At 39.2% G+C, this 288,358-nt stretch overlaps 2 protein-coding genes across 7 annotated transcripts; one reads left to right on the top strand and one right to left on the bottom strand.

Moving 5' to 3' along the window:
• Positions 1-36,120: 36,120 nt before the first annotated feature.
• Positions 36,121-40,324, bottom strand: LOC115629395 (putative pre-mRNA-splicing factor ATP-dependent RNA helicase PRP1). Of its 2 annotated transcripts, none has more exons than XM_030525849.1 (7): positions 40,188-40,324; positions 39,341-40,128; positions 38,801-39,274; positions 38,485-38,748; positions 36,892-37,014; positions 36,484-36,837; positions 36,121-36,428 (listed from the first exon to the last, which is right to left on the bottom strand). In XM_030525849.1, the coding sequence occupies exons 1-7, from the start codon at positions 40,238-40,240 to the stop codon at positions 36,301-36,303; spliced, it is 2,184 nt and encodes a 727-aa protein (XP_030381709.1). In that variant the 5' UTR covers positions 40,241-40,324; the 3' UTR covers positions 36,121-36,300. The 2 variants fall into 2 exon arrangements, with proteins under 2 accessions (XP_030381709.1, XP_030381710.1); XM_030525850.1 differs by having other exon boundaries at positions 38,485-38,739.
• Positions 40,325-100,434: 60,110 nt separating this feature from the next.
• On the top strand, positions 100,435-250,984 carry LOC115629414 (Down syndrome cell adhesion molecule-like protein Dscam2). 5 transcript variants are annotated; one of them, XM_030525871.1, is made up of 24 exons: positions 100,435-100,660; positions 112,680-112,821; positions 120,998-121,342; positions 129,090-129,260; positions 131,922-132,071; positions 159,383-159,506; positions 191,898-192,742; positions 192,801-192,962; positions 193,109-193,414; positions 224,007-224,126; positions 224,189-225,415; positions 225,476-225,631; positions 225,702-226,385; positions 226,455-226,563; positions 226,620-226,796; positions 226,848-227,014; positions 228,815-228,982; positions 236,052-236,219; positions 236,665-236,820; positions 237,090-237,397; positions 237,457-237,637; positions 237,689-237,847; positions 240,149-240,212; positions 250,581-250,984. In XM_030525871.1, exons 2-24 carry the CDS (start codon positions 112,758-112,760, stop codon positions 250,660-250,662), a joined length of 6,093 nt encoding a protein of 2,030 aa, XP_030381731.1. In that variant the 5' UTR covers positions 100,435-100,660; positions 112,680-112,757; the 3' UTR covers positions 250,663-250,984. The 5 variants fall into 5 exon arrangements, with proteins under 5 accessions (XP_030381731.1, XP_030381730.1, XP_030381732.1 ...); XM_030525870.1 differs by lacking the exons at positions 129,090-129,260; positions 228,815-228,982 and adding exons at positions 127,250-127,420; positions 229,212-229,424 and having other exon boundaries at positions 100,436-100,660; XM_030525872.1 differs by lacking the exons at positions 100,435-100,660; positions 112,680-112,821; positions 129,090-129,260; positions 228,815-228,982 and adding exons at positions 126,823-126,984; positions 229,212-229,424 and having other exon boundaries at positions 121,243-121,342.
• Positions 250,985-288,358: the final 37,374 nt, after the last annotated feature.

The following is a 288,358-nucleotide window of genomic DNA, read 5'->3' as shown; positions in this document are numbered from 1 at the left end:
TTATACTACGTAACGGACAACTAACATACATTTGGACATCATCAGCGTACATATGAACACTGCAATTGGACAACGAGGCTGGGAGATCATTAACATATAACGAGAAGAGGAGTGGGCCAAGGATTGAACCTTGGGGTACTCCACGTGTTACAGGTAGAAATGTTGATATAGCACTATCGGTTGTCACAGCTTGGCTTCGTCCATGTAAATAGGACGATATTAATTTTACAGCACTGCTTGTAAAATTAAAGAATTTGTGTAACTTAGTACTCTGCAAACTCAGCAGAAATCAATGCTCAACCGTAATAAGAGCCATCACTGGGCACTGGTTGGTTGGCACCCATGCCGCCAGACTAGGGCTCTACCATAACGACTTCTGCAGAAGTTGCAAAGACGTAGAAGAGGAGGAAACTGTAACCCACCTCTTCTGCGACTGCCCAGCCCTATTAAGGACAAGATATCGCTTTCTAGGGGCATGTTTCCTCCCAAACTTATCGGCACTATCCATAAGGAAGCCGAGGGACATTTTTAAATTCATCCAGGCATCTGGATGGAGTTAGCACATGCGAAGACCTGCAGATTACCACGGGAAATGGGAAGTGGAACAGTCCACGCGGTGCCACAATGGGCCAACTTCTAAGGCCTAAGTGAGCCAGGGTTCTTCACCCTGGCTGCCGCATCTACCTACCTACCTACCTAAGCATAAAGATATAAAGTTTTAATGAAGTACGCGTTTCGAGGTATATTGTGAATAATGAGAGCGAGATTTGGTCGATCGAGCCGGATTCATAATTCAATTACAGGTACGCAACAACATTAATGGTTGATCGAGCCGGATTCATAATTAAATTACAGGTACGCAACAACATTAATGGTCCTTCGACGCCTACAGAACGGCACATTGGGATACAACATTTATGGTCTTTCATTGGAAAAAAACGATATACAGTAAATATCTACGTATACGAACTATAGGAAATTCACCACACGCGCGTCGTGTCGAATTTCAATTAAAGTGTGTATAACAAAGCCGTGTGTATGTAACCTAACGCATGTACAGACTGTTACACACACCGACAAGCGAATGCAGTTATTCTGCGAATTAAAAAGTAATAATTGGTAATAGACGACTTTTAAAATGGAAACAAATGAGGACAAAAGTGTGAGTGTGACTGGGGATATGGAAAACGTGGCTAGTGGTTTTGACAATGCGGCCGCTGAGCACTTGGACAAAACTGTTATTCAAACATCGACTCCGCACCCATCAGCCAAAATACCACCATCAGTCATAACCTCACAAACAACAGGAACTCAACATTCACGCAAATTCACAGCAACTCAACGACTAAAAATTGAGATGGACTTTTTGAAGACACAGCACGATCTTCAACAGCAACGCGCAAAATTAGAATTCCAGGATAAGCAGAACGAGATGCAACGACAACTACAGATGACACAACTGGAGGATTTCAGGAACTACGAAGACTATGACGACCAAAACGATGAAAACCAAGCTGAAGGCAATTGTGGTCGAGCAAAACGTAAGACTTATTATTGATGTCTTAAAAGAAAGATTTGGCGATCCTGCGCATATTATCAGACATTTAGTAGATACAATTAAAAATCATCCCCCTGTTAAAGACGATAAAATTGAAAAACTTATAAGTTTAAATGATGTACTAACCATATACATATACTACAAAATTTTGAAGAAATCGATCATATTAGAAATCCAATTTTGTTTGAAGAAATTTTGGAAAAATTGCAATTATCACAACGTTTAACTTTCACGCAATACTATCAAGAGACAAAGTGTAGGGAACCAAAGTTAATAGCAATACACAATTGGTTAGGAAAAAAAACTAAAGCAGCACAGATACTCGGGTTCGGACAGAACAAAGCAAAAGAAACAACCATGACCGTTTCAAATCAGGATTCGGCTAACAAACCAGATCATTCTAAGTATTGCAATTTTTGTAAACAAACAAATCACTTTATCGTATCATGTGAGAAATTTCAGGGACTAGGCATAGATGAACGTTGGCAACACGTTATCAAAAATCACGTATGCATATCATGTCTGGGCAGAAACCATATAATGCAAAATTGCAAACGCAAGAAATCATGCCAAAATAGAGACTGTAATCAAACACATAACACATTGTTACATAAGAATATACAACAAATTCCAGTTAAGCAAAATTAAACGACACAAGAAGGGTTACAAACATAGACTGGCAATTGGGATTAGATGGGCTTATAAAGCCATGATCCGATTTCATTGGATGACAAACAACGAAATAAACGAACAAAACAATTCAAAAACAGTTAGTGTTCGTGTCAGGGGCAGGAGTGAATCATTGAAGTTAATCACTTTGAGAAGAGTAAAGACAATATCGGGTCTTAATCTACCAGTTCAAACACTGAGTGTCGGCAATCTAATTGACAAGTGGACATTTTTAAAACCACATACAGATTGTTCTTATCGAAAACTTAAATATGAATCATTTCACGGACCAGTTGCCAGTAAAACGTCATTAGGCTGGGTGATTCACGGGATTATTGACTCATCGACAGATCAAAAACAATTTGATTATTCTTGCCACATTGCAGACAATGTTGAGCACATAAACGATAGGGATGACTTACACTTGTTACAAGATTTAGTTAAATCGTATTGGAATGTAGAGAACGAACTGATTACCAAAAAAGATGATCCGATTTCATTGGATGACAAAATGTGCATGTGTATAATTGAAACAAGAAAGGAATGCTAAAGTCGAGCAGGCTGAACTCTTAACCACCCCACAAAAAAGTAATTAAATTAATTAATTATTTTAATTAAATAAATTAACTAAATAAATTTAATTAATTAACTAAATTAAATATAAAATATTTTATGCATGCATACATACATTTCCATTTACATCAGAATCGTGCCTTATGCGTGTTTGTGCACTTGTACGTATGTATGTATGTGTGCATTGGGCCTGGTTATATGGCTAAAACTTTCTTTCCGGTCATTCTATCATAATGAAACTTGGTATACAATCACTAACCTAATGTGACTACCAAATTTTAGTTCAAAATTCCAAGAATTACGGGAGTTATAGAAAATCGTTAATAGGGGGGGAGTGGGGGGGGGGGGTGGATCAGAAAAAATAAACAAACTCGATCTGCCTAGGGCTTATAGGAACCTTGATACCAGTTTTGGTTATCCTAGCTCTTGTAATTACTACGATCCTTGCACTCATACAGACAGACGGACATGGCTATATCGGCTCGTCTTCTCATCCTGATCAAAAATATATATATTTTGTGGGGTCTTCCACGCCTCTTTCTGCCTGTTACATACATTCGCACAAAACTAGTATACCCTTTCACCCTTTGGGTACAGGGTATAAAAACATTAAAAAGGAAAGGAGATAGATTTGAGTGTGGTCTCTTTTGGAAACAGGAACAGGGAAAACTACCGGAAAGTTATAAAAATGCCTTTAGTAGATTAATGCATTTGGAAAAAAAGATCGACAAAGATAACGTATATGGACAAAAATACAATGCCACGATAGACTCCTATATAGCAAAGGGATATTTACAAAAATTAAGCCCGGAAGAGATTGCAGTTGAAACTCCCCTAACCTACTATCTTCCTCATTTCGGTGTAGTTAACAGTAATAAGCCGGACAACCTAAGAATTGTATTTGACGCAGCATCAAAATCTTATGGATATTGCTTAAATGACTTTTTACTGACAGGACCGGATCTATACAATCAACTTGTACCAGCTAATGAACATTCCAAAACATAAGATAGTATTTGTGGGCGATATAAAAGAGATGTTCTTACAGATACTAGTTCGCCAAGAAGACAGGCACGCTCAAAGAATCCTATGTCGAGGATCAGATCGAAATATAAAACCAGATGTTTATGAGATTCAAGTCCTTCTCTTCGGTGCTAAATGTAGCCCAAGCATAGCTCAACAGACAAGGAATCGGAATGCTCTAGATTTTAAAATTCAATTCCCAAAGGCATGTAATGATATAGTGAACAATCACTACATGGATGACTACTTGGGAGGAGCACCTGACACAGCTAGTGCTATCAAATTAATCAACGAAGTCACATACAAGTATATTCACAAACAGGCTGGGTTTGATATGTGTAACTGGGTTTCAAATTCAAACAAAGTCTTAGAGCAAATAAATAAAAAAAAAATTACAGACAGATGTTAAACAAATTAAGAATGTACAAGAAGAACGTATCCTAGGACTTATGTGAGATTTTAAACAGGATTTGTTTGCGTTCAATTTAAAATTTAGGAACACATATGCAAATATTTTAAATTCATTGAAACGACCGACTAAACGTGAAGTATTGAAAATTACTATGTCTATATTCGACCCATTGGGACTTCCTGCGAATTTATTGATCAGTAACAAAAGTCTATTGCTATGAAATTTGGAAAAATTTATGCACTAATATAGGAAATATCAGAGAATTTAAAGTTACGCGTCAAATAACAAGTTTGCCTATTGATAAATGTAACATTCAATTGCATATTTTCTATGACGCCTCAAAATCTGCATATGCCGCCTGCGCCTATTTACGATTTAGTTATGATGACAAAATAGAATGTTCTTTAATAATGGCCAGGTCAAAAGTATCTCCATTGAAACCAATGTCCATACCTCGGCTGGAACTGCAAGGAGCGTTGATAGGAGCTCGTTTAAACAAATCATTGAAAGATTTGGATCCAAATATTAAGGGAACTTATATGTGGACTGATTCCGAAATAATATTGTATTGGCTCAGATCCAGCAGTAAGCGTTTTAAAGTATTTGTAGCACAACGACTTGGCGAAATTCAGGAGCATACAAATGTAGGAGATTGGAGGCATGTTCCTACCAAATTGAATCCAGCAGACCAGGCAACTAAAATTTCCAAATTTGATTATACCAACAATGACATTTGGCTGAAAGACACACCCTTTTTATACAGGACTCCTTCTGAATGGCCAAATAGGAAAATAAATCAAGGCAATCAGGCCGAAAACATAGAATTTGATCAGGAATATGTAAATTCGATAACAGAATTGTCAAATACGATTCCTTTACCCGATGGTAACAGATTTTGCAACTGGATGAGATTTGTACGTACAACGGCTTGGGTGTTGAGGTATACAAACAAACTTAGAAAAACCAAAAATAATCAATCTAAAAACGAATTGACCGCAGTTGAGATCAATAAAGCGAAAAATCGTATTTACAAAAAGTACAGTCAGAATCATATAAAAATGAAATTGAATGCCTCATGAAGGGTAAACCAATAGATAACTCTAGCTCTTTAAACACACTTCCAGTTTTTATAGCGGATGACGGACTATTGAGACTACATGGACGGTTAAATAATATTAGCGAAAAAAGAACCCAATTATATTAAGCAAGGGACATACACTCACCAATTTACTAGCTTTTTTTTATCATGTCAATAATAATCATTGGCACTGAAACTGTTATTGTTAATCTTCGACAAAGGTTTTGGATAACAAAATGTCGCAGTGTCGTGAAAAAAGGAATTCAAAATTGTCAGTACTGTAGAAACAAAAAGGCGAAACCAGTTATCCTTATTATGGGTCAATTACCGACGTGCAGAGTCATGCCCACAGAAAGACCGTTTTTAAAAACAGGTGTCGACTATTTCGGCCCAATAGAAGTATCGGTAAATCGTAGTCATATTAAACGCTATGGGGTTATTTTCACTTGTATGGCGTCGCGTGCCGTACACTTAGAAATTGCTGAAGACTTATCGTGAAACGCCTTTATGAATGTTTTTCGTCAATTTGGTTGTCGGCGAGGATTTCCAATAGAATTGTACTCGGACAATGGAACAAATTTTAAAAAGGCCAGTAAAGATTTCAATGACATTATATTCAACTGGCCCGAAAATGAGTTGATTCAGTTTATGACCACAAAAAAATTTACATGGTTCTTTAACCCCCCTAACGAGCCGTCAGCCAATGGGTATCACAAGGGGATCACGTGTAACCACCAAGCCAGGTGGTACGCGCCGTAATTGTGATACACCATGGGAAGTGCGACCATACTCTCCTCGCGAGGGCGGCTGGAAGCAGGCCTTGTGGTGCTGACTAATGGTGGTCGGGCGAGAGCTGAAAACTCTATAAAATTTTCCCCAATCCAAAGCGGAACAGCTTAGGCCGATGGATGCGTGGCTGAGGGGGTGCTCAGTCTCTACTATGCGAACTCTGGATACCTGCCGACCTCCAGTTTAAATCAGGCTTCCCGTGGTACTCGGGCTATGCCACGGGTGACCCAACCCTTCCCGACTACTCGTGGGACCAACATGAAACCAAGCATCAAAAAACAAAATAAACTAACAAAACAAAACAATGAGACCGGAACTCGCCATAAGCCGGACGGGACCTCAAATCCCTCTAACCAGATGGTCATAGATTTGACTGTCGCCAGGATGGGAACTCCTAGCAGCTCCCATCCCATTGCTGCCAGTGCAGGTGGAGACAATCCGACAAGCCAATCGGTTGTCTCAGAATCTGGGGAGCATCAGACCCCCTCCACTTCGAAGGCGAAGCAGCTAAGCCAAGCTGCCAAGCCAGCAGTAGAATTGGAGGAGGCTGGTAACTCCGCAGAGCCAGAAACTTCGGCAATGCTACCACCTAAAACAAAAACGTCGTTTCAAGACAAGAGACGCGCAGCAGTCATTCTGCAAAAAAACCACTCCGCCCCCGAGATGTCACCAGACGGTCGAAGGATGGTGGAATGGGCGAAGAAAATCTTACCGGATTTCAAGCCAGCTCCGGTAAGAAGAAATAAAAATGCCCCGAAAAGGCAGAGGTCGGCAGAAGATACGCCGCCACAACCAGCGAAAAGAACACGACCTCCGCAGCCTCTGCATCGAACCTTCGCAGAAGTGGCGAAGGATAAGATCCTCATTGGTGTCCTTGACAAGGGCAGCAAAGATGGTCTGCAAGGTCGGTTTCTGACGGACCTGGCAACGAGTGGAGGACCACCACCTATATGCGACGATGCAGGATGGCATCAAGGCAGGGTCAAGGCCATCGCTTGTCATGACAAGCGGCCAGCCGAGGCCTATAAGAAATCTATTGCAGCACTCGGAGAAGTGTATCCAGGTGCAAAATTGGTTGCGGTGGACTGGTGCGACATACCCAGCAGACCACGTGCCAGGGTCAGGGTATCGGCCAAACCAGAAAAGCCAGAAGAGATCCTGAAGGTGTTTCAGATCTGCAACCCGAGCATGAAAACGGACGACTGGAGCGTGGTCAAGGTAGAGGAGGCGGAAGGGACCATGCGCCAGATCGTACTCGTTATAAATAAGGAATCGGTGGACGAGCTGGCAAGATGTGGAAATCTGGCCAGGTATGGCTACAAATCGGTAGCCATACGTGTCTACCGAGGAGACACAGCGAGTGGTAAGTCCACCACACAAAGCGCGGAACCAGCAGACGCAGAACCGGTCGTTCCAGGCAGTCCTGAAACAGAGGTCGCGTCGGATGATGAGGATATCCTTGAAGGATATTCCTCCGAAACCTCCGAACTGGCGAAAGGGTTCGCTACTTTAGGCCACGAGGATGAGGACTTCATCCTAGACGACGACGAGGCCGATAGAACAGTGGTGGAGATGGAGGTAGATGCCCTTGAGGTTTCTACAGATTAATCTCCACCACTGCAAAGCAGCAACAGCTGCCCTAATACATCGTCTGAGCAAAGACGACATCGACGTAGTCCTCATTCAGGAACCTTGGGTCCGTAGGGACAAGGTTTCTGGACTGGGGACGAAGGAGTATAAGCTGATTACAGCGAAGAGCTCAGGCAAGACCAGAACCTGTATTTTAATCAAGAAAAACATAAACATTTTTCTGCTATCTAATTTCAGTAATGAAGATAACACAGCGGCATGCATTGAGGCTAAGCCAAAGCCTCTAAGAATATGCTCAGTCTATATGGCTTACGAGGAAGCTAACCCTCCACCTCTGTTGACAAGACAGATAATAGAGGACAGCAGGCAGAACAACATTGATCTGCTCATAGGATGCGATGCCAACGCTCATCACACTCAGTGGGGCAGCACTGATACCAATGTACGGGGTGAGTCCATTTTTAACTACATCCTGTCTACTAACATACTTTTATGTAATGCTGGATCAGATCCAACTTTCGTGGTAAGGAACCGAAGCCAGGTTCTTGACCTCACTTTGGCGTCAGACGCACTTTACAATCGTATTTCCAAATGGAGAGTCCTATTAGAACACTCCTTCTCAGATCACAGATACATTCAATTCGAAGTATCTCTAAAGAATGAAAGACCAATCGCGACTAGAAATCCTAGACGCACAAATTGGTCTTTGTACTCTAATCACCTAAGTAATATACTTCCAAACTATCCTCCCGAGGGCCCAGACACAGTTGAATTCACCTCGACGCTAATAAAACAATTCACCACAGCGTGCAACATCGCGCTGCAGAAATCATGCCCCACTGGGAAACCAAGAGGCAAACTCAAGCCTCCCTGGTGGACTCCACAGGTCAGTGAGGCAAGAAAAAAGGCTAGGAAACTCTTCAATGCAGCCAGGTCCCAAGGGGGAGACCAACACTGGTATGCATACAAACAAAGCCTGTCAGAGTACAAGAAAATACTCAGACAGGCCAAACGATCTTCATGGCAGAACTTCTGCTCAGATATTGAGAACACCTCCGATGACGCAAGGTTAAGGAAGGTCCTCTCTAAAACTCCCTCAACGCTAGGTTACCTTCAGAAGCCAGACAAGACTTGGACGACCTCGAGTCAGGAGTCTTTAGAGCTGCTTCTAGGCACCCATTTTCCCAGCTCTACAAGCATCAAACCAACCGGCCGTTCAGCAAGCGCAGGTCCATCTCAAACGCCACCCTATCTTCTATCTGAAAATAATATTAGATGGGCAATAAAAAGCTTCAAGCCCTATAAGTCTGCAGGGCCGGATAATATCATTCCGGCGCAGCTAATTCACGCAGGAAATACTGCCAGCAGATGGCTGGCAGATATTTTTCACAAGATCTTCCTGACAAGGAATATCCCAGAAGCTTGGCTGAGATCAAGAGTGGTCTTCATACCCAAAGCAGGTAAAGCCTCGCACACTACCCCGAAAGATTTCAGGCCGATAAGTCTCTCATCTTTTCTATTAAAGACATTCGAGAGATTAATGGGTCTCTATTTAAGAAGCAAGATCCCCCTCTCAGAGCTTTCAAGCTCTCAACACGCATACTGCAAAGGCAGATCTACAGAAACGGCACTCCATGCTGTCACTTCGGGCATCGAAAAAGCTCTCAAAGTCAAACATTATACACTAATCGCCTTCCTAGACATAGAAGGTGCTTTTAACAATGTGTCTCCAAGCGCCATCACACGCTCACTCACCGATCTAGGGATGGACAACTCCATTGTGGAACTGGTAAGACAGCTCCTTACTAGGCGGTCCATTAAGTCTACACTGGGGATGTCCACGGTATCCAGATATGTGAGTGGCGGAACGCCTCAGGGTGGTGTGCTCTCACCCTTCTTATGGAACGTGGCGGTTAACTCACTCCTACGATCCTTATAAGGGATAGGGGGATGCCGCGCGATAGCCTACGCAGATGTCGTGACCATTTCCTTCTCGGGTAAATTTCCTCAAACCTTGTGCGAACGCATGACTGATGCATTAAGCACACTTTCAACTTGGGCAACGTCAAGTGGCCTAAGTGTAAACCCCAGCAAAACTGAGCTGGTATTATTCACGAGGAAATACAAAATCCCATCTCTTCGTCCCCCATTACTAAATGGGGTACCATTATCCGTCAGCAGCTCAGCCAAATATCTAGGCTTGACACTAGATAGGAAGCTGGACTGGAACTTGAACATTGAAGACAGAGTGCGGAAAGCCACAATCGCACTCTATACCTGCAGAAAATCCATTGGACTGAAATGGGGCATGGCCCCCTATGTGGTCCACTGGCTATATACTGCAATAATCAGACCCATACTTTTATATGGTGTCTCCATATGGTGGCCATCACTTACGAAAAACTCATCTCTTCAGAGACTTAACAAAGTTCAGCGACAGGCTGAACTAACGATCTCGGGCGCATTACGCACTACTCCAAATGATGCACTAGATGCAATTCTGGGAATACTCCCAATACACCTCATGGGAAAAATGAACGCCACGCTGGCGGCTCTTCGCATGAGAGAAACAAACCAGTGGTCAGAAGAATGCTTTGGCCATGCCAAAATTCTGAGGGGAAATGACAATATCCCATCAGTCACTGACCACTGCCTCGCAGAGGAGTATCCACATACTCCTTTCCACACCATCATTCCCTCTAGGGAAGACTGGAACTTCGGCCCGCCAGGCCCAACCAATTCCATCAAAATATATACAGACGGTTCTAAGCTGGATAACCGCGTAGGCGGGGGTGTCTTCTGCGAAGAACTCGGCATCAGAAAAGCCTTCATAGCCATTCAAGAAGCTCTTCTTATACTGCCAAGCCCAGCCACATATACCAGAGAAATCTGCATTTACTCGGATAGCCAAGCGGCTATAAAATCCCTTAATGCCATCACGTCGAACTCGACGTCAGTACAGAACTGTCGCAAATCTCTTCACGAGATGGCAACACAGCTCTCTATATACCTCATTTGGGTCCCAGGCCATAGGGATATCGAGGGAAACTGCATAGCCGATGAGCTGGCAAGACACGGTACCACCGCCTCCCTCCTTCCAGACAAGGAGAGCGTCGGTACACCGATGGCCAGCTGTAAACTGTCAGTCCGAAACCACTTTGACTTGGTCGCCAATCAAATGTGGACCACCGACACAGACTCCTGTAGAATCACACGCCAAACATGGCCAACCCTCAACAAGAGACGATCTTCTCAACTCTGCAAACTGAGCAGAAGCCAATGCTCAGTCGTAATCAGAGCCATCACAGGGCACTGGCTGGTGGGCACCCATGCCGCCAGACTAGGACTTTATCACATTCTGCAGAAGCTGCAGAGACGTGGAAGAGGAGGAAACTTCTGCGACTGCCCGGCTTTGTCAAGGACAAGACAACGATTCCTAGGAGACAGCCTCCTACCAAATCTATCGGCACTAGCAAACAAGAAGCCGATAGACATTTTCAAGTTCATCCAGGCAGCTGGATGGACGTAATACTCGCGCAGGCATGTCTGCGCGGGTATTTTGGGAAGTGGACTTGTCCATGCGGTATCACAACGGGCCAATATCCAGGGCCTAAGTGAGTCGGGGTGCATACCCTGGCTGCCGCTCCGACCTACCTAACCCCCCTTTATCACCACATGAAAAAAAATATAAAAATAGAAAATGGTCTAAGGATAAAGGAAAGATTGAAGAAGGTGACGTTGTTATAATTGCTGATTCAAACTTACCAAGAAACTCATGGCCATTGGCAAAATAATAAAAACATACCCATCTCAAGATGGTCGTGTTAGAATTGTAGATGTTAAGACACAAAATGGAATTTATAAAAGATCTGTAGTTAAGTTAATAAAGTTAGATGTACTAACAAGAAAATTGTAAAAGTATTGTTACAAAAAAAATACTTTGGGAGGAGGATGTTGTTAACTTAGCCTACATTTAAATGATTTATTGTAACGAGTTGGCATTTTCGATAAATGATCCAGACGACACTGCAGTTGGCAGGACTGCTATAGGTTTGGAGTCAGTGTCGTGAGGAACAGCAAGCAATGCACGTGTACAAGGCACTCAACTACAATAAAGTGTAGAATAAAATAAACTAAAAGAATTCAAAGAATACAAGGAATAAAGTATATATATTTTAAGCCTAAAGAAATAAAGTTTTAATGAGTTTTTACGCAACAACAAATATGTTTATGTACATATTCAACTACTTGACTGTGCGTACGTGCAGTACAGTATTAAGTAAAAGCAGCAACAACAACAACCTTGGTAGACCTTGGGTAGTTGGGTTAATATGTTATTTTATTAATTACAATTATATAAATTATGGCCTTAACTCTTATTGCTAGGTGAGGAGATCTCTTCTCCAGAGTCGTGAATGGCTAGTATGCCAAATTAAATTCTGCGCAAGTCTATTTGGATGGTCCCAAAGCTTGTTCAGGTACCTTGTTTTCACCTTGGCGATTTCACCTTCGGCACGTCGCACATTTAAATCGTTATGCATATTTTCATTCCGTATGTACCATGGTGGTGCAGTAATGGTTCTAAGTATCTTCGATTGAGCTCTTCGGATTATTTCTAAATTACTAATGGAAGCGTTTCCCCATTGCTCGGAGCCATTTGTCAAAATTGGTTTGAAAAGTGCATTGCGCAAGAGTAATTTGTACTCAAGTGAGCAGAGGCGTATGAGCCAAAGTAAAGCTAGTAATTTAGCCTTTAATTTCTGTTATTTCTCTTCGCTTCGATATGTTTACCTCAAGTAAGCCGTCTATCCAAATGGACACCAAGATATGTTACTTCGGTTTTTTGTGGATTGTGTTCAGAGACAATGAAGGGCAAGTTTGTTTGTTTAGGGTAAAGGTGGCATCTTTTCACTTTTGCTCATTTACATGTATGCGCCAATCTGCTAACCATTTTTCCAAGAGTTCTGTAGCTCTTGTTGGGCACTTGGAACGACTTATGATGGCAGTATCATCAGCAAAATCGAAATTGTTGTAAGATTGTTTGTCGCTATATCTGCTGTGTACAGTGTTGGTCCAAGCACTCTTCCCTGGGGTACGGCAGCTTCAATTGGACGATATTCAGAGAGGAAATCTTTACATATAACTGCGAGTGAGTCCAGCATTTTATGGATGTTCTGTGGAAGTAATATTTTGATTTTGTCAATTAAGCCATCCAGCCAAACGCGGTCGAAAGCTTGCGTGACATCCAGAAAAACAACGGAGCAATATTATCGTCTTTTAAATGGATTTCGTATCTCAGAGGTTATTCGGTTGACTTGTTCAATGATTCCATTTTTCGCGAAAACCAAATTGGTGATTTGGGATTACACTGTTGGTGTGTAGGTGCTGTTTCATGCAATTCAGTTTTTCGAATATCTTCAATAGGCACGGCAGAAGATTTATAGGTCTATATGATAATGGATGAGACTTGTCCGGTTTTATGAATCATGATCAATCACCATTGTATTTCTCATAGGTGCCAGAATTGGTACAATTTCACTAGGCAATGTGGGTGGATTTGTATTGGTATGTTGGGCAGTAATTTCTGGCCCCTGTTGCGATGCCTGACGATGCAGAATTTTTGGCATATGTTCGAAAAATGAAGTTAGAGACTTGAAACCGATCAGACCACGCCCACTCCTACCGCCCATAATGTGTGTTCGTGATAAGACTTATATTTATGACTGTTGTGTCAAGGAGCGTTTTCCTTCCCAACATGAAACTTCAGGTCTGGACGGTGTGTAAACTAGTTAGAAAATAAATCAGATTGCAATTGACACATAACCAAATGATACGCGAGAGACAGCGGTGCTTCTTCAAGAGTTGAATACAGACTGTTTATTGGTATTTTCGTACCGATGCATTAGAGTTCAAGTTACAATGTGGTGAATTCAAATATAAGAATGTCCGAGGTATAAAATAACAAAGAGAGAACTGATATTTACAGTTGCAACGGTTAATTAACTGCTTATGACATGAAAATATTTCCAATAGATATTGACAAGTATGCTATTACAATAAAGTTTAGAAATTATAATATTATTTAACTGCGAATGTGGCTAGTTTGACCCAACATCCCGGCCCCTTTGAAAGGACACCAGCCGAATTCGTCCGAGCACGGTTGACTCGACTCGACCCAATTTCCATCAAAGCGGGGGCAGATTGTCTTCGTGTATAATTACCAACGTCCCTTCAGTTAAGTTTGGTGACGTTGCGTCCACTTAGTACGAGCTCGTAACTCGTTTATATAGTCAGCATTCCAGCGTTTCCAAAATCGTTGCTTAATGGCGGTCATCATGTCGTATCGATCCAAATTAGACAAGTTGCATGGTTCCAATGATCTTTCAGGCAACGAGCGGAGTGAGTCACCGACCAAGAAATGTCCGGCAGTCAGTGCGCTGTAATCATTTGGATCTGATGACAGCGGCGACAGAGGGCGCGAGTTGAGGATGGCTTCGATTTCCACAACGACGGTACTTAGCTCTTCGAATGTGAACCTCGTATTCGCCAATGTGCGATTTAGCAGACCCTTGGCGCTCTTCACCGCAGCTTCCCAAAAACCGCCAAAATGGGGTGCCCTGGGTGGAATAAAGTGAAAATTAATAAAGTCTGATGAACAAAATTGTTGAATTTCCGTTTGAGTCTCCTTCTTAAACATGAATTTCTTTAGCTCATGTAACTGGTTAGAAGCTCCGACAAAATTAGTGGCGTTGTCGCAAAAGATATCTGTTGGTAATTTGCGTCGTCCTCCCATTCTTTTCAGTGCATTCAAAAACGCCTTAGTTGATAAATCGGAGACTACTTCGATGTGCACAGCCTTTATGAGGAGGCAGACGAACATCGCTATATATGATTTGGTAGGCCCATTTCCTCGAATTCGAACATATGTGTTGACAAGTCCACAAAAATCGATCCCACAGCGAATTAGAGCGACTAATGCCTTAGGGCCAGCATGAAAATTCTGAAGATGCAGATGACGAACATAGTTCCGAACGAAAGGCGAACTACTGGGCAACAGCACTGGATGCTTTTGCCTGTCTGGTAGCTCTGAATAGTCCAGTCGCCCACCAACCTTGATCAGCTCAAAGGTACTTGACGAATCTAAAAAAGGAATCAGAAATTTCAAGTTATTTTTTAATGGTTTCTGCTTCCGAAGTGCGAGAATATCATTTGCGAAATGAGTTCGTTGAACGTTCCAAATTATGCAGTTCGACGCGAATCGAAGTTCTTCCGGCGAGAGTACAATTGTCGATGCTATTGATTGCTTTCTGCATTTCTTTGTGAATCTGATCATCCAAGCGATTAGGCGAAGAGTGCGAGTATGTGAGCTTATTTTATCGATCACCTCCAGTATATAGTTTGTGTCCCTTATCGCGGTAAACACCGTTTTGCGTTGAGTTGACTATATCTATGTCGAGATCAAATGATTTCCTTTTAGTTGGCCATTGTGACGGATGGTCGCGCAAGAATTTGGGACCTGTAAACCATATTGAGGCACTCAATTCTTCAACGCGGCAGCCTCGAGATATAAGATCAGCTGGATTGTGATGAGTTGAAACGTAGCGCCAAGTGCCATCCGAAGTCAGTTCCTGAATGTTAGATACTCTGTTTCCCACAAACGTAGACAAAGTAAAACGAGTTGTGAGTCACACCAGAAATATAATGTAATGTTTCGATGTTTGAATATGCTATTTGTCTTGCTGTACAATTCAGCAAGCAAGTGAGCACCACATAGTTCCAGTTTGGGAAGCGATTGTTTTTTCACTGGTGCTACTCTGGATTTCGAAGTCAGCAAGTGCACGTTAATATGTCCATTTGCGTATTCTGTACGCATGTACAAGCAGCAACCATATGCTCTGATTGATGCATCGCAAAAGCCATGTAACTGAATACTGCAAGGGCTCGGTTGCAGACAATAGCGAGGAACAGTTAGCAACGAGACAGAATTCAAGGACTGCAAGCATTTAGTCCAAGAATTAAGTAAGGGTTGTGGGACCGACTCGTCCCAGTCGAGCTTCAAAAGCCATAATTCCTGAAGGATGATTTTTGATGTTACGACGAGTGGGGACAATAGACCGATCGGGTCAAAAAGCGATGATGCGGTAGCTAAAATTGTCCGTTTTGTAGCAGTGGTATACACTTCCTTGGGCGTGAATGTAAAACTGAACGCATCATTCTGCTGATGCCAAGCTACACCAAGTGTACTACTCACGAAGTTTTCGGAAATGGTTTTCTCTTTAGTAGTTTCGACTTCCATAAGATCTCGAAGGTTTGAGTGCCATTTGCATAGGGGCAAATGTCCACGACTGAGTATTTCAGTAATCTCCTGTTTCAGTGTTTGCACGGCATCGATATCGTCTGCTCCAACTAGCAGATCGTCCACGTAAAAACACGACTTGACAGCAGCTGATCCAACAGGCAACTCGTTTTTACATTCATCCGCCAGATACTGCAAACTACGAATTGCGAGATATGGCGCTGACGCCGTCCCATACGTAACTGTGTTGAGTTGGAAAGTTTGTAAATCCTCATCTGGAGAAGCTCGCCAAAAGATATACTGAAACTTTCTATCATTTTTGTTAACGAGTACTTGCCTGTACATTTTTGTAATATCAGCCGTGATTGCGAACCGATGAATTCGAATGTAATAATGGAATGTAATAATGCGGTTCCGTTAGATTTGGGTTGTGCACACGCGACATATGACCGAGGCTTTCATATTCGTGCATAAAGCGAATATCAGGTAGACGCGACAGGCGTCTTTCAATTGCATAAAATCTATTTCGAGCTGTTTCGACAGAGCTTCCAAGGCAATGTGGATTCTCCTTAAATGGCAGGCTGACGACAACGCGCCCGATGGCATCCTTATGTGTGGTGGCTACGAAATGATCTTCGCAGCGACGATGATTTGGGTGAAGCTCCTCAATCGGGCGTTCGATCGACTCAATTTTCCATAAATGTTGCAAGTGTTTATCAATCGAGCCCCCAACAGCAAGAGCTTCAAAGAATGCTTCAGTACCCAACAGCAAGTCGATACGTCGAGACTTAAAGAAAGTATCGTCAGCCAACGGTGCATTAGTAGGAAAATTCCAACTTGAGATGTCGATCTCGGTGTCGGGTTGGTACGCAATGTGCGACGTAATTCCGAACTGCAGCATCAACTGATAATTCGATATTCGTGATTTTATCGATGTGGTTGTGGTTGGAGTTATGAACACGACTTGTGGATTTGTTATTGTCAAACTTGCGTTGAAGTGAAGTTCCTGATGACTGTAGAAACTGACAATGGCGTTCTACAATCTGTGTGCATGTAGACCAGCATGGCAGTGTCTTGTAGTTCAGCGATTCATTCCATTTGCTTCGAGTTTGCTGATCACATTTATCCATGACGATATATATGAGCATGGCATGGACAATATTAGTTGAATTGCCAATGAACTCCAACGAACTAAATATTGCGGATGCCTTATCCACCAGGCTACGAAGCTGTTGACTGTTTGCCCTTTCAACTGGCGGTAGCGCAAACAATGCGGCGATACCTTCTAAAAATATGAGAGTGGGATTATCAAACCGTTCTTCAAGCCTTCCTAGGGCTTTAGGATAATTTGCACTTGTAACTTGAAATGCCTTTATTGTTTCTAATGCCGGCCCCTTTAGACAGGAAAGCAAGTAATTGAACTTTTCTATAATTGATAGCCCAGACTCACGTGCAATTATTTGGTCGAACGAATTAATGAAATTGCTGTAGTTAGCGTAATTTCCATCGAATGTCGGTAGCGACAGCTTTGGCAGCGACGACGACTTTATAGTAGCTGCCGGCGGTTCTGATTCCGAAGGCAGTACAGTGGTATTTAATTCACCTCCAAGTTGTTCCTTAATGCACAGCTTGATTTCCACGTATGTGTCTTCCATATCTGCGCGACCATTATCGGTTGGGTCTAAGTTTTCAATATCAGTTTGCACAGTTAAAGCCATTTTAAAGTATGACTCTAATATGCCTAAGCGACATTGCAATTCATCATTGGAAAGCCTAGGTTTAGACTCATCCTTTATTTCAACTAAAGACCTTATGCGAGATATATTACGTTTAATATTTCCTCGCTTGGCCTTAAGTTCTTCAATCGACATATTACTGTGCAATGTAAACTGAACAAACGCGAATTAAATAATTGTTAAAGCAGCAGCCAAAGACACCAACGCAGCTGATAGTGACGAAGTAATTATGCGACGAAGTGATGATTTTTATAGCGATTATTGGTTTGCCGATGAAACAACAATGTAAACCATGTAAATTCCAATAAATGATGCGTTTGCTGTCAAACGAAGGCAGCAGCAAAGCGAACGAGAGCGATGTAGCTTCGTACTACCAACAACATCCAATGCAGTAACCAAAACAGTCGAAGTGACGATGAGCGAAGGCAGAAGCGCAGAGAACAAGAATGAAGTAACGGTGCACTTCCAACAGCGAGCAATGCAGTGTTCGAGAACTAATGTGTGTGCTTGCGGACGAAAGCAGCGGAAAGGCGAATTATGTCAGCAAACACGATTCCAATGACGGGGTACGAAATCCACAGCAAGGCGAATAAGATCGAAGTAGCGGCGTACTTCCAACAACGATGGGTGATGTATGTATGGATATGTGCGTATGTACAGCAACTGCAGCGAGATCGAAGCGACAAAACAGCGAAAAATGCGTCAAGTCAATGCGACGCTGAGGGCAACAAAATCTTTATATGCAAATTGCAAAATTTTAATTTCTTCGCAGAAAAATTTACACACAAGCCCCACGTTGGGCGCCAAAATGTTGTGCCAAGGAGCGTTTTCCTTGTCAACATGAAACTTCAGGTCTGGGCGGTGTGTAAACTAGTTAGAAAATAAATCAGATTGCAATTGACACATAACCAAATGATACGCGAGAGACAGCGGTGCTTCTTCAAGAGTTGAATACAGACTGTTTATTGGTATTTTCGTACCGATGCATTAGAGTTCAAGTTACAATATGGTGAATTCAAATATAAAAATGTCCGAGGTATAAAATAACAAAGAGAGAACTGATATTTACAGTTGCAACGGTTAATTAACTGCTTATGACATGAAAATATTTCCAATAGATATTGACAAGTATGCTATTACAATAGAGTTTAGAAATTATAATATTATTTAACTGCGAATGTGGCTAGTTTGACCCAACAATGACTATTTGTACTTTAATTAACAAATAATACAACAAATTGAATAAAAACCAACCATTACAAAACTCATAAAATCCTTTGTGCTCGCCTGCAGATAGATTGGTATACTATATTTCTAACACATTTTGGTAAATTCCTTCGGATTTAATTATCAGTCTTTTATTTTTATATTAACTTCATATTTTTTAACTTGGCTTAAGCTAGATTTCTTTAGCTGCTCATATATACAGGTGGAAACCGCGTCAGCATCTAATTATTGAGCAATGTTGCATAGCAGAATTTTGTTTTTAATTTTTTTTTATTTTCTCGACAAACAGAGCTGTCACTGAGGTACTGAGGTATATGCGCCTCTAGCAGAAGCAAAAGAAGAACGAACTTGATGATGCTGCTTGTGGGCGTAGTACCGGAGTAAAATTGTTTCGCTAATACCTTTTCTTAGAATTAACTAATTTATATGAAAATTAAAATTTCTGTAGCGGGGGAAAATTAAAAAAAAATAAACTCGTCCTTTCTTGGACCTAGGAGAATCTGGATACCGACTTTGGTTGTTCCAGCTGTTATAGTTTCTGAGATTCTTGCGTTCATCCAGACAGACGGACGGACATGTCTAGATCTAGATCGGGTCGGAGATGCTTCCATCTGCATGTTACATACTTTGCATAAACCTAATATACCCTTTCTACCCTACGGGTACAGGTTATAAAAATAGCAATGAAAGATAAAGAAGAAGTATGATTAAATTAAAATATATACTTAAAATACTTAAATAACAAATGATAAAATATAATTAAAAGCTAAAGGTGAAGAATTAGTGACCCGTTGGGAGAAAATGTATTAGCCAGTCCGGCAAGCTATGCCCCTACTCACAGCAGTGATGATCAGTGATTCTGCCGGGGGTAACTGAATATAGAAGATTTTAGTTAGGGGAGAGAGAGCTCACTTGAAATCAGAATGTAAAAAGTATTGTAATTAGCGCATAATACTCGAAAAGGATTGTGCATGGCGTAATTGCTAGTGCATCTGTTAAGTAAAAGAGGCAGAAAATTTCTTATTGGCATGAAAGGAACAGAAGAATTAAGATCCCAGTTTAGACCACGAAGAGCAAAAAAAAGAAACTGTTTCTGGACCGCCTCAATTCGATCCTGATACAATTTATACTGAGGACAGCGAACACATGAGCAGTATTCTTGCACTGGCCGTTCTAGAGAACTGCAAAGTACTTAGCTTGGTAGTGTAAGGCTCATTTGAACAGGCCCAGGAGAGAATTTAGCTTTTACTGATAGAATATTAGATAAAAAACAAGAATCTGTAATTATTGGAGCAAATATAGAATTTGAAGGCATAATGTGGAAGGGGCAAAATTACCGTTAAAAGACTCGGAAGAGTACATCGACTTGAAAAAATTGTTATTCGCAAGAAAAAATGACGATGGCAAAGTCGAAGATTTCCGTTTAGAATTTACGAAATTATCGAACTTTTTATGCTTATTTTTAAATTGGAGCTTGCAACGCTTAAGATAATTTGTGTAACACAGGGAATTAAAACGAAGAAAATTAGATTTTGCAATGCAATATTTACAGAAGTCAACACATAAGCCATGGAGGCTTAAGAGAAGAAAATGATGCGACGCTATTGGGAACACACACATCGAAGATGGAATACATGGTGTTATACAAAAATTTTTAAGGAACATCTTTGTTAACGGAGCCATGCAAGAAAGACAAATTAGTAGTAGAAATCAAACGGTTAAGCATAAATCGCATTTGCGAAAGTATTTGCGAGGGATGTTACACTCGGAAGAACATGCACTATATCTAGAAAAGGGAAGACAAATTTCTAAAGTTGGATAAATATCTTCAAGCAGTGCTAAAGGAGCTGATATCATTAACAGGCACCAAATCTATATATCTATGAAGGTGATTGAATATTGGATTTATTTTAACAAAAGAGAATTCAAGAAAACATTCTAAAAAGTCATAATGTGACGAAGGAATAAGGTGAGGGGAGCTATTAAAAATGACCAAGAAATGTTTCGTAAATTAATCTCAGATATTAAATAATCGTGCCCGAAAAGCCGCAAAAGCCATATTTAACATAAGTTCATATAAACATTGAACTTTAATTTGGCAACATTACTTTGTAGCAGAAAGTGTGTTTTCACTCCACAATAGAGGGGCACTTTGATTAAGTTTTATGCAAATATGAATAGCACAAATACTTGTAAATGCACATAAAAAACAAATTAACAAATACGAAGAAATTATTTGTAAACTCTGTACATGAAATGAACAAGAGTACAAGAGAGGCGCGGCAGACCCCACAAAGCATATATATTCTTGATCAACATGACAAGACGAGTCTGTCTGTCCGTCTGTTCGTATGAACACCTGGATCTCAGAGACTATAAGAGCTACAGACACAAAATTTCACAAAGATGCCTTATGTGTGTACGCGTGGAAGTTTGTTTAATTTTTTTTATTTTCCCCTCATTTCCCTCCTATGGGGGTTTTCCCAATTTTCTCATCTTATAATCCCCCTCTCAACCACAATCCATAACTCCCGTATTTCTTGGAATTTCGAACTCGAACTAGGCAAATACCTCCAGTTAGTGATAATAAGTCCAAATGACAAGTTTCATAATGATAGGAAGTTATAGCCATATATGTATATATGACCAAGCAGTGCTCGCGGCTGTTGTTGTTGTTACTGCTTTGCTCAGGCACAAGAGACATACACATACATACACAGACACACACACGCATAAATTTTCTACACATATTAGACAGCTGCATGGCTTCACTCATAAGGTACGTTGAAAAGAATGCGAAACGCGAAAACGTCCCATCAAAATTGTGAGCGACAGCTCCCATAGCTGTTCGGGTATTTGCCGAATTGGAGCTGTCGCACTTCGGCTAACCCGATTGGGAGCTGTCGCATTCGTGCTCTCCATTGCTGCCATTTTGGCTTGTTTCCCAGATCTAGCGAGATCTGGCTTTATTTTTAATGCCAGTGCGGGAAAAAATTGCGGGTTGCGGGAATTCTAGCTTTAAAAAAGTTATTTAGCCTTTTTCTAGCTTTACTTTATTTTTCACCATATATTTTGTCCCTTTATCTTTTTCAACACTGAAAATCATGAATATAAGTAGGGATAAGGTACGTTGAAAAGAATGCGAAATGCGAAAACGTCCCATCAAAATTGTGAGCGACAGCTCCCATAGCTGTTCGGGTATTTGCCGAATTGGAGCTGTCGCACTTCGGCTAACCCGATTGGGAGCTGTCGCATTCGTGCTCTCCAGTGCTGCCATTTTAACTTGTTTCCCAGATCCTCGATCTGGCTTTATTTTTAATGCCAGTGCGGGAAAAAATTCCAGGTTGCGGGAAATCTAGCTTTAAAAAAATTATTTAGCCTTTTTCTAGCTTTACTAAATTGCACAAACAAAATGTTCGCGAGGTGTGGGTGCAGAGCGCCGAGTTTAAAGAGTGGCTCCGCAAAGATATTACGGATTCCACAAGGGATTACTGCAGCTACTGCAAGTGCGTGTTAACTGCAAAGCTTTGCGACCTGCGTGTCCACGTGGCAACCAAAAAACATAAGGGTGCACTAAGTGTCTTTGCACAAAAAGAAAAAATTGGTTTTGGGCAAACGCCAACAAAAACGATTGAGCAAGAGGTAGCACTTTGCCTCTTTGTAACAAAGAACACTGCAGTGAGCTCCCATCGACCATCTAGGCACCCTTTGCAAAACAAAATTTTGCGACACCGATACCGCGTCTAGAATTAAGCTGCATCGCACTAAATGTACATACATTTTTAAAAATGTATTGGCTCCTCATTTTCGTGAGGACCTCAGAAACGACGCACAGTGGGGCCTTCGGCCTTTTTTCGTTGCAAAAATCATATCTTTGAAAGAAAAATTCTTAAGCTTTGAAACAAGTCATAGCGCATTGTGCTGTGATTTCTAGGAGCTGCGCAATGTGTGCTCAAAGTTGGATTTTGTTGCCAGTGCAATATTTGCCTAATCAAACTAATAAAAAACATTTAATGATACAATTATTTTCAGTTATGTTATATTTTTAGTTTTTAACAAATTAAAAATTGAACAAAAAATTGTTTAAATATTACAAATTTTTTTTTAATTTAAAAATATTGAACATTTTTTTTACATAAAAAAAAGTAAAATAAAATATTTTGTTAATATTTTATGATTACATTAATTTTTATTATAAAGTACTGACAGCTGCAATTATTTACATTAATATGTTTTCTTTAAAATAGTCGTCTACATTCGAAGGAATATCTAATAATTTCACCATGTCCGAAGAATAATTACTAACTAATTCTTTTTGAGACCTCACATGTCTAAGGGATGAAACCAGTGGATCTGAAGAGACTGACAACATATTGAAGAGATCCTCGTTTTGCCTTATTCGTGACGTCTTGCATGTGTTCAAATATCTGAATTTTTTATAGTCCTTGTTCCTCGACTCTTGGGCTTCCTCTGACATTTCTCCAATTGGTCATGAAGTGTTACTTGCACTGACTGTTCCGTCACTATTGTGGGCTGAGGTACTGCCTCTTTCTTAGCCGATCCTATTTGTTTGTACCCAGGAAGAACATCAACATTATGCCGAATTAGGGAATGTCGCAATATTAAATATTTTTCCTTTGACAATCCCAAATCCATAAACAATGCCAAAGCCTCATCGGCACTGAACTGCTTTAGCAGTAAGTTTGGCGGAGTAGGAATGCTTTCCTTGATCCTTTTAAGTCGCACTGGGCTTGCGTCAGCAACCGCTTTTGTGATTTGCGATTTTATTTTTTCCTGATCCTTGGTGTATTTCATGGACAGCGCCTCCGACAAGTGATCCGTAGCTATGGCTTCTGTGACATCGACAAGCTTTCTTTTTCTTGTAAAATCCGAGCATTCTTCAATGGATTTCGTTGGTCTTCCTCTGGCTCGTCCAGTTGATGTAGAGGGTACATCGTCCATTGATGTATCCAAGTACGTAGTCGTTGATAGCCAGATTTCATATTTTAAATCAAATTTCTGCTTGCTATATCCTACGCTTATCCATTTCTGTTTGATTTTAGAATAAATTAATTTAAGCTTATTTCTCAACATTTTTTGCTGATCTGCACTTTCCAGAGCATCATACAGCTCTTTCAGAACAGCTTCTTCAAATTCCTTCTCATCATTGGAATTCCTAAATAGATCAAATAATGTTGCATTTTGCACAGCCATGTTAAAGAAAAATCACTTTTAAGGTATTTAAACGTAAATTATATTGAAAAATACTATTCACTGCTTGTTAGACACAACTGATTGCTTTTTAAGTCAAAATTCGACTATTACGCTGCACCAAAAATATTGGCAATATATACCATTTCTAAACGCATACCTCAGATAATAAACTAAAACCTCTTTTTGCCTGTTCAAATGCTTTAAAGCAAAGAAATTACAATTCATGAAAGGGTCAAAAAGATTGCAAGACCTTCACCTGATATTGTAAATTACACTACCTGTAATAAATGTTATGCATAATTTTGGTTGCACAGTATTAAATGTGGATCAAATAGGACCGCTTAGGTATATTTTTGTATCCATAATGCTAAATACAATGTTCCTAATAGCCGTTACAGCGAATCTACCTGCAATGCATTCTTCTTCTTATACCCGCGGCAGCGCCTTTTTCGCTGATTTTTTTCCGAAGTTGCAGCACTCTTTTTGCTCTGGTGCACACCGGCGGATCCGGGCGGATGAAAGTTTTATTGCGTTAGGTAAACGAATATTTAAGGAACATATTTTGAAAATATGGGCGAGGTACTTTTGGGTACTTTTTTTTTATTTTCCATCAAAGTTGAAAAACACCCTAAAAATAGGTAGTTTAAAAAATAACGTTTTCTAGATAACTACAAATACGAAAGACATCGTTTTTATTAAATAATGCATAAAATTAATTCATCTAGCAATACAAATCAAAACATCAATGATTCGTTTCAAAACTTAGCTAATATTATACCTGAAAGATGAAGTATTTGCATCAAATTGAATTAATTGTTGCGAGCTTAAAAAAGGGTCGACTTTGAGTGCACATATGTCCTAAACTATAATTCCGATTATTTTGAGAGTAAGATTTTCGTAATCTTTGGAAAAAAACTATTAGACACGTTTATTCATTACTCCCAAAGCGTTCATGAAAATTTTGATTTTCGCAAGCTGTTTCGGCCTAAGGCCCACTGTGCGTCGCGACGTCGAAATACTCTGTACAGATGTTTAGAATAATTATAGAAATACAAAAATTAAGTAAATTAAAAAAAACATTTTGATCGATTTTACCTCTCGGTATTCGAAGTTACGTAAAAGGTGTATAATTAGGTGTATATACAAAGCAATTGTGTCTATGTGAGTGTATGAATGCCTACGCGCATCTATTCGTGTCTGTGTAAACATGTTTGCAGTCAACCAAACAGCAACATCGACAACAGTTACGGGCAGCGCTTGAGCAGCAATTATATTTATGGCTATAACATCTTGTTAAATCGGTCTATCATAATGAAACCTGGCATACGGACACATAATCATCAACTGGGGGTGTTGAGGCACCGAGCTTTTTCGGGAGCCTTTTTTAGTCTATGGGTTTTGTGAGACGCGGGCGTCAGACACGACAATTAAAACAAGAACGATTTCTTTTTAAATGTACATATGTATATTTTGCCGCGCAGGGCCAATTATGTTTGTCTATAAACCGAATTGATACACGAATTTAAGAGGCCACCTCGTAGAACAGCACAGCGAGAAGCGTTAGATTGGCACGGCGAATCTAGGTCAACTAACTTCGATTGCAGCTGCACTGGTAGCTGCAGAGACTAAGAAAAGGATAACAAAAGGAAATGTACAAAGAGAGCAAATATTGAGCGCGATCAAAGCAAACATTATAAGAGTTATTAAACGTTTAGCGCTTCTTGCTTCGCAGAGCAAGGTACAATTTGTAGATATGAATAATTATGCGTCTGCTGCGGATGACTGCGCTGCCTGCGCCTTCTGCTTGACCAAAAATCCCCCCTCCGTTGGAAGGCACGGGCTTCCAACCTCATCCTCTTTTGGCAGTGCACACAATTTGCGCACCGCTCGTTTAATGATTCCAGATGCAGTCTGCAGCACCGCGACCCTCGAAACACCGTCAGCTCCAGAGATCAGCTCGATGACTCTTGCCAATGGCCACTTTAGAGGAGACAAGTTTTCATCCTTGATGAGAACCACGTCGTTGACAACGACTCCAGGGCATGGAGTACGCCATTTTGAACGTTATTGCAGTAAAGTGAGGTACTCTTCGCGCCAACGATTCCAGAACCCAAACGATCGTAATTGAGCTTGGTAACATCAGGCTCAATATATGATGTACCCAGGAAGTGAGCGGGAGTCAGTACGTCAAGGTCTGAAGGATGCTCTGAAAGTGGAAGTAATGGTCGAGAATTAATTATAGCGTTTATCTGGCAAACCAAGGTGCGCATCTCGTCGAAGTCGAGTATTGCAGAGGCAACAGCACGGTAAAAATGATGCTTTGCCGTCTTCACCGCCGCTTCCCAAAGTCCGCCAAAGTGTGGTGAACGAGGAGGTAATCGACTCTGCTAGCAAAACTCTTGCACCGCCTGTACATGCTCAGCACTCAGGAACCGACGCTTTAACTCTGCCAATTCATTTTTGGCGCCAACGAAGTTAGTCGCATTATCGGACCATATCCGAGCGGGTCGACCACGCGTGGAGATAAAGCGTTTTAAAGCGCCAAGAAAAGCAGCTGTGGACAGGTCGTTGACGAGCTCTAGATACACAATCTTTGTCGCGAAGCATATGTAGACGCTGATGTAGCATTTTATGGCTGGCCTGTTGCGAACCTCACTCCGGTAAAAAAAATGGGCCGCAGTAGTCAACGGCAGTGACCATAAACGTATACGACGAATCCACTCGATCGCCAGGCAAGTCGGCCATCAAATGCTCAACCAAGCGCGGCTTGGGTCTGAAGCATACAGTGCACTTGCTGACAGCAGCTGAAACCGTCTTTCGGCCGCCTATGGGCCAGTATTGTAGACGAATCGAGGCCAACAACGCACGTGGCCCAGCATGTAAATAAGCGCTCTTGTCACAGGATGCTGCCTGGGTAAAATTGCTGGATGCTTGGCTGCGAAATCCAACGCAGAATTTTTCAGCCGTCCGCCTACGCGAAGCAATCCACCCTCATCAATAAATGGCGCGAGCGAGGCCAGGGAACTGGAGGGTTTCACTCGCTGTCCCGCCCGTAGCGCCTTGTAGTCCTCGAAAAGCGTTGATAGTTGAATGGAACGTAGCAGAATGTGAGTTCCATGATGTAGGCAAGCCAGGGTTAAGCCAGAACACCGGATACAATGAATAAATTTGTAGACGAAACCAAAAAGAGTTTACGAACTTGCAGCCTGCCGAAACATCTGTGTAGCATGCCGCTCCTTTTGACAAAGTTCAGGCAGCGACTGTACAGACAAGCAGGATTCAGGCCATTTGCTTTTGCTTTCTGTAAGAAATTTGGGTCCATGGGCCCACAACGAAGATTCCAAAAGTTCACCGGGCAGAGCCCCTCTAGATAAAATGTCTGCCGGATTGAAATTCGTTGGCACGTATTTCCACTCCATTCCAGATGTCAGCTCCTGAATTGTGGCTACACGAATAATATTGAGCGCGATCAAAGCAAACATTATAAGAGTTATTAAACGTTTAGCGCTTCTTGCTTCGCAGAGCAAGGTACAATTTGTAGATATGAATAATTATGCGTCTGCTGCGGACGACTGCGCTGCCTGCGCCTGCTGCTTGACCAAACAGGGGGTATTTCCCAAGTTTGAGTTCAAATTTCAAGAATTACTGGAGTTACGATTTGTGGGGGAGAGGGGGAAGGGAGGGAAATTCCAAAATACACATTTTCACATATTGGACTAAAATTTGGTGTTCCTAGGTCTTATAGTCTCCGAGATATAGGCGATTATACGAATGGAAAATCGGGAAAACCCCCATAGGGGGGAAGTGGGGGAAAATCAAAAAAATAAAACAAACTTGCACAGCGTACAGTCATAACGCATATCTGTGCAAAGTTTGGTGTCTCTACCTCTTATAGTTTCTGAGATCCAGGTGTTCATACGGACAGACAGACAGACATAGATCGACTCGTTTTGTCATGCTGATCAAGAATATATATACTTTGTGGGGTCTGCCACGCCTCCTTCTGCCTGTTACATTTTTCAGCTCGCGCAAGCCTAATATACTCTTGTATATTTCATATACGCAGTATAAAACGTGCCATGGTGGAATCAAGGCCTACAACTCCTAAAAATAAACAAGAAAAGAATGCTAAAGTCGAGCGATCTCAACTCTTAAATACCCTGTACCACCAAAAAGGAAAAAACGAAAAAAAATTATATTAATTTTTGCTTTATATTAATTAAATTTAATACAAATTATTCAATACATATATACAAAAATGGAGACATGTTCATGTACAGTTTTAACAGCATACATTTACATCACGTGTCTATGTGTGTTTATATGCGTGTATGTATGCAGCACAAAGTTGAAGCAAAGCAGCAACAACAACAACAGCTGCGGCCGAGCTAGAAGCAGAGCATGGGCAGCGATTTTATTTTTGGCTATAACTTTCTTCAGAATTGACATACGGACACATAAGCACTGGATGAAACTATCAAAATTGATTTCGAAATTCCAAGAATTACGGAAGTTATAAAAAAACACAAATAGCGCGGTAATGGGGGGGGGGGGGGGGGGGGGGGGGGAATAAAAAAAATAAACTTGACCTGCCTAGCGCTTATGGGCACCTGGATACCAAATTTGGTAATTCTAGCTCTTGTACCTTCTGAGATCCTTGCGCTCGTCCAGACGTCACCCTAATCGGCAATATATATACTATGTGGGGTCTGCCACGTCTCCTTCTGTCTGTTACATACATTCGCACAAAACTAGTACAGCCTTTCACCCTTTAGATACAGGCTATAAAAATCCAAAGCATGGTCAAATCTGAAAAGAAATATCAACACAGATAATATCCTTGTCTACTGACAAACCAAAGCCAAATTCAAGAGCGAACTGAAAACAAAAAAAAAACGGGAATCTACAAGCTGTGTGTCACAGTAAACAGGACTTTTTAAAAAACAGAACAAATGGTTTTTTCGGAAAAATCAATTTATTTTATTCAAAATAGTCTCCTTCTGCTTAAATACAGCTTTTTGCACGATCCAAAAGCACGTCGAACGAGTGTTTTAGCTCGTTGGCCGGAATGGCCGCCAGTATGCCGGTGTAAGCCTTTTGAATGGCCTCTACGTCTGCATAACGCTTTCCTTTCATGGGCAAATGCCTTTTTCCGTAAAGGTAGAAGTCGCACGGTGCCATATCAGGTGAATACGGCGAATGGTTAATGGTTAAAATGTGATATTTGGTCAAACAATCGGTCACAAGCGTCGATCTATTCTGAGCAATTTTTGGTCGTCAGTCAATTTGTGCGGAACAAACCATACACACACCTTTCGTAAGCCCAAATGTTCGGTCAAAATGCAATATCTCGATGTTTTGGAGATGTTCAATTCGACTTCCATCAATTTCAATGATGATTTCGGCTGATTTTTGATGAATTCACGCACAGTTTTGATGGTATTTTCGGTGATCACGAATTTTGATTGGCCCACATGTTGATCGTCATTTATGTCCTCACGACCACTTTGAAAACGTTGAAACCACTCGTGTACTCTTCTACGGGATAGGCAATCATCGCCATAAACTTGTTCCATAAATTAAAACGTTTCGGTAAAAGTTTTACCAATTTTAAAACAAAATTTAATGTTGGCTCTTTGTTCGAAGCTCATTTTCGCACCGATGAAACAAACATGCTGACACTTAAAACGCAATAACTTCACTTCCAATCGTTGAAATCAGTGAAATCATGAAATTCTCACTGGAGAATCGAAAAGGATAGCAGATTCTAACGCACTAGTTGACATATAGATAGCGCCACCAAGGGGCGCTAGATTCAAAAAGTCCTGTTTACTTTCGAACGCACCTTGTTTGAGTGAAATCTTACCGTATCTGACATACGTAATCAAATTAAAAACAATTTAACAATATACAGTGATAAAATGTGGAACAACTCCTCCCCATACTACAAAACCGGCAATCCTGGAAAAAATAGAAATGACAACAATGCCTATCAAAACACGCCCCTACTAGATGCAATTGTTTTCATAGCAACACTCTTGTTTTTCAAATGCATTTCGTATTTCAGAGGTTATTCGGTTGACTTGTTCAATGGTTCCATGTTTTTCGCGAAAACCAAATTGGTGATTTGGGATTGCACTGTTGGTTTTTAGGTGCTGTTTGATGCGGTTTAGAAGCAGCTTTTCAAATATCTTTGATAGGCAAGACAGAAGACTAATAGGTCTATATGATGATGCTGGAACTTGTCCTTACCGGCTTTATGGATCATTGTGATGACAAATTTTCTCCATTGTTGCGGATAATAACCCCATTTCATCATGCTGTTGAAAATTATGGTGAGAAAATATACTGCACAGCTCGGCAATTCAATGACCATTTTAGGGGAAATAAAATCGTGGCCCGGCGCTTTTTTGCTTTGAGACTTGGACCTTGTAACTTCTCCTGTTTGGAATACGATAGATGATTGGTTAGTGGGAGGACAAAGATATTTGTTGCTGGATGTAGTCTGAAGACTTTTTCTAAATGGGCGGCAAATACATTTGACTTCTCTTCGTGGCTGCAAGCCACTCTCGTAATAGCAATTCACTCTCAATTGGTGGACATACACCTGATGCCTGGGAGCACGCCTGCTTTTGTGAAGTTTATTAGTTGTAATTATTGGTATGAAATATTTTGCCGCCAGTGACACTACAGACACTAATGCTTCAACAGAGGTATCTATGGCATCTTTACAGTAAATGTTTGGGCAGCCATCAATACGGGAACTTACATACTTCCTGTTTTTAAGCCAATTCGATTTTCTAGAAGTTAGAAAGTGTGGGTGCTCCGAGTACTGTGGGTCATAAAGGTGAAGAAGGATTGGCGAGTGATCCAATGATAGATCTGTTAAGTGCTCCACACAAATCTGAGCCTGAGGCACTCTTCTTGTAACAGCGAAGTCCGTCAAGTCTTGTTGCTTCTTTGGATCTGTGCGCCAATATGTAGGCCAGCCCGGAGAAATAAAGTCAAGCTTGTTTCGTGGTGTTATTATACAGTTGTCTTTCCTTCGGGTTGATGAGTCGGGATCCCCAATTTGTGCACCTCCATGCGCCTTACCATCGGGATGATTTGTTTCATATAATTGATACCTACCAAAGGAGGCACCTTGTTATGTATGTGACAGGTCAGTTCGTTCACTGTCACACGAACTGGAGTCAGTTGGTTCGTAGACATCTGTCACTTCACATCGCTCTGCGCAGCGATCATAAATCAATACATATTATACCACACAATTGTTCACCAGCTGCAATTATAATATTCAATAAACAATACTAAATAAGCAATGCACGCATATCTAAAACTGGCGACGAGGATGGGATGAAAAAAAATATTTAGAGTGCGTACATTGTTTTAAAGTTATGTGTACATACTGGGGTTGGAAGTCTGGAGCCGTTCGACTTGGGTCATCCGCACAAATGGTCAACGTATATGGAGCGCTTTAATTTGTTCCTGCTGGCGAATGATGTCAAAGAGGATGAGCGGAAAAAGGCGGCATTTCTTACGCTTGCCGGAGCGCCCTTGTACGACCTTTTGACATCATTGGCATCTCCTAAACAGGTCAGTGAATTGAAATTAGCCGATATTTACAAAACTCTAACCGACCATTTGTCTCCACGTCCCTCCGAAATCGCCGCATTCTACCACTTTCACAAACGAGACCAACACGGGGATAAGTCCGTTAGCAACTATATGGCAGGACTTCGTACATTAGCAGTCGATTGCAAATTTGGAGCGGCGTTAGATCGGATGTTGCGCGACCGATTCGTATGTGGCTTAAGAGATGAAGGTCTGCAGAAAGGCTTCTTGGCAAATAAGGATTTGACTGTGCAACGAGCCTTAGAACGCGCCATGTCTAATGAAGCAGCAGCGATCAGTGCAATGGCTATTAGACAAACTGGCGAGCGTGGTACAGTCAACAACAAATACGATGGACAAGTATGTGGCGGCTGCGGAGGCCGACATTCCCGCAAGCTGTGCCCCCACCATGATACTGTGTGCCATTCTTGCGGTCATAAAGGGCATCTTAAACGAGTCTGCCGTAGCCCTGACGCAGCGAAGTCGACTAGATCTATATCAACATCCAACTCACAGCAAAGACATCGAGGGATGTCAACACACAGATCGTCTCGTGGAGAATCTGTCAACCAAATCGTGCCATTGGTCAATCAAAAGAGGTCAATTTCTCTTGTCATCAATGGGTGCACGTGTTCTTTTGAAGTGGATTCAGAGTCGCCAGTGACCATAATGACGGAAACCACGTTCAAAATATCTGGGCACAAGGACAGCCAGATCTCGCCAAGTGTGACTTGGACCTAACGGATTACCAACGCAACCAAATTCCGATTAAGGGTGTCATTGATGTGTCAATTCGTTACAATCGTCGTAAGATTGATAATCTGGCACTGATCATCGCCAATGTAGGAGGCTCAAATTTGGTAGGATGCAACTGGTTCGACGCACTGGGCATACGCATCGAAGGCGTGTTTGCAGTCAACAGTGGCGTCAACATAAAATCCGTGCTCAGTGAGTATGAGCATTTATTCGCTATAGAACTGGAGCACCATAACGGTCCGCCAGTTACACTGCATATCGATTCGGGCGTCGCCTCTGTGCGTCTGTCACCGCGCCGTATACCTTTCGCAATCAAGGGTCTGGTCGAAGAAAAGATCGAGCGATTATGCAAACAAGGCATTTTGGAGCCAGTAGAATACTCTCGTGCTAGTCGTCAAGGATGGATCCATACGCATCTGCGGCGACTATAAATCAACGTTAAATAAAGCAATCAAACCTCATTGCTATCAAATTCCAGGCGTCAATACCATATTAGCTTCGATCGAAGGAGGATCGATTTTTGCAAAAATAGATTTAGCACAAGCTTACCAACAGCTTGTGGTCGATGACAATTCAGCATTGCTTCAAACGGTATGCACACACAAGGGAGCATACAAAGTAACACGGCTGCAATTTGGCACATCATCAGCGCCAGGGATTTTTCAGAGTTTCATCGAGAATCTTCTACAAAACATCCACGGCGTTTTGCACTATTTTGATGATATAGTCGTAATGGGAAAAACAGAAGAAGAGCAGTTGGAAAGGCTCATACAAGTGTTCTCGCGTTTTCACAAGGCAGGGTTGCGCCTACGCAGAGACAAATGTCAGTTTGGAGTGCCATCAATAGAATTTTTGGGCTTCAAGATCGATGCCTGTGGAATTTGGCCAACTACTGACAAGGTAAAGGCAATTCACGACGCACCAGCACCCAACGACAAGAAGCAATTACAGTCATTCTTGGGACTGCTAAACTTTTACCATGCATTCTTGTCACAAAAAGCAACCGTGGCGGAACCTTTGCATCGCCTCCTAGATAAGCATGCGCGCTGGAAATGGGACGGAGAACATCATAAAGAGTTTAGTTACATCGAGCGACGTGTTAGTACACTACAATGAGGAACTACCATTAATACTAACATGTGACGCATCGCCTTACGGACTCGGAGCAGTCCTAAGTCATAAATTACCAGACGGCACTGTCCGGAACTGGCCGTTCTTTTACGTTGGTTACAGATCATCGTCCACTATTTGGGGATTTTCAACGCATCGAAAAGAGTACCGGATGTCATTTCATCAGTTATGCTGCGAAGATCAATCTTTCTCAATTCCTATAGTTATACACTGATACATCGTGCTGGATCAAAAATTGGAAATGCAGACTTCTTGAGTCGTTATCCAGTACCATCAGAAGTAGAAACAGCAACTAGCGGGGACGTATTAATGATTGAACTGGTAGCAAAGCCAATCGTGAGTGCTGACCTGATTGCGTCCCAAACTGGGTGTTAAGGGGATGGCCCAGCACCAAAATTGACCGTTCGAGCAAATTATATCCATTCTACTGCCGTCGTAATGAACTCTCTGCTAATAGAGGAGTTCTTGTGTGGGGGAACCGCGCAATGATCCCGCCACCCGCTCGAGAAACAATTTTAAGCGCACTTCATTCGCCACATCCAGTCATTGTGAAAATGAAGGCATTGGCCCGCAATTATGTGTGGTGGCCAAACATTGATGCAGACATCGAGCTTGTTGTAAAAGGGTGCATGCAACGCCAGCACAATCGCAATGAGAAACAGAAAACTGCAACTCACCACTGGAAGTCAGCCAAACGCCCCTGGTCGCGTCTTCATGTCGATTTCGCTGGACCGTTCTTGGGCAAGGTATTTATGTTGGTCGTGGACTCATATTCGAAATGGCTCGAAGTCGGCGTGGTCAGCTCAACCTCTGCAGCTGCCGCCATCAAATTTCTCCGACAGCTGCTTGCCACCCATGGGCTACCAGACGAGTTGGTATCAGATAATGGAACAGCGTTCACGTCGGAAAAATTCAAATTGTTCATGGAGAATAACGTTATAAGGCACATACGCTCAGCTCCGTTTCACCCGTCTACTAACTGTCAAGCAGAACGGATGGTAGAGAGTACCAAAAACTATTTTAAGAAACAAAACATTGATCTGAGCTTGGCCAGATACTTATTTAATCAGCATTCAACCCCACATGCTACTACAAATCGCTCGCCAGCAGAGCTATTATTCAATCGCGGGCTTAAGTCATACTTTGACAAGATACAGCCGCATGAAATAACCTTTGGTAAGGTTGTCGATCCCGGTAATGTTAAACCTCTCATTACAGGTAGTCCAGTTTGGGTTCGTAATTATTCACCTGGACATAAATGGATTGAAGACGCAGTAACCGATCAAATTGGCCCAATCTCGTACAAGGTACGCCTATCCGATTCTAGAGTCGTCCGGCGACATCAAGATCAACTTCGTAGTCGTGTCAGCCCAGCTAATGTCTCCGACTGCGAACCTAAAAACACAGAAGCACCTATTTCGTCGTCTAGTGACACCGAGCCAAGTATGTCCGATGTGGAAACTCAAAATGGATCGGGACCTTTACAGCCTGAAGTTGCAACGCCCTCATCGGCAACACCACGAAGATCTCATCGGAAGAGGCAGGCCACTCATTTCTATGCTGCCTCTGGGTGTTAAGGGGTGTTATGTATGTGACCGGTCAGTTCGTTCACTGTCACACGAACTGGAGTCAGTTGGTTCGTAGACGTCTGTCACTTTACATCGCTCTGCGCAGCGATCATAAATCAATACATATTATACCACACAATTGTTCACCAGCTGCAATTATTATATTCAATAAACAATACTAAATAAGCAATGCACGCATATCTAAAACACCTAGAATTGGTTTTTAGGCGAAACTTGGGCGGAAGAGATTTCTGTGGCTCCCCTGTATATGACATTTTGCAGCTTTAGTTGTGTAGCTGAATTATAGTTTTTATACCCTGTACCCAAAGGGTGAAAGGGTATACTAGTTTTGTGCGAATGTATATGACACAGAAGGAGGCGTGGCAGACCCCTGATCAGACACTATAAGAGCTAGGGACACAAAATTTTAAGTCCCGATGCCCTATGTGAATTCGCAGAAAATGTGTATTTGGAATTTCCTCCCTCTCCCCTCTTTAACGCAATGACCTATGAGTCCGTATGCCAAGTTCTATTATAATTGGCCGATGTAACAGGAAGTTATAGCCATATTTATAATCTCAGTCCAAGTACTGCCCGTTGTTGTTGCTCCGCTGTGCACAGACACACGAGACATACACAGACACACACAACCACGCATAATTATTCTACACATATGTACAGAGTATTTCAGTCGGGACACCCGACGTTAGCTTCTCCACTTGTTTTTTCTTACTTGTGGGAGTGGGTACAGGGTATTTCACTGTCGGGCTTGCACGACTGTAGCGTTGTCTCTTGTTTCTATTAATTTTTAGTGACTTTGTCCAAGAATTTCACCTGAATAGTCCAATTGCATTTTTATAATTATAATGTTTTAAAAAAGAATGAATACAAGTACCCCCATTGAATTTACTTATACAAAAAATACATTTTATTACCTACCAACTAGTAAATAGCTTAAAAGTGGTTGTCTGTAACACAAATATTAGCTGAAAATCAAATTCTGAGTAGGGAATTTTCATGGTTCAGTTTATCGATATTTTTAAACTAGCAAAAAATGTGTACCATTTCAAAATCCCTTTTGGTACTGTTTAGACTCCATTCGCTGCTGCAAAAGCTCCAATTGGCGTTTGGCCTCGCATTGTGGGAAGTTGTTTAAGTCATAGTACTGTGGTGCCAAACTGAGCAACCATTCAGCTAAGATAAGGGAGAAATTTATAATGGACATTGAAGAGTTTTTGCCAATACTCACGCTTCACATCCGTCACAGTACGTATATAATTTTTGGTAGTAAGCACAAACTCATTGTATATTACCCAATCAGGCTTATGATCCAAACATGTTGACGGATGAAGTTGTACATTTTGATTATCTTTAATGGTCAAGTAGTGGCCTGTACGCTCCAAGTGTGCCGCCTGCATAAAAAATCCCTGAACAAGGGCTTTGCGGATATTGACATAGTAATCTTTTGATGTAAACTCGGTGCTGGTTCGTTTCAAACTAAAACGGTCCATAATACGTGCAAGCTGCTGACGCACATTGTCGGCACTCTTCAGGGAACGAAAATTGATGAAGTTTTCATAGCACCAGTTGGGATCCTCACTGCCTGGTGGCCAAAAAATTTGTATTTATAGTCCATTTTTAGCTCTTAAACACTTACTCTGTTTAAAGGCGTGATATACATTCAGCAACGTAAGGTGGTCCCCATCTATGTGCGCGAACCGCATCTTTGCCTCGTCGGCTGCTTTCTTGGCCTCATTGGGTCGCACGAAACATTGTGGCACTTTTGTAAATTTTTTAATACATTTTGGAATTTAATTGATTTATTATACGCATGTTCGGAGGTTTTATAAATACATTTGTTGTTATGCGTAAGTAATCATTGTGCTAACAATTCTTACCTAAGCAATCTAAAAACATGGCTTAAATATGAATATGTTGTATGAATATATGTATGTATACTCTGTACATGAAATGGACAAGACAGACCCCACAAAGTATATATATTCTTGATCAGCATGACAAGGCGAGTCGATCTAGTCGTGTCTGTCTGTCCGTATGATCTCCTAGATCTCAGAGACTATAAAAGCTAGAGATCGAATTTTGCACAAAGACGCCCTGTGTGTATGCTATACGAGTTTGTTTTAATTTTTCGATTTTCCCCCCACGTCCCCCCTATTGGGGGTTTCTCCGTAACGCCGTTCGTGTAACCGCTTATATCTCGGAGACTAGGGACTAGACCTAGGGACATCAAATTTGAAGTCCAAGATACCTTATGTGAATACGCAGAAAATGTTTTTTTTTTTTGGAATTCCCAAATCAATTTCTGTAATTATTCTAAACATATGTACAGAGTATTTAGCTTCTCTACTTGTTAGTTTTAGATACATACAGGGGGCGCCATCTTTTATGTCGGTATGTAAACATTGAATATCCTTGAAAATAAACAACCGATTTTCAAGTATGAGATATTTTTATTTCTGTACAATCGGTTCACTAATGACAAAGTTATTCAATATTTACATACCGACATAAAAGATGGCGCACCCTGTATATGCAATGTATGCGAAACTATTTCTTAAGAATGCAATAAAAAAATTATCTGTGAATTATTTCCTCTACAGTTCGTTTAAAGCTAAAAAATAATACAACTTGCTCCAACCGCAAAGGTTGGAAAAACTAATCCTAACATATTTTTTTTAAGTACCGTCTGTTAAGAGACGTTTGTACAAAGCAAGTACACTCCTCGCCACTTTCAATAATTTCATTCCAGTACTACGCCCAGGAGCGGGTTTACTTTTCTTCTTTTTGTTCCAGCTATATGTGCATATAGCTTAGCGCCGGAAGATCGTTTGGGTACAGGGAATTTCACTGTCAGACTTACTCGACTAGCATTCTGTATTGTTTTATATAGCATTGTAAGACAACACATTCATTGTGGTCGACACAAATTGTAACTTGCGAAACAGAGCATCACACTTTCAACTCTGCTATACAGATGGACTAAATAATAGATTTCTTAACGAAGTGTTTGTATTTTGTTATAGAAAAAGATTAATAGTTGCACAAATATAACGTGCAGAAATATCGTTATTTCATCAATTATCGATTCGCTTTCGAGTTATGATTGCAGAGTGTTTGTTTTGTCCATACAAGTGGCGAAAAGTGTAAAATTCCGGTGGAATTCCCCCGCGTTCAAAATAGACTGACACTGACATAAACACCTATTGTATGCAGTGTGCATATATCTCACCCGACAACATAGCCGTGATCGAGAGTATCTCGTTGGAGCAATTGTGTTGGCAGCTTGCTATCAGCATCTTAGCCAACTGCGGATCCAGTGGGAACTCTGACATAACAGCACCCAAGTCTGTTAAATTACCATCATCATCGAGAGCGGCCAAATAGTTTAGCAGCTCAAGGGCACGCATCAGCGTTTCAGGTGCAGGTGGGTCCATGAAGTCAAAATGTACTAAATCGTCGATACCAAGTTTTTTCAACTGTAACACTACTGTGCCTGATAAAAAATTTTGTAAGCTTTAAAACAAATATTATTTAACCCAACTTACCTAGATTTGAACGTAATATTTCCGGATAAGTATTATCCTGCATTTCGTTTTTAAAAGCCTTTTCAGTATACAAACGGAAACATTTACCAGGTCGCGTTCGGCCCGCACGTCCAGCACGCTGCTGTGCAGAGGCTTTCGAAATTGGTGAGACGAGTAAACTTTCCACGCGTATGCGCGGATTGTATACTTTTTGCTTGGCAAAGCCCGGATCAATAACAAATACGACCCCATCTATGGTTAATGAAGTCTCAGCAATGTTGGTAGACACGACAACCTTACGACCAATGGCTCCATTTGCACTTGGCGGTGGAGCTGTTTCAAAAATACGTTGTTGTAGATTTGGAGGGAGCGTCGAGTACAGAGGTATGCATTTAAGTTCGCCAATTTCGGAGCCAAGATTATCAATTTCACGCTTAATACGCTTACAGGCTTCCTCGATCTCCTCTTGACCAGTAAGAAACATAAGTATATCACCTATTAAATATATTTTTAGTTTCGGGATTAGCGTTGCAAATGGTAGCAGAAAAAAATTGTACAAACCCTCAATGTCCTCACACATATGTATTTGTATAACCGTACGTATAGCAGCCTCTAAGTAATCCCGTTCTGGCTCTGGTGTATAGAAAATCTCTACGGGATGAGTACGACCCGGTACATTCATAAGCGGCGCATTGTCAAAATACTGCTGAAATTTTCCTGCATCAAGTGTCGCAGACATCACGACTAATTTTAAGTCATTGCGTTGGCGTATGACTTCTTTTAGAACGCCCATAAGTATATCTGTTGCTAACGTACGTTCATGCGCTTCATCGAGTAGTATAACTTGATACTGTTCTAACATCGGATCGGACATGGCTTCACGCAACAACATACCGTCCGTCATATATTTCAACACCGTTTTCGGCGAAGAGCAGTCTTCGAAACGTATGGAGTACCCTACCTCTTCACCAAGATTTACATCCATTTCCTCAGATACGCGCTGCGCCACAGACATAGCGGCCACGCGTCGGGGCTGTGTGCAGGAAACACCTTTACGTCCAATAGACACGGCAAACTCCACACACCACTGTGGTATTTGTGTTGTCTTGCCTGAGCCCGTTTCACCTACCAACACAATGCATTGATGCTGATTAAGTAAACGCATAAAATCTGCTTGGTACTCAAACACCGGTAAGGTAATGCGTTTCTTGTACAAGTTTTGATAACGCTGAGAGTACGGCTTCATCGTGTACGGATTAATAGTTGGTGGCTGTTTATTTGGAACGAATCCCCCCGCAATAGGTGCCATGGAACCAGCGGCGGAAGCTGAAGTCGAAGCCGTTGTTTCCCTATATTGGTTGAACATTTTAATTTTTTATCTACTACAACTCGACGTTTGTTTGTTTACTTTTTTAGTTTGAATCCATACGTTTCACCAACTTCGATGCGACGCTTAGACATCTCGCTAGCAGTAAAATGGTTCCACAAACTTCTAAATAATAAATAAGATTTACGAGCAGACTAATGCCGACAACATGGAATATAAATTCGCTTTCTGGTAGAGATGTACGAAAATTGATAATCGGAGCTTCGATAACTTTTTTCACGATTTATTTATTTATAGCTAAAGCAGGTCATCCACAGTCGAATTTGCTGCGCTCGACGAAATGTTCGACGTTATGGAGGTATTGAATTTCAGTTTTCGACGTTTTGTTCGCAAAGAATAGAAATGTTTCTATCTTGCGGCTGTTCGTGCCAAAATGTTCGACAGTGTTGCCCGAGCATCATTTGTTAAAATATTTAGGAAGTAAATACGTGCCAAATGAGCAACGAATTCTCCAAATCATTGAATGCCCCATTGAGCCACCATTGTGGAGAAATAATAGTGAAAATTGCAAAAATAAACATTTACGCAACAAAGCATGGACAAATTTACTCATTTTGTTGCTATACGCATATTGATTTGCCATCAAAACGAAAATTGTGTTTTCGTCCGCATCCATTTTAAAGTTCCCACTTAAAAAAATTTTATAGCCTGTACACTAAAGGTAAAAGGCTATACTAGTTTTGTGTGAATGTATGTAACACAGGGAAGGAGCAGACCCCACAAAGTATATATAATATTGATCAGGAAGACAAGTCGAGTCGATATAACCATGTCCGGGTCTCAGGAAGTACAAGAGCAAGAATAACCAAACTCGGTATTCAGATTCCTCTAAGTCCGAGAAAGGACGAGTTTGTGTTTTTTTCTGATACACCTCCCTCCCACCACTCCACCACAATTCGTGTTTTTCATAACTCCCGTAATTCTTGTAATTTTGGCATATACACCCAGCTTGTGGTTATGTATCCGTATGTCAAGTTTCATCATGATAGGTCAATTCTGAAGAAAGTTATAGCCATAAATAAAATCACTGCCCATGCTCTGCTTGGAGCTCTGCCCGCAGCGCTGACCACAGTTGTTGTTGCTGCTTTGGTTCAACTTTGTGCTGCATACATACTCGCATATAAACACGCATTGGCACGATGATGTAAATGTATGCTGTTGAAACTGTACATAAACATTTTTTTAAAATAATTAATTGTTTTTAAGTAATTTTTTTTCAATTTCCGTTTTTGTGAAGAATACAGGCCATTTTACTGTTGGGCTTGCTCGACTGTAACGTTCTCTCTTGTTTAGTATGTGATGTTTTCGAGCAATATTTGCCTCGTTAGTGGGCAACTGCATTTCTGCTGTCCAGTGCTGAAATTTTAACTTTTTCACCGCTAGACCTGGCTTATGTTAAAATGCCAGTGCGGGAAAAATTCAAAGTTAGCTGGCTGCGGGATTTCTAGCTTTAAAAAAATTTACTTAGCCTTTTTCTAGCTTTACTTTATTTTTTTTCACCATATATTTTTTCCTTATCTTTGTCCACACTTAAAATCATGAATATAATCAGTGATAAACGACTTTCGATAATAAAATATATCAAAATCACCTCCAGGCTCGAGCATAAGCTGTTTATATACTCTGTACATGAAATGTACAAGAGTACATTAGGTTTGCGGGAGCTGAAAAATGTAACAGGCAGAAGGAGGCGTGGCAGACCTCACAAAGTATATATATTCTTGATCAGCATGACGAGACGAGTCGATCTAGCCCCGTCTGTCTGTCTGTCCGTATGAACACCTAGATCTCAGAGACTATAAGAGGTAGAGACTCCAAATGCGCTATGACTGTACGCTGTGTAAGTTTGTTTTATTTTTTTGATTTTCCCCCCACTTCCCCTCTATGGGAGTTCTCACGATTTTTCATTCGTATAATCGCCTATATCTCGGAGACTATAAGACCTAGGAACCCCAAATTTTAGTCCAATATGTGAAAATGTGTATTTTGGAATTTCCCTCCCACCCCCCTCTCCCATGCAAATCGTAACCCCGTAATTCTTTGAATTTCGTACTCAAATTTTGCAAATACCCCCAGTTAGTTCTTATGTGTCCGTATGCCAAGTTGTATCACTATGATAGACCGATTCAACAAGAAGTTATAGCCATAAATATATTTGCTGTTCAAGCGCTGCCCGCAGCTGTTGTTGACGCTGATGCTTTGGTTGACTGCAAACATGCTTACACACACACGAATAGATGCGCATAGGCATACATACACTCACATAGACGCAATAGCTATGTAAATGTGCAATTATACACCCTTTACGTGAGTTCGAATACCAAGAGAGGTAAAATCGATCAAAAGTTTTTTTTTAATTCTCTTAATTTTTTTAATTTCTATAAATATTTTAAGCATATGTACAGAGTATTTCAAAGTCGGTACACCCGACTTTAGCTTTTTTACTTGTTTCTTCTTCGCTGCGTTAAGATTTCTAAAGTGTAAAAACAAAGTGTTCCAAATTAAGAAATGCGATCAATTTAAATACGCTTAACTCCATTTTAAGCTTATGCTGGTTTTTTGTAAGCACCATAAACCATATTAAGAATTATATTAATTAATTTTCAATTTAAGATACGGACTTAATCGTAACAACAAAATTATCCTGACGAAGAAGCAGTGAGTTTAGATAAACAACTGTAGAATTAAAAATTTGTAGCTATTATAAATTATGAATTAAGAACATAGAATAATAATATAAAATAATAATATGAAAACATAATATGAAAACATTGAAACATATATTTCCCTAAATTCAACCAAAAATATAGTGTTTTTAAAGCCGGCTCGGTTTTTAGCTTATGTTGCCTTGGATTTAGCTGTATTTTTTTGGCAATCTAGCTTTTCTTGCAACGTGTTCAGGCTACGAATTCGCCTAGGTATAGCCTGATTAAAGAAAAAAAATCAAACTATGTACTATAGCTGCACAAATAATCGATTAAATCGCTGTTGAACACTTTTACAAAAACTCGATTTGTTTTTGGCGAATCAATAAAACGTATAAAGTTAAATGCATTCTTTAATTACTACATCATTCCTTTAAAATGACGCTGATGATGTATGATCTCATACTTAATTGACACTACATATTAAATTTGTCTAGTTTATGATTTGATTTTTTACAAAATTGATATAATATCGAAAACGTTAGATTCAATCCTCAACGTTAATCCTGCAACTGTAAATTGCACAGTGGTCTGAATTGCCAACTTTTCGGAATAAAATAAACGGATGTTATGACAGAGCCTAAACTTGGCTCATTGAATAGTTTTGTTATATATAAGAACGGATCGATCCGATAAATAAAAAGTATATTAGTATACGAATCTTTACTTCTCCAAACTTCTGTGTAAAGTTTTACAAAATTAGCAATTTATTAATATTCTGAAATTTGTCTTACAAGAGAACAGTTGAAACACACAAAAATATTCTTATTCTAATTTTAACTTTCTATTATTTAAACATTATCTAAATATATATACATTTATAAAATTATGTAAGAGGTGAGGAAATATTGAGAGTCGGCACTATCGATAGTCAACGAAAAAAACCATCGATAGTAAGCTTATTTATATATTTATAGACAAACAGAGCTCTCGATGTGAGAAAAAAAACCAAAACAATGCAGAACTTATACAATATAAACAACAATTTAAACAAAAAAAGAAACCGATTTCAAACTATTAATAGGCACTAAAAAGTAAAAAATAATTGCGTATTCTTCTACAACTTAATATTCAATATATAATGTACATACAATTATTGTTAATTTTGGAGTCGGTGTCAGCGGTCGCGCGCCGCGCCAGTCAAGAGAAAGAGGTTCTTCATTACGAACCATTTCAGATTCTTTTCTCTTTCTATATCTACTACGTCGTTCTTACGGTAATTCCTTGATTACCCGTATGTCTCAGCATAGTGTCGTATTAAAATTCGTTTGATTTGTTTAACTAGGTACCGGTTTATTTGTTGTTTCAAGGAAGCAGATATTGTCACAGTAGTTATACGTGTATTGTCGTATAAAAGTTAATTTGAAATTGGGTTTAATTAGGTATTGGTAATCTGTCACAGTATATTGTCGTTCGTATAAAAGTTAATTTGTAAAAAAAAGTATTTCTTAAAGTATTCTCATATTATTGCTGGTAGATTGATTGATTGATTGATATATTGTAGTGTTTCCTTGGCTGACACCGACTCCAAAAATAACAATAATTGTATCTACATTATATATTGAATATTAAGTTGTAGAAGAATACGCAATTATTTTTTACTTTTTAGTGCCTGTTAATAGTTTGAAATCGGTTTTTTTTTTGTTTAAATTGTTTTTTTTTTTGGATTTTTAGTGAATGTGAAGTACACTAACTAATGTGTATGAATATGGGTAGACCTAATAAACGTGTTTCTCATATGAGACAGCGCCGCTTAAATGAAGCAAAAGAAGTCATGGAGAAACTCCTCTTTCATGTTCTAAAGAATTCGTCGTGGATATACAAAGACTGAATCGAGCACTCTTGTTCTCAATATATTTTGTCGAAAACGTTCATCACGCTATCTGTCTGTCGTCTGCGAATATCTTCTGTTCTGATTTGTTGCGGCTCTTGTTGCAGTTTGTGTATTTTTGCTACACGCATTGTTACGGTTAGATTTTTTCGACGGCATTATACTGAAATTGAAATTCTATTTCACATGATATCTCATTTAAATTTGACTCATCTACCGGGTGCCTTCGCATGATATCTAAAACCCATGAACATTTTGTATGTTTTAAGAATTATATGGATTTCTCATGGATGCCATTGTCAGAATTTAACTAAATTAAAATGGGACCACATGGGAATCATTACCTTTCAAATACAAAAGGAATCATCAAAATCGGTTTACACAGTCGAAAGTTCTGAGGTAGCAATGAACAATACAGTCGAATTGAGAACGTCCTCGTTTGCCGAACCTAACCAAACTCTCATCAAAGTACCCTTGAAGTACATCCTTTCCAATAAAAAAAGAATCATAGAAATCGGTTATCGTGATATAAAGTTATTCGTTCATTTGTCTTGCACATACTTAATACAAATTTAAGACTTATGCTGTTTTCTCATGGATGCCATTGTCAGAACTGGACTAAATTTATATGGGACCATTCTGGAAGCACCAGCTTTCAAATGGTATAAGAACCAAAAACAGTTCACCCAGTCGAGTGTACCGAGGTAACAAACATAAAAAAAAAAAAAAAATTCAGACGAATTGATAACCTCCTCTTTTTTGAAATCAGTTAATAAAACTAAAGAAAACAAAGCATATAGAAATAAAAAAATTCAAATAACGGATCCCACTCGGTGGGGGAACTTGATTTGCCAAACGGCCGGCAATGCCCCGATTCACAGCAGAGAGTAGTTAGAGACGTTATTGTGCACGATTTAGTATCCAAAAATCAACTAACTGCTAAGAACATTATTTTTTTAAACTAAAGCTAGCCCTGTGCCGACTATGTTTGTGTTATAGGGTAAAGCCTGAATAGGGTCCGCAAGTACATCGGTTCGGTTCTTTAACATTTCCTGGAATTCTAATGTAATCGGTTAGGGAACTTCGATATTTTCAACTTTTGTGAAATTTACACTTGTACATTTAAGAAATTGTATATTTTCTGATTCCGTGTCAGTTATTAATCTTTGGTTTTTGAAGTCTAGTTTTACGCTTGTTTGTTTTAGTATGTCAAGTCCGATTATTCCGTCAAATGTCTTAAGGTTGTGTAGTAGCAAAAACGTTGCGTTTGTGTTGAAAAGATGCAATACGCATAGAAATGGTTAACTGTATTAAAACAGTGAATTGATTTTACCCGAAAAGTTTCGTCTACTGGTACGACTCCCTTTAATTCCTGTAATGGTTTTATATAATTTTTTGAAGCTTCCGTGTCTATTAAAAGTTTAATATTTCTCCCTGCAATCGTTCTTTCTATAAACGGTAGCAGGGAGTTGTGCATAAAAAATTAACTTGGTCGTACACTACACTACACTTCATTAATGTTATCTGCCTCTAGGCTTGCGTCAGTCTGGTATTCAAAAGTGTTTGGGTCCGGTAGAGAGTCATCTTGGGTCAAATGATTCATTCTTTGGTGTTTTGGTCCCGTAAACCTTGCAGTTCCACTGTTTGGTCTTTTGTCAGTCTGTCCCTGATTGTTAGTATTACCCTGGTTTTGATACTGCATGACTTGTCTAAACCTTGATGAATTGTCTACTTCCATTGGTTGAGGTTGTTCTTGTCTCTGAGGACGTCCGGTAGGACGTGCCTGTCGTTTACTAAAATGTGGATGTTTCCAATATGTGTTATTACCAATTTCCCCTGCCGGCATTCTGTCTCTGGCTTGTTGTCTATGTTCGTTCCTTTGGGCCCTTTCCTCTATACTTCATGATCGTTTTGTTCGTTAGTAGGGTGACTTTCTTTTCTACTTCGTCGTAGTACTGTAGGAGTGTCAAATTTCTCTGTTGGAGTGTCAACATTTCTTGCTCTATTAAATATATGGGGCGTTTGTCCGCATACGTAAAGTCAAGTCGATTTATAATCGCTTTAAAATTTAGGGGCGTATCGAATGATGCTAGTACCATGTCAGCTGGTCCCTTAATCTTGTTTCTCATTATACCTAAAGCCTGGTAATATGTTGAACTACCGTCATATTTCTCGTAAGTTTTATAGGCGGTGTGTGCCGCTTTCCTCCATGAGACGTACGTCTCATATTTTCCTTCAAAGTCCGGCAAAGATTTCACAATGTCTAATGTTTCACTGCACGTAATCGTTGTACGAATTTATGCGTCCTTGTATTTCTCTACTTCTGGAGCCCCAACACAGACACTGCCTAAACGCTGGTTCAGATCCTGTATCTGTGCATCAAAACTTATTTTTTGAGCGGCAAGTGCATTGTTGACTGCCGCTTCTATTACTGACTGCAATTGCTCTGAAGACATTGCCATACCAAACTCGTTTTCGTTTTGGTTTTTTTACACAGACTTTACTACTATCAAGTTTTTTAAATCTGTCCAGCAAATCTTCTATGTCACTGTCACACATAAGTTTTGTCACTACGCAAAGATTGGTATTTTAACTTTATAACAAATTTTATTATATTTTTCTTTAAATTTAAATTAATTAAAACAATTTTTTTTTAAACCTTTTTTTTTAAACTTTGTATTATGTATTTTTTCTTTTAGTTTGTAAATTGTCAATGAGCGATCTACTTACATGCTCTTATCTAGATTGTATAATTTTAGTGTTGCCGCCGCCGTCGCACAGTGGGGCCTTCGGACTTTTTTGGTTGCAAAAATCATATCTTCTGAACGGCTGAAGCAATTTTCGTCATTCAAATTTTGTTTGAAAGAAAAAGCTTTGAAACAAGTCATAGCGCATTGTGCTGTGATTTCTAGGAGCTGCGCAATGTGTGCTCAAAGTTGGATTTTGTTGCCAGTGCAATATTTGCCTAATCAAACTAATAAAAAACATTTAATGATACAATTATTTTCAGTTATGTTATATTTTTAGTTTTTAACAAATTAAAAATTGAACAAAAAATTGTTTAAATATTACAAATTTTTTTTTTAATTTAAAAATATTGAACATTTTTTTTACATAAAAAAAAGTAAAATAAAATATTTTGTTAATATTTTATGATTACATTAATTTTTATTATAAAGTACTGACAGCTGCAATTATTTACATTAATATGTTTTCTTTAAAATAGTCGTCTACATTCGAAGGAATATCTAATAATTTCACCATGTCCGAAGAATAATTACTAACTAATTCTTTTTGAGACCTCACATGTCTAAGGGATGAAACCAGTGGATCTGAAGAGGCTGACAACATATTGAAGAGATCCTCGTTTTGCCTTATTCGTGACGTCTTGCATGTGTTCAAATATCTGAATTTTTTATAGTCCTTGTTCCTCGACTCTTGGGCTTCCTCTGACATTTCTCCAATTGGTAGACACTGATATTCTATTAAAATTTGACCATGGGCCAAAATTTTATGTACCGTGGGAGTTAGCTTCTTGTCAGGATATTTTTGATATAACAGCTCTGCAGTCTTCGATATATTTAGATCCGCTGATTTTTTCCTTGCAGTTTAAGACATTCAAAATGGTGCCCAATCTTTTGATTATTTCATTGTCCACTCCAGTGATTCTTGCTGTTATTTCGTCAGAATCGAAGAATATCCGAGATGAGTTTCCATCATTTGTGTTGCCATATCCATATTTGGGGCAGTCAACTCTCAGTCCAAGTTCCTTGAAAAATTCATCCTGAATCATTTTTTTCCGGATGTTTTGTTTTTCCTTTGCTTGTGTGCTGTCCTCAAAAGATTCTCCTTTCCGTGGAATGGTATATGCAAGTTTTAAAATGAACTCCATCCATCTAATTCTTGCATGCAATGGAGATATGCATATATTCAAGAGTTTTCTCATCAACTAGTGAATCATCCAAATTGTTGAAGTCCTTCTGGTGTCTTTTACAAATAGCGCATGTCAATGTCGATTTTGGGTCTGTAATTTCATTGAGGACCTTACCTTCAATCATAGTAAGGAACAATTCATATTTCACAATAATCGCTTTTCCCTCCTTGATCTCAAACAGCATTGGCCTTATATTTGCAATTTGAGTGCTTATATCACTTACAGTTGATTTAATTACATCAGAGGATTCCTTGGCGTATTTGAATATAATTGGGCGGCAATATGTCACAGATGAAGGTCGCGGGTTTTTCCAATATTCCGAAGTATCACTCTTCAATCGCAGGGGGACAACCGAAGCCATGAACATGTTTGCATCTGTAATGGTCTCATCGTCCGTGGCTATTGTCTGCTTGTAAGCACTTTGACCAGAAGATCCATCACATCCCCATTTGCTGATAAGTGTAAGACTTTCTGGAAAAGCCTCAATCTCATTTTTGGGTAATCCTTCAATAAGACGTCTCGCTGTGTGATCCATAAGGTCCTGAAGTGTTACTTGCACTGACTGTTCCGTCACTATTGTGGGCTGAGGTACTGCCTCTTTCTTAGCCGATCCTATTTGTTTGTACCCATGAAGAACATCAACATTATGCCGAATTAGGGAATGTCGCAATATTAAATATTTTTCCTTTGACAATCCCAAATCCATAAACAATGCTGTTGGAGCACCCTACTTAGCTTCTGTGCCTTTTCTTTGCGCTCTCTATCGCGCCCTTTACTGCGCTCTCTGTGGCGCTCTCTTTGTGCATTACTTTTCTTATGCCGGCCCGCTGACTTGTAGCGGCAGCAGGCAAATCACTTGCAAATACTCGCACATTTAACATCGTTATTGCACAATTACCAAGCCATTAAAAGCCATTTTAATAATTAAAGAACACCGCGTCTCATTTAATAAATAGTTAAATCTTGTTGTCGTTTCGCTAAAAAGCTAGCGATTTTTCATTGGCGCCCGAGCAGGGACCTCGGTTTTCAGAAGATTATTTCCTCGTTTGTTTGCGGTCTTTGTGGCTTGGTTTTTGTGCGCGGTCGTGTGATTACTTCGTTTGATTTGGATTTGGAGCTTGGTGCCTTTCTGGATATCATCAACTACATCCATTCGTTTGGACTGTGGAGCTGCTGTCTGCCCTACTTGTGCATCGTTTCGCTTGGCTAATGGGTGATCGTCGCTCGGAATCCAGGGAAGTTTCGGTGGACTCTTTTGAGAGCTTGCAGGTATTCTGTGCCAACAATTGAGCATAAAGCATTAACAAGTTTAATTGCTGCAATTCGTGCAAGTGCAAAGTGGAGAAAAATCTATTTACATACATACATACGTATGTACATATAGTACGTGTGTGCTGCCGACTCAATTTTTGGCACTTGATTTATTTTGTGCAACAACATTACATACACAAATTATATTATATACATACATATACACACATACACCACACCTTGCATAAATTAACATAATTATACACCCTCATAAACATAACTACTAACAAAACCTCGAGGCAAAACAAACCACAACAATTAAAAAAGGGCTACTAAGCTGATTTTTAACATAAACAAATATTTTGAAGTTATTTTGTTTCTATTGTGTTGGTTTTTGGTGAAGATTTGTTGCATCAGCTGCATACATAGAAACATAGCTTTTGTTGTTGCTTGCGCCGCTAGCGTAGCAAAAGAATTTTGTCGCTCTCTCCTTTGTGCGCGCCTTTTTTCGGCTACACTTGTCGCTGGGCCAACGAACTTCCCCCCGCTACCCGTTCGGATTAGCGTTGCCTACAAGCGTGCTTGCGGTAATCGACGCCTATTTTCTGAGTACAGCTGAGACTGCTTGCAGATTTCGTTGTTGTTTGTGCGGTCGCTTGGACTGCTACTTTGCTTGCGTGCATACTGTATTGAGTGCGTGTGTACGTAATCTGTGTGCATCTCAGTTGGTCTCTGGCTGTTAGCGCGTTGTTATTTGCGAGGGCTGTTAGGAAAGTTCGGTTTTCAGTTTTGTTTGATTTGCAACTTGTTTAGAGTTTATTTGGTTATACTCTACCATGTCGGAATCTGAGAAGCACCAAGTAGTAGCTAAATCTAGTTCTAAACTAGTACAATGCTTGCTGAAATTTGATAAGGTTAGCACTGATATTGCTCGTATGAGAACAGCATTTCAGTTAAAGACAATTTCGTTTGAGCAAACAGAACTCGAGTGTCGTCTCGAGCTGTTAGAAGATTACATAAAGAAAGCTATGGGGCTTCAGGCAGATTTGGATAGTCTCAATCCAAGTAACGATAGTAGAGGGCCACTTGAGGATTTGTGCATTTCAACTAAGGCGTTGTATGTGAAGGCAACGAAACAAAAAGTTGAAAGTCAGACTTCTCATGACTGTTCTATGATGTTCAGTTAACGGACTGCAATTACTCGAAAGCCATTGCTAGCCTCAAGTCTGTGTACGACAACAAATGTTTGATATTTTTCGACACTATCTCGCAATTGTTTGACATCCCAAGTATGACCAAACCTAATGCGTCTAGTTTGCGGCCCATCATTGACACTGTTTCTGCCATTTATGCGTCTTTAACTTCGTTGGGAAGTGAAAAGGACATTTCGAATGCAATGATCATACATATGGTTATGGCCAAAGTTGATCATGCAACCAAATCTCGTTTTGAGGAACAGCTCGATTATGACAAGTTGCCTTCTTGGGATGACTGCGCTAAGCAGTTAAACAGGCGTTACCAATATTTATCGGCTGAAGAGACAACTCGGGTTCCAAATAAACCGCGAGTAGAACCTGCAAGAAATAGTAAAGCTTCGTTTTCTTGCACAAAGGGTCCTTCAAAGCCTTCAAAACCGATCTCGAAGTGCACATACTGTAGTTCTGCGGAACACAATATTTATACTTGCCCTTCTTTCGGATCTATTCCCGTTATGCAGCGATTTGAATTCGCCAAGACTCAAAAAATGTGCCTCAATTGCTTGAATGTGGGTCATGTAGTTTCCAGTTGCAAGGCTTCCAAGTGTCGGGTGTGTTCAAAACCACACCATTCGTTGTTGCACAGATACTCTGTAGCTGTGCCAAATTCACCCGCTCCACACGCAGTCGCACCTCCAGAAGCGTACTTAGGTCACGTTTTAAGTGCCGATCAAGTAATTCTTGCCACAGCAGTCGTAAAAATTAAAGATAGATTCGGCCATTACCATCCTGCTTGATGGCGGCTCACAGTTGAACCTCATGACTGAGAACCTTGCGCAGCGCCTTCGATTAAAGCGTAAAGACACAGCTGTGAGTATTGTAATGGCAGGTGGAACCACTACTGGTAGTAGGCACAAGGTGTGCGCTGATATTCAATCTCGTTTGAATTCTCACAGCTTTGGCACTGATTTTTGGGTTCTTAAATCCATATCTACTTGTCAGCCTGGTAACTTTGTACCCACATCGAATTGGAAAATACCCTCAAACCTTGAGTTGGCTGACCCAGAATTCTATAAGCCAGCCAAGGTTGATATTCTCCTAGGCGCTGAACTTTTTTACAAGTTATTATGCGTTGGGCAAATCGAGCTCAATTCCTGTCTTTCATTGTTGCAGAAGACATTGCTGGGATGGGTTGTTGCTGGAAGATATACAGGGCAAATACCTCCTCAACAATTCAGCGTTAACGTTGTCGCTCAAGTTAATGATTGTTCTCTCGACACCTTAGTTCAACGCTTTTGGGAACTCGATCGGAGCCCAAATGAGTCGAAGGCTGTGCGCCAGACAGCTGAACAAAAGGCCTGTGAAGCTCACTTCACCAAATCAGTACAGCGCCTGTCTACAGGACGTTTTCAAGTCGAACTTCCGTTCAAATCCGATCCCACTGTACTAGGGCTTTCCTTTCAAACTGCTGAAAGACGATTTCTGCAACTTGAGCGCAAACTCGCAAGAGACAAAACTCTCCATGACATGTACCATGACTTCATGAGAGAGTATCGTGATCTTGGGCATATGTCTGCTCTTGAATCTCCTCCTCCAGGACAGCACTACTATATTCCTCATCAGTGTGTCCTGAGACCTGAAAGCACCACAACCAAATTGCGTGTGGTGTTTGACGCTTCTAGTAAAACGTCAACGGCCCTATCATTAAATGACACTTTAATGGTTGGGCCGACTATTCAGAGGGAGCTTTATTCAACACTTGTATATTTTTGGTTGAATAAATACGCAATTACTGCCGACATCTCCAAGATGTACAGGCAAATAAACGTGTCTGAAAAAGACAAAAAATACCAGCTCATTCTTTGGCGAGAAAGCGCCTCTCATGAGCTGCAGTCCTTTAAGTTGAACACTGTCACATACGGGACTGCATCAGCGCCATTTTTAGCTGTGCGCTCGTTGTTTGAATTGGCAAATATTTATCCTCGATGTCACCATGTCGCGTTAAATTTCATTAAAAATTGTTTTTATGTTGACGACATGCTGGCTCCTCATAATGATGTATTTCGTTATCATCTGCATGAGGATAGCTTTACTTCGTTGAAGCCGACAAAGCGGGATATATTATCTCGTTTGTCTGAGCAACTTGGACCTTTGTGCCCCATCGTCATAGCGGCCAAAACTCTGTGGCAAGAGCTGTGGCGATTTAAGAGGTTAGTTGGGCTGCTAAAGCAAAAGATTTGGGTGATAAATACTCGTAGGTTTTGCTCAGCAGTTTTACATAACTGCCTTCGATGCAAGCCCAAGTTAGTTGAGCAAATAATGAGAAATTTGCCAGGTGATCGCATTCGAGAAGGTCGACCTTTCAGGGTTTGTGGACTCGAACTTTGCGGCCCATTCCATGGTAGCTATCGCATACGCGGAAGACCGCCCGTTACAAATTACGTAGCGGTATTCGTTTGTTTTGCCTCGAAGGCCGTTCACCTCGGACTGGTAGCTAATTTATCCACTGATACTGTCCTTAACGTCTTTACAAGGTTCATCGGGAAGCGCGGCCTGCCGGAAATGGTCTTTAGCGACAACGTGACGAACTTCGCGGGAACAAGCGGCTTGCTGAGGGACATGCCGTCGGCTTTCGAGCGGAGAAAGGACGCCCTGACGGACTATGCGGCAGAGCGACGAATCGATTGGTGATTCATTCTTCCCCGACCTCCGCCAAGGAGGATTGTTGGAGGCAGCGGCGCTGCTAGGCGACCAGTCCACGATGTTGGCGGTGCTCCGTGTGGATTTGAAAGACCGGGAGTCCTTCAAAGGGGCCGGAATGTTGGAGCACCCTACTTAGCTTCTGTGCCTTTTCTTTGCGCTCTCTATCGCGCCCTTTACTGCGCTCTCTGTGGCGCTCTCTTTGTGCATTACTTTTCTTATGCCGGCCCGCTGACTTGTAGCGGCAGCAGGCAAATCACGTGCAAAGTAATACTCGCACATTTAACATCGTTATTGCACGATTACCAAGCCATTAAAAGCCATTTTAATAATTAAAGAACACCGCGTCTCATTTAATAAATAGTTAAATCTTGTTGTCGTTTCGCTAAAAAGCTAGCGATTTTTCAAATGCCAAAGCCTCATCGGCACTGAACTGCTTGTGCAGTAAGTTTGGCGGAGTAGGAATGCTTTCCTTGATCCTTTTAAGTCGCACTGGTCTTGCGTCAGCAACCGCTTTTGTGATTTGCGATTTTATTTTTTCCTGATCCTTGGTGTATTTCATGGACAGCGCCTCCGACAAGTGATCCGTAGCTATGGCTTCTGTGACATCGACAAGCTTTCTTTTTCTTGTAAAATCCGAGCATTCTTCAATGGATTTCGTTGGTCTTCCTCTGGCTCGTCCAGTTGATGTAGAGGGTACATCGTCCATTGATGTATCCAAGTACGTAGTCGTTGATAGCCAGATTTCATATTTTAAATCAAATTTCTGCTTGCTATATCCTACGCTTATCCATTTCTGTTTGATTTTAGAATAAATTAATTTAAGCTTATTTCTCAACATTTTTTGCTGATCTGCACTTTCCAGAGCATCATACAGCTCTTTCAGAACAGCTTCTTCAAGTTCCTTCTCATCATTGGAATTCCTAAATAGATCAAATAATGTTGCATTTTGCACAGCCATGTTAAAGAAAAATCACTTTTAAGGTATTTAAACGTAAATTATATTGAAAAATACTATTCACTGCTAGTTAGACACAACTGATTGCTTTTTAAGTCAAAATTCGACTATTACGCTGCACCAAAAATATTGGCAATATATACCATTTCTAAACGCATACCTCAGATAATAAACTAAAACCTCTTTTTGCCTGTTCAAATGCTTTAAAGCAAAGAAATTACAATTCATGAAAGGGTCAAAAAGATTGCAAGACCTTCACCTGATATTGTAAATTACACTACCTGTAATAAATGTTATGCATAATTTTGGTTGCACAATATTAAATGTGGATCAAATAGGACCGCTTAGGTATATTTTTGTATCCATAATGCTAAATACAATGTTCCTAATAGCCGTTACAGCGAATCTACCTGCAATGCATTCTTCTTCTTATACCCGCGGCAGCGCCTTTTTCGCTGATTTTTTTCCGAAGTTGCGGCACTCTTTTTGCTCTGGTGCACACCGGCGGATCCGGGCGGATGAAAGTTTTATTGCGTTAGGTAAAAGAATATTTAAGGAACATATTTTGAAAATATGGGCGAGGTACTTTTGGGTACTTTTTTTTTATTTTCCATCAAAGTTGAAAAACACCCTAAAAATAGGTAGTTTAAAAAATAACGTTTTCTAGATAACTACAAATACGAAAGACATAGTTTTTATTAAATAATGCATAAAATAATTCATCTAGCAATACAAATCAAAACATCAATGATTCGTTTCATAACTTAGCTAATATTATACCTGAAAGATGAAGTATTTGCATCAAATTGAATTAATTGTTGCGAGCTTAAAAAAGGGTCGACTTTGAGTGCACATATGTCCTAAACTATAATTCCGATTTTTTTGAGAGTAAGATTTTCGTAATCTTTGAAAAATAACTATTAGACATAAACGTTCATGAAAATTTTGATTTTCGCAAGCTGTTTCGGCCTAAGGCCCCACTGTGCGTCGGGACACCCGACTTCCGTTTTTTTTTACGTGTTTTTATGTGGATACATGTTTATTTATGTATATACATACATACATATATGTATATAAAATAGTTTGTACAATATATGTGCTTTTTGAACCCATTTTTTGCATTGGGACTTTATTGGTGCACGAAAAATTTGTATGTCTTTATGTACATACATATGTATGTACATATGTGGATATGTAAAGATGTGCAATCAACGCACAGCCCAAATGGACCAAGAAGTGGTTTTAGAAAATTAGAAATCCGATTTACTTTAAACTTGCTTTATGTATTTACTCTAAGTAAGAATACAAGAATAACTGCGTTGTATTTTTATAACTTTTCATTAAAGAGTAGAAGAAATAATTATGATTTACATATGTATGTATATATACATATGTGTGTGCATTTGTATTTTTATAACTTTTCATTAAAGAGTAGAAGAAATAATTATGATTTACATATGTATGTATATATACATATGTGTGTGCTCATTCAAATGTTGTGCAGTTGCATAAGTTGACCAAAAACCTTTTGAATTGATTTTCCAAAGGGTAGAGAAGTTGAACCGGTTGGCGGTTTCTTGATCTGATATTACAAGCTCTAGTTCTTCCATGTCGTCTGATAAATGTTTTGACTACTACATCAAGTTTCCATAGTAGCTGCGCCTAATTATCATCGTGCACCAGTACGACGTCACCTTCAGTTAAATTTCGACTCGGCTTTGACCAGTTAAAATAAAGTGTTCGTAATTGAGCGAGATATTCATCGCGCCATCGCTTTATGTAGCGCTGCGTGAGATTGGTTCTGCGGCCCCACATTTGCGCCCAATTGCTTCCATCTGTTGTGAAGCCTTCGCAACCTTATTTTTTGTCCTTTCCCATAAAGTGGGCTACTGTTTTTTTTTTTTTTTTTATTTCCTTTGTACTCTACACTTGGGAGCTTAGGGCTACTACAAGGACATTTTTCCAATCTTAACACTCTCTATTTCTAGCCGTCTGTCTGGCTGTGTCCCATGTGGTGTTGTTGTTTCTGGGAGAATTCCTGAAGGGTGCATCCGCCGCCAGGTTGCCGTCTTTTTTAGGTCTGCCGATCCCGTCTGCTTCCTTGGGGGTTCCAGCGCCATCCTTGACATCAGACATCGAAGTAGTGGGAGTCCTTTTTGGATTCAGTTGTCTTGTAGTAGTTTCCATAATCATGTAGTTGTCAGTCGACCTGCTGATTGGCCAGATGCGAGGCTACTGTTAGGGGCTCTAAAACGTGAGAGTCAGTGGTGATGTACGTAAGAGATCTTTGGTTTACTACGCATACCACTTCTGCAAGCAGTATCTCCAAGTTTTTTGTCCAAAGTCATATCCTCTCGCTCGTGTATAAACTCGTCTGATAGTCCCATTTTTTTCAAGTAAAATTTGTATGTTTATTGCAATTGGGCCGAGAATGCCCAATGGATCATAAATTAAGAGAGCAACAAGTATGCCCTCTTTCGGTCTTCTGCGGGAAGCCTAGATGCTCGCTGAAAAGGGCAATCGTAGCTAGCAAGGTATGTTTTCTGGAATTGTGCTACACCGCCGACCGGGATCCCTGGGGGAGAGCTTACAAGCCAATTGTCAAGCGTGACAATGCTGGCCGTCACAATGCCACGATGCATTGAAGCTCTCGAGAATAATGGAGGCCTTATTCCCTGCGAGACCAGAGATGCCGGTCTTATCATGGACGCGCTACTAGACACCTCCAACGAAGTCTCTATAGAGGAAGTTATACATGCCGCTCGCAGCCTAATGCCCAACAAAGCGACGGGTCCAGATGCTGTGCCAAATCGTGCCTTAAATGTTACGATGCATGCATCCTGAGGCGTTCGATCTGTTCGGGAAATGCATTAGAGAGAGAAGTATCCATTGCATATGCCACGAGAGAGGTCAATCTCTTGAAAGACGCGAGCAATCGCATTATACAAACAATTATGTAATGGCTAAATACAGTTGGCCTTGAACTGGAGGCAGGGAAAACCTAGGCCGTCCTCATCAGTAGCAATCAGGTAGGACACACGGCTAAGCTTTCGCGAACATTTGATATTCACTAAAAATCAAAAAATACACAACAATTTCAACAAAAAAAAAACCGACTTCAAACAATTCTATCACAAATTAATATGCACTATAAACTATACAAATAATTGTGTATTCTTCAAAAATAATGTAGGTGCAAATATTGTTTTTTTGGATCGGTGTCAGCCAAGGAAACACAACAATATACTTGCAATAATAATACAAAGTTTGTTCCAAAGTAAACAGGACTTATTAAAAAAAAAACAGAATAAATGTTTTTTTCGGCAAAATCAATTTATTGTATTCAAAATAGTCTCCTTCTGCTTCAATACAATACATGTCGAACGAGTGTTTTAGCTCGTTGGCCGGTATGGTCGCCAGTATGCCGGTGCAAGCCTTTTGAATGGTCTCTACGTCTGCATAACGCTTTCCTTTCATGGGCAAATGCCTTTTTCCGAAAAGGTAGAAGTCGCATGGTGCCATATCAGGTGAATACGGCGAGTGGTTAATGGTTAAAATGTGATCTTTGGTCAAATAATCGATCACAAGCGTCGATCGATTCTGAGCAATTTTTGGTCGTCAGTCAATTTGTGCGGAACAAACCGTACACACACCTTTCGTAATCCCAAATGTTCGGTCAAAATGCGATAAATCGATGTTTTGGAGATGTTCAATTCCAGTTCCAATAATTTCAATGATGATTTCGGCTGATTTTTTATGAATTCACGCACAGTTTCGATGGAATTTTCGGTGATCACGAATTTTGATTGGCCCACATGTTGATTGTCATTTATGTCCTCACGGCCACTTTGAAAACGTTGATACCACTCGTGCAGTCTGCTACGGGATAGACAATCATCGCCATAAACTTGTTCCATCAATTGAAACGTTTCGCTAAAAGTTTTACCAATTTTAAAACAAAAATTAATGTTGCCTCTTTGTTCGAAGCTCATTTTCGCACCGATAATACAAACATGCTGACACTTAAAACGCAATAACTTCACTTCCAATCGTTGAAATCAGTGAAATCATGAAATTCTCACTGGACAATCGATAAAGATAGCAGATTCTAACGCACCAGTCGACATATAGAAAGCGGCACCAGGGGGCGCTAGATTCAAAAAGTCCTGTTTACTTTGGAAACCTTGTATGGGAATACTTTAAGATTACTGTGAAAGAATACTTATACCTAATTAATCCCTTTTGCAAATTAACTTTTATACGACAATATACTGTGACAATATCTGCGACTTTGAATCGAGAAAAGTACCAAAACCAAAATAATCCGAATTCCAAATTAACTTTTATTCGATAATACACGTATAGCTATTCTGACAATATATGCGGCCTTGAAACAACAAAAATACCAATACCTAATTAAACGAAACAATCGAATTTAATACGACGCCCCCCCCCCCCCCCCCGCACTTCCTCACTATGGGGGTTTTCCCGATTATGCATTCGTATAATCGCCTATATCTCAGAGACCATAACAGCTAGCGACACAAAATTTTAGTCCCAGTCCCAGCCTCCCCCCCCCCCCCCCCCTTCCCCATCGCAGTCACTGATTTTCCATAACTCCCGTATTTCTTAGAATTTTTCATTGAAATTCGGAAAATACCTCCAGTTAGGGATTATGAGTCCGTATGCCAAGTTTCATATTGATAGGCCGATTTGGCAGGAAGTTATAACCATATATGTACATAAGACCAAGCAGTTCCCGCAGCTGTTGTTGTTGTTACTGCTTTGCATAGGCACTCGAGACATAAACAGGCACACACAAACACACACACGCATAATTATTTTCACAGGACTGAGCTCAGGCTAGTGTGGCGGTCACGGATAGTGGACGGCATGTGTAAACAGGTCAGCTGGTAAGCAGTCCCCGACCAAGAGCAGCAAGGATGGAAAGTAAATCTTCATCCCCGAGTAGTTGTGGCAAGTGAAGCAGCACCACCAGGCCGAGTACACACGAGGTACAATTATATATGCGGAAACGAGGGTCCTCAGACCCATCAGGATCGACCCCAGGAAGATCTTGATTATGGCATACTGGGCAACTACGCAACATTTTATCAGACGAACATAGGCTGGTGTGTGAGGTATTCTGTTACCAATATAGGCTGAAGTGAAATCTGGTCCCGACGGCTTTCAGGCTAATGCATAACCTCTCTCCGTCTCGTTAAAGCCTGGAAAGCCTTAGAGAACGCTCGTGAAATATGAAAGGATATCCTTCTGTCTAGCTCCCGATCTGTGTCTTGTGTCAACCCTCGCATGGCCTCCTTGCATTGCATAGATAACCGTGGGACCTCATGTAGGGTAACTACACAACGAATTCAAGATAACGGCTCCGAGATAGGACCCAACAGCAAAGAATTTGGAAAGCACAACAATAGTACAAATGGTAACACAAACAGGCTCTAGCACTCAGGCTGGCGAAAAGGAGCACAAAGGAAGCACTAACGGAACCAATATGTGCCATCCTTCAGCGGCAGGTTGTATTTTAAATGAACGGCGTAATCGCATATTGCCAGATTCAAATTCCAAATTCATATTCTTAAAAAATTTTAATATGAATGGAAAACATTTTTATTAAAAATCAATGTATGGATGTTAAGTTTTTCGATACATCGCTGCATCGATGTTTGTCATGGCGATTTTCGTTCCCGATGTATAACATCGATGAAAAGGAAGTATATATATTCTTGATCAGGATAACAAGTCTCCTAAGTTCGAAAAAAGACGAGTTTGTGTTTTTTCTGATGCACCCCCACTCCCCCGTTATTCACTGTTTTCCATAATTTCCGTAATTCTTAGAATTTTAAGCTCAGATTTGCCAAATATCCCCAGTTAGTGAATATGAGTCCGTATGCCCGCAACTGTTGTTGTTGCTGCCTTGACTTATTTCTGTGATGCATACATACACATAGACTCGTGTCTATCTGATGTAAATGTTTTCTGTTGAAACTGTACATATACATATGTCTTCATTTATGTATGTACTAGCAGGTCATGCCCATCTTTGCTGGGCTAAGTAAAATATGCTTATAATTAAAAGTTTATTTACTATATGATATTCTTATTTCGACGCTCTCTAAAGTATTTTAAAGAGTTTATTTTCCAAATAGCAAATATAGTACAATAAGTACTATGTATGGTTATACGTACATAAATACATATGTACATATCTTCGTTACGCACCGGGCGGACTGCCAGTCCTGTTAACTGTGTGCTTCCTCAGCACGTTGTACGCACGGTCGAGCTATCCCCGAAAAGTCCGACGCGGGACATTTAATTTTGAATTATAAATATACATATAAGTATGTATTAAATTTTTTAATTCAACACTAATTTGTGTCTTCAATTCCAAATATGATTGTTGTTAATGTAAAAGGTGTGTTTCTGCTTTTATAAATCGCATGAATACACTCACAAAATAGGCTTAACGGTAAATGACTCTTAGATTTGTTCAGAATACATTTGTAGCGTTGTTAGCTAACACTAAAACGGTAAGTCGCTGTAAATATGCGATCAGCTGAGATGCTAGAGATGGGCATGTGTCGGATGCTCTATGTGCTAGAGCATCAAAGCTATCGATAGTTGAATCCGTCGATCAACAATTCCATCGAAGTTTGAATGCAATTAACAGAAAATTTTAATAATAACATCTTATAATTTATTGAGATCAATTAGAATAAATCATATACAAACATACATATGTACATCTGCCCGCAACGCGAAGCAGCGCGAGCCAATGACTTGCTGTTGTTGTGGTTTTTCGTTGTAAAAATTTGACTTAAAACCATAGAACATTATTTATTACAATCAAACAACAGTGCTCGAATGTCCAATGTATACATACATACATACATACGAATGTACATACATGCTATTATGTACGTACACAGGCATACATACATACATATGCATGCATGTTTCTCTTTAATTTTTCAACCGTACGTAGAGAACCGCACACATAGACACGAACTGTTGCTTGTTCTGTGTGTGAGTGTGTGTATATGATGTCCCCAACTATTTGATATTTGCGTTCTTTGTAATTTGTTGTTGCTGCATAAAGTTACTAATGAAAACCCTAATGCCAAATGTACTAATCAAAGAAAAAATTACTACGGTACCACAAAGACCTTCAAGATTTTTTGTTCCCATAAGCCTACATCGCTGTACAAGCAACTATGCTTTGCACAGTCCGTTTCGGGTTCTGTGTAGCAACTACAATAATTTGAGTCATCTCTTTGGCCATGAGAGTTCGGTTAGTTCGATTAAATCTTGCTTACTTAATTTCCTGATCCGGTCTGAATCTCTTTAAATCGTTTGTAATTATATTTAATTTAAATTTTTATTTTTTATGTTTTTTTCCAATATTTGAATGTATATCTAGTTTGTTATTTGTTTTCTTTATGTTTAACATTGACAGTTATTAGTCAATTAAATAAAAAAAAAATAATAATTATAGAAAATAAAAAAAAATTTAGAAAATTAAAAAAAAAATTTTGGACGATTTCTCGGTATTGGGATGTAGCTGGAATATCCCTGGCGTACCCACCCTGCCTGTATCCAGCGCAAATATATTATTTATTGGATACCCTAATCTAGGGACGTGTTTGGGCTATTCCATGCCTCAGGTGAGTCTCCCGCCCCTATTAATGTTGCTTTACTGCGTCATTATGGACAGTGCGGCCACAAAAAAAGAATTTGTTTTCAATGCGTGCTACATACATATGTATGTTTTAATGTGCAAGTTAACACGCGTAAAGCAGAATCTGCTGACCAGGTCTAATGACCGGATGCCGTTGCAACACAGATGCCAGTTCACACGCGCAAGGCAATATCTGTTGAGCAAGTCATCAGACCGGACGCCGTTGCAACACAGGCGTTGCATTGAATATTTATTTAAGTCAGTTATAATTTACAACTCACAATGCTCAGTTGAGCTTAATAAAGATTAAATCAAACCCACTGAAACCGGGATTTGTTTACTGGCGCCCAACGTGGGGCAATTAATCACGTTTAAAATTAATCTGATAAATATATCGTTGTGCCAACTCCGCGATAGTATTTAGTGTTAAAAATTATTAGAAAATAAAACAAAACAAGAGAGAACGCTACAGTCGAGCAAGCCCGACAGTAAAATACCCTGTAAAAATTAAATTATTAAAAAAAATGAATTAAAATGAATTAAAATTAATTAATTAAATTAAATTAGAATACATGTTTATGTTCAGTTTTAACAGCATACATTTACATCACGTACCTATGCGTGTTTATATGCGTGTATGTATGCAGCACAAAGTTGAACCAAAGCAGCAACAACAACAACAGCTGCGGGCAGCGCTCCCGATAGAGCTTCAGGCAGCGCATGAGCAGCGATTTTACTTATGGCTATAACTTTCTTCAGAATTGACCTATCATGATGAAATTTGGCACACAGACACATTAGTACTAACTGGATGTACCTACCATTGATTTCAAAATTCCGAGAATTACGGGAGTTATGAAAAAAAATACGAATTGCGGGGGAGTGGGGGGGTGTATCAGAAAAAATAAACAAACTCGATCTGCCTAGGGCTTATAGGAACCTTGATACCAATTTTGGTTGTCCTAGCTCTTGTACTTACTGAGATCCTTGCGCTCATACAGACAGACGGACAGACAGGCAGACGGACATGGCTATATCGACTCGTCTTCTCATCCTGATCAAGAATATATATACTTTGTGGGGTCTGCCACGCCTCCTTCTGTGTGTTACATACATGCGCACAAAACTAGTATAGCCTTTCACCCTTTGGGTACAGGCTATAAAAATTATAAAAACTATATATATGTAAAACTATACACAAAAGTGGGCCCTGCAAAAACAACAAAAAAGTGCTAACCGAGAGAACTAGGCATTCATTTTTTTTGGTATTCTTTCGTCTTATATTCTTTTTTGGTCGTATACGGCCTTATACTTAAATTAATCTATATTCGATGTGAGCAAAGCAGCACGGCCTGGTGTGTAGAGAGAGAAAAAAATGAAATAAGTGAAAACCAAAAAGAAAACAAGATAGAACGCTACAGTCGAGCAAGCCCGACAGTAAAATAGCCTGTACTCTCCACAAAAAAGAAAAATTAAAAAAAAAAAAATTAAATTATTAAAATAAATGAATGAATGAATGAATTAATTAAATTAAATTAGAATACATGTTTATGTTCAGTTTTAACAGCATACATTTACATCACGTACCTATGCGTGTTTATATGCGTGTATGTGTGTAGCACAAAGTTGAACCAAAGCAGCAACAACAACAACAGCTGCGGGCAGCGCTGCCGACAGAGCTGCAGGCAGCGCATGAGCAGCGATTTTACTTATGGCTATAACTTTCTTCAGAATTGACCTATCATGATGAAATTTGGCACACAGACACATTAGTACTAACTGGATGTACCTACCATTGATTTCAAAATTCCGAGAATTACGGGAGTTATGAAAAAAAATACGAATTGCGGGGGAGTGGGGAGGTGTATCAGAAAAAAAAACAAACTCGATCTGCCTAGGGCTTATAGGAACCTTGATACCAATTTTGGTTATCCTAGCTCTTGTACTTACTGAGATCCTTGCGCTCATACAGACAGACGGACAGACAGACAGACGGACATGGCTATATCAACTCGTCTTCTCATCCTGATCAAGAATATATATACTTTGTGGGGTCTGCCACGCCTCCTTCTGTGTGTTACATACATGCGCACAAAACTAGTATAGCCTTTCACCCTTTGGGTACAGGCTATAAAAACAGTGCGTGAATTGCACGGACGATCGTTTCAACCGTCGCTAATTTCGTCACCATTGCCGATCGCCACGAATGACCTTGGTAAAGAAAATATGCAGTGCGAGAGCGCGTCGCGACAAGTAACGGAAGCAGTGGCTGTTTTGCTGACGACGACGCTTAGGAATGCCGAATACCAACCAATTCAACCAATTCAAATGTATTCGTATTTTCACAACAACCAATCGTTCACTCTCGTATGCATACGCCCGTCGATCATGTGGTTGCGCACCATGCGGGAACGTCTTATGAAAATACTATTGCTTCCTCGCAACATTATATTTGTCGTCCCGCTATGATTTTGCCTGACAAAAATGCAGCGTCGTTCCAACCGCATTTGGCAGAATATAGTGCAAATATTGCGCCGCCTGAGCAATATGTTCGTCGTCCAGATATGTGTTTGTCTTTCGATAATGCAGCGTCGTTCCAGCGGCATTTGACAACGCATCGTGGAAATGTTGCTTCGTCTCAGCAGTATGTGCGTCGTGAAGATATGTTGTTGCCTGACGATAATGCAGCGTCGTTCCAGCCGCGTTTGGCAAAACATAGTGAAACTATCCCTTCGTCTCAGCAACATTTGCGTCGTCAAGATATGTTGTTGCCTGTCGTTAATGCGCCGTCGTTCCAGCCGCATTTGGCAACTTATAGTGGCAATATTGCGTCGAATCAGCAATACGTCCGTCGTCAAGAAATATGTTTGCCTGTCGATCATGCAGCGTCGTCCCAGCCGCATGCAGTAACAAATTATGGAAATGTTGCTTCGCACCAGCACCATTGCTGTAGTTCAAACACAACGACTTACCCTATCGTAACATCGTCTCAGCAACATGTAACAGCATGTTGCGGAAATTTAACGTCTCAGCAACATGTAGCAGCATGTTGTGGAAATTTAGCGTCGTCACAGCAACATAATATTGCAACGTCTCAGCAACACCACATGTATCCAACGAATCATCAACCAAAAATTAGCAGTTCCCCATATGAGCACATACATAATCCATATGGAAACGTAAAGGAGATCGTGACCTTGTTGCCCGAATTTAATCCGTCGTCCGATAAATCTCTGGACCCTCAACAATTTGTAAAACGTATTGAATCCCTACGAAACGCATATCATTGGGATGATCGCGCTCTTATTTTTAGTGTGCAACAAAAGATGCTAGGCGCAGCACGGTATTGGGTCGATACAACCGAAGAAGTCATCCAAACGTCCTGACATCCTGAGAGATTTTCCATGCGTCGAGAACGTGGCTGATATACACATAAAAATGTCAAAAACACGAAGAGCAGCGAACGAGACAGCTCAAGACTACTTTTATAAAATGCTCGCAATGGGTAGAAAAGGTGAGTTACCAGATTCAGCCATTGCTACACATATCATAAATGGGGTCAACGATTATGACTTAAAACGAAAGATCTCCAATAATTATGCATCTTGTAACGAACTACTACGCGATATATTAGCATACGAAGCTCATAACGAAATCAAGCATAGTACTTTCAGCACAACCAAAAGAGAATGGAAATTGCAGAGTGGAAAATCAAATGTAATACCAACGCCCAAGCGAACCAACGATGAAAAGGGGGATAACGTAAAATGTTTTAATTGCAGAGAAGTTGGACACTATGCCTCAAAGTGCCCACAGCCACAACGTAAACAGCGATGTGCCGTTTGTAATCGTACAACACACGACATCGCAAACTGTCTCGAGAAAGCAAAGACAAGCACTAAAGTAAACCAGATCGCCGAAAACCTCGAAAAAGATATTTGTAACGCCATTTCTGTAAATGGCAACGGTACAAACGCTTTTGTAGATCCTGGTAGTACGCGCACTTTAGTAACAAAATCGTTTGCCGAACAAGCGGGAGTATTGCAAAGCTGTGCGGTAACACTGAACGGGTTCGGTGGTGGAAAATTCTTCTGTACTCGAAAGCTTGTAGCGAAAATCGGTATTGATGAGAACATTTTTGAAATCGGAATGTTGATAGTCGATGACAACTTGCTTACCGAGAACGTGTTATTGGGCAAAGATATTTTGTGTCGCGACGGTAATAAACTAACTATACATGGAAATGAATGCTTCGTTGAGAGAATTCGGAAAATACGTACCAGCGGAAATCAGGTATCGGTCGAGAATAATGTAATTGAGCACGTGGTAACCAAGAATGCTATATGCTTCGCGAACAAAACAAAAGAACTCGGAAAATGCTCTTTAATGAAAATGGAAATCGAGCTTATGTCCATCGTCCCGGTTTATACGAAACCGTATCGAATACCCTTCGCAGTAAGACCTGCTGTCGCAGAAATCATATCGGATCTGCTTGATGCTGATATTATTCGATCCTCAGATTTTCCATATGCTTCAGGTATCGTTCTTTTCAACAAAAGCAATGGTGAATATTGTCTATGTGTGGATTATCGCAAAATTAATAGCATCACGGTTAAAATACCCTTCCCTATGCCGAATCTGGAGGAACAATTTGCACAATTGATTTACGTATGGGGTATCACCAAATCGAAATCAGCGAATCATCGAAAAAGTATACTGCTTTTGTGACATCGGATGGGCATTACGAATATAACCGAATGCCTTTTGGGCTCGTAAACGCTCCAGCAGTTTTCCAATGTGTCATGAACAAAATCGTAAAGCAAATGGAACCGGGCGAGGTTCTGGCGTACAAGTAAAACTTTTGAAGATGGATTTTTATCTAAATGTAAATGTAAATTTCTCCAATCCGAAATAACATTTTTGGGGCACGTCGTGAATAAAAATGGTATTACTCCGGGAGAAAATAAAATAAGCGCAATTCGGAACTTCAAACGGCCAACCAACGTTACAGAAGTCCGTCGGTTTTTGGGTCTTACAGGTTTCTTTCGAAAATTCGTCGAGAATTATGCCTTAATCTCACGGCCACTGACCAAACTCTTGCGGAAAACCGAACAACAAAATTTTAAATGGACCAATGTGCAACAAGGAGCGTTTGACGAACTCATTGGCAAACTGTGCTGCGTACCTGTTCTTGTCCTGTATGATTTCTCAGCTTTTCACGAGGTTTATACTGACGCTTGCTCAACCGGACTTGCAGGCGTTTTGCTGCAGTCACACGATAAAAATAAGTGGCAGCCTGTTTGTTATTTCAGTCGTCATTGTACGGATACAGAAAGTCGATACCACAGCTATGAACTCGAGATCTTGGCAGTAGTCGAAACACTTCAATGATTCAGAGTTTATATTTTGGGCAAGCCTTTTCGATTGGTTACTGACTGCTCTGCGATTGCCAAGGCTAAGGCAAATAAGGAATTTATTCCAAAGGTGGCCAGGTGATGGGTGAAAATCTTTGATTTTGGTTTCGACATTTTACATCGCGAAGGTACGAAGATGGCTCATGTCGATGCTATGAGCCGAATTATCGTCACAAAACGAATACGTATAAGTTGTAATAGATAACGTCGATGATTGGCTCTTAACGATGCAGTTGCAAGATCAGGCACTTGAAGAGATTATTGGTATCCTGAAGGGTCAACGTAAGAGCGAAAGATTGAAACAAATACAGAACGACTATGTTATGCGGAACAATCGTCTATATCGGAAGATCAACGAAATCGTTAAATTATGCCACGATGATGCTGGACATTTTGGTCTGGATACAACAGAGATTCTGGTTCCTAAAAATACGTAAGTATGTAAAAGATTACATATCGACATGTATCCAATACTGTTACTACAAATCGAAGGGAGGTAAACCTGAAGGACGTTTGCATTACGATGATGGCGAGCCAATACCGTTTCGTCAATTACACTTGGACCATTTGGGCCCTTTTATACGCAGTAAGCGAGGAAATACTCATATTCTCGCAATTTCGGATTCGTTTAGCAAATATCTGATCGTGAAGGCAGTCAAGAGCACCAAAACGTTACCCGTCCTCAACGTCTTAAATGAAATATCGAGCTACTTCAGCCTGCCGAAAAGGATAATTACAGATCGTCACATTTCACATCAAAACAGTTTGATGAATATTGCCAAAATAATCAGATTCAACATATAAAAACAGCCGTTAGAACTCCCCGCGCTAACGGGCAAGTTGAGCGCGCAAACCAAACAATCTTGAATTCGATAAGGACCATGACAGAAGCGCCAAAAGATTGGGATTTGACACTCCACAATCTACAATGAACGGTGAACTCACAGCGAAACGAAACATCAGGGTTCAGCCCAAACGATCTAGTGTTAAACTTCAAGGCGACCGACATCGTGCAAAATCAGCTGACGGCCGCTATACATGCTGATTTAGAAGCCCACACTAAGGGCGAAAATATTATTGAAAAGCGAAACCAAGCAGCCGTTAATATCGCAATGGAAGGAACGGTTCGACCGTAAACACTCTAATCCGTTCTTATATTCCACAGGTGATCTTGTCGTTGTAGAGAACGAACCAGCACCTAGTGGCGAGTCAAGAAAGTTGGAGCCACTCTACCGTGGACCATACCAGGTTACAAAGGTCCTCGGTAATGATCGTTACGTCATTGAAGATATCCCTGGGGTGCAGATTACAGCGCGTAAATATTGCTCTGTATATTCGTCGGATAAGATGAAGCCATGGTGTGCCAGTGTTCCGGAACTAGATGTACAATCCGATGACGACAGCCGAATCGAGGACGATTCTCTGTCAGGATTGGCCGAGCTGTCACCCGATAGAGACATCGAAGAATATTAAATGATCCGGCATCCCGATTCTCATGCTACTCTGGAGTCTGCAACTTCTGCAGAGGGGAGTTGGTTGGTAGCGTCGAACGAGAGCGGTCGTGTATAGCCGACGTCCAGGCTAAAACGTCACTAAATATCATATTACTTAATCTTGTATTATTAAGAATTAATCATTAAATAATTAAACTAATATCCACTGACTACTTATTATACCCGGTAATGCACTTAACCTCGTTACGCCTATTAACTCTCGCCGCCTGACAAACCTGAGAGTAATCGCAAGTGTTTTAAAGTTATAGCTGACATTATCAGATGTGAGCTAAAAAATACTTCTGTACATTTCATGTACAGAGTATAAAAAGGAACTCAAATATCTTTAAGAAAACAAATTAATATAAATTAAAATAGCATAACTATTTTTAACTTAAATGAAAAGGAATGTATTTCTTTTCGCTAATAGTTTTGTTGGAATCTTTAATTTATATGGATATACTTGTATATGAAGTTATTATTGAACTAAAAGCTGAAAAAACAATAGAAAATGCAAGTGCGCGGTCACCCGCCGATATCATTGGTCGTTTCAGTCATGCGGGCATGATTTAAATACGAAATATGATCATTTCTTGCATTCATGCAAGAAGTTTCTGTCACAACCGCTCACTTCTGAGTTTTTGCAGTTTTGATTCGAACTGAGGTTTCGTTGAGGGCTCGTTCGCAACCAGTCATTGCTTGTCACTATATAAAAATGAAAAATTCATACCGAGTATGGGTAAATACGTGAGTATGACCGAAAATGTAGTACTCGTTGCAGTTCTCTGATACCCACATATGTACATATGTATGTACATAAATACATACAATTTTTTTCGTGCACCAATAAAGCCCCAATGCAAAAAATATATATAATATACATACTATTTTATATACATATATATATGTACATACATACATACAAAACATGCATACATATATTGTTAGCCTCCTATAGTTTGGTCACTTTATACAATTTTCAGCGCTTACAATAAGCCAGCGGCGCGGCTCAGCAGCGTTCTCACCACGCGTCTGCTCGGCCAGCTTCGGCCGTTTTGTCGCTCTCTGGCGCTCACTATACAAGCGACCGATATCGAATGGTGCTAAAGGCATGCATCGAGAGGAGCCAAAACAGCTGCGCCGTTTTTTATACCCCTTCCATCGAGGGAAACATATTTTCCGAAGTTTTTGGCAACAAGTTTTTTTTCGTCACCGTCGGCACATTCACTCTTTCAAATGAAAAGTTTGTACTATAAATTTTGATCGATTTCAAGTTTGGGTAATGTAATCAACAGACTAAAAGAGCGAGAGACACAAAATTTTGCACAAAGATACCTTATGTGTGAACGCTGTGCAAGTTCGTTTTATTTTTTTTTTTTTGAGTTTCCACCCAAATTAAATTAATTTAATTAAATTGAATAAAAAATATTCAATCTATATATATAAAACAGTTTGTTCTGACTGACTGATTGGTGATCAACGCACAGCCCAAACGGTAAAAGCTAGGAAGCTGAAATTTGGAGTCAAGTATCCTTTCCTAGTGAAGGCTGGCGATAAGAAGAGATTTTGGAAAATTCGAGCTCCAAAGGGGGGAAATCGAACTCCAAAGTCTGTATGAAAAATCTACAACTTACATCTGATTAACTTCAAACTTAGTTTGTATACTCCCATAAGAATTCCAAGAAAAACTGCATACTTGGTTTTTCTTGGGGCAGGAAATATGGGTTTTCCAGTAAAAAAAAATTTTGGGGCACAAAAGGAAATCGCGTCAACAGCCCACAGCCCGAACGGTAAAAGCTAGGAAGTTGAAATTTGGGGTCAAGTATCCTATCATAATGTAGGTGCCCAAAAATTCCGAGCTCCAAAGTGGGGAAAACGAGCTCCAAAGTTTGTTTGAAAAATCTTCAGTTTTCCACCAATCAACTTTAAATTTGATTTTTATAATCTATAAAAGAATATAAACAAAACTGCATACTCGGATTTTCAATTTGTGGTGGAGCTTGAATTATTGGGTTTGTTTTAATATTTATTCACCTTTTCAAATGAAAAGTTTGTGTTATAAATTTTTTCCGATCGATTTCAAATTTGGGGACTGTAATCAACGTAACTAAATCTACAACTTTGCGTTCAAGGATTTTCAAAATATGCATTTTACAAATGCAGGCACAACAAACAATACAAAATATTAAACAGTTGGGGACAACTAAGTATACATACACACACACACGCACACACACACATACAAGCAGCTGTTCGTGTAGTTGCGTGCATACGATTGAAATAGCCAAAGCAAAATGTGAGACACTAATGTGTGAATGTACACACATACATATGTACACATCTATGTACATGTACACATCTATGTACATGTACACATCTATGGATGTAGGTACACCTAGCCCTCGCTTAACGCGGGGGTTACGTTCCTTGAGAACGTCGTGTTAAGCGAAATCGCGGTAATTGTGCCATGTATTTGCATACAAAATGAGGGGTCATGTTCTTAGATTTCGAAAAATGCATAAAACATTTTTTTAGTGTTTAAATTTATTAGTTTCAAAAACATAAAAAGGTTTATTCAAATGGCAAAAGTTTTCAAAAGTAAAAAGAGAACACATATGTATTACAATAAAATAAAAATGCATTTAGTGGCATTTATAGCAGCTTTAGTAATTAACATTTTTTATATGGTGGCTCCCCTTGCGTGGCAACAAAATCTGTAATTTTCGACTGTTTAATTAATTAATTAAAAATTATTTAACATTTTTAAAGTAATTTTTTCTTTGATTAGTACATTTGGCATTAGGGTTTTCATTAGTAACTTTATGCAGCAACAACAACTTACAAAGAACGCAAATATCAAATAGTTGGGGACATCATATACACACACTCACACACAGAACAAGCAACAGTTCGTGTCTATGTGTGCGGTTCTCTACGTACGGTTGAAAAATTAAAGAGAAACATGCATGCATATGTATGTATGTATGCCTGTGTACGTACATATATAGCATGTATGTACATTCGTATGTATGTATGTATGTATACATTGGACAATCGAGCACTGTTGTTTGATTGTAATAAATGTTCTATGGTTTTAAGTCAATTTTTTAAAACGAAAAACAACAACAACTGCAAGTCATTGGCTCGCGCTTCTTCTTTCGTTTTGATCATTTACGCCTGTTAATTTCAAAGGCAAAATGCCAAAAGTTTACAGTTACCGTCGCTAGGCAACGACTGCGTAAGCGATAGTAAAGCAGAAACCAAAAGCGGACCTACGCAATTTCTGCTTTTCGTTGCGGGCAGATGTACATATGTATGTTTGTATATGATTTGTTCTAATTGCTCTCAATAAATTATAAGATATTATTTAAATTTTCTGTTAATTGCATTCAAACTTCGATGGAATTATTGATTGTATCGACGGATTCAACTATCGATAGTTTTGATGCTCTAGCACATAGAGCATCCGACACATGCCCATCTCTAGCATCTCAGCTGATCGCATATTTACAGCGACTTACCGTTTTAGTGTTAGCTAACAACGCTACAAATGTATTCTGAACAAATCTAAGAGTCATTTACCGTTAAGCCTATTTTGTGAGTGTATTCATGCAATTTACAAAAGCAGAAACACACCTTTTACATTCACAACAATCATATTTGGAATTGAAGACACAAATTAGTATTGAATTACAAAATTTAATACAAACTTATATGTATATGTATGTATATAGGCGGATAACGCCTGCATGAAAAATTGAAATGTATGTACATATCAGCGAACGCTCCAATTTTGGCGGGACGTCCCGATTTATAATTCAAAATTAAATGTCTCGCGTCGTACTTTTCGACCGTGCGTACAACGTGCTGAGGAAGTACACAGTTAACAGGACTGGCAGTCCGCCCGGTGCGTATCGAAGATATGTATATATGTATGTATGTACGTATAACCATACATAGTACTTATTATACTATATTTGCTATTTGGAAAATGAACTCGTTAAAAAACTTTAGAGAGCGTCGAAATAAGAATATCATATAGTAAATAAACTTATAATTATAAGCACATTTTACTTAGCCCAGCAAAAACGGGCAAAACCTGCTAGTATGTACATACATGCATTTTTTATACGGTCACCCTCGGTAAAACCCGAATACTCGAGACATACTCGGGTAAAACCTGCGCAATACTCGAGTAAAACCCGAGTATAGCTCGCGCAATACCCAAACAATACTCGAGCAATAACGGCACTATACTCGTTCGATCAAACGCTCATTCTGCAAAGTCTGGTTTGTTTTGATCAGGACCCAGTCATCTTAAACGAAGTGACCCAGCCTGAACTGTTTGAAAGCAAACCAATCAAGACCGGTGCTGTTCGTAAAAATAGAAAGATTGCTCATTCAAGTTCGATCATAAGAAAAATGCTGAGAGTACTCAACTTGTTCGAGCTCGTTTGCAGCCAAGCAAAGATCTGATTTTCAGCAAGGGTGGTCGAACATACTGTTCTCTGGTGGGTATGTAAGTGTTGATGTGGCAGCGCTCTGCCAGTGTTGACGTGGCAACGCTCGCCAGCAACATCTGCTGGCAGAGCGCTGCTAGCGTCGGCGGCCCTTCTCTCTCTCATATGTATAGCTAAGCGCCATTGTAATTAGGTTAAGTGAGTTCAAATTGAAAAGCCAAAGTGAATATAAGTGCGTGCGCTGCAAGTGCACAGCAAAGAAATTGACCAGCCGCCATCTTTTTTTTCCCTCTGGGTTTTTTGGAGACTCATCCCCAGCACCCCACGCCAACAGTGTGCTTCGAGCCGGATATAGGTCTGCACCTCCTCACTCATCCCACGTTTTGTGCAGCCGACACCCGTTCGCCCCAGCTTGTTCCTGGCGTTGGATACCTACGAGGAAAAAGAAACTAAGTAAACCATTTACTTGTGGCTGTATACTTACGCCATATTGGTTTCATTGTCGGTCTGTCCGCCGACCCCCACAACGGAATCAGCATCCCACTGTCCGTCCCTTGTCCAAGGGCCCCATTTCGTCGAAAGCCGGTGGCGCTTAAACGAAGAATAAGGTGCAAATTAATAATATAAAACCGAACTCCGTCCGTTTGCGGCTGCATCTCGGCATACTTGAGCATATGCATTCCTGTATGCAACAAGTGTCCAGTGCGAAACACAACCGTGTCTTACCTCTTGCACACTTCTAGTGCCCGCTCACCGTCATATATAAAACACAAATACACGATTTCAACCATCACCACCTAATTGTGCACCCATATACACAGATATATAATACATCCGCTGCGTATATATCCGTACCCATTTATATATTGGCAGCTACATCAAACGTAGTCCGCAATATTTATATTGGCATACGCAACCATAACCGCATACACTAAAAGTATCGAAACCATATATACAAGTATTGGCATATGTAGTTATATCCAACCATATTTACACGCATATATTTACATGTACATATCCACATACATAAACTTATCCAAACATATTTACACGCATATATTTACATGTACGTATCCACATACATAAACATAAACTTATGCCAACATATTCATACACTTTTTCCGGCATAAACACTTGCATGTTTCCATATGCAACCTATTTATTGGCACAAGATATATTTGGTAAATACAGTGGTGCACGATACATTTGCAACCACAACGAATATATGTCCATATATTTTCTTTTGACATATACATATGTATATGGGCATTTCTCTGATGTCGAACGCGACATTCGTACGCATTCAAAGTGAAAAAAAACATATGCCAAAACATAATTTTGTTTTCACAAAAGGAGAAAGTCTTTTGCATTGATGTATCTTAATAATGCTTTTTATTTCATTCAAAAATATTAGGTGGTTTATTTATTATTTAATTTTTAACCCCTGTCGCACGCGACATTTTCTTCCATCATACTTTTAATGTTTTTTTTTTTATTTATGTGCAGTTAGAAATACATAAGATTATAAATGATTTTTATATACACTTTTTTTTTCAAAATAAAAATTATAACAAATTTTCTTCAATAAAGAAAAAACAAAAATAAGTACAAGTATATTCATCTACATATATAAGAATACCAGAAACTAACTGAACTTAATAGCATTACTTATGCCAAATATATATTTTTTTAAATGGAATATGCAGTCCTATCTCCTTCTAACTGATGGAACATTATCATTCTGATAAAAATCATTGATGGCATTAACTGACACTATTTGGCTAGATTGGTTTACGTTTTCGTTTCCTAAATTCTGCTTATACTTTTTGATCAGGACGTCAAAAACTTTAACTCTTTTGTGTATGTTCTTTGGCATCGCTTTTTCCACTTTTTTTTACCGCTTTCGCCAAGGTTTGCCTACATTCGTAAGGTGCGGTTTGACTTTGACGAGCGCCTGATATTTCATTTTCCAAGACTTTTTGGCGTCTCTCTCGTTGGCGTGTGCGATTATATATCCGCCGCTCTTCAATTATTTTTTCTTTACCTTCAGCCTGCTCTTTCCATCTCTTCCTCAAATTGCGCATTCTTTCCTTGTTTTTCAATTTATAATTTTGTAATTTTGCTTCATCATCCTTTAACCTCTCTCTCCACCGTTTGCAGTTAGACTTATTTTTCTCGGCTCCGTTCTTACCCATCTACATTTTAAAAGTGATATTTTGTATGTATATATACAAATAAAGTTGTTTTAGATTTTTTTTGATTTTTTTATTTAGACATTTTGCACTTACGATGTCGCACGCGACAAACTTTAAATAAGTTCTGCGACCAAAGCGTTGATTATTTTCGCGCAAAATTTTAAAAATATTATTTGCAATAAAAAACTGTGTTTGCAGCTAATATTTGACGCTCCTTGTACAAACACCTTTGACGCTCTGATAACAAATGTACTTTTTCGATGTCGCACGCGACATTGAAGTATACCTTAAAGCAGAGTTAAAAATTTACCGTAATTGGCAATCGCATCGTTCCTTTTACATTTTTCTTATATTGCCTAAATAACAAACAATATTTAAAAGAGCAAATATCAACGCATGACGTCTCTCATTAAGAACAGTAATCAAAACAAAAAGTGCAACATATGTGTTCAAAACTTAACTTTTGCAGTTGTTCGACTTTGCATTTGAATTTTTCGAAATGTGTTATGAATAAATGTAAAATTTGATTAGATTAGTTAAATTTGATAGATTCTCTATACAAATATGTTAAAACATCATAATTTTATGGACTTTGAATTTTTTGGCTGCGGTTGACATTTCTGTGGAAATGCCCACATATTTTGAAGCCATAAATACATCAACATACATACATATGTACATCCACATATGCTTATGTATATAAACCTGGATCCGTAATAAACATACGTCTGCATGCTCTTATACATATGCTTGGTACCCACAATAAATATATTCACACGCATAGGCTTATATTTACACATATTACACATGCTTACGTACTAACAATTAATCCTACAACACATACCACATACCTGGTCGGTCAAGCAGCTCGACGACACTCCTGTTGGCGCTCCATTCAGCCCGGGCGACATCTCGCGCCGGCGGCGACGTGCAATCGAAAGCGAACCTTGCCATTTTCGCTTAAAAAATTACTCACCCATTAAATGTAAACAAGTGGTGCGCACTTAACATTCCCATTTCCGCTTAAAAAATTACTCACCCATTAAATGTAAACAAGTGGTGCGCACTTGTTTCGAAGCCGGTTATCGGAATATCGAAGACTGCAGTGTGACCTAATACTAGTCACAGTCACGAGTGCAGACGAATTAATGAATTTCGATACAAGTGATTTCTACTGGCGGCAGTGATTTTGTCACACAAAAACTTAATAAAATTAAATACAAATTTATTATTGGTTTTATAAAAGGAACAAAATTTAATAAAATTAACGACAAGTTTATTATTTGTTTTTTTAACAAAAAATTCTAACAAAATTAAATTCAAATTTATTATTGGGTTTGTTGTTTTTTTTTTGGGATTCTCCGTCCCATATCAGCGCCCCTCGCTGGTTTCATCAACGTAACTACACGTATTTTTTTTGTTGCTGCGTTTTCATCAGTTTAATAAACATAGAATAAAAAAGAAGTTACTATTTTTCCCGTCTTTCTCATCGGTCGAGTTTATTCCGAAAGTTCTGTGGGGCGGCTTTATTTAAAGGTTCTTCAGTCCAGCGCCTCCAGCTGCATAAGCCAGATTAATAGAGCAATAAAAACTCGTCGCAGAACTTGGTTGTCATAAGTTGACATCAACGCCGATTTTCCGGCGTACTCAGATCCGATCTGCCTCAAGTGGGCCCACTCTATCAGGCTCGTGTGAGAGCCTAGTATGCCAAGTGAAGGCGAGGAGGACACGAAGAAGCATTTGGTCCTTCCGTCTACCTCGGTCGTCCCATCCACTTCTCAGTTTGACCGTTACTTCTTCTGACACACAACCCAGTTCGGTTCCGAAACCACCGTCATCATTGAAGAAAGTTTCGCCCTCTACCTCCAAGAGGAGCAGTCCGGGTTCACGCTTGTTGGTGAAAAAACCTTTGCCTTTCACTGCCAAGAAGGCCAGCCCCAAATCACAGTTGTCCGTGAACGCATTCTCGTCTCCCTCTCCAAGGAAGACCAGCTGTTCGCCACAGCTCTCTGTGAGGGTGTCCAGAATTGCGAAACCAGTTCCGTCTACTCGAGCAGCTGTGCGGATCGCTTCCCAAACAATCAGAATGGTGTTGGACGAATTCATTTCGGTCAGCGATGACCTGTGCCAATATGAGGCGCTAGTTTCTTCGTCCGACCCAGCCGTGTCGCTTGTCACGCAGCATGGGAGCAGTCTGTACAAGACAAATCGGAAATTCCGCCCTGGAGCGATATGAATCGCTTCCTCTCGGATCGCTATCGCACACTGGAGGCGATAAACGATGCGAAACTGGGCCTCCGCACTCGCATGCCGAAGCCAGCTCAAAAGGAGCCGGCTGTGAGAAGAGTCAACTCTTTCGAGACGAAGGTTCGCACCAGTCCGCAGACCTGTAACCTCTGCTCGAAGGAGAACCACCCCGTGCGCCTGTGTCCGCGTTTTCTGCAAATGTCGGTCAAGGACCGATGCAAGGTGATCAAGAATCAAAAGCTTTGCATGAATTGTTTCGCCCGAGGGCACCAACTAAACGCTTGCACAAGCCAGTACAACTGCGCTACGTGCAAGGGGCGCGATCCACACTCTCCTACACCGCGGCCCCTCCCTTCCATCGGCGCCCTCAGCATCAGTTCCCCTTCCACAATGCAATCCATTACAGTCCATTTCGTCGAATGTTCAGAATTATTTCAGCAGCAGCATTCAGGGCGTCCTCCTCGGCACGGCTATAGTGGACGTGCTCCATCTGGGTGGCGTCTACGCCGCGCGTGCCCTCATCAACTCTGGTTCCGAGGGAACTTTCATTTCAGAGCGCCTATGCAGATCTCTTCGGCTGCCGTTCCAGAAGGTGCAGGCCCAGGTATCGGGACTGACCGCGACCAAGGTGTGCAGTGTCAAGCTGGCATCTTCCTCGCAACCGAGGCGCGAAGTCGAGACGGCGGTATACGTGCTGCCGCAACTGGCAGGCACCCTGCCATCGTTCCCCATATCGGACGAGGCCTTGAGAGATCTTCCTGACCTGCCGTTGGCGGACCCGTGTTTTTTCCGAAGCGCCGCCATTGATTTGCTCATCGGCGCTGACATACTCCTTGCGGTGCTGCTTGGCGGCACCCGACCTAACGTCTGCGGCTCGCTGCTGGCACAGGAGACCATTTTTGGATGGATTCTGACCGGGCCAGTGGCGGCGGCAAAGAAGACGGCCATCCGTTCCTTCACCACGCGCATTTCTCCAGGCACACAGCCTTCCTTGGACCAGCTGCTCACCAAGTTCTGGGAGGTGGAGGATATTCCGGTGAGTTGCGAGAAGGAGGCGGACGCAGTGTGCGAACAGTTTTTCGTCCAGACCACCAGCCGGCAGCAGGATGGCAGATACATGGTCTCGCTGCCTTTCAAGGACCCCCAGGACATTCAACTGGGCCATTCTAGATCCATCGCGATGGCCCAGTTCCTCAAGAACGAGGCTCGGCTGCGTAGGAACGCTCCGTTGAAGGAGCAGTATGACGCGGTCATCAACGAGTACCTCGATTTAGGGCACATGCGCCCTGTTCCTCCTCCGACGGACAACGCCAACTTTTACTTGCCCCATCACGCGGTGCTGAAGCCGGACAGCACCACGGCCAAGGTCCGCGTGGTCTTCAATGCGTCCTGCCCGTCGTCCAACGCGAATAGTTTGAACGACGTGCTCCACACGGGGCCCGCCCTACAGGCCGACCTGACTTTACTGGTGCTGAAGTGGCGTTTTTTCCAGCACGTTTTCAGTGCCGACATCACCAAGATGTATCGGCAGATTCTGGTCGACCCCGCACATACCCGTTTCCAGAGAATCCTGTTCCGCGATCCGGCAGGTGACTTGCGGGACACAGTCACTTTCGGGGTGAACTGTGCGCCTTTCCTGGCCATCCGCGTTCTCCTGCAGCTTCCCGAAGACTCCAAGGTGCAGTATCCGCTCGCCAGCCGGGTCCTCACGGACTTCATGTATGTAGATGACGTCCTAGTCGGAACACATACGAAGCAGGAAGCACTCTCATCCATACGAGAGATACGAGAAGCCTTCAGCCCAGCAGGTTTTCCATTGCGCAAGTGGGTCGCCAACAACGAGGACATCCTTCGCGACATACCACCAGAGCATCTGCTGCGCGCCGACTTCCTAGACATTGAGGATGCCAGCATGACTAAGACGCTGGGCATCCGCTGGAAGGCCACCAATGATGAATTCCTTTTCATCGCATCCGTTTTGGAGGAGAAGTCCTCATTCACCAAACGGGAGGTTCTGGCCCAGATTTCCAGACTGTTCGATCCCGCCGGATGGCTGGCCCCAATGATTGTACGTTCCAAGATTTGTATGCAAGAAATCTGGATCAGCGGAATCGGATGGGATGACCCGCTCCCCTCCGAGCTGCAGCAAAAGTGGAACGAGTTTTTGCGCAGTTATCCCGCTCTGGACCGGATCCGGGTCCCAAGCTGGGTTCGTTTCCGACCACAAGGTACGTTCTAGTACCACGGCTTTTGTGATGCATCGCAGCAGGCATACGGGGCGGCCATCTACGGGCGCGCGAGCAAGTGGACGTCCATCTCCTGGTAGCCAAAACCAGGGTGGCGCCAGTCAAAACGGTGTCACTGCCGCGCCCGGAGCTGTGTGGCGCCGTCCTCCTAGCAGACATGTGTGCGGCCATCCTGCCCCATCTTCCTCTCAGCAGCTACCCAACGGCGTGCTGGACGGATTCCACCATCGTGCTGGCCTGGCTGCGCAAGCCAGCGTGCAGTTGGACCACATTTGTGGCAAATCGCGTATCCAAGATAGCTGAATCCACGGATATACAGGCTTGGCTGCACGTGCGATCCGAGCACAACCCTGCTGACCTGGCGAGCCGAGGCGTTGCGCCGCAGGATTTGGCGGATAGCAGCCTGTGGTGGCAGGTGTTAAGAGTTTCAAGGCGCTCTTTTACAAGGCGACATCCACTTCCAGGTACACGTTTGAGGAGCTGTCCACTCTTCTGTGTAGGATCGAGGCGGTCCTCAACTCACGCCCGATCTCCCCTATGTCCGAGGATGCCACGGATTTGCTGGCGCTAACTCCAGGCCAGGAATTGCTAGAATAAGCTGTGATAGAACGGACGTGTTTTATATGCGCTCCGGTAAAACTCTACACAAGTAGAGACAACTGTTGCCAAGAAGTTAAAAGTGAACAATAGTGAGACAATAATAGCGAAAGGACGCTTTACATAATTAAACAATTGTTTAATGTATATAAAAAAGTTCATAATTAGTAAATATTAGCAAAAATATATTAAGTGCCACGAATAAATCGCGCAAAATGAGTGACGCTCAAGCGAAAGAGCGTAGAAACTCTATAGACCAAAGAAATGGGTTCTACTCATACTTTTCAACCCGTGATACCGTGGTAGAAAAAACAACAACTCAGAGTAACTCAGCTCTACTGACCACCGACGTTCTTGCTCTCCCGCCCTGTCCACTGAACCTTCAATGCCATGGAGTTCTCAGTGCATCTCTCCCACAACTGTGAGTGCACTAATTTCGACACCCGACGCACCAACAACAAGCTCAATAACCTTAGCGACTGTAATCGCAGCAGCAACAACAAATGCAATAATGACTGCGCTAGCATCTTCTGCAACGCAAGCACAAAAAAACATTACAACACCGAACACTAGCACAAGTGCCAATACCGGCAACAATAACAACGTGCAAGAACAAGAACCAAAACAAAATAAAAAAGTGGCCTCGGCCGTGCAGACTGGTATCGATCGCTACATCCACATCAAGCGGAAACTTAGCCCACAAACCCAGAAGGCTTCTAACAAATCAAAAATCAACCGTACTAATGTTGGATGCGAGACAACTGCAACAGCCAATCAAAACAGATTTGCCCTTTTGGCAGATGTTGAAGGTGACCAACCGGCCGCGCAAAAAGAAGGGGAGCTGAAAAAATCCAAACCTCCTCCAATATACATTCGTGAACAATGCTCAAGTGCGCTAGTAAATAAATTAGTTGCACTTATTGGAGATAAAAGTTTCCACATAATTCCTCTAAAAAAAGGAAATATTCATGAAACAAAAGTACAGATCCAAACAGAGGCGGGTCATCGCACAGTAACCAAATACTTGGAAGAAGCTGGTAAAAACTATTACACATATCAGCTAAAAAGTTGTAAAGGGCTACAAGTAGTCATCAAAGGAATCGAATCGACAGTGACACCTGCCGAAATAATTGCGGCATTGAAAGACAAAAATTTCAACGCAAAGATGGTCACAAATATTCTGAACAAAAACAAAGAACCACAACCACTCTTTAGAGTCGAGCTTGAAACAGAGGGGAAAACTTTAAAAAGAAATGAAGTGCACCCTATCTACAACCTGCAGTTTCTGTTGCACAGGAGGATCACCGTAGAGGAGCCCCACAAGCGCAAAAACCCAGTGCAGTGCACTAACTGCCAAGAATATGGCCATACCAAAACTTACTGCACTCTAAAGCCTGTCTGCGTCATCTGTAGCGAAACCCATGACACTGCGAAGTGCCTGAAAAACAGAGAAGATATGTCAGTTAAAAGGTGCAGCAACTGTGGCGAAAAGCACACTGCCAACTGGCGAGGCTGCGTAGTTTACAAAGAACTGAAGAGCCGCCTAAACAAACGAGTAACCCAAACACGACCACATATCACTTCCAATTACTACGCTCCCTCACAACCGAAACCAGCAATACAACCATCAGTTCCCACAAGCATAACTCCTGGAATATCCTTTGCAACTGCTGTTAGGTCAGGATTAAAAACTCCCGTCCAAATGGAACAATTCCCGCTTCCTGCAGTGCCAACTATACACCAACACAAGCAACAACAACCAAGTAGCATTGAAGCAATGATGCTCTCGCTACAGCAAAGCATGAAAGACTTTATGACCTTTATGCAAACCACTATGCAAGAACTCATGCGAAATCAAAACATGCTGATACAATTACTTGTATCGTCAAAATCAACATAATGCCTTCGCTACGAATTTCCCTGTGGAACGCAAATGGCGTTTCACAACGCAAACTTGAACTTATACAGTTCCTAAGCGACAAAAATATTGATGTCATGCTCCTTGTAGAGACGCACCTCACAAATAGGTACAACTTCCAAATACCAGGGTACTTGTTTTATGCAACGAATCATCCAGATGGCAAAGCTCATGGTGGAACAGGCATATTAATTAGAAACCGAATCAAAAACCACTTCTTACACCGGTTTGAAACAAACTACTTGCAATCTACATCTGTAAATGTGCAATCAAACAGCGGTACCGTGACTGTGGCTGCAGTCTACTGCCCACCTCGCTTTTCGATCTCCGAGGACCAATTTACAAGATTCTTCAACACACTTGGGGAGCGATTCATTGCAGCTGGGGACTACAATGCTAAGCACACGCATTGGGGACCTCGGCTTATAAGCCCTAAAGGAAAACAGCTGTACAATGCGGTAATCAAACCACTCAACAAGCTTAACTACGTTTCTCCAGGCAAGCCCACATACTGGCCAGCAGACCCTAACAAGCTTCCAGATCTTATTGATTTCGCAGTCATCAGAAAAATTGCACGAAACATGGTAACAGCTGAGGCGCTACCAGACTTATCTTCTGATCACTCGCCAGTTTTAATTAACCTCCTCTACCACCCGAACATTGCTGAACGACCCAATAAAATCACAAACAGCAGAACTAACTGGAAGAAGTACAAAAAATATGTATGTTCACATACCGAAACAACGCCTACACTGACTACGAAGGACGACATCGAGCATTCATCGGATATACTCTCGTCTGTACTAGTTGCAGCCGCGAAGGTCTCAACTCCACAAGAGACAAATATAAAATCGAACCACATCAAAACAAACCGAGAAATCGAGCACCTGGTTTTAGAAAAGCGGCGACTGCGACGGGAATGGCAATCCAACAGATCTCATACTGCAAAGTACAGACTGAAAGAGGCTACTCGCAGACTTACCAAGGCACTCAAACTAGAAGAAGCGCATGCCCAGCTCCAGTACATCGAGCAGCTCTCTCCCACAAGCACAAAGTGTCCACTGTGGAGAGCTCACCGAAGTCTAAGCGCTCCAACCGAAACAGTTACACCATTGCGGAGCCCCACTGGCAGTTGGCTCCGTAGTGACGAAGAAAGAGCGAGTGCATTTGCCGCCCACCTACAACAAGTATTCCAGCCTAACCCTGCCACAAACTCTTTTGTACTTACATCTTCATCATGTGCCAACATAGAAGAACCATTTGAGCCCATGGAATTCCAGCCGAGTAAAATTGCTAAGGTTTTTAAAGAGGAACTGAAGCCCGGAAAATCACCTGGTTTTGATTTAATAACTCCGAAAATGATCATCGAACTGCCTAGGTGTGCGGTTTTATATATATGCAAGCTTTTCAATGCAATAGCTAAGCTTGGATACTTTCCAAAAAAGTGGAAAAAGTCGATCATAGTGATGATTCCTAAGATGGGAAAAGATAAAACACAGCTATCGTCCTACAGGCCGATAAGCTTACTAACCGTTCTTTCAAAGCTGTTCGAAAAAGTCCTTCTTTTGCGCATCAGCCCATACCTCAAAATGCGAAACACAATACCAACACACCAGTTTGGTTTTCGAAGACAACATGGAACTATCGAGCAGGTGAATCGCATCACATCGGAGATTCGCACTGCATTTGAACAACGGGAATATTGCATTGCAATATTTCTTGACGTCGCACAAGCATTTGACCGAGTCTAGCTGGATGGACTTATGTACAAAATAACCAAGCTACTGCCTCAAAATACACACAAATTGCTTGAGTCGTACCTTTATAAAAGGGTCTTTGCTGTGAGATGTAACACAAGTAACTCACATGATCATATAATCGAAGCTGGAGTCCCCCAAGGCAGCGTTCTGGGACCGATCCTCTACGTCTTGTATACGGCGGACATTCCTACAGACTGCCAGTTAACAACCTCTACGTTTGCTGACGACACCGCGATTCTTAGTCGCGCTAGATGCCCAGCAAAGGCAACTGAGCAACTAGCTCGCCACTTAAAAGTTGTGGAGAGATGGCTTGCAGACTGGCGCATACAAGTAAACGAACAAAAATGCAAGCAAGTTACGTTTACTTTGAACAAACAAACCTGCCCTCCATTGGTCCTGAACAACGCACGCATTCCACAAGCCGATAAAGTAACATACTTGGGGGTTCATTTAGACAGGCGACTCACATGGCGTAAGCACATTGAAGCAAAGAAGACGCAGTTGAAACTTGAGGCAAGCAGTCTCCATTGGCTTATAAACGCTCGTTCTCCGCTTTCTCTGGAATATAAAGTTCTACTCTATAACTCCGTGCTTAAGCCTATTTGGACCTATGGCTCAGAGCTATGGGGCAACGCAAGCAGAAGTAACATCGACATTATACAGCGAGCGCAGTCCAAAATTCTGAGAACCATCACTGGGGCACCGTGGTACCTCCGGAACGAGAGCATTCACAGAGACCTGCACATCAAGCTCGTAAGAGAAGAAATTGGAGAAAAACAGGCAAAACATCAAATAAGACTCGCCTCACATCCAAATCCTCTTGCAAGAACTCTAATCCGAGTAAGCAGCCAAAGTCGGCTGCAGCGCAACGACCAACCAGCCCAGCGACCTACTTTCTTCTCGAGGGCCGTTTAACATAAATGCAATTAAGCAACTAATTGTAAATTAACTTAGAGTAAGATTTGATTAATTATTGTTAGTCCCTTAAGACAACAAGCGGAGATTCAATAAATAAAATGAAGAATGAAAAAAAAAAAAAAAAAAAAAAAACTCCAGGCCACTTCCTGACCGGTGGGCCCCTCCTCTCTCTGGCCGAACCGGAGATAGAGCAGGAGGCCGGCTCAATCATTAACCGGTGGCGTCGACTCAAGGCACTCAGCCAACAGTTTTGCCTCCGATGGAAGGAGGACTATCTAAAGGAGCTGCACAAGCGCAGTAAATGGCAGCAGCCACAGGAGGACTTGCAGTCAGGCGCCATGGTAATCATCAAGGAGGAAAATGTTCCGACTAACGAATGGCGCCTCGGGAGGGTCCAGACCTCTTATCCCGGCCACGACGCCAAGGTGCGAGTGGTTGACGTCCGCACTGCTCGTGGCGTCGTCCGACGACCAGTCGCTAAGCTGGTCCTCCCGCCCACTCTTCCCAATTAGCGTACTACTAACCACATGCCTCACCTTCTCCCAACTACCGCAACCGCTAATTCCCCCTACCATATTTTTTTTAGGCCCGCCGCTATGCCATCTCGCCGTCCAGTGGAGGCTCCTACCACGATCACACCACCGGGAGTGGGCTCTTATCGGTGCCGGCTGTGTCGCGGTGTGCACCCACTCCGCAAGTGCCCGCGTTTCCTGGCGCTGCCCGCGATCAAGCGAGCACGGGCGGTGCTCATAAACAAGTATTGCTTGAACTGCCTGGCTCATGAGCATTCGGGCGATACTTGCCGAAATGGGGCCCGCTGCCAACAGTGCGGGCAGCCGCATCACACGATGCTGCATTCTCCAGCGCATTCTCCAGGGCACTGAAAATGCGCCCACGGCGTCCATATACCTGTCCGGCGGCAGCAAGCGTTGGACAATGAAGGCGGTGCTCAACGTCTGCGCCCCGACGAGCTCTATCGACAGGTCCATGGCTAGGGCACTGGGGATTCGCATCCAGAAAGCCGAGGGAGTCGAGGTGTGCCTGGTGACGGTGGAATCCAGGACAACTAGCTGGCGCCGCGAGGTAACGCTCGAGGTGGCCCCCGCGCTTCGCTATCGGCTCCCAGCGCGGCCCGTCGACAGACCGTCGCCTGAGCGCTACGGGAATGTGCGGCTCGCAGACGACGACTGGCGCACGCCAACCTCCATTTTCGTCGTACTGGGCGCCAGTGTATACCAGGAGCTCCTCATGCCGGGGATAGTGCCTGCCAGTGACGGCTTCCCGGCGGCTCAACAGACCCAGCTGGGCTGGGTCATTTCTGGCGCTTGCCAATGAAGTTTTCCCGCATCCTGCAGGGGGGGGGGGGGGGGGGGAGAATGTTGATGTGGCAGCGCTCTGCCAATGTTGACGTGGCAACGCTCACCAGCAACATCTCCTGGCAGAGCGCTGCTAGCGTCGGCGGCCCTTCTCTCTCTCATATGTATAGCTAAGCGCCATTGTAATTAGGTTAAGTGAGTTCAAATTGAAAAGCCAAAGTGAATATAAGTGCGTGCGCTGCAAGTGCACAGCAAAGAAATTGACCAGCCGCCATCTTTTTTTTCCCTCTGGGTTTTTTGGAGACTCATCCCCAGCGCCCCACGCCAACAGTAAGTATGTACAATCAACGCACATCCGAAATGGTAAGCGTTAAAAAGCTCAAAGTGTGTGTGAGCTCCAAAAAGTGGTTTAAGAAAATTAGAAATCCGATTAACTTTGAACTTGGTTTATGTGTTAACTTTGAGAAAGAATACAAGATTAACTGCGTTTGATTTTTGTAACTTTTCATTAAAGAGTTGAAGAAATAACTATGATATAAATGTTTAAATGTTGTGCAGTGAGCATAAGTTGACCAAATAACTTTGCCAAATTGTACCGTAATTCTTGGAACTTCGAACTCAAATTTTGCAAATACTCCTAGTTAGTTATTATATGTCCGTATGCCAAGTTTCACTATGATAGACCGATTCAACAAGAAGTTATAGCCATAAATATATTTGCTGCTCAAGTGCTGCCAGCAGCTGTTGTTGATGCTGGTGCTTTGGTTGACTGCAAACATGTTTAAACAGACACGAATTTCTTAATTTTTTTTATTTTCTATAATTATTGTAAACATATGTACAGAGTATTTCAAAGTCGGAACACCCGACGTGCACACACAAAATAAATAAAATTTGAAACATTATATTGAGTCGGGCTAAGACGGGCAATTCCTGCTAGTAAACGTATAACTGTAAGCACAAATACTGAGCCAGCAAAGACAGACACCTGCTAGTAAATTATAAAATGTTATTATTTAAATCTTATTTTTATTGGATCGATGGATTCGACTGTCGATAGTTTTGATGCTTTAGCACATAGAGCATCCGACACATGCCAATCTCTAGCATCTCAACTGATCCCATATTTACAGAGATTTACCGTTTTAGTGTTTGGGTGGGAAATGAATTCTTTAGCAACTTTAGAGAGTTTCGGAAGAGAAATATCATATAGAGGGGTGCCACAAAAAACTCCGGTGGTTTCGGCTACAGTTTTTTTTGAAAACTCCCGAAAAAGACGTCGATGCCACAGAACTTCGAAAGATTTCACTTTTTCGAACTTCCCCTGCAAACCAGCTGACTGTTGACGCTCACATTTGACTGACTAATCTGTAAGAATCCTGTAACGCACTCAATTGCCAGCAATAGCTGACTGTCGACAAGTACATTTAACCGACTAATTGTGTTTAAATTCTGCAACTTACTATGTTAAATAGAAACAAGATAAAAAGCTACAGTCGAGCAAGCCAGACAGTAAAATTCCCTGTACTCTCCACAAAAAGAAAATTTAAAAAAAAACAAATATTTAAAAAATTTAATTAATTTAATTTTTTTTTTATGTCTTTTGTACTCTACTTGGGAGCTTAGGGCTACTACAAGGACATTTTAACACTCTCTATTTCTAGCCGTCTGTCTGGCTGTGTCCCATGTGGTGTTGTTGTTTCTGGGAGAATTCCTGAAGGGTGCATCCGCCGCCAGGTTGCCGTCTTTTTTTTTTAGGTCTGCCGATCCCGTCTGCTTCCTTGGGGGTTCCAGCGCCATCCTTGACATCAAACATCGAAGTAGTGGGAGTCCTTTTTGGATTCAGTTGTCTTGTAGTAGTTTCCATAATTATCATCAGAAGGCAGAAGGAGGCGTGGCAAGTATACAAAGTATATATATTCTTGATCAGCATGACGTGACGAGTCGATCTAGCCCTGTCTGTCTGTCCGTCCGTATGAGCACCTGGATCTCAGAGACTATAGAGACACCAAATTTTGCACAAAGATGCCTTATGTATATACGATCGATACGGATATCAAATTTGAAGTCAAAGATGCCTTATGTGAATACGCAGAAAATGTGTATGTTGGAATTTCCCTCCACTCCCCTTCACCACCGCAATTCATGATTTTCCATAGCTCCCGTATTTCCTGCAATTTCGAACTCCAATTTTGCAAAGACTCCCAGTTCGTGCTTATGTGTCCGTATGCCAAATTTCATTATGATAGATCGATTGAACAAGAAGTTATATCCATAAATATATTTGCTGCTCAAGCGCTGCCCGCAGCTGAATAGACGCGAATAGACATTCAGTCACTCACATAGACGCAATTTCTTTGTATATGTGCAATCATACACCCTTTACGTGAGTTCGAATACCGAGAGAGGTAAAATCGTTAAAATTTTTTTTATTTTTCTTATTTTTTTAATTTTTTTAATTTTTTTAATTTTTGTAAGCATATTTACAAAGTATTTCAAAGTTGGGAGTTAATACTTGCCCATTTGTTGATTTTGAAGAGGTCATCATTGCAGACACACACAGATACATTTATCTATTCTACATAACGGACGACTAACATACCACATACATCTAAACATCATCTGCATACATGTGTAACTCGGAATTAGACACAGAACAAGGTAGATCATTGACATAAATGAAGAACAAGAAAGGAATTCTAAAGTCGAGCGGGCTCAACTCTTAAATACCCTGTACCACCACACAAAAAAAAATTTAATTAATTAATTTAATTAAATATAAAATATTTAACACATGCATACACACATAAGTGTTTATGTACAATTTCAGAATCGAGTCTATGCGTGCTTGTATGCAGTAAAAAAATAAGTCAAAGCAGCAACCCCTGCCGGCAGAGCTTGGGCAGAGATAATGTTTATCTATAACGTTCTTCATAATTAACCTATCATGACGAAATTTGGCATACGGACACATAATCACTATATGGATGTATTTGCCAAATTTGAGTACAAAATTCTAAGAAATACGGGAGTTACGGGAATTATGGTAAAAACACGAATTGCATTATTTATTAATGACCTCCCCTTTACCTTGTCACACTCTCATATTCTTATGTATGCTAATGATGTGAAACTTATTCTGACTTACAAAGACCCTTCTCATTTTCATCGCCTGCAGCATGATCTGAACTGCATGCAATCTTGGTGCTTAGCTAACCACTTGCACCTCAATTGCTCTAAATGTAAGCTCATGACACTTCACCGAACTTTGCCTTATTTAGGGACGTATACGATTGACAATGTGCCATTGCAACGTATATCGACTGTTGAAGACCTTGGGGTTCTTTTTGATTCCCAATTGAACTTCAACCTTCACATATCTAGTATTGTTAATAAGGCTAAGGGATTACTTGGATTCATTAAACGTAGGTCCAAGGAATTCAATGACCCATATACCACTAAGCTTCTTTACACTGCACTAGTACGCCCTGTGCTTCAATACTGCTCATGCGTTTGGTGTCCGCAGTATAGAAAGCAACAGGAACGTATTGAGTCTGTTCAGAAGCAATTCACTCTTTTTGCTCTACGTGGTTTAAGCTGGGATCCCAATCTCTGCTTGCCATCGTACTCTAGCAGGCTGATGCTTATAAACCTTCCTTCCTTAGTACATCGTAGGACGGTTCTTGGAGTAGTTTTTCTCCACAAGTTGGTTATTGGTGAGGTTGACTCCTCTGCCCTCTTAGGTCGCCTTAATTTTTCAGTTCCTTGTAGACCAACAAGGAATTATTTGCCGTTTATATTCGCCAGATGCACAACCAATTACGCTTTGCACAATCGTTTTCGGGTCATGTGCAGACATTATAACGATCTTTCACATTTACTTTCGACAGGGGCTCTCTCTCTGTTCTATCAAATCTATACTTTATAATTATCTTCGGGGAAATCTCTGACCACTTACTGCTGTGAGTTGGGGCATAGCTTGCCGGACTGGCATTTAAAATTTCCCCCACCGGGTTGGAGATTTCCCTCTTTTTCTTTTTCTTTTTGTCTCTCTTTCTACCTTTCTCTTTTTCTGTTTCTCTGCCTCTCTTTCCTTCTTTCTTTTTCTCTTTCTCGTTCTACTTCGTACTTTTTCTAATTAGTTGTTAAATAGAATTAATTTTTCACCTTTATCTACCTTTTGCATAGTTTTTTAGGTCTTTAATGTCTCTGACCACATATGGCTGTGAATCGGGGCATAGCTGGCCAACTGGCAAATAAAATTCCCCCAACGTGTCGGGGGCATTTATAGACGTTATTGTACAGCTTTTTTGTAGGCTTTCTTATCTTGTAAGTTGAGACTTTGTTATATTAATCATATTTGTATTTTTAATTTTAAATCTTAATATATATATAATATGTTAATACATATATATTGTTTTTGAATAAATCGACAGAACTACTTGTTGATTTAAATAAATAAATAAATGTATGATTGGTTTCGGCTACTTCAACTACAGTTAAGTTTTCTTAAAATGAGTGAAATGACTTTTTACGAACATAAATTTGCTTCTGAATTTCGAACCAAATCATAACTGAGAATGCAAAACTTATCCATTCAAAATTAAACACGAATTGATAGAGTTCGCATTTGATTTAATGCACCGTTTGCTGTTATATCTGAAGACGAAATCGAAAAAATGGTTTACCAACCTTAACAACATTCATTTACCAAAAGAAACTGATCAGTTACATTACTGATCACTGATCTGTTAAATTACTGACCGCTGCTCACTAGTATTCACTCGTGAATACTCGGACTAAGGAGAATCTGGATACCGAGTTTGGTTATTCTTGCTTTTGTACTTCCTGAGATCCTTGCATTCATACAGACGGACGGGCGGACAGGCGGACATGGCTATATCGACTCGTCTTGTCATGCTGATCAAGAATATATATACTTGTGGTGTCTGCCACGCCTTCTTCTGTGTGTTACATACATTCGCACAAAACGAGTATACCAGAGAACTGCAACGAGTACTACATTTTCGGTCATACTCGAGTATTTACCCATACTCGGTATGATTATTTCATTTGGGTATAGTGACAAGCAATGTCTGGTTGCGAACGCGCCCTCAACGAAACTTCAGTTCAAATCAAAACTGCAAAAACTCAGAAGTGAGCGGTTGTGACCCCCACTCTTTTTTTTTACTATAATTGAATTATTTTATTAATAATTTAATTTATATTTTAATCTTATTCCAAATTAATTACTCGTAATTGATTGTTGGAATTTTCCATTTCTGTAACACAAGCTCTGGATACTTAAAAATTATTTTCTACTTTTTAGTTCGGTTTGCCATTTAAGCGTGTTTTTTTAGTTTTTTAAACCATAATTTATTTTCTTAATTTTTAGTCTCAAAAAGATAATTATATAAATAAAGAGCCTTGTCTTATGTTTGACAATAAATCTAAATTCATTTCATTCATGCTTACGTAACCCTTCCATTTCATCTAACGCATCACTATTACATGGAACTTTTTCCGTTAGCTTCGAGAAATCAAGTTCTTCTATTGGAATACCATTGAGTGATCTTCCGCGACTCAGAGCTACATAAGGCTGACCGGCAGCAAACAATCGAGATCCCAAATAAATAACTGCAGGATCTACCGTACAGCCTTGTGTATGGTGGAAGCCAACTCAGGATTAATGGCAGCATTCGTCTTTCAGTTATACCATAGCTATATTTGGCTAGAAACTGTATTGATATTGGTTTAATTAGATGTATACCATCTTGACCAAAGTCAATACGGACTGATGGTATGTCTGAATCATATACTTGATCACGACGAAAACGTGGCCAAATATTTTCAGTGATAATACCCATATTACCATTTACTAAACCTTTTGCCACGTCAATATTCGATCTCAACATTACTTTAGCTTCCACGAAAATTTTCAATACTTTAGAAAGACCACCCGTCTTCTTAATATCATTAGGTATAACAGAGTCCACATTCTTATCACCTAAATTTCGTGTAGCATCAATAAGTTGATCTTGTACTTTTATTGTAAAAATATTTGTCCCTTTTTTCTCAATATACTGAAGTACTTTTTCATTATGCTTAGCTACTTGATCATTCGTTGGGTAGATTCTTAATGCGTTATCAATTGAGAATTCATTGTTAGCATCTGTCGAAACTTTTTCTAGAAGTATTGTAAGATGCTGAGATGTCTATTCTCCAATCCTCAAGGCGTTCAGTACATCAATGAATGTTGTGTCTCCTCGTTTGCGCATATTTTGTTTTAGTTCAACAAGCTTGAAGAGCCGCCATAAATGTGTAGCTGGCTTCATATGTTTTGGTTGTTGAAAAACTTGATGTCCTCGTACAGGAGATAATTGCATTAAATCACCGAATAATAAAATGTTTATCCCTCCAAAAAAAAGCATTTGAACTTTTTAATTGTCGCAGACGAGAGTCAATAATACAGAGCATCTCGTAAGGAACCATAGAAATTTCATCTATAAAAAGAAATGCTACGCGTTGCCATAGTTGACGCATTACTCTTAAAAAGTTACCAGTTAGAATTGGCATATTGACGATGACTCCATCTTTTTGTACAGGTTATTTTAGCACACGGTGTAATGTAGATCCACCGACTAATCGTGCTGCAACTACAGTGAGGGCACCAACTTTCACTGCTGATTTTCCAAAACACCGATTTACTTGGTTTTTAAATAAATTAAACACGAAAGTTCAGTATCACCTTAAACCTCGAAGAGATAAGACGTGAGACTAGCGATCTGTGCACAAGTGCTTATCTTTCTATTAAAACAACAACAACAATAACTCAAAACAAACCACTATTCAAAGTAAAATTCGCAAAGACAAAAACAACTCTACAATAGTGCAGTTAATACCTTATCTCTAAAGGGCCCCGCCCTACATATATAAAAAAAAAAAAAAAAATGAATCGCCCCCCCGATTTAAGTCAACACTACGGTGTAAAAACAAACAATAAGAATAACGACGGCAAATACCTACTAATTACTAGAGATGACGACAGTAACTTTGATAATGTGAATCCATTTATAATTAAAAAAGTAATCGACCACACCTGCAATGGTGAAGTCGAGAGTTGTAAAAAAACAAGAGCTGGCTCTCTACTTATCCAAACAAAAACTTACCTACAAGCCCTAAAACTCCTTAAACTAAAAACTTTTCACAACTTTCCGGTCACAGCAAGTGAACATAAGACTCTCAACTCAACAAAGGGAGTAATTTACTCAAATGAGCTTCGTACCATCAGCGAAACCGAAATTAAAGAAGAGCTTAAGCCACAAAATGTGATCGATGTACACAAAATTTACCAAAAAGTCAACAACTCTCTTAAGGAATCCGGACTCATTACTTTGACCTTTGCTTCCCTTACTCTCCCCGAAAAAATAATGATTGGCTACGAGCAAGTCACCGTACGACCATATGTGCCACGCCCACTAAGATGCCAACAATGTCTACGATTTGGACATCCAACCAGCGCCTGCAAACAGACTTTCAAAACATGCCGCAACTGCTGTCAAGAGGAACACACTAAGGAGGACGAGACCTGCAACAGAACCAAATTCTGCATCAACTGCAAAAACGAAATTGAAAACAACCACTCACCCATGGATAAAAACTGTCCTATATTTTTGAAACAAAAAGAGTTGACAGCAATTAAAACAATTCATAAAGTAGACCACAAATCAGCTCTACAAATATATAACGCACGTCACCCACTCTCAACCACAACCTACTCCAAAATAGTAGCCAATTCTCCGAAACAGACATCTCCAGCGCAGCCGAACACCTCATCTAGCACATCGAAACCCGCACACAATACCATTAATAACCTCAGCACCACGCCTACAATCAATACCACTCACCAACCAAATCTAAAAAGAATCATCACATCTTACGCCGATATCGATATGGACACCACACCACTGATGCAAGACCAGCCTAATCACCAACACCCTCAAGACGACCCCAAGCTCCGAATTTTTCACGCTAAGCAGAATACTCTTACCAAGCCCCTAAAATCTAAAGAAAAACTTGACCCGAAACTTTTAAATTCAAAAACTTAACAACACCAGTGCTACCACAACACTATCATTTAATGTAAATACATATATATATATATATATATATATATATATATATATATGTATTTAAATATAAATATAAATATAACAACAAAATGTTGAAAGTACTCCAATGGAATCTTAATGGATACCTAAATAACTACAACCAATTGCAGCTTTTGATAAGAAAATTCTCCCCAAAAATTATATCTCTTCAAGAGACCCACCTAAATACGCTAAGAAACTTCCCTATCCCAATCAACTACCTTATATACAATATCAACTCTGCTGGCAACGCGTCAGGCGGTGTCGCTATTCTTGTACACAAATCCATTCATCATACTGAGATACACCTTCAACAAGACTTCGATTCCGTTTGCATCAAAATCCACTCTAAATTAACCTTCAATATTATATGCTCATATATCCCCCCCAATCATAAGATTACCATCAATAACCTAGAAAATGTCTTCAGCAACATAGACACTCCCACCCTTATCACCGGTGATTTCAATAGCTGGCATATGCTATGGGGATCGCCCCGTAATAATAAGAAGGGACACATCATAGCCCAATTTATACAACAATCACCGCTAATCCTACTAAACGATGGCTCTCCTACCCATTTCAGTACACATAGCACCCTGACCCATGTTGATCTCACTTTCGCCACCCCAATTCTCGCTCTTCATTCCTCATGGCACACCGAATCCGATACCTTCTGCAGTGACCACTTCCCAATTATCACATCCCTATTCGAAACCAACTCAACCCCAATAATAACTCCCAAATTCAAACTAGATAAGGAAAACTGGCCAAGATTTCAAGACGCTAGCTACCATTTTCACCACCAACGCCCTAAAAGTAAAAATCTGAACAAGGAATCAGCAAACATTCAAAAAATCATTCACCAAAGTGCGAACTGTTCCATCCCACAGTCCACTTACCAACATAATATAAAACACCAGGTCCCTTGGTGGAACAAAAACCTTCAAAAATTAAAACAATCTAAAAATTCCCTTTTTTTAACACTAAGACGAAACATATCTACTACTAACATAATTAATTATAAAAAAGCAAATGCACTATTCAAACGAGAAGTAAAAATAGCAAAACGCACATCCCTTGAATCCTTTACCGCCGAAATCAACCCCGGCTCTTCTTCCTCTAGGATTTGGAGCAACCTACGCTCTTTCTGTGGTCTAAAAACAAGTCTTTCAATCCACTGCATTACCAAATCAGATTCTCAAGTCAATATTACAGACAACTTAGCCATAGCCAATGAACTGTGTACCTTCTGGTCTGCCGAATCCAGTGATGAAAACTTCTCCAACACCTTTATTACTCTGAAAAACAGCTCCCTACTAGCCCCTCCCAAGTACCGGCCGTCCGCCTCTGCCTTAAAAATAGAGTCACCTATTTACACTCTCGAGCTTAACATAGTTCTTTCAAAATTAAAAGGAAAATCCCCAGGCCTGGATCGTATATCTTACGCCATGCTGAAAAACCTCCATCCCTCAGTAAAGCTCCGTTTAGTGGACCACTTTAATAACATCTTCAATAGCCACATACCTCAGCACTACAAGCTGAGTAAAATAATTCCCCTAAACAAGCCACATTCCGATAAAACTTCCCTCAACTCTTACCGTCCCATATCCCTTAACTCGTGCGTTGATAGCCGTCAAACAGGTTTCAGAAAAGGAAGGTCGATTTCGGACAGTCTACTAGTTTTAGACCACTTGATTTCGTCCTCTCTATCTACAAAAAACCATGCCTCAATTATATCACTCGACTTTACCAAAGCATTTGATAAAATTGGCATCCATTCAATAATAGACGAGTTGCGTTCGTGGAAAATAGGTCCTAAAATAATCCAATACTGCGTTAACTTTATGACCAACAGAAAAATTAAAGTTTATGCCAACTACCACTTTTCCTCAACCCTTCCCCAACACAACGGCATCCCTCAGGGATCACCCCTGTCAGTTATCCTATTTATCATCGCCTTCAACAAACTTAACTCCATAATTAATAAACACAAGCAATTTAACTTTTGTGCGTACGCCGATGACTACCATATATTTAAAAAATTAAACAATAGCTCTCAAATAGACATAGACCCTTTACTCACCGACATTCTCTCCTGGTGCGAGCATTCAGGGGCCAAACTCTCGCTCTCTAAATGCAAGCACCTCCATATTTGCAAAAAGCACTCCTGCCAAATCAAACTTTCTACCACTCTTACCCCTATAGAAAATACAGACAAATTAAAAATACTAGGAATTACATTTAACAAAAGATTTAACTGGCTAGACCATATATCTAACCTAACCGCTTCAATTTCAACACAGCTTAACATTATAAAATGCATTTCCAACAATAAATACAACTGCAGCCAGCTCAGCGTTATTCACACTATTAATTCCCTAATAATGTCAAAGATAGATTTCGGTATATTTCTTTACGGAAACTCCCCTGCTTCCTATTTAAAGCCAATTAAAACAATTTACCATTCCGCAATAAGATCTGCTCTTGGTGCCTTCCGCTCCACTCCCATATACAACCTCCTCTTCGAAGCCAACATGATGCCAATAGATATCAGAACAAAATTTTCCACAGCCAAACTTATTAGACAAATTTTACTTTCAAACGGATCACCACTGAAACCAACAATAGAAAAAATACTTAAATCAAGAAAGCCAAACCCTAATATTCCATCCGCCCTACATAGAGCCCTGAAATCAGTTTTAGATCTTGGTCTACCCTTCAAACCTTTTCCCCAAGAGAGACACCCTATTCCACCCTGGAATGATGTATCTTCCGCAATAGACATCTCTCTACACCAACTACCCAAACTCATTACTCCGTTACAAGTTTACCACCAAAAATTCCTAGAGCTGAAAAATACCTACTCATCTTACTCATTCATTTATACCGACGGCTCCAAAATGAACGGTGCAGCTTCTTTTAGCATAGTAGCTAATGATTCTCACCAGCAAAACCTATTACCTTACTACAGTTCCATCTATACAGCCGAAATTATTGCCATCCACAAAGCAACACTTTTATCGCAACTCTCTCCTCATCCTACAGCTATCTGTACTGACTCCCTTTCAGCAATAAACGCCATCTCCAATTCCACCAATACTTCATATTACCCATCTGCCATAAGACAATTACTATTAAAAAACATTAAAAAATTAAAACTAATATGGATTCCTGGACACTGCGGGATAAAAGGCAACGAAGATGCAGATAAGACTGCCAAAGACGCTTTTCTCCTCCCACTCACATTTCACAATAACTTTAATATCACAGATATCCTAAAACATATAAAAAAACATTTCAAATCCGAACAAATATCTCTTTTTCATCAAACGAACTCATACTACAATTCCAACAACACAAAAGCGAATACAATATACGACTACGGTCGAAATCAATCCAAGCTTTCAATTCCTCGCTCCACTTTCTCGAAAATTATTCGTTTAAGATTGGGCCACACCAACCTCACCCATAGTTACCTTTTTAATCGTCCTCACATAGCGCCCCTGTGCCCTATGTGCACCAACCAGCGTATAACCATTCAACATATCCTGGCGGAATGCCCACATTTACAACCTATACGAAATTCTCTATTCCCCACAATAAGCCCCGTCCAATCCCTTTTTGATCTCAATCCCCTTAATATAGAAACGATAATCCGATACCTCAACAATAGCAATACCCTTAAGGCCCTATAACATAATTTGTACATACAATAAGTTAAGCCCCGTCCTATATATTTATATGTAACAAATTTAAATATCCTTAACTGTTATTTAATGCTAGCTTAAGGCCTCGTAGCTATAGCTAAATATTTGTTCGCCTGTACATTTTACATTGCAGCCGAACTGTTAATAAAAAAAAAAAAAAAAAATAAACACGAAAGTTTTTATATTTACAATCATACCTGCATGACCGAAATATTCGCCTCAACCGAGTAATGATCTCGGCGCGTGCACTTGAATCCAACAAAAGTATTAGCGAAAAGAAATTCCTTTTTATTTAAATAAAAATATTTATGTTATTTTAATTTATATTAATTTGTTTACTTTAAGATAATTGAGTTCCTTTTCTAAGAAATAAAATCATGATACAAAATATGTCATAATATGAAAATCAATAAATATGTTTTGTTTTAATTCTGTGCATCATTATTTAAAATACGCACATAAATATGTATACACATGTTTGCGCATAATTGCAAGCAACGAATGCACGCACAAATACATACATACATATGTACATACATGGGTAAAACCCACGCAATACTAGAGACATACTCGGGTAAAACCTGCGCAAAACCCGAGTACAACTCGCACAATGTTTGAAAGCAAACCAATCAAGGCTGGTACTCGTTCGCAAAAATAGAACTCTGGCTCATTCAAGTTCGATCATAAGAAAACAACCCTTTCGAACTCGTTTGCAACCAAGCCATCTGATTTGATTGCATTATCAGCAAGGGTGGTCGAACATACTCGAACATACTCGTTGCATTTCTCTGTAGTATACCCTTTCACCCTTTGGGTACACGGAATGAGGAAAAATTATGCGATGCTTGGTGACGACAGGACAGATATGTATGACTGGACAAGATTAATAGATAAGTCAGAGAAATTATAAAGTATTTTCATTTTCGTACACACTATGGTATGATTTGTTTTAAGGTGTCACACAGTATGGTATGATTTACGGTTATGTCAGAAGAAGACAAAGCAATCGGAATCAGGGGAAATGCAAAAAAAAGCAACGTCATTTGCCTAATATTTGTTGTATTGAACAAAGTAACGAGACTTGCCCAATATTTTGTTTTTGTTACTTGACGACGAACACAGCGCTCGTTCATCAAATCGTTTCTTTAAGCACTGTTGCATTGCCTTTCATTCGGGCAACGACTTACGAGGCTATATTTTGTCGTTAGGTATGGCGCAGTCTTCATAAAGCAGCTGATGCTGACACTGGGTAGCTCAAAAAGGGCAATTTCCACAAGCCGAACTGAAGGGTACCTACCTAAGTACGTGACAGTTCCATGTATTAAGCGAGTTCAACAGGTATCTTTTTCCCGGGAAGAATTTCCCAAAATAGATGAGCCTTTCAACAACAGCGCGCTTTAACATACACACCACCACGAACAGCATCCACATGAGTATTACCCGGTTGGTTTTCATCCCATAATTCAGTCTCGTAACGGCCGTCGAGCGGATCGTAACTGAAGTTCTTCAGATTCTGTTTGCTCGTAGTGTGTTTACTCACGCCTTACTCCAGACCGGTTTGGTGGTTGTTTGTGTGCGTTTCGCGCTTCCCTGTGTGTTGCACTAAATAAATAAATAAAATAAGCAGAGTATTGAAAAATATATAAAAGCCAGCTGCAGTGTCTCAGCGCGTGGCTGTGGTGCAACATTTGATACAGAGTCGCCACCCCTGTGGATTAGTGGCACTTTGTAGTATTTTCAAATACAGTGTGTGATTTGTGAATGACTCAAATATAAAAAATTCAACAGCCCCTTCAACGGTATGGAAAAAACCTTGTTAGTTTCTCTCGACTTTATAAGTTAATTGGAGAAGGTGTTATGATTGTTTTAAATATTAATCTTTGATTCGGAATTGTTCACACATTGAAAGATAGTAAAAATGCACATAAAAATGAATATAATGTGATAAGTTTAGCTGTATGTATTTGTTATTGATTTTCCTGCAAGGCATAAGATTCGCTTTTCTTTATCCAGAAAGATAATTTTTTTCGTTTTGCTGTACATGTACAAAACTTGTGCGTATGTACATACATACAAATTTAATTGTGTGAGGCATCTGTCATATACAATGTATGTACATGTGCATGTTGTATACATACATATGTATATGTGCATGTCTATATATAAATATTTACGTATGTATTTGTTGCAGACATAAGATTCATCACACGAAACATTTTAGTTTCTATCAGTAGCTTCCTTTTTTGATACCTTTGCTATAGAAACTTTCGAGTATAAAATGGAAACTATGTACTTATAAGTCTACCTACATACACATGCATGCATGTATGTACATATGTACATACATATGTATATTTACATCTGTATTTACATAAAACTACCCAAGCGCATGCGTATTGCGCATTAATTTCCAACCCTGACTTGAGGCATTCATACATACATACATACATATGTTCATATACGATATGTTCTTATACATATGCCATAAAAATAACTTAATGCATATGTTTGTGTGCTCATACTTGTATATATGTATGTACATATTTTGCACATTAATTTATGTACATGTACATGCATACATAAAAATAAAAATACATACATATGTATATGAATAAACGGAGTACAAACAAGATAGACCGCTACAGTCGGGCAAGCCCGACAGCAAAATACCCTGTACTCTCCACAAAAGACGAAAATTTAAGAAAAAATTAAATTAATAATTAATATCTAGTTATAAACTGGAAATAGTAATACAATGTATGAGGGTAAAAAATGTGTAATTTATTAAAATTATTCAATATTTAGCAACAATGACACGTAGTAAACCTATTTGCAAAGAAATAAGAAGTTTAGTTGTAGATTATTATAAATCTGGGAATAATTTTGGTCGTCAGTTCAAATAATAGTGAACAATTTTTAATAAAGTGGAAATATTAAAAATAAAATCGCAAATAGAGGCCGAACATCGACAATAACAGCCATGGCCACAATTTTGAAGACATATCGTCCCCAATTTTTATGAAATGTAGCATCTGAGTGGTCTGAGAATATTAGAAAAATGGTTAAGATAGATGGTTAGATATAGGTTTTATAAAGTATGTATAGTGATTATCTATGTTACGTACTCAATGGCTTAACTTACTCTTTAGCCAAGGAAAAACTATTGGTTACGTTTCGTTCAAAGAAGAAGCGGGAAAGGATGTCTTGGACTCAAAGGCAATGGAACACAATCATATTTAAATGAATCTAAATTTGATGTCAGTGTGGATGATGCTCAAAAAATAGTCATCCATAAAGACTGCCTTAAAAGGACAGTTAAGCTTCCAGCAAGCATTATGAGGGGTTGTATGTCTGCCAAAGGGGTAGGACAACTTTATTTTATTAAAGGAATTGTCAACGCTGACAAATCCGATAAGATATTAGAAGAAAGTTTGCTACCATCAATACCAAAACTGGAAGACTGTGGTGAATACACATTTCAGCAGGATGGAGCATTACTGACACTGACAAAGGAACGAAGAAATGCCTGCAGTATAAGGAAATTGCCTATCAAATATTCCAGACCTAAGCCCAATCGGAAACACATGACGAAAAATAAACAAAAATATAAAAAATTGCCTTAAAAACATTTTTAGATTTAAAACGAAAGGAATGATTCATCTCTTATAGTCTCCGAGATCTAGGTTATCACACGGGCGGACAGACGACCAAACAGACAGACAGGGCTAGATCGACTCGTCTTGTCATGCTGATCAAGAATATATATACTTTGTGGGGTTTGCCACACCTCCTTCTGTGTTACATACACTCGCACAAAACTAGTATCCCCTTTTACCCTTTGGGTACAGGCAATAAAAAGTCTTAGTTATCAAAAAATGTATTTATTGTCGGACCTAGGATAGATCTTAAATAAAGATTAAAACAAGTAAAAGCTAAAGTCGGGTATCCCGACTTTGAAATACTCTGTACATATGCTTACAATGATTATAGAAATAAAAAAAATTTAGAGAATTAAACAAGAGAACGCTACAGTCGATCAAGCCCGACAGTAAAATAGCCTGTACTCTCCACAAGAAAGGAAATTAAAAAAAAATTAAAAGGAAAATTTGGATCTATTTTACCTCTCTCGGTATTCGAACTCACGTAAAGGGCGTATGAATGCACATATACAAAGAAATTGCGTCTATGTGAGTGACTGAATGTCTATGCGCGTCTATTCGTGTCTGTGTGATCATGTTTGCAGTCAACCAAAGCATCAGCATCAACAACAGCTGCGGGCAGCGCTTGGGCAGCAAATATATTTATGGCTATAACTTCTTGTTAAATCGGTCTATTATAATGAAACTTGGCATACGGACACATAATTACTAACTGGGGGTATTTGCAAAGAGAAAATATGATTTATGGTGGAGAGGGGGAAGGGAAGGAAATTCAAATATACACGTTTTCCGCATTTTCGTATTCACAAAAGGCATCTTTCTGCAAAATTTGGTGTCTCTAGCTCTTATAGTCTCTGAGATCCAGGTGCTCATACAGAGAGACAGGCGGACAGACAGACAGGGCTAGATCGACTCGTCTTGTCACGCTGATCAAGAATATATATACTTTGTGGGGTCTGCCACGCCTCCTTCTACCTGTTATATTTTCAGCTCCCGCAAACCTAGAGTATACTAGTATAATGTAATTCATGTACAGAGTATAAAAATTTTTAATCATAAATATAGGAACATGAAGTGAATTGCTGTCATAATGTTTACTCGAATGCGCTTGTTTCGAATGCGTATAGTACTCACTATAATCGCTGGAATAATTTTGAACTGAACTTTCTCTTGCTCGTTTGGCATCTAAATTTTTAACAGAAACTCGAAATATTAAGATATTTACCCCAAATTTAGTTTGTACGCATATTTGCATATTCAAGACGACATATCAAGTTTGGTTTAGTTTGGCCACTATTTCATATAGCTTAACTTAACTTTTGTTGGTTGTTTTCTTAATTCTGCAAGATCTGAAAGTTTACCAAAAATTGCTGCCAAAATCTTAAATACATGTATTTCACACAATCAGGTAACTTTGACTGCGCGCCAAGAAAATGGTGTTGCCATATCAGCAGGAATTAATTTAATTTTCGCTTAATTAAACAATTTATAATAAAATAAAAACAACATTTTTTGTATTTGGACCCAATTTTTTTGGACCTTCTGCCAAAAAAACGGGCAAAAAAACCATAGCGCAGTGAATACTGTTATGAGCAGTTGTTTGTAACACACAGAAGCAAGCGTGACAGAACGCCAAAAGTATATACATTTTTGATCAGGGTAACAAGCGGAGTCGATATAACCATGTCCGTCTGTATGAACGAAAGTATCCCAGATGTTACAAGAGCTAGAATTACCGAAGTTGGTTTCCAGGTTCCCCTAAGTTCAAGTTTCTTAATTTTTTCCGATGCAGGAGTTTTGATTAAAAACACTAACAAAGACATTATTCCTCACAAAAAATATCATTGAAATATAAACCTTATACTTGTAGTTTTTCTGAGCAATCTGCATCACAAATATTTTGCATATCCTACGTAAATATTATTAAATTAGCAAATTACTACATGTAAACTTAAAACACTAGCATTCACACACAGCATCCAAAACAGCTAGAGGTGCCCTAAAAAAAATTAAGGTTGTGACTTAAACGAACGTTAAAAACAAGAAAGGAATGCTAAAGTCGAGCAGGCTCAAATCTTAAATTAACTAAATTAATTTAATTAATTAACTAAATTAAATATAAAATATTCCATGCATGCATACATACATTTCCATTTACATCAGAATCGTTTCTATGCGTGTTTGTGTACTTGTACATATGTATGTATGTGTGCATTGGGCCTGGTTCTATGGCTATAACTTTCTTTATGATCATTCTATCATAATGAAACTTGGTATACGGATATATAATCACTAACCTAATGTGACTACCAAATTTTAGTTCAAAATTCCAAGAATTACGGGAGTTATAGAAAATCGTTAATAGTGGGGGAGTGGGGGGGTGGATCAGTTTGGTTATTCTAGCTTTTATACTTTCGGAGATCCTTGCGTTCATACAGACAGACAGACGGACAGACAGGCGGACATGGCTATATCGACTAAGCTTGTCATGCTGATCAAGAATATATATACTTTGTGGGGTCTACCAAGCCTCCTTCTGTGTGTTCCATGTGCACTCGCACAAAACTAATATACCCTTGTATCCTTTGGGTACAGGGTATAACAAGAAAGGAATACTAAAGTCGAGCGAGCTCAACTCTTAAATACCCTGTACCTCCCACCAAAAAAGAAAAAACAAAAAAATTTAATTAATTTTAAATGTATATTAATTAAATTGGTTAATAAAATTAAATACAAATTATTCAATACATATATACAAAATTGGAGTCATGTTCATATACAGTTTCAACAGCATACATTTACATCAGAATCGCGCATTTACATCACGTACAGACAGCACAAAGTTGGCTATAACTTTCTTTAGAATTGACCAATCATGATGAAACATGGATACGGATACATAAGCACTAATTGGCTGTAACTACCCAAATTAATATCACAATTCCAAGAATTACGGAAATTATAAAAAAAAACACAAATTGCGGAGGTGTGGGGGGGGGGGGGTGTATCAGAATAAAAAAAACAAATTTGACCTGCCTAGGGCTCAGGGGAACCTGGATACTAAGTTTGGTCATTCAAGCTCTTGTAACTTCTGAGATCCTTGCGCTCATACAGACGGACGGACAGACTGGCATGGCATGTCACCCTGATCAAGAATATATATACTGTGTGGGGTCTGCCACGCCTCCTTTTGCCTGTTACATACATTCGCACAAAATTAGTATAGCCTTTCACCCTTTGTGTACAGGCTATAATAAAATATATATTTGATGCAATTCTTGTTTCAATTAAGTACCAATTAACTGTGTATTAATTAAACACACTTGGCAAAATTGTATGCCGCCGATTGGGCAGGTCTGCTTGTTAGCGAAAATGTAAATGGTCATAAACTGCCATTTAAATTTACAATACGGACCAGGGAAACAAAATGTAAGTACATTTTTGTACTTTACAATATAATTCTTTTGTGGGATCAGATGCGCTTCTCAAACATTTCTGAACTAAAGGGTATTCAAGAGTTGAGCCTGCTCGACTTTAGCATTCCTTTCTTGTTTTTAAAACCGTGTAAAAAAGTACCGTGTATAAAAATAGTTAGGTGCATATGAACATATCCCTTTTGTATTGGTGTACTTACATACATTATTATATTAATTTCTTCTGTGATTCAATAAAAATAGCCACAAACATACTACGCAGTTTATCTTGTATTCTTTAAAAGAGCAAACAAATGGTACAAGTTCAAAGTTAATCGGTGTTATAACATCCCAAATCCGCTTAGTGCTCGCTTACACTGTAAAAGGAAAAGTTGAGTCAAAATTTCTGCTTCCAAGCCCTTAACGTTTGGGCTGTGCGTTAATAATGATATGGAGATGTATATAAAAACTGATTTAAATATAGAGATGTACAAAAGAGTTTGTCCTGTGATCAAAGCACAACTCAAACGGTAAAAACTAGGATACTGAAATACTGACTTGAGTATCCTTTTACAGTAAAGGTAAGCGATCAGAAGTTTTTTGAAAATTCGGACTCTAAAGGGAGGAAAACAAGCTTCAAGGTAAAACAAGAGAAAACGCTACAATCGAGCAAGCCCGACAGTGTAATACCCTGTACCCAGGTAAACTTCCGTCACTGAGTTATATGCGCCCATAGCAGCAGCAAAAAGAGGAAGAGGAAGCAGCAAAAAGAGGAATTTTATGAGAGAGAGTTGTTGTCAGTGAAAGACGTGTTTACTTGCGCTCTGTGTTTTTTTATTATTTTTGCCTTCTAAATCAGCTTTTAATTTGTGCATTATTGTTTTACTTTGTGAATTTTTATCTATTAGACCATTATTGTGCTCAGTTTTTTGGTTGTGCATTTAACAGGTATTTATTTAATACTTTTATTGTTTCGGCGTCAGTGCACTGCACTTTGTTTTTGCAATTATTTTGCATTTTGCTTTTAAGCAGCTATCTTTGCTTGCAAAAAGTTTGTGTGTGTGTTCGCGGTAGCCCTCTCTTTGTGCGTCTTCGCTCCCACTCAGCCTTGTTGTTGTTGCTTGTTTGCTGCAGTACCTAAAAGCTTTATCTCAGTGCCGCTTAGTTTTTTTTTTCTCTGTTTGTGCTTATACCGTTTTTCTTACGCTTTGCGCTAACTCACATATTGAAATCATTTACACTCGTATTTATTCCGCCCATAATGTCGTGCTGCAACAAGTCTTGCACTTTTAAAGATGCAATTGATTCCGATCAACTTCGGTTTGTTAGCTGTTGGTTGTGTGAGAATTTTATGCATATTAAATGTGCTGGATTAAATGGTCGTGACCTCGACAGAATCTACTCACCTAAAAAAGGCTGTGGTGGTTTGAAGTGGTCATGCCCTGTATGCATTGGCACACAATTTAATTTCTCACGTATGTATAATAACGTGAGAGATAAATTTCTTAAATTGCAAAAAATAACTAAGCAACTCTCAACTGAGTTTGACTCTGGTGAAGAGTTGCTTAGTCAATATTGGTTTGTGTCTCCGCCCAAGCGTAGGTTAGAGCCTCAATTTTTAGAGGTACCGCCTTGCTCGGCCCCGTCAACCTCATCACGCCCATGTTCACCAGGGCATCTCGATTTATCGCCGGTAATCTCGTTGTCTGCTTCCCCTGGAAATTTGTTTGAAATTTCCCCTATGCCTTCTCCTGCTGAAGTCGCAGTAGCCCCATTAATGGAACCTCCTGCAGTAAGCAAGTCAGCAGTTGCCTCGAAAGCTTCTAAAAAATCTTCTAAAAAAGCTTGCACTGCCAAATCCCCTGCCAAATCCCCTGCACTATCCCCTGTAGTTTCATCAGTTACTGCTGAAAGTGCGTCAATTCCAGCTCTTCCTCAGCCTCCGTCTCTTACTGTGATAGCTCCCCGAAAACAAGTTTTTGTATCTAGATTATCTTCTGATACCACTTGTGAATCCTTAGCAGCCTATATTGCTAGTAAATCGACAGCTAGTGTGTCTATTTCGAAGTTTAGTTTTGCTGAGCCTCGTGAAATAGCCTCGTTTAAAATAAGTGTTCCGCCGGAAGCTTTTACAATTATATGTGATCCAAAATTTTGGCCTCCACATATGATTGTTCATGAGTTCAGGCAGAAAAAACGAGTTTCGTCACTGCCTGTTGATTTACAGTCCAATCTTTCTTCGAAACCAACGTCAAGTTTGGCTTCAAAAAACTAGGCTCGCGATCCTTTTCGCTTAATATTCTGTATCAGAATGTTAGGGGACTTTTGTCCAAGCTTGGCAATTTATTTTTGAGCAGTTTTTCTTTCGATTCGAATATTATTGCGTTTTCAGAAACGTGGTTAAACCCCACGATTTTTGATAACGAAATTTTATCAGATGACTTTTGTATCTTTCGTCGTGATCGTCCGAGTCGTCGAGGTGGAGGCGTACTGATTGCAGTCAAATCCAACCTTCGGTCGGAAATCATTGATGTAGATGTGCCAAATGATGTTGAATTTGTTGCTGTTAAAGTAACTTTTCCGTCTTTTGTTCTATACATCACTTGCTCGTACATACCTCCCTCTTCTGATGTTCAGGTTTATATGCAACATATAACTTGTATTAAAGAAATTTTTACTCATCTTCGTGACAGCGACGCGTTTGTTGTGGTAGGTGATTTTAATTTGCCCAACATAGAATGGTCATACCTCAATGAATCAAATTATTTGGTGCCCTCTGCAGACCATGAATTTTTGGATTGCCTGTTGGACCTTTCTTTGTTTCAAATTAATCATATACCTAATCACCTTAGTAGAATGCTTGATCTCGTCTATGTCACTGACCCTAGTAGCGCAGTTGTCTCTAGGTCTTCACCCCTGTCAGTGCCTGAAGATACTTACCACCCTACTTTAGAAATCTCTCTGTCATTTTCAAATCACACCTTAATTCCTACACTTAATTCTAATAAAACAAGTCGTTGCTTTCACAAAGGAAATTTTTCTTTGCTTAATGAACTTATTTTAGCAACTAATTGGTCTTTTCTGTATAGTGCGGTTGATATCACCATAGCCGTTAAGTTTTTCTATGACACTATTAACGCTCTTTTTGATATCTGTATCCCAAATTGTGTCATATCGTCTGCGTCATCAAAACCTCCGTGGTTTTCGCCAAGACTTTCAAACTTAAAAAATGTTAAATCTAGATGCTTTAAAAAGTATAAGCGGTCGGGCCTATCTATTGACTTCTATAAATACTCTATAGCGAAATCCAATTTTGTCCTTAACTCACGGTGTTATAATAATTACCTTGCCCGATGTAAGATACAATTTGCACAGGACCCTAAAAAGTTCTATAAGTTCGTTAACTCTAAACGTAAAACTGCTTCGCTACCTTCATCATTTTTCCTTGGTGACAAGAAAGCCAGCAATGATTCTGAAGCTGCTGACTTGTTCGCCAACTTCTTCCAGTCAACTTATTCCTCTGTCTCTATTAGTAATACCTCTTATCCTTATAGCATTTCATCTTCCCACACTATTTACGCTCCCATAATTACTGATAGTTGTCTACTTTCTGCTATCAAATCCTTGAAGTCTTCGTACTCTCCTGGAGCAGACAACATTCCTAGTTGTGTACTCAAGGAATGTTCTAGTTCTCTTTTACAACCATTGCTTAAACTTTTTAATCTGTCGCTTAGTTCTTCAATCTTTCCAGCTATTTGGAGAGAATCTTTTATAATTCCTTTATATAAAAAGGGTGGTAAGTCTGATATTTCGAATTACAGAGGTATTGCAAAGTTGTCCGCTATACCAAAATTATTTGAAAAAATAGTTTGCGGCACTTTGCAGCATCTCTGCAAATCTGTCATATCTCCTGCTCAACATGGTTTTATTAAGAGACGGTCTACTACGACCAATTTGCTGGAATTTACTTCTTTGGTAAATGAGGCATTTATTCTAAAAATGCAGACTGATGTCGTTTACACTGACTTCAGTAAAGCATTTGACTCTGTTAACCATGACCTTCTGCTCTTTAAGCTTAGCCGCATAGGATTTCCTGCCGATTTGTTGCGTTGGATTTCGTCCTATTTAAAAAATAGGACCCAACGAATTTTGCTCAGGTCGCATATCTCTAAGCCCGTTTATGCATCATCAGGTGTGCCTCAAGGTAGTCATCTTGGCCCTTTACTTTTTACATTATTTATTAATGACCTCCCCTCTATCTTGTCACACTCTTATATACTTATGTATGCTGATGATGTGAAACTTATTCTATCTTACAAAAACCCTCTTCATTTTCAACGCCTGCAGGATGATCTGAACTGCATGCAATCTTGGTGCATAGTAAACCGCTTGTACCTCAATTGCTCTAAATGTAAGTTCATGACCTTTCATCGAACTTTGCCCCTCTTAGTCACATATACGATTGACAATGTGCCATTGCAGCGTATATCGACTGTTGAAGACCTTGGGGTTCTTTTTGATTCCAAATTGAACTTCAATCTTCACATTTCTAGCATTGTAAATAAAGCTAAGGGTGTACTTGGATTCATTAAACGATGGTCCAAGGAATTTACTGATCCTTATACTACCAAACTTCTGTACACGTCTCTAGTACGCCCTGTGCTTGAATACTGCTCTTGTGTCTGGTGTCCACAGTATAGAAAGTATCAGGAGCGTATTGAATCTGTTCAGAAGCAATTCTTGCTTTTTGCTTTACGCGGACTTAACTGGGATCCTAATGTTTTGATGCCATCGTATTCAAGTAGACTATTACTTATAAACCTTCCATCTTTAGAAAATCGTAGGACTGTTCTTGGAATAGTTTTTCTCCACAAGTTAGTTATCGGTGAGGTTGACTCCTCTGCCCTCTTAGGTCGCCTTAATTTTTCAGTTCCTTGTAGACCAACAAGGAATTATTTGCCGTTCATTTTGGCTAGATGCACAACCGATTACGCTTTGCACAATCGTTTTCGGGTCATTTGCAGTAATTATAATGATCTTTCACATTTACTTTCGACAGAACTCTCTCTCTGTTCGGTAAAGATTATTCTTTATAATTATCTTCGGGAAAATCTCTGACCACTTCTGCTGTGAGTCGGGGCATAGCTAGCCGGACTGGCATTTAAATTTTCCCCCACCGGGTTGTTTCTCTTTCTCTGTCTTTGTATCTCTCTTTCCCTCTTATTTTTTTCTTTTTCCTCTTCCTCTTTCTACACCTTACTTTTTCTAATTAGTTCTTAAGTAGAATTAATTCTTCTCTTCTACTTGCTATTTGTTTAGTTTGTTAGGTCTATAATGTCTCTGACCACATTTGGCTGTGAATCGGGGCATAGCTGGCCAACTGGCAAATAAAATTCCCCCAACGTGTCGGAGGCATTAATAGACGTCATTGTATAGCTCTCCCTTAGGCTTTCTTATCTTTTAAGTTTAACTTATAATGTAATACTATAAATATTTTTATTTTACTTTCTAATATTACCAATTATTTATTGACAGTAAATTTGTTGATTTTTATAAATAAATAAATAAATAAAAAGAATTAAATAAAAGTTCAAACAACAGTAGATAATTATATATAAATTATGTGTGCAAAGTTAGGTTTAGGTAGCATTTGAAATGTGGATGGTATTGAAGAAATTCTGTAGCAGCGGAAGGGGGGAAAATTAAAAACAAAATAAATAAACTCGTCCTTTCTCGGACCTAGGAGAATCTGGATACTAACTTTGGTTGTACCAGCTTTTATAGTTTCTGAGATCCTTGCGTCATCCAGACGGACAGACGGAAGGACATGTCTAGATCGATTTCTTTCGTCATGCTGATTCAGAATATACTTGTATATACTTTATTCCTTATGCATGTTACATACTTTGCACAAACCTAATATACCCTTTTTACCTTACGTGTACAGGGTATACAAAATTAAACTCGTGTTGCCTGGATTTTAGAAGAGTCTACATAAGCCAAGCCTTAAACTATCGACACGATTCGGGTGCTGAAGTTTGTGGGCGTAGTACTGAAGAGAAATTAATTCGTTAATAACTTCTTATAATTAACCGGGATGGGAGAAATCGATCTAGGCATGTCCGTCCGTCAGGATTTCGGAAATGGCTGAGCGCACATTCGAGTCTAGCTCCTAGGAAGCGTTGTCTTGTCCTTGACAAGGCTTGGCAGTCGCAGAAGTCGTTGTGATAGAGTCCTATTCTGGCGGCATGTGTGCCGACCAGCCAGGGCCTCGTGATGGCTCTAACTACGGCTGAGCATTGACTTCTGCTCAGTTTGCAGAGCTCTGAAGATCGCATCTTGTTACGATTGGGCCATGTCTGAGTGCGATTTTTTAGGAGGCTGTTTCGCTGGTCCAAAGTGGTTCCGAACTGACAGTTTACAGCTGGCCATGAGGTAGACTGAGACTGTTGCAATCTCGTGAAGAGATTTGCGACAGTTCTGTACTGACATCGAGTGCGATGTAATGGCATTTAACGATTTTATTGCCGCTTGGCTATCCGAGTATATACAGATTTCTCTGATGTGTGTGGCTGAGCGCACATTAACCAAACTAAAATTTGTCGACATTAACCAAACTTTGCACACGTAATCTTAATACAATTATCAACTTTTGTTTAAATTTCATGCCCTGTCGGGCTTGCTCGACTGTAGCGATCCCTCTTGTTTATATTTCACTTTTAAAATAAATATTTTCTTTATTACAGAATCTAATTTACATCTTTATTAGAGTCGCTGTTTAATATCGTAAGATCAATAAGAGGAAACATAACGGATCACACACAATGGCCAAAATATGGAATATGTGTCTCAGTAGTCTTATACAATTGGCTGCTGTTATTGGGATTGGTAAGTATTATTTTATTACTTGTTCTATTACGTAATTTTATATATTGGGAAACTCAAATGGTTAATATACATATCGCCATCTGGCGAAATTATGAATGTAAAATAAGAGAGAACGCTATAGACGTATATACAATAAAAGCACTGGCTTACACTGAAGCGCACCGAAGCAAAAGAAGAAAAATAAACAGCACAAATCGACTTTCAATTTTTAAGGGCTTTATTGCTAGCCATGCAAGGCTTAGCATACGCATAACATAAGTTGTGGACCTTAACTTAACAGCGAGAGAGCAAGAAAAGACAAACTATTTACAGCTGTTACATTCATGAGCGCACTTAAAATTATTGCTTACAACAACTTAAATCTATAATTCAAATAACTTAAATCTACAATTCAAATATTTGCTGACTTAATCAACTTATTTTAAATTTAAGGCATGAAATGCCCAAACATCGGCCGCGTTGAAGCATTTTGCTTCAAGACAGCTCGACCGGTACAGGCGCCAAGCGATGTATTGCCCTCTTAAATACGTCTACCTTCGTCCTTATCGTCGCGCACTTTTCCATCTGCGTCTTTTATCGTCTCTTGTCCTCGTGGACGAGTACGATTGTTCCGTCCTCCAGATTTGGCCGACCTACTGCCCTCTTTTGGCGCTGCTGCAGGCTCAGCAGGTACCGCAGGTATCAAAACCGCTGCTTGATGCCTGAGCTGCCAGCGTTGCAAGTAGGTCTCTCCGGGTTGCGCTGACCCGGTTTGCAGCGGTACGACTGTGCCACCTACGAGTAGGTGAGCTGGAGTGACCGCCTTGTCGTCGTTGGGATTCACTCCGTCCATCACGATTGGCTGCGAATTGAGGATGGCCTCTACCAGGACGATCGCCAGCTCATCCTGCCCCACCTTGGCGCTTCCTAATGCCTTGAGGAGGATTTTACAGACGTTTCCCATAGGCCGCCGAAATGCGGCGCTCGATGGGGAATAAACTCGAAGGTTATCCCTCTGGTGGCAGCATACGACGTGATGGTATCCTGGGTGCTGATAAAAGCGCGCTGCACCCACAAAGTTGGTGGCATTGCCACAGTAGATTCGACTGACAGCTCCACGGCGACCCACTAACGTGTATATACACATAATAAAGGAATTAGCAGTCAAGTGGGAAACAATATCAATGTGGACAGCTTTAGATGTAAAACACACAAAAACGGCAACGTACATCTTAACTGGCGCACTGCCACGCATTCCCAGCGTGACAGGAATTGAACCACAAAAGTTCATTTCGCTGACTTCAAACGGCCTACATCCATGTACCCGATCAGTAGGTAACTCTCCCACTATGTGGTTGGCTAGTATTGGCTTGTATCAAAAGCAATGCACACACTGCCGAACCACTGCGTTCCAGGCCAAGAGCGCACGAGAGCCTGCATGTCAATTGGTAAGGTGCAAGTACCGCAAATACAGAGTAACAAATCGCCATCCTTTTGGCACAAGCAATAGGAATTTCGCATTGTGGGGCAACGGCGCTTTGAGTAAACGGCCGCCAACTCATACCAACATCAAAGTCCGCTTTCCATACTGATCAGGACTCAGAAATGGATTAAGCTCCTGGTACGATGGTTGCAGGACCATCGACTTGTCTAATTTGGCTATTTTGGCTGCGAAAGCAGTATGCTGAATTAAGTTCACAATGGCCGAAAAAGCGAAGTGAAATTCAGCCGAAGTTGGCACAAGCGATATGTGCCTGACCCCTTTCCGTTTATAAATCGGAAAATGTTCGACACTATGCGGAGAATTTTTAAATACGACGACGACCTTTCAATTAAATCTAAAATTGGATACGAAGCATTATCGGCCGCGATGAGGACCGTCGCATTCTTCCGCTTCACCAGCACTGATTGCTCTTTGGTCAACTTAATGTGAAGATTAGTTGGCCAAAGGTTCTGGTCACTTTAAAAACTTTGGACCACCAAACTAATGTGAATCAATAAGTTCTGAAGTGGAACACCCACGAGAATTTAAGTGAGCTGGATTTTCTGCAGTCGGTACATGGCGCCAAGAGGCGTCTGATGTCAATTCCTGTATGGTAGCAACTCTATTGGCGGCAAATGTATTCAGATGTGAAGATGAGGTTGAAACCAATGCAGGACTACCTCTGGATCAGACAAAAATATGATTTGGTTAACAGGCACATGGAGAAGATGCCGAACTTTCTCCCACAAATTTACGAGCAAGTGGTACCGACATTGTTTTCAGAGGCGCTACCTTCGATTTTGCAGTCAGCAAATTCACAGTTACTGTGTGCTCTCGCTCAATTCGCAGGTAAATACAGCACCCATAAGCCCTTGTCGATGCGTCGGCAAAGCCATGAACCTGACATTTTGTGCCTTTGGTGACGCCGACATATCGGGGAATGCGTATAGCTTCAATCTCACAGAATGACTGCGCAATTGACTGCAAGTCGGACAGTAAATGGTCAGGAATTTGGTCATCCAAAGGGGATTTTTAAAGCCAAATTTCTTGCATCAGAATTTTTGGTCGAGTGAGAATCGGACAAAGTAGACCAAGCGGGCCGTACAACCTGGATATAAACGATCAAATCGAGCGCTTGGTGGGAGAAATGTCTATCTACATGTTCGATATCGAATATTTAAAAGCGTCTTCACGCGGGCTCTAAATGCGCCCCAACGTCTTCTTGTCCTCCTGATGGCCGATCACCATTTCGTCAGAAGGCAACGATTTAAATGTTTCACAATTTGATGCCATGGCGGTATGGTTGGCCAACCATCACAATGTCATTTAAAGACAATTGTGACGACATCTTGTTTGACGCGTCGAAGCCGACTCTTAACTTTGTTGATGTGCTTTGTGGTCTTAGCACGCATTGGTACGGTATAAAATAATGCGGCTCTCTCGGTACCCTATTCTCAATAGCATGTTTTTTCGCAAAGCACTTGTTTTGGGGTGTACAAACTCTGATCGGACAAAGTTGGAACTTCTTCAAACTCCCAGAATCTACGGATGAGACTATCTAGTCAATGACATTCTGGATTTCAAAAAGAGCTTTGATTTAAGCTCACGAGGGATGTTGACGGCAGCTCAGTGAGCCCGCAGAACGGCAACGGCCAGCTACAATCCAGTAAACTGCAAATTCTGCCGTCAGCTCAAATTTGTCAATTCGAGAACCTTTAGAAGTTTGAACGATATGATGTACTTCAGACTTTCGTTTGCCTATGCCTAATAAACAAATGTCTTTGCGCTCCCTCTTAAGCTTTAGAACTCTGGCCAAGTCCTCGGTCATAAAATTGTCCTGTCAACCAGAGCCTAAAAGTGCCCTGGCTAATTGGTAGGACCCTGACTGGTCCATTACCTTAACAATTGCTGTTGCCAAAATGACTTGGTCGGTCACTGTCGTGGCGTGGTTCACCGCCGACGTTTACGTTGATACTGCAGATTGTGCTACCACCGTGTGACTTGAAGTCACAGCTTGCGAAGTGTTTGTACTATATTCGTAATTTTACAAGAGCGTGTGATGCGGCTTCGAACAGATTCTGCAACGTCCAGACTTGCAGGACTTAGTCGTATGACATTTTCGCAAACAGTTAATGCACAACTGGACCCCAAATTTGAATCGCTTGTCTCTAGCGATCGCTGAGAATTGAGGAGACACTTGTATGTAGTGGTTATTAGACTGACAAAACGGACACTTAGGAGTCAATGGTTGACTTGGCTGTGGTACTACCAACGCTGTTTTACGATTCCTTTTTGACCCATCGGAACTTGGCTTCTTAGGCCAGCCAGGCGATGCCTCCTCAGTAGATAGATGCTGGTAGCGTTTATTGAGAGTGCCCTCGCATTCTTCCCAAGATGGAAATTGACTGTAGTCGAGGCACTTTTCCTATTTGGATCGAGTGATGAAGTCTACTTTACCCATAACCAAATGTATGAGTATGACGTTTGCTATTTGCTTCTCATCACCTAATGACAACAGCGATTCATAAATTGCCCTTACATTATCTAATAAGGAGCGGAAAGATGCATCAGAAGGCCAAATCATTTTGGGCAAGTCGAACAGCTTGGACAGCTTCTCTATTGAACTCATAGAGCCCCTTTTCGATGGCCACATGGAAAAATCCGTTCTCCAGATCCATGACTTTTGCAGCTTCCCCAATATATAATCAATAAGGGGTACCGGTAAGCAATCTTTCAGCACCATGGAGTTTAATTTACGAAAATCGATGCAAATTCGACGTGTGCCATCCCATTTGTTCACCAACACCATCCGACTTGCGAAGTTTGATGAGGACTCTCGAATTATGCCTTCACGCAGCTATTGGTTTATCTGCTTGTCAACTTTTTCTTCTTCAGCTACTGCCAGACGACTTGTCGAAAAGGAATAATTTCTCCATCTGGTACAATTTAAAGTTGAACTACGCACTCAAGAACGTCTTCAGCCGGCTTATAATCGTTGATCAGTGCCTGAACTTCACACTTTTGCTGTGGGGGTACATCTATATCAGTATCTGTTTGTACAACTTGATTAATACTTAACTCAATAAATTCTTCAGTTTTCTTCCCGGGAGGGGAAGAAAACTGAAATACCTCCTGCGATGATGTAAACAGGAATTTGCTTGTAAAGTCGTAGCCCAAAAGTGCGTCATATGCTACGTGTCTGTCTGCTACGACGACAACTTGATGTGAGGTACGCAAGCCATCTACGTCCACGTCCGCGAAGAAATAGCCCAGTGGGCGAGTCACCTTGTTGCCCAAGCCACGCAATTGTCTGCCAAAATTCTTTAACTCTCCACCGCTGATTTTGCTAAAGATGAAGAAAAACCATGATGGTAAGATTTGTTCCAGTGTCGACCCACTCCACCAGATCGTTAAATATATCTTTTTTCACGCGCTTACTGCTGTTTACAACGTTTATTGCGGCAACTACCATAGGGCAATTTCGAAAAATGTGTCCGCTCTGCTTGCAACACTTCGTCTGATCTTTGCAATTTTTACGCATATGATCGGACGAGCCACAATTAAACCAACCTCTTTTTATACTCTGTACATGAAATGTACAAGAGTATATTAGGTTTGCGGGAGCTGAAAAATGTAACAGGCAGAAGGAGGCGTGGCAGACCCCACAAAGTATATATATTCGTGATCAGCGTGACAAGACGAGTCGATCTAGCCCTGTCTGTCTGTCTGTCCGTCTGTCCGTCCGTATGAACACCTGGATCTCAGAAACTATAAGAGATAGAGGCACCAAACTTTGCACAAAGATGCGTTATATGTGTACGCTGTGCAAGTTTGTTTTATTTTTTTGATTTTCCCCCCACTTCCCCTCTATGGGGGTTTTCCCGATTTTCCATTCGTATAATCGCCTATATCTCGGAGACTATAAGACCTACGGACACCAAATTTAAGTCCCAGATGCCTTATGTGAATACGCAGAAAATGTATATTTTGGAATTTCCCTCCCTCCCTCCTCTCCCCCTCAAATGCGATTTTCTCTAACTCCCGTAATTCTTGGAATTTCGAACTAACATTTTGCAAATACCCCCAGTTAGTAATTATGTGTCCGTATGCCAAGTTTCACTATGATAGACCGATTTAACAAGAAGTTATAGCCATAAATATATTTGCTGCGGTAAATGTGCAATTATAAACCCTTTACGTGAGTTCGAATACCGAGAGAGGTAAAATCGATCAAATTTTTTTTTTTTTTTCTTAATTTTTTTATTTTCTATAATTATTGTAAACATATGTACAGAGTATTTCAAAGTCGGGACTCCCGACTTTAGCTTTTTTACTTGTTTTCCAATGTTTTCTGTGTTTACACTTGTTTTTTTATCGACTTTTCTGCATCTGCCACTCGTTCGTATATTTCGTACTGGCTTTATAACTCTTTGAATGTTTTACAGTTATACAGGTGGTATTTAAAATCGCTTTTCAAATTAAGTCCATCAATTATGTATCGAATCACCGACGTAGTGTCCACTTTACCGAGCGAAACAATTTTTTTCATTCGCAAAATATATTCTTTGAATGTCTCTTCTTTCCGTTTTTTACGTCCACGCAACTCAGCATGAATATATGGCGTGCAACTCCTCATAATTATAAATAACAGCAGACTCCAGTACAAGTTTGGCCGTTTGTGTTATTTTTGCACGCGCTAAAACATATTTTTGTGCATCACTTAAACCATAAGCCTGTGCGTTTATTTCGAAATTATTAAACCAATGCTTTACAGGAATGCTACTACCGTCAATGAATGGTTTTATTGCTGGAAAGCTCTCCGCACTAGTTATACTCTGTACATAAAATGTACAAGAGTATATTAGGTTTGTGGGAGCTGAAAATGTAACAGGCAGAAGGAGGCGTGACAGACCCCACAAAGTATATATATTCTTGATCAGCATGACGAGACGAGTCGATCTAGCCCTGTCTGTCTGACTGTCCGTCTGTCCGTATGAACACCTGGATCTCAGAAACTATAAGAGATAGAGGCACCAAACTTTGCACAAAGATGCGTTATATGTGTACGCTGTGCAAGTTTGTTTTATTTTTTTGATTTTCCCCCCACTTCCCCTCTATGGGGGTTTTCCCGATTTTCCATTCGTATAATCGCCTATATCTCGGAGACTATAAGACCTACGGACACCAAATTTAAGTCCCAGATGCCTTATGTGAATACGCAGAAAATGTGTATTTTGGAATACCCCTCCCTCCCCCCTCTCCCATGCAAATCGCGATTTTCTCTAATTCCCGTAATTCTTGGAATTTCGAACTCAATGGTTTGCGGGAGCTGAAAATGTAACAGGCAGAAGGAGGCGTGGCAGACCCCACAAAGTATATATATTCTTGATCAGCATGACGAGACGAATCGATCTAGCCCTGCCTGTCTGTCTGTCCGTATGAACACCTGGATCTCAGAGACTATAAGAGCTAGAGACCTCCTATGGGGGTTTTCCCGATTTTCCATTCGTATAATCGCCTATATCTAAGAGACTATAAGACCTACGGACACCAAATTTTAGTCCCAGATGCCTTATGAGAATACGCAGAAAATTTGTATTTTTGAATTTCCCTCCCTCCCCCGCAAATCATAACTCCCTTAATTCTTGGAATTTCGAACTCAAACTTGGCAAATACCTTAGTTATTATAAGTCCAAATGCCAAGTTTCATCATGATAGGCCGATTTAACAGGAAGTTATAGTCATATATGTACATAAGACCAATTAGTGCCCGCAGCTGTTCTTGTTGTTACTGCTTTGCTCAGACACACGAGACATACACAGACACACACAAATACACACATACACGCATAATTATTCAACACATATGTACAGAGTATTTCAAAGTCGGGATACCCGACTTTAGCTTCTCTACTTGTAAACAATAGTAATTGAATTACTTGTTACAACATTTCATTATTTTGCATAATTTTTTCTGCATTGTCGCGTTCACTCTTCTTTTCATCTTCGCACATTTCGACTGATCTTTTTGGTGCTTGCATTAGCTCCCGTTTCGCTGGTTTTATCTCTCTTTGTTGCTCGTGTGTTATATGTTGGTCCCACTCTCACCACCGTGCTACGCGTCTGTACCTTGCCACCAGAAATCCGTGCGTCTTTTGAATTCCTAACGGGTTTTGTGACTGCCTGTACCGCAGCGTTTGTTCTACCCATTACATTTTCAAGGCCAGTGCGTTTAACTCTTGTACTCTCTTCTTAAGCAACTTATGCAGCTTATTTGGACACAACATTTTTTTTATTAACACGCACCAATACCAATTGTCTGTTAGTACGGACGAGTCCCCAAATGTAAGATAGGATATGTATTCCAATCAGTATACGTCTAACATAAGTTGTGGCCCTTAACTTAACAGCGAGAGAGCAAGAAGGGACAAACTATTTACAGCTGTTACATTCATGAACGCACTTACAACTATTGCTTACAACAACTTAAATCTATAATTCAAATAACTTAAATCTACAATTCAAATATTTTCTGACTTAATATACTTATTTTAAATTTAAGACTGAAATGCCCGAGCACCTATATACTTTTGTACAATTCATGTACAGAGTATAAACATTAATTAAATGTAGTTTATTCTACCTTCACTGTATGAAAAACTTTAAAGGCTTTTAGTTTTTATTATTATTTATATTTATAACCTTTCGTTACAGTCTCTATAAGCAGCATTTTGGCTGCAAGTCCACCAGATGCAGATCAGAAGGGTCCAGTTTTTCTGAAGGAACCAATTAATCGTGTTGATTTTTCAAACTCCACCGGTGCTGAAATAGAGTGTAAGGCCAGTGGTAATCCCATGCCCGAGATTATTTGGATTCGCAGCGATGGTACAGCTGTAGGCGATGTACCCGGTTTGCGACAAATATCGTCCGATGGCAAACTGGTATTCCCTCCGTTTCGAGCAGAAGACTATCGACAGGAGGTACATTCACAAATATATGCTTGCTTGGCGCGAAATCAATTTGGATCAATTATTTCGAGAGATGTTAACGTACGAGCAGGTAAATTATCTATTTTAAATTTGCGAGTGCAAGGCATATTCTGGAAAATAAGTTGCAAGGGCTTTTCTGATAGAATTCGCTACAGTGCACTTAATCCAAGAAAGTGTTATATCTTTAAACATTTTCTCATTTCTCAATTACATATGTCCGTGTATCCGTGCATCAACTTGAACGTCTGTCAGCCTGGCTGTATGTTCATTAAACCGAATTCTTTCTATATGTAATAACCTTAATTAAAGTGTGTAATTTTGGTGACTTTTCATCATTCTCAAGTTTTTATAAATTAAAATAAAATATGAAATGGGTATTTTATATCTTAATTTTTGTAAAGCTATTGGAAATTTTAGAAAAGCATTATCAACATTAAAAAAAGATAAAGATAAAAACGGTAATCACCTAATTTGTAACTAAGATAGCCTTTCACCCTTTTGGTACAGGCTATAAAAATAAATAAAAATAAAAACCGATGTATAAATAGGTGGTATATTATGTGATATAATGTAATATGAAACTAAATCCAGAACATGTGTTGCACTCAAATCTTAACTTTTTAAATTTACAGCAAAAGTCCAAAATCTTTGACATCGTTGGGATTGATTTATAAATGTAGGCTTTGTGTTGAAGGTTGATCTTAATTTCCAAAGACAGGATTCTCCAAACGACATTTGTTTTTTATACCTGAAAAGTGCAAAGTTCCCTACATTTAATGTCGTCATATAGCATTCGAAAATATTATGTTCGGTTTACTATAAATGCGAGATTACTTACTTTTGAGAAAGTTTGAAAATAATAACTTGTACTACATCGATGGGTTGGGTTTATTTATATTGCCTTTAATTTCAACATTAGTTTCTCCAAAGATTGTAGTTTTCAATAACTAAAACGGAAAAAACTCGTACTTAAAAAGTAACCTTTTAAGGAATTAATTTTGAGACAAACCGAAAAGTATTTGTATTTTATTTATAGTAAGTTCTGTGATGGTTTATTACGGACGGACAACATTTACATCTTTATGAACTCCGCGCCGTGGTTCGAACCGAGACAGAGAGCCTACTCTCTGAAACAGACTCGCATTATGTGGCACCTATGCCAGGCCACTCAGTCTAGAAGTACGAAATTTTCTTAGTATGCATATTATTTGTTTGCTAAGTCAGATTGAAGGATAACACCAGATTTTATTATTATCTACGCTCAAATTTACATTCAAATTTCAGTTGTTGGGCAGTATTACGAAGCTGATGTGAACAAGGAGCACGTTATTCGTGGCAATTCAGCAGTTATTAAATGCCTAATTCCGTCATTTGTAGCTGATTTTGTTGAAGTTGTATCTTGGCATGCTGATATGGATGAAAATTACTTTCCAGGCACTGAATATGGTGTGCAGCATACTTAGCGATTTTCCATCTAATGCTAATTAAATAGTTTATTTTAAGGCCTGCCTAAAATATTGCCACTTTATTAGAATATTTGTTTTTAATTATATTATACGTATTGATGTTATTTCTTTTTTGTCTAGCCGTTTTGCAATATTACGAAGAGGATATTCACAAGGCTTTTGTTATACGCGGCAATTCTGCTATCCTAAAATGCGACATACCATCATTTGTAGCGGATTTTGTTGATGTTGTGTCCTGGCATACTGATCAAGAAGAGAGTTTTTACCACAGCACTAAATATGGTGTGTCTTACAAGTATTTTGCAATATGTGTGTGCACAAGAAAAACTTACCCCTTCTGGCTACCAATTAGGAGTTGCACACAATGTTAAAAAATACATACATACATAGACTACTGATATCAAATTACTATATGTAATAGGTGCAGGTACCGTTTTTGCTGTATATAAGTACATATTTCAATGTGGTGCCCAAGTAATTTTTACCGTGAACTCTTTATACCCTGTACCTGTAGTGTAAAAAGTGTATATTAGGTTTGTACAAAGTATGTAACAGGCAGAAGGAAGCATCAAAAGCATCTCAAAAACTTTAAATGCTGGAATAATCAACGTTGGTAACCCCCCTCCCCTTTCCCTAGCAACAGAATTTCGTCATTACTGTCTATAGTACATTTCAAAAGCTACGTAAAGCAAACTTGTGACAAAAACAATCTCTATACTACTTTTCTACTACTATACTACTACTCTACTTTTGTTATAAATTTCATCCAAATCGGTCAATTGTTAAAAAAGTTATTAGCGAAACAAGTTCACTCCAGCGCTCTTCTTCTTTTTTGTCACGCCTCCTTCTGCCTGTTACATTTTCCATTTTTCCAATATACTCTTGTACATTTCATGTACAGAGTATTACAAGAAAGGAATGCAAAAGTCGAGCAGGCTCAACTGTTAACAAGTAAAAAAGCTAAAGTCGGGTGTCCCGACTTTGAAATACTCTGTACATATGCTTACAATAATTATAGAAATTAAAAAAAAATTAAGAAAATTAAAACAAGAGAGAACGCTACAGTCGAGCAAGCCCGTCAGTAAAATAGCCTGTACTCTCCACAAAATAGGAAAAATAAAAAATTAAAAATAAATTAAATTATTAAAAAAAGTGAATTAATTAATTAAGTAATTAAATTAAATTAGAAAACATGTTTATGTTCAGTTTTAACAGCATACATTTACATCACGTGCCTATGCGTGTTTATATGCGTGTATGTATGCAGCACAAAGTTGAACCAAAGCAGCAACAACAACAACAGCTGCGGGCAGCGCTTCCGAATTGGCATATCATATCGCTTTCTTCAGAATTGGCATATCATGATGAAACTTGGTACATAAGCACTAACTGGATGTACCTACCAAAATTGATTTCAAAATTCCAAGAATTACGGAAGTTATAAGAAAAAACACAAATTGCGGGGGAGTGGGGGGTGCATCAAAATTTAAAAAACAAACTTGACCTGCCTAGGGCTTAGGGGAACCTGGATGCCAAGTTTGGTAATTCTAGCTCTTGTACCTTCTGAGATCCTTGCGCTCATACAGACGGACGGACGGACATTGCTATATCGACTCGGCTTGTCACCCTGATCAAGAATATATATACATTGTGGGGTCTCCCACGCCTCCTTCTGTGTGTTACATACATGCGCACAAAACTAGTATAGCCTTTCACCCTTTGGGTACAGGCTATAAAAAAAAATTTTGATCGATTTTACCTTTCTCGGTATTCGAACTCACGTAAAGGGTGTATAATTGCACATTTGCATAGCAATTGCGTCTGTGTAAGTGTATGTATGCCTATGCGCATCTATTCGTGTCTGTGTAAACATGTTAGCAGTCAACCAAACAGCAACATCAGCAACAGTCGCGGGCAGCGCTGCAGCAGCAAATATATTTATGGCTATAACTTCTTGTTAAATCGGTCTATCATAGTGAAACTTGGCATACGGACACATAATAACTAACTGGGGGTATTTGCAATTTTAGTTCGAAATTCCAAGAATTACGGGAGTTAGAGAAAATCGCGATTTGCGGGGGAGAGGGAGGAGGGAGGAGGGAGGGAAATTCCAAAATATACATTTTGCGTATTCACATAAGGCATCTTGGACTAAAATTTGGTGTTCCTAGGTCTTATAGTGTCCGAGATATAGGCGATTATACGAATGGAAAATCGGGAAAACCCCCATAGAGGGGAAGTGGGGGGAAAATCAAAAAAATAAAACAAACTTACACATCGTACACATATAACGCATCTTTGTGCAAAGCTTGGTGTCTCTACCTCTTATAGTCTCTGAGATCCAGGTGTTTATACGGACAAACTGACAGACGGACAGACAGACAGGGCTATATCGACTCGTCTCGTCATGCTGATCAAGAATATATATACTTTGTGGGGTCTGCCACGCCTCCTTCTGCCTGTTACATTTTCAGCTCTCGCAAACCTAATATATTTCTGTACATTTCATGTACAGAGTATAAAAACACTGTACCACCCCATAAAAAGCAAAAAAATTAATTTAAAAAATTGTAATTAATTAAATTAAATATAAAATATTCAACACATACATATTTAGTATGCGTGTTTGTATACTTGTCCATAGCCGCAACAACAACAACAACTGAGGGCAGAGCTGCGGGTGTTACATACATTCGCACTAAACTAGTATACCCTTTTACCCTTTGGGTACAGGGTATAATTAGTATGCATTTGGCCGTTGTACTCACTTGGGTACAGACTTAAAAACTCAATAACAAAAATATTTCTTTTTTTCGTTAAGTTACCTATGTCATCTCGACTCCCGTTAATTCGAAATTCGAGGGACTCTTAAAATATTAGGAATTATCGAGTGTTTGAAATATCAAATGGTTCGAAATTTGTGAGAGAAAATAAATAAAACTTAGAATTATTAAGTGTTGATCAATTATTACTTATTATCAATTATTACAAGTCGATTTTTGGTCTACTTGGGGGTATGAAGTACGGCGCGACGGGCGGGACTAGCACCTGTACGTTGATACAAGTTTGAACTTGTCGCGAAATGTACATACATACAATCTTACCTCCTCTTTCTCTATGCAACATTGAATTGTCAAGTGCTGGACGCCGACGAATTAAGGCATCGTTTTGTTAAATAGCAATGATTTTATCGTTCGAATTATTGACTCAGTTCGAAATATAAAGACATGTGGAAATTCCAAAATACACATTTTCTGCGTATTCACATAAGGCATCTTGGACTAAAATTAGGTGTTGAGTGCAAACATGTTTACACAGACACGAATAGATGCGCATAGGCATTCATACACTCACATAGACGCAATTGCTATGTAAATGTGCAATTATACACCCTTTACGTGAGTTCGAATACCAAGAGAGGTAAAATCGATCAACATTTTTTTTTATTCTCTTAATTTTTTTAATTTCTATAATTATTGTAAACATACATATGTACCGAGTATTTCAAAGTCGCTTTAGCTTTTTTACTTGTTTTATTCTTAGAATTTCGAACTTAAATTTTGCAAATGCCCCCAGTTATTATGATTACGTTTTCGAATGCCAAGTTTCATTATGATAGACCGATTTAACAGGAAGTTATAGCCGTAAATATAATTGCTGCCCAAGCGCAGCCCGCAGCTGTTGTTGATGTTGGTGCTTTGGTTGACTACAAACATGTTCACACAGACACGAATAGACATGCATACACTCACATAGATGAAATTGCTATTTAAATGTGCAATTATACATCTTTTACATTAGTTCGAATATCGATAGAAGTAAATTTTCTTCTTATTCTACACATATGTACAGAGTATTTCAAAGTCGGGACTTCCGACTTCAGCTTCCCTACTTGTTTTTTTTTTCAAGAATAGACGGTATAAACTTAAATGACTATAAACTATAAATGACTTTATCAGAAAAGCATCCTGATCCTCACGCAGTTCTAATACCTTTTATTCTTTTTATTGCCAGGACCTTTGTTAGTATTCTTGTATATTTGCAATTCCTGTTCAACAGTATTATTTGCTTCTTTGATTTATAGTTGTTGCTCAATAATACGATACCGATGTAAATAAGGCTTACGTCATTCGTGGTAATGCGATCGTTTTAAAGTGCGAAACGCCCTCATTTGTGACCGATTTTGTTAGCGTGGTATCATGGCAAATGGATGAGAACGAACTCTTTTTTCCAGGCGATGAATATGGTTTGTTTTACAAACAATGTGCTATGCAAAGTATAGTATGATCACAAATAGTATAAATCCAAACCTAAGCTAATCCAGTGCTTCTATCAATATATATCAAAACATATGTAAATATTCATACGTATAAACATCTTTTATGAGAATAAAAATAATCCGAACATAAATCATAATATAAAATACCATTACAAAAAGAGCCAGTTGAAATCGACAGACAATCAGATTATTCCCATTATGTGTTTAAATATTTTCACTTTTCCCCTTTTAGTTGTGCGTCAATTTTATGAATCAGAGGTTAATAATGAATATGTTATACGTGGAAACTCAGCTGTGCTTAAATGTTCTATACCATCATTTGTTGCGGACTTTGTGGAAATTATATCCTGGCAAGATGAGAAGGGTCAAATATTTACTACTTTCTATGAAAAAAAAGACATTGGTACATAGTATATTTATACAGATGTTTGGTAGACCTATTTAACAACATATACTCGTATATCCGAATTTATACCTAATTTACTTAATTTTTAATTACATAAAACATAAAATAGAAATCAAATGGTGTCAAGGTGTCCTCTTTTATTTTCAAAACTTCCTATTGCAAATTCTTATTGCAGTCGTCAATCAGTACTACGAAGGGGAAGTTGTCTCCGAGTACGTAATAAAGGGCAATACGGCAGTTTTAAAATGTACTATACCCAGCTTTGTCACTGATTTCTTAAGTGTTGAGGCCTGGGTTGCCAGCGATGGAACAGAATATCTTCGGCAGTCTAATTTTGGTAGGGTGTTACATATAGTATTTAGCTTATCATTATTTGATATCCATCGACCATCAACCCAAACCTACCACTATTATTTAAAATTAGCATGGTTTTTAATGTCCTTTGTTTGCGATTTGCTTACAGTCGTTAATCAGCATTATGGAGCTGATATATTAATGGAGTATGTGATCAAAGGCAATGCAGCAGTGCTGAAGTGTTCAATTCCTTCTTTTGTTTCTGAGTTTGTTCACGTTGAATCGTGGATTGATGAAGAAGGCACCGAATTGCGTCCCACAGAAAATATTGGTACACATAAGAGGCGTATTTTTGATTAAGCTACTATGATAACTGGGATACACTATATAATACCATATACTTTTTTTTGTTTTTATTTCATATTTTAATCGGTTTTATGATCCAACTACTACAATTTATATATATTTTTCTTTAACTACAATAACTCGGTTTCTTTCTGATACTATATAAAATATTCTCATTATTATCCTCCCTTACTTGTTTTTGCAGTTGTAAATCAGTTTTATGAGGCAGAAATTTTAACGGAGTATGTTATAAAAGGCAACTCTGCCATTTTGAAATGTTCAATACCTTCGTTTGTTACCGATTTTGTGAGTGTTGAGGCATGGATTGATGAAGACGGGAAAGCGTTGCCGTTCAATGACAATTTTGGTGCGATTTAATATCATCCCTAGTCTAAGGCTAAATAATACAAAAATATAATGTCCTTTCCTTTTGTATTGAAGTTTCCTTTATCGCTTATATTGCTCAGTTGTTTCACAGTTTTATATCACCGAAGCCGAAAATGAGTACGTCATTAAGGGTAATGCAGCCATTGTAAAGTGTAAGATACCATCCTTTGTTGCCGATTTCGTCCACGTTGAAACCTGGCTAAATGATGAAGGCACCGAACTATGGCCGAATTATACAAAAAGCGCTTTTGGTATAGCGAAGTACAAGTATATTCATCCACATAGAATGCTAATTAGATTTTTTCATAATTCCCATACCCTTACATTATTTTAATGCTTAATTTCAATACCTCTTCTGCGTTAGTCGTAGTACAATCTTATGAATCGGAAGCTGACAATGAATATGTTATTCGTGGAAATTCTGTTGCTATGAAGTGTGAGATACCATCATATGTAGCCGATTTTGTGTACGTTGATCACTGGTTGGACTCGGAGGGACACATTTATTATCCAAATAGCGTTGTGGATAACGGTACCTTATAATTTTAAAAATGTTGATGTTAATGTGACCAAGTTTCCAAAAGCTTTTTTAAATTAATGAATATTTAATTTATTTAGAAATTGTTTCTGTTTGTTTTAGTTGTACATCAATTCTATCAAACCCGTGTCATCGACGAATTTGTTTTAAGTGGAAACTCAGCTACACTGAAATGCTTAGTGCCATCTTTTGTGGTCGATTTTATTGAGATTGTAGCTTGGGTAGATGAGGGAGGTCAAGAGATCGTACGTCCATTTTCCACTGAGTCTATGGGTAAACTTTGATAATTGTTGATAAAAATCCTTTTTCCTGTCCTTTAGCAATTAAAGTATTTGTTTTTCTAATCTCATTTCATCTTATAACATATGACATATCGTTTCAGTGGTGAAACAGTTCTTTGAGTCACAAGTTTACGATGAGTATGTCATTAAGGGCAATGCAGCAATATTTAAATGCCAAATCCCATCGTTTGTCGTGGATTACATTGATATAATAGATTGGATTGACACCGAAGGCGGTGTTTATGACAGAAGCATATCCGGTAAAATTTTCTACACAGTCTTTTAAAAGATGGTTAGGAACATTAAGGGTCAAATCCACATAACCTCTTCATTTTAAATTACTTGTAATTCATTTAAACTGACCCAGCTTTTTGTTAATTTTACAGTCGTGCCCCAGTCCTACAACATAAATGTGATGGACGAATCTATTTTACGTGGAAATAGCGCAATACTTAAATGTCATATACCAAGCTTTGTTTCTGACTTCATTGAAGTTGATTCTTGGGTTGAAAATGAAGACCGTGAAATTTATGCTCAGACTGATGCTAGTGGTAAAATATGTAATCTTAATGTTTGTTTTGGGTTTCTTGATATATTTCTTTACCAAAATATTTGCTTGAGTTTCGCTCTGATAATGCTCGAGTTATACCTTAAATAGGTAACCTGCGCCTTTAGGACTTTTTAAATGAATTGTTGTTGGTATTGTTTATTAATTATTATTTATTGTTTAATACATTATTATTTTGGTCCTTCCCTTCTAATTCCATGTTCCGCAATCCAAGAGTCATGCCCGACTTGCCCATTGAATCCTTCAAACCTACCATTTTATGTAGCTTCTTATCATAGTTTAGATATGTAAGATCTATAATAAGCAATTAGGTAAATTCTGTATATTTAGGAATCTATTATTATTATTGTTTTTATTATTATTATTATTATCAATTATAGTAATAAGCAAATAAGCTTCTTATCTTCTGGTCTTTCATATAGTTTTGTTTCTTGCATTGTTTTGATTCACCAATTTTACGATACAAATAATTTTTACCTATTCCAGTTTGGTCATCAATGGTACACTTACATAAACATTTTGGTTTACCGCTTTAATATTTATGAATCTGGTTTCATGTTGTATCTATCCAAAAGACCTTTCATCATTTTTGCATTTATAGTATTCATTCATTCACTTTAAATTTGTCTGTTAATGATTTATTTTTGCCGATTGGTGATTTTGATCTGGTGACCGCTTGTGATGAATGTTTTTTAAAAATATTGTGATTTTAGTATATTCTGACAAAAAGTCGCAGTCGCAGGTACAAATTTAGCCTCACTGTGTTTTAGATAATTGGTCACATTAATAATGGACAACGGAAAATGTAATTTTCAATAAAAACCGGTAATTTCAGCTGATGAAAGCAAATGGCCTGTGAGTGCCGAAAAGCTCCTCCTATCTATATATAAAGATAAAAAAGAGAACTTCCGCAACACGAAGATTATGAAAAAGACATTGTGGTGGAATATTTAAAATGAAATGGAAAAATAAAGTGTCCGAGGATTGCTCCAATGACACCAGGAAATCCACTAGATTTCCTTTGAAAAATTTGCGCTGTTACAGCTTGCTGGGGTGCACTTTGCCATTTGATATATTGCGGAATAAGTCTCGACAAAATTCGGACTATGTAGTGAAATATTTTGTGGGCCAATTTTTTGCTATATTAAATCGGTCGCCTGGCCAGAATCCAAATTGTGAAAAGCAGCAGCAACTGCAATGACAAGTGACTGAGAAACGCAATGAAAATTGAAATACCCATGTACCGAATAGGGAGACCATACCTCGAAAGTAGTCCGTGACATTCTGAAATGCTCCTTGAATTGGTCCATCTTGGATTCGCTCCCTTGTCAGTTTGCGGTACCCCCAATATATTTTATTAATTGACGATTTCGTGAACATATCAGGTTTTATTTTCTTTTTATGCGTTTCAGCATCAATAACCAATAGAATTCGCAAAATGTATGCGGGCAACATTTTTGTTATTGTTTGATAACTACTCACACTCAACTGTCAGTCACAATAGAAATCGCAATTCAACCCCGAAATCATAATATTTTCCCGATTGTTTTTTTGTTTTTGCGTTAAACATTTTTACTCAAATGAATCAAAGCGGTCACAAGCTGAAATCAGTAATGATCGATCACAAATCACAAATCGCTTCAACCTGGTGAAAAATTTAAATTTAAGCTTATGTTTCTCAACTCTATAACAACATTTAACCATACCCAACAATCTGCAGCTGGGTACTTTGATTTGATAAGTAGTAAAATAATGAACAATATTTGTATAATAAATTGTCTCACAAATGTGACAAATCCAAATAATCGGTGAAATAAAAAATAATATGTTCATTTTAATTCAAATACTAATATTTATTAAAAATTTACAATATATATCTATCTGCAATCTTCTTATAAGAAAGGTCAAAACCTACGCTAATTTTTTTGGTATGGTTATATGTATATATGTATAATAGTAAAATTCAGTATATTAAAATAAATAATAGTAAGCAAATAGTTAATATAAGAATCCAAACACAAATTGTGTTAACAGAACATAAATTCACGTATAATTTTTCTTGTCTGTTCGTTTAATGCAAATCAGATGGGAAATACCTTGTGTTGCCTTCCGGTGAGCTACATATTCGTGAAGTTGGGCCTGAGGATGGCTACAAAAGCTATCAGTGCCGCACCAAACATCGCTTGACTGGCGAGACACGCCTGAGTGCGACCAAAGGACGATTGGTTATTACAGGTAAGTTAGTTTTGTTACCCAACTGAACTATAATTTACCTTAAGGTATATATGTAATGTATATAAAGATGATGAAATTTTCAGTTATCAGTTCAAGTTTTAAATTGTGCACTCATTTACTTACAAAATAATTTTAATGTTTTGTGTGCAAAGCAAATGTAAATTTAACTGGAAGTTTCATTTAAAGTGGCATTTAAACGGACAATTTCGATTGGTTTATCAAATTTTTAATATTTACCAAACTTAAAAAAAAAATTAGTTTACTTATAAAAGTAAAAGTTTGGTAAATGAAGCCTAAAAATATTTTTTTTATTGAATCTCTTCCCTGTGCTCAAGAAATAAAAACGGTAAACGGCATGGTATGATAGAATGAAGCATACAGAAGAAAGCGAATTAGAACCTGCAAAGTATATAAACTATATTCTTTATCCCTAAATGATATTACTAAATAAAGATATGTCCATCCGTATAAATGCAAGGATACCGAAAATTATTAGAGCTAGAAACATTAAATTTTATATTCATACTCTTCTAAGCCCTAAGTGAATAAGTTTCATAATACAACAGTCTAATAATTTTACTTATTCATTGCCATTATTTGGCATTTGGCAATTTGGCATTATTGTTGACTTACAAGTACTTACGTCAAGTTTCACCGCGATAGGTAATTTTTAAAAAGTTGTACCTATCATGTTATTTGCTACTTATGTTTTGATAAAAACAAGAGAGAACGCTACAGTCGAGCAAGCCCGACAGTGAAATACCCTGTACCCAGACACTCTTCCATTTCTGAGTTATATGCACCCATAACAGAAGCAAAAAAGAGGAAGAAGAAGAGCGAACTTGTTGCTGCAGTTTGGGGGTTGTACTGGAAAGAATTTTTTTCGCTAATAACTTTTCATAGAATTGACCGAACTGGATAAAGTTTTAAACTAAAGTAGATAACTGTACACAGTTTGCGTGCGCTTAGTTTGGTTTATGTAGCTTTTAAAATTGGACTGTATTGGCAAATTTCAGTAGCTGGGGAAGGGGGGGGGAAATTACAAAAAATAAAATAAACTCGTCCTTTCTCGGACCAGATTCTTCTGGATACCAATTTTGGTTATTCTAGCTTTTATAGTTTCTGAGATCCTTACGTTCATCCAGACAGACAGACAGACGGACGGACGGACATGTCTAGATCGATTTCTCTCGGCATGCTGGTCAAGAATATATACACTTAATGGGGTCGGAAATGCTTCCTTCTGCCTGTTACATACTTTGCACAAACCTAATATACACTTTTTACCCTACGGGTACAGGGTATAAAAAGATTAAATTTAAAAACCAATTATGCCTGTACGACTTTGGTATTCAATTCTTTTTTTTAATGGATTTAAAGGCAAACCCTAGTGTCAGTTTATTTTAAAAAATATGTTCTAAATTTGCGGCCTTGTTATGTATATACTTCGTAATCTACAAATAAGTATATATGTATAAATTGAAGAAAATTAAAAAATATATTTTAAAAACAGCATTTAACGAAAATTTATCACGCTATATTTCAATTGTAGAAATATCACAAAACATTCATTTATTATTAAATTAAACAGAAATAAAATTTGTATATTCAAATTACAGATCGTATATTTTTGAAATTTTCCGTTTAAAAGCCATTTCAATGCATTAGTAATATAATCAAAACTTTATACATCTTCGGTATGCCGAAGTGATTATATCCTTGTGAGAATCCTTGCAGAATAATGAACAATAAATTTTGGCTCGAACGTCCAGCTACAAAAAAATAATCTTACAATTTTTAATTGCAAACTTGCTTTTTTTTTAAGTTATAAGTCAATAACTGAAGAGGTTGCCCTCATAAATTCAATGTATGTTTTTGTTAATTTGTGAATCAGTTAGAGCCGAAACTAATAAATAATATTTGGATTTCTTTCCTGTTACGGTTCAAAGTTAACACGATATTGTTAACACTAGTAAATATTACCTACTCTGCTCGTAGTAATTGGAAAATTGTTACATTGCAACTAGGCGTTCGATGCTTACTAAATCATTTTTCTGCATTCAACAATTTGGCAAGGACATAAAAGAAAAATCTGGAACAAGTGTACAATATTTCAATTGCAAGTTTTTCCATGATTCATAAATAATGAGCAACAATATTTTGATAAAAAGATGTAGCTTCTAAGTAGTTTAACTGTGGGCGTAGGCAGGGGAGCGCAGGGGGGCCGTTGCCCCCCCACCCCCCCTACAAAAAATGTAGCCATATAAAGTCGACAAATTTTCGACACTATTTCGCCTTAAAATGGAGTGGATTTGTTGCAGTTTTTTCATTGATCATATGCATGTTATTTTTAAAATGCATCGTGCATTATTTAATATAAATTTTAATTTACCCCCCCCCCCCCCCCCTGCATACGCCCTTGACTGTGTGGAACATTTTTGGCAAAAAGTCAAAAAATTGTTGCTCTTTTAAGTCTATATTGAAAACTGCCTGAATGTTGGAATAGCTAACTGTTGCGGGCTTGAGAAAATGCCCAAAAGCAAAGCATAAAAATAGTTTACCTTAACAATTGGTCCGAATAAAAGTTAAAAACCCTGTAGGACTTCACAAGCAATTAAAAAACAAATTAATGCCTAATTATAAGGTACTCGTAAGTCTTTACAAGTTATGTTAAATATTTTATTGAAACTCCGCATTAAAATTCGTCATTTACCTTCTTCACAGAACCAGTTGGCAGGGTTTCACCAAAATTTTCAAATTCTCAAACCAGCAGCAGTTTTACTTGCGCGTCCAAGGATAGCTTAACTTTGCTATGCCCCGCACAGGCATATCCAGCACCGATATTTAGGTGGGCCTGCCATTAAAACTTTAGTGTCAGCTTAATTGCTTAGGATAGCCTGTTCTACAAAGGTTTTTTATTAAGTAAGAGCCTAATATAAAGTATTTTTTGTATTTATTGCTGTTGTTTTGCATCATATAAGCTTTGTCAGACATTAAAATCACATGAACCCATTTTTATAAAATAAAAACTTAACATATATTTGACAAGGCATAATTTTATTCAACCCAAAACTGAAAACTATGCGATAAGATTAAAAATCGAGTGGAGAAAGTCGAGTATCTCAACTTTTAAATGTTCTGTACATAGGTGTAGAATAATATAAATAAATTTAAAACAAGAGGGGAATGCTAGACTCGAGAGGACTCAACTCTTAAATACCCTGTACCCACCCCATATAGACAAACAGACGGACAGGACTGTATGCTCGTCACGGCTCGTCTTGTAATCTTTTATATACTTTGTGGGGTCTGCCACGCCCCCTTCTGCCTGATTCATTTGTTCACAACCCCCTCAAACCTAGTATACTCTGGTACTTTCTAAAACAAGTAAAAAAGCTAAAGTCGGGTGTCCCGACTTTGAAATACTATGTACATATGTGTAGAATAATTATGCGTGTATGTCTCGTGTGATATAGGCGATTATACGAATGGAAAATCGGGAAAACCCCCATAGGGGGAAAGTGGGGAGGAACATTAAAAAATAAAACACACTTGTACAGTGTACACAAACAAGGCATCTTTTTTGCAAAATTTGGTGTCTCAAGCTCTTATAGTCTCTGACGGACGTTCAGACAGACAGGGCTAGATCAACTCGTCTTGTCATACTGATCATATATATACTTGGTTGGGTCTTCCACGCCTCCATCTACCTGTTACATTTTTCAGCTCGCGCAAACCTAATATACTCTTGTACATTTCATGTACAGAGTATAATTATACCACTTCAATGTTTACTGGGATATTAAAATGTTTTATATACAAGTGAAATATGCATACAATTATAATTCCTTGTCGCTGATTGGTCGTGTTAACTCCTACCCCGCTTAAGTGAAGGACGTCCTCGGACTTCTTATAACCATCGATGACAGCCAGGATGTCCTGTTGACTTCGAAGCGCCTGACGCTTCTTGTAGAATCTGAAAGAGGCGTAGCAACACTTGTCACTATCACTTGTCGTGATAGCCGCTGTTTCGTCGTTGATGATGATGACGCCGTCGTCGATGACCGTGAATGACTCGAGATGGCTGGGTAGTTGATGAGCGCACGTAGAATTGGGCAATCTCCTACAGAAAGTTTTGTGTAGTTGTAGTGATGTTTTCGTCAGCTATGTTAAGGATGGTGTTATTGTGTTGTACAGGGTACAAGAGAATCTTCTTACATATTAAACTTGGTTTAGGGTATTTAATTAGAAAATGTAAAAAATATTTACTTAGTATAACTCTGATTTGGGCTACTTCCATCAAGTCAGTAATGGTTATGTTCGTAGAACGCTCACTGATTATGTTATTTAAATCGTTAGTGTCTAATATTGCTGGGTTAATAATTCCAATCTTTGTGAGTGTAACAGATAACATAAAAGTTTCAAGTTCGGAAATTAATATTACATTTCTTGAGAGCAAAGTTTCGTATAAGTGTTCTGCGTTTATATGGCTATTCTTTGAATTCATTATTAGCATGTTTACTGTGTCTGTTAACTTATTTAGCTGTCGTTGCGTTTTTGTATTAATATTTACCTGCCTATTTGCAAATTCAATGAGCTCCTGTTGTGTCAGTTTAAATTTTTCAAAGTCGTCAAAATCTGGAGTCCCAGCTACTACCTTTAAAACAGTGCCTAACATATTAATGCTTCTGGCGTGCCGATGGAATGTTGGAATGTTGCTAAGACTGTTCTCGTGTGTCGTATGTCCGAGTCTAGTATCTGTCTCATGTGTGATTGAGGAAAATGGTTCCTCAACTTCTCTGTTTCACCCATCATTTCCGCGTACATTGTTAGATTAGTCGAGTGCTTTAAATATTGGAAATCTTTCCAAATTGTCGTGTCTCCGTCCATGATTGGTATGTAGTCCGAGTTCGAGTAGTCAGTCAGTTTAGGGTTTGTCATTGTGACAAGAAGTAGCATAGTCCAGATCCTAAGTAAGAAAGGAAACCAATATTATATTATCTTTATGAACCACCCACAATCAAGACTGTGGTCCCCAAGTCTGCTTCTACCGTATCTTCGTTGTACAAGGATGTTAGTTTATTTCCCAGTCTCCTATTTGATCTTTAGAGGACTCTGTCCCCTACTTGGAAATTTCTATTTTGTCTTACTTCGTTTAACCTTTGCATTTGTATATTCTGTGCTTTAAGGACTTTATCTCTTATTTCTGCGTCCAAGCTCTGGATGAGAAGAATGAATCACATCAATAGGTCGTTTGTCGGTAACTGAATGTATTGTCCGGTTCTATTCTATAGTTGCCTGAAGTATTTGTTCGGTTGTATCAGCAATATTTCTTCAGGCTCTCAGACATCTTGCGATTTCAACAAGAGTACTATGGAATCTCTCTACCTGTCCATTCGAAGTGCTATGAAGCGGTGGTGCATTTACAACCTGAAGGTTGTTATCGCAATATATTGTTTTAGTGTACCTGTAGAAGTTCATGAGCTGCAAGACTGCCGATTGTATGTCTATTATTGTTCTGGAGGCGATAGGTTGGACAATCGAAAACTTTGAAACTTGTCTAAACAAGTGAGGAAATATTTCTTGTCAGTTGAAAATATGTCGACGTGCAATATCTCGCACACACGCAACGGAATAGGTGTCTCTCCAAGTACCTGCTTCTGAGGGTGCCGATCATACTTCTCTTTTTGACAAATTCTGCAATTTGCAACCACCTCGTTTGCAAGTTGGGTCATCTTGGGAAAAAAATAATCTTGGAGAATCTGTTTTACGTTTTCTTGAGCGGCCCTATGAGCTCTATTGTGCTCTGTGACAACTATTTCTTTCTGCTCGCCTTTATTCAAAATATCGGTTACCATATGTTTTGCATAACGGAATGTCGTCGTAGGGTATGTTTCTATTAGTTTATGTTGAATGAATGCTAGTATTGGTAGTTCACAGAAAATTGCGTTTACTACGTCCTTCTTGACCGCGTCACATACCCTCTGAATTAACGTTTCTCTACTTGAGAAATGTATGAGGTGACGATCTGTGGCAGATCCACTTTCTTCTATTACTTTTTGGTTCCGAAAGCAGTTGACTGGTTTGTCTGTTGATTCAACAGTGTAAGTGAGTGCCAACTCGCTATGTATCGTTGCAATATCGGACTGTGCATCTTCCTCCAACGCGTGGATGTTTTGTCTTGACAATGCATCTGCAACATATTTTCCTTCCATGGCTTGAAAAATGTTTGAGCATTATGCTCGTCAATGTAAGCCTTCCACCGCTTAATTTTTGCGTTAGGGTTGCGGTCGGAGACTGCGAATGTCAGATTTTTTACTCCGTACAAGTAATTCCTGAGGTTCTTCAGAGCCCACACTATAGCTAGCAACTCCCTTTCGTTTGTGGCGAAATTCAGCTGTCTATCCTTTAAAGTCCTAGATATCATAGTTATGGGTTTCCCGTCTTGAGACAAGACTGCCCCCAAACCAAAGGACGAAACGTCGGTTGTTAGGTCAAACGGCTTCTTATAATCGGGATAGAGAAACATTACATTTTCGGATGCAAGAACCTCTTTAAGCCTACTGAATGCCTCGCATTGCTTTTGGTCGAAATTTACTGGTATTTTCTTTAACTGGCCAGCGCTAACTTTCCGTTTTCTCCCTTTAAGATATCACTCAAAGGCCTTGCTATTGATGCGAAGTCTTTAATAAAGCATCTGTAATAACTTGCCAATCCAAGAAAGGATCTGACATTCAATAGTGTGGTTGACTGTTCATAGTTACGAATAGCTTCTACCTTATTACCTAATACCACCGCGTAATACCACAAAGCCACACTGTCTTTAAAGAAATTGGATTTTTATCGCGAAACCCTCATGTTGGCTTGGTATAATTTGTCCAAGACCCATGCTATGTGTTTTACATAGTCGTCCATCTTTTCTGAGAAGATTATGACGTCATCGACGTAAACGTAGCATAATTTCCCGATCTGTTCTCTAAGTACGTCGTCAATGGCCCTCTGAACAATGCTTGGTGCATTCTTCAAGCCAAAAGGAAGCCTGCAAAATTCATATTTCCCGTTTCCCACTGAAAAAGCTGTTTTTTCTCCATCCCTTTCCGCGAGTAGGATTTGATGGAAGCCTGACTTCATGTCCAAGGTGGTGAAATATTTTGCTTTCCCCAAATTTGACAAAATGGAAATTATATTTGGTATAGGGAAATTTCTGAAGTCTATCACTAATCTTTTCTTTTTATTCCCATGTTCGTCAGTTCCTTTTATATCAACGACCCATACGGAGTTGCTGTATGGTGACCTTGATGGTCTGATTATGCCATCCTTGAGCAAGTCTCGCATTTCGGAATTTACAAAGTCTGCTACGCCCATGGGATATGGATACAATTTAGAATAGATGGGATCCTCGTTCTCAGTTCGGATAGTGCCGACTATGTTTGTGTTATAGGGTAAAGCCTGATTAGGGTCTGCAAATACATCGGTTCGGTTCTTTAACATTTCCTGGAATTCTAATGTAATCTTTTGGGGAACTTTGATATTTTCAACTTTTGTGAAATTTACACTTGCACATTTAAGAAATTGTATTTTTTCTGATTCCGTGTCAGTTATTAATCTTTGATTTTTAAAGTCTAGTTTTACGCTTGTTTGTTTTAGTAAGTCAAGTCCGATTATTCCGTCAAATGTCTTAAGGTTGTGTAGTACAAAAAACGTTGCGTTTGTGTTGAAAAGATGCAATACGCATTTCTGGTTAACTATATTAAAACAGTGAATTGATTTTACCCGAAAAGTTTCGTCTACTGGTACGACTCCCTTTAATTCCTGTAATGGTTTTATATAATTTTTTGAAGCTCCCGTGCCTATTAAAAGTTTTATATAGCAGGGAGTTGTGCCTAAAAAATTAACTTGGTCGTACACTACAAGGTCATCATTAATGGCATCTGCCTCTAGGTTTGCGTCAGTCTGGTATTCTAAAGTGTCTGGGTCCGGTAGAGAGTCATCTTGGGTCAAATGATTCATTCTTTTGTGTTTTGGTCCCGTAAACCTTGCAGTTCCACTGTTTGGTCTTTTGTCAGCCTGTCCCTGAGTGTTAGTATTACCCTGGTTTTGATACTGCATGACTTGTCTAAACATTGATGAATTGTCTACTTCCATTGGTTGAGGTTGTTCTTGTCTCTGAGGACGTCCGATAGGAGGTGCTGTCGTTTACTAAAATGCGGATTTTTCCAATATGTGTTATTACCGTTTTCCCTTGCCGGCATTCTGTCTCTGGCTTGTTGCCTATGTTCGTTCCTTTGGGCCCTTTCTCCTATACTTCGAGCATAATTACTGGCGAACGTGTAGCGTTCGTGATTAGATTCAATCTCTTGGGCCAGAGCCAAAGCGGAAAGAAGATTTTTCGGTCCTGCTGAAAACAGAACGTTACTCGATGATTTCTTAGTTCCTGAAATGAACACTCGTAAAGCGTCCATTCTATACTTTTCATTCGGTGCGAAAGCTATGGTGTTGTCGTAGGTCGTAGGGTGACTTTCTTTTCTACTTCGTCGTAGTACTGTAGGAGTGTCAACATTTCTTGCTCTATTAAATAAATGGGGCGTTTGTCCGCATACGTAAAGTCAAGTCGATTTATAATCGCTTTAAAATTTAGGGGTGTGTCGAATGATGACAGCTGGTCCCTTAATCTTGTTTCTCATTATACCTAAAGCCTGGTAGTGTGTCGAACTACCGTCATATTTCTCGTAAGTTTTATAGGCGGTGTGTGCCGCTTTCCTCCATGAGACGTACGTCTCATGTTTTCCTTCAAAGTCCGGCAAAGATTTCACAATGCCTGATGTTTCACTGCACTTAATCATTGCACGAATCTCTGCGTCCTTGTATTTTTCTACTTCCGGAGCCCCAACACAGACACTGACTAAACGTTGGTTCAGGTCCTGTATCTGTGCATCAAAACTTATTTTTTGAGCGGCAAGTGCATTATTGACTGCCGCTTCTATTACTGCCTGTAATTGCTCTGAAGACATAGCCATTCTTAACTCTTTTTCGTTTTTGTTTTTTTACACAGACTTTACTATCAAGTTTTTTAAATCTGTCCAGCAAATCTTCTATGTCATTGTCACACATACGTTTTTATTTTATTTTATTATATTCTGCTTTAAATTTGAATTGTTTAAAAAAAAATTGTAAAATTTTTTGTATTATGTATTTATTCTTTTAGTTTGTAAATTTTCAATGAGCGATCTACTTAGATGCTCTTATCTAGATCTAATTCTAGTGTTGCCGCCGCCGTCGGTGTTGACGTTGCCGCTTCTGTTGCTATTGTTGCCAGTAGAATTTCCTCTTTATTATGTTGCTGCCGTCGGTGTTGACGCTGTATGTTGCTTCAGTTATTGTTGTTATAACAATTTTATTTAAATAATTTGTTATTTAATTTTTGTGTTTTGTTGTTGTTGTAACAATTTTGTCAGTCGCTGCCGTCGGTGTTGACGCTGTATGCTGCTTCAGTTATTGTTGTTATAACAATTTTATTTAAACATTCATTATTTAACCTTCGTTTTCTGTTGCTGCCGTCGGTGTTGACGCTGTATGCTGATCCAGTTGTTGTTGTTGTAACAGTTTTTCAAATTAATTTATTATTTAATTTTTTTCTTTTGCTGCTGCTGTCAGTGCTTTTATGCTGCCGCAATTTGAGTGACTTTTGGGTTTTTTCACGTTGGGCGCCAATTAATAAGTTCCTGACGTTGGTGATTATTATGTTCGACCGACTAAGGATTTATTATTCAATTAACACAGTGCTTTGTTGCACTTAATAAAAGACAAGAGTTCGTGTATTCCGAACGGTTTAATATCCAACAAGAAAGGAATGCTAAAGTCGAGCAGGCTCAACTCTTAAATACCCTGTAAATATTATATAATAAATTATATATAATAAATTAATTTAATTTAATTAAATTAATTAATTTAATTTAATTAAATTAATTAATTTAATTTAATTTAATTTAATTTAATTTGATTTAATTTAATTTAATTAATTAAATATAAAATGTTCCATACATGCATACATACATTTACATCAGAATCGTGTCTATGCGTGTTTGTGTACTTGTACATATGTATGTATGTGTGCATTGGGCATGGTTATATGGCTATAACTTTCTTTCTGATCAACCTATCATAATGCAACTTGGTATACGGATATATCGGGAAAAATGAACAAACTCGTCCTTTCTCGGGCTCAGGAGAATCTGGATACCAAGTTTGGTTATTCTAGCTCTTATACTTTCTGAGATCCTTGCGTTCATACAGACTGACGGGCGGACGGACGGACAGACGGACATGGCTATATCGACTCGTCTTCTCATCCTGATCAAGAATATATATACTTTGTGGGGTCTGCCACGTCTCCTTCTGCCTGTTACATACATTCGCACAAAACTAGTATACCCTTTCACCCTTTAGGTACAGGCTATAAAAATTGCTTTGGAAATGTTAAATAGTTCTTAATTAATTAACATTTCTTGCCCTGTCAGTGCAAGAAGAATGTACATACACACATGTATGCATACATTCACACATTAGTGTCTCACATTTTGTTTATGCTTTTTCAATTCGTTTGCACGCAACTACACGAACAGTTGCTTGTATGTGGATGTGTATGAATACTAAGTTGTCCCGAACTCTTTGATATGTATTTTATGTTTTTTGTTCTGCCTGCATTTGTGGAGCGAAACCCGTATTTCTACATTTTGAGAATCCTTCAATGCAAAGTTGTAGATTTAGTTACGTAGATTACATTACCCAAATTTCTAATCGATCGGACAAAATTTATAACACAAACTTTTCATTTGAAAAAGTGAATAAATATTAAAACCCCAATAATTCAATCTCCAACACTAATTTCGAAAATCCGAGTATGCAGTTGTTTTTGCATTCTTTTAGTTAGTTAGTTACATTCAGTTAGTGCTTATGTGTCCGTGTGCCAAGTTTCATCATGATAGGTCAATTCAAAGAAATGGCCATAAATAAAATCGCTGCCCATGCGCTGCCTGGAGCTCTGCCCGCAGCTGTTGTTGTTGTTGCTGCTTTGGTTCAACTTTGTGCTGCATACATACACGCATATAAAACCGCATAGACACGATGATGGAAATGTATGCTGTTAAAATTGTACATAAACATGTCTTCTTTGTATGTATTAAATAAATTTTCTTTATTAATTTAAATAATTAATTCATTTTTTTTAAATAATTTATTTTTTTCTTAATTTTTTTTTTATTTTTAATATTCCTTTTTTGTGGAGAGGACAGACTATTTTACTGTCGGGCTTGCTCGGGTGCAGCGTTCTCTCTTGTTTTTTCTTTGTTTAGTACATTTGGCAATAGGGTTTGTGGTGGTGTTCAGCCTATGTGGCTATGCAGCTGATCGTCCTGATCTATTTTCAACGCTTAGATGTTAATAATCGTGAATTTTGTTGAACGAAACAAACTACATATGTTGTCTAAAGGTTCGGGACGTGCATCTCTAGCTATGCTCTAACTAGCTCGCCGGATTGTCGGGGTTCTTCCTACACTTTAGACACATACACTCTCGCACAATATTTTAGGTGCACTAAACGGTAAAAAGCAATATCAATTAAACCAACTAAAACCTACTGTATTACCCGACAGAATAGATCGCCTAATCAGATCAATAACTTGTTGTTTGGGAACTAAGGTGTTGTCTGTTCCCTTTCTTTACCCACACAACCAATGCAATTCAACCATGTATGAAGCGATTGTGAATTGACCCTAATATAACTAAAACTTTCTTGTCTAGTAGAACTTCATCATGCTTCAGTAAGGACACTTAAGACACTTGGTTTAAGCTATCATTTCTTATATAGCTTCATTTATTAAACATGTTCATAGTATTTGGCCTAGCCAATAAAAGAAAATTAAATCGAATATTCTAAAAGGAGGCAAAGAAAATAATAAAATTACGTATACAGAATGGAGATTACTTAGAATAGAAATAAACACATCTTATAACCGTTTCTAATTGGCAAAAAAAAATATATATATATATATGTGGGAATGCCCGGGTAATGACGTATGGGCAACCCTCCCACAAACATACGATGATAAAGGCAGGTTGGCAAGCCTTTGACGAAAAGCACGAGAAGAGCGGAGTTTGCATCGAACGACGAACGACGTGTAAAAGACGTGCATGAGAAACGACGCTCTCAGCTACGACAAAACGCGAACGACTCAAATTCCAAGTTTATATTATTTTACCAATTACACTATAATTTCATTTCTATTTTAAATAAACTATATTATATTCAAATAAACTATCCGGGACTGTTATCATTTCGTTTGGAAATAACTAAATATAACTTCAGTCCCACATATATAATAATCTTCTGTTCATTGTTGTATTCAAAGAAACAACCCAAAATAAAATAATTAATTTCAATATAAAAACAAGTAAAAAAGCTAAAGTCGGGTGTCCCGACTTTGAAATACTATGTACATATGTTTACAATAATTACAGAAAATAAAAAAATTAAGAAAATTAAAAAGAAAGTGATGGATTTTAGCTCTCTCGGTATTCGAACTCACGTAAAGGGTGTATTTACATTTACATAGCAAATGCGTCTGTGTGAGTGTATGTATGCCTATACGCATCTATTCGTGTCTGTGTAAACATGTTGGCACTCAACCAAAAAGCAACATCAACAACAGCCGCGGGCAGCGCTGCAGCAGCAAATATATTTATGGCTATAACTGCTTGAATCGGTCTATCGTAGTGAAACTTGGCAGTCGGACACATAATAACCAACTGGGGGTATTTCCCAAATTTGAGTTCGAAATTCCAAGAATTACGGGAGTTACGATTTGCGGGGTAGAGGGGGGAGGGAGGGAAATTCCAAAATATACATTTTCTGCGTATTCATACAAGGCATCTTGGACTAAAATTTGGTGTTCCTAGGTTTTATAGTCTCCGAGATATAGGCGATTATACGAATGGAAAATCGGGAAAACCCCCATAGTGGTGAAAAAAATAAAACAAACTCGTATAGAATACACACATAAGGCATCTTTGTGCAAAATTTGGTGTCTCTATCTCTTATAGTTTCTGAGATCCAGGTGTTCATACGGACGGACAGACGGATAGACAGACAGACAGGGCTAGATCGACTCGTCTCGTCATGCTGATCAAGAATATATATACTTTGTGGGGTCTGCCACGCCTCCTTCTGCCTGTTACATTTTTGAGCTCCCGCAAACCTAATATACTCTTGTACATTTTATGTACAGAGTATAATTATAGAAAATATCAATTCACTTCAGTATTAGTTTTTATTACATACTCACTGCGGCGTTGTGTTCGTTGAGCTCAATGAAGACGCAGCACGTTGATTATGTATGCTAGAACATAAGTATTAAATATATTTATAGCCAAACAAAAGTGCAAGTACCGAAGTTGGTATACAGATTAAGGTAATAACTAATATTCGTTTTTAAAGGAACAGGAGATTATCTCTATTGCTTCATTATTGTGACCAGATCGATGGAATAAATCTATAATTTTAACGTTGACTGGTCAGAAAAAAAAAAACAAAAGCAAAATGCACTAGTTATACAAGTACGTCTATATCCTGGTGAATTGACGATCTATATAAGCCTCACAATGGAATTGCAGTCGCGCCAACGAAGATTAAAGCTGGGTGTTGAGCTGCGACTGGGACGGCAAGTGGTGGTCCACGGGTGCCGTAATATGCTACTTTAAGCTTTAATTTTCCCATTTCCTCCATGGCCATTCCGTTTAAATACGAGACATCGCTGATTGGACAAATGGCTATTACACAATGCTGTCTGGGAAGATCAGAGCGCTTCCCAGTTGAATTAGGACTGGTCGTAGAAAGCTTGTGGATATGGCGTGGTTCACAAATTATATTCCACGTTTAATTAGCAATAGTAGCTTTTAAGTGGTTGTGCTTTCCAACCGTGTCTAGCACTTTTTCAAGGAATATCACCAATTTGAATTTATTAGATAATACCGGCAAGACCAATTTCTGTAAACATGTTTCCTTTAGTAAGTGTACAAATTTAGCAGTAATAACATACCTTGTTAGACACCAAATACACTTCACTGATTTTATTATCCCAATTCTTGTAAATTTGTTTGCGACTTGTGCTATTTTAATCATTTGCTATTTTAATCATTTTAATTTAACTCACAATAATTGATTGTTGTTTCAATAATTAAATAGGCACTTCCGATAAGCCCAAGCTTCTCTTTAGTAATGCCTGCCTATTGCTGCTTACTATAAATGGAGAGTGCCAAAATCGAACTCATGTACAGTGCCAATGCATTACATACGTACATATGTGCATAGCTTAAAAAATAAGCGCGCTAGCTTTCGTTCAGATAATAACTTGCCAAGCAAGTGAGCTTAAGTCAAGGTTACCTAAGAGCACAAAAACATCGTTGCTCTTATCTCTCAATCTGGCAAAAATTAAGAGTTAGGATAAAATCAACTTTGTAGAAAATCAGCCACTACAGGTTTTATTTCAAAACTTTTGTTTTCATTTTTTTTTTTTTCATACGATATGTTGTAATATTTTGTTTTCGACTGTCTCCAAATTGTAGTATAGTACATACTCAACATACATATGTATCTAGAGCCAATTGTATAAAATAATTTTGAAAATACAATCGAATGAACGAAAATCGAACTTTTTTTTTACTCTATATACTAAAAATAACACAAAATCGGAGTACACACATTCATTATTATGGCACACTATTTCGCCTTAAAATGGAACTGAGTTGGATTTTTTGAAGTTTTTTTTATTAATCATATGCATAAATTATTATTTAAACGCATCGTGCATTACTTAGCCAAAATTTTAATTTTTTGCTCCACTTTTGGAAACAGCTGCGTACGCCCTTGACGGACTACACATGCACGATTCTCTACTTACGGTTAAAACAGTAAAGATAAACAAAACAAAACCCATGTATGTATGTATGTACACTGTTGTTTAATTGTAATATGAAAATTTTCTTAAAACGAAAAGCAACAACGGCAGCTGCAAGTCGTGCCAATGATTAATCTTAGTTTTTCGTTCACATTTTTTGATCATCTACGCCTTTTTACTGCACAAAATGCCAAAAATGTAGTGTTACCGTCGCCAGGCAACGACTGAGTAAGCGATACAAAAGCAGAAACCGAATAACGGAGCGACGCATATTCTGCTTCGTATTGCGGGGAGATTTATGTATGTATGTACACGCATATGTATATGACTTGTTCTAATTGATCTCAATAAATTAAAAGATTATTATTATTTAGATATTCTGTTTATTGCATTCAAACTTCGGGTTATCGTTATCGATAGTATCGGTATTTTCAACTATCGAAAGTTTTACTCTAGCAAATTGAGATGGGGATTATCAGCGCTTTTTGATCGTAGCTCATCGCTGCACTGCATTGACACTAGTGCCTTGTTTCATATTCTGAGTTCGTGCGTGATCGTATTGACTCAATAAGGCACGAAAAGATAAAGAAAAGAACAATTTTAGTTATAATTTAAAGAAATATTTTGGCAAGAACAAAAATGTAACGGACTACTGAACAATTATTTATCTAGAACAAAAAATGTTTAAATGCCTTCCTACTGGTAAATAATAAGGTGAAAACATATGGGTAGGTCATGCTTACACAAAATACAATTTGAAACATGCTAATACTTGTATTGTGTATATGGTATCCAATTTTAAGGACGATACATAATATATGTTTTATTATTTCGCAAAATATTAATTTATTTTATGCAAATGTGGCTAGCATTAAGATTGTTATTTTGCAGATATGAGCCTTCCACCCTTTATGCCTTGCCCGCCTTTGCTGATTTGTATTTTTATGCTTACAATTATACGTTTATTTACTACATGATATTTCTCCGACACTCTCTAAAGTTTCTTAATAGTTCATTTCCCAAATTGCAAATTACTTTTGTACGATTCGAGAGCTAGGGCATAAAGTACAATAAATACTATGTATGGTTATACAAGGTGTGTTCCAAAGTAAACAGATGGTTTTTTCGGCAAAATCAATTTATTTTATTCAAAATAGTCTCCTTCTGCTTCAATACAGCTTTTTGCACGATCCAAAAGCATGTCGAACGAGTGTTTTAGCTCGTTGGCCAGTATGCCGGTACAAGCACATTGAGTGTTCTCTACGTCTGCATAACGCGTTTCTTTCATGGGTAAATGCATTTTTCGAAAAGGTAGAAGTCGCACGGTGCCAGATCAGGTGAATACGGCGAGTGGTTAATGGTTAAACTGTGATTTTTGGTCAAATAATTGGTCCCAAGCGTCGATCGATGAGAACAGTTTTTGGTCAGTCAATTTGTGCGGAACAAACCGTGCACACATCTTTCGTAAGCCCAAATGTTCGGTCAAAATGCGATAAATCGATGTTTTGGAGATATTCAATTCCATTTCCATGAAATTTCATGAAATTCTCACTGGACAATCGATAAAGATAGCAGATTCTAACGCACCTGTCGACATATAGATAGCGCGAACAGGGGGCGCTAGATTCAAAAAGTCCTGTTTAATTTGGAACGCACCTTGTATGTGCATACATATGTACATACATATGTATATTTATGTATGTATATAGTACGATGGGTATAAATCAAGGCAAGTAACTTCTATAATTAAAAGCTGTACAATTTGGCTATTTGGTTATTTGGTCAACTTATGCAACTGCGCAACATTTAAATGAACATATACACATATGTATGTATGAACATATATACATATATCATAATTATTTCTTTTATTTATCCTGTAATCTTTCTCAAGAGTAAATACATAAACCAAGTTTAAAGTAAATTGGATTTTTAATTTTATAAAACCACTTCTTTGTGCTCAGCCAAACTTTGACAGCTTTTTAACGCTTATCATTTGGGGTGTGCGTTGATTGCACATACTTTTTTTTTTATTTATTCTTTCTTTATTTATGGCTAACCTGCCAAGTTAAATTCTGCGCAAGTCTATTTGGATGGTTCCGAAGCTTAAGCTGGTACATTGCTTTAACCTTTGCGATTTCAGATCCCACAGCTAAATCTTTCCGGATATTTTCACTCCGTATGTACCTGGGTGCCCCAGTGATGGCTCTAAGTATCTTCAATTCTAAACTGATTAACTCTAAATTACTAATGGAAGCGTTTCCCCATAGTTCAGAGCCATATGCCCAAATTGGTTTGAAAACTGCATTGTACAAGAGTACTTTGTACTCCAGTTTTAGTGGTGAACAGACCTTTATAAGCCAATGTAGATAAATAGCTTTTAGTTTCAGTTGATCTCTCTTCGCTTCGATGTGTTTGCGCCAAGTAAGCCGTCTATCCAAATGGACACCAAGGTATATTACTTGGTTTTTTGTGGAATATTGATGTTGTTTAGCGACAATGGAGTACAGATTTGTTTGTTAAAGGTGACATGTTTTCACTTTTGCTCGTTTACATGTATGTACCAGTCTGCTAGCCATTCTTCTATGGCCACGAGGTGAGATGATAAGAGTTATGTAGCTCTTGTTGGGCACTTGGAACGACTTAGAATGGCAGTATCATCAGCAAATGTCGAAATTGTTGTATGACTGTTTGTCGGTATATCTTCTATGTATATGATATACAGTGTCGGTCCAAGCACGATCCCTTGGGGTGCACCAGCTTCAATTGGATAGTATTCGGAGATGAAATTTTTACATCTAACTACGAAACTTCTTTGCTGAAGGTATGACTCCAGTATTTTATGCATGTTTTGTGGAAGTAATATTTTGATTTTGTGAACTAAGCCATCCAGTCTAACGCGGTCGAAGGCTTCAGCGACATTCAGAAAAACAGCGGAGCAATACTCTCGTTTTTAACACGCTTTTATTAGCTTCACCTGTATGTATGTATATATGTATGCAACGGAATCTTTCAGCGTAATTTTTACCAATTTCTGATCAGCTTGAAAATTTGCACAGGGGTCAAGAACTGATGACAATACAATATTTCTAAAATTCATCCAAATCGGTCAATTCTAAGAAAAGTTATTAGCGAAACAACTTTACTACGCCCAGAAGATGCAACATCCGCTTTGCGTCAAACTGAACAGCAACGAGTATGTTCAAGTATGTTCGACCACCCTTGCTGAAAATGCAATCAAATCAGATCTCGTCTTGGTTGCAAACGAGTTACTTAGCCTGTACTCTCCACAAAAAAGAAAAATTAAAAAAAAATAATAAAAAAAAAATAAATTATTAAAAAAAATTAAATTAATTTATTAAATTAATTAAGAACATTTATTTAATACATACATAGAAGACATGTTTATGTACAGTTTTGCATTTACATCACGTGTCTATTTGTATTTATATGCGTGTATGTATGCAGCACAAAGTTGAACCAAAGCAGCAACAACAACAACAACAGAAGCGGGCAGCGCTGCAAGCAGAGCATGAGCAGCGATTTTATTTATGGCTATAACTTTCTGCAGAATTGACCTATCACGATGAAACTTGGCATATGGACACATAAGTATTAACTGGACGTAACTACTAAAACTGATTTCAAAATTCCAATAATTACGGAAGTTATAAGAAAAACACGAATTGCGAGGGAGTGGGGGGCTGTATCAGAATAAAAAAATAAACTTGACCTGCCTAGGGCTTAGGGGAACCTGGATACCAAGTTTTGTAATTCTAGCTCTTGTACATTCTGAAATCCTTGCGCTCATACAGACGGACGGGCGGACAGACGGCATGACTAATGTTGCGATAGCACTAGTCCTTGGTAAGCGGGACGGCCCCAAATTGTCCGTCCCGTGCCAAAGTTGGCATTGATAACCCGAGGCGTTGATGTGTTCAATTCTTTATTCAAACTTTAACTGTTCGTTTACATTTTTACTTAAAGTAAACTAAGCTAAGGCCGCGTAGCTGCGCTGCCCGATACGCCGGCAGCGGAGCGGCTGCATTATATACTAGCTTATATACTCAGCGCTGTTGGCAGCGAGAGCGCCAGAGAGTATGTTATGTGTACTTGAGGTGGCTGACACTAATTGCACTGACGCTGCGCTTATGTCGCCCAATGCATGCGCGATCATATTACGTCGCGTATGGATTATGCTTAGCTCTTGAGTTTGTATAAACATTGCAACAAAGTGTTACAGTGTGTATTCCTTATGTGTGCACACTACACTAAATCGACTCGGCTTGTCACCCTGATCAAGAATATATATACTTTGTGGGGTCTGCCACTCCTCCTTCTGTGTGTTACATACATTCGCACAAAACTAGTATAGCCTTTCACCCTTTGGGTACAGGCTATAATAAAAGAGGAACTCAAATATCTTAAAGTAAACAAATTAATATAAAATAAAATATCATAAATATTTTTATTTAAATAAAAAGGAAAGTATTTTCTAATAGTTTTGTTGCTAATAGTTTTGTTGGATTCAAGTGCACGCGCCGAGATCATTACTCGGTTGCCATGACTCGCGAATTAGTACTGAGGCGAATATTTCGGTCATGCAGGTATGATTGTAAATATAAAAACTTTCGTGTTTAATTTATTGAAAAACCAAGTAAATCGGTGTTATGGAAAATCAGCAGTGAAAGTTGGTGCCCTCACTGGAGTTGCAGCACGATTAGTCGGTGGATCTACATTACACCGTCTGCTAAAATAACCTGTACAAAAAGATGGAGTCATCGTCAATATGCCAATTCTAACTGGTAACTTTTTAAGAGTAATGCGTCAACTATGGCAACACGTAGCATTTCTTTTTATAGATGAAACTTCTATGGTTCCTTACGAGATGCTCTGTATTATTGACTCTCGTCTGCGACAATAAAGAAGTTCAAATGCTTTTTTTGGAGGGATAAACATTTTATTATTCGGTGATTTAATGCAATTATCTCCTGTACGAGGACATCAAGTTTTTCAACAACCAAAACATATGAAGCCAGCTACACATTTATGGCGGCTCTTCAAGCTTGTTGAACTAAAACAAAATATGCGCAAACGAGGAGACACAACATTCATTGATGTACTGAACGCCTTGAGGATTGGAGAACTGACATCTCAGCATCTTACAATACTTCTAGAAAAAGATTCGAAAGATGCTAACAATGAATTCTCAATTGATAACGCATTAAGAATCTACCCAACGAATGATCAAGTAGCTAAGCATAATGAAAAAGTACTTCAGTATTTTGAGAAAAAAGGGACAAATATTTTTACAATAAAACCACAAGATCAACTTATTGATGCTACACGAAATTTAGGTGATAAGAATGTAGACTCTGTTATACCTAATGATATTAACAAGTTCCATGTAATAGTGAGGCTCTTTATTTATATAATTACTTTTGACATCTTTTTATACCCTGTACCCGTAGGGTAAAAAGGGTATATTAGGTTTGTGGAAAGTATGTAACATGCAGAAGGAAGCATCTCCGACCCCATAAAGTATATATATTCTGAATCAGCATGAAGAGAGAAATCGATCTAGGCATGTCCGTCCGTCCGTCCGTCTGTCCGTCTGGATGAACGAAAGGATCTCAGAAACTATAAAAGCTAGAATAAACAAAGTTGGCATCCAGATTCTCCTAGGTCCGAGAAATGACGAGTTTATTTTATTTTTTGGTATATCAAGAAAATAAATTATAGTTTAAAAAACTAAAAAAACTCGCCTAAATGGCAAACCGAACTAAAAAGTAGAAAATAATTTTTAAGTATCCAGAGCTTGTGTTGCAGAAATGGATAATTCCAACAATCAATTACGACTAATTAATTTGGAATAAGATTAAAATAAAAATTAAATTATTAATAAAGTAATTCAATTATAGTAAAAACAATTAAGCTATGAAGCTGAAATTTGGGCTCAAGGATCCTATCATAGTGAAGGTGCCCACTAAGAAGGGATTTTGGAAAATTCAAGCTCCAAAGGCGGAAAACGAGCTCTAAAGTTTGTTTGAAAATTCTGCATTTCTGTAAGTTTAAATTTGATTTTTATAATCTATAAAAGAATACAAACAAAACTGCTCACTCGGATTTTCGAAATTTGTGGTGGAGCTTGAATTATTAGGGTTTTAATATTTATTCACCTTTTCAAATGAAAAGTTTGAGTTATACATTTTTTCCGATCGATTTAAAATTTGGGGACGGTAATCTACGTAACTAAATCTACAACTTTGCGTTCAAGGATTTTCAAAATATGCATTTTACAAATGCAGGCACAACAAACAATACAAAATATCAAACAGTTGGGGACAACTAAGTATACATACATACACACGCACACACACACATACAAGCAGCTGTTCGTGTAGTTGCGTGCATACGATTGAAATAGCCAAAGCAAAATATGAGACACTAATGTGTGAATGTACACACATACATATGTACACATCTATGTATGTATGTATGTATGTTCATTCGTCTTGCACTGACAGAGCAAGAAATGTTAATCAATTAAAAATTATTTAACATTTTTAAAAGTAATTTTTTCGTTGTTTAGTACATTTGGCATTAGGGTTTTCATTAGTAACTTTTTGCAGCAACAACAAATTACAAAGAACGCAAATATCAAATAGTTGGGGATCTCATATACACACGCTCACACACAGAACAAGCAACAGTTCATGTCTATGTGTGCGGTTTTCTACGTACGGTTGAAAAAGTATAGAGAAACATGCATGCATATGTACATACATATGTATGTATGTATGCGTGTACGTACATATATAGCATGTATGTACATTCGTATGTATGTATGTTTGTATATATTGGACAATCGAGCACTGCACAACGACTGCGTAAGCGATAGTAAAGCAGAAACCGAAAGCGGACCTACGCATATTCTGCTTCACGTTGCGGGAAGATGTACATATGTATGTTTGTATATGATTTGTTCTAATTGATCTCAATAAATTATAAGATGTTATTATTTAAATTTTCTGTTAATTGCATTCAAACTTCGATGGAATTATTGACGACGGATTCAACTATCGATAGTTTTGATGCTCTAGCACATAGAGCATCCGACACATGCCCATCTCTAGCATCTCAGCTGATCGCATATTTACAGCGACTTACCGTTTTAGTGTTAGCTAACAACGCTACAAATGTATTCTGAACAAATCTAAGAGTCATTTACCGTTAAGCCTATTTTGTGAGTGTATTCATGCGATTTACAAAAGCAGAAACACACCTTTTACATTCACAACAATCATATTTGGAATTGAAGACACAAATTAGTGTTGAATTAAAAAATGTAATACATACTTATATATGTATGTATGTATATAGGCGGATAACGCCTGCATGAAAAATTTAAATGTATGTACATATCAGCGTTGCGGAACGCTCCAATTTTGGCGGGACGTCCCATTTCATAAATCAAAATTAAATGTCCCGCGTCGGACTTTTCGGGGATGACTCGACCGTGCGTACAACGTGCTGAGGAAGCACACAGTTAACAGGACTGGCAGTCCGCCCGGTGCGTAACGAAGATATGTACATATGTATTTATGTACGTATAACCATATATAGTACTTATTGTACTATATTTGCTATTTGGAAAATGAACTCTTTAAAAAACTTTAGAGAGCGTCGAAATAAAAATATCATTTAGTAAATAAACTTATAATTATAAGCACATTTTACTTAGCCCAGCAAAGGCGGGCAAGACATGCTAGTAGGTCTATATGATGATGCTGGAACTTGTCCTTATCGGCTTTATGAATCATTGTGATGACAAATTTTCTCAATTGTTGAGGATAATAACCTCATTTCATCATGCTATTGAAAATTATGGTGAGAAAATATACTGCACAGCTTGGCAATTCAATGATCATTTTAGGCGATATAAAATCGTGGCCCGGCGCTTTTTTATAGCCTGTACCCAAAGGGTGAAAGGCTATACTAGTTTTGAGCGCATGTATGTAACACACAGAAGGAGGCGTGGCCGACCCCACAAAGTATATATATTCTTGATCAGGATGAGAAGACGAGTCGATATAGCCATGTCCGCCTGTCTGTCTGTCCGTCTGTCCGTCTTCTCTTATTTCGTAGCAACTCTTCAATATGCCTGCGAACACGACTGCTTTTGTAAAGTTTATAAGCTGTGATTTCTGGAGTGAAGTGTTTTGCTGTTGTACAGACACTAATGCTGCAACTGAGGTATCTATGTCATCTTTGCAGTTAATGTTTGGGCGGCCATCAATATGGGAACCAAACGGTAAATCGCTTGTAATTATGCGATCGGCCCGTCACAGCGCGATCACGTAATTGTCTGTAGAAATATACGAATCCGTATGCACGGTGAATGGATACACAAATTTCTTTTTAAATCGTATAATTAGAAGAATGTCGTATTTAATTTATGATTGTATACATGTAGCCCAATTTTAAGGACCAATTTATATATGTTTTTGATTGTTGCTTTTTCGTAAAATATTAATTTATTTTATGCAAATGTGGCTAACATTAACATTGTTATTTTTTGGATATACTCTCCCCTTTCATCTTGAAGCTACCACGCCTCTCCCTTCCTTTTTTCAACAATAAAATACATATATCTACATAACACAATGTTTTAAGATAGACTTTGTGCAAAAAACTGGAATAAATCTTAGAGTATTTCCTAACTTTAAATTATATTTTGGTCGTGTTATTTTTGTTTCTATCGCATTTTCACGTTCGTGTCTTTTCGTACTTTATTGAGTCAATACGAACACGGAAACAAGGCACTCGTGTCCACGAAGTGGACACCGACTTTGCCCATCTCTGCTTGTGTCACTGTGTATGTGTGTTTATGTGATGTCCCCAACTTTTTGATATTGTGCGTTCTTTGTTTCTTATTGTTGCTGCTATGGCAAGTAAAAAACATATTTCTATATTTCGAAAATCGTTGAATACCAATTTGTATATATAGTTATGTTAACTACGGATACCAAATTTGAAATCGATCGGACAACATTAATAACACCAACTTTCCACTTGAAAAATGGTGTAGACATATTAAAACCCGAATAATTAAATTTAAAGAACTGAGTGTGCATTTTTTTTTTATTCTTTTATAGATTGCAAAAACCAAATTTGCAGTTCATCAGTGAAAAACTGAACATTTTTCAAACAAACTTTGGAGCTCGTTTTTCCCCCTTTGGAACTCGAATTTTCAAAAATCCATTCTTAGTGCACACCTACAATATTGACCCCTAGCTTTTACCGTTTGGGCTGTGGGCTGTTGACGCGGTTTCCTTTTCTGCTCCAACATGTTTTTTTGCAGGATAACTCCCATATTTCAGGCCCCAACTGTTTGATATTAAGGTTTGTTTGTTATTTGTTGTTGTTGCATTTGCAAAGCGAAAAGCCATGTTGTAGATTTAGTTACGTAGATTACATTACCCAAATATGAAATTGATCTGATGAAATTTATAACAAAAACTTTTCAATTGAAAAAGTGAAGAAATATTAAAACTCCAATAATTCAAGCTTCAAGACAAATTTCGAAAAACCGAGGCGATCTAGCTCTGTCTGTCTGTCCATCTGTCTGTCTGTCTGTCTGTCCGCATGAACATCTGGATCTGAGAGACTATAAGACCTAGGGATAAAAAGTTTTAGTCCAAGATACCTTATGTGAATATGATGAAAATGTGTATTTTGGATTTCCCCCTCTCCACGCACAATCACTGATTTTCCATAACTCCCGTATTTCTTGGAATTTCGATCTCAAATTAGGCAAATGCCTTCAGTTAGTGATTATACGTCCTTATTATATCATTATGATAGGCCGATTTAGCAGGAAGCTATAGCCATATATAAAATGTCGGGCCGAGCACTGTCCGCAGCAGTTGTTGTTGTTGCTGCTTTCCACAGGCACAAGAGACATATACACACAAACACCCAGAGAGACTCATATTTATTCAACACATATGTACAGAGTATTTCAAAGTCGAATCACCCGACTTTAGCTTTTCCACTTGTTATATCCTGTACCCAGGGGGTGAAAGGGTATACTAGTTTTGTGCGAATGTAGGAGGAGTGGCAGATCCCCAAAAGTATTTATATTATTGATCAGGATGACAAGACAAGTCGATATAGCCATGTCCGTTCCTCCGCCTGTCCGTCCGTATGAACGCAAGGATCTCAGAAAGTATTGTATCCAGATTTTTTCGATAACTCCCGTAATATTTGGAATTTTGAACTAAAACTTGGTAACTACATCCCGTTAGTGATGATGTGTCCGTATGTTACACGCATATAAACACGCAGCCCAAACGGTAAGAGTTAGGAGGCTGAAAATTAGACACAAGTTGTCTTTTGTGGTGGAGGTGAGCACTAAAAGCGTTTTTAGAAAATTCGATCGCCAAAGGGGGGAATACGCGCTCCAAAGTTTGTTTGAAAAATCTAAAGTTTTCCACCGGTTAGCTTCGTTTTTATACTCTGTACATAAAATGTACAAGAGTATATTAGGTTTGCGGGAGCTGAAAATGTAACAGGCAGAAGGAGGCGTGGCAGACCCCACAAAGTATATATATTCTTGATCAGCATGACGAGACGAGTCGATCTAGCCCTGTCTGTCTATCTGTCCATCTGTCTGTCCGTCCGTATGAACACTGGATCTCAGAGACTAAAAGAGAGACACAAAATTTTGCACAAAAATACCTTATGTGTGTACGCTAGACGAATTTGTTTTATTTTTTTTTTTTATTTTCCCCCCACTTCCCCCCTATGGTGGTTTTCCCGATTTTCCATTCGTATAATAGCCTATATCTCGGAAACTATAAGAACTGGGAACACCAAATTTTAGTCCAAGATGCCTTATAGGCATTCATACACTCACAGAGACACAATTGCTTTGTATATGTGCGATTATACACCCTTTACGTGAGTTCGAATACCGAGAGAGGTCGATCAAATTTTTTTTTTTAATTTTCTTAGTTTTTTTAAATTCTATAATTATTGTAAACATATGTACAGAGTATTTCAAAGTCGGGACACTCGACTTTAGCTTTTTTACTTGTTTCTGATTGCTGATGTTTTCTTAAGCCACAAACAGTGGATAAATCATTGTATTGAATACATATTTTGATTTGTTAGACACACATAGCCAAGCATATACTTGTACTAACTATACAGACACAATTCCTATGCTAAAGTCCTGTTATACACCCTTTACATGAGCTCGAATGCAAAAAAAAAGAAACGTACAAATTTTTTTTTACCTTTTTTTTAATATTCGTAATTTTTTTTAACTACTTTAATTATTCTACACATATGTATGTACAGAGTATTTCAAAGCCGGGATACCCGCCTTTAGCATCTTCCTTATTTTTAAATTAGTTTGCAACACAGAAAGTTAAAGATTTTGACAAAAATTGCAAGTGCATGAAAAAAATTGTGTGTTTTTGGCATAGTCAAAAATAAAACAGTATTAGTCCATAACGGTTAATCACTAAAAGCTAACTGTAAAATTTTAAAATTGTTGCTGCTGCATTCTAAGTGAAACCACAAAACATATGAAGGCACGACCAAAAAAATCTTGTTCCTATTCAAGGGCATTGCAGTGTATGTACGCTATATATTTAGTGTATACATATATAGTCTGTATAAAGTAGAGAAAGCTTCGGTGCAAAGGTGAACAAAAATATGCGATAAAGCAGACAGATAAAAATATACATATGACAAAGTTTGTTTTTATATGAGGAAAAGCGTACAACTATGGAAGGGAAATGCCTTTACCACCTAAAAACTTGTCTGTGCGTAGCCACAACATTTTTAATACATATAGGTAGCTTATCTAGCTTTTTATTTTTCGTTTTCATAATGTCTGAGTCATTTTAGATCGCTAGAACTCAAGTTAAGTATTTTTAATTACGAAGTTTATATGATTTCAGGTTTTATTATTAAATGTACGGTTCAATTATATCCATTCGTATATATAAGAAATAAATATATGATTTTGCTGTACTTAAACGCTACATTGCTCAGTATATGATTAGACTTTCCTTGACATATTTAAGTTATTAAAACTGTCAATTATGTCAATTCAATTTTAATTTTAGAGCCCGTTGGGTCGGTCAAACCGAAAATAAATGTGCAGGATAAATTACAAACTCGTGAGATAGAGGAAACCGTTGACGTTTCATTATTGTGCCCGGCCCAATCGTATCCAATTCCTGCATACAGGTAGCCATCTGAATCATTTATTTGGTTACTAACCATTCAGGCAGTTTACGTTCTTTATTTTGTTTATACATTAATATTTTTGCTTGTTTTTAGAGCCAATTGGTAGTGTGCCTCCAAAGGTTAGCATTGAGGTTGAGGTTGCTGGTGCAAGAGGATATCTAGGAAAAAGCATAAGTCTTAAATGCCCAGCGCAATCGTTTCCGGTCCCTTCATATAGGTGTGTACCAATATCAATTAAACATATTTAGTTGATGGAGTTTTAAGGTCAATTTTCTCAGTGTCCACAACAGAAAAAGCTCTACACCAACATACAACAGGATATGTTCAAATTTGACAACATACAGATTAATAAATGTGATTTACAGAGCCCATTGGTACAGTGACACCAAAAGTTAACAATATAAATGATAAATTTCAAATAATGCATATTAAAAGGGGAACAGATTTTGCAATGCAGTGTCCTCAACAAGCTTACCCGATTCCTGTAGTTCGGTTAGTTTCATTTTGTATGGCATCATCGTTACTTCATAATTATTATTATTGTTTTTAAGCGCTTACCCAGAGAAAATTTATGAGTAGTAAAATAAATTAATACTCTAATAGAACAAACGGAAATATTGCTATTGTTTAATATTTGTATAAGTTTAACACAGGCGGGTTACTTGTGAAATGAAGCATTTGTTGGAAAAAATTTGTCATAGTTTTGGTAAAATCAAGCAAGTAACTTCCAAAATCAAACAATTTCTTTGTGCAAATGTATGTTACAGACAGGAAAGGTATCTCCGACCCTATAAAGTATGTATAACTATTCTTGATCAGCATGATAAGATAAATCGATTCGGCTCTGGGGCTTTGCCCACGTTAACGAAACTTATTGAGAAAGAAGCACCTTTATATTCTTAATCAGCATGACTAGGTAAATCTATTTCCATCTTCTAGAACGTGCTACATGCTACATACATATGTATATAGGCAGATATCGATATATTCACTCGTTTCGTCATATTGATGAATAATAATTTGCACAAACCTACTATACCCTTATCCAAAACTAATATTCATTCAGGCAGTTTAGCTATTTTTGCATTTATAAAACATATAAATTAATAATATCATACATATGTTCTTAGAGCCCATTGGCAGCGTCCCTCCAAAGGTTAGCATTGACGATGAGGTAGCTAATGCACGCGGATTTTTGGGAAAAAGCTTTAGTCTTAAATGCCCTGCCCAATCATTTCCCATTCCTGCATATAGGTGTGTAACAATTCAAACACATTTTTAATTGATTTATTATTTCTTCAAGTATAAGGAATGTTGATAAAAATTCTATCTACAGGCATTTGAAATAAAAAATACTCTTATACATGGTATATCTATTAAAGATATTGTGCAGTCTTTATTTTTATAGCCTGTACCCAAAGGGTGAAAGGCTATACTAGTTTTGTGCGCATGTATGTAACACACAGAAGGAGGCGTGGCAGACCCCACAAAGTATATATATTCTTGATCAGCATGAGAAGACGAGTCGATATAGCCATGTCCGTCTGTCTGTCTGTCCGTCTGTCTGTATGAGCGCAAGGATCTCAGTAAGTACAAGAGCTAGGATAACCAAAATTGGTATCAAGATTCCTATAAGCCCTAGGCAGAACGAGTTTATTTATTTTTTCTGATACACCCCCCACTCCCCCGCAATTCGTATTTTTTCTTATAACTTCCGTAATTCTCGGAATTTTAAAATCAATTTTGGTAGGTACATCCAGTTAGTACTAATGTGTGCCAAATTTCATCATGATAGGTCAATTCTGAAGAAAGTTATAGCCATAAGTAAAATCGCTGCTCATGCGCTGCCTGCAGCTCTGTCGGCAGCGCTGCCCGCAGCTGTTGTTGTTGTTGCTGCTTTTGTTCAACTTTGTGCTGCATACATACACGCATATAAACACGCATAGGTACGTGATGTAAATGTATGCTGTTAAAACTGAACATAAACATGTATTCTAATTTAATTTAATTAATTATTTTAATTAATTAATTCATTCAATTTTTTAATAATTTAATTTTTTTTAAATTTTTTTTTTTAATTTTTCCTTTTTGTGGAGAGTACAGGCTATTTTACTGTCGGGATTGCTCGACTGTAGCGTTCTATCTTATTGCTTAATGCGTAGTTCACAACTTTAGGGAATACCGCTCAAGTGAACTGGTGATGGACGACTAACAAACTAATCGATATTTTCAAGACAACATATTCTTGACTTTAACACTTTCCCTTGTTGATCTTAATAATAATACATAGTTGAATAATAGTGTGATGACAATATATGAATAAATGTATGTGGAGAGTCCCATCTCACTACAGAGTAACTGAAGGCGGGATATCGGCAGTGGCTTGTATCGTGTATCGTTTGAGCTGGATAACATTCTCTGGTGTTGGATTCTCTAGACTCCTTGATAGAAATACAAGGGTGAATTCTAGATCCGGTCTGGTCCCCAATATAAGGTACATTAGGACTCCGACTGCTTGGCGATATGGAAATGTGCAGTCTTTTGTGTCTTCTTTCCATGATTCAAGCGCTTCTGTATGTTTTATGATCGGTGTTGAAGCTGGTTTGCACTCAGCAAATCCAACACGATCTAAAATCTTTCTGGCGTAACCGGCTTGATTAATCTTGATTAACTGCTTGCATTGCTCTATTTCCAATTCAAGGGAAAATATGGCTTCTATTGAGACAATCTTGAAGTGTCGGAAATTTTCAAACCGGCTGGGTAAGAGTGTAAAGTCTTGCAAACCAAAATCAAATCGGAGAGCTGATTTCATATTTTGCATGTAGACCATTGTTAAGCTCGACCCACAAACTTTTTAGCTTCGCAATGTGTGATGAAATACCACTACTTTGTGTCCAGTTATGTGCAAAGAAATCTGAACAAATCTTGAATAACTGATCCTTGGGCGTGACTTCGAACTGCTGCTTTAGCGCTTCCTATGCTTCATGCGCTGTGCCTTTGTCCATAATTTTCTGGTAAATTTCGTCTTTGACTGCACTTGAGATCAACGTCTTAAAATAGATGTTTGCTTTTCTATAAAAGTCACTCTTCTACTTATGACTTTTGACTTGGGCCTCACTTGCGTTTTCCGGCAGTGCCTCTGGCTTGACCAACTTGCCATCCAGTACATCTAGAGCACCGTCGTGATAATCTAGGATATCACGAATCTTCCTTTTCCACAGTGGCCAATCTGCTTCACAAGCCAACAGCTTTATACTTATGTGTTGCGCTCTAACACGTGGCTGTTCCCATAACCTATTAAAGATATTGTGCAGTCTTTATTCTTGCTTAATACGCAGTTCAAAACTTTACCGCTCAAGTAAACTGGTGTTGGAGGACTAATCGATATTTTCAAGACTTAACATATTCGTGACATTAACAATATCAAGGGATGAATAATTATGCAGTGTTTCGAACATGCTTTTACCAGTAGTTATAATTATATAAATAACTAGCAGGTATTGCCCGTCTTAACCCGGCTCCATATAATGTTTCAAATTGTATTTATTTTGTGTGTGCCTAACCTACCCATATGTTTACACTTTATTAGTTACCAGTAGGTACCAGTAGCTGCGGGCAGCGCTTGGACAGCAATTATATTTGGTTATATTTGGTGTATCTACCTCTTATAGTCTCTGAGATCGGACAGACAAGGCTAGATCAACTCGTCTTGTCATTATGAAAAATATACATATATACTTTGTGAGGTCTGCCACGCTTCCTTCTACCTGTTACATTTTTAACGTCCCGCAAACCTTATATACTCTTGTAGTAAAATAAATTAATACTCTAATAGAACAAACGGAAATATTGCTATTGTTTAATATTTGTATAAGTTTAACACAGGCGGGTTACTTGTGAAATGAAGCATTTGTTGGAAAAAATTTGACATAGTTTTGGTAAAATCAAGCAAGTAACTTCCAAAATCAAACAATTTCTTTGTGCAAATGTATGTTACAGACAGGAAAGGCATCTCCGACCCTATAAAGTATGTATAACTATTCTTGATCAGCATGATAAGATAAATCGATTCTTATTAGTTACCAGTAGGTACCAGTAGCTGCGGGCAGCGCTTGGACAGCAATTATATTTGGTTATATTTGGTGTCTCTACCTCTTATAGTCTCTGAGATCGGACAGACAAGGCTAGATCAACTCGTCTTGTCATGATGAAGAATATACATATGTATATACTTTGTGGGGTCTGCCACGCTTCCTTCTACCTGTTACATTTTTGAGCTCCCGCAAACCTTATATACTCTTGTACATTTCATGTACAGAGTAGAGATATTAAATATAGATATGTCATTTATATATGTAACTGTTCTGATTTTCTGCCTTATGGGTGTTACAAACAGCACTTATATCCTATGTATACTTTTCGGCGAAGTGCATATAAAAGAACAATACATAATAATTAAAACAAGAAAGGAATGATAGGCTCGAGCGGGCACAACTCTTAAATACCCTGTACCCACGCACAAATTCAATTTAAAAACATTTAAATTCAAGCTCTTGTAACTTCTGAGATCCTTGCGCTCATACAGACGGACATGGCTATATCGGCTCGGCTTGTCACGCTGATGAAGAATATATATACTTTGTGGGGTCTGCCACGCCTCCTTTTGCCTGTTACATACATTCGCACAAAATTAGTATAGCCTTTCACCCTTTGGGTACAGACTATAACAACTAGTATGTATTCAATTTTGCTCATTTTGAAACATTCGCACAATGTTTATCAGAATCCAAGGAAACTTTTCTTTTTTCTACTTTATAATTTTTAATTACGCTTTTAATTATATTTGGCATACTTTCGACTAAATTTTCTATAATTTCCTTTAATAGGCAGAAAAAGACGTACCAACCCCACAAAGCATGCATACATACAGGGACACAAAATTTTAGTCCAAGATGCCTTATGAGAATACGCAGAAAATGTGTATTTTGGAATTTCCCTTCCCCCCTTCCCCCTCTTTCCACCGCAAATCGTAACTCCCGTAATTATTGGAACTTCCAACTAAAGTTTTGCATATACCCCTCAGTTACTTATTATGTGTCCGTATGCCAAGTTTCACTATGATACCCCGATTTAACAAGAAGTTATAGCCATATATATAACTTTGCACAAAGATGCGTTATGGGTGTACGCTGTGCAAGTTTGTTTTATTTTTTTGATTTTCCCCGCACTTCCCCCTATGGGGGTTTTCTTGATATTCCATTTGTATATTCTCGGAGACAATAAGACCTAGGTACACAAAATTTTAGACCAAGATACCTAATGAATACGCAGAAAATGTGAATTTTGGAATTTCCCCCCTCTCCTAGGCAATTAGTGATTTTCCATAACTCCCGTAATTGTTGGAAATTAGAAATCAAATTTGGCAAATACACCCAGATAGTGATTATGTGTCCGTATGTCAAGTTTCACTATGATAGACCGATTTAACAGGAAGTTATAGGCATAAATATATTTGCTGCTCAAGCGCTGCCCATGCGCTGCCCGCAGCTGTTGTTGATGTTGCTGTTTGATTGACTGCAATCATGTTTACACATACACGAATAGACGCGCATAGAAATTCATACACTTACGTAGACGCAATTGCTTTGTGTATGTGCAATATACACCCTTTACGTGAGTTCGAAGATACCCGACTTTACCTTTTTAACTTGTTTTTTCTTGTTATTATTGTTCAGTTGGGAGTCTCACAAAAGAGAAAGGAAATGCTCCGCGGCTCTGTTTTTTTTATTAATCCCAAATTTGGCATTCTTACAGGAATTATGAAAAAAGAGTTTTCTCATCGCGTAGAGGCGATGATAGAGATTCTCTTCCTACTGTAGATTAAGACTGAATAGTCGTGATATGTGACTTAGGTAGGTAGAAGTCCTTGGCTTGATAAAATTGATTAGGTTTAATTTTTACCATTTCATTAAAAAAAAAATAAAAACAAATACATTTTAAAATACATTTATATATTTATATTCTATAGTTGTTTTCTACATTGATTTTAGAACCCGTGGGAAGTGTTCGACCAAAAATTAGCGTTGGAGAACGCCGTAAAGACGCGGAAGTACCGCTGTTTGGTGAACTGAGCATCTTTTGCCCGGCACAATCTTATCCTGTACCAGCTTTTAGGTAATTGTCCAATCTAATTATGAATAATTAGGGCTGTTATACGAGACTTTGAAGAATTCTTCATTTTTGCTTGAATAGGCACCAGTTTTCAACACAAATATAACGACTTTATCTCTATTGTTACTTTTTTCTTCACTTATTGTTTTTGTTTTTCAATTCCATGTAGCCCTATTATAGGGCGTACGCGGGGGGGTGCAGGGGAGGGCCATTGCCCCCCCTAGAAAAATTTTTTCCATAAAAAGTCGACCACACGTTCATTATTATGACGCACTATTTCGCTTTAAGATGGATCTGCGTTGGATTTGTTGAAGTTTTTTCATCGATCATATGCATAAATTATTTTTTAAATGCATCGGGCATTATTTAATCAAAATTTTATTTTTTTGGCCCCCCCCCCCCCCCCCCCCCCCCTTTGGTAAAAGCTGGCTACCCCCTTGGCCCTATATATATAAAGGTAAATTTTTTTTGTACCCTGTACCCATAGGGTGAAAAGTCCATATTAGGTTTGTGCAAAGTACATATGTAACAGGCAAAAGGAAGCATCTCCGACCCCATATATATTCTGAATGCTGATTCAGTTGCTGAATGCTGACCAGACGAATCGATCTAGACATGTCTTTTATAATTCTTAAATATTTTTATTCTGTACATGAAATGTACAAGAGTATATTAGGTTTGCGGGAGCTGAAAAATGGAACAGGGAGAAGGAGGCGTGGCAGACCCCACAAAGTATATATATTCTTGATCAGCGTGACAAGACGAGTCGATCTAGCCCTGTCTGTCTGTCTGTCTGTCCGTCTGTCCGTCCGTATGAACACCTGGATCTCAGAGACTATAAGAGCTAGAGACACCAAATTTTGCAAAAAAGATGCCTTATGTGTGTATGCTATACGAGTATGTTTTATTTTTTGGATGTCCTCCCCCACCTTTCCCTTATGGGGGTTTTCCGGATTTTCCATTCGTATAATCGCCTATATCTCGGAGACTATAAGACTTAGGAACACCAAATTAGTCCAAGATGTGAATACGCAGAAAATGTGTAATTTGGAATTTTCTCCCTCTCCAAAGCAAATTGTAATTTTCTCTAACTCCCGTAATTCTTGGAATTTCGAACTCAATTTTTGCAAACACCTCCAGTTAGTGATTATGTGTCCGTATAGACCGACTTAACAAGAAGTTATAGCCATAAATATATTTGCTGCCCAAGGCCGTGTCCGCTGTTGTTGATGCTGGTGCTTTGGTTGACTGCAAACATGTTCACACAGACACGAATATTCGCGCATAGACATTCATACACTCACATAGACGCAATTTCTTTGTATATGTGCAATTATACACCCTTTACGTGAGTTCGAATTCCGAGAGAGGTAAAATCGATCAAAATTTTTTTAAAATTTTATTTCTAAATATACGTACAGAGTATTTCAAAGTCGGGACAGTCGACTTTAGCTTAGTTTACTTGTCCTTTATTCTGTACATTAAACGTAAATTTGTGTAAATATTATTTGAATCTTAGGACCAATTCAGGGAATTATGAGTCCACGAACTCCGAGAAGACGTCCATCTGTTGCATGCTCCACTGCTTGAGCAATTACCAGCCTAATCGACGAGAATCTGCCTACCAAAGAAAATGTTTCTGTGTAATTTACACCAGACTGCAGGTTTCGTTCACAGCTTTTTGGACCAAGACCTATTTGCATCTAATTCTGACTTGCATAACTCTTTGTGTATTGAAGCTTTCCAAACTTCCGAATATCTATGCTCGTTAACTCTAGTGGGAATCTTGATCTTCCTCGGAAGCATAGCTTTTAGCACAACGTATTCCTTTCGAAGACGACATCTACCCCTTCTTTACCCCTTCACTATTTTTATCGACACTTTTATGCTCATCTATGCAAATGACTGACTTATTTTAAGAGTCTTGGTTGACCTTGCCATTATCATGGGCCAAAATAAGTTTGATAAATATAACAGCAGTGGTCTCCATTCGATTTGCAGTGTTATATAAATGGTGATATTTGCCGGTTTTCGAGTAGAGTACCAGTATGTGCTCTTCTTCCTTCGATGAGAACTTCCTTTTGTGTGTTTTGGTAAACACAATAGCCTTGGTACCGAATTTGCACAAACGGGAGACATATGGCTTTTTGTCAAAACAAGCATAATATGGAGTATTCTAAATTAAAGTTGAAGTCTCAGATCAGTTTCGCAGATAGGCCTTACCTCCAAAGCTGCCATTAACATATACTTCGTGGCATTTCCACCAATGTTTGGCTTGCACGTTATGCAAAACCAATTTTCTCTGGATTTTGGGCAACCGTTAGCTGTTTTTTATACCCTGTACCTGTAGGGTAAAAACTGTATATTAGGTTCGTGCACAGTATGTGACAGGCAGAAGGAAGCATTTCCAACCCCAGAAAGTACATACATTCTGGTCTTGGTGATATGACAAGAGAAATCGATCTAAACATGTCATAACATAAACAAACTTGGCATATAAGCGCTCCTAGTTTCTAAGCTACACGAATTGTTGTGCACATTTCAAAAGTGCACATTTCAAATGTTACATAAAACAAACTTTGCACGCGTAATCTGTATACAATTATTCACATTTCTTTGTTTCAAATTTAATCCAAATCAGTGAATTGTAAGAAAAGAAAAAGTTTCCCTCCAGTACTACGCCCAGTACTACGATTCTTATTTCTGCTATGAGATCATATAACTCAGAGGCGGAAGATTGTCTGGTTACTGGGTATTTTACTGTCGGGATTGCTCGACTAAAGCGTTCTCTCTTGTATTAAATTTAAATGTGTTAAAATATTAACTATCATAACGTAAACTAATTTTCAGAACCGATAAGTGGTGCAGCACCCCGCGTTGCACTTATACAAAAAACAAACCTTGTATACGTTCGGTCAGGTGGAAATGTTGCCATTATATGCCCAGCGCAGGGATATCCGGTACCCAGTTATCGGTAAGCTTAATACGAAAATTAAAAGAATGCGAAAATTTATAACCTGAAGAAGCCAACAGTTTGAATACTTTACACTGCGCGACTTAATAATTATATCGGTCTAATCGCGCAAACTTAGTAGAGGGAAAATTATACCCCGTAACAGTATGGTGAAAAGGGCCTAACATCCCCTTTGTATGAGTATGTAACAGGCAGAAGGAAGCAACTCCGACATTGTAAAGTATATATTTCTTGATCAGCATGACAAGAGAAATCGGTTTATCCGTCTGTCCGTCCGTCTGGATGAACGCCACCACACTTGGTATGTAGACGCTCGTGGTCCCCTGAGGCCCTGAGGCTTAGGGAATCGTTAACATGGAGGCTTAGGGAATCCTTAACATTCAGACAGCCAAGCAGTGCTTAAAGCACTAGAGTCCAATATGGACAACTCCAACGTTATCACAGACTGCCGTCAACGAAATGTCATATGGTTACCGGGACACCGGAATAAAGAGGGGAACTGCATTGCAGATGAACTGGCTAGAGAGGGAACCACGCAAATATGCATCCATCCTGACAAGGAAGGCATTGGCATGCCGCTAGTCTCTTTCCGCTTACTTACGCGGAGCCATACAAGGGTGTTAACCCAACGGCGATGGGATAACACCAGCTAGTGTGCCAAAGCAAAGTAGGCTTGGCCAGCTTTGGACACTAAACTTAAGAAGATCAGAAATCTCAACGTTACTGGGGGTTATTAATTGGCATCCCATATAATGACTACTGCAGAAGCTGCAGGGACGCTGAAGAGGAGGAAAGCGCTGAGCATCTACTCTGTCACTGCCCAGCTTTAAGCAGGCGAATATTTGCCACACTAGGGCGACCTCTTCTCAGCAATCTAGCGGAAGTGAATAGTAGTGAGATTGCAAGCTTATCCAAATTCCTTAGATGTTCCGGGTGGTTTGGGGAGGACCATTAACCAAAAGCAAGAGATTACATGGCATCACAACCGGCCTCCTTTAGCCTAAGTGGGAGGGTGGGAAAAATTCACCCCATCCATTACAATCTAACCTAACCTTAAAGTTACATATATACAAATTGTTTCGTATTTTATCTAAATTGTTCAATTATTAGAAAAGTTATTAGCGAAAAAATTTCACTGTAGTATTTTGCCCACAAATGAAGCACATCATGTTCTCTATTCTTCTTTTTTTTTTGTTTCTGCTAGTTCCGCATATAACTCAATGCCGAATTTGCCTGGGTACAGGGTATTTCACTGCCGGGTTCGCTCGATGTAGCCTTCTCTTGTTATTATTTTTTTACAGTGCAATATAAACCATCGCCATGTGCTGTTGTTGTTGCTGCTTTGTACAGACACAAGATACACACAGCCACGCATAGACACGAATAAACGCACATAGACACAATTCCTATGAAAATGTGCAGATCGAATACCCAAGGAGGTATAATGGATCAAAAAATGTTTGTAATATTACAATTTCTGCAAATTCTGCAACACCTATACCATCACTGCACAACACATCATTACTAACTGTCCAAGCCTGACACCTTACAGATCCCAAATGAACATTATACCAGGAAGCGCTCTAAGATCACCAACAATAGACAAAATCAATTTTTTTTTTTTTCAAAATAGTCTCTTCCTGCTTCAACACAGCTTTTTGCACGATCTAAAAGCATGTCGAACGAGTGTTTTAGCTCAGTTGAATACGGTGAGTGGTTAATGGTTAAAAAGTGATTTTTGGTCAAATAATCGGTCACAAGCGACGATCGATTCTGAGCAATTTTTGGTCGACAGTCAATTTGTGCGGAAGAAACCATGCACACACCTTTCGTAATCCCAAATGTTCGGTCAAAATACGATAAATCGATGTTTTGGAGATTTTTAATTCCATTTCCATCAATTTCAATGATGATTTCGGCTGATTTTTGATGAATTCCCGCACAGTTTCGATGGAATTTTCGGTGACCACGAATTTTGATAGGCCCACATGTTGATCGTCATTTATGTCCTCACGACCACTTTGAAGACGTTGAAACCACTCGTGCACACTGCTACGGGATAGGCAATCTTCGCCATAAACTTGTTCCATCAATTGAAACGTTTCGGTAAAAGTTTTACCAATTTTAAAACAAAATTTAATGTTGGCTCTTTGTTCGAAGCTCATTTTCGCACCGATAACACAAGCATACTGGCACTTAAAACGCAATAACTTCACTTCCAATCGATGAAATGTCATGAAATTCTCACTGGACAATAGATAAAGATTGCAGATTTTAACGCACCAGTCGACATATAGATAGCGCCAACAGGGGGCGCTAGATTCAAAAAGTCCTGTTTACTTTCGAACGCACCTTGTTCATACATCTGTTGTAAAAATATGTACATATGTATGTTGTTGTCTTTTTCGCGGCATAAATAGAACTGTAATATACATCTTTGTTATAAATTTGTACTGCGCATGCTCATGTTCCAATAAATTTCCCAACTAATTTCGAATACTATGCGCGCGCATTGTTCATGTGGATTTTATTCATTTATAAATTTATCAATGGGGTCTAAGCGTCGCCTTTATAGGTCATTAATCTACTTCTTTATTGTTTTAATTATGTGTTCGAAGTTTCATGTCTTTCATTGTGCTACTTTTTATCCATATTTATGTTAAAGCGTTACTTTTTCATATGCACATTGTTCTTATTGTATGCAAATTTGTATGTTTGTATGTGCAAGTTTGTTTTTTTTTTATTTTCCCCCCACTTCCCCACTATGGGGGTTTTCCCGATTTTCCATTCGTATAATCGCCTATATCTCGGAGACTATAAGACCTATGGACACCACATGTCTCACATGCCCGTCCGTCCACCTGCCCGTCCGTTTGTATGAACGCAAGGATCTCAGGAAGTACAAGAGCAAGAATAACCAAACTCGGTAACCAAATTCTCCCTAGTCCGAGAAAGGACGAGTTTGTGTTTTTTCCTGATGCAACCCCCCACTCCCCCGCAATTCGTGTTTTTCCATAATTCCCGTAACTCCCGTATTTCCATATAGTAATTATATGTCTGTGTGCCAAGTTTCATCACGATTATGAAGAAAGTTATAGCCATAAACATAATCTCTGTCCAAGCTCTGCCGGCAGGGGTTTGACTTATTTTTATACTCGTACATGAAATGTACAAGAGTATATTAGGTTTGCGGGAGCTGAAAAATGTAACAGGCAGAAGGAGGCGTTGCAGACCCCACAAAGTATATATATTCTTGATCAGCGTGACAAGACGAGTCGATCTAGCCCTGTCTGTCTGTCTGTCCGTCCGTATGAACACCTGGATCTCAGAGACTATAAGAGATAGAGACACCAAATTTTGCACAAAGATGCGTTATGTGTGTATTCTATACGAGTTTGTTTTATTTTTTTGATTTTCCCCCCCACTTCCCCCCTATGGGGGTTTTCCCGATTTTCCATTCGTATAATCGCCTATATCTCGGAGACCATAAGACCTAGGAACACCAAATTTTAGTCCAAGGTGCCTTGTGTGAATACGCAGAAAATGTATATTTTGGAATTTCCCTCCCTCCCCCCTCTCCCTCGCAAATGCGATTTTCTCTAACTCCCCTAATTCTTGGAATTTCGAACTAAAATACCCCCAAATACCCCCAGTTAGTAATTATGTGTCCGTATGCCAAGTTTCACTATGATAGACCGATTTACCAAGAAGTTATAGCCATAAATATATTTGCTGCTGCATCGCTGCTCAAGCGCTGCCCGCGGCTGTTGTTGATGTTGCTGTTTGGTTGACTGCGAAAATGCTTACACAGACACGAATAGATGCGCATAGGCATACATACACTCACACAGACGCAATTGCTATGTAAATGTGCAATTATACACCCTTTACGTTCGAATACCGAGAAAGGTAAAATCGATCATTGCATTTTTTTTTATTTTCTTAATTTTTTTTATTTTCTATAATTATTGTAAACATATGTACAGAGTATTTCAAAGTCGGGACACCCGACTTTAGCTTTTTTACTTGTTTTTACTGCATACAAGCACGCATAAACACAATTCTGCTGTAAATCTATGCTGTTGAAATTGTACATAAACACTTATGTCTGTATGCATGTGTTAAATATTTTATACTTAAATAAATTAATTAATTAGATATGTATAATATGTACATATACATATATTACATATATTTAAGAGTTGAGCCCGCTCGACTTTAGCATTCCTTTCTTGTTTATATTTATAAAAGAGAAGGTTAACAATTAATTCTTAACCTATTTAAATTTGGAGCACTAGCTGCCAGGGCTTTCAGCTAGATTATGTATGATTTTATTCATATTTCACAATAATGCCTATATTTGTGAGGAATTCTTTTATTGATTGTACAAGGTGCGTTCGAAAGTAAACTGGACTTTTTGAATCTAGCGCCCCTTAGTGGCGCTATTTATATGTCGACTGGTGCGTTAGAATCTGCTATCTTTATCTATTGTCCTGTGAGAATCATGACATTTCATCGATTGGAAGTGAAGTTATTGCGTTTTAAGTGCCAGTATGTTTGTGTTATCGGTGCCAAAATGAGCTTCGAACAAAGAGCCAACATTAAATTTTGTTTTAAAATTGGTAAAACTTTTACCGAAACGTTTCAATTGATGGAACAAGTTTATGGCGAAGATTGCCTATCCCGTAGCAGAGTGCACGAGTGGTTTCAACGTTTTCAAAGTGGTCGTGAGGACATTAATGACGATCAACATGTGGGCCAATCAAAATTCGTGATCACCGAAAATTCCATCGAAACTGTGCGTGAATTCAGCAAAAATCAGCCGAAATCATCATTGAAATTGATGGAAATCGAATTGAACATCTCCAAAACATCGATTTATCGTATTTTGACCGAACATTTGGGCTTACGAATGGTGTGTGCATGGTTTCTTCCGCACAAATTGTCTGTCGACCAAAAATTGCTCAGAATCTATCGACGCTTGTGACCGATTATTTGACCAAAAATCACATTTTAACCATTAACCACTCGCCGTATTCACCTGATATGACACCGTGCGACTTCTACCTTTTCGGAAAAATGCATTTGCCCATGAAAGGAAAGCGTTATGCAGACGTAGAGGCCATTCAGAAGGCTTGCACCGACATACTGGCGGCCATACCGGCCAACGAGCACCGGATGGTGCAAAAGCTGTATTGAAGCAGAAGGAGACTATTTTGAATAAAATAAATTGATTTTGTCTATTGTTGGTGATCTTAGAGCGCTTCCTGGTATAATGTTCATTTGGGATCTGTAAGGTGTCAGGCTTGGATAGTTAGTAATGATGTGTTGTGCAGTGATGGTATAGGTGTTGCAGAATTTGCAGATTGGAGGATCCTGTTTTTGGAGTAGATGTCTATGAGTGAGAGTAGTGTGTCCGAGACGAAGTCGGGTAAAAACTCGCATTGGCGAAGTTTAGGCTTCTGGTGGGTATGCAGTATATAATCCCGTTGGGTTGTTTTTTTTATAGTGGTGAGTAATATTTGCCCAGTGGGTCAACTGTACTGAGATGAGACGGAAAACGTAGACTTTCTCTATTGCTTGTGGGTGGTAATGCATCCAAAGTAGCTAGTTTCGCAATTTTATCAGCAAATTCGTTTCTCGGAATTCCCACGTGACTTGGGATCCACATCAGTTTAATATTATTTGTTTGAGCCAGAATATCTCGGATTTGTATTTTGGAATTTCCCTGCCTCCCCCGTCCCCACCGCAATTAGTGATCTTTCATAACTCCTGTTCACTGTTCCACCAGTTTTTTTGGGTATGAAGGTTTGGATTGTGAGATGAAATAATGTGCTGCCGTACGGATCAACTTATGAATACGTGCTGTTTCTTTGTTAATGTTTGGGCTAGGTGTGTAGTTGTCTGTTTGAGATACAAGGAAAGATTGGAAACTAGACCAATGGGGCTTGTCAGTTAAGAATTTGCTCTAGATGGGTCTTTTTTACATTTGGCCAGTGGGAAAAAGTTTTATGTGTAGAAAAGTGTGTGGGTTGGCCGTCATTTATGCAGCATAAGTTAGATGCTAAGTGGATATTTTCTGTAATTTTACGTCTGGGATTGACGCGAGAGGATCCCCAAAGAGGACTCCATGCGTTAAGGCTTAGTTCATTGGGATTGAATTCTTTATCTGGCGGTATGTAAATATTAACAATGCTTAGTTTGTTAAAGGCATTTATTTCTATTCCCAGAGCAGAAATGTTGGATTCTATGCGAATAACTTTATGCGGCAGGAATTTTTTAAATTAGTAGGACTATGTTTTGCTTACAAAAAAAGATGTGGGGTAGGTTGTGAAAATAGTGGGTATAAGTATTTAAGGTGAATGCGACAGAATTGTGCATTAAATGAGTTTCTTGCAGTGCAATTAAATATGGGTTTTGTTCTTTTGGAAGCACCTGAAAATCTAATTGTTTAGCAATCCATTAATATTCCATTGTAGGATTGAAAGTGTCATTGCGTTTTGAAAATTTGTTTTCTTTTTGTTTTGCTTTGTTTGGATTGGAGGTTCGAGAGAAGAGAAAAAGCGAAATGTTTTCCTCTCCGGGCTAGCGATACGTGCACAGTAAGATGAAATTCATTTCGAACGACATGCCGCCCTACTTGAGAGGAGGGGATAACATGTAAGCTCTTGTTATTCGGAGGTATCTTCGTCTTCGCTGATTGTAGATTTTGCCTTGGTAGTCTCGTTGGTGGCATCAGTATAGGAGAGTGCCATTGTATTTTTATTAGTATTTCTTTTTGTTGGATACATTTTATGCTTTTGTTACTTGAAGCGGGGTGTTCTTCGTTGCAGTCAGCGCATTGGGTACGAGTATATTTATTTTCGTGTTGCGGAGGGCTACACCCAACCCATATAGCTGGTTTGGAGCACCACTTGGTGGTGTGCCCAAAGAGTTGGCAATTCTTGCATCTCATGGGGATGGGGTATATGATCAACCCTTTGTTTTATGACAGGTAAAATTCATGGATTCTGGGAGATGTACTATAAATTAAATGTCATAAGAACCACTCCATTGGGTTTTAGTTTTCCATCGACGATTTTGCAAATTTATAGACGGCTGAGACTCGCTGGGACTTCAGTTCACTTACAATTTCCTCTTCGGGCACATTGACCAATACATCTGTCTCTCCTGTCGCAGTCGGTCACATTTTTTACGAGCTCCACTTTTTTTCTAAATTTATACACATATAATTATACATGTATATAGAGCTTATCGTCAGCTCAAAAATACCCCTATCAATTCGACAATTGTTTTGTTAAACATTCTTCGTGCAGTAAAAGTGACTCAATTACTAAAAAGAAACTTTAAATGAAGTGACATTTGTGCTACCTTTTGTTGTTGTATACTATTGATGCAACTACTTTGCTTTACTTCTACAATAACAAGTTTTTCTCTTCATTGTTTTTCTGCCAATATTTTGTTCAAAAAATTCCGTTACTTACTGTGAAGTGTTGATACTCTAAACGGGTATTAAAATATACTGTTTCCTTAATTTACGAAATAAAAACCTATTTTTAAAACAACTTCAAGCAATCTGTCTACTTCCGCCGCATATTTTTTTGGTTGTGCTATATCGGAGAGCGGTTTAATTTTTTCATTCTCGAAGCCTACTTTTAGGCCAATAAATAAAATAAATAAAATAACTAAAACATTTTCCAAAGGAATAAAAAACACAAAACGCAACCAACGACTAACATCATGTCTCTAACTTGCTCCGCAAGCAAATTCGAATTTGGTGGTAAGATTTCCGGTGACTCTTACCTAATATGCTGGTTGTGTAACAACTTTGCACATATCAAATGCTCTGGTTTTGGCTACAACTGGCGCCTTGATGACATGATTTCCAAAGAAATTGGTTTAACGTGGTCTTGTGTTGCTTCTCGAGAAATAGAAGCTTTAATGCGCACCTTCATGAGGCACACACGTACTGGGTTCATTGAAGTTCGGAAATAATTTTCGGCCCTAAATTTCTCGGTCTCAAGCTCCTTAGTTAGTCACCTAAGAGAAAAATCGCTAATCGGAACACTTGCAGTCCAATCGATTAGTTCTCCTGCAAGTGGAAGAACACCCTCAACTTTTACAACACCCACTGGCTACATTTCCTCATGCGTAGAATTTTCATTTAAAATCTTGTTACCAGGCTCTCTTCTATCGAAAGCACTTGATCCTACAATTTGGCCGGAACAGTATTGTCATGTAATAGTGCAAACGCAAGGATTTAACTTCCAACTCTAGCCCAAAAAACTAACAGACGTCTCTATACCCAAAGTATTTTGGGTAGACTAAGTACATTTTATATGACTAGTGCCTCTTTCGGATCTGACGTCGTGGTTTTAACTGAAACCTGGCGTAATAATACTGTTTTTGATCAAGAAATTCTCGTAAATATGTTTATTACATATAGAAGGGACCGTCCAACTCTTTGTGGTGGAGTTCTTATCGCTGTTCTCAATTCCTATATTTCAGAACAGCGCCGTAGCTTTGTCTAGCCCAATCACATGTCTATTCAACTTGTCCCTACAACAAGTCAGCTTCCCAACGATATGGGAAGAATCCTATATCATTCCAATTCACAAAAAAGGGTCCAAGTCTAACGTAAAGTTTGATTAAAGTAGCTTTTGAAATGTGGACAGTATTGACGAAATTATGTAGCGGTGGAAGGGGGGCAAAATTAAAAAAAATAAAATAAACTCGTCCTTTCTCGGACCTAGGAGAATCTGGATACCAACTTTGGTTGTTCCAACTTTTATAGTTTCTGAGATCCTTGCGTTCATCCAGACAGACAGACGGACGGACGGACATGTCTAGATCGATTTCTCTCGGCATGCTGGTCAAGAATATATACACTTAATGGGGTCGGAAATGCTTCATTCTGCCTGTTACATACTTTGCACAAACCTAATATACACTTTTTACCCTACGGGTACAGGGTATAAAAAAAAGAATTATGTATCTCGGCAGATTTACTTGGCAAAAAAGCGAAGAATTCAAGGCTTTGATTCGCAAAGATGACTCGGGCTGGCTCGGGTTTACTGCAGCTATTGCAAGATCACTATCACTGCCAAGCTTAGTGATTTGCGCACTCATGCAACAACAAAGAAGCACACAAGTGCAATGAACTGGTTTATTCAACAACAAAAATAGACTTTGTCAATTTTCCTGACAAAACTATGCTGCTTTGACTACCAATTGCCTAATAATTATTTACGCATGATTGGTACGACCATGTCGTGCAAATGCGAACCTCGCAGAACTGAATGATTTAATGTAAATATCACCTTTCAACAAATGCATTGGTAAAACCATAACCGCTTTTTTAGGATTTTTTAAATAAACTTTCAGCTTTTTTGCCTTTCTTCCAGCTTTTTTAAATTAAAAAAATGGCAGCACTGATGGTTAGTGATACAATTCAGTAGCCAGGGAAGGAGAGAGACAAAAACTAATGCTAGGGATGCAAAGGCACAAATTGTGAATCGATTACTCAATTATCGACACCTTTTGCATTGCCAATTACAATTTCAAGTTACATTTCATTTGAGTTACAATTCCAATTTAATAATTCGACAAAATGACAATGTTTCTGCTGCGGAAAATTCTTCGTAAGGACATCAGCAATCATGTCGTTAAAACATAACGTAGCTCTATATCACCCTTTTGGTTGACTTCTCGGACGAATTGATGCCTGATGTCATTTTGTTTCGATGCTTTACATGCTTTTTCGCTGCCACATGTTCACCATGTGGGTTCTTGCTCCTTAATGCCAACTTCACAACGAAGTGGTAGATGTCTGGCCTCGACTTTACAGTCAGCCACATCCGTTCACGAATTGCTTATCTTCAATCACGCAATCTTCGCTATTACATGAAATCCTGCACCTAACGGTGTTTTTGGAATCCGGCACGATTGCATGTTGTGCCTCTCCAGTACATCTTTGATATACAACGACTGTTTCATTGTTATATTGCCTGCCTCGCCATCTCGTTCGATCTGCATGCCCAGAAACATCCGCAGTGACCACTTATCGACGCATTCGAATTTCATTTTGTTCTGACATGCTATAAGTAAATCGTCAACATAGATTAGTATTAAACAGATTTTACCTTCCATGTCTTGCTTATACAAGCATGGTTCCAGCTGACAAGGGATGAATCCAATATCTCATAGCGCTGCGTCTAATTTGGCATTCCACGCCCTTCCTGCTTGTTTTAAGCCGTATATCGCCTTGTGGAGTCTCAGCACCTGCTGTTCGCATGTCTTGTCTACAAATACTTCAGCCTGCTTTATGTAGACTACTTCACTCAACTCGCTATTGAGATACGCCGTGCACACATCCATTTGGTGCACATATGTACAATATAATTTCTGCCGCTAATACCAAAATTAGCCGTATCGTTTCATAACGACACACTGGAGAAAACGTCTCCTTCGTAATTTACGCCGCATCTTTGTGAACATCCCTTGGCCACCAGACGGGATTTGTAGCGCTCCACATTTTATGCGCTGTTCCTTTTTACCATATACACCCACTTGCAACCAATCGCATGTCACCCTTTGGGTAGATCCGCTAGAGTCCACGTACCATTTGCCACCAGCGCTTCATACTTCTGATTCATGGCTGTCTGCCAATATGAAGCCTGATTACAGCGCGTAGCCTCACGAAACGTCTGTGGCAAGGGTATCCCCTTCGCATGCAACGAATTTTAATGCATTGTAGACTTTTCTTGGACGCCCTAGTTTGCCTGTTCGAACCAGTTTTGGTCGCCCAATTCGCACGCTTTCCATCTGCGTTGGCTCGCACTCATTGCCAAGCTCATGATCGTTTTGCTGCAGTTGCTCTGTCTCCTCCGTCTTCTAGCATATTCCTCGCTCACGGAACCTTCATCATTCCAACTCTCGGATTGATGCTCCTCATCGCTATGTGACAAAATCTGTACCATATCTACTGCCGGGGTATCAGCCACATCTGGGAAAACGATGCAAGTCGTTTCGCAAGACTCATTAAACAATACATCGCGCTTCTCTACGTATTGTTTTTTTTTTTGTCCTACAGCCTGTATGCCTTTGATACCAGCGAGTATCTCACCAGGCGGTATACCTCTCTCTTCGCCTTCTCCAAACTGACTGCCACTGACCCAAACGTGCGCAGATCCTTAACATCTTGCCGCACCAAGACTTATAAGGCGAGAAGCATACTTCTTGCCATCTCGAGAGTCAAGAGTCCGGTTTGCCCGCTCGGCAACACCAATCTCTTGAGGGCTATATGGAACTGTCACTTCTTTAATAAATCATCAAATCGCCTGTTGATGAACTCACGGCCATTGTCGTTCCTTATTGCTTCCATCTTATGCACAGTCTGTCGTTTTGCCATGTTCTTGAACTCCGCAAATTTTCTAAATACCTCGTCCTTCGATTTAGAAAATATGTAAACATGCGCCTACACATGTCATCGAAAAATTCATCAAGAAATTCATCGAACCGCCTAGTGACCGCTTCCCAAATGGTTCACATACATCGGTTTGTACCAACTCCAGCTGATGTCTGGCTCAGCTCTTAGTTGCTGTTGGAGAACGTTGCGTGTGGATTTTACTCTTTATGCAAGTCATGCAAGGCAAGTGCGCCTGATGTTGCTGAAACCTTGACTTTGCTTGTATTCCGTATTTATAGCACTCGAAATTTATTTTGTCTTTCTTTTTCCGCGCCACTTCTGGTCGTACCTGGCCACTTCTTGCTTGGTATGCCTGCTGCTCATTTTTCGCCTAAGTACTTGATCTTCAACGGATCCAACGTTGGAAAATTATCGCGCATCTCCATGGCCACAACAAATTCGTATACTCCTTTGGTAAACTCGCCAGCAAAATCACCATCATCGTCTCCTAGCCGAATATCTACCTCTGTCAGCTTCTCCACCGTTGAGCAGAAAGTATTCATATACTCACACATTCCGTCTTTCGCTGACACTCGCAGCCTAAGCAACTTTTTATATAGCAACACCTTTCCCACAGGTCCGCTCGGTTCATGTGCATCCTTAAGTCTGTTCCAGGCACTCGTTGCCGTCAATTAATTCTTCAAATAGCACAACTGTCTGACACTTAAAGTGATTTTGGTCAATGCCTTCTCGTTGAGCGTATCCCAACTGGCCGAATCATCTGCTGGCTTCGGGGGACCCAGCACGCTCCAAACCTCTGCATACACCAACACGCTGCGCATTTGGATGCTCCAGGAATCATAATTACCTGCATCCAACTTTTCAATTTGATAAAGCGAGGCCATGCCTTACCACGCGCCTTACGCCTTGTTTAACCTCAAAATGCAGCAATTTAACTTAGCAACTTTGCTATATCAATACCAACACTGCCGATACAACTAGCTCTCACACTCGTCTACCTGGGCCCATAAAGTGTTGTTAAAGGGAAACAATGCCCGAGGATCGGTGTAGGTTTATGTTAATATAGGTGATTTATTTTATGCGCTGTACATTAACAAAACGGTGTGCAGGAGAGGGACAAAATCTAATACTAGGGATGCAAAGGCACAAATCGTGTATCAATTATTCAATTATCGACAATAAACATAAATTTAATATTTACGTGAGTTCGAAACCAACGGAGGTAAAATCAATCAAAATTTGTTTATTAATTTTCTTAATTTTAATACCCTGTACCCAAAGGGTAAAAGGGTATACTAGTTTTGTGCGAATGTATGTAACATATAGAAGGAGGCGTGGCAGAACTCACAAAGTATATATATTCTTGGTCAGGGTGACAAGCCCAGTCGATATAGCCATGTCCGTCTGTCCGTCCACCCGTCTGGCTGTCTGTATGAACGCAAGGAACTCAGAAAGTACAACCAAACTAGGTATCCAGATTCTCTGAGTCCGAGAAAGTACGGGTTTGAGTTTTTTTCTGATACATCTCCCAACTCCCCCCCCAATTCGTGTTTTCACATAACTTGCGTAATTTTTGGAATTTTGTATTTGAATCCGTATGCCAATATTCATTACGATAGGTTTGTTATGAAAAAAGCTATATCCATAAATATACTCTCTGCCGAAGCTCTGCCCGCAGCTGTTGTTGTAGCTGCTGCTTTGACTTATTCATGTACTGAATTAATGAATTTAATTTTTTTTAAATACTTTGATTTAATAAATTTTTTTCAAATTTTCTTTTTTTGTGGAGAGTTAATTTTAATGTCGGACTTGTTCGACTGTTCCGTTATCTCTTATTATTAATTTCTATAGTTATTCTACACATATATACAAGTATGTACTGAGTATTCCAAAGTCGGGACACCCGACCTTAGCTGCTCTACTTGTTTTTTATGTACTTTCCCTCGTATACCTTTCATGTACAGAGTATAAATATATTTAATTGTTTAATGTAGGAGTGGGTAAAAGCTATTTTTAAGATTGTGTATATATAGGTCAATTCAAAGATTTCAACAATTTCTTGTTCATGAAAAGTAACTTATACTTATAACTTATACCTTATATTACTGTACAAATCTAACATGCATATTCATGGCAGTTTTTATATATCTTAATAACTTAACAGACTAAAATGCGTACGTTTTTTAGGGTTTAAATGCCTACGTTTTTAAGTAAAAAGAAATCCATTTTTGTAGAGCCCATTGGTTCCAAAGCGCCTACTGTGCCGACTGGAGTGCAAACCTTTCAACAGCATGCCCCTTTAAAAACTGTTTTTTCTATGGTCTGCCAAGCTCAAGCATTTCCAGTACCTGTATTTAGGTAAAATTACATTTGCCAAGTGTATTAATGTTAAGTATTTTATAATTTATTTCATGTTATTCTTATGTACGTTTCCATTTTTATTAATGTTATTTTAAGAACCCATCGGATTTAAAGCACCAAGTTTTCCCACCGTGGCCTCAACTTTTACAATACATGCATCACAGAAAAAAGTCCTCGCTCTAACATGTCAAGCGCAATCATATCCAGTTCCTGTAACTCGGTAATTCCCTAACATAGATTTTAAACAAGTTCAACAAATCCAACTCAGTTCCATTTTAGGGCGAAATATTAGCGCAATAATGAATGTGTGGTCGACTTTATATTGCGAAATTGTTTTAAAAGGGTGTGATGGGGGATGGGGTGGGGGGGGGGGGGGTTTGGTCGTACTAGCTCTTGTACCTTCTTCGCTCATACAGACGGACATGGCTATATCGACTCGGCTTGTCACCCTGATCAATAATATATACTTTGTGGGGTCTGCCACGCCTCCTTCTGCCTGTAACATACATTCGCACAAAACTAGTATACCCTTTAACTCTATGAGTACAAGCTATAAAAATATTAGTTATAGTGGTTATGTATGTAGACGTTTAACGAAATATTTTGGCAAGGCCAAAATTGTAACGGACTACTGAAAATTTGTTTGCCAAGAACAGAAAATGTTCATTTAAATACCTTAAATACCTTCCTATTGGTAACTAATAAGGTGAAAACATATGAGTAGGTCATGCACACACAAAATAAGTACAATTTGAAACATTATATTGAGCAGGTTTAAGACGAGCAATACCTGCTAGTGTCCATATATAGTGCATACTATGTAAGAATGTATGTATGTCGTTGTCAAAATATACAGCGTTTAATTCTAGAAACTACAAGCCCTATATGTTGCAATTCTATTAATTAGTTATTATTTTCTTATTGTATTTGAACTCGATATATGTATATACATGTACTTACCCGCTTTCGACGGAAGAATCACTTAAAAAGTTATATAATCTCGACGGGAAAAAGAACTGGCAACGCTGCTACATACAAACATAGCAATTTTAAAAATCACAGCAACAAATATAAATATTTAGCTTTAAAATTATGTTTTCAAAAATAAAAATAAATACAATAAGAAGAACCAATTCAGTTTTTTTATAACAATTATTGTTTGCAGAGCCTGTTGGTACCAAGGCACCATCTTTTGCCAGCACTTCTAAAATATCAAGCTTACACGGCCGAAGCTCAAAAGAATTAGTTCTTCTTTGTCAAGTGCAGGCATATCCAGTACCGATTATTAGGTAAATTAAGATAATCCATCTATTTTTAATAAAATATGTACATGTATACTTGTATGAATGAACTGAGCATGTTAGGGAACTATTTTCTAGTGATCTGCAGAACATACCGATTACTTTAAAAGAATATATTTTTCCATTAAGCATAATTTAAATTATAGAATCATTTCACTATTTTAGAACCCGTCAGTGCCAAGCGTCCTACCTTTGCTTCCGATATGAAAAGTTATGCATTTATGCGCCGTTATGGATACAGTTTTGTACTTCTCTGTCAAGCTCAAGCCTATCCAGTGCATTCAACAAGGTACACTAATTGTAACCATTAGCAGTCATTATACTCTGAACATGAAATGTTTAAGAGTATATTAGGTTTGCGGGACGTGAAATATGTAACAAGCAGAAGGAGGCGTGGTAGACCCCACAAAGTATGTATATTCTTGATCAGCATGACAAGATGAGTCGATCTATGTCTGTCTGTCCGTCCGTATGATCACCTGGATCTCAGAGACTATAAGAGCTAGAGACACACAATTTTGCACAAAGAAGCCTTACAAGTATGTGTGTACGCTATACGAATTTGTTTTATATTTTGATTCCCCAATGGTGGGGTTTTTCCGTAATATGAACGTAGGTTTAATTATTTATATAAATCACATGGGCATAGTTTCAGTTAGTTGCTTTTGAAATGTGGACAGTAATGACGAAATTCTGTAGCGGGAGGACGGGTCTGTCCCTGTGTGACCATGTTAACCAAAATCAACAATAGCTGCGGGCCGCGCTTGGGCAGCAATTATAGGTATGGCTATAACTTCCTTATAAATCGGCCCATCATTATGAAACTTGGCATACGGAGTCATAATCACTAAGTGGAGGGATTTGCCAAATGTGAGTACAAAATTACGGGAGTTCGCACAAAACTAATATAGCCTTTGACCCTTTGGAAATATTATTAATAATAATATCATGAGAAGTGATATTTTAGTGAAACTATTAGGCTCGTCGATGAAAAAGTACATTCTGTGTACGAAACTATATATAATCTGGCTAACTAACTATAGATTAAATCATATACGGCATTTTAAGCTAAATAATTTAAACAAGAAAGCAAGCCCGACAGTAAAATACCCTGTACTCTCCACAAAAAAGTAAAATTAAACAACAAAAATTTTTTTTTAATTAAATATAAAATATTGAACACTTGCATACATACATAAATGCTTAATATACAATTTCAATAGAATAAATTTACATCAGTTAAACCAAAGCAGCAACAACAGCTGCGGGCAGAGCTGCGGGCAAAGCTGCAGGCAGAACATGGGCAGCGATTTTATTTATGGCTATAACTTTTTTCAGAATTAACCAATCATGATGAATTTTAATATACGGACACATAATCACTAACTGGATGTAATAATCAAATTGAGTTCAAAATTCCAGAAATTACGGGAGTTATTGGAAAAATCCGAATTGCGGGGGAGTGGGGAGAAACAACTCAAACTCGTACTTTCTCGATCTTAGGATAATCTGGATATCAAGTTTGGTTGTTCTAGCTCTTTTACTTGTACTTTACTTTACTTTATTTATACTTTATACTTTATGGCACGTCTCCTTCTGTATGTTACATACATTCGCACAAAACTACCCTTTGGGTACAGGATATAAAAACAATATTACTCGCCATTCGTGCAAATAAATGTATTCAATTATGTAACATGGCGGTAATTAAATCTTAAAAAATTTCGCATTCAACGGAATGATTACATTAATATATCTCTTGTTATTTGAAATATTTACTGATCGTGATTACTGACTCATTCAAAATATTTTTAAATGCATGTAAACCTCTAATATTACTTAAAAATTGAACTAATTACGGGTTACATTTTTAATACTTTGCAGAGCCTGTAGGTAGTGTGCCACCAAAAATTTCGGGCGGTCGTCTACAAGAAATTACTACACCAGCTTCCCGAAGCTTGGCCATAACCTGTTTGGGTCAATCTTTTCCCACACCTTCTTTTGGGTAAATCCATGAAAGTAATTAATTTTAACATGCTTTTATTGAATGCTCATTTTAAGAAGTCCCACGAACTTTAAGACCCCACAAAGTATATATATTCTTGATCAGTATGACGAGTCTAGTCATGTCTGTCCGTTTGTCCTTGATCTCAAAGACTGTAAGAGCTAGAGACACTAAATTTTGAACAAAAATGCCATATGTGTGTACGCTGTGAAAGTTTTTTTTTCTTTTTTGATTTACCCCCCACTCACCCAACGATGGGGATTTTCCGTAACGCCGTTTGTAAAATCATCTATATATATCTCAGAGACTTTAAGACCTAGGGCACCAAACTTTGGTCCAAGATACGTGAATTCGCAGAAAATGTGTATTGCGGAACTTCCTTCCCTCTCTTCCCCTCCACCAAGCAATTAGTATTTTCTATAACTCCCGTAATTCTTGGAATTTTTGACTCAAGTTGGGCAAATACCTCTAGTTAGTTTCATTAGGTCAATTTTAATGGAAGTTATAGCCATATATTTAATATCTGTGGCTGCTTTGGCTTAACTTTTTACTGCATACGTGCTCACGCACAGCCACGCAAAGACACAATTCCTATGTAAATGTTCAGTTACACCACCGCGAGTTTGCATACTAAAGGAGGTAAACTCGATCAACATTTTTATACTCTGTACATTAAATGTACAGAAGTATATTAGGTTTGCGGGAACTGAAAAATGTAACAGGCAGAAGGAGGCGTGGCAGACCCCTCAAAGTATATATATTCTTGATCAGCATGACGAGACGAGTCGATCTAGCCCTGTCTGTCTGTCTGTCCGTCCGTATGAACACCTGGATCTCAGAGACTATAAGAGATAGAGACACCAAATTTGGCCAAAGATGCCTTATGTGTGTATTCTATACGAGTTTGTTTTATTTTTTTGATTTTCCCCCCACTTCCCCCCTATGGGGGTTTTCCCGATTTTCCATTCGTATAATCGCCTATATCTCGGAGACTATAAGACCTACGGACAAAAAAATTTTAGTCCAAAATGCCTTATGTGAATACGCAGAAAATGTATATTTTGGAATTTCCCTCCCTCCCTCCTCTCCACCGTAAATTGCCATTTTCTCTATTATGTGTCCGTATGCCAAGTTTCACTATGATAGACCGATTTAACAAGAAGTTATAGCCATAAATATATTCGCTGCTGCAGCGCTGCTCAAGCGCTGCCTGCGGCTGTTGTTGATGTTGCTGTTTGGTTGACTGGTAACATGTTTACACAGACACGAATAGATGCGCATAGGCATGCATACCCTCACACAGACGCAATTGCTATGTAAATGTGCAATTATACACCCTTTACGTGAGTTCGAATGCCAAGAGAGGTAAAATCGATCACATTTTTTTTTTTATTTTCTTAATTTTTTTTATTTTCTATAATTATTGTAAACATATGTACAGAGTATTTCAAAGTCGGGACACTCGACTTTAGCTTTTTTACTTGTTATACTCTGTACATGAAATACCCTCAGTTGGTTATTATGTGTCCGTATGCCAAGTTTCACTATGATAGACCGATTTAACGAGAAGTTATAGCCATAAATATATTTGCTGCTGCAGCGCTGCCCGCGGCTGTTGTTGATGTTGCTGTTTGGTTGACTGCGAAAATGCTTACACAGACACGAATAGATGCGCATAGGCATACATACACTCACACAGACGCAATTGCTATGTAAATGTGCAATTATAAACCCTTTACGTGAGTTCGAATGCCAAGAGAGGTAAAATCGATCAAATTTTTTTTTTTATTTTCTTAATTTTTTTTATTTTCTATAATTATTGTAAACATATGTACAGAGTATTTCAAAGTCGGGACACTCGACTTTAGCTTTTTTACTTGTTATACTCTGTACATGAAATGTACAAGAGTATATTAGGTTTGCGCGAGCTGAAAAATGTAACAGGCAGAAGGAGGCGTGGCAGACCCCACAAAGTATATATATTCTTGATCAGCATGATGAGACGAGTCGATCTAGCCCTGTCTGTCTGTCTGTCCGTCCGTATGAACACCTGGATCTCAGAGACTATAAGAGCTAGAGACACAAAATTTTGCACAAAGATACCTTATGTGTGTACGCTATACGAGTTGGTTTTATTTTTTTGATTACCCACCCCCCCCCCCCCCACTTCCCCCCATAGGGGTTTTCCCGATTTTCCATTCGTATAATCGCCCATATCTCGGAGACTATAAGACCTAGGAACACCAAAATTTAGTCCAAGATGCCTTGTGTGAATACGCAGAAAATGTATATTTTGGAATTTCCCTCCCTTTCCCCTCTCCCCCGATAATGTGATTTTCTCTAACTCCCGTAATTCTTGGAATTTTGTACTAAAATTGCTTTGTATATGTGCAATTATATACCCTTTACTTGAGTTCGAATACCGAGAAAGGTAAAATCGATCAAATTTTTTTAAATTTTCTTATTTTTTTTTCTATAATTATTGTAAACATATGTACAGAGTATTTCAAAGTCGGGAAACCCGACTTTAGCATTTTTACTTGTTTTTTTAAATTTTCTTAATTTGTTTTGTTTTCTATAATTAATGTTTTTTTTATAATTATGTACAGAGTATTTTAAAGTCGGGACACCCGACTTTAGCTTTTTTACTTGTTGTTTAATTATCTTAATTTTTGTAATTTCTATAATTGTTGAAGACATATGGCCAGAGTATTTCAAAGTTGTGACATCCGACTTCCGCTTTTCCACTTGTTCTTTTGTTGGTTTTTTAATTTTCTTTAACTATTCTTCACATATGTTTAAATAATTTTTAAGTCATGACACCCGACTTAAGCTTCTCCACTTGTTTATTAATACATACGCAATACAATTTTGATTCTTGCAGAACCGGTAGGTAGTGTGTCACCAAAAATTTCAGGCGATCGTCTGCAAGAAATGACTATATCAGCATTTACAAGCTTAGCAATTACATGTTTGGGTCAATCTTTTCCAACGCCTGCTTTTAGGTAAAAGAAAACAAAATATATCCATTGTTTTTTTTAAATTTATTTTGAAAGATTTGATATTTGTATAGGACACACTTTATAAAGCAGTATTATAATACCCGATAGTCTTGTTTCATGCAATATCAAACTTATTTAATTCTAAGAGTAATTATACGCCATTACTAATTTTTTCGAGCTTCCCCTCCAAGACAGCTGTCAGCAACAGCTGACTGTCGACGCTCACATTTGACTGACTAATCTTATATAAATCCTGTAACGCACTCAGCTATCAGCAACAGCTGACTGTCGACGATTACATTTGACTGACTAATTGTGTTTAATTTGGAATTTTGCGCAATTATGGGGTGTGCGTCTATAAATTGGTAAAATTGCATACTGACGATTTAGGTTTTGCAAAAACTAGCATTTGAAATTGAATTCACAAAAATACAAAAATGTACATACTTACATTTTATTTCCCTTGTCCGAATTGTAAATGTAAATGGCAGTTTATGTTGTTGTTGCCGCTGCTTTGGTTGAACTTTGTACTGCATACATACTCACCAGAGAACTGCAACGACTGGTTGTGAACGAACGCCCGCCAACCAGTCAGTTCGACATACACATGTTGTATGGTCAGTGGTTCGACTCACAACTGCAGACTCAGAATGAGCCGCCGAAACTTTTTGGTGCATGCAAGAAATGATCGAACGTCGTATTTACAATCATGCCCGCATGACCGAAATGACCACTGATATCTGCGGGTGCACGTGCACTTGCATTTTCTATTGTTTTTTCGGTTATTAGTTCAATAGTAACTTCGTATACAAGTACGTAAATGCATATAAATTAAAGAAGCCAACAAAACTATTAGCGAAAAGAAATACCTTCCTTCTTATTTAACTAAAAAAAAGTTAAGATATTTTAATTTATAATTATTTGCTTTTTTTTAAGATATTTCAGTTCCTTTTTTAAGAAATAAAATCATGCTAAATATCATAATATAAAAATAAATATATGTATGTATACATATGTTTTCTTTTCATTCTGTACCTTTTTATTTAAAATACCTACATACAGGGTGCGCCATCTTTTATGTCGGTGTGTAGATATTGAATGGCTTTGTCATTAGTGAACCGATTGACTTGAGTAGACCAGTGTTGAAAACCTCAGTTCAAGAAATTGTACAGAACCAAATTAAATAAAAATATCTCGTACTTGAAAATCGGTTGTTTATTTACAAAGGGTGAAAGGGTATACTAGTTTTGTGCGAATGTATGTAACACACGTAAGGAGGCGTGGCAGACCCCACACAAAGTATATAAATTCTTGATCAGGATGATCAGTCGGTATAGCCATGTCTCTCTGTAACTCCCATTATTCTTGGAATTTTGAACTAAAATTTAGTGGTCATCCAGTTAGTGATTATATATCCTTATCTCAAGTTTTATTATGATAGAAAGATTAAGATTGACAGAATTATGTAATGCGCACACTCATATGTACAAGTACACAGACACGCATAGACACGATTCTGATGTAAATGTAAATGTACGTATGGAATATTTTATATTTAATTAAATTTTCTTAATACATTTTTTTTTGTGGGGTGGTACAGGGTATTTAAAAGTTGAGTCTGCGCGACTTTAGCATTCCTTTCTTGTTTCTTTTTTGGTGGGAGGTACATGCTATTTGAGAGTTGAGTTCGCTCAACTGTAGCCTTCCTTTCTTGTTTCATATAAATAAAGTTTCATTTTATTTTCTTCTCTAAATTAGAAGCTTGTATACGGCCAAGTTTTGCTGCAGGAGTATGGTGGGACCAATACTGGAGTAATATAAATTGTGTGTTTAGTGTATGAATCTTTGGATAATATTAAAGAAATGCTGTAGCAGGGGAAGAGGGGAAAACGGTAAAAATATAATTTACTTGGGTTTCCTAGGGTTTAGGATAGTACACAAGTTAATGTGGGTACAGCCGCTTCCGAAATCCAGGCGTTCATCCGCACAGACAAATAGGTTGACCGATATATAGATGTATTTAGCTCGTCAAGCTGATTAGGAATATATTTGCTTTCTGTGGTCGGAAATGCTTTCTGTCTTTTACATAATTTTTACACACCTACTATAATATACACTTTTCTTTTAGATAATTTACACAAAACCGATTTTTGAAGTAAGTTGTTGATCAACTCTTTGACAAAAGAAATTGATTGAAAGTTGGCGGTGTGAAAAAATGCTTAGTTCTCTTGGGGCGCCACCATTATTTTATAAATATAAATAAAAGTAAAAACTCTTTAAATATCAAATCGTGGAGCATTTTTTTATTACACTAAATAGAACTGAATGAATGTGCAAAGTAACAAGAGAGAACGCTACAGTCGAGCAAGCCCGACAGTAAAATAGCCTGTACTCTCCACGAAAAAGAAAAACTAAAAAAAATAATTAAATGATTAAAAAAAAATTTTATTAATTAATTAATTAATTAAATTAAATTAGAAGGCATGTCTATGTTCAGTTTTAACAGCATACACGTGCCTATGCGTGTTTATATGCGTGTATGTATGCAGCACAAAGTTGAACCAAAGCAGCAACAACAACAACAGCTGCGGCAGCGGTGCAAGCAGAGCATGAGCAGCGATTTTATTTATGGCTATAACTTTCTTCATAATTGACCTATCATGATGACACTTGACATACGGACAAATAACCACGAACTGGATGTATATGCCAAATTTATAATTCCAAGAATTACCGGAGTTAGAAAAAACACGAATTGCGACGGAGTGGGGGGTGTATCAGAAAAAAACACAAACTCGATCTGCCTGCGGCTTAGGGGAACCTGAATGCCAAGTTTGGTTATCCTAACTATTGTACTTGCTGAGATCGTTGCGCTCATACAGACAGACGGTCGGACGGACAGACAGACGGACGGACGGACGGACAGACGGACATTGCTATATCGACTTGTCTTGTCATCGTGATCAATAATATATTATTTGTGGGGTCTGCAAAGCCTCCTTCTGTGTGTTACATACATTCGCACAAAACTAATATACTATACTTTACAGTTCAGGCGCGTTTTTTTTGTTCATACTCAAAGCAATTTGTTTTTATTTTGTATGCGGTATTGGGTTATAAGCTGCCATTTGTTAGGTTGATTAATTTTTGTTTGAAATGTGACTCAAAGTATCAAAAATGGTGCATAAAATGAGCAAATATCTTCATCCACATGGGTAAGTTATATAAGTACACTTGATTCGGGAGCATAAGGTGAGTACAAATGATATTATCATATGGAACGGCTAAGGTGGTTAAATAATTGCTCATTTTGTGCACTATAACCTACAAAAAACATTGTTAACTAATTTACATATATTTTTTTAGGTGGTATAAATTTATCGAAGGCACAACCCGCAAACAAGCTGTCGTACTCAATGATCGCGTTAAGCAAGTTTCTGGTACGCTCATAATCAGGGACGCAGTTGTCGAGGATTCAGGCAAATATTTGTGTGTTGTTAACAACTCTGTCGGCGGCGAGAGCGTTGAAACGGTTTTAACTGTAACTGCACCACTCTCTGCAAAAATCGACCCACCCACACAAACGGTTGACTTCGGTCGACCCGCAGTCTTTGTTTGTCATTATGCTGGAAATCCAATCAAAACAATAAGTTGGATGAAGGATGGCAAGGCTATTGGACATAGTGAGCCCACGCTTCGCATTGAATCAGTCAAAAAGGACGACAAGGGCATGTATCAGTGCTTTGTTCGTAATGATCAGGAATCTGCTGAGGCAAGCGCCGAACTAAAACTAGGCGGTAGATTCGATCCACCTGTTATCCGCCAGGCCTTTCAAGAGGAAACTATGGAGCCCGGCCCTAGTGTTTTTTTAAAATGCGTTGCAGGTGGAAATCCAACTCCAGAAATCTCATGGGAATTGGACGGAAAGAAAATAGCCAATAATGATCGTTACCAAGTGGGTCAATATGTGACAGTAAATGGCGATGTTGTCTCATATTTGAATATAACATCAGTTCATGCAAATGATGGTGGTCTTTATAAGTGTATGGCTAAAAGTAAAGTCGGAATTGCTGAGCATTCATCAAAGTTGAATGTGTATGGCCTACCATACATACGTCAAATGGAAAAAAAAGCTATTGTAGCCGGCGAAACCTTAATCGTGACTTGCCCTGTTGCAGGTTATCCCATAGATTCAATTGTCTGGGAACGTGGTAAATAAGTATTTTGATTCAGCCGATACGATTTGAATTAAATATCAATTGTTTGCAGATAATCGGGCCTTGCCTATCAATCGGAAGCAGAAAGTTTTTCCAAATGGAACGTTGATCATAGAAAATGTTGAACGCAGCTCGGATCAGGCAACATACACTTGCGTGGCAAAGAATTCTGAAGGTTACTCAGCGCGTGGCTCATTGGAGGTTCAAGTTATGGGTAAGTTGAAAGTTTCACATACTGCACACTCAACTGTGCCGTTTAACATTGCTAGGTTCTAGGGGACTTAGCTGGAATTACTTCTACGATTTACTGTATGCCGAACCGCGATAGTCACTTTGTGCTTTTCGTATTCTAAACTTTAGTGCCTCCTCAAATTGTTCCATTTAACTTTGGCGACGATATTATCAATATGAATGACATGGCTTCGGCAACGTGCACCGTAAATAAGGGAGATATTCCTATTGATCTGTACTGGACTACAGCACCGGATCCAAAAATTGGGGTTGGTCGTCTTATGTCAAACGATGGCATTTTAATCACTAAAATTGCAGAGCGCATCAGCATGCTAAGGATTGAATTTGTGCATGCACGCCACAGGGCAAATTATACTTGTGTGGCACGCAATAGTGCAGGGGTTGCATATCACACGATGGAGCTACGTGTCAATGGTGCCATTTTCACTTCTTTGAAAACTTTTGTATTTGATGCTCATATTGCTTACTATATTTTAATTCCGTTCATCCCAAATTACCACGTAGTACTGCAAATCTCAGATTCTTCCTCTTGTAACTCAAAAGTCAGATGAGCATTAATGGGCTACACAATGTTTCCGTCGTCGATGTGACCATGTGTACTCTACACCTGGCATTGCCGTGATCAAAAATAACATAATATTCAGCACTCTTTTTTTCCACAAAAGCTGTTTACAAGTGCTGCCGTTTGAAATCGACATTAATGGCAAACTAACGGCAACATGTGTCCCATTTCTTACTTATTTCTATTTTGGCTTGATATTCAGACGGAATTCCTACAAGTATATTGCAGTTTATTTAGGTTCCGTAATATAACAATCATTCTGTTAGAGAAAGCAATGCATTACTTTTAATATTATTTTAGTACTAATAAATTCTTATGCTTCTTAAAAATCCACGTACTATTGTCAGTACCGCCGTTAATTGCACCATTTTCCTTTAGCGATGATCCTGTAAATTCAGGTGAAAATGCCGGTGTGCAATGTATGGTACAAAAAGGTGATGTGCCAATAACAATTAAGTGGACATTAAGCTCTCGACCCATTGTAAATGGCGAGGAAGGAATAAACATACTAAAAATGTCGCCCAAGACAAGCGTCTTGAATATTGCCTCTGTGCAGGAACATCATCGGGGCTTATACAAATGCATAGCTGAAAATAAAGCTGGTACTAGTTTTATGATATCCCAGCTTTATGTTAATGGTATATATGACATTTGAAAACTTGCTTTTTTGCCATATGAATTGGTACTGCCTTTACTTTGTGATTATTTTTTGCATATAGTAAGCAATGCCACCACAATCCCTCTTCCTTAGAAAAGTAAACTTTTTTATATGGGTAAGGTTTCATGCTTAGAAATACGACCGTTTTGGAACTTACGATGATTGGGTACAAAATTGTTAGTGGGCGAAGTTAATACTTAACCGTCAAAATTAAACCGTTTAATACCTTTAACAGCTTTAAAAGATTTGTACTACGAGCCCTAACCACTATTAATTGGTACGGCTAGGTTTTTTTCGATAGAGCAACTTTAAATGACCTTTTTTTATTTGTGGGTCAGGATTGCACAAACTTATTTGTTATATTTATACTTTTTGAAAAGGCCATTGAATTATTATGAATAATGCAAAAAAACAATTTAAATAAGACAACTTCATAATACACGAAATAATTTTGACCATTATTAATTGGCACGGCAATATTATTTTTTTAAATAAGGCTGTAAAAAAGTGAAAGTAACCTTATATAAATAACATGTGCCTTTGAGTTGTAATTTTTAATAAGTTTTCTACTTTTTGAGCACGATGGCACGCGGTAAGCCAGTTTGTGAGTAAGGTCGAGCTTCAAATATAGAAAAATTCAATTTGGTCAACAGCTATGGCAAAGTATGAAAAAATCATATGCTGTCTAAGTCAACGGTACAAAAAAGTGCAAAGGTATAGAGAGATTGACAATATTCACAGTAATACAGCAAACAGAGGTCGAGTCTCAAAAAGACTTCACGTGACAAAGAAGTTTGTCGTCTATAATTCAAAATTTGCGAAGAACTGTGATAGATATAGGGACAAAATGCTCCGAAAATATTGGGAAAACAGTAAAACATTAATGGCCGCGACAAAAAATGAAACGAACTTAATATGGCTTCTATAAGGTATGATTGCAGGTCCTGTTGAACATAACAAATAATTTTGATGTCTTTAGGTCAAAGAAAAAGTTTGCTCACAGCTTTACCAATAAAAAGAAGAAAGGAATGCTAAAGTCGAGCAGGCTCAACTCTCAAATACCCTGTACCACCCAACAAAAAAGAAATTAAATTAATTAAATCAATTAATTAATTAAATTAAATTAATTAACTAAATTAATTTAATTAATTAACTAAATTAAATATAAAATATTCCATGCATGCATACATACATACATTTACATCAGAATCGTGTCTATGCGTGTTTGTGTACTTGTACATAGTATGTATGTATGTGTGCATTGGGCCTGGTTATATGGCTATAACTTTCTTTCTGATCAATCTATCATAATGAAACTTGGTATACGGATATATAATTACTAACTGGATGTGTCTACCAAATTTTAGTTCAAAATTCCAAGAATTACGGGAGTTATAGAAAATCGGTAATAGGGGGGAGTGGGGGGGTGGATCAGAAAAAATGAACAAACTCGTCCTTTCTCGGGCTCAGGAGAATCTGTATACCAAGTTTTGTTATTCTAGCTCTTATACTTTCGGAGATCCTTGCGTTCATACAGACAGACAGACAGCCGGCGAGACGGACATGGCTATATCGATTCGGCTTGTCATGCTGATCAAGAATATATATACTTTGTGGGGTCTACCAAGCCTCCTTCTGTGTGTTCCATGTGCACTCGCACAAAACTAATATACCCTTGTACCCTTTGGGTACAGGGTATAAAAAGATGATACTCATTAATTTAATTAGTAAATATATTTGCCGAAGTACCAATTAATAATGATCGAGAAGATTTCGTGTATTATGAAAGTTGACTTATTTAAATTGATTTTTTACATTATTGTTTGTGAAACGTGAGCATATTTTGATATGAAATCAAAGGTAATTCAAATACCTTTTTAAAAAGTATAAATATGTTTGGGAAATAAACACCTAAAAAGAAATATAAGTCACTAAAAGTTGCACTATCGGAAAAAATTTAGCCGTACCAATTAATAGTGCTTAGGGCTCGGAGTCCCAGTTTAATCTGCGTTTAAATTTCTGTACACTGCGGATCGTACGTGCAAGTGGTGAACAACTGCTATTCGAAAATAGCGAACGTACGACATGCACATGTGTATGTATTCATGCTTACATACCAGTATGTCGCTGGCTTCCGACGTACGTTGCTGGTAGAATAGTCATTTGACTGACATTCCGTACATTTCCGTCAGTATTGATACCATCATCAAGGTGAATGTACACTTCGGAATGCAGTTTTGCTTGATTCAGTCTGATAAATGTCAATTGCTGTCCCAGTTTTGATGTATGTGTCGGAGAAGGGTTAGATAATTCGCGCTATGGAGCACAGCAATTCGCAGTTGTAGTGTTGCCTTCACTCACATCACTCACTTCTTCAAGGCTCGCTGCCTTACTCGTTCTCTTCTTTCTTTTTGTTCTTTGACATTTCCTTTTTTCTACTGCCTAGACAACAACAATGCGCTTTGCTCGGCTAAGGCAATATTTGCTCTTAAACCTTGCTCTTATTATAGTCTGCAATCCGTTGGATCACATGACACATCCTCTTTGTATTTGTTTTACACACAACATCATTTAATGATTTACAATTCTTTATTTAAGTGTTATTCTTCTACATATGTATGTATGTGCAGATCGACAGCACATTGATGAAATAGGCGCCGACATTGTCACATTTTCGCAAACCATAAACTAAATTGTTTAATCGTTTCATGGCCTGTTAATGCGTTTATGTATTAATTACTGATCTGTAGGTGGATTTATCATCTTGATCGTAAAATGATAACCATATTATCTTTACAAAAAAAAAGAAAAAATAGGTGTATTTCGAGTATACGCAATGACGATAATGGCGACATTATCAATTGTTGGAGCTTTTTAGTGGCTTGAATGGCAGACTTCTTATCAACTCTAATGGCAATTTTACAATGATCAGATGACGTGCGATCTATCGCAGTTCGCAAATAGGTCGCAATTATTACACAAGGGTGAAATAAATTTAAAAATATGTATAGCCTGCGTTTGGAGGGGGCAATAGAGAACCTGCTCGGCCTTGAATCTGTAAAATTTAATAATAATTACTTGTATGATAACGGTGTGTCGAATGGGTTGGATAAAAGGGGCCTTGCAAGTAGGTATGAAGCTGTCCCGATGTCATTTGTTTTTCTGTATTCCGACAAGATTCTTTCTGCAACTATCCCAAACTAATGTGCGCAATATCTCTGTTGGTGAAATCAATGGCGACAATTTAACTTTTCCATTCGCATAGCACAATCCAGGAGTTGTATTTTCAAATTTCATTGACTTACAATGTGGACATACAGCGCTTATGTATCTTATAACAACAGATTGGTCTGCACTATAATCGGTTGTAGCATTGTAACTAAACGCAGGTCTAAGGCTATTTAATGGCCCGTTGGTTTATTTTCGTATAAGTTTATACAAATTCTTCATGCGAATATTTCTTTGATTTACAGGGTTGCGAGATCTGCGTCCTAAAAGGCTTCTCCTTATTCGTCTAATATGTACCTAATACCGTTTAAAAATGTACTTCAGTAAAATTGATATTTGTGCAAAATTTGTTTTTGATATTACCGCTATTTTTACAGAGATGTACTTGTATGTATATGATTTGTGAATGTAAATCTTGTCCCTTATGCTTTGTGATGCTTTGTCATACATTTGTTTTTTATCAGATCTACTACCGTTATAATTAAGAAGAATACAATGTCACACGTTTCATAGAAAATTGATAATTGTCAAATTTATCCTTTTACATTTTACAATGAGACGTATATATATATATATATTTTTTTTTTATTCATTTTTATTCCGCTTGGGAGGTTAGGGCTTCTACAAGAACATTTTTTCATCTGATTCTGAATTTCTAGCCGTCTGTCTGTCTGTCTTGGCTGTAGCTGTATCCCATGTGGTGTTGTTTCTGGATTAAATTCTGAAGGTAATCCGCCGCCCGGTTGTCGTCTTTAGGTCTGTCGACCCGACTGCTTCCTTGGGAGTTTTCGTAACATCGACATCGAAGTGGAGCCCTTTTGGGTTCATATGTCTTATATAAGTTTCCATAATTAATTGTTGTCAGTCGACCTGGTGATTGGCTAGATGCGACTTATCCCAGTGGTGGGGCTGCCACCTGTCGCCGCCGGGGAGAGGCGTCTTGGGGGGTTATTGTGTTGTCCAGATAGCGTGGATGGATGTGTTCTTTTGGTGGATAAATGACCACGACGTTGAAGGCATGTACTTTTGGGAGAGTTTTCGAGAGGAGACATTTTTGGGGCGTGCTCTCGCCATGAGTGGGGCTCGAACCCACGACCTCTTGTTTGGTGTGCGCATGCGCTATCCACTACGCCACCTAGGCCCCAAAACACACGTATATTATCTCCAGAAAAAAAATTTAATTGTCAAGCAGATTAATAATAATTAATAACAACTTAAAATGCATTAAAGTCGGTGTTATTGCTAATGCAAGCATCGGAACACCGTCTCAAAATTTTTTTAAATTTCCGCAAAAATATGCTCAAAATCACCAGAAAGCAGCTGTTCCCATAGTTAATCGGATGAAGATTTTTCATACGTTGAAACCCGTTTTCCCCATTTTGGAGTCTTCCAAAACCCCTTCTTAGTGCTCACGTTCACTGTGAGAGGGATCTTGTGTCCAGCTTCCTAGCTCTTACCGTTTGGTCTGTGCGTTGATTGCCAATCAGTCAGTCAGTCAGGACAAACTGTTTTATATATATAGAGATTTCTTTGCGTTCCGAATAGGGATTAGGGTTTGAAGAGTGCTGGAAGCTAAAGGATTGATATTTGTTTTTCCACATAAGACGATATAAGTTACGAGGTATTTTTCTTGTGTTTATTCTTAACAAAGAATTACCGTCCGTGCAACGGACAACGCGTAATTATTATTAAAATGCATATTTTGAAATTATTCGCGAATGTCGTTGAAGTGATTACTCGTGTACTCGAGCACTGATATTGGAATTAATTTACACAATTGTAAGAATTCTTTTCACGAAATTCTTTTCTTAATTTCCATGAGATAATAATACGTTTTTAAAAATCTTTCTAACAAAAGTTCCTCCACAGATTAGTACTTTTGATTTTGGGGATGAACCCCTGAATCGGGGTGAAGTTGCTAGTATAAGCTGTGTAGTACCAAAGGGTGATTTGCCATTGGACATTTGGTGGACCCTCAACTCAGCGCTGATTGTAAATGGTGAATTGGGTTTTACCATAGTTCGTTTGAATAAACGTACTAGCTCACTTAATGTGGATTCATTAGAGGCTGTGCATCGCGGCACATATAAGTGTATTGCCAACAATTCAGCTGGATACGCTGAATTTGTGAGCACATTAAAAGTTAATGGTTTGTTTCTTTTATGCATAAGGTTTTTTTTATCATTAAGAGTATAATGGTTTTATTATTTTAAACTTCCTTTAAATTTCCCATCCTTCTTTAGTACCCCCACAAATACAACCCTTTGAGTTTAGTGCTGAGCCCTCCAACATGGGTGAAGTAGCCGGAGTATTCTGTATGGTACCCAAAGGCGATTTGCCCATGGAAATACGTTGGACTTTAAATTCTGCACCGATTATTACGGGAGAGCACGGGTTTTCCTTGATGCGTTTAAATCCGCGCACTAGTTCTTTAAACATAGATGCTTTGACAGCCTGGCATCGTGGTGCTTACAAATGTATATCTACGAATAAGGCGGGTACCTCCGAATACTCTGCTGAATTACATGTTAATGGTTTGTTACTTTGAATAGTTTGTTACGGATTAGCTTATACAACATTCCTATTATTTATTCCATTTAATTATCGAAAATTTATTTAACTTTTTATGTCCAAAAAACAATCACCACAAATTAGCACCACCCATTATAGAAAACACAAATACGAATAATTCGATTGACCACATTCATATGTGGTACTATAGTACAATATGTTGATGCGTGCATTGCTAAGAGTTTTCTGTTTTCGTTAGAAGAAATTTCTAGGTATTTGCGATTTATCTGTGCACAACAAATGTCCTTTATTTTTATTTATTTTTCTAGCAGGTATTATCCTAGATTAGATTTGTGCGAATGTAGGTTTTCAACACAAATTATTTAAGGAAAATGCTAATTTGGTATAGGTTTCAAAGTTACCTTTACAACATATGATGCTATACTGGACCAGGGCGACTATAGTACTTTAGTGTCAGTTAGGGATTTGGACTTCCTGACCATTCGTTCGATGCGAACGAATAGCATTTCAAAAGCTTTGCAATTTTGTATGGCCCTAAAAGCGTTGGTTGTAATATTTTCAAGTCCACTTTAATATTTGCCTAATGTCATCATTTTTTTCATGTCAAGTTCTGTAAGAATTTCACAACGGTAAAATTGTGTCGCACGAAAATGCTTCGTGGATGGGAATTGTTTATAATTCGAGGGTTACATCTTGGTCAACATGAGAATGACTATCGTATAAATGCGTTCCAATTGACCGTAGCGTCACTTTCACAATACTCTTTAAATATAGTAAGTATTAGTTTGGGATTACCAAAAATAAAGTCTTGTTTCTGCAGAGTATTTATAACTTCTAGAGTGAGAACATGCATATATTTATTTTTTGTACTCGTAAGAGGACCGGCTTGATCCATCTATATGATCCTTTTCAATAAATAGATAGATACCTTATATTCAATGCAACTTTGGCCCAATTTTCTCACAAAAATTGTTTACTGAGCAAATCGACAATTTTCTTGGTGTCGAAATTACCCTAGCGATACAACCATGTCCGTCTGTCCGGCGTGTATGAGTGTACGGATTTCAGAAAGTGTAATAGCTATAATTTTCAAACTTGGTACCCACGTTCCCTTAAGCCCTACGCAAGTGAAGTTTGGTTTTTTTTATATCCTGTACCCAAAGGGTAAAAAGGTATACTAGTTTTGTGCGAATGTATGTAACACACAGGCGTGGCAGACCCCACAAAGTACATATATATATTCTTGATCAGGGTGACCAACCGAGTCTATATAGTCTGTCCGTTCGTCTGTATGGGCGCAAGAATCAAGATACAAGAGTTTACTGGAATTACCTCTATCCAGGTTCCCCTAAGCCCTAGGTAGGTCGTTTGTTTTTATACTTTGTACATGAAATGTAAAAGAGTATATACAACTGGATCTCAGAGACTATAAGAGCTAGAGACACCAAATTTTGCACAAAGATGACTTATGGTAGTACGCCGTGCAAATTTGTTTCATTTTTTTGATTCTCTCACACTTCCCGCTATGGGAAATTTTCCGAAACGCCGTTCGTATGATCACCTATATTTCAAACACTACAACAGCTAGGGACACCGAATTGTAGTAATACGCAGAAAATTTATATTTTGGAAATTCCCTCCCTTCCGCCTCTCCCACGCAATTAGTGATTTTCCATAACTCCGAATTTCGAAATTCAGCGAATACATCCAATTAGTGATTATGTGTCTGTATGCCAAGTTTCATTATGATAGACTGATTTAACTGGAAATTATAGCCATAAATACATTTGCTGCCTAATCGTTGCCTGCATTGGTACAAAACTAGTATACCCTTTAACCCATTGGGTACATATGCATATTTTGAAATGGAATTAAAATTCCGAGCATTGAGATTGGTATTAATTTGCACAATTGCAAAAATTCTTTTCACGAAATTCTTTTCTTGATTTCCATGAGATAATAATACGTTTTTAAAAATCTTTCTAACAAAAGTTCCTCCACAGATTAGTACTTTTGATTTTGGGGATGAACCACTGAATCGGGGTGAAGTTGCTAGTGTAAACTGTGTAGTACCAAAGGGTGATTTGCCATTGGACATTTGGTGGACCCTCAACTCAGCGCTGATTGTAAATGGTGAATTGGGTTTTACCATAGTTCGTTTGAATAAACGTACTAGCTCACTTAATGTGGATTCATTAGAGGCTGTGCATCGCGGCACATATAAGTGTATTGCCAACAATTCAGCTGGATACGCTGAATTTGTGAGCACTTTAAAAGTTAATGGTTTGTTTCTTTTATGCATAAAGTTTTTTTTAACATTAAGAGTATAATGGTTTTATTATTTTGAACTTCCTTTAAATTCCCCATCCTTCTTTAGTACCCCCACAAATACAACCCTTTGAGTTTAGTGCTGAGCCCTCCAACATGGGTGAAATAACAGGAGTAACATGTATGATACCCAAAGGCGATTTGCCCATGGAAATACGTTGGACTTTAAATTCTGCACCGATTATTACGGGAGAGCACGGGTTTTCCTTGATGCGTTTAAATCCGCGCACTAGTTCTTTAAACATAGATGCTTTGACAGCCTGGCATCGTGGTGCTTACAAATGTATATCTACGAATAAGGCGGGTACCTCCGAATACTCTGCTGAATTACATGTTAATGGTTTGTTACTTTGAATAGTTTGTTACGGATTAGCTTATACAACATTCCTATTATTTATTCCATTTAATTATCGAAAATTTATTTAACTTTTTATGTCCAAAAAACAATCACCACAAATTAGCACCACCCATTATAGAAAACACAAATATGAGTAATTCGATTAACTACATTCATGTGTGGTACTATAGTACAATATGTTGATGCGTGCATTGCTAAGAGTTTACTGTTTTCGTTAGAAGAAATTTCTAGGTATTTGCGATTTATCTGTGCACAACAAATGTCCTTTATTTTTATTTATTTTTCTAGCAGGTAGATCCTAGATTAGATTTGTGCGAATGTAGGTTTTCAACACAAATTATTTAAGGGAAATGTTAATTATATACAGTTAAGTGTCACCACCTTTAACAATCGATTCTCATCTATTGATAAAACTAAACGATTTGACGCTATACTGAACCAGGGCGACTAGAGTACTTTAGTGTCAGTAAGGGATTTGACCATTCGTTCGACGCGAACGAATAGCATTTCAAAAACTTTGCAATTTTGTATGGCCCTAAAAAGTTGGTTCTAATATTTTTATGTCCACTTTAAGATATTCCTAATGTCGTTTTTTTATACCCTGTACCCAAAGGGTGAAAGGGTATATTAGTTTTGTACGAGTGTATGTAACACACAGAAGGAGGCTTGGCAGACCCTACAAAGTATATATATTATTGATCAGGATGACAAGACGAGTCGATATAGCCATGTCCGTCAGTCTGTCCGTCTGTATGAACGCAAGGATCTCAGAAAGTATGAGAGCTAGAAAAACGAAACATGGTACGCGGTTTCAATATTTAAATGCTTTGTGTATTTCCCTAAAATCAATGTTTTTTTAAAATCGATCGGAACATCGAATCTAAAAACATCGAGCTAAAATCGAAAACAATCGCTAACGTAACAATCGATACACCGATGTATCGATGCATATTTACATCACTACTCTGTACATATGTGTAGAATAATTATGCGTGTATGTGTGTGTTTGTGTGCGTCTGTGTATGTCTCCTGTGCCTCTGCAAAGCAGTAACAACAACAATAGCTGTGGGCACTGCTTGGTTATATATACTTATATGGCTATAACTTCCTGTTAAATCGGGCTATCAATATGAAACTTGGCGTACGGACTCATAAGCACTAGGTTAGGTTGCAATGGCCGGGGTGATAGCGCTCACCCTCCCACTTAGGCATATAAGGCCCATTGTGATGCCATATAATCTTTCTTAGTCTACCCTTAGCCACTCGGTGGTCTTTAGGAATCTAATTAGGCTCACGAACTCAATGTTGGTTGGTTCAGAGAGATCGTTTAGAAAGAGTTTCCCTAGGGTAAGTAGTCTACGCCTGCTTTTTGCCGGGCAGTAGCAGAGGAGGTGTTCTACGCTCTCTTCCTCCTCTTCGTCTCTGCAGCTTTTGCAGAAGTCATTATATGGGATTCCCAGTTTCGCAGCGTGCCTGCCAATCGGGCAATGACCCGTGAGCGCCCCCACTACCAATGAGATATCCGTTCGCTTTAGTTTTACAAGCTTGTACGTCCTTCTTGCGTCAAGGACTGACCAGGTGAGCTTTGCTCGAACACATGTGTTGATGTTCTCCCAGCGTTGCTGTGCCATAGACCGCGCATGGTTGCATGTCAGAAGCTGGAAGGAGGCTAACGGCATGCCCGTTCCTTCCCTGTCTGAAGGGATGCATGCGGTAGTTCCCTTCCTTGCCAGCTCATCTGCAATGCAATTTCCCTCGATGTCCCGGTGCCCTGGCACCCATGTGAGGGTGATACTGACTTGCTGGGCCATCTCATTGAGAGATTTGCGGCAGTCTGTGATGACTTGGGAGTTGTCCACATTGGATTCCAACGCCTTAAGGGCCGCTTGGCTGTCAGAGTATATGAATATCGGTCTGCCACCTGTCATACTGGGTGCTAAGTGCCTTGTGACCTCATGTATTGCAGCGACTTCCGCCTAGTAGACGCTGCAATGATCTGGGAGGCGATAGGACAATCGTATGTCCAAGTCCGGAGAGTAGACGCTTCCACCTACTCTCTGATCTAGCTTGGAGCCATCCGTGTAGAAGTTGATGGCAGTTCGGTGGTGTAGTTCGGTGTAGTTCGGAGCGCCCCGCTGATGCTCACTTTCGCCGATCTCTGCACCCTGCTGAGTAGGGTGAGGGCGGTCGATTTATTTAGCGCAGGCCACCATACCAAGATCCCGTAGAGCAGAATCGGTCGGATGATGGCCGTGTAAATCCAATGCACTATGCCTGTTGAGAACCCCCAACTGATGCTTATGGCTCTCTTGCAAGTGTAGAGTGCATTCGTAGCTTTCTTCACTCGCTCAGTTATGTTGTCGTTCCAGTGCAATTTGCTCTCCAGGATGACTCCCAGATACTTAGCAATACGACTGAATTTAAGGGAGACCCCTTTTAGAGTGGGTGCCTCAAGTTCCGGGATCTTGTACTTTCTAGTGAAGAGTACTAGCTCCGTTTTTGTGGGATTTACTCCCAGACCACAAGGGGACGCCCATTGCGAGAGCGTCGATAGTGCCGCCTTCATTAGGTAACACAGTGTCTGCGGGTATTTACCGTTGCATATTATGGCCACATCATCGGCATAGGCTATGACCGTATGGCCTTCCGCTTCCATATGCCGAAGCAACTGGTTGACCGTTAGCAACCATAGTAGTGGGGAGAGGACTCCACCCTGTGGAGTGCCCCTGCTTACAAACTTTCTGCAGGACTGTCCACCCAGTTCGGCATTCACAGCCCTGCTAGTGAGCAGCTGCCTGATGAAGTCGATTAGGAAGACGTCCACCCCAAGATCCGCCATGGATTGGGTGATTGCCGAGGGTAGTATATTTTTGAAGGCGCCCTCGATGTCCAGAAAGGCTACTAGTGAATACTACTAGTCGAAAGTGAGTTCTCTATTTAAGAGACCAGAGAGTGGAGGGCCGTATCCGTGGACCTGCCTTTGCTGTACGCGTGCTGCGAATTCGACATTAGAACCGGATTGATTGTCTGCCTAAGGTATATTTCTATAAGTCTCTCCAGAGTTTTTAATAGGAAAGACGATAGGCCTGAAATCTTTAGGTTTGACGTGTGATGCCTTTCACCACTCTAACTTCTTTCCAGCTTGCTGGAATGTGGTTAATTCCTAGGCAGCTTCTGAGCATTGTCAGTAGCCACGGCATGATGTGCGTCAGGGAGTGTTGGAGTTGGGCCGGGACGATGCCGTCTGGCCCAGGAGATTTATAGGGCTGGAATGTTTTTATAGCCCAGCTTATGCGCTGTTCAGTGACGATAGCATCTATCATATGCCTAGGTATCTCCCCTGTTCTAGGAGAAGGGATTGTGCTGATAACATCAGTGCAACCCGGAAAATGCGTATTTATGAGAAGATCGAGCAAGTCTCTGCCGGAGTCTGTCCAACTGCCGTCATCCCTTTGCAAAAGGGTCTTCCTCTGGTTTTTTCTTTTGATAACGGCTGGGACTTGATACCCTAGCCCGAATTGGATGAGTCTATGGTCCGAGTATGAGGGTTCATCTAGGACCCTCCAGGCAAGAACCCTGTGAGCAAGGCAGTCAGACGCTAGTGTGACGTCTAACACCTCCCTACGATTCTTAGTGACAAAGGTGGGGTCGTTCCCTATGTTACAAATTAGCAAATTTCTACTTATTATGTAGTCGTATACTGACTCACCTCTTTCGTTAATATCACTGCTCCCCCATTGGGTATGGTGAGCATTGGCATCTCCTCCCAGGATCGTGCCTATTTTTCTTCTGCTGCCATTGCCGACTAGGGCTCTTAGCAGCTTAGAGGGGGTCACCTTGGTGGTCGTGCCCCAGATAGTAGGATGCTATCCTTATCGAAGTAGTCTCCCCAGTTTGATCCCCTAGTCTTAGACCGATCGTCGTGAGGCCGCCATCGCTGAATTGGGGAAGTAGAATAGTTGTTTTTTCGCTAAGATACAGGTTCTATGTCTACCCTTACCGTTCGTGGAGAACAGGGTGAAACTCCAAGGCCCCGGATTGAGTTGTTGTTCACCCGGGGTTCTTGAATCAAGACTAGGTCTATTTCGCCTGTTGCCAGACGAAGCATTAGGACAGCTGTTGCTACCTTACTATGATGCAGGTTGACTTGGATGACCTGCATCAACAGATTTTTCCGCTCTCTCCTCCGTGAGTGTAGCGTCGGCCTCTCCACTATTGTCTCCGAGAAGCTCCCGCTCCGTATAGAGCCGACCCAGAGCATTTCCGCAATCGGAATCCAACGATATGTCGTTTCGCAGATCCCCAGAGGGGTCTTCCACGTCGATGTCCATCTCGTCTTCACTGGGTGGCTCTATGGTGTTTATGTTATCGGTCACACTGGTCAATGCTCCGGTATCTGTTTTGTAAACATTGAGTTTGATATTATCAAAGCCGTAGTTGACTCGACCTTCCGTCGCGTTCAGCTGCTCAATGCATTCGTTATTGAGCATTATTGCGACCTGCATAGTCGCTCTTTTCGTCGCTTCTGTCTTCAGCCCTTGGTGTTGATCTTTGGGTTGAACAGCTGAATGAGCTCCAATATCTTCGCAGGTTCCACGGGCTTAGCCGGGACCCACGCATCAACCACAACGAGCTGTGCTCTCGGATATACTTCCCCCACCCTGCTTATCGCCTGTTCATACAGCTCTGCAGACCTCTCGTCATCACACGCAATGAGCTTAACAGCTCCTTGGTACCACCCAGCATTGGTGCACTGCGGCGGCTCGCCTGGGTTGTCTCGCAGCACGTCCACTGCTACCGTAGCTATCGCTACCTGGACCCACCGCCATTGGTGTCTGGGGATCCTTCCTTCTTCATTGCTGCGGTCAATGACACCTACGACCTTCCGGTCTTTGGCCACTTCCGCAAAGGACATAGACCAGGACTTTCCCTGCGTCTTAGGTCTTTTTGTAGCTCTCTGTTGGTCCTCGTCCATAGAGCGCCGCCGCTTGGAGTTACTAGTTTCCAACTTGTATACGAAATTGGGAAGCACTAGCTTCGCCCACCGAATGTCCCCCTGGACCTTCTCATAGTCCTCCTTCGACACTTGCTCTTGCGTTATTGGCGCATCAGCAAGCCGACGAAGAATCCGAGCTGCTGTGCGTCCCTCGCTGTATCCGGCCTTTTCCGGATCTGTTCTTGTGAAGTTGGTTGCTCTCTTTACAGCCACTGCTTTTCCCTCGAGCTCATCCCTTGCAAGCAACACAGCAGCCAAGGGCTCACTGCCGGGAAGTATGCCCTGGACAGCCTTTGGGTTGGCAGTGGAAGTCTGAGCATGACGACTAAGCTTGCCGATTTGGCTCTGCTTCGTCCTTGTATCTCCGGAGCTTAGGTTCACAGCTCCTCTCTTTACGGAATTATCAGTTCCTTCCGTCCTTCGGGGAGGGACGGTCGCCGTTTTTTTGTTGCTTGTTTTGTTATCTTGTTTATTTGGCGTTGATGTGTTCATTTTATATATAATAGGCTCCCACGAGTGGCGGAGAAGGGGTTAGACCACCCGGGCAGAGATCCGCATACCCGGGCTAGGCTAAGTAATCCGGGGGGTCGCCAGGTACCCCGGATGCTCCGTGAGCGACTGGGCTATTTAAGAGTGCCCCCAGCCAGGCTGATCTTCGGCACGGGTCGCATGACACCTTGATCCAGCCCTCACCTTGAAGCCATGCTCAGGGACCATAGCCAGACAGCGTATCTATTAAGGAGTTAGTTTTGTGGCTCTGGTCTCTGAGCTTAGCTGGACACCGTCAACCGACAAACCGTCAACGGAACAAGCTGTAGTGCCATTACCAGTCGGCACCCTCTTGGAGGATTTTTGCCAACCAATAATCACTAATTGGGCAGATTTTCCGAATCTGTATGAAAAATTGTAAGAAATACGGGAGTTATGGAAAATCAGTGAGTACACATTTTCACCGTATTCACTCCAGACATCTAGGACTAAAATTTGATGTCAGAGGTGATTATACGAACGGAAAATCGGGAAATCCCCTATATCAAGAATATAAGTACTTTGTGGGGTCTGCCACGCCTCCTTGTGCTTGTACAAAAATTCAAGATTCGTCTTCCAAATTTATTTGTTTGCTTTTTTTTCAGTAAACTGTGTACCTTGGCTGAACAAAATTTCTGGCTTGAATTTTTAGAGACGGCTCCAATTGTGCCAGCCTGCGCACCCCAATCAATCCTCAACCATACAGCTTGGCTGCCAAAGATATATTTTTGGATGTCTTTCCATCCTTCTATTATGGACACGTCTTCGAACTCTGTTATCCACATTAGGTTGACATATGTATGTCAGAAAATATTGTGTTGCACTTCTCGCAATGTAAAGTGTGAAGTATTCCTTTTTGTTACACCCTGTAACTGAATATGTATAATAGTGTTGCGGGTAGTGAACAGGCAGAAGGAGGTGTGGCAGACCCTACAACGTGTATATGTATATTCTTACTCAGCATGACAAGTGGATTCGAAATAGTCCAAATTGTTGCACAATGATGCCTTATGTGGGTACGCTGTACGAGTTTGTTTTATATTTTTGATTCCCAACTCCTACATATGTTAGTGTGCAGTTATACACACTTTACGAGAGTTCAAATTTTGGTATTCGAGGTAAAATATATTAAAAAATATATGCAAAATCGACCAAAAAGCATCAGTGGTATATATAATTCTAGAATCCGGTAAAGTCACAGTCCTTTAAGCATGGATTCGAAAGGGAATGGTTTTTTTAATTACTTAAACTACCCGTTCACAAATTGCTTCTACCAATACATTCTCTCCTCTTTGCTATCTAACTGGGTATACCCAGCACTTTCGTACTTATTTATTCTGATATTTATTGCTTACAGAATTCGCATACTATATTTTCTTTAATATAATAATACGGAGTGGTAGTTAATATAAATTTCCACATATTAAAGTATCACCCAAGATAGCTGACTTTGATTTTGGAGAGTCACCACTTAACTATGGCGAGCCCGCCTCTCTTCAATGCACAATACTGGGCGGTGACTTGCCCCATAAATGTCACCTGGTTTCTAAATAATGCCACAATCGACAGCTACCATGATATTTCACACTCGCGTATTGGCAAACGAATCAATGTGCTGTCTATTGAATCTGTTGCTGCACAGCATGCTGGATTTTATTCTTGCCATGCTCAAAATAAAGCAGGCCTAGTCTCTCATTCAGCACGTCTTGTTGTGAATGGTTTGTCAACTACAAAATACTATACATATACATTCATAAGTGCATGAATAAAAATTTGTTCCTTCTTTTATTTTACTTGCTTTTAATATTATTTGGTAACTCGAAATGTTTTCAATTTATCTATGCGGACGTACAAGTACCCCCAAAAATTACACCCTTCTCCTTTGGCTTAGAGCCAATGAATTTTGGTGAGCCTGTATCAGTTCATTGCACCATATCAGGCGGCGACTTACCGGTTTCGGTTATTTGGACTTTAAATCGCCATCCATTGCTACCGATGTTAAATATTTTTACTGAGAAACGTGGACAACGTATTCATAGTTTAATTATCGAAGCCACTGAGGCGAAACATGCTGGCAATTATACATGCATTGCCAGCAATTCAGCCGGCCACACTGAGCATTCTGCTGAGCTGATTGTAAATGGTGCGTATGATTGAACTTAAAGCCTGAGTTAATTATAAAATGTTAATTAAGTATAAGTAGTTAATAAGCTTACTAAAGTTATTACCCCTAAAATGTTGCTGAATTGTGTGCATACTTATATTTATATTTATGTATTTGGAAAACTATTGTTATAAAGCTTTGCCGAAAATAAACCCTTTCACATTCGGCGAGGAGTCAATGAATTACGGTGAATTTGTCAATGTACAATGTACAGTTTCTGGTGGAGATTTGCCTGTCAACATAACCTGGAGATTTAACGGAAACCCATTAAACAATTACTTACAAATTTTAACTACCCAACGCGGGGAGCGCATAAAAGAGCTGACAATTGATATTCTTTCGGGCAAGCACGCAGGCTTCTATTCTTGTATAGCTGAGAATCGAGCTGGTAGTGTAAGCTATACAGCTGAATTGAAAGTCAATGGTTTGTCTGGCTTCGCATCTTAATAATAAATATATTATATTTTCTTTTGCCAATCATATTATCAACTCCCAATATCCTTGACCTATCCCAAGTGGCACTCAAAATTGCGCAATTCAGTTTTGGTGACAGCCCATCGAACTTTGGCGAATCAGCAAGCGTTCAATGCTTGGTGACTTCAGGCGACCTTCCGATCCAGTTCACATGGAATTTTAATGGACTGGAAATTGATGCCAATTTTCGGCAACTATCTATTATGAAACTGGGCAAAAAGATTTCGGCTTTGTCCATAGACTTTGTTCGTGGAGATCATGCTGGCAAATATACCTGTGTGGCTATCAATCGTGCTTCATCGGATAATTACACTGCTGAACTAATAGTAAATGGTATTAAAAAAAAATATTACAAAACTTATTATCTCTTTTTTTATTATTTTTTAATTTTTACAAGTTACCCCAAAGATTGCAATCTTTGACTTCGGCAACCATCCAGTGAATTTTGAAGAGTCTGTCTCCGTTAATTGTCTCATATACTTGGGAGATTTGCCGATGGATATTTATTGGATGTTGAATGGTGTAATAATTAATTCGTACTCTGGAATTTCTATTGTTAAGGGTGGGAAAAGAGCCAGTATTTTGACAATAGACTCCGTACATGAAGGCCATGCTGGCAACTATACATGCAAAGCACGCAATGATGTCGGTGCCGCCGAGTATACAGCAGAGTTGATTGTGAATGGTATAAGCTAACAACTGTACTGTTTTTAGTTTGCAGTCTATATTTTATTAATTCATCCCAAGTTCCAAAGTTTATGTAAAGATTCTCTGGTAAACTTTTGTATTTTCAATTGAATTTTTTCATATACAACATATAGATTCAGATTTAGTTGAATTCGGGATAATATAAAAAATTAAGTTTCTATATGAATACATATATGTACTTACAAGGAGTGCTCCAAAGTAAACAGGACTTTTAAAAAAGAACAGAACAAATTGTTTTTTCGGCAAAATCAATTTATTTCATTCAAAATAGTGTCCTTCTGCTTCAATACAGCTTTTTGCACGATCCAGAAGCATGTCGAACGAGTGTTTAAGCTCGTTGGCCGGTATGGCCGCCAGTATGCCGGTGCAAGCCTTTTGAATGGTCTCTACGTCTGCATAACGCTTTCCTTTCATGGGCAAATGCATTTTTGCGAAAAGGTAGAAGTCGCACGGTGCCATATCAGGTGAATACGGCGAGTGGGTAATGTTTAAAATTTGATTTTTGGTCAAAAAATCGGTCACAAGCGACGATCGATGAGAGCAATTTTTGGTCGTCAGTCAATTTGTGCGGAAGAAACCGTGCACACACCTTTCGTAAGCCCAAATGTTCGGTCAAAATGCAATATCTCGATGTTTTGGAGATGTTTAATTTCATTTCCATCAATTTCAATGATGATTCTACTGATTTTTGATGAATTCACACACAGTTTCGATGGAATTTTCGGTGACCACGAATTTTGATTGGCCCACATGTTGATCGTCATTTATGTCCTCACGACCACTTTGAAAACGTTGAAACCACTCGTGCACTCTGCTACAGGATAGGCAATCATCGCCATAAACTTGTTCCATCAATTGAAACGTTTCGGTAAAAGTTTTACCAATTTTAAAACAAAATTTAATGTTGGCTCTTTGTTCGAAGCTGATTTTCGCACCGATAACACAAACATACTGACACTTAAAACGCAATAACTTCACTTCCAATCGATGAAATGTCATCAAATTCTCACTGGACAATCGATAAAGATAGCAGAACCTAACGCACCAGTCGACATATAGATAGCGCCACCAGGGGGCGCTAGATTCAAAAAGTCCTGTTTACTTTGGAACGCCCGTTGTATAGTGGTTGTGATAGTTCAAACTGAGTGTGGAAGTAATTGTGAGGTAAATGTGAGTTGTCGCCAAAAATTTGTATAATAGTTAAATATATATATAAATAAACTAATTTTTGTATCAATCTTTGAATTCCATGTTATTGTTAATTCTGTTAACTCCAAGTACCACCTAGAATAACACCTTTTAGCTTTGGTGATGAACCAGTAAATGTTGAGGATTCTGTATCCGTGACATGTGTTATATCAACTGGTGATTTACCCGTCGACATTGAGTGGCTATTCAATGGTTATGGTATTAGTTCATACTCTGGTATTATGGTAATGAAGGGTGGAAAAAGGAACAGTGTGTTGAGCATTGACAACGTTCATGCAAGTCATGCTGGAAACTATACTTGCCGCGCTAATAATCTGGCAGATGCTGTTTATCATACCACAGAGCTTATTGTTAATGGTATTTGTAAAACTATCTGAAATATTTTTGGATTCAAATCTTTATTTGTTTTACTTATATTTTAAAATAAACCCCAAAAATTACACCTCTTAGCTAAGACGAAATGCCTGCAAATGTTGAGGACTCTTTGCCTGCGATATATCTAATATCAATTGGTGACTTAGGCGTCCACATTGAGTGGCTATTTAATGATTAAAATATCAGTTCTACTTTGGTATTATGGTAAGGTGGGAGGGGGGAAATGGTGCAATCATGCAAGTCATGATGAAAACTATACCTGTCGTGCCAAAAATCGGGTAAATGCAGTTTATCATACAACAGAACCTTTAGATAACAGTACTTGTACAGCTTTTTGACAAATGTTTTAATTTAATACATTATGTATTTTGCTTATATTCTTCAAGTACCTCCCAGAATAACTCCTTTTAGTTTTGGTGAAAAGCCTGCAAATGTTGAGGATTCCGTATCCGTAACATGTGTTATATCAACTGGTGATTTACCCATCGACATTGAGTGGCTATTTAATGATTATGGTATTAGTTCATACTCTGGTATCATGGTAATGAAAGGTGGAAAAAGAAACAGTATGTTGAGCATTGACAACGTTCACGCCATTCATGCTGGAAACTATACTTGCCACGCTAAAAATCTGGCAGATGCTGTTTATCATACCACAGAGCTTATTGTTAATGGTATTTGCAAAACTATCTGAAATATTTTTGGATTCAAATCTTTATTTGTTTTAATTATATTTTAAAAGTACCTCCGAAAATAACACCTTTTAGTTTTTGTGAAAAGCTTGCAAATGTTGAAGACTCAGTTTCTTTGATATGCCTTATATCAACTGGGGATTTACCCGTCGACATTGAGTGGCTATTCAATGATTATGGTATTAGTTCATACTCTGGTATTATGGTAATAAAGGGTGGAAAAAGGAACAGTATGTTGAGCATTGACAACGTTCATGCAAGACATGCTGGAAACTATACCTGTCGCGCCAGCAATGGGGCGGATTCTGTTAATCACACCACAGAGCTTATTGTTAATGGTATTTGTAAAACTATCCGACTGATTTTTTAATTCAATACTTTATATTTATATTTAAAAGTACCTCCGAAAATAACACCTTTTAGTTTTGGTGAAACGCCTACAAATGTTGAGGATTCCGTATCCGTAACATGTCTTATATCAACTGGTGATTTACCCGTCGACATTGACTGGCTATTCAATGACTATGGAATCAGTTCTTATTCTGGTATTATGGTAATAAAGGGTGGAAAAAGGAACAGTATGTTGAGCATTGACAACGTTCATGCAAGACATGCTGGAAACTATACCTGTCGCGCCAGCAATCGGGCGGATTCTGTTAATCATACTACAGAGCTTATTGTTAATGGTATTTGTAAAACTATCTGACTGATTTTTTAATTCAATACTTTATTTTTTTGTTTAAATTTAAAAGTACCCCCGAAAATAACACCTTTTAGTTTTGGTGAAAAGCCTGCAAATGTTGAGGACTCTGTATCTGTGATATGTCTTATATCAACTGGTGATTTACCCGTCGACATTGACTGGCTATTTAATGACTATGGTATCAGTTCATACTCTGGTATTATGGTAGTGAAAGGTGGAAAAAGAAACAGTATGTTGAGCATTGACAACGTTCATGCAAGACATGCTGGAAACTATACCTGTCGCGCCAGCAATCGGGCGGATTCTGTTAATCATACCACAGAGCTTATTGTTAATGGTATTTGTAAAACTATCTGACTGATTTTTTAATTCAATACTTTATTTTTTTGTTTAAATTTAAAAGTACCCCCGAAAATAACACCTTTTAGTTTTGGTGAAAAGCCTGCAAATGTTGAGGACTCTGTATCTGTGATATGTCTTATATCAACTGGTGATTTACCCGTCGACATTGACTGGCTATTTAATGACTATGGTATCAGTTCATACTCTGGTATTATGGTAGTGAAAGGTGGAAAAAGAAACAGTGTGTTGAGCATTGACAACGTTCATGCAAGTCATGCTGGACACTATACCTGTCGCGCCAAAAATCGGGCGGATGCTGTCAATCATACCACAGAGCTTATTGTTAATGGTATGTGGAAAAAAAATCTATTTTCTTTTTAATTCAAAATGTTATTTATTTTACTTATTTTTTAAAAGTACGGCGAAAATAACACTAGTAGATTTTGTGGAATGCTGACAAATTTTGGGGTTAGTTTTAACTTACATGTGAATTGTCTTATGTCGATATTTCGTAATTATACAATGCTAGTTCATACATCAAGTATTATAGTGATGAAAGGAAGAAAAAGGGATATTATTATCGAGCGTTGGCAAACATCAACAAGCCACTACTGTCATACCACAGAGCTTATGTTAAACAATTTGAATGTTTTATTAATTCATAAATTATTTATTTTACTTATATTATTAAAGTGCCCCCCAAAATAACACCTTTTAGCTTTGGTGAACTGCCGGCAAATGTTGAAGACTCAGTATCAGTCACTTGTCTTATATCAACTGGTGATTTACCGCTCGATATTGAATGGCTATTTAATGACTATGGTATCAGTTCATATTCTGGCATTTTGGTGGTAAAGGGCGGAAAAAGGAACAGTGTGCTTAGCATTGATAACGTTCATGCCAGTCATGTTGGAAACTATACGTGTCGCGCTAAAAATCGGGCGGATTCTGTTAATCATACCACAGAGCTTATTGTTAACGGTATATGAAAAATATTTTAATTAATTTTTTAATTCAAATCATTATTTGTTTTACTTATATTTATTTTAAATATATCCATTCTAATTTCCCGAATAATGTTAAGTAAACATGGGTAAGTTACGGGTCCCTGCCGACTGAAGCAGAGCGTTGTCGTGGATCAGAAAAAATGAACAAACTCGTCCTTTCTCGGGCTCAGGAGAATCTGTATACCAAGTTTGGTTATTCTAGCTCTTATACTTTCGGAGATCCTTGTGTTCATACAGACAGACAGACGGAATGGCTATATCGACTCGGCTTGTCATGCTGATCAAGAATATATATACTTTGTGGGGTCTACCAAGCCTCCTTCTGTGTGTTCCATGTGCACTCGCACAAAACTAATATACCCTTGTACCCTTTTAGGTACAGGGTATAACAAGTATGTCATTTGCATTAATATTTGCCTCCATGTTTCTGCTACAAAAAACTAGCATTTAAAGGCGAAAACAGACCTGCCCACTCTGCGTCACAACATTTTCTCCAAGTTTTTTTTATTTAATACACAGTTATTAGGTACTTATTTAAAACAAGTACAAATGCGTCAAATATATATTTTGTTGTTAACTCTCGTCTGATTCACAAAATAAACCTTCACTAGGCAAAATGTGATGATCGTAAAATGTAAATTTTGTATTTGGGTTAAGTGGCCATCTCTATTATTCGATTGTTTTCGATGTTGTGGGAATACTAGTGTTTTAACTAAAAATTTAGTAATTTGCTAATTTAATAATATTTACATAGGATATGCAAAATATTTTTGATGCTGATTGTTCAAAATAACAATTGGACAGAGTTAAAATTTATGGCTATATCCGCCTTTTAAATTGTCAAATGGACACATAATAACTAAATGGACGTACATATGTACATACATCTGTATGTGCCAAATTTGATGGAAAAATTCCAAGAATTGGGGTAGCAAAAATCATGTATAGGTGATTATACAAACGGCATTTCGAAGAGAAATACATACATACATATATACAAGTATACTTAAAGTTGGGGGGTTGGGAAGGGGGCAATTCCAAAAATAAAATAAACTTGTGTTGCCTAGGTACAGGGTAAAACAACTAGACAAGCTAAAGTCGGGTATCCCGACTTTGAAATACTCTGTACATATGTGTAGTATAAATATCGTATCTATGCGTGTATGTGTGTGTCTGTGTGCCTGTGCAAAGCAGTAACAACAACAACAGCTGCGGTCACTGCTTGGTCATATATACATACATATATGGCTATAACTTCCTGTTTAATCGGCCTATCATTATAAAACTCTACATATGGACTCATAATCACTAACCGATCACACTTCCGAATTTCAATGAAAAATTCCAAGAGTCAAGGGAGGGAAATTCCAAAATATACATTTTCTGCGTATTCACATAAGGCATCTGGGACTAAAATATGGTGTCCCTAGGTCCCAAAATATAGGCGATTATACGAATGGAAAATCGCGAAAACCCCCATAGGGGGGAAGTGGAGGGCTGGAATCAAAAAAAATAAAACAAACTCGTACAGCGTATACACATAAGGCATATTTGTGCAAAATTAGCTCTTATAGTCTCTGAGATCCAGGTTTTCATACGGACGGATGAACATACATATGCATACTTTGTGGGTCTGCCACGCCTCCTTCTGCCTGTTACATTTTTCACCTCCCGCAAACCTAATATACTCTTGTACATTTCATGTACAGAGTATAAAAACCAACTAAATTGGTTGAAACGTGCAAATACCAAAGGGAAACAGACGCCATTTCGGACTTCGTTTTAAATATTTCTCCCCGTTATTTTCAACCAATTACGCAAAAAACTTCATGAAGAATATAGTAGGATACGACAAATAAAAGCTGAAAGACTATTTTGGGTAAATACAAATTAACGGGCAGAATGCAATGGCTATAGATGTTCGTCTTTATTTTAATCATTAAATTGCTTGCAAATTATGTTAAGCAAAGTCCACCAAAAAAATTTGTTTTAAAATGATATTCATTAAATTATTTAATGAAATACTACAAAATATTCAATACATACATATATATAAAAGTGGAGACATGTTCATGTACAGTTTCAACAGCCCTGCATGTTTATTTGCATATATGTATGCATCACAAAGTTGAACCAAAGCAGCAACAACAACAACAGCTGCAGGCAGAGCATGGGCAGCGATTTTATTTATGGCTATAACTTTCTTCAGAATTGACCAATCATGAAGAAACTGGGCATACGGATACTTAATCATAAACTGGATGTATATGCCAAATTTTGTATAGACATTCCAACAATTAGTTTTTATTAAAGTTTAATGATTCCTATTTTTACCCAAAAGTGCCGCCTCACATCGCACCATTTGAATTCGGTGACCAGCCCGCCAACTTCGGGGATTCCGTTACAATACAGTGTACCATATCAAAGGGTGATTTGCCTGTCGACATATATTGGTTGTTCAACGACTATACTCTTAATGACTACCATGGTGTGACTACTTCGAAAATAGGCAAGAAGGTGAATGTATTAACCATAGACTCGGTGAATGGCAACAACGCTGGAAACTACACCTGCAAAGCTCGAAATAACGCACTTACTGTGGAGTACAGCGCTGAGCTTATCGTCAACGGTTGGCATAAATCTATCAAGGGCAATGAGATTCCTGTATTCCAATTTAGCGATTCTTACCTTAAAATTGTATTTGATTTTTCAAAAACCTAATAGTATTAACTTCCCGAATAACACCCTCCGGTAAACTCGAACATTTTGTCGATTGTTATCTCCACATATCTTTTACATGGTTGTTTGATGAAGAAGCGTGGGATCTCGTAATGATACGTTAAAGACGATCGAGCCCGATTCTTGAGAAATGTGGGAAACGTGAGAAGGGGGAGGGGGGTCGGTTGGAATTCAAAACAGGTAAAAAATCTGTTCATATGTTAAGACTAATTATATAAATTAAAACAAGAAAGGAATGCTAAAGTCGACCGAGCTCAACTTTTAAATACCCTGTACCTCAAAAAAAGAAAAAAATAGAAACAAGATAGAACGCTACAGTCGAGCAAGCCCGACAGTAAAATAGCCTGTACTCTCCACAAAAAAAAAAAAAAAAAAATTAAATTTAAAAAAAATGAATGAATTAATTAAATTAAATTAGAATACATGTTTATGTTCAGTTTTAACAGCATACATTTACATCACGTACCTATGCGTGTTTATATGCGTGTATGTATGCAGCACAAAGTTGAACCAAAGCAGCAACAACAACTACAGCTGCGGGCAGCACTGCCGACAGAGCTGCAGGCAGCGCATGAGCTGCGATTTTACTTATGGCTATAACTTTCTTCAGAATTGACCTATCATGATGAAATTTGGCACACGGACACATTAGTACTAACTGGATGTACCTACCAAAATTGATTTTAAAATTCCGAAAATTACGGAAGTTATAAGAAAAAATACGAATTGCGGGGGAGTGGGGGGGTGTATCAGAAAAAATAAACAAACTCGTTCTGCCTAGGGCTTATAGGAACCTTGATACCAATTTTGGTTATCCTAGCTCTTGTACTTACTGAGATCCTTGCGCTCATACAGACAGACGGACAGACAGACAGACAGACGGACATGGCTATATCGACTCGTCTTCTCATCCTGATCAAGAATACATATATATACTTTGTGGGGTCTGCCACGCCTCCTTCTGTGTGTTACATACATGCGCACAAAACTAGTATAGCCTTTCACCCTTTGGGTACAGGCTATAAAAATTATATTGATTAAATTATTTAATTAAATTAAATACAAATTATTCATTACATATATTGAAAAGTGGTGGCCTGTTCATGTACAGTTTCAACAACATACATATACATCGTGTCTATGCGTGTTTATATGCATGTATGTATGCAGCACAAAGTTGAACCAAAGCAGCAAGAACAATAACAGCGGCGGGAGCTACAAGCAGAGCTTGGGCAGCGATTTTATTGATGGCTATAACTTCCTTCAGAATTTACCTATCATGATGAAACTTGGTATACAGGTATATAATCATATACTGGATATGACTACCAAATATGAGAAATTCCAAGAATTACCGGAGTTATGGAAAACATGAATTTCAGGGGAGTGGGGAGTATCACAAAAAAAAACTCGTTCTTTCTCGGACTTAAGAGAATCTGGATACCAAGATTGGTTGTTCTAGCTCTTATACTTTTGATCGATTTTACCTCTCTCGGCATTCGAACTCACGTAAAGTATGTACAAGTATATGTCTATGCGCGTCTATTCGCATCTGTGTGAGCATGTTTGCAGTCAACCAAAGCACTAACATCAACAACAGCTGCGGGCAGCGCTTGGGTAGCAAATATATTTATGGCTATAACTTCCTGTTAAATCGGTCTATCATAATGAAACTTAACATATGGACACATAATCACTAATTGGGGGTATTTGAAAAGTTTGAGTTTGAAATTGCAAGAGTTACGGGAGCGATGAAAGAACAAATAAAAAAAAAGCAGCCTCTGAGATCCAGCTGTTGATACGGACGGACAGGCGGACGTACAGACAGACATAGATCTCGTCTCGTCTGTCATGCTGATCAAGAATATATATACTTTGTGGGGTCTGCCACGCTTCCATCTGTGCGTTACATATGTACATTCGCACAAAACGAGTATAGCCTTTTACCCTTTGGGTACAGGCTATACAAATGTGTATATAGATGAAGTGTGTAAAGTTTTTGTATGAAGTTTTAGAAATGACGCAATTCTATGCCCTTTCTATGGTACGGGCATAGGGTAAAATAACACTAACTGTGGATCAAGATTGTTTTTCTAAATCTTGTACTTCAGGATCAGACGGATAGACAGATATGGAGGAACGGAAAGACAGAAGGATAGAGAGATAGACGGATATGGTTATATCGACTCGTCTTGTCATACTGATCAAAAATATTAAGCTTCTGGGAGTCTGCCATGCCTCCTTCTGTGTGTTCGTGCCCTTTTACCATTTTTGTACAGAGAGTCATAAGTCTACGTCTTTTACCGAGGGCAACAGGGTATATACGTATATACTTGTATGTATATAGTCGAGTGTGGATGTATGTATGTATGTGTGTACATACACACGCTCATAGCTTAATTGATCCAGAGCTTTCGTTAACCTTTGAATGTGGTAAGCGTAACTGAGAACTTCAAGTAAAAAAATTTAAGAAATCACTTCATAACTAAAAGAATTTTAAGCTATAACATGAAAATACAGTATTTTTAGTTTTTCTTAAATATTTTCATAAATTATGAAATTTCTTGTTTAAAAGGTAATTTAATAAAATTGTTGGCAAATTGCCTTTTCATGTATCGCTTGAAATAAAAATACAAAAAGTCTATTTTCAAGAAGTTAATATTATAAAATAATAGCACACGACAGAAAATACACACGCATACATACACTTATTATCAATAAGCAGAAAACCTAAGGTCAGGTGCCCCGACTTTGCATACTCTGTACATGTATGTATGTATGTAGAATAATTATATAAATTAAAAAAATTAACACACTTGAAGGTATAAACCATTCTATTATTATGTGTTTGTACTAAATTTAAAATTAATCTTTAGCAAAAGCTAGATTATTCAAGCGAACTGCTTAAGAATAGCTTTACCTATGTTTTTTTCATATAGAATTACCGGAAATCGAGCAATTTAATTTTAATTCTAACGGAGTCAGTGGAGGTCAAGCAGTGCGTGTTATATGCTTGCTGTCGTCTGGGGACCAACCTACTAATATGTACTGGCTCAAAGACGGACAACCCTTAACTCGTTCCATATACCACAAAATCGACGAATACACATTGATTCTGTCCTTGCGTTATGCGACAATTGAAGATTCGGGCAACTATACATGTGTTGCAAGCAATTCAGCTGGTCTGTCCCATCGCTGGTCTATTTTAAAAGTTAAGGGTACATGTGCAACTGACGTATTTGAAATATCTATGATTCTTCGACAGTTTTATCATTTATAACATTTGTATTGGTTTTATATCTACAAAAATCTTTAAGTACGTGCATAAAATATAGGTTTGCTCCCGTTTCGGCAAAGGGCAAGAACTTAGTGTATTGAACATCAATATTTATTTGCATCAAGTTGTCAGTTTTCTGGAATCTCCTTAATATATTTGAAGCTCCTGTACGATTTTTATAGAATAAATAATAAATTCATTGATGAAACGATTTTGATTCTTAATAACCGTCCCTAAGGCACCAAATAATGCTTCTGCTATACTTGTCACTCTTGGTGTCGAGAATAATATTCAAGTCTCTTGTTTTGTGGTATTTTTCATTATACTATATATATATACTTCAAATTAATTGATTAATTAATTAACACAATTAAATACTGATTGTATAAAACAGTTTTATATGTAACAAATTTTGCAAATCTGGCAAATTTTCTTCAACATTGCTTGTTAAAGAAATCAGCTCTTGGTATGATTCAGCATGACGTTGGCTTATTGGCGTATGAATAATTTAAATTTATATCTATAGACATACGTCTACGGTCAATGAACGCATCAGAGCACTATATAAATAAATATAATATGTATATATTCATATTCATATATACATATATATATATATATATATATATATTATTATATATATATATATATATATATATATATATATATATATATATATATATATATATATATATATATATATATATATATATATATATATATATACCATAGAAATGATATGATTATTATAAACAAACAAATAAATTAGATATTAAATAAAATTATTTTATTAGAACATTAGTTCTATTCAGATGACATGCTACCATACAAAGTATAAAGAACAAGTCTTTGTATTAACGCTCCTCCTGTTGATTAGGAGTTTGGCTTAGCCCCCGTGAGTCATTAAGTCTTTTATCCGGCGCTAAAAGTATTGGGTTCATTATAAAAATAAAAGCCTTGTCATTTTTGAACACACACTCTCTAAAATCGAAAATATGATAGGATTGTAATATTGACTTCTCCAAAACTACATCAGCTAGATTAGACTTAGCTTTCTATTGCCTTTAAAACTCACGAGCAACTTGTCACAGATCTTAGCTGGTAGGCTTCAGGCATGCGCCTGCATAGGGAATCACATTTCAGCAACAGCACCACACCTTAACTATCCTTGCCTTTTTCCTAGCTTCCCTTCTTATCCCTACTGATTTCATTTATATTATTATTTGCAATTGTGTAATTTATTTAATACAAAAGCATAAAACGAAGTCTGTTTTTAAATATTTAATTAGGCAAGTAAAAAAGTGCTCCTAAGCAAGTTCATGTAAAATGTGATTTACTACTTTACATCAAACAGCACTTCGTTTGTAGCTTTGTTAGCTTTTTGGCTTTAATTCTATTTATTTTATATTTTCTTATGTCCAATATTTTATTTGTCCTTTATGTCTTTAGTTTTTATAAATTACTTTTATTTTGTTTGTAATTTGGATTTTTAGTTTTCTAGAATCTAAGCAAACAGTGAAAATATTTTTGGTACATGTCGAATTAATTAATAACGTAATATTGTCGTTTGTTACTATTTGATTCCAATAAAATATAATACATACAAAGTTCTGTTAAATATCCCATTAGTATATGCTAAATCTAATTAACAATCTATAGTGCAAGATAAAAAGTGCTCTTTAAAACTACATTTTTCTAATGTTTCCAGCAAACATTCTTTAATTGGTATGTTAATATAAATATAAATGATCGAAGAAATAAAAAAAAAAGATTATTTTAATATTTAGTACTATGTTATACTATAATAATAATAAAATCACATATGTGTTGTAATTAAAAAAAATGATTTACTGAAAAAATATACTATATTAGTATATTTTCTTATATTTTAATAATTTGCAATGGAATCGAAGGCAGTTAATATTCAAAATACTAAGTATGACCAAAAGTATATTCACAAAATAGCAGGGAAATTGAAATGAGTATAATCAGGTCTAAAAGTGAATATACAGCTGTTAACACCATTTCAATTTTCTGAAAACATATTTAATAATTATTTATAAGAAAAACTAATATTGTTATTTTGTATATATCTATCACAACAAACAAACTGCAAAAAAAATCAGTTCCACCAAGATGGATACTAGAACCAACAGATAAGGCATTTGCACAAGGTTCTGATGCAAAGGTTGAATGCAAGGCTGATGGATTTCCAAAGCCACAAGTCACTTGGAAAAAAGCAGTTGGTAAGTTATGTTGCATATTCAAAATAATTACAGTTGGTGTGAATTGTGTTTGGTTACCAAAGGTGATACACCTGGAGAATATAAGGATCTGAAGAAAAGTGACAATGTTCGCGTCGAAGAGGGAACCCTGCATATTGACAACATTCAAAAAACTAACGAGGGTTACTATCTGTGCGAGGCAATTAACGGAATTGGTTCTGGACTCTCCGCCGTTATAATGATAAGTGTGCAAGCACCACCTGAGTTTACAGAAAAGCTTCGTAATCAGACAGCCCGTCGCGGTGAACCGGCAGTGCTACAGTGCGAGGCGAAAGGGGAGAAACCGATTGGGATTTTATGGAACATGAACAATATGCGCTTGGATCCTAAAAATGATAATCGATATACCATACGTGAAGAGATACTGTCGACTGGTGTTATGTCTAGTCTGTCAATCAAACGAACTGAACGTTCTGACTCTGCATTGTTTACATGTGTCGCTACAAATGCATTTGGTTCAGACGATGCGAGTATTAACATGATTGTTCAGGAAGTCCCAGAAATGCCATACGCTCTTAAGGTTTTGGATAAATCTGGCCGTTCCGTTCAGCTAAGTTGGGCACAACCATATGATGGTAACTCACCATTAAACCGCTACATCATTGAGTTTAAACGATCGCGTGCATCCTGGGATGAAATAGACCGTGTCATAGTGCCTGGCCACACCACCGAAGCCCAAGTCCAAAAACTGAGCCCAGCAACCACCTATAACATACGTATAGTAGCTGAAAACGTTATAGGAACATCACAGTCATCGGAGGCGGTAACTATTATTACTGCAGAAGAGGCACCATCTGGCAAACCGCAAAACATAAAGGTTGAGCCCGTAAATCAAACTACTATGCGTGTCACTTGGAAGCCACCACCGCGCTCCGAATGGAATGGTGAAATATTGGGTTATTATATAGGTTACAGGCTGACAAACGTAAACTCTTCATATGTCTTTGAAACTGTTAACTTCCTTACTGAGGAGGGCAAAGAACACAACTTGGAGCTAACCAATCTGCGTGTATACACGCAATATTCGGTAGTAATACAAGCATTCAACAAGATTGGTGCTGGTCCATTGAGTGATGAGGAGAAACAGTTTACCGCCGAGGGTGTTCCAAGTCAACCACCTAGCGACACATCATGCACTACTCTCACTTCACAGACCATACGTGTGAGTTGGGTGAGCCCGCCACTGGAGTCGGCCAATGGAGTAATAAAGACATATAAGGTGGTTTACGCTCCAAGCGATGAATGGTACGGTACGTATTTATTAAACATCTTAGGGTAGAGTGCAGAAATGTTATCATTTCAATTTACAGATGAGACCAAACGCCATTACAAGAAGACAGCCTCTTCAGACACAGTGCTACATGGCCTTAAGAAGTTTACCAACTATACTATGCAGGTGCTTGCGACCACCGCCGGTGGAGATGGTGTACGCAGTACACCTATACACTGCCAAACTGAGCCTGATGGTAAATAACACCATTATATATGCCATATTGCACTTATATTTATATTTATTTACAATACATTCCATTAAAGTACCCGAAGCACCAACAGACGTGAAGGCACTGGTAATGGGAAACGCTGCTATACTCGTATCTTGGCGCCCACCTGCACAACCAAATGGCATTATTACTCAATACACTGTATATTCTAAAGCCGGAGGTGCTGAGACTGAAACTAAAACCCAAAAAGTACCACACTATCAGATGAGTTTGGAGTCCAGCGAACTAGAGAAAAACAAACCCTACGAATTTTGGGTCACTGCCAGCACTAACATTGGTGAAGGACAGCAATCAAAGAGCATTGTCGCCATACCCAGTGATCAAGTTCCTGCAAAGATCGCTTCATTTGATGATACGTTTACTGCTACCTTCAAGGAAGACGCTAAAATGCCGTGTCTAGCCGTTGGTGCACCGCAACCTGAAATCACTTGGAAAATAAAAGGCGCAGAATTCTCTGCCAATGATCGTATGCGACAACTCCCTGATGGGTCCTTGTTGATTAAATCAGTGAGTCGCCAAGACGCGGGGGAGTATTCTTGCCATGCAGAGAACTCAATTGCCAAAGATTCGATAACGCATAAATTAATCGTGCTAGCACCGCCACAATCACCACATGTAACACTCTCAGCTACAACTACCGATACATTAACAGTGAAATTAAAGCCGCATGAGGGAGATACGGCTCCATTGCACGGTTATACTTTGCATTACAAGCCAGGTGGGTACAATAATTTTATTTATATTTATATATACAAATATTTACTACGAACATAATATATTCTCGTAGAATTCGGGGAATGGGAAACTTCTGAAGTCTCTGTAGATTTGCAAAAATACAACATCGAAAACCTTTTGTGTGGTTCGCGTTATCAGGTATATGCGACTGGCTTCAACAAGTAAGTGAACACAAATTATTGGGTTTCATATGTTATTCGACGACTCATTTTTCTAGTATTGGTGCTGGTGAAGCATCTGATATTTTAAATACCCGTACGAAGGGGCAAAAACCCAAACTTCCTGAGAAACCACGATTTATTGAAGTTTCTTCTAATTCGGTATCATTACACTTTAAGGCATGGAAAGACGGTGGTTGTCCAATGTCCCACTTTGTAGTTGAGAGCAAGAAACGGTTTGTATTTTTAATATAATCTTCACTCTAATCTAATAAGTCAACTTACAGGGATCAAATTGAATGGAATCAAATATCGAACAATGTGAAACCTGACAACAATTATGTAGTTTTAGATTTGGAGCCAGCTACATGGTATAACCTTCGTATAACCGCCCACAATTCAGCCGGATTCACGGTTGCTGAATATGACTTTGCAACACTCACTGTAACCGGAGGTATTTATTATCTGTTTACCAATTTATCAAGGCTTAGCTCCACTTTTAAAAAATCATTGCTTTTGTACAGAGAAAAACTACGTTGATAATTTTGTAGTACTCGCGGCGACTCTATTTATTTTATAACTTACTTACATACATAGGTAGTGCCGCTGCATAAGTAAACAAGATTGTCCATATACAAATAACAAACCCAGCTATAACACAAATTTGCTTATGTTATTCTTCTCTTCTGATTTTAAGCTTGCACGGTCTTTTAGTTAACGTATAAACAACAAACTCCAAATTCCACACATATTTCATATACTATACAAATATTAATGCGGAGAAGCATTTTTAAATGACTTTAGAATTTTTTTTTTTTAAATGGGTACCTAAAATAATTTGCAGTCATAAAGTTTTCATTTGTTTTAGGAAATGCAAAGCTCAGTTAAATATATCACAAAGAAACCCTTTAAGGGAAATAGTACATACATATGTATGTATGTACATGTTAAGTCAACTGCCCATTTCAACTATGTACATATGTACAAGTATGTATTTTTAATACAGCTTCAAGTACAAGGAACAAAACTAAAGAGCAACAGGCATACACATATCCGTGCAAACAATGGGTTGATACTCAATTTCCCATATTAATTACCAATGTTCTACGTATTGATTTTTTAAATCGCTTCTATGAATCGTTAAATTTTCATCAATATGAATACTTATATTTAATTACCTACACAACATATAGCAGAACCATGCGCATATCAGTTACCACAAGAAACGAAAAAAAACAGACATTTGGATTTCAAGTGCGGAATTTGTTTTGCGTAGGGCTTCAAAGATTTATTTTAATTTGTGTGTTTATTAATAAATGTTCGGAAAATGTTGAAGTTGAATATATATACAGTATATATTTAACAGTAAATCAACTCATCACTACATTTTTCGGGACCATCGATTACTTTTATTTTTGTTTATCACACCCAAATGTTTAAAAATTATGAAGGCAAGCAGAGCCACGCCGAGTTCTCGTAACAACAACCAAAGTTTCACCCTTACAATTATAGGGAGTGAAATCCGAATGTCTAGTTTATTTAATTACACATTCAGCGAACATATACCAACAAATTCCGCAACTGTTTACAATATTTATTTATACTTGTATAACCGATTTATACATAGTTCAGTTCCATTTGTTAGTGTTTGCAAATTTTATTGATATTTATTTAAATTCTATCGAAAATTTACACTTAAGTGAATGGACGGTACTTAAGTAGTTGTAATCATGGGCAACTTCTGTTCATGTATCTTTTCCCATATACATACTGAACTTTTAATTGATATAATATTTTGCTTACATAATTTAAATATAAATGTCTGCCTCAAAATATCTGTAAAAAAAGGAACTACCCCAAAATCAGCAACAACATTAAGCTATAAGCTAAATTATTTCCGCAAGTATTTTGTTAAATGCGCGTTTTTCTTATCATAGTAGGAAAATTTACTCGACTAAATATGCAAAAAAAAAAGGTAAGTAAAAACGGTCATTAGCTGATTAAATTGATTTTAACATTTAAAATATAAATACGAGATCTCAAAAAGTTTTCTTTCAATACGAACCATATGTTTGTATTTGTATATGTATGACAAGAGTTAGGCAAGTATCTGCTACAAAAGTTAATGTTAAAACACATATCCAAGAAAAAAGCTTTTGTGGGCGAATTTTTAGAAAACAGATTTGTCTACTCTCATTACTCCCCTTTTATTTTTCTCTCTCCATGTGAAACACTTTGGTTGTTGTTGTTGCAGGCACAATCGCACCCTCGCATGATATACCTGAATTAACTGCCGAGGACACTATACGCATTATTCTCTCAAACTTAAATTTAGTAGTACCGGTCGTGGCGGCTCTGCTCGTCATAATAATAGCAATAATTGTTATTTGTATACTACGTAGCAAAGGCAATCACCACAAAGGTAGATATGAAATCATCAAACTAACGTGTTTGTTTTTGTTTTTCTCTTTCTCACTGATACACGAACACGAATGCGCCTTAATTGAAATTTATATATGTCGATTACTTAAAATTTAATCTACAAATTTAAAAACATTTCGGAACAACTGATATTCGATTACATAACATAATATGCATGTTTAAAAATGTACAATATAAATGATTTATATTATATGGGATCCAAATCTAAGGCACTATTGCCCCGCTTGATGATGGGTTAGGAACTGGAAACGTTCATACGCGAATTCGGTTGCCTGCCTGGATGCCCGAGTGGCTAGATCTGAATTTTATGGTACCACTCATTGCCACTGTTGTGGTCGTCGCGGTGGGTATCTGTGTTGTATGCGTAGCTCTTTCCCGAAGACGTGCGGATGACTTGCGTGGTGGACAGAAGGATGTTTATTGTATGTTTTTCTTGATTTTTTAAGCAGACTGACACACAAGTGATTTTAGTTTCTATGCTCTCCCCAAAAAAAATGGAATGCATAGAAACAGTATATATATATATATATATATATATATATACCCTCAGCCAAGCTGAAACGAAACTCTCAACAAACTTTATTTCTGTTTTGCCATATTGCCCCGGTATTGAAGTAATAAGCATATGCATATGCAAACCTAACCTAACCTAACCCTAATATTACAAATTTGTTAAATTGTTATTATTATTACTTTTATTATTATTATTACTTTAAAACTGAGACTAGTAAGGTTTTTGATTATGGTATACTGGATCGCGATATAAAATTGACGTCTACAAGCTGACATCTGTAGTATACTGCCACCCCAATGAGACTCTAGCGCTCACCAATTGCCACGATACCTCGGCAGTGCCAAAAAAAAAAAAAACCCCCCGACAGTGAAATACCCTGTTCCCACACAAACTTATATGTGTCTATAGCAGAAGCAAAATTAGACTAAACTTCAAACTTGATCTTGCAGTTTGTTGGCGTAGTGCTGGAGTGAAATAGTTTCGCAAATAACTTTTTCTAGAATTTACTGATTTTGATGAAAAACAAGTAGGTTATTATTGTATATTTATTACGCGTGCAAAGTTTGGTTTATGTAGCTTTTGAAATGCGGACAGTATTAGCGAAATTCTGTATCGGGGAAAGGGGAGGGAAAATCAAAAAATAAAATAAACTCGCATAGACTAGGGACTAGGAGTTCTGCATACCAAGTTTGGTATCCAAAATCGTTTCCAAAATCCAGGCGTTCATCGATTTATCTCGTCGTGCTGATCAAGAATATATACTTTATGGGGTCGAAGATACTTCCTTCTGCCTATTACATATTTCGCACAAACCTAATATACCCTTTTTACCCATCGGGTACAAGGTATAAACATTTCAATTTGTTGTTATAACAAATCTCAAACTGGAGGCGCTAATTATAATTGTATAATTTTAAGCCAACAGAAAAGGAGGGATGTAGACGTACTGCCTATTGCTAAAGAGATAGTCAACAAGAAGTCATCAAGAAGAGATGAACGTCAATATATTGAAACCAAACTCCAGAGAAATAGTGCGGGCTTTCATAACTACGCTAAATCTGTCGACACGAAAAATCGAATCCATTTAATTCAAATGGTGCAGAGAAAAACGTAAGACGCCAAATAACAAGAAAGATATGCCTTAAGTGCTTTGGTATAGACCAGAGTAGTGGAACTGTACTAGACCTGGCAGGAAGAGCCAAATTTACTGCATATGCTGCGGGAATACTGGCCATATGATGATGAATTACCCTAAACCTGCAAAGTGTTGCCTGTGTGTAGAGCCCGGTTATGAACCTTCCGGATGGTGCGGGGTAGTAAAGAAACAAACTTAATGAGGGTTTTTAAATGCATAGAAGCAGAACGATACATGCGCTAATTGAACAAATTTCCTAAGAACATGGAGTGTACATTGCGTGGGAGTTGGGGGGGGGGGGGGGGGGGGGAATGAAAATAAAAACTCGTCCTTTCTCGGACTTAGGAGAATCTGGTTACAAAGTTTGGTTATTCTTGCTCTTGTACTTGCTGAGATCCTTGCGTTCATACAGACGGACGGACGGACATGGCTATATCGACTCGGTCATCCTGATCAATAACATATATACTTGTTTATTGTGAGGTCTGCCTCCTTCTGTATGTTACATACATTCGCACAAAACTAGTACAGCCTTTTACCCTTTGGGTACAGGCTATAATGAAATTGCATAACTTTTTTTACCCTGTACCCGTAGGGTAAAAAGGGTGTATTATGTCTGTGTACAGTATGTAACATGCAGAAGGAAGCATCTCCGACCCCATAAAGTATATATATTCTGAATCAGCATGACGAGAAAAATCGATCTAGACATGTCCGTCCGTCTGTCTGGATGAACGCAAGGATCTCGGAAACTATAAAAGCTGGAATAACCAAATTTTGTATCCAGATTCTCCTAGGTCCGAGAAAGGACGAGTTTATTTTATTTTTATGGAATACTTGTAGGAAATGTGCAATGTCGAGATCATAGTCGGTGCAAGTGCAGAGCTCATTGTGTCATGACTCGAAAATTACTCGTACTCTGGCGAATTGTTCGGTCATGCGGGTATGATTGTAAATACGACATTCGGTCAATGCTTGCATGCAGGAAAAAAGTTCGGTCACAGCTGCTCACTTCTGAGTTTTTGTAGTTTTGATTCGTCCTGAGTGTTCGTTGAGGGCTCGTTCACATCCAGTCATTGCTTGTCAGTAACTCCCAAATGGAGGTGTGCTTACGCTAGTTTTATAATATTAAATTACTTTTCTACCCTGTACATTAGGGTATATAAGGTCGGTTTGTCTGTCCGTCTGTCTGTCTATCCGTCTGTCTGTTCGTATGGACACCTGAATCTCAGAGACTATAAGATTCCCTATGTATGTACGCTGTGCAAGTTTGTTTTATTTTTTTTGCCTTTTCCCCCAATGTCCCCCCTATAGAGGATTTCCCGATTTTTTATTCGTATAATCGCCTATATCTTAGAGACTAAAAAGCCTAGCGACAGCCTAGTATTTCGAACTTAAATTTGGCAAATATCTCTAGCTAGCGATTATGAGTCAAAGTTTCATTATGTTAGGTCGATTAAAGAGGAAGTTATAGTCATAAATATAATCTCATGGAAAGCACTGCCTACAGCTGCTGTTTCTTCTTGCACTGCTTTGCTTTGCACTGCTGCTTTGCATTGCACTTCTGTTTTGCACTGCATACATGGGCACACATAGACACGCATATACTTATATAAACACAATTTCTATGTGTTTATGTACTTAAGTATGCAATTATACACATTTAACGTGAGTTCAAATACCAACGAAGGTAAAATCGAACATTTTTGGTTTATTTTTTTAAATTTCTTAATTTTTGTGGTTTCTATAATTATTCTACACATACATACAAGGTGTGTTCCAATGTAAACAGGACTTTAAAAAAAAACAGAACAAATGGTATTTTCAAAATCAATTTATTTTATTCAAAATAGTCTCCTTCTGCTTCAATACAGCTTTTTGCACGATCCAAAAGCATGTCGAACGAGTGTTTTAGCACGTTGGCCGGTATGGCCGCCAGTATGCCGGTGCAAGCCTTTTGAATGGCCTCTACGTCTGCATAACGCTTTCCTTTCATGGGCAAATGCATTTTTGCGAAAAGGTAGAGGTCGCACGGTGCCATATCAGGTGAATACGGCGAGTGGTTAATGTTTAAAATTTGATTTTTGGTCAAATAATCGGTCACAAGCGACGATCGATGAGAGCAATTTTTGGTCGTCAGTCAATTTGTGCAGAACAAACCGTGCACAGACCTTTCGTAAGCCCAAATGTTCGGTCAAAATGCGATAAATCGATGTTTTGGAGATGTTCAATTCCATTTTCATCAATTTCAATGATGATTTCGGCTGATTTTTGATCAATTCACGCACAGTTTCGATGGAATTTTCGGTGATCACGAATTTTGATTGGCCCACATGTTGATCGTCATTAATGTCCTCACGACCACTTTGAAAACGTTGAAACCACTCGTGCACTCTGCTACGGGATAGACAATCATCGCCATAAACTTGTTCCATCAATTGAAACGTTTCGGTAAAAGTTTTACCAATTTTAAAACAAAATTTAATGTTGGCTCTTTGTTCGAAGCTCATTTTCGCACCGATAACACAAACATAATGACACCTAAAACACAATAACTTCACTTCCAATCGATGAAATGTCATGATTCTCACTGGACAATCGATAAAGATAGCAGATTCTAACGCACCAGTCGACATATAGATAGCGCCACCAGGGGGCGCTAGATTCAAAAAGTCCTGTTTAATTTGGAACTCACCTTGTACATATGTAGAGAGTATTTCAAAGTCGGGACACCCGACTTTAGCTTCTCTTAGTAAAAAGGGTATATTAGGTTTGTGCAATATCAGTGACAATAACATAAAGTGACAAAAATCGATCTAGACATACCTGTCCGTATGTCTGGATGAACGCCTGTATTTCGGAAACTGCTGAATGTACAATAACCAAACTTGGTATATAGATGCTCCTACTCCCTAGTCTATAGGAGTTTATTTTATTTTTGAAGTGAAACTTCTTACTTCTTGGTTTTGCTGCTGGATCGGCAACCTTTTGTTAAAGAAAGACATGCAGTTGTCGCCAGCGAGACGCCAAATCAGATTAATGCAAAAACAAATTACACGTAGTGCGTGTGTCCCTTCTAGATTTTCCATAGAATTTACTCATAACTGTACCGGTGATTTTGGTTGTAGATGTTGTTGTTGTGCTTCCGATTAGAAATTTCTCTCCATTAAAATCACGCTCCATTAATCACGCTCCATTAATCACGCTCCATTAATCACGCTCCATTAATCACGCTCCATTAATCACGCTCCATTAATCACGCAATCATCAGCAGTTGTTTATCTTCTACTTATTTATGACTACCTGGTAAGTTTTGATTTTTAAGAGTCGTTGTTTCCTGTAGTTTTCTGTGATTTTTTGATGCCAAATTGAACTACGTTTTTCATGTACACCAATAGCAGGATCACAGGCAAACATAAATTTATAATTTGCGATCGTTAACAAATATGAGAGTATTTCAAGGGCATGCGGTAACGAAGAGGGACGAAGCTGAACGCAAGGATCTCAGAAACTATAAAAGCTAGAATAACCAAAGTTGGTATCCAGATTCTCCTATGTCCGAGAAAGGACGAGTTTATTTTATTTTTGGAATTCCCCCCCCCCCCCCCCCCCCCTCCCCTCCCCCGCTACAGAATTTATTCAATACCGTCCACATTTCAAAAGTTACATTAACCAAATTTTGCACACATAATTCATACACAATAGTCTACTTTTTTCATCTAAATCGGTTAATTTTCTAAGAAAAGTTATTAGCGAAACAAATTCTCTACAGTACAAATTACATCGATTTCGAACCATACACATTTTTTATTTTTTTATTTCAAATATACCTGTTGGTAAACATACAAATATGTATGTACATACATTCACAAACTTACATACTTAAATTCATGCATGCATTTATATATGGTTGCTATGTAGTATGTATCTTGTGTACTATCTAGTATACACATATCTTGAGAGAGATTGTGCATAAGTAGCTTTCACAGTAATTTTTTATTTCACATAAATCTTCTACCTATTCTTATTATTTATTTTTATTAATATAAAACAAAGATGCTTTTTAAAATCACAAGAACGTTAAAGATTAATAATAATATCAAGTCACTCTTATATTTATATACACTGTCGCATACATGTTGGTGTATTTTGTAATTTTAAATAATGTAATGGCAATTTGCATCTAACAAGAAACTTTTTAAATGTTTTTAAATTCAAAAGTTCATAATTCCATAATTAATTTTAACCGATTAGCACACTAGTTGTGATGCAGCACCGGCGCAAAAAAAAAATAAATATATATACAAGGTGCTTTCGAAAGTAAACAGGACTCTTTGAATCTAGCGCCCCCTGGTGGCGCTATTTATATGTCGACTGGTGCGTTAGAATCTGCTATCTTTATCTATTGTCCAGTGCGAATCATGACATTTCATCGATTGGAAGTGAAGTTATTGTGTTTTAAGTGTCAGCACGTTTCTGTTATCGGTGCAAAAATGAGCTTCGAACAAAGAGCCAACATTAAATTTTGTTTTAAAATTGGTAAAACTTTTACCGAAACGTTTCAATTGATGGAACAAGTTTATGGCGATGATTGTCTATCCCGTAGCAGACTGCACGAGTGGTATCAACGTTTTCAAAGTGGTCGTGAGGACATAAATGAGGTCAACATGTGGGCCAAACAAAATTCGTGATCACCGAAAATTCCATCGAAACTGTGCGTGAATTGATCAAAAATCAGCCGAAATCATCATTGAAATTGATGGAAATGGAATTAAACATCTCCAAAACATCGATTTATCGCATTTTGACCGAACATTTGGGCTTACGAAAGGTGTGTGCACGGTTTGTTCCGCACAAATTGACTGACGACCAAAAATTGCTCTCATCAATCGTCGCTTGTGACCGATTATTTGACCAAAAATCAAATTTTAAACATTACCCACTCGCCGTATTCACCTGACATGGCACCGTGCGACTTCTACCTTTTCGGAAAAATGCATTTGCCCATGAAAGGAAAGCGTTATGCAGACGTAGAGACCATTCAAAAGGCTTGCACCGGCATACTGGCGGCCATACCGGCCAACGAGCTTAAACACTCGTTCGACATGCTTCTGGATCGTGCAAAAGGCTGTATTGAAGCAGAAGGACACTATTTTGAATGAAATAAACTGATTTTGCCGAAAAAACCATTTGTTCTGTTTTTTTTTTTAAAGTCCTGTTTACTTTGGAAAACACCTTGTATATATGTATATAATTATGCTTGCAATTGATTTCAATTTTATTGATCGGTGGCAAAAGTTGAAATAAAACAAAAGTAAAGTATGCGAGTTAATAATTGCATCAAGGAAAAGCATCTTCGTATTTTATTATTGAGTTTGTGATATCACACATTAATTTTAGACGATGTAGTTTACAATCAGACTATGGGACCGGGTGCCACCTTGGATAAACGCAGGCCAGATCTGCGTGACGAATTAGGATACATAGCGCCTCCAAATAGGAAGTTGCCCCCAGTGCCAGGATCGAACTACAACACATGTGATCGGATTAAGCGAGGTACAGTTATAAGTAAGCATCTATATCTTCACTTAATATAAAGATACTCGTATATTTTAAAAATATATATGTACATACATACATACATACATACACTAGGAGGTCGTTGTTGTAAGTGGTTTGTCGATCGTTGTCTTCTTTTTAAATTCTGGAAAATAAATTGAAAGTAATACATTTCGCTGTTGTTTTTACTGTTGTAATACAAAATTCAAAACACATAAATTAGATTAAAAACAAAAGAAAAATTTGTTTTACTTTCTTGGTAATTTTTATTGTGTTCACAAATATAAATCGTATATAATATTTCAAGACAAATTTTATATAATTTTCTCTTACGCTTAATTTAAATCATTTTTTCTATGTAATTTCCTCGGTTGCTCTTATTTATTGTCAAAATAAAAAATGTTGGATATTTCAACACCTGCAATGCGACACACAATTAAACTTTAAACTCAAGGCCGCAGTGGCTTAAAATCAAACCACTCCACCTGGGATCCGCGTCGCAATCCTAACCTATATGAGGAACTAAAAGCCCCACCGATGCCTATGCGTGGAAAACCTTATGGTAATATTCATGCCCATGGGCATGTCGAGTGTCATTATAGACATCCAGGTAGGGAGCACAGACATTTGGTTTATTTAACAATATTATTTGTATATATTTTTTACATTCTTATTTAGTTTACATTTACTAACGTGTTGTATATTATTTTATGGCCGCAACAAGCCGAGTTCAGATAGTTTTGTAAGTGTTAACCATTACTTGGAAGAAATAATACAAATACTAAACTAGGAAATAATAATACATCTCAAAGAATAACAACTATGAATATGCTGTCATCCAAAAAGATTTATTTTACCCACTTGAAAATATTTATTAAGGTATGGAAGATGAAATCTGTCCCTATGCCACATTTCATTTGCTTGGTTTTCGCGAGGAAATGGATCCCACAAAGGCAATGAATTTCCAAACGTTCCCACATCAGAATGGACACGCACCAGTTCCTGGTCACGCTGGAACAATGGGCCCAACTGGACATTCTGGAAACATGCATTCAAGATCAGGCTCTCAGTCAATGCCGCGAGCTAATCGGTATCAGCGCAAGAACAGCCAAGGTGGCCAATCGTCGATTTATACACCCGCACCCGAGTATGATGATCCGGCTAATTGTGCTGAGGAAGATCAATATGTAAGTGGAGAGCTTAATATTATTAGAGGAATTACATTATAATATGTTGTCCCACCCAGCGCCGCTACACACGAGTAAATTCTCAAGGAGGTAGCCTATATTCAGGACCTGGACCAGAATATGATGATCCAGCCAATTGCGCACCCGAAGAAGATCAATATGGTTCACAATATGGCGGCCCCTATGGACAGCCTTATGATCATTATGGTTCTCGTGGTTCCGTCGGACGTCGTAGTGTTGGTAAGTTTCTTAGCGCTAAGAAAGTACATTTAGTAATTGCACTCCATTAAGGTTCTGGGCGTAATCCAACGAATGGTTCTCCTGAGCCCCCACCTCCACCGCCACGTAATCACGATATGAGTAACTGTTCCTTCAATGACTCTAAAGAAAGTAATGAGATATCGGAGGCTGAGTGCGACCGTGATCACGGACCACGTGGAAATTATGGCGGTAAGTCTTACAAAGTATTCGCTTATTTATATTGAATCCAATCAGTGTTTTGTCCACCCAGAAATAATATGTATTCTCGAACAATATGACAAGACAAGTTATTCTTAACACGAAAGTATAAGAGAGAGAGACAGCCACCAAACTTTGTATGCAGAGTATTTAGACTTATTCGTGTAAAGACCAAATTTATTTTGCTTACATTTTATACCCTGTAACCGACACCAAACAAAAGAGAATTTACAGGCGAGCAGGCCCGGTAGTTACTTCCCTTGTACCCAAACAAGCTTCCGCCGCAGAAGCAAAATAAAAGAAGGGAGAGCGCGTTCCGGAAGTTTTTGTGCTATTTACTGCAGTAAATCCACCGATTTATATTTAATTTTAAAATAGTAGAGAACTATTTATTAATTACGTGTGCAAAAGTTTAGTTTTTGATGCTTTTGAAAATGTGGACAGGAAGGATGATTTCGATGTATGAGCATGTTAATTGTAATACAATATTGTGGTAATTTCTTCGGTTTTGCGATGCGTTGCTCCTTGAGATGTTCGATAGGCCAAGTCGCGAGGAGGGCGAATGTTATATCCTATATAGATCTGAAATTGATGTTCTTTGCCCCCATATGTAAATTTTGTCGTGTACATTAGAGTGTTGCAACTCAATTATGGGATAGCAAAGAATGAAATGTTACTTACTGGTTACAAGGACAATCAAATCAGACATGAAATGCCTTAGCTAACGAAGTCTTCTGAACCTTTTGGGATTAAGGGATACACCTGGGATATTTTTACCGTAAGCAGCCAATATGTCAATTACTATGAGTTGTTTGAACTTCAGAGAAAGCCATTGATAGGAAAGCTGACTAATAAACGGTAAAGGCCACTAGTAAAGAAATTCTGCGCAATTGCATCGGATAGCTTGACGAAAACTAAATTCAAATTTTAAATTGATGTGTTTCAAGAGTACAGCGTCGGCCGTTTAATTATTGAAGCACTTCTTTAATAATATTTGAAGTGATTAATTTGTCACAGTTCGTTTAAAATGAAAGCGTGAAAAATGAAATCTCTCGAAATTATGTAGCGATTTTTTTGATTGATTTCAAAAACAACTAATGCCGAAACCACTACAGATTTCTGTAGCCCCCCTGATAGACACAATTCCAACCAATAAGTGAAGTCTCGACGCAGGTATAATCGAATTTATTATACCCTGTTGTGGCAAGGAGCGTTTTCCCTGCCAACATGAAACTTCAGGTCTGGGCGGTGTGCGAATTAGTTTGAAAACAAATTAAAATTCAATTGACATATAACCGAATAATACGCGATAGTCAGTGGTTCTTCTTCAAGATCTGATTACAAACTGTTTATTGGTATCTTCGTATTTATTGCATTAGAGTTCAAATGTGTAGAATGTAGGAAGTATAAAATAACAAAGAGAGAAGAGATATATGAGACATGAGAATATTTCCAATATACTTGTACATTGACAAGTATGCTACCCAGCCAAGTGTATATATTCTTGATCAATACGACAAGTCGAGTCTAGCCCTGTCTGTCTGTCCGTCCGTCCGCCTGTCCATAAGAACACTCAGGATCTCAGAGACTATAAGAGCTTGAGACACAAAATTTTGCACAAAGATGCCTTATGTGTGTACACTGTACTTTTTTGTTTTACATTTTTAATTTTCCTGCCAACTTCCAACCTATGAGGGATTTCCCGATTTTCCGTAAAATCACCAATATCTTAGATACTATTAGACCTAGGGACACCAAATTTTATTCCAAGATGCTTTATGTGAATACGCAGAAAATGTGTGTTTTGGAATTTCCCTCCTTCCCTCGTCTCCCCCACAATCACTGATTGTCCATAACTCCTGTATTTCAATGAAATTCAGAAAATACCTCCAGTTAGTGATAATGAGTCCATATGCTAAGTTTCATAATAATAGGCACATTTAACAGGAAGTTATACACATACATGTACATATGACGTAGCAGTACCCGCAGCTGTTGTTGTTGTTACTGCTTTGCAGAGGCGCACGAGACATACACAGACACACTCACACAGACACGCATAGATACGCATAATTATTCTACAAATATGTACAGAGTATTTCAAAGTCGGGATACCCGGCTTTGGCTTCTCCACTTGTTTAGATTAATTTTAACATTGCTTTTTGTTTAATATATTTTTTCTGTTTCTTTTACATTTAAATGCATGTTTCAACACCAACTATATTTCGTTGACCAACTGACTTGAGTACTTTACAAATTTGGTTTCAATGCATATAATGCAATCGTCAATAGTAAAAAGGTCGCCCCAATTGAAAGATGAACGCACCACAGAGGAGATGTGTAAATTAATTGAAAGGTAACGTACGGCTTGCCACAAAGAAATAAATTTCATTTCGTAATTTAAACCTCCTGAGAACATTTTAAAGCTTTAATATATTTAATTGCCAATAATGTCCAATTTGGTGACATGATTATGTTTTTTATTCAAAATACTTTAACATAATTAGCTTTAATTATGTTAGTAAAATTATCTACATTTAATAAAATGTACATTTTCCAATAGTTTTCTGATCTGACAGCTTACACACAATTGTAATGTGTTTTTAACCCTTCGTATGTCTATGATGCATACCTGCAACATACCGCTTAAACTCAATTATTTTACAATGTATGCGCGAAATTTGCAAAGTTACTATCTGATGTAGTTCTGTACATGGTACTTTAAGTGTATTTGATTTGGTTACACTGAAATAAGCTAGTGAATTGAAATGATCACTTTTGGCCCAATTTTGTGATTCGTGGGATGCAAGCAAATTAGGGGATTTTTTGATACCAGAAACAACTTTAATGTAAAAATAAAATACATCGTTTTTTGTAAAAAATATACAAAATCACAAAATTTCAAAAAACAAAAAAACAAGTATATTTATAGCCTGTACTCAAAGGGTAAAAGACTATACTAGTTTTGTGCGAATGTATGTAACAGGCAGAAGGAGGCGTAGCATACCCGACAAAGTATATATATTATTGATCAGGGTGGCAAATCGAGTCGATATAGCCATGTCCGTTTGTCTGTCCGACCGTCTGGACGAGCGCAAGGATCTCAGAAGGTAGAACTTTGTATCCAGGTTCCCCTGAGCCCTAGGCAGGTCAAATTTATTTTATTATTCTGATACAACCCCCCCCCCCACACTCTCCGGCAATTCGTGTTTTTTTTTTTTCATAACTCCAGTAATTCTTGGAATTTCTAACTTGGTAACTACATCCCGTTAGTGATTGTGTGTCTATATGCAAAGTTTCATCATGATAGGTCAATTCTGAAGAAAGTTATAGCCATAAATAAAATCGCTGCCCATGCTCTGCTGCTTTCGTTCAACTTTCTGCTGCATACATACACGGATATAAACACGCAGAGCCACGATTCTGATGTAAATGTATGGTGTTGAAACTGTACATGAACATGTATCCACTCTCGTATATATGTATTGAATAATTTGTATTTATTAATTTAAATAATTTAATTTTTTTTTTTACTTTTCTTTATTAATCGAATCTTCTCTCTCGGAGACTTACGTTAAGTAGTCAAATCATAATCTAATATAGTTATTTAATTTATTACAATTCAATATTTAAATTACGGCCCTACTTGTTATTGCTGGGTGGGGAGGTCTCTTCGCCGGAGTCGTGGCTAGCCTGCCAATTTAAATTCTGCCCAAGTCTAATTGGATGGTTCCGAAGCTTAATCTGGTACTTCGCTTTCACCTTGGCGATTTCATTTTTAACAGGTCCCACATTTAAATCTTTCCGGATATTTTCACTCCGTATGTACATGGGTGCCCCAGTGTTTGTTTAGGGTAAAGGTGACATGTTTTCACTTTTGCTCGTTTACATGTATGCGCCAGTCTGCTAGCCATTCTTCTATGGTCACGAGGTGAGATAATAAGAGTTCTGTAGCTCTTGTTGGGCACTTGGAACGCCTTAGAATGGCAGTATCATCAGCAAATGTCGAAATTGTTGTATGAATGTTTGTCAGTATATCTGCTGTGTATATGATATGCAGTGTTCGGAGAGGAAATCTTTGCATCTAACTGCGAAACTTCTTTTCTGTACGTATGACTCCAGTATTTTATGGATGTTCTGTGGAAGTAATATTTTGATTTTGTGAATTAAGCCATCCAGCCAAACGCGGTCAAAGACTTGAGCGACATCCAGAAAAACAGCGGAGCAATACTCTCGTTTTTCAAATGCATTTCGTATCTCAGAGGTTGTTCGGTTTTTCGCGAAAACCAAATTGGTGATTTGGGATTGCACTGTTGGTATGTAGATGCTGCTTGATATGATTTAGGAGTAGTTTTTCGAATATCTTCGATAGGCACGGCAGGAGACTGATAGGTCTATATGATGATGGCTGAGACTTGTCCTTTTCGGCTTTATGGATCATTGTGAGGACAGATTTTCTCAATTGTTGAGGATAATAGCCCCATTTCAGTATATTGGTATACGGTATACATACGCCTGAGTTAGCTTTCCACAATGGGAATCGTTTGCTGTTTGGGGAAAGTTGCTCCATATAGTCCATTTGAGCTCGGTGTTTCTCATCTTCTCGGGCTTTGCGTAGTAGATGGTTGGCTATTTTTAACCGCTCCTTTGAGTCAGGTGATTTGTGCGCTTGCCACTCCCGCCGAAGCCTTCTCTTATTTCGTAGCAGTTCTTCAATATGCCTGGGAACCAGTGCTGTCATAATTTTTTTTTATCAAAAACAGCTAGATTGCCAAAAAAAAAAAAAAATAAAGCTAAATCCAAAGCAAAAAAAGCTAAAAAACAAAATATCTGTTTTAATGTTTTCATATTAATTCTATATTCTTAATTCATAAGTCAGGATAATTTTGGTGTTACGATTAAGTCCGTATCTTAAACGTAAGCTAACTTAAGCTTAAAATTGAGTCAGCCGTATTTAAATTCGTCCTATTTCCAGGAGGAGATTTTGATTGCGCATAATTTCCTTCATCGTTTGTTGTATTGCTACCATTGTATTTGTTAGAGTTGCCAGAATTGATTCAAATCCACTAGGCAATTGGGATAGATTTGCAGTGGTATGTTGGGCAGTAGTTTCTGGCCCCTGTTGCGGTGTCTGACGATTCATTATTCCTGCAGCGGTTTGCTTAGAGACTGATCGTACGACTCGTTGGTGTAACTTAATGCCTTAGTAAAAGATACTCCTGGAATCCTAGTTGATGGTATGTATGGCAAGTTTTATCGGGTGACTGGATTTCGACCTGCGAAATAATCTTTGCATACGGGGCAACCTCTATAATTGGCAGTGTGGTTTCCCCCACAGTTGGTACATTTTTTAGCAGAGGGGTCCACCTTATTTACAGGGCAGGCCTCATTGAGATGTACATCCCCGCAAGCAACACAGACTGCGCGTAGGGTACAATAGGTTTTTGTGTGTCCATATTCCTGGCAGTTTGTGCATTGGACAGGTCCATTTCGTTTGTGCGGTTCCTCAACGGTGATTTTACGGTGCAGTAGATATTGCAACTTGTAAATTGGGTGAACTTCTATTTTATTTATAGGCATACAGTCAGGAGTCAGTTCTATCTTGAACGTTGGTTGGGGAATTTTATTTCTATTTATTATGTTCATTGCCATTTTGACTTCAAAGCTCTTCTCTTTAAGTCCATCTTTTATCTCGCTGACTGGAACTGTTGGGTCGATTCCTTTGATAACCACATGTAATCCCTTGCTACTTTTAAGTTGGTAGGTGTAGTAGTTCATCTTTTCCTCGTCGAGGTATTTGACCAGTGATCGATAGGAATTTTCATCATTGGCTTGTATTTTAGTTTCATTTATGCTACCCCGTTTTATAGACATAGAATTTGTTTTCGCCAATTTTGGTAGTGATCTTTTTAACCAATTCTGTACAATTTGCCTGACGCACATAAATAGGTGGCTGCTTTAAATGCTTGGCCTTAGCTGTTTCGGCGATATCTTCTTCAGGTAAACTGAGAATCTATTGTTTTTCAGCTCCTCAGTGTTTTTTGCTGTTTTAGTTATTTTGGGTGCGTTGTTTCTCTAAGTTGCTTGTGGCCTTAGTTTTCGTTTAATTTGCACACATAGTGATCGAGCCCAGTCTGTATTAACGCTCCGTTAGCGCTTTGCGTACTTTTCGACTGGGAGATAGGGAGGTCGCAGTGAGTTGGCAATACCGGGCGTTGAGAGACTGCTGTTGTTGTTGTCGTTGTCGATGTTGAAGACACAGTTGCAACCGAGGGCAGTGTACTGGTCGTTGTTGTTATCAATTTTTCTTTGTTGTTTACAGATCTTATGCTCTTACTCGTTGGCATTACTTTATTTATTTCACAAAATTTAGTTCGTTTTTATTAGTTCTAATCACAATCTATATATATAAAACAGTTTGTCCTGACTGACTGACTGACTGACTGATTGGTGATCAACGCACAGCCCAAACGGTAAAGGCTAGGAAGCTGAAATTTGGACTCAAGTATCCTTTCATAGTCTAGGTCCCCACTAAGAAGGGATTTTGGAAAACTCGAGCTCCAAAGGGGGGAAACAGGCTCCAACGTTTGTATGAAAAATCTACAGTTGTCATCTGATTAACTTTAAACTTAGTTTGTATACTCTGAGAACAATTCCAAGAAAAACTGTATACTTGGTTTTTGGGCCTAAAATATGGGAGTTTTCCTGTAAAAAAAATGTTGGGGCACAAAAGCAAACCGCGTCAACAGCCCACAGCCCACACGGTAAAAGCTAGGATGCTGAAATTTGGGCTCAAGTATCCTATCAGGGTGTAGATGCGCACTAAGAAGGGATTTTGGAAAAATCGAGCACCAAAGGGGGGAAAAGTAGCTCCAAAGTTTGTTTGAAAAATCCGCATTTTTCAACCGATTGTGTTGGAGCTTGAATTATTGGGGTTTTAATATTTATTCACTATTTCAAATGAAAAGTTTGTGTTATAAATTTAGTCCGATCGATTTAAAATTTGGATAATGTAATCTACGTAACTAAATCTACAACTTTGCATTCAAGGATTTTCAAAATATGCATTTTACAAAAGCAGGCAGAACAAACAATACAAAATATCAAACAGTTGGGGACAACTAAGTATACATACACACACACACACATACAAACAGCTGTTCGTGTAGTTGCGTGCAAACGATTGAAATAGCCAAAGCAAAATGTGAGACACTAATGTGTGAATGTCCATAGATACATATGTATGTGCACATCTAAGTACATATGTATCTACATATGTATGTACATTCGTCTTGCACTGACAGAGCAAGAAATGTTAATTAATTGAAAATTATATAACATTTTTAATAGTAATTTTTTCTTTGTTTAGTGCATTTGGCATTAGTGTTTTCATTAATAACTTTATGCAGCAACAACAAATATCAAATAGTTGGGGACATCACATACACACACTCACACACAACAAGCAACAGTTCGTGTCTATGTTTGATTGTAAAAAAAAATAATGCTCTAAAAACAACAACAACTGCAAGTCATTAGCTCGCTCTTCTTCTTTCGTTTTCACCATTTAATGTTAATTGCAAAGGCAAAACGCCAAAATGTTACAGTTACCGTCGCTAGGCAACGACTGCGTAAGCGATAGTAAAGCAGAAACCGAATAACGGACCTACGCATATTCTGCTTCGCATTGCGGGCAGATGTATGTATGTATGTAAATGATTTGTTCTTATTGATCTCAATAAATAATTCGATTTCATTATTTAAATATTCTGCTTATTGCATTCAAACTTCGATAGTTTGATGGTATCGGTGCCAGTGCTTTTTGATCGTGGCTCATCGCTGCACGGCATTGACGAGTGCCGTGTTTCATATTCCGAGTTTGTGCGTGGCCGTATTGACTCAATATGGCACGAAAAGACTCAAATGTGAATTTAAATTTGGACTCAAGTATCGTTTCATAGTATCCATCATAGTGTAGGAGCACACTAAGAAAGGCTTTTGGAAAATTCTAGCTCCAACGGGGGGAAAACGAGCTTTAAAAAATATTAGTTATAGTGGTCATGTTCGTTTAACGAAATAGTTTGTCAAGAACAACAAGAGAGAACGCTACAGTCGAGCAAGCCCGACAGTGTAATACCCTGTACCCAGGTAAACTTCCGTCACTGAGTTATATGCGCCCAAAGCAGCAGCAAAAAGAGGAAGAAGAAGAGCGAACTTGTTGCTGCAGTTTGGGGAGGTTGTACTGGCGAGAATTTGTTTCGCTAATAACTTTTCTTAGAATTGACCGAATTGAATACACTTTTGAACAACAGTAGACAATTATATATAAATTATGTGTGCAAAGTTTGCTTTAGGTAGCATTTGAAATGTGGACGCTATTGACGAAATTCTGTAGCGGGGGAAGGGGGGGGGAAATTCCAAAAAATAAAATAAACTCGTCCTTTCTCGGACCTAGGAGAATCTGGATGCCAACTTTGGTTATTCTAGCTTTTATAGTTTCTGAGATCCTCGCGTTCATCCAGACGGACAGACGGACGGACGGATGGACGGACATGTCTAGATCGATTTCTCTCGTCATGCTGATTCAGAATATATATACTTTATGGGTCGGAGATGCTTCCTTCTGCATGTTACATACTTTGCACAAACCTAATATACCCTTTTTACCCTACGGGTACAGGGTATAAAAATGTAACGGACTACTGAACAATTTTTTGTCAAGAACAGAAAATGTTCATTTAAATACCTTAAATGCCTTGCTACTGGTAACCTTTAAGGTGAAAACATATGGGTAGGTTATACACACACAAAATAATTACAATTGGAAACATATTGAGCCGGGTTAAGACGGGCAATACCTGATAGTATAAGATCAATTTACATGGGTCACACGATTATAAGTGCCCATCCACACCCTGAGCGTCTTTTCGCGAATTAATTTGGCTAATTTGGCGTTAATTGCACTATATTTTTAACACACGGCGGAGCGAAATAAAAATACGTCCGACGTCTACGACGTTCACTTGCTAATCTAATTTTTTTCTGTTTGGTACAGGGTTGAACCTGCTGTTTGTTTTATTGTTTTAGTTTGCCTTTTCTATTTAATGGAAAAACCGCATTGAAATCAGAAAAAAAAATGCATACGACAGGTTAAAGTTATCGCTTATGTCAGGTGGGCACGAAATTTCAAATCGAGACCCCTACAACAACATCTACAACAATAATCACAGCTATAGTTTTGAGTAAATGCTACTGAGAATCGAGAAACAACACACGAACTATTTTTATAGCCTGTACTCGGTATCCAGATTCCCATAAGCCCTAGGCAGGTCAAGTTTATTTTTTTATTCTGAATTTCGAACTAATATTTGGTAACTACATCCCGTTAGTGATTATGTGTCTGTATGCCAAGTTTCATCATGATACGTCAATTCTGAAGAAAGTGATAGCCATAAATAAAATCGCTGCCCACGCTCTGCTTGTAGAGCTGCCGGCAGCGCTGCCCGCAGCTGTTGTTGTTGTTGCTGCTTGGGTTCAACTTTGTGCTGCATACATACACGAATATAAACACGCAGAGATGTCTGCGTGTACATCTCTGATGTAAATGTATGCTGTTTAAACTGTACATGAACATGTCCTTAATTTAATTAAATAATTAAATTAATATACTTTTTTTTAATTATTTAAACATTTTTTTTTTTCATTTTTTCCTTTTTGGTGGGAGGTTCAGCGTATTTAAGAGTTGAGCTTGGTCGACTTTAGCATTCTTTTCTTGTTGCATCGTCTGCTTGTGTGTCTGGCTGGCGACATCTACATGTATTTTGTTTTTGTAAGTTCGCACGCGACCGGTCTTTTGCTTGTGCGTATGGCTGGCGCCACTTACCAAAACATAACGCAAAGACCCCTGTCAGTAATATTGAGTGTCGACGTTTACATTTGACTAACTGAGTTTAATTTCCCTTACGCACAAAGTTCAACAAATAAGAAATTTGCCACTTGCATTAATAATAGCCAGCGAGAATCCTTCATATTGTATTTGTATTGTAAATTTTATTTTTAATGCTCTTCACAACGGAAAAAGTATGAACCCGATTTTCCTTGTGATTTCCCAGTCGATGCAAATAATGAGACTGGTAAAGAAACGGAATCACAAAGTGAACAACAAGGAGGATTGGCGAATATTCGAATCGCCGCGCGTATATCCTTTCGCAATACCGGTGTGTGCTTCCATAAACTGCACGAAGATTGAGTCTTGTTCAGACGATTTATGTTGTCCCCTGCAACTGACTCACAAAATAATACTTAATTCAGCAAAATGTGATGTTCGAAAAATGTTATTTTGTATTTGTGCCAAGTTGGAATCTCTATTGCTTGCTTGTTTTGGATGCTGTGTGTGAATGCTGGTGTTTAAAAGTATACACTTAGTAATTTGCCAATTTAATAATATTTACATAGGATATGCAAAATATTTTACTATCAGGCTTATATTCCAATAATTATTTTTATTTGGAAAAATGTCTGTTTTTTAATATCTTTTTTTTTTAACCAAAACTTACGACATTTGAAAACTCCAAAAAAAATTCTGTTGCACCGAGATTTGGTTTTCGGGCGAAAGTTGGGAGAAAGAGATTTCTGTGGCACCCCTCTATGTGTCCGTATGCTAACAATCGTCATGATCAATTCAAGAAAGTCAATTCTTAAGAAAGTTATAGCCATAAATAAAATCGCTTGCGATGCTCTGCCCGCAGCTGTTGTTGTTGTTGCTGCTTTGGTTCAACTTTGTGCTGCATACACGCATACAGGGGAGTGCGGGGGTGAATCAGAAAAACAAACTTGACCTGCCTATGGCCTAGGGGCACCTTGATACCTAGTTTGGTAATTCTAGCTCTTGTACCTTTTGAGATCCTTGCGCTCATACAGACAGACGGACGAACGGACAAACTGACATTGCTATATCGACTCGGCTTGTCACCCTGATCAAGAATATATATATGGTTCAATCGACAAAACCAAAAATGGATTTTACTAGCAGTTTTTTCGGCTTAAAAGACATAAAGCACAAGTTATTTATAATTTTTATTTCGAAATTCCAACAATTATCCCTAGGTTTTATTCTCTCTGAGATCTAGGTGATCATAAAGACGGACAGACAGGGCTAGATCGACTCGTCTCGTCATGCTGATCAAGAATATATATACTTTGTGGGGCCTGCCACGCCTCCTTCTGCCTGTTACATTTTTCAAAATCAATTTATTTTATTCAAAATAGTCTCCTTCTGCTTCAATACAGCTTTTTGCACGATCCAAAAGCATGTCGAACGAGTGTTTTAGCACGTTGGCCGGTATGGCCGCCAGTATGCCGGTGCAAGCCTTTTGAATGGTCTCTACGTCTGCATAACGCTTTCCTTTCATGGGCAAATGCATTTTTGCGAAAAGGTAGATGTCGCACGGTGCCATATCAGGTGAATACGGCGAGTGGTTAATGTTTAAAATTTGATTTTTGGTCAAATAATCGGTCACAAGCGACGATCGATGAGAGCAATTTTTGGTCGTCAGTCAATTTGTGCGGAACAAACCGTGCACAGATCTTTCGTAAGCCCAAATGTTCGGTCAAAATGCGATAAATCGATGTTTTGGAGATGTTTAATTTCATTTCCATCAATTTCAATGATGATTCTACTGATTTTTGATGAATTCACGCACAGTTTCGATGGAATTTTCGGTGACCACGAATTTTGATTGGCCCACATGTTGATCGTCATTTATGTCCTCACGACCACTTTGAAGACGTTGAAACCACTCGTGCAGTCTGCTACGGGATAGGCAATCTTCGCCATAAACTTGTTCCATCAATTGAAACGTTTCGGTAAAAGTTTTACCAATTTTAAAACAAAATTTAATGTTGGCTCTTTGTTCGAAGCTCATTTTCGCACCGATAAGACAAACATACTGACACTTAAGACGCAATAACTTCACTTCCAATCGATGAAATGTCATGATTCTCACTGGACAATAGATAAAGATTGCAGATTCTAACGCTCCAGTCGACATATAAATAGCGCCACCAGGGGGCGCTAGATTCAAAGAGTCCTGTTTACTTTGGAACTCACCTTGTACTCTTGTACATTTCATGTAAAGAGTATAATCAGAATCCAGGATCCAGACAGGCGTTAATAATTGTGCTCGCTATGTCATGCACAACGACCACCACGGTGGAACGCGTTCCACCGTTCGAACGGTCGTTTACCACAATGAGAGGAGTCGAAACCTGGTTTCGAACTATAATTAATCATGTTGAGCGCACACAGGTAATTAGTATTGTAGTTGCTGAAAGTGATGAGTTTTCTAAAAACCCAAGAATATTAAAACTTTTAATTTTTATAACTAAATATACGTATACGAATTACTCAATAATTTGGAAATATATACAGAAATTTTATGTGTCTATCTCTTATGTTCCTTGAGATCATATTGATATACAGGGCTAAATCGACACTTCTTGTTATGCTGATCAAGACAATAATAAGAATATATAATAATATAATTGTACTCTTGTACCTTTCAGGTAGAGAGTATTACCATGGATTCATAAATACGTTACCTTCCAAACTGTTTCACGGTGCAAATATATACATACATTTGTCTATTTTTGAAGAAAATAAAAATTCATATGAAATATAATATTTAATCGTTTTTCTTTTGTGTTTTTTTCTCGGAAATCTCAGACACAAAGTCGGCCCAGGGCAACACCAACTCCAGCAGCAAAGTGGCACCAGACCCGCAGCCTACGATACTATGGCAGTGTAATTTGTAAACTGGAACTCCGATATCAGCGAGATATAAACTTATGTTGTGGCAATTAAACATACAAATGATTTATTAAAGTGCGTTGAAGTTGAATGAATTAAAAACAAACAGGCAAAAGTCAATACAGTAAAATCTAACAAGTCACCCGCTAAGTGAACGAATTAATAGTATTAGTACATATTGACTACTAAAAATATTTGCATACATTTTTTCATATTGTATTATAGTTATAGGCAAAGCGAAATTACCAAAATATTATAAACGAACTTAAGTAACAAATAAAAGATACGTTAGAGGTCCTTAAGGTGACCCTTTTAAGTTAGTTTACCATTTCAAATTATTTTCAAGTCATTACTTTAATAAGACCATAGTAACCTTTATAAATAGTACCATTTGAAAAAAATTTGGAATCGATGTATTTCGACAAAATTGAATGTATAGTAAGAATAAATAACTATTCTTGCTTTTTGTCGAAACGGTAGAACTTCTGAATGTTTTATCCTATGTTCCATATTTTATAATTTGTGATGATATTTTGGGATATTATATTTCCAAAATTCAATTATTATTCCACACTTTTGCTTAATTAATAAGCAGTTGATCAATTTTGTATCAAACAATTTCTTTGATTTTACCAACTCCGTTCTAACGATAACAGGCTTTAAAGCAGACTACATGATTATAATTTAGTGTGGTGGGATTCAAAAATCGTTCGTATTGAACTCCAATTTACTGCCAGTCGACGCTTAGAATAGACAAAAGTCCAGCTAGGTATTCATCTACAGGAATGCCTCGCAAATGTGTAAAGTTCGTGAGAATCTAGATACACAAATTAATAGCTTATTAAATAGCTAACGCTTTCATTGGTTTTCTTTGGTAATGGTAAAAGTTATATGTTATTGATTTACATTGCATTTTAAAACAAAAAAGGAATGCTAAAGTCGACCAGGCTCAAATCTTAAATATCCTGTACCAACCCACAAAAAAAGAAATTAAATTAATTAATGAATTTAATTTAATTAATTAACTAAATTAAATATAAAATATTCCATACATGCATACATACATTTACATCAGAATCGTGTCTATGCGTGTTTGTGTATTTGGAAATATGTATGTATGTGTGCATTGGGCCTAGTTATATGGCTATAACTTTCTTTCTGGTCAACCTATCATAATGGTATACGGATATATAATCACTAACTTAATGTGACTACCAAATACCAGTAATAGAAAATCGTGGATCATAAAAAATGAACAAACTCGTCCTTTTTCGGGCTCAAGAGAATCTAGATACCAAGTTTGGTTATTCTAGCTCTTATTCTTTCTGAGATCCTTGCGTTCATACAGACAGACGGACATGGCTATATCGACTCGGCTTGTCATCCTGATAAAGAATATATATACTTTGTGGGGTCTGCCACGCCTCCTTCTGTGTGTTGCATGTACGCTCCCACAAAAACTAATATACTCTTCTTTGGGTACAGGGTATAATGAGTGATTTTCTGGTTTGTTCTTTGATTATAGTATAATTTGTTTAATAAAGGATTTACGTTTTTACAGTAAGTAAGTTATATAACAAATAAATACTTTCCACAACCAATTTTTATTTATTGTTATTATTTTATTTATTGAAATAAAAATTTTAAATTCCATCAAATAGTTATATTTCTTGTCCACTTTTTTAATTAAATTCCACAAATATGAGCGTTTATTTTTAAATTACAATATGTTCTATGTTTTTAAAGATATAGAGTAAAGTAAAATATACATTATTATGAATATCAGTTGCAATCTTGGTTGCAAATGGGCTAAAATGTACCGATATATACCTAACAAAAATATATTGAATAAAAAGAACTAGTCATTTTTGTTACATAAAATGTAAAATAAATAGAAATGGCAGTTGATAATTTTGGCACAGTTGGAACATTGAAAACAGAGAAATATTAAAACTAACTAAAATAAGGATAATTAATATCTTAATCATGCTTACCTATATTCACATTTGAAGCGATTTATTGAGGCATTTGATATACTTGTATGAGTTCCTCTCAAAAATATCATCTTCCGGCTTAATTTAAGGGCAGCCATATAAATTAAAATATAAAGATAATAAGGTTCCGTTAATCTTTAATGTTATTTTTTACTGCCAAAATATCGGTAATGTCCCGAAGCAGTCGGTAACACCGATGTAATATTTTTGACAACAATATAGTTTCTCGCACTATTGTAGCCGATTTAGTCTAAGCTTCTCTTCTGTTAAAAAGGTCATAATTCGACATGCTAATAAGGAATTAAACTGTTGAAGTTGTATTTCTCCCTAATTGCTCATCTTGCAAAAATTAAAAAACGCAAATGCACTTTGATACTCGTAGAAAAAAAAGCACCTATTCAAATATAAAAATCACAAAGGCAGAACAGCTTTTTGCTCTGTTTCTAGCAGTAGTCAACTACGCGGTTAATTTAAATGAACTGATGTAATTTTTCACTGACTCTGTTCTTTTTTATTCAGATTTATTTTTTTCACTTGCAAGTGACAAAAGATTTCAACATAAAGGGCGTTAAAATAATGAATGAAATTAATAAACTTTCACATAACGTTCACAAGTCGAAAAAGAGTATAAAAACTGAACTTATTTGTGAAAAACTTGTCACGAAATCCCCAAAGTCGACTAGTAGTATTAGATTCCGTGTGTTTGTTCTTGTCCTCTAAATAAAAGTTTGCAACATTTTGCTTTAAAAAAAATATGAATAACCAGTTTGCTATGTACTTGAATAAAAAGTACTACGATATGAATGACGAATATTTAGAAATGACGAATATTTATATATGACGAATATATATATGAGGAATATATTTATTATGTTGTCAGCAACATTCAACTTCAGCGCACATTAAGCCAACATTTCATTAACGAACTATTATAAGGCTCTCATACATACTACTTACTTATATACATGTATGCAGTTAAAATTTCAGATCTGTACTACTATTAACCCTTAGGTGGTAATTATTATATATATATATATATATATATATATATATATATATATATATATATATATATATATATATATATATATATATATATATATATACATATACTAATATAACATATACTAATAACATACATACCAATATAACCATATAGTACATTACATTTTATCTTACCAGCTTATTCATATGGTTCTAATTCGTATAATTATGCATGTAAGCCAATATGCGGAAGCTTTTATAATATTAATAACAACAAATCAAATCTTTACACATTTAAACATATGCTAGTTTCATTATTATCATACTCCAGCAAACATAAAATAAATAATTGTATGCGACTCTTGGGTAAACCAAAAAATTGCATTTTTTTTACGCGCTGCACTAGAAGGGATTTTGGAAAATTAGAGCTCCAAGTGGTGGAAAAAGGCTTCCAACGTTTGTATGAAAACTCTTCAATTTTCATCCGATTTATTTCAACTTAGCTTGGATTTTCGCGTGGAAAAATCGGGGCACGAGAAGCTATGTGCAATCAACGCACAGCCCAAACGGTAAGAAATTTGGACAAAAGTTGTATTTTAGGGTGTAGGTGAGCACTAAGAATATTTTGGGAAATTCGAACGCCAAAGGGGGGAAAACGGGCTCCAAAGATTGTATAAAAAATCTGCAATTTTCATTTATGTATAAAAGAATTCAAAAACACCGCACACTTGATTTTTCATTATTTGATTTGAATTATTGGGGTTTTAATATTTATTAACTTTTTCAAACGTAAAGTTTGTGTTATAAATTTTGTCCGATCAATTTTTGGGTAATGTAATCTACGTAACTAAATCTACAACTTTGCATTCAAGGATTTTTGAAATTATAAAACTATGGATTTCGCTTTACAAATGGAGGCAGAACAAACAACATAAAATGAATATCACACAGTTCGGGACAACTTAGTATACATACATACACACACATGCAAGCAGCTGTTCGTGTAGTTGCGTGTAAGCGATTGAAACAGCCAAAGCAAAATGTCAGACATTAATGTGTGAATGTATGTAAAGTCGTCTTTCACTGGCACGGTTCTCTACGTACGGTTAAAACAGTAAAAAGAAACAAAACAAAACCCATGGAAACGGCAAATGTGTGATGCAGGTGTCAGCTTCATTTGGCACATACACTTATATGTGCAGTGCACTATGACCTGTATCTGATTCTTGGTCTTATGCTGAGGTAGCAGAATAATATGTCATATTCTTGCTTATTATTGCTTATGTTGGCTGGCCAATGTCAATGCAACTGTAATTCGTGTGTATAGGTTTATGTGTTGTTATATGTATGTTATGTATTGCCAAGTTATTTTATTGAATGACTGTTTGCGTCGCGTTGATGAGATTTCATATACTCATTCGCGTCGCAACATTCTCTCCCCTAAATTGCGACCTTTCGCAATTCGCCCCCCCCCCCCCCCCCCCCCAATTGCGGATTCTTTCATGAGGCATAATAGACATTGTTTGTCAATTGCATTCGATTCTAATAACTTGAGTACCACAATTTTGTGAAACAAAACATGCACGTCAGCATTTGTATTTTGTGAGACTGCCTTGAATATTTCGTTTAATGCAGTAAAGTTGGTCAGTACGACCGGCCGTTGAGGCGAAGTCAAGATCAAATTTCGCAAATGCTTGTGTGACGTTGGCGATTGTAAATTATTTCGAGAACAGTTGCATGTGTCGATTTGTAGCGACCGGCAGTGCCGTTTAGACAATAATGTTAATGGTCAATTGCGTTGCTGACCTACAATATTACGGTAGTATGCGCGCATCGAAAGTACTGTCGGTATATGTATTCTTGGGAGTGGCCTGTCATCATTTTTGTGCATTGGTGGAATTAAACAATTCCAGAAGAGAATTCTTTGGAGCTTGCTCCTTTACTACTTATTTGTGTAGTTTGCTTCTGAGTACGTAAACTTACCGACCTTTCATATAATAAGTGTTTAAAGTAGTGGAATGGTATGTATGTATCGATGTGTTGAATCGTTGCTTATGCTTAGGCTTGCTTATGGTATGATGCCGATTGAGATGATCAGGTTTACGTAGACGCCAATGGTGGCGATGACTGTGGCCAAGTGGAACTGGCATTATGTCTTCAAGTAGTGTATTTGTCAGAATGGTGAATTGTGCTTGCTGCATCAACATGGTTACGTGGTCTGTACTTAACGTTATTCGTTGTGACTGCTTACTAAACCTCGATTGCCTTTCAGGTTCTGCTTGTCGATGGATCACAACCCGAATCTGCTTCCAGTACTTGTAACGTTAATGTAGGGTGCTCCAGTAGGAAGTAATGGGTACTCCTTAGTGAGTACGTAATGGGTGCGATAGATGTAGTCTTTATGTTTGTGTGGTGCCAGTTCGACGATTCGTTGTCAGCTCTGCCAGTGCCGATTTTATTCAGATGAGTCCGAATGGCATCTATCCTTGCATTGGATTCAGTTTTATTTCTTTGCAAACTGTGGAGTGCACTGTCTTGAAGCGTAACTTGTCTTCGGAGCAGTTCTTTTGTGTGATTTTGACCCTCTTTGATATGAGTATTTCTTGAGTCCAATGTTTCAAACAGCCCGTTAGTAATGTTTCAATAGATCTCTTGTTCGGATCTGCGTTGACTGCCTCCTCTTATGTTCCAAAGTAAACAGGACTTCTTAAAAAAATCAGAACAAATGGTTTTTTTTCGGCAAAATCAATTTATTTTATTCCAAATAGTTTCCTTCTGCTGCAATACAGCTTTTTGCACGATCCAAAAGCATATCGAACGAGTGTTTTAGCTCGTTGGCCGGTATGGCCGCCAGTATGCCGGTGCAAGCCTTTTGAATGGTCTCTACGTCTGCATAACGCTTTCCTTTCATGGGCAAATGCATTTTTGCGAAAAGGTAGATGTCGCACGGTGCCATATCAGGTGAATACGGCGAGTGGTTAATGTTTAAAATTTGATTTTTGGTCCAAATCGGTCACAAGCGATGATCGATGAGAGCAATTTTTGGTCGTCAGTCAATTTGTGCGGAACAAACCGTGCACACACCTCTCGTAAGCCCAAATGTTCGGTCAAAATGCAATAAATCGATGTTTTGGAGATGTTCAATTCCATTTCCATAAATTTCAATGATGATTTCGGCTGATTTTTGATCAATTCACGCACAGTTTCGGTGGAATTTTCGGTGATCACGAATTTTGATTGGCCCACATGTTGATCTCATTTATGTCCTCACGCTCACTTTGAAAACGTTGAAACCACTCGTGCACTCTGCTATGGGATAGACAATCATCGCCATAAACTTGTTCCATCAATTGAAACGTTTCGGTAAAAGTTTTACCAATTTTAAAACAAAATTTAATGTTGGCTCTTTGTTCGAAGCTCATTTTCGCACCGATAACACAAACATACTGACACTTAAGACGCAATAACTTCACTTCCAATCGATGAAATGTCATGAAATTCTCACTGGACAATCGATAAGATAGCAGATTCTAACCCACCAGTCGACATATAGACAGCGTCACCAGGGGGCGCTAGATTCAAAAAGTCCTGTTTACTTTGGAACGCACTTTGTGCCTTCGTGTGCCGCAGGGTTTTAATCTCATGCGGTCGGAATTCGAGCAGCGACTGACATATCTGGCCTTGGTGCGAGGCATCATTAAATAGACGCTGTAACGTATCAATGCCTTGCTTGACAATCCTCATGTCTTGGCATAACGGTCGCAGGTCATCGTAGCTAACGAATTTCCTTTGGGAATCTACTGTGGCCATGGGTGGCTTTGCTTGACAGTGTATGCCAGGTGCATCTGTCGGCTTAGTATCGGTGACTCTGGGAGGCTCGGCTGCGGATAGTAATAAAAACTCCAATAGCAATAGTGCATTGATCCATTTTGTGGGTGATAAACTTGTTGGTATTGCCGGTTTGACTCTCATGTTGTCGTCCTTTGTCGGTTTATTATTGGTCGATTTCGGTCTTGATTTGTCGGTTCTGATGACCGGTCGTCGGCTCCTGGTAGAGTGATCCACGTTAATTCGGATGCGTGGCTCATAGATTCGTTTAGGGATGGTCGGTATAGATTTCTGTTTAGGCTTCCTGTAGCACTGTCCTGAATGTTCTACTACTGTGACAGCCTGCCCTGATTGACCGAACATTTACTGGACCCGACACAATCCATCCGAGTGCAGTACTTTGTAATATGTGTTGGCTAACTCCATCCCCATCGGAATTTCTACTGCATCTCTGGTGAACGTCGTCGATGGATGGTCAGGAACAATTGTGCTCAGAACCAGAGCTTCTACTTGCATGTAAGTCTTTTTGTTTACCGATGACACCTGTAGACTTACTTGTTTTGATGCTGGTAGATTACTGTATCCAATGCCCTGCAAAGTAGTAGCTGTTCGTTGCGGCCTAATTAAGTCTGTCAATTAGTGACTGGATACAAAGTTAGCTTGGGATCCAGAATTCAGTAATGCTTGCACGATTCTGTGCTGGCCATTGCGGCCTACTACTTTGACCTGTGCCGTAGCCAATAAAACGAATTGGTTCTTAGTTCTGAAAATCGCTGGTTGGCTGAAGGCTGCTGCCGCCGTTATTCCGCTGTTCGTATGTATATGTATATATATGATGCGGCTGTTGGCATCGGAAGCACTGCCTGCTTGAGCATTCCCGAGAGCTGTGTGTGGCGATGATACATTTTGGGCATCGGTTAGTTTCTTGAATCCAAGCCCATCGTCGGTCCACGTGCGTTGCCTTGAACGTCATGCATTTGTATACTGTGTGTCCAGACAGCCTGCAGCAGACTCTCTCAGGACTTAGTTCTCTTGTTATTGCAGGTCCGGTGGTGGCCTTGGCTGTCTGCTGCGACGGTTGAGGAAATCCAAAAAAGGGTTGACCTATTGGAGCTCCGTTTGTTCTTGCGTTTCTTGTTCTAGTAGCGCCAGGGTGAACTTATCCATCTTCTTACCAAGGATATACAGGAGCATGCTGTCTTGAAGTTTTACGGGATCTAGACCTACTTGTCGTAATGTGCTCAATAACTTGACTGTGGGGTCGTGCAGTGACTGTATGGCCTTTGTGTCGTTTGTCGCCACGGGCTGCTCCATAAAGCTCTCCAAGACAGCTGCTGCGATTGCCCTAGGGTTCTGATAGCGTTGCACTAATGTCTCCCAAGCCACTGAATAGTTTGAAGCTGTTCCGCTTAAATGGTCGATGAGTTCAGCTGCTTCTCTTGCAGGATTTTTAGATAGCACATCTTCTGTACACCTGGTGAACTGGTCCCATGGATCATCTCGGATCACTGAATGGAATGAACGGTGGAATTGAGATTTGTGGCAGCCTGATGGCTATGTCGCCGGTGGGCTGCGTGCTTGGCCTTGCCTCCTGGAGAACTTCCTTACACAGGAACGCGTTCTGCAGATGTTGGACCCTCAAGAAGAGGCGTGAATTGAAGCCTTGCCTTTCTGGGCTCTCCCAGTCGATGTTGAGTCGATCCCGCTTGTTCTGAATTCGGTTCCATGCTGCCAAGGTCAATTCTTGTCTCTTTGACAGAAGCGGTTGAGCTGACCAACTCTGTACCATGATCTTACACGCGTTCAGCTCATAGTTGAAAGAAGCGGCTGGTAGCTCTTGTGTGGCTATCAGGGCGCTGTGAACCTTTTCCAACTCCTGTGCCAAACCTTGTAGCCGACGAGCCAGATTTGGTAGTACTCAGGTTTGGACTTGCGCTCCCAGCCATCCTTCTTGAGGTTAGTTATGAGCCGCTCAATATCCTCGACTCTGCCTCTCTGTGCTTGGACAGCATCAGACTTGTCGGTTTTCGACATCTTGTTAACGTTTTCTCTGAGTTACGTGTTCAGTGATTGTGATCCTGTAACAAGGATCACGTCCGGGTCACCTGTGTTTTTGCACACGGTATATTCTTAGAATTATTCCCCTTTTCTGCACATAGTCTATCTTAAAACGTTGCGTTATCTCTATATATATCAAACAGTTTGTCCTGACTGATTGGTGAACAACGCACAGCCCAAACGGTAAAAGCTAGGAAGCTAAAATTTGGACTCAAGTATCCTTTCATAGTATCCATCATAGTGTAGGTGCGCACTAAGGAAGGCTTTTGGAAAATTCCAGCTCCAAAAGGAGGAAAACGAGCTTTAAAAAATATTAGTTATAGTGGTCATGTGTGTGTACGTTTAACGAAATATTTTTGCAAGAACAAAAATGTAACGAACTACTGAACAATTTTTTGTCAAGAACAGAAAATGTTCATTTAATTCCTTAAATGCCTTCCTACTGGTAATTAATAAGGTGAAAATAAATGGGTAGGTCATGCACACACAAAATAAATACCATTTGAAACATTATATTGTACCGGATTAAGACGGGCAATACCTGCTAGTGTTAAATAAAAAACAAATACGTCATTTGCATTAATATTAGGTTAGGTTAGGTTGACACGGTGGACTGCCGATGGCAGCCCCACATAGACCATGGTAGTCCTTAGCGATGCCGGATAGTTGGAGATCGGGAAAGGTTTGTTTAAGTATTTGGCTCTGTAGGTGTTGGCGCAGATGCTGCTTTAGATTATGATAGTTTAAGAGAAATATTTGGAGTTTAGCATGTAAGCTGAGATTGAAGTTAGTTGTAAACTAGGGCTAAATAGAAGCACAATTGTCGCCGAATCGTTTCGTAATTTTCCGTATTAAACGCGTTAAAATCAAGCGTCCTATTTTCTTTATTTTTATAATTTATATAAGATCATATAAATTGTCATTGGCGCCCGAGCAGGGACCTGCTTGTTTTTAAAAAAGAAAAAAATGTGTACGGAACCGCGTCGACCAAAGGGAAGTTTCGGAGCCAAAGTCGACTTCCCAGGTACTGTGCTAAAGCTTGAAAGTGAAATTTAACTAGCGAATTGCCTATTTCGGCCTTCAACTTTCAACATTTGGCACATGCATAATAATTAGCTGTTCTGCTAACGCACATAAGCATTTGTATTAGAATTATTCTTTTCGTTTGTCGCCACATTCGCTGCTGCTTCCAAAAGTATTGCCTTCGACGGTCAGTGAACTGCAGTTATTCTCGTTTTTGTTCGCACTGCTAGACGACCATCTGTTGCACTCTCCTGCATTTGGTAAGAACAGCAGCAAAGCGAGGGCTGTTAGAAGAGTATATGACATATGCAACGGCAATTAAAAGAAGGCTCGATTTCGTTAGAGCTAATCGAGTTAGAATGCAGGTTAAAGCTTCTAACAACTCATATAGAAACTGCAAATATATTGCAAAGCAAAATTGAAGCTAAAGATACAGAATATGACTACCGTGAATAGTTGGAAGAAATTTGCATTATGACCAAGTCAGTATTAAAAGGCCAGCTGGAAAAACTAAGAAAGCATCGACAGCTCAAGTTCGGCAAACGGTACTGCACCGTCTTCTTCAAAAAAGCTAAGGTATCGATTACCAGCGGTCGCTCTTCCAACCTTTAGCGGCAAGCATTCTGAATTTAAAAATTTCATGAGTCTTTCAAAACTTTTGTTCACAATGATGACACACTGCATGATATTGAAAAGTTCAATCATTTAATATCATGCTTGGCTGGTGACCTTTAGGCACAGTTCGCGCCTTCCAACTTACGGACGACAATTACAGCAAAGCCATTGAAAGTCTAAAGTGGGTGTACAATAATAACTGTGTAACGCAGTAAAATTCTGCGCCACAAATTGTATTAGCACTAAGATTTTTCTATTTTTATTATTTCTTGCACGGTTCTGAATAGTGCCCATTTTTGTTACTAGCCTTAAGATTCCACTACTGTTATTAGATTTAAGATTTCACATTGAAGTTTCTCTGCTACTAGACGTAAGTTTCAATTATATTTCACCACACTGCATACAGGAAGAGTTACGCAGCAAAGATATTTTGAATAGAGGAAGAATAAACGAGCCGGCATCACCGCCCACGCTTGTATAGGGATTTTAGAAAAAGAGAATTAGGTCACACGAACGAAGGCGAAAAGGGCAAACGAAAACGGAAGCTCGCTCTCTTCTTCGGCGACCATGGAGACGACCAGACGTGTGTTAGCAGCGAGGCATAGGATCAAATCCACGTAAGTTATGGCAATCAGGCAATAAACGTGGTGCAATGTAGGGCCAATGACAACGAAATCCCGAATAAAAGGCATTATAAAGAATATTTCAGAAATCCGCCCACGCTATGAGCGCAACTTACATATATACCAGGCTCGAGTCAGAATATATGTAAGGTGTGACTGAAAAAGCAAACGAGTGTTGATTGTTATATTGTTGCGTATGAGTCGGCAATAAAACGTCAAAACGAGTCCTATTCCGCCCCGCATCCTCCAGCACCAGCGGCTACAGTGGGCCTATTTCATGTATAGCGTGTATGAACCGCGATAGATGAAATAGTCCACTCGACCAACGGAGTTTTGGAAGTTAGTTTGCAGCGCATGAGCATGCAGACATAACGCCAAAACTACCGGCCGCAGGGTGACTGACACCCTACAGTGTGCATCGAGTCCCTCTTGTCGCATGGTCCCGTCACATTTATAAATTTTCTTGTAAATGAACCCTGGACAGCTGAGTTATACCCCAGCTGGAAATAAAACTTCTTTACAAGTGGCGTCCGAGCAGGGACCCTATGACAACGCTGAAAGAAAATTAAGCGAAAAATGGATTAAAGTCCCATATTCGATGCCACTGTAGGTTAGGAAATTGTCATAGAAGCTGCACCACCTAACGGCTCGCGACACGAGCTGAGCAGCGCAGCCGGCACCGGCTGCATTCTCTCTCGATCCCGCTCGCGCTCTCTTGACGCCGACGCCGCCGTCGCGCAACGAGCAGTGCTAAGAAAAATTAAGTGAAACAAGCAACGACCGAAGCAGAGCAGTGAACATTTATATACAGTGCCAAAATAACAACAACAACGAGTAAGACATAGTGAACAAGCAAAACTGACACGGTGAAATAATTAAAAATATATAAATCCAACAACGAGCGGTCCAATAAAGTGGACGATACACAGTGAAAAAAAAAAAAAACAAGCAAAGCAGTACAGTGAACACAGTGAGACAACATGAAACAGTGAAAAAAAAGGACAACATATTAGAAGAATATAATACTTTTTTTTGAACATACTTTTTTGATACCAACAAAGATCTACCCAGTGCAAATTACCACATAAGGAAATTTTATTTTTTGTTTTTTTATGTGAACAAAACAAACCCAACCACACAGTGTAGTGACAATACGCAGCAACAGCGAACACCAAGCAATAATATTACAACGAAAGCAACAATATAAGAACAGTGAATAAAAATTTACAACAAACCAACAAAACAAACGCAGCACAGTGAGCGTAAAACAACAACAAAAGCGGCAGTGACAAAATAAAAGCCAAATGTGCAAACGAAAAGGGCATAGAGGCAGTGACGTCATCAGTGATGTGCAGGGTCGTCAGTGATGTGCCATGTCACTTGACAGACGAACCAGTGAGCCGATCCAGTTCGTCACATTGCCTCCATGGTTATTTTGTATTTTATTTTTGGTTTTTTAAGTGTGAACAAAACCTGAACAACAATAAACAATATCCGGAACAAAATAAATAAATAAATTTTTAAAAAATAAATAAATAAATAAATAAATAAATAAAAGTGAATTTTAACATTAAAACAATACAACCATACAAAGATACATGCAAATAAATCCATTACAACAAAACCATCCACCAGCAATAAGAAGACAATAAGAAAAGAAAGTGAACAAAGATGAATCCAGAAATTCAGGGTGAGTATGTTCCAGTAGTCACTAGAAACCCTGGGGTGGGTTCGCCTGCATATCTCTCGCCTGTTCCCAAATTGGCAACCAAAGCCAAACCCATCGACTGCAAGTCGCGCAATACGCTTCGAGGAACCAAACCAGAACCGGCCCACAGCAGGCAACGTTACGGCCTCAATGGCATGTCATAATACAAGTCCAGAGCGCATAAGAAAATGGGGACTTCGTTTTAACAGACCCACTGGCAAATGCCAGAACAACTCGAAGAACGGACTGTTTCCTACGACATCGAGTTCGACGACCTGCCGCGCGCCTTGCCGGAGGTTCTAACTGAGAAAGCTGCACTCTGGTTCCGCACAAGCCGACTCCAGAATGCAACATGGACAACCTTTCGAAAAGAATTTTTAGAATTTTTTTTGCCCTCCAAGTATTTCCAGCGGCTAGAAGACGAGATAAGAACTCGCTTCCAAGTAGAGGGGGAAAATTTTAAAGATTTCGTCGTAGAGCTGCGAGCACTCATGCATCATGCCGGGTACACCGAGGCCCAAGAACTAGATCGCATTTATGAAAACACTTTGCCAGAATTTCAGCTATATGTACGCCGCCATGAATTCCGGACGCTGCCTCATCTTATTCAACTCATTGGAGAGTTGGAGAGTGTCAAGCAGCGTGGTCAGAGGCGCACGCCCATGGCCGCACCCTTCGCCAACACTTCACCGAGCAGGGCGCATACGCCTACCGCTGCAACATATGGCCGCGACAGAAACACGAGACCAACAACATTCGAGACGCCACGCAATCCGTTCCGACAACGACCGATGCCGCGGCTGGAACCACCGACGATGACGTTGGCGGTGCCGGGAATGCGGCAAGGTGGCAGTCTGGACGCAGCGAACCAAATGATGACACAGGACTCGCATGTTCCGGGCGACGCTCGACGAGCATGCAGGAACTGTGGCCAGCAGGGCCATTTCCAGGATCAGTGCCGTAACAGACGGATACTGTTCTGCTGGGAATGTGGACGGCGAGGCGTACGAACCCTTGCCTGTTGCCCACAGCGAGCATCGGGAAACGAGCAGCGTCTCCGTTCGACTGGGAACCCAGCGGAGACAGCGCAAGCAACACCCCCAGCCTAGATAGCCAGATGTATATGTGCGAAGGACGCATTGTGGCCAGAGTCCAGATAAGCGGTCAAAGCATAGTTGCCACAATAGACACCGGGGCGACTCGCAGTTTCATCAGCGAAACGTGCTTTGATACGGTGGCCCGACAGGATGAAATCCGCAGCGCCACCACGAACATTCGGCTTGCCGATGGTTCCAGATGCGAGATAAGCAGAGCCTTACACACGAGCGTACACCTAGACAATCGCACTGTTCGCATGACAGAGAGTACCACACTGATGCAGCGAACAACGACGACGACGACACAGACATCCTCGAGGCTACCCACAACCCTCACGATTAACCAAGAGAGCACTCGCCAAGCCCAAGTAGTGACCCACTTCCTGAGTATGAGCCAGAAGACATGGCGCACTTACTTGGACGAGTAAATTATATAATAAGGGGTATTAGCCAGAGACCCCACACTCACACTAGTTTACCTTACGCGCAAGCCACACCTCTAAAACGGAATAAAACCTGCAAAAACAAAGTTATTAACAAGAAATTTTATCTTCCACAGCAACAACAACTTTCGTTAAGCCAAGATGGAGAAAAATACTGGAAGCAGTGCGTGGCAATCGTCGCCGGAGCAGGATTGGGAGGACGACAAGTCTACGTCCCCATACCTTCCCCAAGACCAGGACGGCCAGTCACCAGATGACCCGTCCCCAGCCAGCAGCGCTCCCGACAACGAGTGGCTGTCCTCATCGGAGCCAGAGAACGACGACGGCCAGTCACCAGATGACCCGTCCCCAGCCAGCAGCGCTCACAACAACGAGTGGCTATCCTCATCGGAGCCAGAGAACGACGACGGCCAGTCCGACGAACGATTCAGGACAACACTGCAGCGGGATGAGTGGGACTGGCAAGAGTCACCACCACCTCCCAGCTCGGAGAGCGACACCCCACCGGAACGGCACTATCCCGACAATGTGCGCGAGGTGTACGACGAGGACGCACCACCTCACCGCGGCTTTCGAGGCCCCACATATCCGCCCCGGTTCCAGGGCCATCAAGACGGCGGCTCCTACTCCAGGTCACCAAAGCCGGAACCCCGACGCGACCCAAGGAGCGGACGAGGGGTATACAAGCCCGCCGAGCCGCAGACTGAGCTGGAGCATTACACAGCCAGTCCGGCCAGCGAGTCCAGCAGCGACGACGAGCAAGTCTATTACCGGGAAGTGGTAGCATCTGCCGAAAACTACCAGCACATCACCACTCCCTATGGTGCCCGAGTGACCCGCAACACCACTACTACTGTGGATATCTTCCTACCCCCGGGAGAGACGATGAGCTCAATGTTCAACGTACCGAGAGAGTCACGGCAAACACTCAGGGGTCGTTAGGAGGCTCGATGCATGCGCGTCGAGCTGGAAGCGACCACCGATGACCGGACCAGCAACCGACAACCAGAAGCGGCCAACTACACGCGGAACAACCGCAGTTCACAGCGTCAACCAAGGCGGAACACCTCACCCGAGACTGTCCAACGGCCTACCTGGGAGCCGGCAACATCGGACGAAGAGGACAACCGTCCCCTCTTTCGTCGGCGGTACTCACACGCCCCGACCAACGCACCCACCAGCGAAGCAGCACCAGCGGAGTGGGTTGTGGCACCGACGGGGTGGAGGGTCGACACGAAGGACCGGAAAATACCCCAGGCCCTGGTCGAGGACGTCATGTCAGGGATGCACAAGCGCACCCGGGCCCGTTACTCCAAAGAACTGGACGGGCAACGATTCCAAGTGGAACGGACGAAGACTCGGACGGTTTTGATCCATTTGACCCCCCGAAGAAAGGAGAGGATGTAACGCAGTAAAATTCTGCGCCACAAATTGTATTAGTGCCCATTTTTGTTACTAGCCTAAGGATTCCACTACTGTTATTAGATTTAAGATTTCACATTGAAGTTTCTCTGCTACTAGACGTAAGTTTCAATTATATTTCACCATACTGCATACAGGAAGAGTTACGCAGCAAAGATCTTTTGAATAGGGGAAGAATAAACGAGCCGGCATCACCGCCCACGCTTGTATAGGGATTTTAGAAAAAGAGAATTAGGTCACACGAACGAAGGCGAGAAGGGCAAACGAAAACGGAAGCTCGCTCTCTTCTTCGGCGACCATCGAGACGACCAGACGTGTGTTAGCAGCGTGGCATAGGATCAAATCCACGTAAGTTATGGCAATCAGGCAATAAACGTGGTGCAATGTAGGGCCAATGACAACGAAATCCCGAATAAAAGGCATTATAAAGAATATTTCAGAAATCCGCCCACGCTATGAGCGCAACTTACATATATACCAGGCTCGAGTCAGAATATATGTAAGGTGTGACTGAAAAAACAAACGAGTGTTGATTGTTATATTGTTGCGTATGAGCCGGCAATATAACGTCAAAACGAGCACTATTCCGCCCCGCATCCTCCAGCACCAGCGGCTACAGTGGGCCTATTTCATGTATAGCGTGTATGAACCGCGATAGAAGTGAAGTGGGAAGAGCAGCTCAACTACACAAAGCTCCCACTATGGCGAGATTGTGAGACTGCTCTTAACAGACGCTACCAGCATATTGTTGCTGAAGAAGCTAGTAAAGCTCAAGCGAAGGGCAGCCAGTCGAGCAATAACACTTAGACTCAAAAAGTCAAAAACGCTAGCAGAATAAACCATTCGTTCATTGCTGCCAAAAACGAATAGAATAACCTTTGTCAATTTTGCAATTCAGCTGACCATTCGATTGGCATTTGCCAGGCGTATATTACATTGACAGTGCAACAAAGGTTTGACTTCGCCAAAGGTGTGCCTTTGTGCATAAACTGTCTTCACAGTAGCAAGGTGTAAGGCGAAGAAATGTAGCGTGTGTCTAGGTTCTCATCGCAGTCTGCTACATATTTATACTGCTAGCATAAATCTTGCGTTACCACCACTCATTCCATGCATGCGACTGCTTCGGACAGAGTGGTTCTTCCAACAGCAGTCTTGAGCGTTAAAACGAATAGTGGCGATTTCGTTTTAGCAAGAGCGTTGTTAGATTCAGGGTCGCAAGTCAACTTTCTGACTGAGGATCTAGCTCAAAAGCTACAGCTCAGACGAGAGGATACGTGTAAGGTCTTGCGCGGTATTGGAGACACCAATGCGCGTGCCAAGAAAAGAATTCATACAGTGGTGAAGTCGCGTGTCAATTGTAGCGAGTTTTCCGCAGATTTTTGGATCTTGGGATCGATTTCTGGTTATCATCCCGATCAAGCGGTGAACACCAGCGGGTGGAGGGTCCCCAAAAATATTCAATTGGCCGATCCTCAATTCCATAAACCGCAAAAAATTGATATGCTATTTGGAGCAGAGTCATTCTTCGACTTATTGTCGGTAGGCCAAATAAAGCAAGGCCCTGAGTCTCCCACATTACAAAAAACGCTTCTCGGCTGGATAGTGTCAGTCAGATACCATACTCAACCAACAAAGAGTATGAAAGAAGCAGTGAATTTAAGCTGCCAAGAAGTACAATTACTTTCAATAGACTCAACGTTACAAAAGTTTTGGTCCATTGAGGACTTGCCAAATAGTTCGAAATTTCTCTCACCTGGGCAACAGCTTTCTGAACAACACTTTGCCGAGAATTCAAAAATCTTGTCATGTGGTCGATTTCAGGTACGTTTACCTTTTAAATTTGACCCAAAAGGTCTTGGTTCATCGTACAAAGTTGCGAAACGTCGGTTGTTGTCGCTGGAAAGGAGGTTGTCGAAAGACCCTGAACTGATAAGCATATATCTAGAATTTATGGAGGAGTATGTTTCGCTCGGTCACATGTCCTCAATGGACAACAAAATTCCAGATACCCCACACTATTTCATCCCGGCCTCAAAGCACACTGTGTCGAACAGAATTTCTCAAATCCAAAAGTGGTCCGAAAATGCAACGTGGCGACATGTCCTAACGAAATCAAACCCAGCAGACATCGTAGACGAGTTGCGTTGCTCCATTTGGCTTACAGGGCCAGCATTCCTAATGGAATCGGAGGAAAAATTGCCTGTAAATGCTCACTTCGAGCCGCCAAAAATTCAGCTGCCCCAGAAGTTCGTAAGTCTGCTGTAGTTTATTCGCAGATCGGCATGCCAATTACGTTCTCGAAGTTATCGAAAGCTACTCGTCACATTAAAATTTGCTGAGGGTGTTCGTTTGGGTTTTTCGAGTTATACAAAGGTGCAGGAAAGTCTCGAAGCCCTTTAATCATTTTTACAAGAATTTAAAGAAGACGGTTTCTTGTTTTCCTTGCTGAGAGTGGGGGGAAGATTATTGAATGCTCCTATCCCGTACGAAGCCAAGTTTCCATTGTTGCTTTCGATAAAGTCGCAATTCGTAAGATCATAGGTATCTTATTTGCATGCCTCAAACTGCTTCGTGAGCGAGTTTGGCTGGTTAACGCTCAGGAAGTGCGTCGCCGAACAGTACGTTCGTGCATCATCTGCTTCAAATGGAAGCCCCGGTTCAGACAGGCTCCACATGCCTTTCCACCCATTCGAAGTATGTGGTGTTGATTTTTGTGGCCCTATAAGCACAACGCTCCGCATCCGTGGCAAGCCGTGGCGTACGTGGCTCTTTTTGTTTGTTTTGCCTCGAAAGCGGTTCGTTTAGAGCTTGTATCAGACCTAACCACTGATGCTTTTCTCTTGGCTTTTGAAATGTTCGTCGGCAGGAGAGGCGTCGCACGGAAAGTCTACTGCGACAACGCGACGAACTTCGTAGGAGGCGACCGGAAGCTGTAGGAGTTCCGAGCAAGGTGGAAGAAGGAAGTGAAAAGCGTACGCGAATTCGCATCAAGAAAAGGATGCGAGTTTGCGTACATACCACCCAGAGCGCCTCACTTCGGCAGTCTATGGGAGGCAGGTGTCAAGTCTGCAAAGCATCTGTTCATACGGACCGTGGGCAATGCGCTCCTGATCGCCGAATAGCTCGGAACTCTCCTGGCGAGCGTCGAGGCGGTGCTAAACTTCTGGCCACTGGAAGTACTCAGCGCGGACCCCAACGGCACCGAGGCACTACCCCGGGCCACTTTCTAATCGGGCGGCCTCTTCTGGCGACTCCAGCTCCAGGGTCACCGCAACAGACGGGAAGGTGCAGATGGCCGACGTCGCTACGAGTAGTTGCAGTCTACGAAGGGCGATTCACCGGCTGGCGCCAATGCCTGTTGAAGGATGATGTCCCTCCAAGAGGGCTGGTGTTGGCGCTGCTTTAGATTTGGATAGTTTAAGATAAATATTTGGAGTCTAGTTTAGGGCGAAAAGAGAGCGCGACAGCGGCCGTTTTGCGGACGTCGCCACACGCCCTTTTTTCGCCGCCTTAGGCTTAGTTTAGCATGTAAGCTGAGATTGAAGTTAGTTGTAAACTAGGGCTAAATAGAAGCACAATTGTCGCCGAATCGTTTCGTAATTTTCCGTATTAAACGCGTTAAAAAACAAGCGTCCCATTTTCTATATTTTAATAATTTATATAAAATCATATAAATTTTCAGTAGGTAGAGAGTGCTGCGCAGAGGCATACAAGATGCTCAAGCGTTTCTATCTCTTCGAGTTCTTTGCATTTCCTACATTTGTCCTCACCTGTGATGACCATGTTCTTGGCATGGGCAGCTATTACGCAGTGGCCTGTCAGTAGGCTAGTTAAAAGTTTGCACTTTTTACTGGCACATAGTGTTCAGCGATGAACATATAACATCGTTGAAGGACTAGTTCAAGTGTCCCATGACTGCCTTAATGACCAACGGAAATTTCGTTGCTGCCTGCGTTATGTAAACGCGATCCCACGCCTGCACACACATTGCGGTTCAAGTGTTAAGTGACAAGGATCGCGCGGCTGCATCGTTTAGAATTACACTTATAGATTAAGGTTTACACAGCTGCATACAACACTGTGTTAGTTAAGATAGGCTAACCAATAGAATTAGACTTCCTCATGCGGCGCCCTACAAACGCAGCATACGGACCATCCTTATTATAGATATTGTCCAATAGAAATCAAGTTCCACACGCTGCTGCCCTACAACACAGCGTGAATTTGAATAAAAGTACAGATCGTGCGACAGCACGGGTAGTACGAATCAAAGAACCGACGCGTATTCGTTTCAAATGTAAAAGTATCTACATTTTTTGGTCCTTCGAGCCGGATAGCGTTATTCTTGTGAACATAAGGTGATAATTAAAAGTAATCAGTGCTTTATAAGAGATTAAAGTGTTACCTGATTATTATAAACGTTTCTGTGGCTTTATCAATAGAAGATAGTGCCTTAATAAGTGATATGGGGTGCTACACTAGCGAAAGCAAATTTGTTAAATAAAGAGTTTAAGTGTGAAGTGGTAGAGTCAGCTGTGAGTCGAGGCATAGCAAGATCAACTAGGCGACTAAACTAAATTTCCTCTAAAGATTCTACCAATTTTTACACTACAATGCTGTCCAATAACGTAGTTCAGCTTCTCCAAAGGCAGGCATATCTCCATAGAGAAATATTAGAAATAATATCTCTAAAAGGAGACCTGTCTAGGATTGAGTCGAAAATGACGCAGTTCATTTCAAACAACTCAGCCCTCGTCAAAGGTGGAGTGATCGACCACCAGTATTTAAACGAGAGGATTTTCGACACCACCATGGCCCGCATCAAACAATATAGGGAGTCATTGATGAAGGTCGAAGAGATGAGTCAGCCCAAAACCTCTGTCAGAGAAATTCCAACCGCTTCAAAATTACCTGGAGTGGAGGCTGAAATTGCACGCGATCCAAAAGTACCTGAAGTGCAGTTTGAATTTGCATCTCGAAATTCAAGCTCAGTTGATCAACTGGTTGAGATAGCAGATAAGCGGGCAGAGCGCCTCAGGCAAATACCTAATGGGTAATGACATGGATGAGTTTCTAGATGTCCGGACCGGATGCAAATTTTATGTTCAACTGTCCAAAGCACGCTCGACAAATTGGAAAGCAAATATGAAAGTTTCGCCTTTAATATAGACGAAATCGATTTGCTAAGAGAAGAAGTTAGCCTTCTCTGCCGGAAAATCGACAGAAAGGGAAATAACATCAAGGCACTGAAAGAAGAGGTCCCAGAGTTGCCCAAAATAGAGCTTCCCAATTTCAACGGGAACTCGAAAGACGGGCCAACATTTTTCGAGCTGTTCAAGGAGGTCATACATGAAAGGAAAGATCTCAGCAACGGAAACTCAAGACTTGCCTCAAGGGAGAGGCGAAGATGGTAGTTGGCAACCTGGTGAACGGATCAGCAGCAAATTATGATTCAGCATAGGAGCTAATTTGCAAACGATATGAAAATAATCGCAAAATATTCGCTGATCGTCTGCGCACGATTTCAGAGCTGGAGCCACTGAATCATGAGTCAGAGGAAAGCATACGCAAGTTTTTGGATACAGCAATGGAAAGTATCCATATCATTAAAGAAAAGGGTAACATTGGGCAGGACGCAGATGTAATTTTTGCCCAAAATATTGCTAGGCCGATTTTCATAAGAGTCGATGCAATTGTATGAGCAACACGTGAAAAAGGCAAAATAAATCCAGAATCTGCAAGACGTTTTTGAATTTATTGAGTAAATTTACATCTCAGTAAGTTCATTACAAAAGGATGTCAAAAAAGCGACAGCAAGCCAGAAGGAATGCAGCTACTGTGGCATTACTGGACACGACATAGCAAGATGTCAACAGTTTAGCGAAGAAGGAATGTGTAAACTACCTGACCAAAACAAATGGTCAAGACACACTGGCCACAGCTCTAATCAAAGTAAAAAATGCACGAGGAGACTATAAACTGCATAGTGCTCTTATGGATGGAGGAACGCAAAGAACTCTTATCTCCAAAGAAGCAACACGACTCCTACAGCTTCCAAGAGTAAGGCAAGTAGCAGAAATAGATGGAATTTGTACAGGTGGCACGGAAATATCGAAAAACACCGTTCAGTTAAAGATAAAACCCAGATTTGAAAGCAAATTCGAGACTCGAACTAAGACATTGGTAATGCCAAAGTTACAGAGAGTGCGAATGAATATTGCTCGTGGAGCAGTGTAGTCCGTGCCACTGTGAAGCTCCCTACCGATCAAGCAGTGCCCAATGCCCTGGAAAGTTAAGATTTCCGTTGCGCAATCTTTGCGCAAGAAGGCGCGCGTGGATGTCCAGCGGAGTAACTCTGAGTAACATCTCTAGGGCTTTGGTCAGGGTGCTTCTCAGCGCTCCTGTCATACATACGAGTGCCAGCTGCTGAGTCGTCTGCATCAGTTTCAGGTATGTGGACTTCTATGTGACTTGCCACCAAGCCAGTACCCTGTATAACAGTATATGACGGATCACTGATATAAAGATCTAGCATCTTTTGCGATGCATAGAGCGCATTTGCTGCTTTCTTCACTCTTTCTTCGACATTGGCCCTCCACGTCAGTTTACTGTCCCAGGTATTTCACTTCCTTTTACTGGGTAAGCGGGGTTCCATTCATCCTCGGTGGGTTCCATCTTGGTACCTTGGAACTCTTTCCTGAGTTTCGCTGCTTCTTTTACCTCACCAGTTTGATTGACAATTTACTGATTACCGAAACTGATACAAGAGAAATAAATCCAAACGGCTCAACTTCGATGACGACCATAGGCATTTCAAAACGGACAAGAATCGGACAATGGAACGTGAGAACTCTAAAGGAACTCCAGGCTAGCACAATTTGAAGGAGAAATGGACAAGCTGCAGATAGCAATAGCGGGGATCAGTGAGATGAGATGGAGCGGAAATGGGACTACAACAACATAGCATAGCATAGCAGCAACATAGTTCTGCATAGTGGCAACAGTAACGGCAGCAAATACAGGGTAGGAATCTTCGTGGCCAGGAGGATGAAGACGACACTACTCTCCCCGTATCTGTTAGACTCATTAAGGCCAGATTTAGATGCAAAGCTAGGCACATCACCATCTTGTAATGCTATGCCCCAATAGAAAACGCCAGTGACGACACCAAAGACGATTTTTACGCTGCTCTCACAACTACTCTCACGGAAATACACCGAGGTGACATCACTATTCTCATGGGTGACCTAAACACGAAAATTGGTCCCAGCAACAACCGACTACTGAGATCAGTCATGGGCCAACATGGAATCGGGACTCGCAACAACAATGGTGAAAGACTGACAGAACTCTGCCAGACATTCCAACTGGTCATTGGAGGCAGTTTATTCCCTCACATAGATGTTCACAAATACACCTGGACATCTCCAAACGGGAATACACGCAACCAGATTGACCCCATATGCATAAGCAGGAAATGGACACACTCGATGTTCGGAACAAGGGAGGAGCATCGATAGACAGCGATCACGAGCTGGTCATAGGCGAACTTTCAATTAAGTTGAACCGGAAACGACCACGGATCGCCAACACCACAAACCGACCGCTCCCCTTCAACCTTCACCTATTCGGCGACAACTACATCACTGCAAGAATGGCATCTACGTTACGAGCACACCTACCTCCGCAACAAAAACACCCCTGGGAACAAGCATGCAGAACGCTAAGGATGACTGCAGAAGAGATTATTGGCACGCAACAACGTAGAAGAACCAAATGGATATCCGACAGAACATGGGACCTAATTAGCAGGAGAAACAATCTGAAGGCTATGGCAGACCAAAACAACCACAATCGTGATGAACATCGCGAACTGTGTAAAGCTGTAAAGAAGTCCGCCAGAAACGATAAGGGAGCACTAATGGATATATTTGCAAACGATGCAGAACAAGCAGCCAGCGAAAATAAGTTGCGCTCAATATACCAGTTAGTAGCACGAATCTCTGGAAGCTACCAAAGGCAATCCCAACCAGTAAGAGATACAGATGAAAACCTGCTGACCAATGATGAAGCTAAAATAGAGAGATGGCGTCAACACTTCATGGAGATCAGCAAAACTGCCACACCAAGCAGTAGTGATGACTTCAGAGGTCCGCACCACCATCAAGCAGAGAAATCGGCAACGCAATAATTAAGCTGAAGCACAACAGGGCAGCTGGAGAAGGCCTTCGACTCAGTGGAGAGGAGTACCGACCAAAATTATCGCCATAATTAAGGCGATGTATGATGATGCCAACCCGGCGGTCCTGCACAATGGAAAAACAAGTACACCTTTCCAGACAAACACAGGAGTCAAGCAAGACTGCCCTCTGTCGCCACTGCTCTCCAACATCGTGGTAGACGAATTCATGAGGGAAATATGCAAATCCAAGTGTGGCATCACGTGGAGCTTCAACAGACATCTTGAAGACTTGGACTATGCGGATGACATCTGTCTGATCTCTCAGAGACTCTGTGATATTCAATCAAAAGCTGATCAGCTCGTGGACTTAGCCAGTCGAGTCGGGCTGGAAATAAACACGGCAAAAACAAAAGCGATGCGCTTCAATCACGCCAGCCAAGGAAATGTCAACATACGTGGGAACCCAATCGAGTTTGTCGATAACTTCCCATACCTCGGCACCATTATCTCCAATAATGGTGGCGTGAACGAAGATGTATCGAGCCGTCTTACCAAAGCCCGAGCAACATTTGGAAGACTGTATCGCATATGGAGAAGCGAACAGTTAAAACCAAACTCCGAATTTTCAATGCCTGCGTGAAATCCACACTACTGTATGGGAGCGAGACGTGGTTGACCACACAGAGAATGATCCGACAGCTGCAAGCATTTAGAAACAAATGCCTCAGAATTATATGCGGGATATTCTGGCCGAACAGAATATCAAACGCAGACCTGTGGAGCATGACTGGTGAGTCACCAATCCACCTCCAGATAAGGAAGAGGAAATGGATGTGGATTGGCCAAGCACTGCGGTAGGACCCACACAGCATTGTAAGGATGGCGCTAGACTGGAACCCCCAAGGAAGCAGACGGGTCGGTAGACCTAAGATAACCTGGCGACGGACCACCCTCCAGGAATTATCCCATAACAACATCACATGGGACGCAGCTAGACAGACGGCCAGAAATAGAGTTCGATGGAAAGTGCTTGTAGAAGCCCTAAGTCCCCAAGTGGAGTAAAAAGGAATTAAAAAAAAATATTGACGCAGGAGGATCTCCAAGAATCCCTTTTGGCCTTCTAGAATTCTTTTTTGAAGTATCTAAGTCTAAGTATTCTGTATTCGTTCCAGACCACTTCTTTATCCGCTTGCATGGCGAGGTTGAAGAGTTCCTCGACATTTTTCCTATGGCCTCTTAGCTCCGGTGGCCACCATGGGCACCGTAGTTTTTTTCGACTTTTAGAGTGTCTGCATGCTTTCTCGTAGGCAACATTTAGGTTTCGGGTTAGCGTCTTCACAGACTTCTCAATACCCTTTACCGATGTTATGATTGGTTGTTAGCTTCGACGCCTACTCAGTATGGTTCTAAACCTGTCCCAGTTTGTGTTCCGGGGGTTTCTGAATGATGCTCTGGGTTTGTATAAAGTCTGCTCCACTTGCAGGACGCATGGAAAGAAGACTTTCGCCTGTTGTACAGACGAGACAACTACCGCTAACTCAGCTTCCTCCCACGGGGCATCCATCGATGCCACCACCTTCAGTGTTGTGTCGCCTCTGCAGCTCAGGATTTTCAATACTAGATGCCGTTCCAATACATCGCTGGCGGCCACCTTTTGGCGTTGTTGTTGACAGGGCCGCTTCTTGGCTTGTACGTCCGCCGTTTCGGCCAAGCGCTAACGTTTCATGGCCAATTGCTCCTCAACCTTGTTTGCGTATTCTCCGCTCCTTGTCTATATTAAGGGCTTCTGTTGGAATTGTTTTCTTCCATCCTCGATTTTCTGATCGTCCCAGGCCAGCTTGGTCCTCTTCTCTGTGGTTAGGTTGCTGTTGTTGGTGTGCCTAGCCTTGATCTTTAGGGCCGCCTTCGTCCTTTTGGGCTCGACCTTACTGAAGGTTTCGGTGTGCTCCAGTGTTGGAGAGAGCAGAAGCATTCCCTCGGCCTCCGTTGAGATACTCTCACTGTCCCAGCCTACGGTACTGCTGCGGAGCATCTTCTTGCGTTCATCCACCGTCGTTGTTGTAGCAGTACCTGACCTAACGTGGTCTGGTCCAACCACTCAGAGGTATGACCGTTGGCGACACGCTGAGAGGATTTCTCCTCCCCGTGCCCGCCGATGGTAGCGGTTTTGCCTCCCACCGACGCTGACATCCCAGCCCCTGGTTTACCCTCTGAGACCTCCAGTTCGATTTTTATATCGGCGAATCACCCCTAGCGTTTTATGCCTAACCGCCAGGCACCTCTAACCATGACTCCAGTGGTCGTGCCCCTGCCGTTACAAGCCCATTAGGGTACACGATACCTTCGTCTGTGCTTGACACCGCATCGCCTGAGGAGTAAGCGTGCAAGTGACACTAGGTATAGCCCGTTTTCTCCGAGGCAGATGTAGTGTCCATTGCCCAGCCGGCACCCACGAGGACGGTTGTGCTAGAGGATTTTTGCCAACTTGCATTAATATTAGCTAGCGAGAATTTGCGGAAACGCCAATTAAATGTTGAAAGATTACAATGTAAATGCCTGGGAAGCGCATGTGATCCCATTAAAAATTAAATTTATTTGTAACAGTTTTTATAACATTTGGAATTTTACACAATGTCCATAAATTGGACGAAAATTGTGTCCTGTTGTGGCGATCTATCTTTTGCAAAAGCGAGCATTAGAAATTGAAGTCAGACATTACAAACACACACACACGGCGACACACAATATTGCCAAGTTTGTTTAATTAATACACAGTTATGTGGTACTTATTTGAAACAAGAATTGCGCCAAATATATATTTTATCTTTGACCCATAAAAAAAGTCTTAATAGCCCAGTCATCTTAGACATAAAAAGTGGTCAACCTCGGAATTTGAGATAATAAGCTGATAGAGCACAAAGAGTGCGCAGCGCACAGCCATATATACACTGTTCGACAACCGATTAGTTTCCTTTTGTAACCTTTCAGTGCAAATCCATATAAATCAGTAATCTGAATATTATTCTTCTTTATTTATACTCCTAAAACAAAAACTGTGTAACGCAGTAAAATTCTGCGTCACAAATTGTATTAGCTCTAAGATTTTTCTATTTGTATTATTTCTTGCACGGTTTTGAATAGTGCCAAATTTTTGTTACTAGTCTTAAGGTTCCACTACTGTTATTAGATCTAAGGTTTCACATTGAAGTTTCTATGCTACTAGATGTAAGTTTCAATTATATTTCACCACACTACATACAGAAAGGGTTACGCAGCAAAGATCTTTTGAATAGGGGAAGAATAAACGAGCTGGCATCACCGCCCACGCGTGTATAGGGATTTTAGAAAAAGAGAATTAGGTCACACGAACGAAGGCGAGAAGGGCAAACGAAAACGGAAGCTCGCGCTCTTCTTCGGCGACCATCAAGACGACCAGACGTGTGTTAGCAGCGAGACATAGGATCAAATCCACGTAAGTTTTGGAAATCAGCCAATAAACGTGGTGCAATGTAGGGCCAATGGCAGCGAAATCCCGAATAAAAGGCAATCTTAAGAATATTTAAGAAATCCGCCCACGCTATGAGCGCAACTTACATATATACCAGGCTCGAGTCCGAATATATGTAAGTTGTGACTGAAAAAGCAAACAAGTGTTGATTGTTATATTGTTGCGTATGAGCCGGCAATATAACGTCAAAACGAGCCCTATTCCGCCCCGCATCCTCCAGCACCAGCGGCTACAGTGGGCCTATTTCATGTATAGCGTGTATGAACCGCGATATATGAAATAGTCCACTCGACCAACGGAGTTTTGGAGGTTAGTTTGCAGCGCATGAGCATGCAGACATAACGCCAAAACTACCGGCCGCAAGGCGACTGACACCCTACAGTGTGCATCGAGTCCCTCTTGTCGCATGGTCCCGTCACATTTATAAATTTTCTTGTAAATGAACCCTGGACAGCTGAGTTATACCCCAGCTGGAAATAAAACTTCTTTACAAGTGGCGCCCGAGCAGGGACCCTGTGACAACGCTGAAAGAAAATTAAGGGAAAAATGGATTAAAGTCCCATATTCGATGCCACTGTAGGTTAGGAAATTATCATAGAAGCCGCACCATAGGAAATTTGGCACGTGCCAAATTTAATGCACATACAGAAGCCTAAGCAACGGCTTAACACACGTACAAACACACAAGCAAATACAAGCAAATCCAACAACCGGCGCTCTCGCTGCTTTGCTCGACCTAACGGCTCGCGACACGAGCTGAGCAGCGCAGCACCGGCTGTATTCTCTCTCGATCCCGCTCGCGCTCTCTTGACGCCGACGCCGCCGTCGCGCAACGAGCAGCGCTAAGAAAATAATTAAGTGAAAACAAGCAACGACCGAAGCAGAGCAGTGAACATTTATATACAGTGCCAAAATAACAACAACAACGAGTAAGACATAGTGAGAAAGCAAAACTGACACAGTGAAATAATTAAAATATATAATTAAAAATATATAAATCCAACAACGAGCGGCCCAATAAAGTGGACGGTACACAGTGAAAAAAAAAAAATAAAACAAGCAAAGCAGTACAGTGAACACAGCGAGAAAACATGAAACAGTGAAAAAAAAAGGACAACATAATAGAAGAATATAATACCTTTTTTTTTACATATTTTTTTGATACCAACAAAGATCTACCCAGTGCAAATTATCACACAAGAAAAATTTTATTTTTGTTTTTTATGTGAACAAAACAAACCCAACAACACAGTGTAGTGACAATACGCAGCAACAGCGAACACCAAGCAATAATATTACAACGAAAGCAACAATATAAGAACAGTGAATAAGAATTTACAACAAAACAAACGCAGCACAGTGAGCGTAAAACAACAACAAAAGCGGCAGTGACAAAATAAAAGCCAAATGTGCAAACGAAAAGTGCATAGAGGCAGTGACGTCATCAGTGATGTGCAGGGTCGTCAGTGATGTGCCATGTCACTTGACAGACGAACCAGTGAGCCGATCCAGTTCGTCACATTGCCTCCATGGTTATTTTGTATTTTATTTTTGGTTTTTTTTTTAAGTGTGAACAAAACCTGAACAACAATAAACAATAGCTGGAACAAAATAAATAAATAAATTTAAAAAAAAAAATAAATAAATAAGTAAATAAAAATAAATGAAAGTGATTTTTTTTACATTGAAACAATACAACGATACAAGGACACATGCAAATAAATCCATTAAAACAAAACCATCCACCAGCAATAAGAAGACAGTAAGAAAAGAAAGTGAACAAAGATGAATCCAGAAATTCAGGGTGAGTACGTTCCAGTAGTCACTAGAAACCCTGGGGTGGGAACCGGCTGGATTTATAGCCGGTCGCAAACAGAACTGGAAGAGTTCTCAGTCGAGTTCGGGTTCGACACGGCGAACCAACTCGACGATTTAAAACAGAATTTCGCGACGTTCATTGCGGGAAAGGCATTGCAGCGCGAAACTTGGGCTCGGTTGGCGGATCTCGAACGGCATTATACGTCGAAATTCGTACCGGCCCCAGTTCCTGAGTCTGGACAATTGCCGCGCACATCGATGACGGGTGCGCCGCGCGATTTCCAGATACCCGGAAATGCTTCGCCTGCATATCTCTCGCCCATTAATGATCGGCTGTTCCCAAATTGGCAACCAAAGCCAAACCCATCGACCGCAAGTCGCGCAATACGCTTCGAGGAACCAAACCAGAACCGGCCCACAGCAGGCAACGTTACGGCCTCAATGGCATCTCATAATACAAGCCCAGAGCGCATAAGAAAATGGGGACTTCGTTTTAACGGGTGCACAGACCCACTGGCATTTATAGAACAACTCGAAGAACGGGATGTTTCCTACGACATCGAGTTCGACGACCTGCCACGCGCCATGCCGGAGGTTCTAACTGAGAAAGCTGCACTCTGGTTCCGCACAAGCCGACTCCAGAATGCAATATGGGAAACCTTTCGAAAAGAATTTCTAGAATTTTTCCTGCCCTCCAAGTATTTTCAGCGGCTAGAAGACGAGATAAGAACTCGCTTCCAAGTAGAGGGGGAAAATTTTAAAGATTTTGTCGTAGAGCTGCGAGCACTCATGCATCATGCCGGGTACACCGAGGCCCAAGAACTAGATCGCATTTATGAAAACACTTTGCCAGAATTTCAGCTATATGTACGCCGCCATGAATTCCGGACGCTGCCTCATCTTATCCAACTCATTGGAGAGTTGGAGAGTGTCAAGCAGCGTGGTCAGAGGCGCACGCCCATGGCCGCACCCTTCGCCAACACTTCACCGAGCAGGGCGCATACGCCTACCGCTGCAACATATGGCCGCGACGGAAACACGAGACCAACAACATTCGAGACGCCACGCAATCCGTTCCGACGACCGATGCCGCGGCTGGAACCACCGACGATGACGTTGGCGGTGCCGGGAATACGGCAAGGTGGCAGTCGGGACGCAGCGAACCAAATGATGACACAGGACTCGCATGTTCCGGGCGACGCTCGACGAGCATGCAGGAACTGTGGCCAGCAGGGCCATTTCCAGGATCAGTGCCGTAACAGACGGATACTGTTCTGCTGGGAATGTGGACGGCGAGGCGTACGAACCCTTGCCTGTTGCCCACAGCGAGCATCGGGAAACGAGCAGCGTCTCCGCTTGACTGGGAACCCAGCGGAGACAGCGCAAGCAACACCCCCAGCCTAGATAGCCAGATGTATATGTGCGAAGGACGCATTGTGGCCAGAGTCCAGATAAGCGGTCAAAGCATAGTTGCCACAATAGACACCGGGGCGACTCGCAGTTTCATCAGCGAAACGTGCTTTGATACGGTGGCCCGACAGGATGAAATCCGCAGCGCCACCACGAACATTCGGCTTGCCGATGGTTCCAGATGCGAGATAAGCAGAGCCTTACACACGAGCGTACACCTAGACAATCGCACTGTTCGCATGACAGAGAGTACCACACTGATGCAGCGAACAACGACGACGACGACACAGACATCCTCGAGGCTACCCACAACCCTCACGATTAACCAAGAGAGCACTCGCCAAGCCCAAGTAGTGACCCACTTCCTGAGTATGAGCCAGAAGACATGGCGCACTTACTTGGACGAGTAAATTATATAATAAGGGGTATTAGCCAGAGACCCCACACTCACACTAGTTTACCTTACGCGCAAGCCACACCTCTAAAACGGAATAAAACCTGCAAAAACAAAGTTATTAACAAGAAATTTTATCTTCCACAGCAACAACAACTTTCGTTAAGCCAAGATGGAGAAAAATACTGGAAGCAGTGCGTGGCAATCGTCGCCGGAGCAGGATTGGGAGGACGACAAGTCTACGTCCCCATACCTTCCCCAAGACCAGGACGGCCAGTCACCAGATGACCCGTCCCCAGCCAGCAGCGCTCCCGACAACGAGTGGCTGTCCTCATCGGAGCCAGAGAACGACGACGGCCAGTCACCAGATGACCCGTCCCCAGCCAGCAGCGCTCACAACAACGAGTGGCTATCCTCATCGGAGCCAGAGAACGACGACGGCCAGTCCGACGAACGATTCAGGACAACACTGCAGCGGGATGAGTGGGACTGGCAAGAGTCACCACCACCTCCCAGCTCGGAGAGCGACACCCCACCGGAACGGCACTATCCCGACAATGTGCGCGAGGTGTACGACGAGGACGCACCACCTCACCGCGGCTTTCGAGGCCCCACATATCCGCCCCGGTTCCAGGGCCATCAAGACGGCGGCTCCTACTCCAGGTCACCAAAGCCGGAACCCCGACGCGACCCAAGGAGCGGACGAGGGGTATACAAGCCCGCCGAGCCGCAGACTGAGCTGGAGCATTACACAGCCAGTCCGGCCAGCGAGTCCAGCAGCGACGACGAGCAAGTCTATTACCGGGAAGTGGTAGCATCTGCCGAAAACTACCAGCACATCACCACTCCCTATGGTGCCCGAGTGACCCGCAACACCACTACTACTGTGGATATCTTCCTACCCCCGGGAGAGACGATGAGCTCAATGTTCAACGTACCGAGAGAGTCACGGCAAACACTCAGGGGTCGTTAGGAGGCTCGATGCATGCGCGTCGAGCTGGAAGCGACCACCGATGACCGGACCAGCAACCGACAACCAGAAGCGGCCAACTACACGCGGAACAACCGCAGTTCACAGCGTCAACCAAGGCGGAACACCTCACCCGAGACTGTCCAACGGCCTACCTGGGAGCCGGCAACATCGGACGAAGAGGACAACCGTCCCCTCTTTCGTCGGCGGTACTCACACGCCCCGACCAACGCACCCACCAGCGAAGCAGCACCAGCGGAGTGGGTTGTGGCACCGACGGGGTGGAGGGTCGACACGAAGGACCGGAAAATACCCCAGGCCCTGGTCGAGGACGTCATGTCAGGGATGCACAAGCGCACCCGGGCCCGTTACTCTAAAGAACTGGACGGGCAACGATTCCAAGTGGAACGGACGAAGACTCGGACGGTTTTGATCCATTTGACCCCCCGAAGAAAGGAGAGGATGTAACGCAGTAAAATTCTGCGTCACAAATTGTATTAGCTCTAAGATTTTTCTATTTGTATTATTTCTTGCACGGTTTTGAATAGTGCCAAATTTTTGTTACTAGTCTTAAGGTTCCACTACTGTTATTAGATCTAAGGTTTCACATTGAAGTTTCTATGCTACTAGATGTAAGTTTCAATTATATTTCACCACACTACATACAGAAAGGGTTACGCAGCAAAGATCTTTTGAATAGGGGAAGAATAAACGAGCTGGCATCACCGCCCACGCGTGTATAGGGATTTTAGAAAAAGAGAATTAGGTCACACGAACGAAGGCGAGAAGGGCAAACGAAAACGGAAGCTCGCGCTCTTCTTCGGCGACCATCAAGACGACCAGACGTGTGTTAGCAGCGAGACATAGGATCAAATCCACGTAAGTTTTGGAAATCAGCCAATAAACGTGGTGCAATGTAGGGCCAATGGCAGCGAAATCCCGAATAAAAGGCAATCTTAAGAATATTTAAGAAATCCGCCCACGCTATGAGCGCAACTTACATATATACCAGGCTCGAGTCCGAATATATGTAAGTTGTGACTGAAAAAGCAAACAAGTGTTGATTGTTATATTGTTGCGTATGAGCCGGCAATATAACGTCAAAACGAGCCCTATTCCGCCCCGCATCCTCCAGCACCAGCGGCTACAGTGGGCCTATTTCATGTATAGCGTGTATGAACCGCGATATATGAAATAGTCCACTCGACCAACGGAGTTTTGGAGGTTAGTTTGCAGCGCATGAGCATGCAGACATAACGCCAAAACTACCGGCCGCAAGGCGACTGACACCCTACAGTGTGCATCGAGTCCCTCTTGTCGCATGGTCCCGTCACATTTATAAATTTTCTTGTAAATGAACCCTGGACAGCTGAGTTATACCCCAGCTGGAAATAAAACTTCTTTACAACTGTTGAGCTCCCTTTGTAACCTTTCAGTGCAAATCCATATAAATCAGTAATCTGAATATTATTCTTCTTTATTTATAAAACAAAAACTGTTGTGCCCTGAAAGTGTACCGTTATTTTTCTTGTTTTCTTTAAACTGGAAGAAAAAACCACGCTTTTTGTGCGACAGCCGATTAGCACATTTACGTTTCAGTGTCAATTTTTGCGAATGTGTTGTCGTATTTGGCTTATTAAAGTTATTATTTAATAAATTTAACCAATTTTCAATTAAATTAATATAGGGGAAGAAAAAGCGTTGAATGATACAGAAAATGCAAAAATCAAGACATAGCGAGTGTGACCACTGATTCTTAAAGTATAAAAAATAACGGAACTCAGCCGTATTTATTTTCTAATTTTTAAGTATGAGTCACGAATATGTTAAGTCTAAAATAATATCGATAGTTTGTTAATCGTCCATCTTTAGCGCTCACCCCTTATAGTTGGGAACTGCGCATTGATTCAATAAAGACGCACAATATCTTTAATAGGTTATGGGAACAGCCACGTGTTAGAGCGCAACACGTAATATAGAGATATGGATCATTTTAAACACAGGTATAAAGCTGTTGACTTGCGAAGCAACACTGTGGAACAGAAGATTCGTGATATGCTAGATTATCACTACGGTGCTATAGATGTACTGGATGGCAAGTTGGTCAAGACAAAGGCACTGCCAGAAAACGCAAGTGAGGCCCAAGTCAAAAGTCATAAGGAGAAGAGTGACTTTTATAGAAAAGCAAACAGCTATGGTAAGACGTTGATCTCAAGTGCAGTCACAGACGAAATTTACCAGAAAATTATGGGCAAAGCTACAGCGCATGAAGCATGGGAAGCGCTAAAGCAGCAGTTCGAAGGCACGCTTTAGAATCAGTTATTCAAGATTTGTTCAGATTCTTTGCACATAACTGGACACAAAGTAGTGGTATTTCATCACACATTGCGAAGCTGAAAAGTTTGTGGGTCGAGCTTAACAATGGTCTACATGCAAAATATTTAAATCAGCTCTCCGATTTGATTTTGGTTTGCAAGACTTTACACTCTTACCCAGCCGGTTTGACAATTTCCGACACAGTTGGTTGTTTTCGACAAAAAATACAGAGAAAACTTTTGATGAGTTCACAATGCAGATATGTATGTTTAAGAGAAATATACGAAATAATGATAGCAGCGAAAATGCGAATCAGGAGGCACTTATGCTTAAAAGTGAAAAGAAGAACTATGGTAATCGCAGCTACAAGGAAGATACCTTCAATTACTGCAAGAAGAAAGGGCACTGGGTTCGCCATTGCAAGAAGTGGAAAGCTGATCGTTGTCCAAAAGAAAATCGATCTAAAGTTGCACAAGGCAATTCAGAGGAGCCTGTGGCTATTCTTATCACAATTGACAATGAAGTTAGCGCAGCAGAACCGGAATTGCCAGAGTGGTGGATCGACAATGGAGCACCAAAGCATGTCACAGAATCAGCAAAGTATTTCGCTGAGTTCCACAAGTTTGGGAGATCATGTTGTATTAAGGCAGCAGGGTAAGAAACTCTCTATGCGATTAGTCAAGGAACCATCAAGATTAATTCACCATTTAAAGTTAAAATTATTCTAAAAGTATTATGGCTAGTACCAGAAATTAATAAAAATTTATTTTCAGTGCTTGCGGCTCAAGACAGAAATCAAAATAGCGGTTTTGAATCGACCGCAACCGAGTGCACACTAAGAGTGAATGACCAATTGGTGCTTAAGGGAACACGACAAGTATATGCTTGATAGGATTTTCGGCATTAAAGTTAAGCTGGCAGTAGTATCTGCGAGCCTTGTATGTATGGTAAAAGTCATCGCCTAACCTTTGGATCCAGACAGACAGCAACAAGACCTGAAGAGTTGATATTTGCGGCCCATTTCATGAATCGTTCCAGAAAAAACGATATTTGATTCTGTTCAAAGATATAAGTTTCGGATCGGCTTCATAGTAAAGCAGAAATCAGAGGCGAAAGTCATGTTAGGTAACATGATCGTACTATATATGCGCACAGGATTAAGAAGATACTAAGTAACAATGGAGGAGAATTCAACAATGCCGAAGTACGAGAGATTCTACAGAAACATGGTATTGTGCAAAGACTTACAGCTCCTTATACGCCACAACAGAACGGCAGCCCAGAACGATACAATAGAACAGTTGTGGAAATGGCAAGAACGGTGAAGTATTCAAACCAAGAAGTCACATTTTCAGACTCTATATGGGCGGAATTAATCAGCGCTGCTATATACACTCTTAATAGAACTGGAAAATCATCAGAAAAAGTATTAGTCCATTTGAGCTCTGGATGGGTAAAAGGCAAGGATTAAGCATTTGCGTATCATACGGTCTACATGTTATGCACATATTCTATCGCAGAAAAGGAAGAAAATGGACATGAAGGCTGTAAAAGGTTACCTTTTTGAATACGACGGTGACGAGCGATACAGAGTTTATATACTAGAGAAGCATAAAGTCGTATTATCTAGAGATGTAAATTTTGTTGAAAGGATTGGTAACTGTGAGCAAAAAGTGGGTTTGCTATTTAAGGACGCACCCAAAGAGAAGCTCCAAAGCAAAGAGGCCGAAGAAGTTGAAGAAAACTCAGATGAGATTGAAAGCGAAGAAACATTGACAGAAAGCGACAGCGGAGACAATTACGAGACTGGAGATGATGAAAGCGATTATACTCTAAGAACGTTAAGAGATAGATCAACCCTTGTTAAGCCAAAACAGTTCAATGATTTTGTCAATGGAAGCACAAGAGTACAATTTAAAAACCAACCCAGAGTCGTTTGTAGAAGCCGTCAGTAGCACAGAAAAACTTGATTGGCAGAAGTGAGTAGAAGATTGATGGGCGAAATGAAGTCATTAGAAGAAAACAAAACATGAAAGCTTGTTGCTCTACCGGCCGGTGAGAAAGCATTGCCCTGCAGATGAGTGCTTCGTAAAAAGGAGAATGCAGAAGGAAGCATCGACAAGTTTAAGGCCAGACTTGTTGTTAAAGGATTTACACAGAGGCAATGCGTCGATTATATCCAAACGTTCAGTCCAGTTGCAAGGATGGGTAGTTGGGTAGATGGATAGTTTTGAGCATTGCAGCAATTGTCTCAATTTGATGTATCAACCGCGTTTCCTTACGGAGAGCTTGAAGAAACCATTTACATGAGCCAGCCAGAAGGGTTCGAAGAGTGTGCCTATTAAAAAAGAGTTTATACGGGCTAAAGCAAGCACCGAGATGCTGGAATAAACGTTTCGGAGTTTTTCTGACACAACTTGGATACAGCAGATCCATGTTTGTGTATGAAAGAGCATAACGGCAAGAAAATAATACTTGTAATCTATGTAGATGATGGTTTGGTTGCAGCAACGGATTTACAAGATCTAAAAAGTTTCACAAGCGAGCTGAGAAAGGACTTCAAGATTGTCTCAATAGACGCCATATTTTCCCTTGAATTGGAAATAGAGCAATGCAAGCAGTTAATCAAGATTAGTCAAGCAGGTTACGCCAGAAAGATTTTAGATGGTGTTGGATTTGCTGAGTGCAAACCAGCTTCAACACCGATCATAAAACATACAGAAGCGCTTGAATCAGGGAAAGAAGACACAAAAGACTGCACATTTCCATATCGCCAAGCAGTCGGAGTCCTAATGTACCTTATATTGGGGACCAGACCGGATCTAGAATTCACCGTTGTTTTTCTATCAAGGAGTCTAGAGAATCTAACACCAGAGAATGTTATCCAGCTCAAACGATACACGATACAAGCCACTGCCGATATCCCGCCTTCAGTTACTCTGCAGTGAGATGGGACTCTCCACATACATTTATTCATATATTGTCATCACACTATTATTCAACTATGTATTATTTTTAAAATTAACAAGGGAAACTGTTAAAGTCAAGAATATGTTAAGTCTTGAAAATATCGATTAGTTTGTTAGTCGTCCATCACCAGTTCACTTGAGCGGTATTTCCTAAAGTTGTGAACTACGCATTAAGCAAAAATAAAGACTGCACAATATCTTTAATAGATATACCATGTATAAGAGTATTTTTTATTTCAAATGCCTGTAGATAGAATTTTTATCAACATTCCTTATACTTGAAGAAATAATAAATCAATTAAAAATGTGTTTGAATTGTTACACACCTATAT

This window comes from Scaptodrosophila lebanonensis, unplaced genomic scaffold (genome assembly GCF_003285725.1).
Source record: "Scaptodrosophila lebanonensis strain 11010-0011.00,11010-0021.00 unplaced genomic scaffold, SlebRS2 tig00000145-arrow-arrow-pilon, whole genome shotgun sequence".
NCBI lineage: Eukaryota > Metazoa > Arthropoda > Insecta > Diptera > Drosophilidae > Scaptodrosophila > Scaptodrosophila lebanonensis.
Note: the sequence above shows the minus strand (reverse complement) of the source record. Positions and strands in the feature narration are given on the sequence as shown.

What these genes read in the sequence shown, in the direction of transcription:
- LOC115629395 (XM_030525849.1), bottom strand. Translation starts at nt 40,240, where the DNA reads ATGTCTAAGCGTCGCATCGAAGTTGGTGAAACGTATGGATTCAAACTA. An exon ending in TATGTGTGAGGACATTGAGG is followed by an intron (nt 39,275 to 39,340) that starts GTTTGTACAATT and finishes TATATTTAATAG; the next exon opens with GTGATATACTTATGTTTCTT. An exon ending in AATATTACGTTCAAATCTAG is followed by an intron (nt 38,749 to 38,800) that starts GTAAGTTGGGTT and finishes ATTTTTTATCAG; the next exon opens with GCACAGTAGTGTTACAGTTG.
- LOC115629414 (XM_030525870.1), top strand. Translation starts at nt 112,758, where the DNA reads ATGGCCAAAATATGGAATATGTGTCTCAGTAGTCTTATACAATTGGCT. An exon ending in TAAGCGAGGTACAGTTATAA is followed by an intron (nt 236,220 to 236,664) that starts GTAAGCATCTAT and finishes TTTAAACTCAAG; the next exon opens with GCCGCAGTGGCTTAAAATCA. An exon ending in GTGCTGAGGAAGATCAATAT is followed by an intron (nt 237,398 to 237,456) that starts GTAAGTGGAGAG and finishes TGTCCCACCCAG; the next exon opens with CGCCGCTACACACGAGTAAA.